Here is a 268,167-nt window from a genome sequence, read left to right as displayed (position 1 = left end):
CCAACTATTTTAAGGTATGCTGCTAAAAGGGTAGCTCTGCTTGTTTTACTGACTCTTCGTGTGTGCTTGTGTGTCTCACCTCTGACTGTCATATCTCTGAAAAACAAATAATTCCTCGTATTGTAACAGCCGTACCAGCTACGCTACCACAAGACGTTCTTGTCAGTGCTTGGTCAGACTGGATTCGACATCCTCTCTGAAAGCCAGTTCATGCCTTCTTTTTTGGTGGAGGACTCAAACAGGTTTGCTTTGAAGATACCAAAGATAAGGAAGGGTTAGACATTTTTCTCAGGGCAGTTCAGCTGCAGGTGAAGAGCGTTACAGCACATGGGACATCTAGTTAGAGCTAATGCCAGGCAACAGCTCATCCAGCAATTAAAATATCCGTTACTGCTCACTCTCTGTGTGTGACAAAACACTTTCCATGGGCCCAGGTGAGACTGAAAGGTACCACATCTGTCTGCACATGCCTGCAGGTATAGGGATGACCATGACACATCCGCTCATAGCCTTTTAATGGATTTCCAAACTTCGGCGAGGACAGTGATTTCTACACTGCACAGTAGTGCAAAACCTACACTATTTATTGCTTGTGGCAATAAACAGAGTATTTCCGACTGTACTCTGATTCACAGATTCCAGTTCAAATAGCAGGTAAATGTTGCCACGTATGTCCTAAGGTGCACTTTCCTTTCTCAGTGTGCAGCAGCCATTCAGATGACAGTGGCAATTCAGAAAAGTCTCTTCTTGACCCCCAAATGCTGGATCTATCGCAAGCTGAGTTGGGATGAAAGCATCCTTGAAAATTTATCATCATTCGTAGGGATTGTTGCCATCAGGGGTTCAGGTCATCTAAAATTAAACATTAGAACTAATTGATCTAATGGCAGTCTAAGCCATTTTTGACATCAGAATAATTTTTCTCCCTCTGGAAGTCCCAATTGTTCAGCTGACAAAGTGTTTTAAGGCATTGTGAGATCCTTACATAGGAAGGAAAGAGTGACCCAGCCATAATTCGCTGGAGCACCCTCCAGTCTATGGGTTAAAATGAAAGAGCAGACACAACACTGTAGCACCAAGCAGAGATTTCCTGTTCCTCTGCCAACCCATGGCAGGGTTTCTGACCAAAAGAAAAGAATTTAATGAGTCCATAGCAAAGCAAATTAAGCTAAATGCAGCATGATTAGACTGTGAACACTAATCTCTAAAGGCAACCGTATTTGATTAAGGAAGGCATCCTCCAAAACTGATCTTAAAATTGCAATAAGAAATGTCTGGCTATGAACACTGAGTGTTGGGGGGCTTGGGTTTTTTTTTTGGGGGTGTGTCTCCCAGTTTGTAACGCTTCCTTCTAAATATGGCTTATTGTGGTGTCAATTGTGCAATACCTACTGTACAGTTTATCACTACTGCCAAGTACTGACTTTACTGCAGCAAGAAACTGCATGTTCAAAGTTTGGTGACTGCGTTTCATTCAGGAGATTACGAAAAACCTTTTTTTTTTGTTCCACCCTAATTGGGAAACTACAAAAAACACAAGTGAGAAAGTGTGTTACTCAGGAATGAAATGTTTCTAAATATCAGTAAACTAATTGGAGAAGTAGAGTACTTCTTACTTCTGTAAAAAGAAGAGTTAAAAAGCCTCTATTTCAACTCTGAATTTTTGTTTAAGCTTTCTAACACAGAACGTTTCCTAGTACAGTCTGCAATTAAGTCAGTCATCTTAACACTGTTTGATTTTTTCCCAGTTGAAGTTGAAGCTTGGAGAGTGAACATTTCTAAGAGTGGGCTATGAAGTATGTCATTTCTTATGTAGAAGTTCTCAGTATACTTCATCTGCTCCAGAGAGGTTTTGTGGGGAGCGGATCTGGGACCCCATTTCTTGGGAAGAGGAGATAAAATGGATGGGGCAGCTAATGAGGAGGGCAGGGGAAGGAAAGAGAGAGCCCAGCAAAATCCTTGCAGATCTTCGGTCTCCCAGGACCACCCTGTCTTCTGTCCCATCCACTCTCCTGGGAGCTGGCTGGGGCCAGCGTAGCATCAGGGCAGAAAAAACATCCCTTTGTCAGCACAGCTGAGAGCATCAGAGCTGGCTCTGTCTATAGGTTTAAATGCCAATAAATACCAACAAAACTCCCCATATTGCAAACACTCAGCTTTGTCTCAGAATATATTTACAGGTATTTTGCTACTGGTATCAGTGCAGAATAATTAAACTAACTCCTGTCACTTGGGATGCACATAGAGATCCTGTGGCTTGGATAGAATGCCTTTTACCACCAAAACTGGCTTCGTTCAAGATCAGTCTCCACCAAGACCAAAAGAGTGTAATGTAAGAGAATGAAATTCCTTTCAAAGATCAAATCCAGACACATAACTTCATGAAAGGCATCACAGACTTTTACAGAAGAATTTGCCCAGAATTTTTTTATGGGTGGGGGAAAAATCTTGTCTCTTTTCCTCACGTGGTTGTGAAAACACCTCACAACATTGAATACAGAAGTTTAATGGAATAGCTCAAGTTATTGATAATCTGCATTATAAAGATTATAATTTGAATTATTAAGAAATGGTAGCAGCTGACATGATTTTACCCATCCTCTTGTCCTCTCACATTTTCTCACCTGTGCTGTTTTCTCTCTGATGCTTCCATGCAGGCTGACTGCAACCTCTGCCTCCATGACTTCCCTCCCTCCCCACCATCTCCTCCCAGACTGTACGTCTTGCCTTCCTACTTGGTGGTTTGACCATCCTACTCCTCTCAACAGCCTCGTCTTCTATCTACACGCTTTCAGATTCAGGCTTTCATTTAAACCCTTCATATCTCAGCCCTTCTCATTCTTGTCTCCATCTCAGCACTTTGCCTCTGCCTTGCCGTGACTCCAGCAGTGCCAGCCCAGGTCACGCTAATATTTGCTTTTCTACAAGTAACCTCATCTGTTCTTCCATGCTGCCCTCACACCAAATAAAATTCCCAAGATAAAAGAAGCAGGTAAGGCCACCACTGCTTTTTCCTCATTAAGACAGAGGTCTGTTGTGACAGTTGTGAGAGATTCCTAGTTTTGGGATGCAGATGACAAGCCAGGAGGGGTGTCCTCACCTGGCACTGGCAGAAGCTATGCAGCCTGTCTGGCTGCACTGCAGCTTGCTGTCCTCTTTTTGCCCTTTGCAATAACTGTCCTCCACCTCTAAGTCCCGGCTTTCCACCACTACGCACCCTGTTACGCCTGTGGGAGGCGGGTACAAAGCAGCCTGTGGATTTTGAGGTTTGCATTCGCTCTGCGCAGGAGCCCATGGCCATGGAGGGGCAGCCACAGCAGCTCCACGGGCTGTCCCCTCCGCCCAGGGGCTCTGCTCCCCAACAAGCCCCAGTGCCGGGATGTCACAGCATTGCCTGGCTTTGATAGCAGTGGCTCGATTTTATCTTTGATGGAAACCCTTTACTCCGGGGAGTGGGCATGCTTGGTACACCCTGTGCTCCTGCTGCGTTTGGCCAGGAAATACTCCTTGGGGCCTCCTGGAGCCAGAGAGGTCCATTGGGATGCTGTAGTTCAGGGGTGTCTGCACAACGCACCTTGGCTGCATGTTGACATGCCCTTGGATAACCCTTGCTGCACCTCCAACCAAACCCACAGCTTGCAGGGTGCTGCAACAAGCTCCTGCTCCTCCTCTTCCCCCTTGATTTCATTAAAGCTCTGTAGGGAAGAGAGCTCTGCACTTTCACATAGCCACGGGCAGCACCTCCTCCAGCACAGAAATAATAATAGCAATGTCGTTTCTGTTATTATGTTGAGCTCTCTCACACATACAAAGTGGTTTTCCAGTCCTCATAATAAAATGAGGACCTGAAAATGCTAGGGTAAAACCCTCTGAATGTGGTATGGCTCTTCTCTCTTAATTTCTCAGCTCAGAAGAGTGGGTAGTTTGCACAGGGGATCTCGGAGACAACTTCTTCCGTGTGGATGGTTGAGAACTCACAGGTGAAAACGTGGCGCTCTCTTCATAGCAAACATACATTTCTCTAGCTCAAAACCAGAAGCTGTTGCTGGTGAAATCAGGAGCTGGGTAAAATCACAAGGCTATGTGGTCACATTCAACCCTGGCTAGGACACACACCGCGTGCTGGTCTGGTATTTACTCTGAAGTCGCTTCTCTTGGAAGGGAAGTGAAACAGGCAAAGTGCAGCAGAAGCAGTTCAGCAGGAAATTATCACTATGTACTGAAGCAAGCTCTGAGAGCAGAACAAAAAATCAAGCCAAGTAGAATTCAGCTATTTATTAATCCTTGTAGAGAAGGAAAAGAAAACAAAAGAAGTTGCCTAAATTCACAAATTCTGTTTCTCAGCGTACAGAAGCAGCAAGGTCTGCGAGGCCGCCAGGACAACATCAGATATCACCGCAGCACATGCAGACACTTGCGTGCTTGGCTGGGTGCGATCTTGCATAGAGGTCAGGGGAACAGCTAGGAAGGTTTGTGCCTGTGGGAGGGAGGGGGTGTTCACACACATCCCATAATAGTCATGGGTGGTTAGCAGAAAAAAAAAATATACTCAAATGACTCAGTGACTCGAAAATAATGGTGAAAGCTGAACCCCCTCCGCTCTCCAATGACAGAAGTACTCCAGCAGGACATGGGACACAGGCTGTGTGACTGTAACACAGAAAAAGGAACCCATCATACAGGAAGGTCACCCAGATAGCTGAGATCTCTGTCCCACATAAGCCTCATGTTAATAAACAGTGATAGGTTTTTTTGACCTAAATAGTTGGGTAAAATTAAAAGGCTTTTTTTTTTAATTAGCAATTTGCAAGAAAACCAGGAACATTTATCGCAATTCAGACTGCTTGCAAAAATATTTAAGTGCATGATTTCTTGGACACAGGAAAAATCAAATAATCATGAAATAGTTTATGTGCAGCAACAGATGACTCTAAACCAGAAGGCCCCTCTGTGGGCTTTTGGTAGGACTGTCCACGCACTGCTGTACGCTTCCAGCTTCTTCTCTGTTCTGTGCATTAGCTCGCAGCTTCTGACCCCTCAGTTGTCTCCAGTCTACCCACCCACCCAGAAGTGGTGTTCTTGACCTACTAACCTTAAAAGGACGTATGCACAAAGATGAATTTCAGCAGGAAATCATGGTTATCTTTGCACTTGCCTTGGCTTTCAGCAAAGCTCTGTGTCTATACTCAAATTTCGAAACTGTTCTTGTTTCTTGTTCTGGTACAGGAGCTTGAAAGCCTCTAGCAACTACCTTCAATAATGGGTGGCAGATGTCACAAACCAAGTTCCATGAGATCTAACTCATTTTCTAAGTAATTCCTTAAAATACTCCCATGGGGCCACGATATGGTAAAAAGAAAAGTAAGATTGGGCCCTTGACCACATTTGATCAAACACGACTCATGTTTCCTCACCCCAGGCTTAAGGAACTACTGCCTGCCCCCACTGGTGAGGAAATCCCAAACTCCCAGGCTGGGCAAGCACCAGCATCTGGCTGTGTGTCTCTCACCCTCGAAAGAGGACACAGAAATCAATAATTGTTGATGCAAAAGGAAAAAACTACTAGGAGAGTAAAGACAACTGCATCCTGGGCTGCATCAAAAGAAGCGTGGCCAGTAGGTCAAGGGAGGTGACTGTGCCCCTCTACTCCGCTCTGGTGAGACCCCACCTGGAGTATTGCATCCAGCTCTGGAGCCCCCAACATAAGAAGGACATGGATCTGTCGGAGCAAATCCAGAGAAGGGCCACAAAGATGATCAGAGGGCTGGAGCACCTCTCCTGTGAAGACAGGCTGAGAGAGTTGGGGTTGTTCAGCCTGGAGAAGAGAAGGCTCCAGGGAGACCTTATGGCAGCCTTCTGGTACATAGAGGGGACCTACAGGAAAGGTGGGGAGGGACTCTTTATCAGGGAGTGTAGTGATAGGACAAGGCATAACAGTATAAAACTCAAAGAGGGGGGATTTAGTTAGATATTAGGAAGAAATTCATTGAGGGTGGTGAGGCACTGGAACAGGCTGCCCAGGGAAGTTGTGGATGCCCCATCCCTGGAAGTGTTCAAGGCCAGGCTGGATGGGGCTTTGAGCAACCTGGTCTAGTGGGAGGTGTCCCTGCTCATGGCAGGGAGGTTGAAGTAGATGATCTTTAAAGTCCCTTCCAACTCTAACCATGCTATGATTCTATGAGAGCCAAGCATCAGCAATGGGAATGGAAGGAGTAATTAAACATTACAAAATATCCACACACCTTGCTGGTAAATAGGGGCAGAAAGCTATGTAACAGGGAAATTTTTCAGCTCATGATATTTTCTCTGTTCTCTTTTTCTTTTTTTAAAAAAAAGCCAAGAACCACAAAAGGAATACAGGTGATACTGAAGAGCAGATTGCACTGCAAGGCAGTATGAGAGTTGGATTTGCACAGAATATGTGTGCAGTTTCAGATCAGGTATAGGAAAGTTAAAAACACTCTGCCTGCCTGTCAAACCAGCTTGAAACATAGAGAGAGTGACCAGCTCTGGCAGGAATAATCTAAGGTGTACTCAAGTCCAGTTTTGATCATTTCTATTATAATTATTTTGCAACTGAGCATGTGAGACAATGCTGGTGACAATGATATAACAGCAGCACAGTGTTTCTTGCTCCAATGTTTGAAGAGGACCCCTACCCTTGCCAGCACCTGGAGATTCATGGCAGCATGATGAACAGTGCAACACAGATTTGTGATTTTGTACAAAAAGCATATTTATCACTTCAGTTCACTTACCTGTAGTGCCCTGCAGTTAGCTAATGATAAACATCTGTATGTTTCTAGTTTTTCCTCTTTTTCAGTATTTCACAGCATCTTTTCAGCCTAATCTGATGGTCCAACCAAGATAATTCTAAAGAGGAATTAAATCCTCCCTAGCTGAAAATTTATTAAAATGTATGGTATAAAAGTGAAATTCACCCAGCCTATGTGAAAACTGCAGACTGTATGTACATGAATAAAAGACGTGGTGACCATTTGAGGATAGGTCTCTACGAAAGCTAAAGCTTTAAGCAGGAGAGTGAAAAAGAAGGAAGTAAGGAACACTTAGTGCAAATGGATGGTGAAAATGTGTCCTGCCCAGCTGAGAATCTTAGAATCATAGAATCTTCATGGTTGGAAAGGACCTTTGAGATCATCAAGTCCAACCATACACACACAAAAAAACCCCCTACAATCTCTGTCACTAGAGCATGCCCTGAAGTGCCAAATCTAGATGTTTCTTAAATACCTCTAGGGATGGTGACTCAACCACCTCCCTGGGCAGGCTGTTCCTGTGGTGGCAGGAAGCAGACATGGAGAAGATGATGAAGCCAAGGGCTTTTCATTCAACCTATAAGTTCAAAGATAAACCGGTACTAACTCATCTGGTTGTTTACTAGATTAGCATTTCTCTTTGTCAATTAAATTAACCAGAAAGAAACCTAGATCGGAAGTAATTGCTTCAGCTTAATTATTGCAGAGCTATTACTAAGCAATCAATAGTTGAACATTCCTCCACCTAGGAATCAAATACAAATTCAAAACTAGCTTTTATTATCTTGCAATATGCAGTTTTCCAGATCCCCTCCCACCTCTGCTGAGAAGTACGAGTTGCCACAGACCTGATGACTTACACTGCCTGGAAGCCAGCTGGGACTTACCTTCAGCGCTGTGCAATGGACTCTACCATCCTTGCCAGACCACTCCTACAAAAGCAGAGAGTTTATATGAATTTTATAGGCCTTAATTGCTTTTTTTTTAAAAAAAACTATTAGCTTAGTAATTAGTGGTTTGTTAATAATAACCTTGACAAAGCCAAAATATCTACTGGCATTAAAGCCAGAATTGTTTTAAGCAAGAGAGACAGAGAGGAACGCAGTGCACTGAGTGAGAAACGTCTCCCCTCTAGCCAGTGCTGAGACAGCTGTGCTGTTAGCAGCACTTTCTACTGCCATGGCCAAAGTGCTTTTGGGGCTTTGTTTTGCATTTCTCCTGAGTAGTACCCTAATTTCTTCTAATTCTTTTTTCTTCTACTTCCATAGTCTTTACTACAGTTCACTTTCTTTTTTTCTTTTTCCCAGACATACCCATTTATCACAGTTTATCTCAAAATTCACCAGCTTAACTTGCAGGTAGCGAAAATCATAGACCCTACCCAGTGAGATGAGTGACAGGCAATGTGCAGGAGCAACTGGAGAAAACTAGAACTAGGCTTTGAGCACCTGTGGAAAGATTGCAGGCAGACACCATGCAAAAACCTATGGGGCTCTGAGAAGTACCTGTTCCCTCCCATCTGCTACCACTCCTTTAGTACAAGCTGAAGTTGAGCCGACAGAGAAAATCCTGTAAGGACTCCCAAATGTAGTTCAGGACAAATCATCTAACTCAGCAGAAATAGCCCCCGAGCTACTGGCCGCTGGGGCAGCGGGGAAGGCATTGCCTAATTATCTAGGAGCAGCCACCACCTGGGAACAAACCTGATCACGCACATGATCTGTTGCAGTGGCACCAGCTTCATGCCACTGCATTTCTGTTCACACCTTCATCAAACAAAGTTTCACCAGTTGAAATACTTCTCCCCTTTAAAAATTAGGATCTTTATTTAAAATAAAATGATATTTTCATTAAAGTGTGCTCTTGTTCTTAGTTTTCTTGTGGAAGATAGAAAGAATGGCTTTACAAAAAGCTAAATCTCCGAGATATGTCGTCTTCATTCATTCTTCTCTAACATAAACCTCTTTCCATTGAAGCAGGTAAGAAAACAGTAGTTGTATGATGCATTGTTGGGTTGAATTCTCTAACTACTGCAATCCATGCTCGAGTTTCAGGCTTATACATTACAGACATGACTAAAAGCACCACTTTGAATGAGAAGCCTGTCATGGGCAGGTAGTATCATAGTACAAGTAAAGTGTGGTAATACTTTGAAGAAAATCATTAATGGTTTTAAACCGAAATAGTTTTAAAATGTAACAGTTTTAAACTGAAAGAGGGGAGATTTAGATTAGGTATTAGGAAGAAATTCTTTACTCTGAGGACGGTGAGGCACTGGAACAGGTTGCCCAGGGAAGCTGTGGATGCCTCATTCCTGGAGGTGTTCAAGGCCAAATTGGATGGGGCTTTGAGCAATCTGGTCTAGTGGGAGGTGTCCCTGCCCATGTCAGGTTGGAAATACATGATCTTTGAGGTCCCTTCCAACTCTAACCATTCTATGATTCTATGATCAAAAATTCCTGAAAATTTTACATGTCACGAGAAGTTTGCACGCCTAGCAATGAGCTCTGCTTGCGGACGTAAGGATGCTTTTTTTTCTAGCTGATAGTTGCTGCCCCACAAACATCTCACTATTTGAAAATCAAGAATGGAGTCCTTTTCGGCTCATGTTATCACAGAGTCATGGTGCTGGAAGAGACTTTGCGAGGTCATCCAGTGCATCCCCCTGCCTAAAGGGATGATCGGTTATTCCCACGCTGTTTCTGACAGATATTTATCCATTAATCATCACTGTTAATAATGATCCTGGGCACTATGTTGTGCACAAGGTGCTTGTACTGGGGGCTGTACAGGTGAATGCAATTAGGATATATTAAGCTCCTGCTGATGTACAGTATTGTAGGAAAGGGATCCAACTCCCTGTTCTTTACCTGTGTTGGCTTAGAGGAACACAGAAATCCAAAGGAAAGGGGAAGGAAATAACCACTTAAGCTAGCAAAGAGCCAGGATTCCGAATACAAAGGTACTTTTTGTTTGGTTTTTTTTTTTCTAATTAGGATCATACTTTGTAATAGTGATCATGGGAGCAATGCATGACACTTCCTAGCAGAAATCACTCAAATTCCTGCAAGAATTTTTGCAGTATGCAGCACTTTCAAGCATAATGGGCTTAAGTCCACAAATTTACTGCTTGTAAACTATCAAGACTATAGTGGAGAGATTCAGAATCCCAGAAAGAAAATTCATTTTCTGTCATTTCAGCTTCTGTTTCTGTGGCACCGTGTGTGTGTGATGGATCCAAGCAGAAGGCTTTGCTGTGCCCATTGATGCAAGGTAGGAGCCAAACCAAGAGGTGTCCACCATTTTGAATAGTTCCAGGAGCTGACCATGCAGGAGAATAAGTCGCAAATACATATGCTAGATGGGATGTCAAGTGGTTGAAGAAATGTTCTTTGCAGAGGCAGACGGCCTAGAGAGGGAAGAGAGGAAAGGAAGGAAGGTGAAGTGGGTTATTCAGCTGCTTCTGACATTTTGGATAAGAAAAATATTTTCTTCACACCAAGTCAGCAAAAGCATTTCCTGACGTCTTGATCTCTTCGCTGCTTCCCCCTGCCCCCCCCGCCCCAGCAAAAGCAGCTTTCTAAAAGGCATTGAAAAATGTGGGTGCTGGTCAAGGGAATGTATTTAACTGTCTTGTCTCCAGGCTTCACGCTGACTCTGTTGCCAGAGCACCCAGGCACTTTCCATCAGGGATGCTCCTGTGCTGAGGGTGAGCTGCACTGAAAGCACCATTGCGCAGAGCAGTCAGAGTGTGCAGGGGCCGAAGCAGCATGGATTGAAACCAAACCCTCAGACAGCTTTCCATCAAGTATTCCCATCTGCAAGGTGCTGTCCCGTTTCCCTCCTCTCCTCCAGGCGAGTCTGTAGCCGGGTACAGCTCGGGGCTGTGCTCTCACCACTGCTCAGCTGCTGTTAACCCACTGGGTTTTAAACTCATTAGCGCTGCATCAAACAGCAGCAAAAATATTTCTCTGAGTAAATCAAGCAGCAAAGGGGACCCAGGGCAGGATTTGCCTCTGCTGCTTCTGAAACCTAAGAGGTAAAAGGGGGACTTCACTCTGCATAGAAAATCTTACCCAGGTAGAGCTGATTTTGCTTTTATGAGACTAGCTGTTAATCATTTAAAATCTTTCCTACTTATGCCCTTCATTTTGTTTTCAGTGAGAACAGGTGAAGTTTTGCAGTGCAGTTGCCTAAACTGCAAAAATCTGTTTGCATGATTTGTAGAACTCTGGGAAAACAAGCTTTAGAAAAAACCGTAAATATTTTTAATTAATGTAAACTACTCCACTCCCTGGTAAGGTTCAGGCCTACATTTCACCCTTGCTTGCGAAGCTTCACCCTGAAGCGATCGATGAGAACAGCGTGGGGAGGGGAAAGAGCAGTGGGTGCCCAGGGAGGGGACAACAGCAGGGCAGGAGCTCTGCTGGCAGAGGAAAGGGACACAGGGTGGCTTTGTGGAGGGGTGGCTGCTGCATGGCCACCCTGTGCCCTCCTCCTCACTGTGCTGTTTGGAAATGGCTAGTGTCGGTGTGAAACACAGGCTGCACCTTTCCAAACCTGTGGTGAACCCGAGACAGCAGTAATTCTCGTCCGGATTGCTAAGTGGTGACCATCCTCTTTACCTCCCCCACACAGTGATTTATGCAATTATGTCCTATTAGGACACTCCAAACAGACAAATTATTACGAGCACACGCAGTGCCCTGGATGACCTGAGTGAAATCATCACAGCAGACTTGTGGTTTCTTTTTCAGAGGTGTAGAGTCCTTCCAAGATGGAGACAGCAAATGGCAGCTGCAGTAGTTTTTACCCTGCCGTTGAAGTACAGTATTGTTAATGCGTGTCTTGCCAGACAAACTTTACCAGGCTGATTCTGAACTTGAAGTGAACCTGGGCCAACTGCACCTTCGTACTTCGTGTTATAAACAACTGCAAGGCAGGGGCACGCCATGACCTGGTGTTTCAGGGAGATGGCCATCAATGAAAAAATCTAACGAAGAAAACAGCTTCCACCAAATCTCTCCATTATGTGCTAATTCTTTTTTATGTTCTCAAACTAGTTTTTTTTCCTTCTTCTTCTTCCCCGCCCGCCCCCCCCCCCCCCCCCCCCCCCCCATTGCTAATGAGCACTTGAGAATTTGATTTAGCTCCTTGGAATGACTGCCACTTACTGCTAGAATGTTAATCTGTCTAAACCCATTCAGCTCCTCTTACTTGGAAGTCAATCACCTGAAGCCTGCATTTCAAAGAGATGCTGGCTAAGGCAGCCACAACAGCAGAGATGTTTTGGGACAACTCCCACACTTGGGAGTAATCTCGGGAAACTCAGAGCTACTAGACTGCAAACAGATTTGTGTTGATTCCCCGAGATAAACAGAACTGGAGTCACCTCTGAGAAGAGACCAAGAGTGCAAATGTGGGGGAGACAGGAGGCTGCTGAGCTGCAAACACAAGGCTGCAGGTCACACAAGGGATGCTGCACTGGCATCTTCCATCAGCTCCTCCAGGGGACAATCTTTAGTTAATGGTGAAAATAGACCCAGAGAGGACGTAGGCAAACAAGCACACACGGGAGATATGCCAGGACACAGCCGGAGCTAAAGCTTTAAAGTACCAGAGGAGGAGTCTGGCTTTCCAGAAGTAATTAGAGAGCTGATTTATTTTGTCTTGTACTGGCCATTTTTTTAACCCCTGTTTGGAGGGGGAGAAAATGCATAAAATCCCATACTAAATATAGGAGACATGGGTGTCACCTGAGGATGGTGGTGTACAGGAACTGTGTATCTATGAATCGTCCCACCGTGCTCTTCTGGAAATGTCTCTGTTTTAGCATCCTTAGCATGCTCAGAAACCCCCGGCTCTCAGATCGTGCTGCCCAGTCAGACGAGTGTGAGAGCTGGGATCACTGAGCCCTGCCTGCGAGCAGAGGGGACTACAAAGTTCCGAACTACCAGAATTGCTCCTGGGTATTGCTCTGCCTTTGTAGTTCTAAAACAGGAGAACATAGAAAATTAAAAGTAAAAAACACCATTATTATTATTGATTTATAAGCAAAATGGAAGATTATGTCCATAAGGCTTAGAAGTAGCACCGATGCCGAGACCTCATGTTAGAATTTCTTAAGAAGGAACTTGAAAAAGAAACATGAGAAACATTAAAGAGTATGATCAAAAGTATATTTTAGCTGTAGCATATAAGCCTGGAGTATGCAGGCACTGTAATAACCTAGTACCTAAGTTCTGAAGTAAGCTTTCTTAAAATTGCTTATTAGTTAGTAAAAGTGATCCAAAGGATTAAATGCAGCAATAACAACATGGTTTCAAATTCTACTGTAAACGATTTTTGTTGTTCACTCTGAAAGAGCTACATTTGTGAACGTACTTCTAATTTTCCATCAACTTCAAGAGGAAAAACTGGGAGAAGAGCAATATTTTTCCCCTCTGAAAATCTCAGAAAAAAGTGACAGATTCAAACCTCTGTAGTTACCAACAGCAGACCCATTGCCAAGTTCCTTGGCGGAAGGTCTGGTAGCACTGGCAGTGTGCTACGCCTAAAACCATGGGTGAAAAGCATCCAAAAAATGGCCATTTTTTTCTCTCTGACTGCCAGGATTATTCCAAGAACAAGATGTTTCGAGGAATGAACTTTTGCTGGAAAACAGAAAGTGCACAAAGTTCGGCCAGGATGCTGAGCTAATGTGGACGGCTGGCTTTGTTTTGTGAAGCCAGAAAAATCTGCCCCTGGTAATTTTCTGACCATACAGCAAAGAAAGCGGTTTTCATGTGTGAAGAAATGAATGCCTTCTCCATATATTTACATTAATGCTTGGTGAAGGGACAGAGATTGTAGGTACCTGTATAAACGTACAACCTTTCTAAACTTCTGCCAACTGGAGAAGCCATTTTTTAAATGAATATGTCCCCAGCTTATCTTCAGCCCACAGGTTTTAAGCTTTTTTTTTAAAGTTGTAACAATTTCTGTTTGATTTTAATTATTTGAGGTCTAAAGCAAAGCTGTTTTTTGACACAGGAGAGTATTCAGAGCTTTTGGCAGTGATGGGAAGATGGTAAAGCAAAGCTTTTTAATGTCTGGATGAAATACCCACACCTGCCAAAAGATTCCTTTGGGAGGTGGAGAGTGGTGGAGGAAGAGCAATCTTCAGGCTGGTCTCCGTCTGTCATTGCGTCTGAGTGACAGATGAGCACCTTGCACCAGTGAACCGATGCCTGCGTGATGGCCACCTCCCATCCCTCTGCACGGGGACAGCCACCTGAGGCTCTAAGCGTAGAGGGGATGCAGGTCTCCCTGGCTGCTGCTAGTGCGGCCCTGCCATCACAGGTGGATTAAAAGACCTTTTATATTTGGATTACCCAAAACACGGCCATCCTACAGCCTGCTTCAGCCAAGCCATTTGCTTTCAGGAGAAAATGAGGCCCATGTACCTACATTTTGTATACAAATGCTTGGAACAAAGATTGGCTTTGAGGGAAAGCACACTGGTGAAAAGCATGGGGAGTATGATTAGATATTTTGAATCATACCTGCATTGCTTTGATTTGCTTTTTTTCAGATTCTCAGAATTTTCTGATGCTTCTACTTTATCTGTTAAATAAGCACAGGCACAGATGGTGCTTAAACCTCTTGCCAGCTTAGCTATGTTGAAAGAAGTGCAAAATTAATGATTTAGCCTGTGCAAGAAAAAGCCAGTGGCTTGGCAATTAGACCATCAATTAGACCACCAATTAGACCACCACCAATTCTTTGCTCTCTGTTAGACCATATACTCTCAATAGACTATTTTCCTTAGGTACTACTGTTACAAACTATGCTGGTAAAGAAATGCTACAAACTACCTCGGTAAGAGGCTCTGCCACTCAACAAATGACTCCTTGCTAATGAAAGCAAGGAGCTGTTTAAACTGTCACTCTGCAAGGATATTTGAGGTACCTAATTTTTAAGATCTTAAAAAGTATGTCAGCCACAGGCTTGACCTTTCAATATTTTGCACAGTCCCATTCCCTGAAAAGTAGAGGTTTGTTGTTAAAGATGGTTGTCAATGACTGGGGTTAAGCTGTAAGCTGATCTGGAATTTTTTTAATAAAGTGCCTATTACTTGCAGAAAACTGCTGAGTAAAGCCGTTCATTTATATAATACCACCCTATATTTAAAAACATCATAATAATGTGGAGTTAGGCATACATTTAACTGTGAGGTCTCGCAAAAGACATGCGCCAGTCAAACTCCAGTGTACAGCAGTGGTACAAGTTATAGTCCATTTGTATGCGTGGTTGTTAGAACTGAAACCCCAGTGCAGTCAAACATGACTGCCTGCAATTTGAAGGTATATTCTACAGCCCCAAGTAGTTTCAGATGTCCTGAAGAACAAGATCCAGCAGTACTATCTGAGGTTAAGAGTCTCAAAGGCTTTGTACTGGGAAATTGTCTTCCTGGGTTTCAGCTGACTGAAAACATCCAGATACAAACTCCTTCCAGCTGAACTTGACGTCTCCAGCACAAACTCGTCAGCTGGACTGGCTGTATTCTGCTTATACAAACCTCATGTCTGAAAGCTGACATCACTTGTGTTACCTAAAGAGAAAGGCATTCTGGAAAAAAAACCTGCTGCTATGATTTTCTTCCATGTGTTCCAGCCTGGATTTTTTAAACCACAGGCCAAATCTCAGCCATTATCACTGTCAGGAAAACCCAGAAAACCACTGCCTATGTGAAAATTCCTATGTTCTTTCCCACACTGCTCACCAAACAGTCACTAACAGACAGAAATCACACTTGTATAGGGATGTAAAACTTCTGACAGACAGAACTATTGAGTGTCAAAAAAGCAATATAAACAGAAACTGGTAAAATCAAGAGAAAGGGAAAAACATGGCTGTAGGAGGAAAATAAAAGCCTGGGAATACTCTTAGCCTATATGCCCCCTTGCTGGTGGCATACAAAGTGAGGTCTGGACTCGAATCTAACCTGGTGAAGGAGGAACAGCAGGCACAGCCCAGCCATTTTCTTCCCTCTCCATTGGAGCAAGCAGAGCTCCCACCCCTCCGGCCTGATGAGACACTTGAGACTTTTTACCACACCCTGGTCTCCTGCCACCCCCGGGAGCCCAGCACCTTATCTCAGGGCAGGTCAGACCTCTTGGGTCACAGCCGAGCTCCCAAGTTCTCCAAGTAACCATTGGGTGCACTCAGGACACCTCACCCTCAGGAAAACTCACCCTATCTGTTCCTGGCTTTAATGAAACCTTCAATCCATTCGCAGAAAGGGAAAGGCCTTTAAAAAAAAAAAAGAGAGAGAGAAAAATTAAACTTCGGAAGAAAAATAACTGATTCCAGAGGACAACAAATAAAGAAAAAATAAATGGAAAGGGTGCAAAAGTTACAAGCTTGAAAATGGATCTGAAGAGGACTGGAGGGAGATATCAAGCAGAGCATCCCTGATAGCATCCGCCACCCTTTGAAGCTGTCCAGAGAGACAGTAAACACCACCTAGGAGTGCTCTGCACTGGGATGTGGGAGGACAAGGTGTGGACACAGGCCCACAGCCACCAAGGTGACCCACACAGCTCCCTCTTCCTGGTGGCATGTGTGACCAGCCTGGCCAGGGCCAGGAGGAGGCTGATGAGGAGCTCCTGTGATGTTACTGCTGCCAGATTCTGGCTCCCTCGATCCCTTACACCAGGATGTGGAAGCTTTTTTGTTATTAAGGGCCTAAATACCCCTTCAAACCCTTTGGCAGGCCACACAGCAGCCCTTCTGCTCTGGTGTTATCCCAGGTGCACCCCTGAACGCCCGTGGTGTCACCCCCTGAACTCTGTGGTGTGGCTGTATGAAAAGGTAGGACAGGCCTCCTATTTTCCTCCTCTGAGTTGGAAAAAGCTGTCTGGGAAGAACTGGAAGAGGCAGATACAAAGTTAAAAGCCCTCTTTTCCTACTCCCTTCCCCATCTGATTCTGAGAGTGAATATCAGCATTGTTTTATTACCTTGATGGCAATGCAGAGCCGCTCAGAAGCAGCAGCTGCCTTTGAATATGAACTCTTCAGCAGACTATGAACTCTGACAATGTAATGCTGACGACAGAGAACACCCTTTGAATTTAAACCCTTTGTATTTAACAGAAAACTGTTAAAAACCCCTATTTGCATGGCTATTTAAGGCAAGCCTATTAAGTTGGACTTCATAGTGCTGTGCAAAAACAATATAACTCACAGACCTCAGGTTACAGGGAAATAACCTTGTCTTCCTCATAATGAGTCATATCATATAATAGTGATATAACTCATTTGGGTGACACGGCAATGAAACCGAGAGTGCTGCGCTCCTGTGCCATTGCAGGTGTTGTGCTGTATATGCAAATTGTGCTTACAGGGTTCGGCTTTTCTGCAAGACTCCTGTGGTTAGTTACTGCTGGTAAATGCTAGTCCCTGGGACCGAGCAAGGGTGGAACAGACGGAACTGCAAGCACTCGAGCCTTTGTGCCTTCCCTGAACACCTCAGGAACAGCACAGGATGCACTGAGCCTCAAGTTCCAATTACCAAGGATTGCTATCAACTAGGACTAGATCTCAGAAAAAAAAGCTTAGTATTTCCTCTACAAAAGGCTTTAAATTCATTACTTTTTGCTTTTTCTGCAAGCACTCTGTATACCCTGCTACATACATTCAGTAAAATCAGCTAGCCATTCACATAAAATACATGAACAACAGAATTCAGAAATATGGCTCTCATGAAAGGATTTAGACAAACCAAACGTGAACAAAAGCTCAGTAAGACCCTCTTTGGCCTGATAGCTCTCTTCATAGATAGACAGGGTTTTGTTTAGGTTCTTGGCATTTTGCAAGGGAATAAAAGGGATCTAATATATAGGAAATCTAGAAGATGGAGTTCTATTTCTTTTTTTAAAAACATTGTTTAAAGCATTCCAAAGCATTGACTGGGTATAGATCACCTCACCCACATCAAAGAATGGAAACACAACTATGCAAAAAAATCCTTCCACTGTAGCAAAACATTACTTTCCAGTGTTGCAAACACATCATTGTACTAAACAATAGTGTCAAATTCACCAGCTAGAGCAAGCATTTGTAAAGTATTTGGGGAAACTTCAGTGAAAGGAAAACATAAGGTGTACAAGACCTAGGGCACCTCTCTTAAATTACTTCTGAGGGCTGTAAAAAATTACACTCTCAAAGCTTCTTTTTTGGCCTTTTTTTTTTTTATTTTGAAGCTGGGGTTTTGCAGAGTGTATCTACTCTCCTCAGAACCCCCAGCTGGCTTTAAGCTAATGATGTGCTTATTTTTGGTGAACAATAGGGGAAACTTCTAACCAGCAGCATTACTTGGCTCCTTTTCTTTTGTGCTGGTTGTTGAAAGATAGATTGTGAATGTGGACAAGTGAGCTATTCAAAGTCAGCTCCAGTACAGATTCCACAGATCCACCAGAGTAGCAAAGGCCTTATAACAAATCCTGCAATATCCTATACGAAAGTTGAGAAGGTAAATAAAGGTGGTGTTGTAGTCTAATGGAAAAAAATCACGTGCTGAGTCTATCAATGTCAGGTGAAACAAGTCCAGAAATTCTGCGCCTTTCCTCCACAAATACAGTGAAATAGGTAAACCATAAAGTGGAAGGTTTTGGAAGTCTTGACTGGCAGAAAAACACGTTGGTAACCCAAAAAATGGCATATGCTGCAGTGTGAGGGTCTCACACACAGTTCTTCGGGAACTTTGTCATCTGCTCAGAATAGGATGCTTTTCTTGGAAATTGTTGTTTTGGTTCCAGCTTGGGCAGCAGCTGTCAGTCAGCTTTGGCAGTTCAGCCACTGCGACCTACCAGAGGAGATGTCCGGACAGAGGAGGGGACACCCTCCAGGATAGAAACCGAGTGCTGGGGGAGCCTCCACAGTAACCCAGAACTTCAGCATTGCCCCTGTTGTATATTATAGCCCATTGTTGTACATTACAGCCCATTGCAAAGGCCGTATGGATTCTCCTGCTAAACCACATCTTGCATGTGAGACCAGTTTTAGAAAACAGTGTGTAAGCATATCAAATATAGGCAAACATAGAGAGGTGAGAGTCCTTCCCTGCCTCAAGGTATCGCTCCTAGTCACACACAGTCAGTGGGAGCTTTGCTAAATAAGTGCCTCCACAGATCGTCCAGCGAGTCAGGTAAGCTACCGTTTCTCATTTTTTCATCTACATGCTGGCATAATAATAGATTAATTAGTAGTGTAACAGTCTTCCCTTGCTTAAGGGGCTGTTATGTGATCCAACATGGCAAAATTCTGTCATATTATAATGCTGACTGAATATTCCTGAATTTTGACTTAAAGTGGCTTAATTATTTTCAAGAACTGGCCAGATTTTGATGAGCTATAAAGTAACAAGCACTTAAGCATTTCTGAGTGTTATGTGAAAGACTTGTTTGGGGCTTCAAATTTGCATCATTGTGTTCCTGAGGTGGTGTAAAGCAATCAGAAAATCCTCTGGAAGAGGCAGCCAAATATTCATGCACAAGGAATTAATATAAAGTTATTTGGGACCCCAATAACTGGAAGAAATGTCCTATGAGGAGTGGCTAAGAACTTTGGGTTTGTCTACTTTGGAGAAAAGGAGGCTGAGGGGCAACCTCATTGCTCTCTACAGCTTCCTGAGGAGGTGAAGCGCTGAGCTCTTCTCCCTGGTATCCAGTGATAGGACACATGGCAACGGTTCAAAGCTGCGCCAGTGGGGGTTTAGACTGGACATTAGGAAACATTTCTTTACCGAGAGGGGCATCAAACACTGGAACAGGTTTCCTAGAAAGGTGGTCAACACCACAAGCCTGTCAATATTTAAGAGGCATTTGGACAATGCCCTTAATAACATGCTTTAACTTGGTTAGTCGTGAATTGGTCAGGCAGTTGGACTACATGATCATCGTAGGTCCCTTCCAACTGAAATATTCTTTTCCATTCCATTCCATTCCATTCTATTCACAGCTATGGGTGAACACAGGAATACAGTTTAGTTTTCTAATATTCCACTGCATGCATAGGAGCAGGCAGATATATTTATTAACTAATTGGGATGTTCCTGGGTCTACTTTAGTGATAGTTTCAAATTCACCATGCATTGAGGCAGAAAAAGGTCACAAGGCACAACTTTCATTTATGTCATGGAATAAAGGTCTGGAGAACAGAACAGCAAGTTCTAGATTGCCTGAACATTACAAGCAGTGAAGAGCTTGAGCCCTTCATTGAAGCTGGCCCAAGGAAGCACAAACATTACGTCTTCTACTAGCAAAGCCTCTGCTGGCCTATGCGACTTTCAGCTCTGAAACTGCTGAGCTTGCTGCTTCTGACACCTTGATTGTGTATGGCCCCAATAGGGGGCATAGAGGGTATATACCTGCTCAGACAGTTCTGGAGGAGATAAATATGGATCAGTCTTTCTTTTCCTTTTTTTTTTTTTTTTGCAAACCTTTCCCCCTGAGTGGCTCTGGACACTGTCAATGGTTTCCTGAACCCTCTGCTCTTCAGCAGACGGGTGTTATAGCTGGTTTACAGTTTTGCAACTTCTAAGTAATTTCTAGCTGCCTCCCCTTGAACTGGAAAGGAATATATTAGGAAGGTGTGCTGCCTCTGCCTCTGAGGAATTTGGGAGAGGATTTGCACCTATGGATACCTCCACCTATAATGCCACCATCATTGGGGACCTTCAAAGTTATAAGCCCAAACTACTACAGCGATGCCAATGGGACCATCTGTATACTGGTATATTTTTGCCATGACACGCACAGAGGGAAATATATGTTTTACTCATTGACCCAGCACAGTGGGTCTGACTACCAGTGGCTGCTTTGTAAAACACCTCTGAACCCTGCCTTTTCTGCCACATCCAGGTTGCGCTCTCCTATATTAAAAGCCATCACAAAGAAGTCTCCAAAGCAGCGGCGTCCAATGTTGTGCCTCTTACACAACCTAGATGGTTTGAATATGAAAAGTGAGGAGCTGCTGGCACACTGCCTTACTATCAGAGGAGAAAGGGGACCTACAGGATTTTCTGAAGGGCAGCGAGTTGCGTGGCAACACACAGCACATGTTATCTGTAAACAAAAGCAATTAGTAGCAGGGGCAGGCACCAGGCTCTGTGGCATGGGGATAAAAATGGAGAACAGGGACAACAGCAGGAAGCCAGAACACTCTGTGCAGCACAACAGGCGGGAAAGAAACTAACATATATCAAGTACCTCTATGGATTTGCTTTGTGAGAATGTGAAACAAAGGGAAATGCTTTGATACTCAGCTTTCTGGATCACTAAAAGCATCCTGGGAGTCATTGTAATTGTTATCCCCAAGTTTCACCTGAACAATTAATGCTCTGCCTTCTCTTCATGATAGAAAGGAGTGGTTTGCTAGTTTTGTGGCAAAAAAAATGAGGAGGCATGTCAATACAAATGATGCACAAAAAGAGCAGCTGAAAGTTCAGTAGAGATTATTGTTGATAGGTGCATTTTAAGGTTTGACTTAATAACAAGCGGCACCTTGATGACTTCTACTAAACTAGCAAAGTCTTAACCCTCATGAGTGTGTGCATGTGTGCATGCACGTGTGTCTGTCATGATTTAAGGAATGCATAATCAATTTTAATCGTTTTGAAGGACGTGACTATACTTTTGACAAAGCCAGCATTGTACTGCTCATGGTGTCAGAGCAAAAGCGAAAGGTTATGAGGCCATATCAGGAAACTACCTTTCTTGGTTAGCTACTTGGGTACCCATCCAAACACAATTAAAATAAAAAAATGACACGCTAGCAGGGAAGCAGGGATTTCAATTGTGGTTGTTACTTTGAAAACATTAATGCCTGACTTGGCTTAAGAAGTCTGAAGAATAATAACTTTGCTCTTAAGAAAAACTTGAAAAATGAGGTCCAGATTGGTTATGGTTCACCCAGGGGTATTACTACAAATAAAAATAACCCCAAGCCCAAATACGTTATTAATTACCTATCAGGGAGCTAAAAGGCACATAGTAAATGAAGATAATGAAAAACTATAGTAAATACACAGCAGTGATCTATCATTTTCAAGGGGAAAAAAAGGATTAGGGAATCTCTATCATTGAGTAGACCTTTGTATAGAGATACTCCATTGAACGTACTAATCTTTCTTACTCTAGAAGAACAAGACTCCACTCCTGATGGAGATACCCATTCACTATAAAAATCTATGTCAAACGGAATACTTTTGCTATTCTTTCGCTCAGTATTAAAACCAAGCAGTTCTGGTTAGATCTACCCAGTTTGTTACAAGTTTGGGGAACATAACAACAGACATACATATGAGGCAACATTTATTCAGAAATTAGAGTGCTAGTTCTCCCTCTCCAACTCTAGCACAAAAAGATACAGGAATTATTTCCTCAATGTTATTCATCAACTATGATAATTTAAAATGTTAGTGCATGAACATATATTTTATTACCTTTAATTTGTGAAATTGAGCTAGAATCAAGCCAAACTCAGAGTTTATCTGACATATGATGATACATTACTTATTTTTTAAAATCAAACACTATATTATACTTATTTATATCTACTTATATTTTTATTAGCTGTGAAAAAAATATTTTCTGTTTACATCCATATCTGTTTTTATATAATTAGAACATCAGTGATGAAAATATTTGTCCAAGCCATAGACATATGTAGAGAGCAAATTTGGGATCCTTATTCTTGATTAGAATCCAATAAATAGTTATGTTACAGAGATGGACAATTACTGATTGCAGACCTTTCAAATCTACATATATTAAAGCTAAATCCATGGAGCAGGATCACTGCTCTTAACAGATGCTAAAGCATGGTCTGTAATGTTTTAAGTGGAAGCCTGGAGCTAAACTCAAATGAAGACACAACTTATCCCACCTTTCAGGCTAGAGATAAGGTGATAGTTGAAAAAATACAAGTGATGAAAGGGGAAGGAAAATCACTTCCTTTGTAGTTGGAACAGGGTGGCAGATAAGTTTTGTTTCAGGAGAGAGTAAACAAAGGAAGGGTTCACAGAAAAATCAGTGTGAGGAAGATAATGGTGCACATTCATCCCCGGGTCTCAACTGGACTTTGAAGTAGGACTGAGTCCCTGCATCTCCTGATGGCACATTAGCTCAGGTGGAGAACCTGGAAAAAGTCAAGCTGCCCTGACTTTCAGAAAGTGCAGATACAAGGGGATCTTCAGAAGCAGTGCAACTCCTTCCCAATCGTATCAAATGTAGATTCACATTTTCTTTCCTCATATTTCCAAATGCCTGCATTTCAATGCCCAGCTTGTGTGTGTGTATGCAGTTATCAGGGTGCAACTCTACCAGATTTATGCCTCAAGCTCCACCTTTCTGTTTCCAGCCTGAGATTCTTTCTTGAAGGTTATCAGAAAAGTTATGAAAAAAAGATGCCAAAACCACTGGATCTTCAGTTTCCTACTTAAATGCAAATATCCACAATAATTTACATTCATCAGGATCTTGGGCAGGCAGACGTGGGGGAGTTCCTAGATACCCCCAGCAAGGCGTATGTACAGCCACAGTCTCCTTACATCATCTCCTCATAGAAAAGCGTGGTGATCCTGCCTGGTGAGGCAGAGGTAGAGACAGCCCAGCCTCCTATTTTCTTCCTTTTCAGTTCAAGACTTGCACAGCTCCATAGGCACTGCTCCCAGCCTGGCTCCTCTGTGGTTATCCCACTGTGTGACTGTGTCCCATTTCCACCTGATCAAGTAGCTCTAAAGAAATAAACATGTTCACAGTGACACATGCTAGAAGTTCACCCTTTTGATTAAAGGAAGGAGAGGATCTGACATTATCACCTAGTCTGGCACGGAAAGCTTCCAGAATAAGCTCTGTCTTGGCCTCACCCATTCTTTGAAAAGGAGATTTCTCTGTCCCAATCTAAATGAAACAATTCCTGACTGTAACAACTCAGTGTGTGGCAAGACCTACATAAACTTATCCCAGGTGAAGTGGTTGCTAATGCATCCTTTGACCATGTGATGAAGTAGGCAGATAAGAAGACAACCTTCATTTCACTAAAGTTCTGTTACTTTTTTGTCTGATTCACGAGCATATCAAGCTGATGTTACTGGTAGGCAGAAGTGCAGAAGGGGAGTACGGCTGGAATTTAATATATTCTGCAAATTGTCACATTGACTCTCATGACCATGGCCGTGGCACTTTGAGCAAATCACCTGAAAAAGCCTATTTAAGAGGCAGCACTAGCTGTGAAATTCTGGATCCATATCTAAACCCAAACTTCGCTGAAGTATAGATTTGGGTATTTTCTACTGGCCTGGGGGCTGCTTCTGCCCTAGAGTTTAGATGCACACCTAATGAAGGAGGTATAACAGCCTATCCCAGAATGGGAAACTCCACTAGAGCTGCACATCGCATGTTTATAAAAGGCAATAAGGCAAAAAGCACAGTATAAGTATCCAGTTATTGGGGTCCCAAATAACTTTATATAAATTCCTCATGCATGAATGTCAAATGCTTTTAGGATCTGGCCAGTTTTTTTCTGTTTATTACGGTGCCCAGCTTCGTGAATGAAAGATAATATGTCTTGGTCTAACAAATGCCTAATGAGAGGGGAAAAAAGATCACTGTGACACTGCACGGTTTGAGGAAGAGCCATGAGGACCAAAGATAATGACCAAACCGTCCAGCAAAACCTAACCAGAGGGAAGTTATTGGATAAACCTGATAAGAATAAGGCCCACATCCTACAGAGAGCTTTGCACTTGCTTAACTTAGAGCATGTAAGTTGTCTATTTGCTGTTCCCTGGGTCTACTTGCATTCCTACCACCCCAAGAGTACAAAAGTGTTTGTGGGCACAGAGATAGGAATGAAATGAATCCCCTACCCCCACCCCGAGAACTTGTCACAGGATCTGATCCTGACAGAGTACTATGGTAAGATAAATGAACAGTAAGAAACAAACTGCCCTGAAAAAGAGCAAGGATATAGACCAAGATATGACAGTAGGATGAATGCCTTTTAGTAATGAAATGGATCAATATACAGGTAAGATAAGGGAAAAATTATATGCTGAATAGATGTATAAACTTCTTTTATCCATAGTTAAATATCTATTATCATGCACAGCTGATAAGTTTAGGCTTCCATTTGCATTTCCTTTGCTTATGTCGCACTATTGTTTTTTTAAAAATACTGCACTAAATAATAAAAAGCTAAACAAACCTATACCTTCCCTTTCAACTATATTCATGTCTCTTCTACCTGGATTGCACAGCTGTCATGTACTCAGTTGCTAATGACTGACAGCCAAAACTCAGAAAATTTAGTATTTGTGAGTACCCAACATCAGGGCCTGGAAAACGCTGTCTAATTACGTGATGGACCTTCTACTCCTCTGCAAAACTGGGAATAAATCCGTAGATAGTCATGATTATCTCATAAATGTCTTATATTTGACCTGTTGTATAGTAGACAAAGGGGAACTTGCCTTACTAGTGATAACAGGTATTTTTCTTCAGGATTAAATTTGAGAGAAATTGGCTGCATTGTTCCTACAACTCCCCTTGCTGGACGAGCGGTAGAGATGCAGGGGAAAAAAGGTAGGAGAGAGTAGCTCCTTGCTCTCTGTGCTGTAAGCAATTGCCAAGACCACTCATTTTCCCGAGCTGAATGAAACCTTTCATCATGTAATAAAGGGAAATGTCTGAAAATATCTGCAGCCATAACGCAGAACTAAAATAGTGTGATTATATGCCACCAGTCCTTATGGAAGAAAAAACGTTGCCTTCTGGCTTGCATGCTTGTTAAACACTCTGAGATGATCCTATAGGGAGAAAAAAAAACCCAAATGCACTGATAATTACAGTGATATACACATTAGTCAGTGCCAGCCCAGCACTCAGATGACCGTTGAAAAAAACAACTCAAAAATCAGCATCCATATTACAGCTATTGACCTCCCAGTAATGTTACCATGATCAGTGGGACCCCAAATGTTGACCCTTTTACCCAGTCAGCTCTTTGAATCTAGTTAAATTTCAGTTCATGACCCTCATCAAGGAAGAAACAATGTCTGAGAATTTTGCCTCTCAATTAGTATTGTGATTTCTGCTCTATTTCAGAAACAGCAGACCCGTGAGCTTTTTTTTTTTTAAAAAACATTTAAAGTGTTCTTTATGGAAGGGTGATGAAAAGTGCTGAGCTGCCAGTCCTGAAGACTGGCATGTACTATTTACCCAGAGGATAAAAGCCTCCAAACCCGAGCCTTAGCTTTGCTATACTACTTTAAAAAACCCTCAGCAAATTAGTTTTTCCTTTGGAAAATTGCATATAAAGCTACTGATGCAGGAATTCCAAACCACTGCTGTTAGTTCAGGTCTCCCTCTATCTTGGTATGTTTTCCCAAGGTGTTCAAATACGTAGAGACCCTCTGCACACCTGCTAGTTTGAAGTCCTCACATAAGCACTCTTTCTGTGATAAAGCTCACAACGCTTTCTTTTCCAGTGTGGTCAGGCTAGAGAACGTTATCTTCTTTACCAGGATGCTGCTGGCGCATGATGAGTTTCTCTGCAGTCAGTGGTATCTTTTGGCCTATATTTGCTTTTTTCTTCATAGGTTTACAAAATCTAATTTAAAAATCTAATTAAAATGGCTTCCCTGCTGCTGTAAAGCTGGGCATATTCATCCCACTAGAGGCACATAAGAAAGGCTATATAATGCTAACCATAGTATTTTTCTACTGTTATTGTTGCACTTATTACCTACTCAGTAATTTAATGTTTAGATATATTTCTGAGATCTAAATAGAAAATGCATCTGTAAAACTGTGCATTTTCTAAATTTAATGTTAAAATGTTTCATACCCAGCAAGTTGAGGAATAACTTAAATGAAATGATGAGTCTCTTATTCTAGTTTAAATAAGACCAAGGTCTATGTGTACTTTTGTTAAAAGCCCCCAGTGAAAGACATGGTAGAAATCAGACACAAAATATTCACAGAAAAAAATACCAGAGATTCACAATGCTACGTCTCCCAGCTGTGTTACCCACTCTGGATGTGTGGCCCTCTCAGTTCCGCTGATGGAAGAGAATATGTGGACATTTTCTATGGTCCATGGAAAACCCTGCAGCTTAGCTTGAACGGCATTGCACAACAGCAAAACTTACACCATCAGACTTTGCACTGATGTAGCTGAGGAGCGTTCGTGTGTGCCATTCCAACAGTGATATCGGGCAGAGAGGCGATAACAAATCCCAGGGGGAGAGGTGTGGTAAGAAGGCATTAACTCTAAGTCATTTGTTAAATGAATGTACGTCTAAGCCTAGCTTTACTTTTGTGATGGACATGTGACGTGTCTCTACCAAATGTTGTGTATAGGACAGTGAGATAAATGGAGAAGCAAAGGCAAGAAGAATGATGTTGTAGTCCACTTCCCATTTGTCCTGGGTACTAGTAAAGAAATACTGAACTTTGCCCAAAAGTGAGCCAGCAACATTTAGAGCTAACGAGGCGGATGGGTGAGGATGTCTCTCATGCAATGATGTGTCCTCAGCCTATCTTAGTGTCATACTTCCAATCTACATGTCATGTACATTGAAACACCATTATATGGTCACACACGGGCTCACGTACAATGCACGCAGTGGTCCCAGTGCCTTTGTGCCCCATCTTTCGTTGTTCACCAGTCATCCTTAGAGGGCCAGAGTAAGGCAAAAACCCCACAGCAACACCGCGGGGAGACTGGAAATGCCCGTTACCTTGCCCACACTGGGGCTGGTTTGGAAATGAAGAAGGAACGGCTGTCCCAGCACCAGCCCAGGCCTCTTGCTATGGCAGAGCCTCCCAGACCGATGTGCTGGGACTTGGCCGGGAGGTGGCAATGCAGAACTGGAGACCAGGGTCTCTGGCCCATGCACGCTCCTGAGGACAGGACAGAGCTTTCCTATGGATGACAGCTCTCAGTCTGCATCCAAGCTGATTACAGCTCCTGCATGACCAAGTGTATGTAGAGTGATTTATTCTTTGCATTTTGTGATGCATGATGCTATACATGACAACGGGTTTTTTTCCAGCTTCACAACAGTCTTATTGACCCAATTAACACTGAGTACTTAGTTACCCTGCAGACTCAATACCTGAGAAGTTTCCTGAACCAGTTAAAGATACTGTTCCATTTGATTAGAGGTGATACTTTTTCACAGCCACTGAAGTGATAGCAATGGATCAGAAATCCAGCAGGAAAAAAAGCAGATTGGCATGTGGGGCTCGGAGAGGCTCTGATTAAATTTAGTTAGGAGATAAGCTTAATGATTTTTATCATATTTAAACTTTATGTTCCAAACATGAAAAAGTTGGATCTGCAGTTTTAAGTGTGGGGCTGAATCCAAACAATAACACCAAGAATCACAACTCAGTTGCAGATGAAGTTTGAGCTCTGGACTTCGCAAGTTGGCCTGAGCTCCACTTTAACCACATGCTGTGTCTCCAGTCACAGTTTCTTAACAGTGAGCGAGATTTTACCAAAGTGCGTGCTTTTCTATTCTTAGAGATCAGAGCTGTCATTCATTCCTTTGATCCAAGACTTTCAAAGAGATGGGGAAATTTTCTTATTTGACTCCAGGGCTTGGATTCCAACAGGGAGCGATATAAAGACAGAACAAGGAGAATTTGGATATGTAGCATTAATGCAATCAGATAACTGAGCTGTCTGATCAAACATTGCCAAATTGACCATGTCGTCTATTGAATTTGTATACATCTTTTGTGTAGTAAATTTAATGTAATGTTGCAGAATTTCACTGTAATGTTTAATAAAAAAAATAATTTTTATTCTGGCAAAATTCTGTTTGGGAATATTGTTTTTCCTATGGAATTTCTTTTTATGCTAAAAAATAGCAGGCAGAATATTTCTGTTTACAAATGCTTCAATTCAGGTATCAGGATGTAAGTGTGACCCGAGTTCTGGAAAGGTAAGCTTAAAGAGTCTGAACGCTGCCAGAAAATACTAGAAACAGGAAATTCAGCACCAGAATCAGATCAGGTTTTAACTACTGTAACGATTCTCTTGGTTGTAGTGAAATTATAACACAACTCACTACTAGAAATCTTTTGGATCAGAAAAGTAGCCCCTTACCCCACAGCTGTCTTTTCCACGCATCCTGGGAACTTTCACATCATGGGGGGTTTATTGCCAAGCAGAAGCAGCCAAGTATCAGAGCTGAAATCTGTAAAAGAAATACGAGATTTTTGCTGTAAATTCTGAATGTGTTGTTGGACTTCATGCTGTGAACTTGAAAGACAAACTTGAGAGACTAAACTTCTCAAGAGTAACCTGATGCCTGTTTGGGTTCATCATTGGAATATCACTGAAATTAACTTCATTATAATTATTTCTTGTTTCCACTGGTATACCTCAAGTCGCTAATTAAGTGGCATGGAACTGCTGGGTGAACATCTTCAGGCAAAAGTAAAATATTTATCATTTGTTCTAGCAACCTTTAGTAGTTTTCCTGTCAGTCACCTGAATGAGTAAATTAAGAAAGGATGCAATTCCACGTAACGAGGGCATGTTTAATTCAAACCTTTAGTTCATACAGTTTTAACTTAAGATGGGTGAGCTAACGTAGTATTTTGCTTGTCCAGGGCTTGCTATGATCAGTAATAAACTGCCGACACCAAGGGGAGTTGATCTGAATGAACAAGACAGATACTTAATAAATTAGAAAAGAAAGATTAAATAATTGAGGACTCTTTCTGTAACTTAAATATAAATCTATTTGAGATCTTGGTTCCAAAAAAGGTATTTAGACTTTCAGCCCTTTATTTTCCTGTCATTGATACTTCTACAGATTAAAGGGAATTCAGAGGCACAAATGAAACTGCTGTCAGGAAGAACAAAACCTCCAAATTAACAATAAATACATTGATATCAAACAATCAGTGTTTCATTCATCTGTTTAATAAGATGAAAATTCAGGGCCCTGCAGTCCTTCTGTTATGATTAATACTATCACTAAAGGCTTTAACAACTGAAAGACTAGAGCAGTAACAAACTTTTCTGTCATTTTATGACTTAATGTTACGATATCCTTTGCTGGCAGAATAGAATGAATGATTCACAAAGAATTTATTAAGTGTAAAGCTTTGGAAAAAGAAGATGGAGGATAAATGTGAAAATATTCTCAGTCTTTTATTTTCTCATTCTTTTCTTAGTACTTTCCTGTTAGTTTCCTTGTGGTATTTTAAATAAAAATGGTTTTTCTCCTATGAAAAGCATCACATCTAATCCCAACAGTCTCTCTGGGAACCCATAATGTTTGAAACTGATTACTAAATTGTGAAATACTAATGTACACAGTGTTCTTTGGCTTGAACCAGATTGGCATACAGATGCAGAATCAGTGAAATTTTAAATGGAAGCCTGATGGCTGTTTTGATTTAAGACAGATAAGCACACTGCTATTTCTGTTCAGGAAAGTTTTGCTCAATATGATCACAATAGAGCGCAATGGGATTCAACAGCCCTAGCTATTAATGTTAATGAATTTAACCACTCAGAAAATGCAACCTTATCACCAGCATCCACTGAGTAATGCAAAAAAGCAAATAAACCATGAAGTCAAGTGCAAGATATACTCAAGCCAGTCCTCAATAAGAACAGTAAGAACTGCGTAAATGTTTTTATGCTGAAACCACAGGGAAGAAAATTGTCTTCTTCACCCTGTGTTGGCCATCCCAATATTGAATTGATGCCTGAGGCCTGCATGGAAAGAACCAAAACCTATCAGCAGCTTGTAAAACTAGTTTTTTTGAGGTTGTAGCTTGTATGTCTCTGTCTACTTTGACAGTATCATTGCTTACATGAGGCACATGCACTGTTCCTCACCTATGAGGCTATTATTAGATGCATGAAATCAGTTGCAAGGCTGTGTTTTTCTAAAGCCAACTCCATTTTATACAGTACTTAAACACTGCAGGGTAGAGGCTAGGGAAGTGCCAGACTTTGTATCAGGTCACTGCTGTTCTTCACTCCCTGAAGGAAACCAGGGGTATATAGAGAGGAAAGGTAGGCACTGTGAGTACAGGCTCCAAGCCTCATCAGTACCTGTCCTATTACACAACAAAAAGCCAAGTTTGAAAGTCACTGGAGTATGCAGGTTACCTGTTTTACAGACAATAGGTCTAAAAAAAGCCACTAATCTGAGATGTGTCACAAGACACCCAGGGCCATATTCTTCTAATTTCAGGTTTTGTCCCAAGCAACGTTTAACTCCAGCAAAAGACCAGAGTACGAACTGCGATCCAAAACCACTATGCCTCCTCTTTATCCTCCTAGCTTTGATGAATACTCTTATGTTGCCTCTGCTTGTTGAGCGAACCAAATTCTTTTAATCTCTGGTTGGGAGAACTGTTTCATTTCTGTTTGTTCAAGAATATGAAAATGCAACTGTGACTTGTCAGGACAAAGAATGTGCCTTTTCATTATCTCTGATTGCTAGGTATTGCTGAGAATGCAATGGTCATACTAAAAAACTTGTCAGTTCATGTTATTACCAGACTATTTTGTTATTATTGCTGGAAAATTGCGACAAAGTGCTCAGAACGGAAAATGGACAATTTCATGCAGGGGCACTTATCATGTGAGCTGCAAATGTTAAAAAATGATAAATAGGAGCACAATGTCTTTCTTATTCCTATGACTGCATAATAGATCAAGCAACCACATCCCCAGCCAACAATTTGATGATGCATATGCATTGCCACAATAGCTGCATTGAAATTCTATTGCTTAAGAAACACTTTTCACAAATTTGTTTCATGTAAAATATATTTGAGAGGGAACTGATTGATCTTGTGAATAGGGCTGAGTTAAGTTAATTTTGAGACTTAAAATGCCTGGTGGCATTCCAAGGAGAGTTAGACTCATGGCTTTCTCTGCAATATTCTTATCTGCAGAGTAATGCCAGAGATTTCTGAAACAAGACTCAGCTTCATCAGCAGAGAAAAATATGTACAGGCACCGTGATGAATGCTCTTAATCAGAAAGATGTCCTGTAACAAACAGGTGTATCTTAAATTGCAAAGTCAGCGTGTTGACATTCAATTGAGACTTAGCTCTTAGATGAATAATTTCCAGTAGGCAAAGAAAGCAGGAAAATCATGACGAAGATGCTCTTTTTCTGCCTTGCTTTATAGTTAATAGCCTGATCCTGTAAAATCTACTGGATTGTAATAGGATTTCTTAGAGTACGTGCCTCAGTTGTTGAGGGTTTGAGCCCTGGAAGTAGGAATTTCCATCTTTTTAAGCTTTACAGTTTTTTTTATAACTCTGCCTAACACATATTACAAACTTTTGAGACATGGGAAAATAGCCTTGGCTGAAAATTATGCTGTTAGATGATAGTGAGTCACAGAGAAGACTACTGGAATGCACAGCTTGTCTGCTAAATCACCCCAACAACAGGCGTGGGTACCCGGTATAAGCAGGCAGAGCTGTAAGAGCGGTTCGATCTGGCTGACAGGTCCCCTTAGTTTTCTAAGCCAGGGGCTGGAGCTTCAGTTGAAGATGGAAGGAATCTGAAAACTGGAATTCCCCTCCAGAAAAAAGGAGGAAAATCTAACCAAGCTCAGGAGATTCTTGGGCATATCATTGTGCTAACAATAAAACTAAACACGGTAAAGTGGGTGCGTGTGGACATTAGCAACATGTGTGTTCGCTTGGTTTAGACACACAGATATCTTAATGTCTCATTTAGAGCTTACCTTGGCCTTGACATGTGACTCTCATAGAAGAGGCAAGATCAGAAGAGAGACAGGACAGCAGTGAATTTGGATTTAAGGTAGAACTAGCATGCACAGATTTGTGGTCTCTGTAACTGACACTTTGTGTTACACTCTGTAACTGACACTTTGCCAGCATAATAAGAGAGAGATCAGCAACAGAGTGGAAAGCCAGAGTGGGGAAGGCCACATGCATGACCCCACACCACCAGTCCTCCCATGCAACTGGAAGATTACAATTTCCTTGCGAATGGAACAAAAATTATTGGAAACAATTGGCATAATGAACTAAGGATCTCAAAGCTGACACCACTGGTGGATATTACCTGGGCAGAAGCATGGGGCAACAAAGCCTGATCCTGTATCACTGAACTCAGCAGGAGTGTTTAAGTTTAGTTCAGTGGATGCAGGTGGCGACAGGGAAGGCTGCTGGGGCCCCAGGAGCCGAAATCTGTCCTGATGTCTAGCATTACCTGTGCAGGGCTGCTGGAGAAGAACAGAGGGTCTCACTTCTTCACATCTGCTCAAGTTGTCCTAGACATTCAGACTGTCTCTGAACCTAAGTTACAGGAGAAAGGAGGAAAACAGACAAAGTGTTGTGCACCACTTTAGACACGTTCCACAAAAAATGTACTAACAAGGCAGGTTATAATTTTATTTGCAACTGTAGAGACACCAACAAATCTTTTCAGCTTCAGTTCATTATGCATTTATAGCTTCAGGGCTTTCCATTCTGTATAGATGTGCTTACCTTTGTACAAGATGAAAATTAAATGAGTTATGTCACTAAAACCTGAACATGTTGTCCCTGACAGGTGAAAGAATGTTCTCTCTTGTACCTCGCCAAACCGCACGACTACTGCTTTTTGGTGTCAAATTATCTGACTATGCTTTACTTCATGTACTGTATCTCCTTTATCTTCCTGGCAGGCATCTTTGCAATTTTATTAGTGTACACATAAATCCACATTGTCTTGCACAAATGGTTTCTATGGAATGTATGCAGTACTTTTGTTTTTCTTGATAAACTATAAACATTGGCAACTGAGGTGACTTATATGTTAAATCCTTACATTTGAGCTGTAATTATATTAAACAAGGAAATACTTGTACTGGTAATTGTTCTCCCGTTCTTAACTTCAGGAATAATATTATAAATGTATCTACATTTATTTTAACATCTGAAAGATTTTTTTGTATGGATATGTCAAACTTTAGATTTGCTAAACAATATTATTTTGATAATTGTCCATTTATGCCAACAGGAATTTCTGCCTGTGTTGGAAATGTCTGTGAAAAGCATTTGTGAATAGAAAATCACTGTTGAATCCTAACGTTAGCAGCAATGATTACTATATTAGCTAAAGGTCATAACCATCAGAAAAAAGGAACTCAGCTTTGCATTTTTTCTGGTAAGTAAACAACAGAAATGCATTTACAGAACCTATAAACCAATGAAACTGAAGCGGAATGTATTATTAATCCCCTGACTGCTGTGTCTTAATCATACTATTTGAAAAGAAAGATAAGGTAACGAGTGCCAAAAGATGTTAATTACTGCTGCAGTGATGGCCATTTCATCTTGCTTCTGTGTGACTGGAAGGTCCACTATTCTTCTTTGCTCCTTCTTCTCTGATAGTCTCTGGCTGGAAACTTTGGCTCTGTTTCCTGTGTTTCTTACTCCTTTTGTCCCTAAAGAAGCTCACTGTCCTCCAGACCTTTTCCAAGCCTCTACCCATCTTATTAACAGCTGTTGTTCTGGTGTCTGATGTCCAGTTTTATTCCTCAGACCTCACAGGCAGCTTTCCCTTGTCCTCCACACTTCAAATTGATAAAATAATGTTTTATTTATCCTACTGTTTTCTACCAAGCCAATTCCTGTTAGTTGTTCTCTGCTGTTTTGAGTTACAGTCATGGTCCTCCAACCTGTAAAATAAATGGTCAGAAGAGTGAACAGGGAAAAATTATAACATTCCAGATCAAACCAAACTTGTTTTTTTCCTTTATTATAAAGCATAATCCAAGATTTCTTGACATTGTTGTTAACAGAAAATTAAATAAAAGCACAGTTGTTGACTAAAGAACATACCTGGGTAACCTTTCCAGTGAACAGGTGATCATTCTGAATCTATTAGTAATTTTTTGGACTTATTTGGCCATTACATTTTAAAATAAAAAAAAAAATCCAAAAAAACTGAATGTCAAAAATTGTTTTTGAATGAACCCCTTACATTTTTGGCTGCATTTGCAAGTAGACTAGAAAAGCAAAGGAAGCTCTGTTTTATCACCTTTATTTCCTCAGTGCTACACTCTAAGCTTACAGTAGAATCCAGGAAGCGTTTTGTGTATGGTTAAATGGTATTTAAGGTTGAAGTTGTTATACTGTGTTCAGATTAACTTCTAATGAAAGACTCTCTGCTCTATTAACTTAAATCTTCCACTTCTGAGGTAGGAGAGCTGACCCTAACCAACAAAGATTTCAGAAATTTATGGTAAGTGTAACACTTCAACAAAAAGGAATGGTATAAAAGAAAAAAAAAGAATTCAAGGTAAGATCTCATATGTCTTTCACCACTATAGCTCCCTAAAGGCTTTAAATTTAAGACACATTACTTGTTAAATGGTTTGAAAAGAAAAAAAAAAGACATATTTGTGTCAAACAAAATATTACAGTGACTCTCAGTTTTGAACCATCAAATTTCTGAAAATTTCTGCAACACAAATTATTTTCGGTTTGACTTAAAACACGGTTACTTACAGAGTGCTTAAAGGAGAGAAAATAAGTCTTTGTTCTGTTACCAACTCCTAGTTGCTATATAATAGATCTGTTTACACATTAATTTTGTAACTTGTGTTGGGTCAAATAAAAATGGCATCTTTCCTCATATATTTAATCTATTATGTCTGAAAGAGCTATCAAAACAGAGCAACACAGAAGGGTTAGGTTCCATAGCCACCAAGAACAACATGATGCTAAATACAGACATGCCCGTTCCACACGGCATCCTGGTAAATAATATTAACTTCTTATTTACTTTAAGTAAGTTATTTACTGATCTTTCATTATGAAGAACTAGTAAGCCCAAGTTCCTGCGGATGAAATGAGTAATGAAAACTTCTACAGGATGAAAGACCTGGATGAACTGAAACTCATATGAACTGATCAACCAGGTTTTGATATACCTTGTCAGTACTGGCCTCGTCATTTGAAAAATCAAATATTTGGTGTTTCTTGACTTTTTGAGAAATTCAGCATTTCAGAAATCAGCACTGACAATATCAGCAGGTAAGATTTTTGTGGGCATGACCAGTTTGGCAGATTTTGGTTTTGGTTATTGGCATAATTTATTATACTTGGATTGTAATTGCAAAATTAGAAGGATAAGAAAGAATGTCCTTGCATGCAAGAATAACTGGTGAAAAGACAGGAAGGGAAGATGTGAAGGGAAGTCATCAGTAGAGTTCTGTAGTAATTCTTACTGGGATTTTTTTTGTCCAGCAACAACCTGGAAAGGGAGGGGAGCAATGAGATGTGATAGTTTGCCGATATATGAAAGTATTCAGAGTAGTGAGGATGAGGGAAGGTGTTAGAAATGAGGTCAGAAAGACCGAATCAGTGGTCAATAAAATGATGGAGAAAAATCAGATAAACAACATACAGAGGAAAAAAAAGACTCCTGGCGTCAAATACAGGCAGGTGAACTCCAAGCTGGAAGTTGCCACCATAGACGGTTCCATAAAAGCACCAACTCAATGCACTGTACCATCTTTGAGCCACCAAATTCAGGTTTTACCACATCCAGTCCTTGAGTAGTACTACATATAGTTTAAACCAACAGCTTACATACAAAAGCCTAATGGCTTCCTAATACTCATCTTGAATGAAACAAGTTCATATAACAAATTTGACATGATTTAGCCTAACAAACACACTCAAGTATTATAGCTTGTGCAGGAAGGAAATGAGATTTAACCTTTTATTCTCATTCTTAATGTTCTGCTCTAACTCTGTCAGCAGTTCATTCATGCACCAATTAGGGGGCTGAGCCTGCAAACTGGTGAGCCACTTTAGCTCCCACCGAGTTAACCTTAATGAGATTACTCTGCTTCCAGGACATGCTAAGCTCCATGAAGAACGGGCTCAGAAGAAAACAGAATAATATTTCCTTTTTTTTCCCTCTCCATGAATCAGTTGAAAATATCCAGGCTAAAGAGTCTAACTTAAGATATGAAGGAGTTTTAAAGGGGATTTCAGTGAGGGGACAGTAGCTAATAATGTCACAGACAAAAAGGAGATGAGATGGTCATGCTAATATATATTTTTTTCTTTCAAAAGACAAATGGTTGCAGGTACTGAAAATTCTTAGCAGAACTCTTAGCAAAATAAACAGTTTCTACATTAGCAAATGAATGAAATGAAGTAAACTTTCCAGGGTTTGTTTCATTTTGCGGCTCTGATAACTTTTTTCTCAACAATTCATGAGAAATACTTTTATTAATGAGTATGAATTAATCCAATGGACAAAATGATTGAAAAATTAACAGGAAAACAACGCCCTCAGTTACACATGCAGCAACTACTTGCCAGATAACATAGACTCACACTTCCCCAAATAACGGCAGAATCTGACCTTGGTCTCGGTGTCCCTACAGTTCAGAATATCCTAAGACAGTCATAGTGGATGAGCTCCACTAAATTAACACACCAACCAATCAGTCACCTACTGCACGCACCTCTACTGTTATATAGTGCTGTAACTTCCAGTCGGGTCTTTTAAAAAGAAGTGCCATATCTACTTGGAGAAAATGAAATAAACAGCACAAAAAATTCCTTTCCATCTATACTGCAGCTAGTATAGTGCCCTATTGATCCACACAACCTATTAATCATGTATTCCTCCTCTTCATCAGGAAGGATTCAAGATTTGTTTGAACTACTATATGCAGAGTTTACCCAGCCTACTTGGCTTGCTTTGTAATTAATTGCTGCTGTCGCAATTGCAGCAGCATTGCCAGAGCACGTAGCAGATCCGGACCAGAAAGGTGTCTTTGTCCTATCAGCAAACTAAGGATTGTTTTTAACTCTCCAAATTTTCTAGTCCTGATGCACGCCGATTGCATAGAGTCACAGGTTGGTTGCACAGAGTTGCAGATTGGTTTGATTAGATATCTGATAATATTGATACCAGAAAGGGATCTGGCTAACATCCAAGTTTCGTCAGGGATAACAAGCGCTGGCTTGTGTGCTTCAATGGAGCTTTTTCCCAAAAAACTCTGGGACCTCGCAATTTGTAAAAACGCGGATGTGCTCAGATTTGTACTGAGACTTACTAAATGTACAGCCAGCCTAGACCAAAGCCCTGGTTACTTTGTTTTTCTGCAGTCCTGCTGCAGAGTTGAGTCTGAACTTCTAACTTCCTCAAGTAAGAGCACTTGTACCTGTGGCAGACACTTGTGCGAGGTGCCAGGCAGGACTGCAGGGGAGAAATGACACACCAAAGCTCATCACAGATCTTAACTGAATCATGTTTTTTTTTTACCATTTTCCCTTATTAAGGAGAATTTAAAGATTGCCCATAACTGCACTGATGTAACAGGAACTAAGTTTAGGGAGAAAAAGCTAGATTTCTGACAAGGTTATGGCTGTTTTATTGGTTGATGATCAGAGAAATTTCAAGATTTATTTTTTTTTTAATAAAAATTCTGGAAACAATTTAAAAGCCTGATGCAATTATGTGTTTCAAGACTCTGAATAAAAGCTGAGGTGGAAGCAGCTAAAACATTATGAGAGCATCATGTACAGTAATACTGTCCAGCTAATTTCAACTGCAAATGAACACCCGGCACCTTATCTGGGGCGATTCTTGTATTTTTGGGATTTCCAGTCCTATAACTGGTGGTGTTTTGATGCAGTCTGAGACATGAGTGTAGCTAAGACCTGTTTTTTAAAGTCATCATGGAGTTTACACAAATTAATGCTGCTTGGGGAATTAAAAAAGTTTTCTTTAAAAACAAAACAAAGCTAGAGCAGGAACGTGCAAACACTTTTGCTCCCCAGAGGCAGGGATTTGTGTCCAGTCAGGGCAACCCTGGGGAAACACATCTCTCACACACACCTGCCGTTGCCAGGGTGGATCTTGGCGTTTTGTTGTGGCTTGTTCGTTACTCATGCAGCTCTTGGAGAACCCCGGGAGGGCTGCCGATGGATCCGAGACCTCCCAGCCCCTGCCCGCCGGGACCAACGGCCAGCGGCGCCTCACAGCCCGTCACAGGGCCTCGCCCTCCCGCCCGCCGCGGCCCGAACCAACCGCCCACGGCCCGCAGGGGGGGCTGCAGGCGGGAGGCGCGGGCAGGCGGGGGAGCGGGGGGGCCGGACGCCCCCGCCGGAGGTCAGAGGGTGGCGGCGTCCCTTTCCGAACCCAACGGTCCCCTCCGCGGCGCGGCCCGGCAGGTGGCCTGTGGGCGAGGAGCCGTAGTTGTCTGGGGCCGCGGCCCGGTAGATAGCCGCTCGCTGGCGGGTAAGGGCTAGCGGGGCGGGCGGTGGTGGGGGTCCCGCTCCCCTGCCCGGCACGGGTAACTCCAGCCGCGGCAGCGGGGTTGTAGCGGCCGGGCTGCCCCGGGAGAGCCCCTCAGGGCCGGCGGGAGAAGCGAGCGGGAGAAACCCTGTGAGGAAAGAAAGGCCCCTCGGGTTACCGCTGAGGGGAAGGGGGTTAGAAGTCGCCCCGTCCCTGCCTGTGTGGATTCGGGGGGGGTTGGTTGTTTTTTAAGGTCCAGCAGCCCAGTGTTTCAGGAAACCCTTTGCAAGTTTATACAAAGAAGTATTTTTTTTATGTATGACTGTACTGTGGAACCATAGAATCGTCTAGGTTGGAAGGGACTTTTGAGATCATCGAGTCCAACCATCAACCTAACACTAACAAAGCCACCACTAGACCATGTCCCTCAGCACCACGTCTGCACGTCTTTTAAATACTTCTGGAGATGGTGATTCCACCACTTCCCTGGGCAGCCTGTTCCAATGTGTGATAACCCTTATGGTGTAGAAATTTTTCCCAATATCCAGTCTTAACCTCCCCTGGCTCAACTTGAGGCCATTTCCTCTTGTCCTATCGCCTGTTACTTGGGAGAAGAGACCGACCCCCACCTGGCTACACCCTTCTTTCAGGTAGTTGTAGAGAGCGATAAGGTCTCCCCTCAGCCTCCTTTTGAGTTAACGTTGACTGTTTCTTGTAAATAAAGCGGAGCTGGGGAATGATCTCATGGCTGACTTTTCCCAGCTTTCACTAATCTTCCCTCCAGACTAGTCAGCTGAAGTTGTGGACAGTAGAAGCTTTGCGATCCATTGAAGCTCTGTATCAGACAGCTGCAGTTGATGTTAGAAAGCAGATGTACATGTACACCTATAAAATTAGTAAGACAAACGCTACAGTATATGGCTGTCAAGGTTTCCTGTTGGTGTATGAGGAACCATGTCCCTGCTTACAGAGCCACTTGTCACAAATTCCTGTTAATGTGAATTAGTACTGGGTGGCCAGGCTGCCTGCCCTACTTGATACAAGACAAATGCTGTGGGGTTGTTTATTGTTTATCTCTTTTCCTGAACTGTATAATGGTAGAGGCTACTGAAAAAGGTGATAGCTGAAGATATAGGAAAGATACATGTATTGGTATATAAACAGAGGAATCAGTGACTTTGATGGGTGTGTGTGTGTGAAAATCAAACTTTACTATGCTGTGTAGTGAATAAATGTCATAATTCTATTCACCTGAGTTCATTAAGTCAAAGGTGGAGCCATCCTTCAAGTTGAGTGTTTATGATACACTGGTTAACTTCCATTTTAAATGAAATTACATATAAACTGGAAACATGTATTTGCTATTCATATTGATCTATATTGTGTGCCACAAATACTCTGTCTAGTGCTGTTAGTTCATAATGGCGAAACTGTATGGTCTATGGACAGCTTCACTTGAAACTGAGAATATTCAAATAAATGAATCCAATTTTTCTTCAGTTCCATTGGCAAACATACTGGCTAAAAAGGTAGTGTACCTCTGGTATTGGGAAGCAATGATTAAAACTGTCTTACAGATTTAAACCTGCTGGTCTCAAGACAGTTCTGTTTGATTGTCATCCTGTGAGGGTACCTGACAGATACCTCATGTATTACTCTTTCCCAAATGGCTTTGGGAGTGAGAAGAAGGTAACCTCAAACATTTAGTTCAAGAGCTTTCTCAGAGCATGAGCATAAACTCTTTCTTCTCTCTCACCCATGTTCTCTTTGGGTGCTCCTCCTGTGGCTTTCTTGTGGGCTTAGTCTTACAAGTGTTGAATGCTTCAAATACAGAGCCTGACAGCAGCAGAGAGCTCTGCTTGGTCTTTGGAAAAAAGACAGGGAAAAACATTGTTCCTCCACTGTGGGTGCCTCCAGACCTCTTACCTTGCACTGCCTGGCTGTCAGGCAGTATAATTCCGTTCAGTTCCCCAGCCTCCTCTCTAGTTTCCACTCTACTATTTGAAATGTGCAATCTTATTATTTTTATTGCTGCTGTTTGTATTTGAATGACAGCAACTTGTGTTAGAGGAGTCTGTTTGCTTCTGTAATACAGATGTTTTTAGAAGAGAGATTTTTACATCCCTTTGCACCCTCTTTCCCTTGTAATGCTGCTGGTATTGCTTGTTGAACTGTTGTGCTAACAGTGAGTTGTCCTGATCCTTCTCACCAGTACAGTGGATTACGATGTGTTTGCAGAAGTGTGGAGATACTTTCTCGCCTATTTTCTGTGCTTTCACAACCAGTGTTGTCCTGAGATAGATGCTTGCTGTTTACAACACAAACTCAAGGTGTCGTGGAGAACAGCTGTCTGCTAGCTGTCTATTAAATTTTAGTCACAGGTGTCTTTACCTTCTTCTGCATACTCTGTTACTACTCTTAACTTGTAAATCTGGTCAAGCTTAAGTGTGAAAGTATATTGGCAAGAACTTGGAAGCTTAATTGCAACAGGAAGTTTCTGCTTTGCAGGTGGGGCAGTTGTACCTCTAGTCAGTCAGATCACTGACAGTATCTATCTGTTTTTAATGTAGAATCAGTGTACTAAGACTGTATGGAGAGATGCTGGATTTGGGTCTGGATCAGATTTGTTTAGCATTTGTAGGACTCAAGAATATTATAAACTATGTTGTTTCATAGAATCATAGGGTTGGAAGGGACCTCTGGAGATCATCTAGTCCAACCCCCCTGCCAGAGCAGGGTCACCCAGAGCAGGTTGCACAGGAACGCGTCCAGGCAGGTTTTGAATGTCTCCAGAGAAGGAGACTCCACCACCTCTCTGGGCAGCCTGTGACAGGGCTCTGCCACCCTCAAAGTAAAGAAGTTCCTCCTCATGTTTAGGTGGAACTTCCTATGCTCAAGTTTGTGCCCATTACCTCTTGTCCTGTTGCTGGGCACCACTGAAAAGAGCCTGGCCCCATCCTCCTGACACCCACTCTTTAAGTATTGACAAGGGTTGATAAGATCCCCCCTCAGCTCTCTTTTTTCCAGACTGAAGAGACCCAATTCCCTCAGCCTTTCTTCATAAGAGAGGTGTTCCAGTCCCCTAATCATCTTGATAGCTCTCTGCTGCACCCTCTCGAGCAGCTCCCTGTCCTTGAACTGGGGAGCCCAGAACTGGACACAGTACTCCAGGTGCGGCCTCACCAAGGCAGAGTAGAGGGGGAGGATGACCTCCCTCGACCTGCTGGCCACACTCTTCTTGATGCACCCCAGGATGCCATTGGCCTTTTTGGCCACGAGGGCACATTGCTGGCTCATGGTCATCCTGTTGTCCACCAGGACTCCCAGGTCTCTTTCAGCTGAGCTGCTCTCCAGCAGGTCAGCCCCCAACCTGTACTGGTGCATGGGGTTATTCCTCCCCAGGTGCAGCACCCTACACTTGCCCTTGTTGAATTTCATAAGGTTCCTCTTTGCCCAACTCTCCAGCCTGTCCAGGTCTCTCTGTATGGCGGCACAGCCTTCCAGTGTGTCAGCCCCCCCCCCCCCCCCAGCTTTGTGTTTGTTTATTATTTTTTTCTTCTATCCTCACATTCTTTCATCTCTCTTCAGCCCTAACACAACAAATTAATGTTTCATTTGAAGATTTTGTTAAATATGCAATGAAAGAAAATCTTTCTCAACTTTGAAGGCCATTCCCTCTTTTAGGAGAATCTTGGCCTTCTTGGGAGCTTGAGGGTTTTTTTCCCCTCAGCTGCGTAATCTGCTTGATATTCAGCTCATTTCTTCCATAGACAAAGGCAGAATGTTTTCTCCCTTCTCTAGTTCTTCCCAGCTGAGCTTCGTATTAATCAAGCTTGGTGTTCTCTGCTTGGCAGAGAGTTCAGTAATCCAAGCTATGATTTACAGTGTTGCAGCCGTGCAGTGTGTCTGCACAGGGCAGAGCGCTGTCATCTCATCTTTATTAAATGACATTTGTCTTTGTGGAAAGTGTATTCATCAATTCGTCTCAACAGCAGGGTGTCTTGCGGGTCAGCAAAAAACGGCTTTGGCAAAGAAGTCACAAACAGTAATCGGGAACCCTACAAGACTTGAAAGTTGTGACACCACAGGCATTCATTCACTTGCTACACGTTCTGAAAAAGAATATTTTGTGTTCAGCTGGAAAAGGAGTTTGAGTTCTAGGTTCCTCTGAGATGCCGTCCTTGTTTCTGTGAAGTCATACACATGTCTTCTGGTCAAATTAGTGTAAGACATCCTGAAGCATTTATGATTTTTTCCTTTCTAAGCACAAGTGTTTCGGTTTGGTTTAGGTAATCTGGTGCTTTATTCTAGTGAAGAATAGTGCTTTCTTTGATAGCACTGCTTGTTCTGTTTCAATATGGCTTCATAAAATAAATTTTCATTTGCTCCAGGGATCCATCAGTGCTGTATCTAACACTAGGAATGTTGGTGCTTGACTCCCACCAGAAGAAGTCTGAGGCCCAGGACCTCTGTAAAGAGACAGTAAAAATTGCTTCTACAGCATTAGCAGTGCTCAGCTTTGGGGAGAAAATCCTGGGAAAGGAGAATGAGATGTGGCCGCCTCCAGATGAGCTGCCAGAATTCAGGAAGCAACGCTGGTCGATTGTCTGGAGCAGACACTGACTTGGTGCCAGTCTTGGAGAGGCGAGGAATGGGCTGAGTGTGACCCACGTTGGGGTTGGAGTTTGAACAGGGCAGTGCTGGCCCAGCATGGGGCATTTTGTGGCTGCCTGCTGGAGAAGTAACAGCTTGTGTTCCTCCTTTTCCCTCCAGCCCTGTGTGCTGCCATCCTCCTTCGCCATTGTGTTTTGTGTGATGGGGACAGGAAAGCAGAGAGGAAAAAGGATGCTGAGCGAGTGCGTCTGATCTGGGGAGAAGAGGTATATAATTTATCCTGAGGAATGTGGGGGAGCGCAGGGAAAGAGAATGGTTGTACTGAACTAAATTATGTAGCAAAAGAGAAGATGCCTTCTGTTTGGTCAGAGTATCACCTTTTTTTTTTTTTGATTATTAGACTGCCAAAAAGAACAAATTCTGCTATTCTCTACTGTTAATCCAAAAATATCGAGAACTATTTGTCAGCACCAGATCCATCCCTGTCTTTCTGCAGTACAATTGCTAAATTCCTCATGGTTCTCTTGTATTATTCTTCCCCAAACAGGAAAATTAGTTTGCAGTTGTTTTTTTTTTTTTAAATTCTTTCTTCTGTGATTAAATTTGTCTTTGCTTCGATAGCCCTCTTCTGAACGTTTAACCTGACTTCTAAGCCTCCAAGCATTGTCATAAATGCATGTTACAGCAACCAGAGCAAGTAGGGTAAATCAAAGCACAGTGCGTATATTTTAGGTGGAACTTAAGCAAATGTTTTTGGATTGAACTAACACTGGGGCTTTGTATTTTTTTTTTCTTGAAGCCCTATTCCATCTCTGAGGAAGGTAATTTTTATTTAGGGAGAAAATTATTCAGGGAGCTGGCGGGAGACCTCACCAAGCCTCTCTCCATCATTTATCAACAATCTTAGTCAACAGGGGAGGTACCAGATGACTGGAGGGTGGCTAATGTGATGCCCATCTACAAGAAGGGTCGGAAGGAGGATCTGGGAAACTACAGGCCTGTCAGCCTGACCTCGGTACCAGGACAGATCATGGAGAGGATCATCTTGAATGAGCTCTCACGGCAAGTGCAGGGCAGCCAAGGGATCAGGGCTAGCCAGCATGGGTTTAGGAAGGGGAGGTCCTGCTTAACCAACCTGATCTCTTTCTGTGACCATGTGACCCGCCTTCTGGATGCGGGGAAGGCTGTGGACGTTGTCTATCTGGACTTTGGTGAGGCCTTTGACACTGTCCCCCACAGCATTCTCCTGGAGAAGCTGGCGAATCATGGCATAGACAAGTGTACTCTTCGCTGGGTTAAAAACTGGCTGGATGGCCGTGCCCAGAGAGTTGTGATTAATGGGGTGAAATCCTCTTGGCGGCAGGTCACCAGTGGTGTCCCTCAGGGCTCAGTTTTGGGGCCAGTTTTGTTTGATATCTTTATCAATGATCTGGATGAGGGGATTGAGTGCACCCTCGGTAAGTTTGCAGATGACACCAGACTAGGTGGGAGTGTTGATCTGCTTGAGGGTAGGAAGGCTCTACAGAGGGACCTGGACAGGCTGGATCGATGGGCCAAGGCCAACTGTATGAGGTTTAATAAGGCCAAGTGCCGGGTCCTGCATTTTGGTCACAACAACCCCAAGCAACGCTGCAGGCTTGGGGAAGAGTGGCTGGAGAGCTGCCTGGCAGAAAAGGACCTGGGGATGCTGGTGGACGGCCAGCTTAACATGAGCCAGCAGTGTGCCCAGGTGGCCAAGAAGGCCAACAGCATCCTGGCTTGCATCAGGAATAGCGTGGCCAGCAGGAGTAGGGAAGTGATCGTGCCTCTGTACTCGGCACTGGTGAGGCCTCACCTCGAGTGCTGTGTTCAGTTCTGGGCCCCTCTGTACAAGAGGGACATTGAAGTGCTGGAGCGTGTCCAGAGGAGAGCTACCAGGCTGGTGAGGGGTCTGGAGACCAGGTCATATGAGGAGAGGCTGAGGGAGCTGGGCATGTTTAGTTTGGAGAAGAGGAGGCTGAGGGGAGACCTCATTGCCCTCTACAGCTACCTGAAAGGAGGTTGTAGAGAGGTGGGTGTTGGCCTCTTCTCCCAGGTGAATAATGACAGGACCAGAGGAAATGGTCTGAAGCTGCGGCAGGGGAGGTTTAGATTAGATATTAGGAAGAATTACTTTACTGAAAGAGTGGTCAGGCACTGGAACAGCCTGCCCAGGGAGGTGGTTGAGTCACCATCCCTAGAGGCGTTTAAGAAATGTCTAGATGTGGCACTTCAGGGCATGCTCTAGTGACAGAGATTGTAGGTTGTTTGGTTGGACTTGATGATCTCAAGGGTCCTTTCCAACCATGAAGATTCTATGATTCTATTTGATTGTTAATGTAAGACATGTAGAAAATTTAAGAAATGCACATGGGCTTATGGAGAGTTGGATAATGTCATCAAAGACTGTCAGAATGGATTTCCTGCTTTTAAAATTGTGGTGTTCAGGTAATACCTTAAATACGTTAACACTTAGTTGATCTTTATTATCCATTTTTAGGAACAGATATGCAGTATAGTTGACAAGCATGTGGAATTCACTGCAACTCTTTTCAAGATGGTTCTTTGGAAGAGACAATGTCTGCTTTGAAATTTCTGTAGTGTCTTTTTATTAAAGGAGAATTCCTAGTAAGAGATACAATTCTGTCTGCAATAATAATGCTTCTTACTAGACACAGAGAATCAAATCTCTGCATATAGCCTGCTTTGGATCATTTATTGTAAAGCAGTGGCCTCTTTTAAACAAGTGACCAGTCTTTGTATCTGCATTATTGAAAATAGATAAGGTAAGAAAACTATTAAAAATACTTCTCTACTATATGTAAGATGATAGGCGTGTAGAAGTATCGATGGTATAAGTATATATGTATTTGCAGGACTAGAGATTAAAAAAGAAAATAAATTCTATTGAAAACCTGAAAATGAAGGGAAAAGTATATTCTAGCGAAAGAAAAAGTCATAATTCAATACAAACTTTGTTTTTTGCAGAGGCAGCAGGAGTGTGACTTGCACTTACACAATCGGCAACTGGAAAAATGCTAGGTTCTAAAAGTAACTTGGTGTCTTTACATGAGGATGTTACAAATGATACTTCAGACTTGAGTGAAAAGAAAATTTCAGATGAAAAAGGATCTGTTGAGAAAAGAACAATGACTCTGATTGAGAAGAATGGCTATCATGACTCCGTATACATAAACGCAGCTAAGATTTTTCAAGGCATTCATACTAAAAAGCATAAGGATAGAATACTGGTGCGGTATGGGGATGACTCAGTATCTCCCATGCTGACTTTTAAAGCTGAGTATTTCCAGCGTGTATCTTACGAACTGGCGTTCAATGCTCTAAAATGTAAGTACAAAACTTTTCCAAGAATTGCCAACAGAAATGATGCAGCAGAGAAAATATGGAAAACCAAAATGTTTAGTTTCTGCCTGACAGCAGAGATCTGGGGAATTTTTTGTTAAACCACAGGTTACTACTAGACTACTTGTATTCCTCAAATATTTAAATATATCTAAGTGTTAGCATTTTGTGAAATCAAACATTTAAACTCTATACTTTTTCATGTAAAGGAATTATGCTTGTTTGGAGTTGCTAGTGTTTGTGATTGAATTTGCCCTAAATTTTCATGATGTTTAAACTTTCAGCTTTTTCTTTGGTGGTTTATAAGTTTTGGTTTTTTTACTTCCGTAGATTTCATAATGCAACTTGTCGATATTTTCTTTTTTTGCAGATCAAGATCTTCTTGAAGAAATATTGTTAGATAGTTGTGTTTACCCGTGCCACTCAATAGTAAGTGAGGACTTTTGTGAGGAAATAAATTCTGTATTTTCTGAGTTGATGTAATTAGAATCTTTTCTGAGGATTCAAAGAAAGAAGGTAGGAGAGTGAACTGCTTACTGCAGTGTAATACTGGATGTTATGTTGTCCATGAGCCTTTCCATGTCCATGTGCTTTTCGTCCCAGCTGTGTCCCTGTGTGAGTGGGGAAAAAAGTCATGTTCCATGTTCCCTTCTCGTCCCTGGGAGTTGTAAAGCGTGGAGTGAACCCCATCAGACAAAAGAATGCATTGAACCCGTGTTTCATTTCCTGGGCAAACTGTATTGTGTACAAATATTGTACTGTACTGGCAAAAATTGGTCCAGCTTACTCTCTCAACATGCTTTCCTGCTTTGCCGTGAAAAGAAAATCTAGAGCTGGCAGAGTAGTCTGCTGTTCTTTCCAGTTTAGTCTTTCATGCCTTTGAAAATTACAAAATGAATTTGAGCTAATGTTATTTGTGGAGATTGATGTGAGCAGGCAAATGATCTAACAGATTTGATTTTTGGCTTGTTTTCGTAAGGAAGTAAGACTTATGTGCTGTCTTTTTGTGTTTGGTGGTATTTCCCCAATAATTTGAGTTTTCTAGCTAATTTCAGTCATATTTCTGAGAAAGGTAAGAATTTTCGAAGGCATAAGAACTGTAGGAATTTCATGAAAAGAGGTAGACAGAAGTAACCAAAGTGCTGTTAATTACTGTCCCTAAGAAGGAGATGGTCCATCTTTTAAAACATTTAGACACGGGAAGAAGATTTTACATATGTCTTAACTGCAGAATGGTTATTATAACTGAGCTTATCAGTTGTTATATACCGAAGAATCCCACAGGAGACAAATTGGTAGACAAGAAGTTTTTGTTAGCTTAGCTATTCAAGGAACTACTTTATGAGGAGAAAATAATTTCAAAGTTTAAATTCTGATAACATTAAAAGTTGTTAAGATACAGTATGTTATCTGTGTGTCTGGAGAATGTTTTAAATTTTGATAAGCTAAAGAACTTTTAGGTTGTGTATCTGAGTTTTTAAAAAACTCCTCAGTGTTTTACTAACTCTGTGAGGAATTACTTTAATATTCTTACAAATCAGCATTTCAGTCATTTTAATGCCTCTTAATGGGAGACTGCTGTTTTTGCAGAATTAAGGCATGCTTTGTGTCACTTTGTCTATCCAGTTGCTTTTGTGTTGCAGCCAGATGAATTAACCAGCTTGCTTGTTGTGATGCTTTATGACCTACAAGAGCGAAAGTTTCAAGCACGAGAGATTTTTGATGAAGAGGAACCTGTAGCAGAAGTTCGGAAAATAGAGCATTATTTATACAGGTACACATGCTGAGAACTTTTTGTTGATATATATTAGCAAAAATACAGATTTGTATAACCGGTGCCTTTTTTTTTTATAATTGTCAACATTACAGATGTCTTTTCACCTTCAAATTTTGTGGGCTTTGTTTTTATTTTTAATGAGAACCTAGTTTGAAGGGAAACTTTCATATTCCTATAGTTAAAAATACAGATAACAAACCGTCTTTATATTGTGGATCGTTTTGCTAGAAAAAGGTGTCTTCTTTTGGACTTATTGAAGCTTTTTCCGTACAATTTTACAAAAGAAATGAAATACTCAGTAAACATTCATAAATATGAGTGTAACAGAGTCAAGAGGTCATGGAATGGAATAATATCAAGTTAATTATCAATACTACGATTATGGAACTTCGTTAAACATTATTTTAAATAATGAGAAGAAAAAAAGAGGATATGTAAAATAATAATTTTACATATTATTCAAGTATTTATTTAGTCAGTCTGTTGATGAACTCAGCAGGCATTTGTTGGACGAAATTGTGTTGCTGCTGGATTTAGAATAACCCAAAAAGTTAATGAATATCATAAGTGCAAGGTATTCCTGGAGGGCAGTAAGTAATATACCTTGACACCTGAAGTAGCTCACCAGCAACTTTTACTTGCTTTGAAGTATCACGTATCAAGATTATGCATAAAGCTTGTGGGACGAAAAGACTGGGAATATTTCCTCTGAGATCTTCAGGTAATAAGAATAAAACTGACTCCTGGTTGCCATCATGCTTGTGTTGTTTCTGTACACGTTTAGAGGTCAGCTTTCATCAAACGCTCATTCTGCACATATATGTATTTATATCTTCAAACACACAAAAACCCCTGATGATTGTATTCTGCAAGTCACAGCTGCAAAACATACTTGCTTCTTTTTTAGCTGTCTGAGAAAATTGATGTATTTGAGAGTCATCCGTCATAATTCCAGTCCCATGTGCATTTAAATGAAACAGTCTTAACTTTGTACTACTACCTTGCATCTGCTGTTTTCTGGGGTAGAAAATGTCCTGTAACTGTGTATTTTCTGTAGCAGCTTGCAAAATCAGGCCTCACTTTTGGTTTTGGTCTCTGAGCAAGAGTGTGTTGTAATATAAATGTTTATTGCAATAGTCCTATGCAGTATTTCTAAAACTTACTGAACTTGTGACTATGTTTTTGTAGTTTTCGGACCAAGTTGGCAGCTGCGCTAGCAAGATGTCGCATCAAACACGATGCTCTTTCAATTGAATGCTTTCTACCAGAAACCATACGGAAGCAGGCACAAAGGGCTTCTGCCTTACCTTTATGTGTTTGGATAAACACATTTAAAATCAGGTAAGGTCTTTAAAGTATCATCTAATATTGACGGTTTTACCTATGATGTAGTTTACTACACACTTGTTTTAGAGTTTCCAGGTGGTATTATTACCAGTAATTTAAGTTTCTTATAGTAAATTCTGCTTATCCAGTGACATGCGTTATGTTTGTTTGTAGTTTTTATATATCGCAGTGATGCTATTCATAAACTGTAAAAAAGTTGTGAAACAGTTTTTCTTCCTCTTCTCTTGCTTTTGTGGGTCTTTCACCAAATAAATGAGGAAATAAAGTTAGAAGAAACTATATGAGTAAAATTGTGACGAAAAATAAGAGATTATCCTGTTACCTCTTTTGTTACACAGGTAATCCATTCTGTTATGTTTTCAAGAATTTTGTTTTCATATTCTTGTTTTGGATCAGTGTTCTGTGCTTAGTTTATAGGCCCTTCAAGATATCCTCTGGTTGTGATTTTGCAACCCTTAAATAAGACTGAACTAAAAGCCGCAGTATTACATTTAATGTACCACATAAGCTTATGGCACTGTCTGCAACTGTATTTCAAGACACAAGTCTTCATGTATATACCTTTAAATCTTTATGACATTTGAATTGCAAGCCTCAGCATTTATGCTTTCATTACATTTACACAAGGATTATTTCAGTTATCAGACATAAATTAATTGGTGAGCTGGGGTAGATTGGAAGCAATTGAAAGAACTAACCTATTTCAGCAGTAAATTTGCTACGGTGTCTCCTGAGCACATGGACATTTATGTTTTGATGCTTTGAATCATCCTCTGGAGATGCATGCCTCTTTCTTAATTTATTTTATCAGACTTATTAACTTAATTGTTTCAAACCAGAACTTATATGCCTAAAATAGAGTGAATTCCCCTCCTGTCTTTGGCAGTATTGCATTTTATATACAACTACGTATACACACACTAATAAAATAGAAGGCAAAAATCCATATAATCAATGTGGACTATATTGCTTAAGTAACTGTTGTATAGTTAATGGTCGGAATTATATTTTAACAGCCTTCAAGATGTTTTTGGAGATTTGAAGAAGAAGGGATTCACAAGAGTTGAATCTGTGTCAGACTTAGACTGTTATACATACTGTATGGACCAACATTGCAACGATGTCTTGGTTTTTCCTTCCTCTCTTAAAGAAGAACTGCTTAATTTAGATCTTTTTGCAGATTGCAAACTCTTACTGCAGGTGAGTGATGTCACCCTTGAGTAATACTGAAATATTCAGCAAACTGAAATAACGCTTTGCACTAGAATGAGGTCAATGTATTGTGTGACTGTCCTATTAAATCAGTCAGGCAGCAACATACACTCAAAAGGTTTTGGATGTTTTTAATAATCAGGTTAGAAACTCATTCACTTAATAAATTTACCTTGCAAATGTTAATGCTTATAGTTGGTATCTATAATTAAATTAGTAAAATGTATTAAATTTAATCTTAAAACTGTTGGAATAAACATCAAAAGTGGTCAAAGAGGCAGTCTGAAGACCTGAGGAAAGCTTCCATGTAACTCTACATGCATTACCCCCAGTTAGTAGATAATGGTATGCTGATATTATAACATCTCTTCCTCCTCAGCTGCATATTTGTGATGGAATGATGGCGCTTCTTTGTATTTTGCGCAGTGTGGTTCCTAAATCTCCATAAACCCCACTGTTTTTTTCCTGACTTGGCATCATTAGCCTCTCCAGGCAAGGTTGGTCGGAGGTTCCTGTTGTAGGGCGGTGGTTTGGAGCCACCCTGCAACAACACACAACCACAAATTACCTAAAGTGCCTGATGGTTCTTGAGCGCTTAGCATAAACATTTCAAAGGGCATTTTCACTTGATGCGTAGCATTTTCTGGCAATTTTAGCCTGAAAATTTATTACCCAACTTACAAAGTAAATCTGAATATCTCATTTCAATGTGTATATTTTGAATGGAAGACTTACAGAAAAGAAGCATAGATGACAACCCCATAGGTCACCAGAACAAATTCTGAGTATTACTGTTTAAGCATATTCAAAGTCAGGAAATGGAACCGTCAAAAACTCTGTCTCTGTGTGGTGGGGTAGGGTGGTACTTGAATGGCATAACTAGATAACGTGGACATTAATGTGAACTTCAGGGTTTAGCTTTCTTTTTTTTTTCCTTAACACCAGTATTTGACAGATTTGGTGCAAGGCTTGGTACCCATGGTCCACATCTTCACTCTTTGCCTCTTTGAGTAATTTGATGGAGATAATGTTTGATATGTATCTGTCTCTCTCTTCAGCATCTGTAGTGTGAGATTACTTACTCTTGTAAATGCGCTTTCTGTATTCAGATCTGCCTCAGTGTTCAAATTTCAGCAAAATCTTAGTTTTTGATCTGTAAGGGCTTAATTTCTCCTATAATTATCAAGAGCTGTGTGAATAGTTCTGCGTTTCTCTCTCGAGCTGAGGATGAATTTTGCATATTGTGGCCTATATTTGTCTTTTCTGGAATTGGCAGTCATTAAGAGTTCCTCCTTATGGGGATGATAGGCGCTTAACATTTCTTTTCACCTATAGATATTATGCTTTCGTATGCATTAGTCAGAATTAAATTATTTAAATTTAGTGAGTTTAACTTAATAAGATGCTTGGTTTTGTACTTTATTTAATTCTGTATTAGCAGCTATCCATGATTTGTTTTTCTCCTCCCCTCTTTATAGTTTGTTGTGGAAACAATGAAATCCTTTCCTAGTTTGGAAAGGAAAATTGGCACTCACAGAAACAAAACTAGTTGGTCAGATTTAATTTTGTGTCATTATTTTCTAGGATAAGTCTCGCAGCCTCGCTGTACACTCTGCGCAGGCACTGTTGAATACGGACGATGACATTATAGTGGCTCACGTAGGTTCCCATCTGACCATTGCCCATATGTCAGCGCTGACAATTCACAGCACATCCAGAATTTTTGTTTGTGGTGTAAAATCTTCAGCAAAAGCAGCTGAACTGAGGAACTTGTTCAGTCCCATGGGATGTGAAAGTAGGTGTTAAAACAGTTGGTATGCATGAAGTATTGTAATGTAGATGTTTGTGATATCTACAAATATGACATACTTCTGTCGGGATTCAGAGATCTCTTGTTTGAGGATTTGGGGAGGGCAGTAACAACTTATTTTTTCGACAGGGTAAACTGACAGCTCCTCAGCTATAATCACGTTAATGAAAGGTTGCAGACTAACCGTCAGATATGCAGGCTCCTGAAGTGTCAGTGAAGTTTTCCATATAAGTAGTAACTGTACAGTGGTTGGTGTAGCTGGGAATTTTTGGGTCCATTTACTTGGTGTCCTGGCTGTTGCTTTCAGTCTGATTTTCACCTGTTTAATCAAATTGAGTGTTAATCAAAACCACATGCACTTATCTGGTTTACCTGGAGGACACAATCAGAACAGAATACAAGAGGACTTTGGAATCCCGTTAGCAGACTTTTCCGTGGAATGAAAGTCTAGTTCTTCAGTCCCTTTGAAATCAGTGGGACGTACTTTTGGAGTATCTAGCTTTATGGAAGTCTGTGTAACACTGCAGTCTTGTGAGTTTTTCCCTTTTTTTCAGATATTCAGTTGTTACATGAAGACTTCACTGAGATTGAACCAACAGACTCGAGACTTCAAAATGCGAAAGTTGTTTTGCTGCTACCACGATGCTCTGGGATGGGTGTTGGCAATCCAATAGACTTTATTGTAAATGAACACGGAGGTAACGTTTGACACAATAGCTACCTTATACTTTCTGCTAGAAATAGTATTCAAGTCTTGTGGTCTGGACTTCATAGCTGCTTCCGTAAATCATATAATTTTATAAAATACTCTTCCTTTTACATTTTTAACTACTATAAAACATATATATTAAATAACTTGCATAATTCTGTATGTGTAATGTATATGCAGGCTACTATGGAAATATAAAAGAAGAAATAAATTACACACATGATTTTTCCACAAAAAGCGAGCAAGAACGTATTTAGCCTAAAACAAAATCTTTCTAGGTGGCACTGAAGGATTAAGAGTATTTCGTAAAGGCAATTTCAAGTTGATAGTATGAAGTTTGAGGGTTATTCTGGGGAGCAGAGCATGTATAGTTTTTCTTTTAAAGTAAAAAGAGTATAGGTAGAACACTTATTTCAAGATACCAATGAGTATATATAATTTTCCCTTGTTACATTCCTTTATTATATAGTGTATAAGTACACTGTACAATTTTCATTAAATAGAAACAAGTAAGAGACAGTAGTAAAGTAAAGGTAAAGAAGGAAAGAACCATTGAGGCATTCCTTGGTATTCTAATTCATAAAACCTACCTTCCCACTGCTCCAGGAATAAACAGGTCTGTTATCAAAGCGTTTTCTACAAACAGAGGAATTTTAAGACACTAATACAAGTTGCATTAATAAATTTACAACTCTTTGCATTTAGATGCAGGATTGCTAAGAGACCTTTTCCAAGGATCTGTATCTGAGGATAAACTCAATACTCTTGCTGAGCGGCAGCTTAATGAGTTGATGCACGCAATGAAATGTAAGTGTGCGAGCTCTTGGATTTCTGGGAACATCTTGTGCTGTCAAGTCCACTGTACTGCCACCGGTTTTCATATAGTTAAAAATACACTGGTTGCTCTATTAGTTATCCGTAAGTGTGTAACCAAACCCCCTAAATAATGATCTCCTCAAGTTTAAAGGTATATTTGTGTCCTAGTATTCACCATCCATTAATACAATAATCTTCAGCGTTGTGTAGAGAACTGGCTTAGTCACACTCTGCCTTGGAAAAGTAAATGTAGCCTGACACCACTGTCATGCTGCCACTTTCTTCCCCCCTCCTTTGGCAGCTGTGTGAAAGGACTGGATACAGCCCTGAATTTCTGCTGAAATCGGCAAATATTTGAAAAGGTTTTCATTATTAAAAAACAGTAGAGATGGAATGCTAATGTGTGCAGGAGGATATATTTTATTGGTAAAAACGACGTCCAAGCATAATTCTTATGCTGGTTTCAGTCCTTATTAAACCTCTGCGTGTATGAAGAATTTGAACAGTAGAAAATTTTTTTTTCTTTGTTTTGTAGTTACCAAAGTACAAGCTATTGTTTACTGCACTTGTTCGGTGTACCCAGAAGAAAACGAACTAGTAGTGAAAAAAGCACTGGAATCTGGAGTGGAAGGAAACAAACTGCAACCATATAGGTATGGAATAAGTAGTTTTGTCTATGGAAAAATTAAGTATAACTTTAAATTGTAGCATAATTCTTATCCTAGGCTGATCTGTGTCTTGCATTAGATGTTTAACATTGAAAATAGTTTTTTGCCTCCTCTCATTCCATTCCTTTTGACGTTAGGAGAGTACTAAGTAGCATCCTCTTGACTCTTTCATCTAATATTTTTGTTCCCATCTGAAATTGAGATGGGAGGAAAGCATCACTGGTTGGAAATAACATTGTGGTGAGCTTCTGATAGAGCTATTGCTCTCATCCCATTGGTATTCAGAGAACGAAGCTAGTTTAGGATAAAAAGGAGACTAGAACTTGCTAGCATCCCCTCAGCTTCTCACCTGGAACAACCAGTTTCAAAGGAAAAAGAAACCAAGTCTTAAAATAATACAGAAGAATAAGAACCTCTGCTGTAGGGTTGCTCGTCCCTGTATTCAGAAGAATGACTTTTGGGGGGGGACAGGTTACAGTAAGAGAACATCCTGTGCAATCATGACAAATACAAATATGTATGAAAAAATTACGTGTGTTGTACAATTTATATGTAGTTCAAACCTGTCAGCTGTCACCCCCGTCAGCTGGAACAATTGTTAAAAGACTGATGGGTACTTTTCTGGATTTTCCTTTCAGTCATAGCAGACAAATGCAAACAGTTGGCACTTGCTTGCACAGAGATATAATAGTTGATTACAGGATGCAGGTTAAAAGAGTTTATGTTGCCAAAAGCACAGGAGAATGATACTGTATTTTTAAATTTTTATATTATCTTAGATTATGTTAATAACTTGGCCAGCGTGGGGAAAGGTACTGTGGCTCAAGATATCATAGAATCACAGAATAGTTTGGGTTGGAAGGGACCTTTAAAGGTCATCTCGTCCAACCTCCCCTGCGACGAGCAGGGACATCTTCAACTAGATCAGGTGGCTCAGAGCCCCGTCCAACCTGACCTTGAATGTTTCCAGGGATGGGGCATCTACCACCTCTCTGGGCAGCCTGGGCCGGTGTTCCACCACCTTCATTGTAATTCAGTGTGGTTAAATTTTGCGTGATTAAAATGGTGTTAACTGGGGCCGTTCCAAAGAATTTTAAAAATAGGTATCATCTTATGCACAATGTTAAGATACAGTACAACAAAATGCATCTTCTTGCAAATCACCAATAGAAAAGAGCAGCCTGCTTGAATTTTTATGCTAAATGGGATGAAATCAAGGTATGTCATGCCGACGATGCTCTGCTAGTCCAAAAGCATTTATGGACTCTTGTTGTAAACTGTGTTTTCCTTTGGGTTTTAAATTTGTGAAGTCTGCCTGCCTTGACCTCTATGCGGCTGTTACTCTATGGGGAGAACTAGGGGGACCTTGGAACATAATGGTCTCTGAATTATTTAAATGTGAATAGTACATACATTCATGATACATATAACAGAATTTGTGTTAAAAAAAATTCTGAGATTTTTTTTTTTTCTGGAGCTTTAATTTTTTCAGGAAAAAATCCCCCCTTGTCTAAAACACCTCCCCTCCCCCTGAAGCCAAAACAAAATCTGTTGTGTTTTGCAGAAACATGAGTCTTGTCGTACCACCAAATTATACTTTTACTTTCAAATACAAGGCAATCTCCGATGGTAAGAAAGGGACAAAAAAATTACATTAGGATTTTTGCAGGCCTGAGCAAATTTGTGACTGAAGACTGATTGAACTTCGTAACTGACAATTCCGGAATCGGTTTCTCCTTCACTGTCACACGCGTATCTTGGATGTTTTCATGCATAGTTCTTGCTACGATAAAGCTGCTGGAAACCAGCATAAACAGAGCAGTAATAGAACACCATAAATAAAATATATAGTGCGATTATGGTTGTCTTAAGATGAAAGCTCAAGCCATTTAAGATGCACGTACAACTTACACAGTTTGCGGTACGCTTTCCTTAGAATGAATTAGGTAACTTACTTGACTAAAAGGATGCAGGATAGAAAGAAAAAACGTGTTGCAGAATTACTAGCCCCTGTGTTCACAGTAGTGGTTTTGAGAGGCAAGTTATACTAATAAAACATCCTGTGTGATCATCACATCTACTTAATATTAATTTCCTTTTCCAAGAAAATACGGGGCTTTCAGGAAACTCTTATGCCAGTTGTGTTCATGTGTGTTTTATCTTTTGGGATTACTCTGCACTGCTGGAGTGTTGCCTGACAAAATAAGGCCATACTGGAGTTTGGCGGCATAGAGCTGCTCTTAGGACTGTGACATCGTAAAGGTGATTTCAAACATGTACCCACTGTCTAAGCTGAGTTTACCTTGAGGATGCGACAGACAGTTTATAGCAAAGGCTTTACCTTACGTGAGGGTACACATGGCAAATGGGTGGGTATAGATGAGAATCTAAACCATTCATGTGTGATAGGCCCTTTGGCCTATGAAATTTGAGTTAATTTCTGCATCAATTTTGAGGGTCAGACCATCTGTTAAAGAGATTCCTGGTAACAGTAATCTGTATACATCAGTCAAGATAAAGATTGTCTTTTTTTTTGCATTGAATGACCTGATCTAAAAGCAAAAATCTCCTATGTCATAGGACATAGTGTTTTATTTACTAATGCAAGGAGGATGTGGGCCTTGTAGTCTGTTTTACCAAGTTTCAGGGGACATAACAAAAAAAATCCAGAGAGGGACATACAAAAAAAAATCCAGATTACAGTGAAAACTTGGGAACAAACAGTTTTGCGGACTTCCCATTAGAAATGGGAAAGCCAGCCAAACCAGGATATTGCTTACAAATATTGAATGTATTTCTCTGTAACCATCTCGGAGCAAAGCTGTGTTTCAAGAGGATCAGCGGAGCACTGAGGAGGGGCTGTATCTTACAGTCCGCAGCAAGGTGAAGAGGAGGGGGTAAAAGATGCTTAAGGACATTCTGATAGTATTTTTCTGTACTGAAACAGCTTGGCAGGAATTTAGCAACTTTATGAGCCAAGTCCTTGAGGCCTGATAACAACAGGTAGGGATTACTGGAATACAGGGAGAACGTGAGAAAAGGCTGGTTCTTCCTTCCTTCCTTCCTTCCTGATGCATTGCAGAACTGTAAATTTGAAAAACAGCATTCAATTATTACAAATAGGCAAATTTTTCTAACCTAAGATTTTTAGCTTAGATTGATATATTATTTATTATGAGCATATCGTTAATAACTCAAAGTCAGCACTTCTACAATTTCTGTGTACTGCTCAGTGTTTTCAGAGCATTCCCCAACTTCATGGACAACTTGATAATCCAGGAATAACAGACCTGCAAAAGAACATAGTTAATTAGGTTCCCACATATTTATTATCTGGTGGCTAATTATTGGAAAAAATGGAAAAACCAGAATAAATTCTAAAAAGCTGAATTCTCATGTCTTCTTGAATTGCAGTTTTTTAAAATTAAGATAAGCCTCTATAAGACTATCATTAAAAGACATAATTTGGAAGTTACTGTTAATATATCCTTGTTTATTTCCTTTTATATTCTTAAAATGTTATTCTTCTGGTCATTTGTTTATTTTTTACAGGCTTATTCCTCCTGTTTTTTCTACTTGCAAGAATTCAGAGCCTTCCACTGAAACCTTTTTCAAAATGGAGCCATCAGAAATTTCCAGTGGCTGTTTTCTAGCTATTCTAGCAAGAAAGGTAAGCTAAGAAAACGACCATTTAAAAACATTTCACAGAAAAAGAGTATCGCCATTTTTCCACAAAGGAATATATGAAATTAAAGATTTAAAAAAAAATAAAAATCCTGGCTGTTCTTTAGTTGTCTTAAGAACAAAGGAGAGGTGAGCAATCGAAATGTGCCACCTCCAGAGTTTTATGCGGAGTGCAGGCTTCCGACATGTGCCTTTTCTTCTGGAGCTGGTTGTGATCAGAGCGGTTTCTTGATCCGCGCCGGTGCTAGGAACGTCTAGGGGAAACATATTGTGGCCGTCACACCTCGGAGTGAAGTACGCAGCTTGATTAGACTCCTGATAAGTAGTGTTCAGTCGCGTTAGTTGTTAATGTCTGTATGTGTCACCAGGATTTGCCAGTATCCAAGCAGACAGTGTCACCTGGAGGGATTAAAACCTCATTATAATTTGACTAAAATAGGTATGAATATGTTTCCTTCCAAAACTAAGGCATATGCAAATCTGGCTTGAAAGGCAGGGGGCTTTTGCTGAGTAAACGGGAAAGTCTTGGCATGATTCCTGAGGAAAGGCCTTAAAGGGCTAGTTTGCATCTCTGAGCATCAACATTTTCCTGGGGCGCCTGAGAAAAGTAGGGCTTTTTTCACAAGAGGAAAGGGGGGAGCTAATTAGAATTTCATTGGAAATTAAAGATAGGAGTTTTGATTATTTGTACCACTTTCTGTCATACTGCAATTACAGCGCTTGAAAGAAGCTTATGTCATGGGGAGAATTAGAAGAGGAAGATTTTATTAGAGAATCACACACGAAACGCCTTTCAAGTTACCTATTATTGACTTCTTCTCAATGTAGAATATTTTTTAGCCTGGCTGCCTGAGCTAGTAAGTTTTAGTTATATCTGCCATATTCTCTCCCTCCACAGAAACACTTTTGTTTTGAATAATTTTTGAGTCAAATTCTAACACACAGAAACAATTGCTCCTCATGGCATCAAAGGCCATTTTTTAGGTGGCTCTGGAAAGAAGCATTTTCTGTGAGGCATAAAATGTGTACTGTGAAGCATATTTTCAACTGAAATTTCTGGTTTTCAGGTACCTACCCCTCTTCTTGGCTAGTTGTAAATAGTTTCTTCCCCATTGCTTCTCTTTACATCTTTGGATACTGACGTGGTTCCCAGGCAGTCTAGTTTGAGAGTTCTTTGTTTGTGTATCATGAAAAAGGATTTTCATTATCATGAAAAATATTCCTGTTTAATGTTGTTGATAATATTTCAGTATTTTAGTAATTGTTTCTGATACACACACACCCGGGTGCTATTACAGATGAGTTAGAGCGCGCGTCAGCGTGGGAGCTGTGTACTACTGTAGAGGGCAAAGTCAAAGCAAATGCTCAGCTACCATTTGTCACAGCACTCACGTTCTTAATGTCTTGAAGAAATAGTTTGGTGAGCATTTATCACGTGTGACTTAAGTCTTTCGGCTAGATTCTGCCATAGATTTCTCATGGATTAAATTCTGAGGAATTTTGGGATTACAGTATGGAATTTGCAGCTCTGTGTTGTGGCTTAGATTTATTGTTTTTTCCTTGGAAATTTTCAGAAAGATTCTTCTGAAAATGTGTCTGTTAAAGACATTTTGGCTCGTGCTGCATCAAAAGGACTACTAGAAGGCCTTCTTGCAGAAAAATCAAAGGAAGAGGAGAAAAAGCAACCGAAAGTAACACAACGCAGAAATAACGTTACTGCTGGTGGTATGAAGCTGAAGATTGCAGAGTTCCTTCACCGTCAAACTGTATCTAATACTAAGGCTGAAGTTTCCCTGCCTAAAGCAGTCAGTGACATACAACAAAAGAACGTCAACCTAACAAGCAGCTACCCTCAGCTGAAGAAACCCCTCAACCCCGTCTCAGACACAGCTTTGCCTAGAGCGCGGAAGCAAACATCTCCCGTGGCACCTACGGGCAAGGCCTGTCAGAGACAGACACTGGCTAGAAAGGCACACGCAGAACGGAAGAGGCTTGTGTTGAAGACCGTGGAGATTGTTTTGCCTCCAGTGATGACGCCATATGTAAGTCGGCAAGAAAACAAACCCAGGACATCAACTCATCCCTGCTTTCATGGCTGGACTGGAGCAAAGGGTGGTCGGGTACCTCCGCCGCCTTCGGGTGGGAGGGTACTTCCACCACCTCTGGCCAGAGCGGTCAAGCCAACGGTGCTCAGCCGGCCTCGACCATGGCTGTAAGACTCTTCAGACTTCGTCCCTACCTTTACAGAAAGGGTAAAGATTCCTGTATATATTAATACGCTTAGATTACAGTATATCTGTATGCAGGATAATCTTGCTGTGCAAAATCGATATATTTTGGGATATTTGCACAGAAATACCCATGTTAGCAGTTTTAAACTGGTAACTACACTTAAAGGGAATGCAGCACAGTGGCATAAGGCTGACAGACCATTAGGGGGTGAGATCAAAAAAACTACAGCTTCTTGCTGTGCACTTTCAAGTGACAAGTTAAAGTATACAGTTGTTTTTTTTCCCCTTGTGACCTGCATAGATGTGTAGGAATACTCAATTTCAATTTGATGGGGCTATTTCTCTTTACAAGTGCTAGATACCATTTCTGTAAGTTACTATTTAGACTGTGACACGTGGAAAGTAAGTCCCGCACAGAAAGCCAGTTAGCTCACCTTTATTTCTAAAAGTAGATGTGCACTTTTGTACAGACAGCTGGCTGAGGATGTGAAAGCCCTGGCACAGGCTTTCTGGTACTTGCTCCTTTGGTTTCTACTCAGGTGTGCTTCAAAATAGTAACAATGAAAAACTATATTCTCATGCTAAAAATACTGAATTGTCAACATAATGGTCATATCAGCCCACGTCACGGGTCACGACTGCTTTGCACCAACTTGCTTAACACAAGCAGTCTTAGTTGAAAAGAGCTGCGACTGGCAAAGTAAGTAAGTTATTTTTATAAATGGTATTGCTAGTCAGCCGGATAGTGACTGAACACAGAGTAGTCTGTCAAAATAGCTGTAGACTTCTAACCTCCTCTCTTTTGCTAGCAAATATAAAATAAAATAATCGTTTAAATATCTACAGTTGTGTTGTAATCTGAGCAGAGGATAAAAGGGACACATAGTGATACTTTTAACAAGAACCTGATTTAGTGTTAAATATGGACAGTATAAAGAAGGAAAGTGGCAAACAATGATGGAATGACTGTAAGAGGAACCCGAAGAGCTGTATTTATTTAGGTTTTACTGTTGCAGAAGTGAAACAAAGGCAGCATAGCAATACAGAACGGCAAACGCAGCCGTGGCCCAGAAGAGAAGTTTTCCTCTAGGCAATCATTTAAGATATTTGGCAAGAGCATTGCCAGTAGTGTCAACAATATGGTATGGAATCTTAACCTACTTGAGACTGGATGTAGACCCATCCGGAGAAAACATTTTAACATCTCTTTTTCTCCTCACCCACCCCAGTCAATGCAGCTGGCTCAGCGCTTCCTTTAGAAGAAGGGATGCGAGTGATGCTACACCAGCAGCGCAGACAGCTGGCTCTTGTTCATCAGACAAATGTTGCTGCTTCACTGAATTACTGAAAATTTCTTCTGGCGTTTCACTCTGAGCCAGCTGCCCTGTTCAAAGGCATCGCTCACCTGCTGTACGTCCCTGCGAGTAACCCCTCCTCCTTTCCTGTTCAGTAACAGGATGAACTCCCTCCACTCTTGTTTCTGAAACCAACTCGTAGGGATAAATCTAGACCTACGTCTAGACCTATGCATGCAATGTATAGAACTGAAAAAAAAATAAAAATCCCCATTTTTATTTCAAAACCATCTTGGAGGAGGAGATATTCTACATGTTAGATGAAAGGAATGGGCAGTAAGGAGATCTGTGGTTTTTTCAATATGATTGCTAAGTGCTTAAAATAGAGATTCTGCAGTTAGAGAACTAAACTATTTTTTAAATCAAAATCTGTATCATTCATTTATTAAATGTAATTAAAAATACTTCTAAATGAACATACATGTGTCTTATGTTAGAAGTTCTGCACTACTTAACGTAATACGCACCGTCATGTCCCACAGTTGGCCTGGTCTTGCTTTCAGGAGTCGTACAGAGGCTACACCAGTCCGAATCTCCCTGTCTTGCCAAGAACAGCGACGAGCTGGTTGTGAAGAAGTTGGTTGTGCAGGTCAGCAGAACAACACCTGGTGGCAACGCCGGGGGCTGACTGCAGACGGTTTGTAGGTAGAAGCCTGTGCGCTCAGTTCAATGGCTGAGTCAGCTCAATGACTTTTTACAGTACACCTGTATCTTATGTAAGTAATTTGCTGTACTCCAGCGAGGTACTTGTAATTTTCAACTCAAACCCGCTGATGCAGCTTTACAGATGAGTCCATTGTACTGCTGTTGCCTCTCAACAACCCGTCTGTTTTTCCCTCCCCTCCACCACAATTTGGAACAAAAGAAATAATCTCCCACTTTCATGGACTTCATGGACCAGTAACAGTTGAGACAGTCATTTTATGCAGCTAAATTTATTCTCAGAACAGATTACATTTAAATGTGGAGAAGTGGTCAACAGCAGGGAAAGGTTGTCCTTTTCGGGGTCAGTCAGGTGCTTGCTGTGAGACCGAGCTCTGCTAATAACCGGTGGGTGTTTCCTTCTTCCTGCTCTTAAATCAAACCTGCTTTTGCTGACTGCACAGCCCAAGTTTTAGCAATGTATTAATTAACCTGCCCGAGAAAGGAGTAATGGGGTTAATGGTAATGCTGTAAAGGCTGAGCCCATATTAGCTGTTGAAATAAGAAAGTTCTCTTTTCCGTGGGTGATTTACTAACAATTTCAGATCCCCAGTTAAATGATCTATGAAACGTTTGCTAAAATTAAAAGAAAAGGGATGTAGAACTCTCGATGACCCAGAAGTGGGGTAAGCCATGAGATGCTCCGCAGCTTTTCTTCCTCTGTCAGGAAAGGGCAGGTGACGGCAGTAGGCAGAGGTGACTACGAGCTCCTTTTGCTGCGAATGGATTCCCTGCCCTTCCACGCAGTTTTTGTGACTCCTGTTTAAGCGCCCTGCAGGTGGCCCCACCAGCCTTGTGTCTCCCCCACCCCGCTGCTCCCCTCCAGCTGGAACAGCTTAAATAAAACCTACAGCCAGCACTGCAGATTGCGAAAGAAAGGCTTTTTTTTTATCTGTTAGTTGCTGACCGTGAATATAAGTCTCCTTGCTTCCGCAAGGGAGCGTACTAATGACATGACTGACATTGTGATACTTGCCTCTAACTTACTACTCACATTGAAAAAAAAATTAAGAAATTAGCTTTGCTTTACATGGTTTTCCTACAGACGTCAATAAAAATGTGACTACAAATAATTACAAAGCCCGCCTTTTTTGAGGCAACCTATAGTGTACAGAGTGGAGAATGTTACAAGAGCACGTCCAGTAAAGACAATACATCAACATAATAATGCAGGATATTTCAGTAAAAATAGAATAAATAAAATAAAAATATTTTAAGCTGTATTTAACAGGTTAATTTAAAATATGGCATCAGACATACAAGGCATAGTGAACATGGCTGCCTGCCTACAGAATCACTAGGTATTATAAAAAAATGCATAGATAACTGAAGGGTCGCGATAACATCAACTAAAACAGCGGCAGTTGCTCCAACACACACACGTACCCCATACATACTTTTTTGGCCATGGGGAAAAAAAGTGTCTTAATATATTGTTTAACAAAAGATAACTGGCTTTGCAATATTAGGCTCTGATTCCGCAAACACCTGGGTGTATTTTTAATCTTTTGGAGAAGAAGGAGCTCTACTGAAGCAAAAAGGCCACATATAGCCAAGACCATTAAGCGCACCACTTAAATATTTGCAAAAGTCAACAGCATTTTTGTTAACAGACACCAAACTCTAAAAACATATATTGGGAAGTGACCTACGGCTTTGCAAACACCTTTCTGTCTTCTCCTCAGCCCGTCCTGCAATTGCACGCCCTTTGCTAGTGAAAGGTCACTAGATGTTCACAGCCTTGACACCACCCATGTAGGAGAACCTGCACGTTGCTGTTTGCCAAGCGCTGGCTTAGTTTTAAAGGCTCCGGATCTCTCCTGGGGAGAATGAGCACCGCGCAGATGCAACTACAAAATTTAATTCTACTGTTTAGAATTCACTGTCGTTGAACAGCTGCAAAGCCCAAATCCTGGCGCTTCCAGCTGGAACTTTTAAAATGACTCTGTCAAAAGTATTTTCTGTAATTTAAAACAAAATAAAGTTTGACTCGCTAGCATGATGATGGATAAGGAAGCTTTTCTCTCTCAACCTCACGATTCTACCAAAAGCCACCCATTTTGACAGCAGCCATGGCAGGAAGTGAGTTTTCCTGCTGCTCCCAGCAGAGGTCGCAGGGATCAATGCTGAACTAGCCAAGCACCTATGCACGCTGCCGTCTCCACGCCCCGAGATCTGGCCCCGTGGGCGGTTCAAACCATTGGTAGTGCCAGAAGGAGCGGGTTTGTTGGCATCCCCACGCCTGCCCGCTCTCCTGCCTACCTGCCATGAGCAGCTTCTCCTCCAGCTGGCCAAAGGAGGTGGTGCACAGCAGATGAGCAGGTGGTGAGCCTTGGGAGGGGAAACCATTGCTTCAGTGCAGAATCACGGTCAGAGAGAGACGCGAGATCGGTGGAGGATCCACTCTTCAGAGGGTATTCTCCAGAGCTAAATTTAATGACAACAGTTGCATAGCTAGCACTCAGCTGACACCTGCTCATACAGCAGGCCGAGTTTAGTGTAATGATTTCTCTGCATTTTTCAATGCAGAAATTTCTGGAATCCTCATTCTTTTCCCCTTGTGTTCCTAACTTGCTTTGCCCAGGTGCTGCTGTTAATTCCTTTAAACAAGGAAATAAAAAGATAATAGTTTGTTTGTAACAGTCTCTCACACAGTAAAATAAAAGAGGTCTTGTAATAACAACCTTGACGATGTTCTTTTAAAATTACAGTTATGACCAGATCTGCAGTCTTGGGGGACAGTTCAGAATTCGGAACACATCTATAAATGGAGGCAAAACATTTTTAACACTAGTTAAAAATATCTTTACTGTTCCATTTCCAAGATGCGTACCAATCTGCAGGTCTAGACAGAAGACGTCAGAGGCAGAGACTGAAGACGGGTAACTGCGTTTGAACGTGAGCCTGAGGTACAATTTTAAGGGGCAGCACCGGGCTGGCTTTGTCAGGGGCTGCGGGAAGTGGTGTGGGGATCAGAGCAATTGGATGACGCCTTTGGAGCAAAAGCACTAAAACTGGGTTGTACCACCTGAAGCACTATCCCGGGAGAAAACAGCCCTCTTATTTTGTCACAAGAGCATTAAAAGTAATGAAATTTCAGGGAATTTTGTAAATAACGAGGAACATGATGGTTCTTTCTGTGGCATGTTAAGTATTCAGCAACAAACTCTGAGGGGAAGGGGGAACGGTGCAAGCAGACGCTAAATCGAACATTTCGTCAAACACTCGTATGGATCGGGTATGGAACAGTTTAGTCTCAGTAAAAGTTTTAAGATAGTAAAATTACTGACTAGTTCCTTCTTGCTCCTGATTGGTATGAGCCCTGCGTGAAACAAATGGTATTTTTGATGAACTAATGACAGATTTAGGAGAATAAATTTAACAGCCAACAGGTGCGCTTGTAGACGTAAAGCTGAAAAGCTTCAGTGGATCACCCTGCAACTCAATCGCTGAAAACACCTCTGAGATTTTTCAGCGTTGGTTTCATATTAAACACGATTCTTCTCTAAGACCATAATGTATAACCAGGAGACGAAATGATGACACCATGATTCAAAAGCATGTCAGGGAGACGTCAAAGTGGTTGCTAGACCAATGCTGACGAACAATTTAAAACTAACAGGTGTAGTTCTGTAAAAAATAAAACTTGGTATTTAATCTACAGTAATTCGATGGTAGCTAATACTCGGTACCTACACTCCAGTGTTGAAAACAGAGCCAAGTGCTGTAGGATTTAAGATTGGTTTGTGACAAATCCAGCTCAAGACGGTGAAACTATCAACTCAGGCATCATTCACTCCAAGGACTTTAGCACGAGTTCACTGGGAGGGATGTGGCCATATTCTTTTTTTGTGTGTGTGTGTTTGTGAGTTTAGGCAATGTTCATGTATTTACAAACAAACAGACCTTCCATTGCTCATGATGTAACTCACTGACAGCAAAAAAAATTATTCATGCTTCTTTTCATATCACACGATGGTGGCAAGAACGAGAGAACATGCTTGTCTAACATTGTTTCGATAAGGGTAAATTCTCTGAAGACCAAGCATCAGCAATTTGAAATGGAAGGCCAGACATCGTCAGTTCATTTTCCTTAGTGTAGCTACTGTTATCTTCAGTTAAACGTCAGGAGAATCTTCCCTCTTACGCAGCTATGGCATCTCGGTGACCGGGCGTTTCTGTTTCAAAGTGTCAATGAGGGACAAGACTCCTCTTTTTACGTTGGTCGTAACTCTTCTGGTCACCGAGTCTGCAGGAGGTGGGGGCGGTCGGACTTTCTGGGAAGGAGGTCTGGCCACTAAGCACTTCTGATACCGCAACTGCAACAAAGCAAAACCAGTCTGCAGTCCTTACTGTATCCAATGCTTTCACGGAGCATTTAAATACGCTCTTAATACTTTCTCATGAAATACAGTCAAAATTCCATTTTGGCCGTGACAAACAGCCCAGCTGAAGTTAATGGGACACTGGTCTGTCAATTTGTGGGCAGAAACTGTTCATTAGCACTAAATTACATACTGAATCATATGAACAGCCCTTTGAAAACTAAAAAAATAAGTTTTCTGGGTTCAGCTGTTCTTGAACAAGGGTTATTTTCGCTACATTGTCACTGGTTTGGATAACACAACTCCCAGCAAAATGTTTTTCCAGCGTTAGGTAACTTGTGTAGCAAAAGAAAAGATTTCTGACTTAAAACAGATGTTGCAGAGGTTAGGAGGGGACATGATTAAAGGGGCCTTGTTCACTAAATTGACATTTCAAACTTAAAAACTTTGTGTTTTAATTAATCCAATATATCAGAATCCCAATTCCTAGTTTTGTCTGCTTTTTCTTTTTCTGTATTGAAATTAATGTAATTGCAAATTTGGAAAGAGGATTATTTATGGAGGCAGTGAAAAATCTAAGTGCTATTAGGTGCCTTTGAAGAAGGTCACTTACCATACAAGCAGCCTGAACAGCTTCTGACACGTTGCCTGCATTTGGTTCGCACCAGAAAACGTGGCACTCAAAATGTTGGTTTCCTGTGTCCATAATGAAGGCGAACGTGTGAACGTCCTTGCCTACTCCCATGAAGGACAGGAACCGCACACGACACTCCACCATGATTTCCTCTTCATTCTGGTTACGAATCAAAGGATTGATCATTACTATTGGATATTCTGTGGAACTTCCAAGTTTAAGTTGATTAAACGGGGAGAGACTGATGCAGTATCGTGGAATTCCTTGGTATCTATCGGCACGTAGCCAGGGTGCTCGGGCCGGGGCCGGATGTCCCCTGCTTGGCTGCCAGCAGAAGACCAAGGCTTTGAGCGTCAGCAGTGGGCACAGTGAGCATTTCAAGCACTGCTTGTTTTGTGAAGAAATATATGGCTATTAGGACTCCAAAGGATACTGCCCTGGCACAGAGGTGTTGGTTTAAGACCTCATCAACAGATGTTCTTTCAAAGTTTCATCGTATTAATCTCTACAGAAAATGCTCTACAAAAGGAGAGCGATGTGAAACACAGAGTTTAATATTACTCTTCGCTTCCATGCCAAGAATCAAGTAAGTACAGTTTAGAATTTAGGATTGCTACTTAAGGCTTAGCCTATGATGTTTCAGGCTCAAAATTCCTAGAAAGTATAACACTGAACTTGTTATAATTATCCAGTGAATACTTATAGTAATTTATATTTTTGAGAACATGCTTGGAATGGTAAATAAAGCTGAAGCTGATACGAGCAGTAAGAGCCTCTGCAGATTCACAGCCCTGGAAAGAAATAAAATGGAAGATAAGCAAATGAATTCTAGTACAAATGAACTCTTTCTACTAGTGTTTATGTGTTCCTGGTTTTCAACACTCGCATTAGGTTAGGCGTGTTCTAAATGAGACAGTCTGCCTTACTCGTTCATTGATGACTGTGACAGTAGCATCAGCAACATTCATGGTAACTGGCATCCAGTCTTCTTTGCTCGAGGAAGCCATCAGACTTTCAATGGCACTATTCAGAGTATCCATTCCTAAAATAGAAGAAAATGTGATAATGAAAAATAAATATATAGGTAAAACAAGAACAAAATATTTATTTTCACATAGCAGTATGGAAAACAGATTGTTTTGGACTCCTTATTAAAATGAATTTGATGATGGAAGGAAGGGTTGTGAAGCTGGTTTTCTTCAACTGCAGAAACAAAACAGGTGCCTCTGGCTCAAAACAAACAGGATTGCGTCTTGTTTAGCTGCTGCACCATTTCAATTCTCTAGGGCCCTTCTCATTAGCAGCAGGGTTCATATTCAGAGAAAACAGTAGAAAAAACCCTCTGCCTTCTTGGCAGCTCCCGAAATACCCTGGTTGCAAAACACATGTTCAAATGAGGCCCTGAATACTAGATGTCTTCATGTCTCACCCTTCGAAAAACATGCATTTACACTTGGCGAGCAGCGTCCTGCCCTTGGAGTTTATGCAGGGTACTTTGGAAGTCACTTGAGAATAAGTGTTACATACCCACAGGTTTAGCTACAGGTAACATGCCCAGGTACTGGACGTGGAACTTCTGCACCAGTTCTGTCTTTGGTGTTGGGAAATCTACTGCATGGGAACAAAAATCCATTTCTGTTTATCAGCATTCACAGCAGGGAAAACCACTTTTATTTCATCAATAACATAAAACAGTTTACCCAGTAATTGTACTCTGAAGGTATTGTATTGATTAAAACAATTTTTCACTCCCTTTGACAAGAAAAATGCTCAATAACTTCTAAAGGAATCAGGAATAACTTTGCATCACCTAATTCTTGATCGAAGCTAAGAATAAGGTCATGTTATATTGCTGTCATATTCAAAACCAGAAAATATAGATGAATGCGTCTCTGAGACATACAGATCTAAATTTCACTGTATAGCTATGTAAAATCTGGGGTCTGTTTTTAATACCATCCTGGTTAATATGCTAAACACGGTCTACAAGTAATCAATACTACTGTCTGAGCAGACAATTACACAAGTTGATGTACGGATTAGGAGTAAGATATTCAGTATAAAGTAGTGGATCTAGAAGCGTGTAATTTCTCATAAAGCTAACACAGAGTGTGTTTGTTCTCCTGGAATGCTTTCAAAATAGCAGCTCTCAAGCTATGACTAATAAAGACAGGCAAGGGCAACTTTCTTTTACCATGCAGTTGAGTGTGCAAAAGACCCTTAAGTTGGATGACAATCCACTTGCACATCTTGCCTTGGAAGTTGCTAAAATTGCTGCTGAAACCTAGGAGTCGTCCTCCTACAACTCCCCTGAATCCAAGGGATTAACTGGAGTATATTCTGTTTTTAAGGAAGATTTGGCCAGTTTGTGCAGTCTCAAGTCATGAGGTGTTCTGATGCGAACAAGGCAATCCGTGCAAGCAGCCACAAATAAGTAAGACTGCGTCTGCAAAATCGCTATTTCAAAATAAAAGAGGAAACGCACAAGTTGACGTAACTGAGCAACTGTCAACACAACCAATAAAAATGGTAATGGTGATGTAATAGAGTCACATACAGAAATTAAAAGACAGGATTACACTCCTGACCTCTCCACCCAACATGCTCCATTTTTGGTCAAAAGCAGCATCAGAAACCAAACAAATCTAAAATAGGACCATGCCAAGGATACTCTCTGTAACACACAGTACCTTGCAGAGGAACATCAAGGGTGACATTTGTCCTGTCTTGCAATGAGCTGCAAGCCATAGCTTTAGCATTCTTCCGTTCGGCCATAATCTGAAGAAGACAGTGATAATACAACCTTTTTTAAAAAAAATAATATTGTACAGTAGCAACTACATGTAAAAATTTACTCCTATTACAAGCCCAATTTCTGAAATCTGAAATACGTCAGAAACTACATGACTAAACAGGTTATTCTATTTAAATAACAACTTTAATTTTCCTCCAGTTTATTCACCATACCTTAACTACATGAAGAACTGAAGTGGTATCCAAGCCAAGATAAAAGATAGATGGAGGAGGAAAAAAAAACTTCTAGACATTTTTATCAACAGCAAAATTGCAGTGAGGAGTAATATAGCAAGAAATATAAATATTTAACACACAGAGAAGAGTGTTCATTATTCATGTTCCTCTCTGATCTATCTTCTGCTGTGTGTAATTTTTTCCTCCATTTTTATGTTTCTTCTTGAATTAAAAATCCCATGCAAAATACAACCTGTTCTTCCCCCAAAATGTATAATACTAGCAAAAGAGGGGGAAAAAAACCCTCAAAATATATGATTGAGAAGGGATCCAGGGAAACAGCGGTTTTCCAAAGCTCACGTATGAAGCGTTGCTATCTGCTTCTTTACACTATGACTGTTAATTGTAATTAGGCTACAAAGATAACTGGTGTCCCAACAGATGACACTTCATCCGAAGATGCTTCTAGCAAATTCCTTTTTCTCTCTCTCTCTTTTTTTTTTTTTTTTTTTTTTTTTTGCAGGGACACGTGATAATTTTCCCTCCTGCAGATGAAAAATGATACACGCTAGCTTAGGAAGAAGCCCCGACTCAGCAAAGAGGTCCAGTGTGTCAGCACATGCCAAGTGCTTCCCTGAATCAGAATTACATCTATTGCTTAATTACGAAGGAACAAGCTCTACTTAACAACACTATCCTATTTTATTGTATTACTATTAGCTAACGTTTTAAATGCTTCGTTGCTCTCTTATCTAAAATTGATGTCACAGTTACATGCGTGACAGCTCTACTGCCTTTCTGGTACCCCTGTGTATAGCTCCTGTAGCATCTACTTGATGCTGACCCTACCGGACAACAGCAGCTGTAGTAGGGCCTGTGTACCGTACTTTTCCCTGCGGGACTTGCTGGAAACCTCTGTGAGAACTGAGAGTTGGAGGAGAAAGCCGAGGGACATGCCAAGTCCAGGCTTCTCCAGCCAGCCACTGCTGCAGTCCCCGGTGTCAAACCACCAAGCACAGCCTGCAGCTCCCTGGCCAACCTTGAGCAGCTCCCTGCGCCCTGCCACCTGCATTTCCTCAGGTGCCCAAGCCCAGACAGACCTGCCAGGCTTTGCACAGTTGCTGAGGGACCTTCTGCCTCTGCCTTGGGCAAAACTCTGCTGCCCAGAAGGTTAGAGAAATACACGCTGTGTAAATGCTCACACCGTCTGTGTGAAACATCACAAGTTCAGTAGACACATCTGCAGTGTTGCAAAAATGAAAAATATTTAGACTATATGACTGGCTACAGAGGAGAATGTGACACCACTGATTCCATTCACTAACATGAAATGTAAAAAGCTAAAGAGAGGGATACAGTAAATCAGCAGAATTTTAAAACCTGAAGGTTTCCTAACTAGCTTTTCTAGAAGAGCTGTGACTCACGAGGAGGGACAAGTCACACAGGGATAACTGATAAGATTATTCATCCCCACGGTCCACTTTTCCTATGGTGCAAACTGACATGTTTTAAGGAAAACCAGAATGAGCAGCATAATATTTTTAAAAAGGGGGATGCAGCCTCAGATCCACCATAGCTCAATAAAAGAAGAAAAATGAGTTTCAAGTAGATTGGTTTAACCGCCTCTCTACAAAGTGCTTCAATCAGATTTGCCGACTGCAAAGGATGTGCTGCCTTGCTACTGCTGGATGAAAGGACCAGACAGAGGATATTCGTGAACTGATCAGGCAAGAAGACCAAAATTAATGACCAGGGAACGGTGTCAAATCTGTAACATAAAATGACTGAAAGGAAGAGTCCTCTCGGTATTACAGACAAAGCAGGAACTAAGATCCTTTAGTACTTGTAACTAAAGTAGCTTAAATCCCCTCTTCTCCCTGATTTTATTTTAAGTGGGCAGTAACATTAGCAACTGTTTCCCTGCAGGATAATACCACTGAATAATACCATTCAAACAAGGTCTGATTTATTTACAGAGTTCAACATCACCATCTATTATTAATTGAAGCTGTGTGTTCTTTTCCCATTTTGAACCCACAGCTTCTTTGTTATTCAAGAAAACCTCAGTCTCTATACACGCTTCTCAAATCAGAGGCACTCACCATCCTCCTCAGATCTACATGCTCACCCTCCCGTTACTCCCATCCATTCCCATCCTTTCCTGTACAAATTCTCTACCCTGTTTCTCGTTGCCAGTGATATAAACTAACGCTGCACACAATTGCTGATAGCATGTACTAGGCTCAGGGGCCTCTAAACAGACGAACCCAGCTGACTTTAGATCCACCTACCTTTGAGCAGATTTCGTGTAAACTTGTGGCGATGGCTTTTGCGGGTGTGTCACATCGAAACACATGACATTTCAGAATTCTTGTATCTTTGTCTCTTGCCACATAAGCAAAGTCTCTGCGTAAACAAAATGAATCGACAAGTTGCAAACAAGCAAAACAAATTAAGGCATTAGAATCAGTAGTATCTCCAAAACAGCAAGTCCTACTTCAATTTAACAGGTTGTTAATTCTCAGCTGTCAAAGAATGAAACACATGCCTTAGACAAAGCAGATCTACAAATGTAATAAACTGCATCCCAATGAAACACGTACCTAAAGTTTGGTGCTCAATCTATATAATTAAAGAGCTCACTAGTTTCCTAACCCTGGCAACTTACTGAACTTACAGCCCATATCTCCAATTGCAATGGTAGATACATGGGAAAATTTACTCAACTATTTTACTGAAGATGAAGTGTGGTCAGAATTATAGATTACGACAGAAAACATATGCAGCTCTTAAATCCTAAAAAATCCGAGAAACAGCATACAAGATTCTAGTCAGAGAAAAATCGCATTTCAAAGGACTGCATGAAGTGTTTAAAATATGCAGATAGTAATTAGAGATCTGCTTGCATAAGGGAGATGTGAACCTGCTGAGCTTTGCTCACACTAATTGGCCTAAATTTCTGACCTTATTTTTTCAAAAGTTAAATAAAGCTGCCCTACAAAAGAGATTTTTGCACCATACTGACTAGTCACCACGACGTAGTATAGCTTTTTAGCATGGGTGATGGAAATGCCAGGATTACGTTTTTTTGTTCTCAGGCTGTTTAAGATCTGGAGCTCTTCTGAAAAAGTCTAAGTGGGCGCATGGTGTAAAGAAAGCATCAGAGTTTGGACACATCCCAATTTTCTGGATACCAAGTTATGGACTGCCCCTGCTCCAAGACGCCATCACCATGGTCCCATAGAGCTAATTCGCCTTCGTGATCCTCTTGGACAAAGACATCCATTAACCCGTCCACAGGTGGGGACCTGGAGCTGGTTCTGCAGCAGGGAGGGCGTGTTAAGGATGGCAGCCAGGCAAAGCCAGGCTTCTTCCCGACTCAGTTATCTTCTTGCTGTACCAGACTGCACTCCTCGCTCTTGCACTTCTGCCTTTCCAAGCAACCACAGCCCAGTCCTACTTTGCAACCCTCCTGCTATCTCCAGATTTCTTTGGGACTTTGTGTCCCCAGCAGAGCTACACTCAGTGGCTTACTAGAACGAGACCAAACAAGGGAAGCTGGAGCTCCCAACAGCCTCTTGTGCCTGAAGTCACTTTTCAGTGCCTTCTCTCTTTACCTATAACCAATTACGAGCAAGATCCCAGCTGATGAAGAGATAGGAGGGATATTCCAGGTGGACAAAACCCCATATTGTCCCTCCCCTCTTAAACCACAGGTTTTATACACATGAACACTTCAGTTTATATTCCAAGCAGAGTTTAATGTAGCATGGATTGCCAATTTCTTCATTCATTGTAGATGCCCAGTGAACTGAAGAATTTTGTACTGAAGTTATCCAGGGAGAGCCGGCAACTGTGGCAGATGGATAGTTGGATTTCCAGCTCTGTATGAGATATGAAGGTTGTCCTGCAGTTAAGTAACTTATCTATATTTAATTTGGCAGCATTAGGAACTACTGTAGAGAGTCTGGTGGAGGGCTACAAAGATGATCACGGGAATGGAGCACCTCTCTGATGAGGAAAGGCCGAGACCTGGGTCTGTTTAGCCTGGAGAAGACTGAGAGGGGACCTCATCAATGCTTATAAGTATCTAAAGGGTGGGTGCCAAGAGGATGGGGCCAGACTTTTTTCAGTGGTGCCCGGTGACAGGACAAGGGGTAATGGGCACAAGCTGGAACACAGGAAATTCCATCTCAACATGAGGAAAGACTTCTTTACTTTGAGGGTGGCAGAGCACTGGAACAGGCTGCCCAGAGAGGTGGTGGAGTCTCCTTCTCTGGAGATATTCAAAACCCACCTGGATGCGTTTCTGTCCAACCTGCTCTAGGTGATCTTGCTTTGGCAGGGAGGGTTGGACTAGATGATCTCCAGAGGTCCCTTCCAACCCCTACCATTCTGTGATTTTGTCATGAATGAGCCCTCGCAACGAAAGGGGCAGTTGCTCACAGTCTGGGATGCTCAGTGACAGGCACAGGCTGCTCCTCCGTTTAACTGCTTTGCAACCTAAAGCCTGAGGAATAATACTTAAACAAAACCCCAAACCAAACTACTGGGAGCTGACATTTAGAAACAATTGCACATAACAGAACCATGCAGAAACACAGGGAAGCTGGAGGGATATCTCCATTTCACTGCATCCCAACATGTGATGGCATGCAATAGGGCACAGCTGAGACAGGAGGCAGCGGGGCAGCACATGGAGCATGTTGCCACCTCAACCTCTCCTGCACGAGGAATGCAGCCCATGGGCTGCATCGGCTGTCACCCTGCCAGCATGTGCGACACCCTGGGGAGGGACAGTGTGTCACCCAATTGCTCGTGACCTGCAGGAAAAAATCACAAAGCAATAATCCAGGAAGGCGCTGGCTATTACGGAAGATGCCCTGAGGCTTCCTAGCTCCAGCCTGACGCCCAAGCACCTCGGCCACAATCTGCAAGAGTCTTTTGGCACGTTGATCACTTTTGCTGCACCGCAAGTTCACGGAGGTGCCAAGTTCCAGCCAAAATCTTGGTCCTGGAAAAAAGCCGATACTTTTTGGCTCATCTGTGTATGTGTCAAGCCTTGCTTTTGAAGGGTTTTCTCCTGCCTTAACATTTCAAAAGCAAATTGAAGACCCCTAGCCAGACTGTAGTAGTAAGTCTAAGAGAAGGGGATATGGCTCAGCTATGGCCTATGAAAAATTAGCAGCTATGGGGAAAAATGAAACCAAGCACCACGTAAAAAACCTTAAGAGATTTTTGTCTTTTGAAGTAAGCTTTCAACATTACTGATGCTCCTGAATGATCTGCAGAGCAGGCAGTTGGAAATGCTCAGGCGCACAAAAGTCCCACATACAATAAATACCCTGAAGCTCTGAAGAGACCTTGCCTGGTTCAAGAGCTGTAAACGAGGAATTTCCAGACATTCTAAGTATTTGGGATTTTTATTTTCTATGTTTGTCTTTAGCTGCCATCTTTTAAATGCCTTAACTTTCAGAATTCACATTTTTGAGTCCAAATACCTTCCCTTACAAATATCTTAACTGCAATACGAAAACGTTGTTCAGTCAACAGACACAGATTTCCTACCATTTCCCCCCTTTTACATGCAAGAAAAACTTGCTGGTAGTGACCATCACTGCAGGGTTGCAAAGCTGCATGAACAAGCAGATTGCTGCGCACACCTCACTATTGGATCAAGGTCTATTCTTTTGGCGTGCAGACATAACAGCTGAAACATGTGTCTGCATTAACGTAAAATAACATTGAAAGGCATCTATGTGATTGGCCATTACATGGCTATTTATTACCATTGACAAGCATTTACTTCAAATCAATATTACTCCTTTGAGGACTGGAAAACATTCCTTTACAAGATGATCCTGGGAGGAGCATCCTGTGTTGTTTTGCCAAATCGCCTGCACTGCGCAGAAGCCTGTTTGAATAAACAGAAATCCGCACAGCCCCAGCAGCACTTCCATACCAGAATTTCTAATTATAAGACCACCACCTTCAAAGAGTTGCACACAGAAGATAACCTGCCCCTTCTGTTAGCCATACAGCTATCTGTTAGAACCATCTTTTATTGTTAATAAAAACTAACATGGGACAAGGCCACCAAAGCAAGTCATCGGGACTTGGAGGACACAACACATTGACAGCAAAACCCATTTGCAGCAGCCCAGGAAATTGTGGTCCAACCTTTGATCAGTAGCTCTGGCAATGCCCTGGCACACCACAACTGCCCCAACAGAACTACTGTGCTTTGCTGTAGAAGACCATGCCAGGCAGGACACCTCCACTGCCCTGCCAAGTCCCTGATGCATGGACAACCCCTGAGGCCACATTAAATCTCACCCTGCAGAGAGTTAATCTGAGACCAAAGCTCAACTGCAAGGATTTCCAGTCTTAAGGGAACCTGTAAGATAATACTAAATGCACTTAGTCAGCACGTTATCTCCCAGTGGAGGCAGGACTCAAAGGACTGCAGAGATAAAAATGAGTCAAACAATTAAAACTGTGTTAAACTAAAGACTGAATTCTACCAGGATCAAAGATTTTGGTCATAAAAGAATACAAGTCATAATTATGCCTCATAGGTGGGAAACACCTTAGATGAGAGCATTTTCAACAGCATTTTAAAGGCAGAGAGGTGGACTGGGGGCAGCCTGCTGAGTCTCATTTCTCTCACAAGCATGAATTTACTTTTCTGATCAAAGACGACCAATGTGGAGGGCAGCGCTGACATTTAATGAGTTCATGAGTTTTTTTGGTAAGAACGCTTCTCTGTTCCTGGGAGGCTAATGACAGCCAAATGAACGAGCCACCACGCAGAGCCTGGCTCAGTAACTTCCGTGACTGTTAAGACCTGTGGTGAGGGCAGGGAGGAGTCTGGTGAGTATTATGGATGTGGTATCTGTAGTGGGATGCTCCAGGTGACAAGGGGCTTACCTGACACTTTAGTCCTGCCACAGAAGTGCCTGCAACCCTGTTGTCCCTGCAAGAGGAGGGTAACAACAGCCCTGATGACACAGACCTGCTCTGCACTTGCCAAAGGGCAGATGCTACCCACAAAGACGTTAGTTTTAGTCAAAATGCAACGTGTTGATTTTCTGACGGAGCTGGTAATGACCCTATGTATAGGCCACCTAACGCTCTCCTCCACGAACTGCTGCAGGACTTTTTTTTTTTTCCTAATGGTTTGGGTTGGAAGGAACCTCTAAAGATCCAGCCTCCCTGCAATAAGCAGGCAGATCTTCAACTAGATCAGGTTGCTCAAAGCCCCACCCAACCTGATCTTGAATGTTTCCAGGTATGGGTCATCTACAACCTCTCTGGGCAACCTGTGCCAGTGTATAACCATCCTCATCATAAAAAATTTCTTCCTTCTATTTAGTCGAAATCTACCCTCTTTTAGTTTAAAACCATTACCCCTTGTCCTATTGCAACAGGCCCTGCTAAGAAATCTGTCCCCATCTTTCCTGTAGGCCCCTTTAGATACTGAAAGGCCACAATAAGGTCTCCCTGAAGCCTTCTCTTCTCCAGGCTGAACAACCCCAACTCTCTCAGCCTGTCCTCAGAGGAGAGATGCTCCAGCCCTCTGACCATTTTTGTGGCCTGGTCCAACAGGTCCATGTCTTTTCTGTGCTGAGGGCTCCAGAGCTGGACACAGGACTCCAGGTGGGGTCTCACTAGAGCAGAGCAGAGGGGCAGAATCCCCTCCCTTGCCCTGCTGACCACGCTGCTTTTGATGCAGCCCAGGATGCGGCTGGCTTTCTGGGCTGCAAGCGCACATTGCCTGCTCATGTCCAGTACCCCAAGGTCCTTCTTGGCAGGGCTGCTCTCAATCCCTTCATACCCCAACCTGTATTGATACCAGGGGTTCTTCTTGAAGAAATGTTGACACCTCTACTGTTTGCAGCAAGTCTCCAGCGTGTGGCCTGGAAGGACCCCAAGGCTGGGAGAAACATCTCATCTTTGTCCTGTGAAATTCCACTTGAAGAAGTGCCAAAAAGCCACTTCCCACCCGCAGGGGTGTTGGTGGGTGCCAGCAAAGCGCTGCTGGTGGCACCTGGCCTGCTCCTCAGCTCAGCAAGCCCTGCCTCAGTACTGCAGTGGTGCACGTAATGCTTCCATTGAGCCTCTCCAGCACTTGGTCCTGCAGCTTCTGTAAATATTTCTGCTTGCAAGGCATGCATCCATAAGCAAGGCAGTGTAGCACAACCACAGGAGAAAATGAAACAGCAGCCAGTACATCAGTTTCAGCTACTGAGAGACAATAAAACCCTCCTGATGGTGTTTCAGGCTTGCACACCAGTGTTTCCCTTTAAGTACCTGAACAGCTTGAACAAAGTAAATCGGCTAATTACATGCACGGATCGTGAATATGCATAAATCTTTAGATGATCAGGGCCCGTCTCTGTAAATCTGCTGAGACTGAGGAGGAAATCCGAGTTCTTCAAAACCTGTGGTACTGCATCACGCATAACCCTGCCAGCACCATCTGTTTTCAAATCATCAATCAAAATTAGCACATGAACCTTCCTTCTCCCTTCTGACAGTGCACAAACAATACTACTGATTTCATTAATTCATGAAGTCACCTAGATGCCCATGAGCTCGCACAACCAGTCCTACACAGCAGGCCAGTAGCCGGGACCTGGAGATGGTGGTCCAGGCTGGTGGCAGTCAGCTCCTCCAAGGCCAGCGGGAACCTTGCAGCCTTGCTTTGGGCATTTGTTGGGAAAACCGAACTCTGTGCTTCCTCTTGGAGAAGAAAGGTATGGCTTTGGGGATTCCTGAGTATCTGCTCCCTGCAGCATCAATAACAAAGTAAAATGTGGGAAAAGCTTTGTGTTACCCAACACAGGAGAGAAGGCAACAGCTGCTTGTTTGACCAAAGCCTTGAATACCAAGTAAGCCAGAAGACTGCTCTCTGATTCATCTTTCACTTTGGATCCCTTCTGGGTCACTTCATCTGAAAGCCTTCATTCGACTGCAGCTCACTTGAAGCTGATTAACATTTAAGTGAGATTTATGTGCAACAGGCCCCGTTTGATAATGAAGAAGTGCCGAGTAACGTGTTTACAATAGAAATTTATGGAAAAAGGCAGATGTCTCCTCTTACCATTCCCCTGTCTTTACACCTTGCTGGGAAAACAAGGGGAAAAAGAAAGTCAAAAGCCTTTACAAAACCCATGGCTGGATACAGAGGTAGCACAAGATTAACAGATTGCATCCCATTCAGCTGGGGTTGTCTGTCTCAATATGGTACGTGCGCACATGGAATCTGTGGGATTTGAACCACAGCTCCTGGTAAAAGTCCCTTCCATGTCAGTCCCCCTGCAGTCAGCCGGGAGAGCAGCAAGGTGTTTAGTGGGAGAATGGTGTATTTCACTGCAGAAAAAAAGCTGTATATTCTCAAAACTCTACAACACAAGCACACTACTTCTGTTCATTCAGGATTACAGAGAAGGGGTACTGCATAGTAGGTAATTTTTTTTTTAAATCATTTGTGCAGGTACTACATGATCCACTAGTACCTTTCCAGTTATAGGAACTGTATATAAATCAGTACTCTGGGAAAAAGCCAGAAAAGCAGAAAAATAGGTAAGAAAATTATTTTGCTGCACAAGTGGGTAAAACTGGTTCTGTTCAACAGTTATAGATTCAGTAGAAATTTCTTTATTTTGAAAGAGTACCAGAATAGAGACATTTTAAAATGCAATTTAGAGAATTGCAAAGACAATATAAGGTGCTAAGTAGAAAGGAATTTCATTTTTATTTGCTCTTTTACCCTCTTTAATTGGCAAATGTCTACAGTAATTGACTAAACCTTAGATAGCCATACCTATTTAACACCTGGCTAAGCATCACTTAGCTGTTCAACCTTGGATGAATATAATCACATTAAATGCAATTTATGCTAATACTGTCCTGTTTGAGCAGCAGTCATAGCCATTTGCCACTATTAGGCTAAAGTCCTCGGAGACATCCCAATTAAGTACAGCCTGAAAGAGCAGCACATCCTCCATTACCTTCTCACTATAAACTTATTTCTTCAAAGGAGTGTAGAACTGCATTAACCCTTTGCTTTTTTTTTTTTTTTGTTAAAAAAGCCCAACAACCTAGCCTTGAAGTCTGAAGTAAAATTTTTTACTCTTATGAATCAAAATTAGATTGCCGCTATTTGAAACAACTATATTAAAATGATACACATGCGGGAAAATGTAAATTGCTTTCCAGATTTATGTACTACAAATTGTAACAAGAATCCTTGAACCAGAAAATGATATCCTCCGGGCTTGGCTTAAAATTGATTGAAATTCATCCAGAATAGCCTACAGAAGATGACTCTTGATTCCTACGCACTGGTGTGACCGTACAGAGTCCTGCGAATGCGGGGTCACAGAGCACATGCTGCCGGGCCGCAGGGAAACCATCTCCTGGGTCTGTAACCTTCAGGCTCCTCTTTGCTCTCCGCTGAGCAGCGAGTTGTGACAGCAGGAAGAGAAAAGGGGAGAGCCGCCACCACTACGGCAGGGGGGGGTGTCAGAAGGCACCTGGTAGGAGGCTGCCATTCTCTGGTGAGACATGAACATCCATGGGAGCAGAGCGAAGGAGCGGAGAAGGAGGAAAGCAAGGCAAGTGAGAGTGAACTCATGAGAAGAAAAGCGGATAAAATAATACCAACAGGACCATGCTCTGATGGGGTCTCTCCACGACATGCCAATATTCTAGTATCACAAACGGCAAGAGAAGATGAGGTGCAAGAAATCCTGCAGTAATACGTATGACAGAAATTACAGACCTTCTGGATTAACACTTTAAATCCTTTACTGAGACTGCTCTTTTACATAGGAGGAAGGGAAATGATTTATAGCTGAAATGAAGTCTGGGACTCTGTTCAGTTCACTTGCCTTTTTATTAGGATCACGTCAAGGAGTTTGCGAAGTTAGGGAGAAAAACCTGAAGGTAAGAAACCAGAACTAGTCGAAACAAATACCATTCACACACGCTGCAAAATCTGTTTGTAGAAGGTTTACTGGGGACTTTTCAACTTCCATTTCACCTACCAGATATCAGACAGGCACTGAATGAAACCACTGCTTCCCTTCCACACTCTCCAAAGGAAACCCACAGCCCCTTCTCCAGGTGACTACACCAACCACTTTGGAATCAAATCCTGCAGGAGGAGGAAGAAAAGTAACTACTCCCATGTGTCTTCTCCTTTCCATTTTCCACAAATAGTCATGGTGTGTGTACTCCTCTCTCTCCTTAGTGATATAGTTGGAAGAGATGTCAGCGAGCAGAAGCTTCCCTATGTTTCAGACAGTTGCTGGCAATCCTAAAAACATAGAAAAGCCTTGCAATTTTTCTTCGCTCCACCCCACAGAGCTCCTGCACCTCTCTGGCTGCTCCCCAGCTACAACACAGAATGGCAGACTTGCCCACCGGCTACATTATCCTGGTCATTAATTTTTAACCCAAGTAGTTAAGATGCCCTCTCAAGTGGAGTCTTGTGGGAGACTTTTCTTATTTCGGTTCTCACACAACTTAAAAACGGGTTTTCCTTGCAGCAAAACACCCGTTCTGCATTTATGAAATTCTCCTCAAATGGTCTGGCATTGACACAGCCAGCGCAGCTTGTTTTTCTAATTCATGCATAAAGTTTGTAGGGCAAATTATCCCCTGCTGAAAGGCTGTTTGCTTCATTCCTTGATAACGTCACTTGCTAACTCTCAAGGAGGAGCTATGGCTACTTTGTGCAATACTCAGAGGCTTTAATCTGGCAGCCCTGCAACACACACAGCCTGCCAGTTTTTTCTTTGATGTCTTATCATTGCCACAGTTCCGCGTGTTTCCAAAATTTGCTAAAACCCTCACACAGCTGATACTTCCGATACCCAGCTCAGCCCTTCCGAGCACAGCGCTTCCAAGCCTAAAAGCATTTGCACGACTTTCACTCCAATTTCCTTGCCGTGGCCTGATCCTCACGAAGCGGTGGAAGCCGTTCACCCAGACGTGCTTCCCACCATCTCCTCTTGCAGGGGAGAGGACAGAACTCCCGTCAGCATTGCCACCACTGCCTCTGAGATGTTATAAATCGTTTCCCTTTCTACTACCAAGGGCCTATATTCCAACCTAGCAAAGGGCCACAGATGTACACAGACGGAGTCACGTCAAAGCGTGACTCAGTATCTAAACTCTCCAGATCCATAAGCTGAGTCAACACAGTGATAACAGCACAGACTGTACAGCTGAGATTTACATTCCATGCTGGTCTTCCTTCCCAACCTCACCGCATGATAAGGGTGGAGTACTACTGTCAGGGCAAGGAGGACAGTCTATCATAAATGCTGTGGTCACCACTAAGACTGCCCTGGAGACTCTGCGCTCTTGCAGCACCGGCAGCAGGAGGGGGCCCAGATAACAGTATGCCACATCCAGCTGGTGCTTGGGGATCAGATGGGGCTTCCTGCGGCTCACCAAATGCTAGGCAGACATGGCAAGTTGAGAGGTCAAGCAGCAGCTTAGACCTCAGCTTGTTTTATAAATGGACTTAAAGGAAGACAGAATTTCCAGGACAGATCCCAGGAAAACCACAGAACACTGACTTTATTGCCACAAATTTTTCATGGTGGATTCCCCCCCCCCCCCCGCCCCTTAATTGCTTCACAACATTTATGAAATGTGCCCAGGCAGGGGGGGCTGCCCTCCCGTAGTAGTTTTCAAGGAGAAGGCACACAAATGAGGTAGGTTGTCAAGGCCATTGTAATTGCTGCTTGTCCTTTGTAGCATCGCAAAGTAGTGGTTTAACTCTTTAGGATGGCCAGTCTAGCATTTTTGATGAATGCTGAATTTCCTTTAAGTGAGTGAATGTATCATTATGCCTGTGAACCTCTGAACAGCCTCTTTGCAGCAGATCCTCCACAATTTAATTTTGACAAATGAGTATTTAGATTTTTTGATAATGCTTCTATCTTCCAGGTCTAATTGGAAGACGTGGGCCTTTGTTTATAAGGAATATTTAAAGATTTAATAAAGAAATACATCAAGTTGAGATGCTCAAAGCACTACTACAGATTTAACTGAAGACGACAGCAGATGACAGTAGAACAGTTCGTCTCTCTAGTGTGATTTGTTTTATAAGCACTGCTTACTAGTTCTCCTTTGTTCTTTATTATTCAGACAGAGAACACAGCAATCGTGCACAGACACTACCCGCAGATCTGCCTGCAGCACACTTTTGCCAGTGTTAGTCTGGGAGGATCATCGCTTCCCACATGCATGAAATCTACATTAGATTGCAAAGCCATAATCAAGAAAGTTCAAACATTTCCCTAGGCCAACGCCGCCTAAAGAATTGATTAAAAACCAGTCAAGCCTGGAAACCGTTCTATTATATTCCACAAAGCAAACGCGAGGAACGGTCCTGCATCTCCAAACCGCATTCCTTCCACCCAGTCCCAGTATCAAGTCCTTGCAATTTAGAAGAGCAAACAAACCCCAAATCTCAATGGAGGGATGCAATTCTATCAGTAAGAGCCTCTGGAGTGGCTGCAGCCCTTGTGCTGCAAAGCACCTGACTACAATGCCTTACTGTCTGCGCTCCCATGAAACGGGAAGCATTGTAGAGAATCCCAAACGATGCCTTTGTACGCTGAAACAAATCAAACATACTGGGGACAACTTTTCTTCGAACTTGAAAGAGAAGCGACAAACCCAGCTGGATCCGAAACAAATGCCAAAAATAGGAAATAAGCATTGTTTCCAATTCTTGCTAAACTTAGCTCTTAAATTCCCTGCTCTATGCATCATGGTATTTTTTTTTATTTTTTTTAAATAAAAGATGGGATTTTAATACCACTTTCCTGCATTTTAAATTACAGAGAACAACGACGTCTAAATTTTAAACCCAAAACACCAGAAGCAAATATCAAATCCCTGCATAGCATGATTTTAAACTGTTCTCGCACTTGAGGGGTTTAGGACCTGGAAAAAAACAAAACCCAACAGGCAATATCAACTTACAATACTGTTAATAGCAAGGTGAAAAGGTGACCGAGGTACACGAATTCACTCGCTGACGTTTAGTTTCTGTTCACTGATACAAGCAAACTGATACAAGCATTATTTGGTGCATGCTGGAAGGATAAACACAGAGAATAATGGAAAAACGAAAATCATTTACCTCTCTCTGAATCCAGGGAAGCATGAAGAAACAGAAAGAGCAAGTTAGAAAGCACTCGCGCAGACAGAGCTCCAGCATACGATGAGACAGGGTAGCCGAAAAAAGTGCTGTACATATAACATTTGATGTTTGTTTGTAGCGCAGCGTTATCTCAGCGTACTGCCACTATTTCCTTTTGACACTTATTTTGGCTGAATCCTGTTGCTCTGAAGTTTGTATTTTTGGAAACATGCGATGAAGCCAACAGGCATCAGCTGAATTTAGAGAGGCAGCACAGACATATCAACACTGGGAGGTAATCAACCTTAAAATACCACACACAAGTCCGGGAAGTAGTATGCAGAAAGCATAAATAGACATACAAAGTGCACGAACCTTCCTTTGTTCAGAATAACGGTATTTAAAGCAGACAGTGGCAAACAAGAATAATTCCTCAGGCTGTGAAAACTTTACATTGTTTAAACTGAAAGAGCAGAAAGAGCGTCGTGAGGGGTTTTTTTTAATGCCTCTTCCAAAAGCTCACGCCCCAAGGTCACTTGGGCTCCTCTGACAGTTGTGCCCTGAAGAAGTAACGACCTCACGCGAGCTGAAGCCAGGACGTATAAAATCACTACACGCCTTCGTCTCTGAAGCACTTCAGCAACCACTAAACTCTTGGTACCAACACCTCTTTCCCAAAGGCGAAGGTGGTCAAGTAGAGGCACAAGCTGGGCTGTCTGAGGGCTGCCCTTCTCCCCCTTCCCGCAGAGCTGGCCCAGTTCCCTCCCTGAGCCCCGGGGAGGGCTCGCTGCAGGCCCCCAGCACCCACTGCAGCTGCCTGCTTGCTAGGACACCACTTTATGTGTCTCTACAGGGATAATTACCATTCTCCAGAAAAGAGCTGCTTAGTCCTGCTCTCCCGCCCCTGCCTCCTGCGTGCATGTCACAACTCCCCTCTTTGGAGAAGGGCTCATCTCCAGGGAGCATCCGAGCAAGGTTCATGCCCTGTGCACAAAAATGTGCGACCCTACATCGTCCGAGTTTGTAATTTGCTCTGAGAAAATAGTAATGGAGTGGAAAAATTATCCCATCTCAAGCAATAAGGGCAGGATTAAAGACAGAGCTTTAGCAAGCTTGCAGGGATTGATCTGTTGCTTAGAAATCATAGAATCATTCAGGTTGGAAAAGACCCTTGGGAACATCAAGTCCAGCCACCAACCCCACTCTACAAAGTTCTCCCCTACACCATATCCCCCAACACCACAGCTAAACGACTCAAACACATTCAGGGATGGTGACTCCACCACCTCCCTGGGCTGCCTATTCCAGTGTCTGACCACTCTTTCTGTGAACAACTTCTGGGATAAACACAGGCTTTCTAAGCCAGGTTTTCACTAAATGTGCACATGGTTAGCTAATGGATCTGTCCAACACAGGAGTGTAAGTCACGTAGGGATGCATATGTACATAGCTAGAGGTTTCATTTCTTTCTTATGTCAAGATGAAACTTGTACCTGGTATAACTTGTACCCATTGCCCCTTGTAATCTCCACGTGGCTCCTTGTGAAGAACAAGCATTCACCAGAACGACCTCTCCAGGGACATTGGTATAGTCCCCATCATAGGAGGTTTTCAAGATGTGACTGGACAGGGGGATAGACAATCTCATCTAGGCTCCCCTTCCCGTGAAAGGCTAGATCAGATGGTCTTCCGATATTCCTTCCAACCTGGGCTATTATATGATTCTATGAAAGCAGCAAAGTTGGAAAGAAGATCCACATTCACAAATGTAATAGACGTTCCCAGAAATTTTACAATGGAAGTGTGAGACTTCGCCTCATCATAAAGAAGAAACATGGGGCTTTGCTCCACTTGATTCCATGTAGTGAACTGTGAGTTTCCCCTTTCAATATCCAGTGGTGACCCGTGTTGATCTCTCCAAACAAAACCCCTCTCATTCCCTTGGTTCAGCTACATGGGCTTTCTACCAAGCTTTGCAGGATCAGGAAGGACTTCACCATGGCTATTGCTAACATTGTTTAAATTAAGTGGTTAAAATTCAACCTCGGTATTGCAAATATTGTAAGTTCTTCAAGCTAAACAGCCCTTGATACCATACTTCAGCGCCAACTTGAAAACCGGAATTGAAAAAGTAGTATCACTTTCACTTTCCCATAAAATACAGTCAATGTTTCTAAGTAGTATGAGAAGGAAAATATATATAATTTCAGTGCATTAATCACTGGCTTTATATGAAGTGGACAGAGATTATCTCTCAGAAAAAGCTTTACATTGGAAAAATCTTCCAGCAATTTAGATACAACGTACTAAGGAGGGGGGAAAAAAAAAAAAAGGAAAAGAAATGTCTTGGATCTAGCAGTATTTGAACACAGTACAATTAGAGGCAAGACATGACCTGCTGGTGCAAACTCTTAAAGGGAGATCTGTTAATTCCCGTATTGTTATGCAAGATATAATTGTACAGAACAATCAGCATTGCAGCTGCCGGCACAGACAAAATAAAAAGCACTGGAGGAAATTCAGGAAGGTGAGACAAAACTGAAGCAGTTGGGCTGCTGGACTTCCCCGGGCAGCGAGGAACGAGCTGGGCTCAGGCTGAGGGACTCCCGCACCACGGCATGCATGTGGATCAAGGCGGGCTGTATCCTGCTTCTAACGAGTTAATTACAGCTTTCTAATTAACCCAGTATCTCCTCATAGGGTGTCTTGCAATTTATGAATTAATTTCACACAAAAGACTATTTGCCTGTATTCCCTTCACATTCTGGTAGCTCAAACATGGTCAAATGATTTACCTTCAAACTTAAAATGAATAAGTAAGTGTATTAATCACCCCAAGGCTAAAAAACAGTTATGTCAGTTCAAATGGCAGATTTTGTTGATGGCTCTAAGTGCCAGAAATGCTGCAAGAGCAGCTGTGTGAGAGCTTCGGTATGGTGCTCTACATATCCTTTTTCCAAGCTGACTGAACTAAAAGGGGTCAAGCCAGAGCCTGCCAATAACGTGGGAAGACGATACCTAGAAACTGTGTCAGGGCTGCTACGCAGGATTTCGGATTCATTTCTGAGGGGAAAAGGCCAAGACCTCCGAGGAAAACAGCCCGCGACCTTCCAGCCTGCAGAGGCATGAAAAAGAAGCCCCACCTCCAAAGCCAGCCCCGATGGGACGCTGCCTCCCCGGGGAGGGGATGATAGTCTTCTCCTCCCCACCACTTCTGCCAGGCCCATTTACTCCAGACTGTTTTCCAACTAGTGCCTTTGAAGGCAGGGCATTACGGTATTGCAGGGTGCCTGCCTCCCTGATCACCCCCTTTCCTCCCCACTCCTCTCACAGAGGGTCGTACCCAGCCCAGGGACACAGCAGAGGCAAGATAGTTGTGGAGAACGGTATTATTGATGGGACACCATCCTGGGGGAGAGATCTGTGACTGTGCTTGAGTAGAAGACAATTTCGCCTTCCAGCCCTGGGTTCTGCAGATCAGTGTCTGATGCAAGTTGCACCCTGGAGGCTGATCGTTGATATACACCCCACAAGCTGGAGGACAATGGAGGTTTCACTGGGAGGTGAATACATTGACGAGCAAAACCTTTGTACCCCTCAAAACACACTCCATTTGGCACTTGTGAGGCCATATCTGGGCTTCTGCATCTAGGTTTGGGCACACCAATACACAGGAGGGACTGACAAACTGGCATGAGTCCAGCTGAGGGCCACCAGAGCTGCAAGAACCACACTTGTTTAGCTTGGAGGCGGGCTTGTTTAGCTTGGAGACAAGGTGGGCTTATTTAGCCTGGGGATGAGGTAATGGGGCAAGGATCTAATTAGTGTCTCCCACTCATTCATGGGAAGGTTTAAAAACAATAGAACAAACCCAAGTTTCTTTGCCAAGAGAGCGGGTAAGCCCAGAGAGATACCCTGAGAGGCCGCACAATCTCTGTTCTTGGAGGTTTTTAAAAATAATAATCCTGAACTCTGCCTGGCTTTGGGCAGGAGGCTCGTCTAGGTGACCTGCTGCGGTCCTTTCCAGGGTAACTTTTTCCCTGTGACTCTGTAACAGAAACCCCTCAACCCCCAGGACAGAGACATGCCGTGCAGATGGACATGGTGATGCTGTGCTTACACAGACGACCAGTCTATGGGCCCATCTCAGTGGTGGGCAGAGGAAGGCTGGCAGGGGTGAAATGACATGCCCGAGAGCCCCAGCGGCTCAGGTCCCCACGCACCCATCCATCCCTGTGATGGGGACAGACATCCTGGACTCCAAATACTCCACGATTGCTACTGTTGTGTCTTCAACAAGGGCCGTGGTAAGACTACAATGTGACGGAGAGCAAACCACACCAACAAACCCAACAGGTTTTGTTCTTGTAGGCATCTCCAATAAGGTATTTAAGGATGAAGATGATGCCCCCACGTTCGGCTAATGTTTTAGTGGAGCACCACACTGCACGTGAGCCTGAGAAAAGTGTTAGGAATATACTCCCCTGTACCTGGCAGAGTTAATTTAAGTCTACAGCCCAACCATTTCTGTGACTGATGCATTCAGTGAACAGGGTGAAGAGGTTAACACTTCACACACCTTCATTCCTGGAGCTTCCCCCGGAGTCTGGCTGACTGCAACTTCCCCAGTTGTCTTTTTTGAGCAGATCAGAAAAAATACGGCTGCCATGTGTCACCTACACCCTGAGTGAGTACAGAGGTTGCCCTCCAACCTCTGCAGTCCTTACGCGTTTTCATGTGGGACTACACCCAGCAGCAGCAGCAGCCCTGACCATCTTTCTTCCTAAGAGATAATGACCAGCTGACTTGTCTTTGCTGTCAATTAGTGTAGAGTTTTAGTGGAGTAAAACACATTTTACTTAATTAAAAATAATGATGCATGGCACGAGCCTTTTGTCTGTATTTGCAGTTTTAAGTACTTGCCCAGGCATATCCTCTGAGGCACGGAAGAGGCCCTACTCTGGTTTTCTAATTTGTAATTACAAAGTCTAGTAGCACTTAATGCAGCAAACTGTTTATGTAAAATGTATTTACACCTCAACTACATAACATGCACAAATAAAGTAAACAACCTTCATTTCTGTGCATTTGGAAGTTTGTCTGTTGCTTAAAGAATGATTATGTCTTTCACTTGTGTATGCCATTAGAGAAATATAGTTACTTTCACTGAAAGGAAAATAGCTGTGGTTTAAAATTTTTCTATGAGTTTCGTAGCTTTTTAACCCCCCCCGCCTTTTTTTTTTTTTTTTACATAGTTCTTAAACCTTTTGTCTTCCAAGTATCAAACTATTCCAGCAGACTGGCCTTGAGTTTCTGGGACGCTGCCATCCCCAGGATGGAGACTGAGTAGAAGTACAACTAACGCTTTCTGCAGAAATCCCCTGTTCATGGTGGGCCAGATTGTGCCATCAATTTTTAAGCAATTCTCCACTGGTAGCAAAGTAGATTTCTGCTTAAAAATTGATGGCTTGATCTAGCCTCCTGTTGCTGATCATATATTATGAAGACTACTATAACCTAGTCAGATTCTATTTTTAAAACAAAAAGAAAATATGAGGGAGCCTGACACATTGTATGGATCTAGATTTTGTAAAGACTAAATTGGGCTCTTCAGACCAGAGGGTCTGAATCAGTAAGTCCCACTGGTAGTCTGGGTGCTAGACATCACATCGATATCTGACAGGCAAGCTGGTTCCTTGTTATTCCTCAAGTCCTCTCCATAAATAAGCAACCTCAGGTCACTCTACCATTTCTTCAGGGTTTTCCTCATCTCCATGCACTAAATGACCGTGACTGAAGATGCGAGATGAAAGAGTGGGTGCAGTTACAGCTCCCTGAAGCACATGGTCACCCCAGGCACCTCCTCTCCTGATGTGAGCCGGGGCATCTCTCATAACCCACTGCAGACCATTTCCCTCTCCTTAGAAAATGTTATGTTCGGCTTGTTAGGGAAAACAAACACATTTCTGGATGCATGAAAAGAACTTCGAACAGCAGGCCACTTTTTCCCCAAATCACTAGACCACCATTTTAGATGGATCAGTTGGATACAAGATTTTTCTGTTTTAACTTTTTTAAGAATTACTAAATTCAGCCATAAAGATATTTCCAATTTAGAAACGTCTTAAAACGTATAGAGAAGGCTTTAATGTCACATCAAAATATAACGACAACAACAACAAAAGGATATCGTTTTCTTTAGCAGATACCAAACCAAATTCAGGGACACACCAGTTATTTTCTAATAAGAGGAAATGAAATTTACCACTTCTGACTGACTTGATGGTCCCTGTTTTAGAATTCTTAGATTTCAAGTTTTGACCTGGATTAACTTTACCCAGACAATAAGGTCATCTCAGACGATCACAAACTACAATGAAGCAAAAAGTCTGCATTCTAACACAAATTAAAACTATACAGAGCATTCGAATCAATACTAGCACTCTAATATCAATTAGATCAGAACTTTTTCCCCAGTAACAAGAGTTTTACTTCATGTCACAAAAGACAGGGAACTCCAACAGGATACCCAACAGACTGCAATACAAGAAACACCATGGCCCATCAATATATGCCTTAATTATCTAAAATACTAATTCACACAGTTTGATCCTCATCTGTATTCCAACTGATCAGTGTTCAAAATATCTACGTAGATTGGATTAGTTTATTTATAGACATCCACTGCTGTAGAAGGGAAAACTAACCTGTACTTTTTTTAAAAAAAATAAAAATTCTAACTGGTATTACATAATAAAACCCCACTGTCTTTCTCTCTTTTAACTCCTTATGAAAATAAGTAAGTCAATTTTTACTGAGAAATGCTCCAGGGCTAAATAATATCCTTTTTCTCTCTCACAAGTTGTTATAGTTACATTAACTGCAAGGCAACAGCTACAAAAGCATAATTAAAGCCATAGTTTTAGGAGATGAAACACTTCATATATTTCCCTGATAGAGATCAAGACTCAGCAATGTTTGCTATCTTTTAAAAAGGCAAAAATTACTGCACAGAACAGGGAGAGCAATGAGGTTCCACAACATGCAACCAACCTAATTTAAGAGAGAAGCTGCTGAGTTTAAAGAAAAAGATAAAGCTCGTCTCTCTTCCCTCCTCTCTGCACCCAGCGTAATGAGGATTCAAAGCTATATATCAATTAACAAATCAATGAAATTTCTCCTGCTGCAAATTCTTTATGAATACAGATAGGATTACGCACGCACAGAGATCTCAAGGCAATATATTACATTTAAATCATGAAGTTTCCTCTTCTGTCAAAAGAGCCATTAACCATTTCAACTAAATCTATTTTTACATGCATGTATCCCCTCCAGTGTAATACTTCTACCTTTAAATGTGTTTACTTCTTTTGGAGCTCTACGAAGATTTCAAATTGCATAATCTCCATTGTCAATTATGGGCTGAAAGAAGAACTGGCTAGGTTGAAGTTAGCTGGGCATTACACATAAATAATTATACAGGTGCTGTATGTTTGGGGGGAAACACAGGGAAGTTTTTCCTCTTCAGTAAAAGAGGTTTCTGCTGTTCTTAACTACAACAGCTTTTTATCCATTAACACAGCATTACCAGTAAAAGCAAATTATGATCGTCCTCTACAGAATCAGGCTGGTGAATAGGCAGCCAGTAACTGCAGCCAGTTTAGGAACATGTAATTCTGAGCTGAACACAGACCCCCCAAACCCATTAATCATCAGGACCCATTAGTTAGCTTACTGCTCAAATGAGCAACATCTGAAGGGATAAAGGAGAGGGAGAACAGCATCAAATACTCACCGCCCAGCAGACAGTCCAGCATTTCTGCTACAGTGCTCTCCTGAAGGTTGTTAAGTGTCAGCTCTTGGAGAAAAGAAATCTGACTTGCCTTTGTCACACTAGGAGCTGTAATTTGCCTTGCAGGCATCCACACAGAAGCTTTAGACTAATGGACCATAGCTTTGAAAATACAACTCGAGACAAAGGCTACTCCTAACATGAGACTGCTGTCTGCAGGGGGGCTGAGGTTTTTTTCTTGTCACTTTTGAAGTTTCCTACCTTTTTGTTGCAGCAAACAGGAATTTAATGCCAAGCACGTCATACACAAACACCCAACTCAACGCTCCGCCTGGTCCCCGTCTCCGTTAGCGTGTATCTAGGCACCAGAGGATGCAAAGTGCACTTGCTGCAGCCATGTAACTTGTACTTCAATGACGGGGGCCGAATACCCCCGAGAACAGCAGCTCATTCATTTTGCATCGAGTTGAAGCACATCATGTCAGCTTCCCACTCTCCTCACGGACTGTGCACGCTTGTGTTTGCCGGCTCCAGCTGTGAGACAGTGGGTGCTGCTCCCTGGAAGGCACTGCTCCATCAGGGGTGGGTCTCCTCCTCCCTTCCCATCGCTTTTCCCATTTACCTGCTCCCCCAGCTCTGACCCGCAGAAGAGGAGGCCCCTCTCCTCCCCCTTTAAACAAATCTTCACCACCACGCATTGTGTTTCTAGCCCGTAAACTTCCAGGATTAATCTGCTGTGACAGAAGCAATCTTTTGGGGAAAGCTGAAGCATGTGGGGAGTGTTTCCCCTCCCAATTTTCCAAAACCAGTGCAAAGCTTTCACAGCCTGACTCCGAACAGAATGCAACAGAGAACAAAAGTCTCTTTAAAAGGCAGCAAAGATTTACGGCCAAATCCAAAAATTCAGACAGAAGTACAACTGCATTTACTTCAATGAAATTACACCTGCTTATGCCAGAAGTGAGATTTATCCTTGAGCTGTAAAAACAAACACACCAAATAATCTGATTTTCCAGAACTGACACACGCAATAACAGTAAATCGAATTTAGAGGTGTTGCTTCCTCTAAAGGTGACAGTGAAAACAACGTTCCTGGAGCTCCAGTTTTTATTCGGCAAAACTCCCCATCAAATGTGCTCAACCAGCAATAAAGAGACGTTTCCCCAGGGACCACACTCAAAACGTGGTGGGGCTTAAACCCCATCCTGGGGCGTTTGGCATTCACAGCTACCCGTGGCATGGCACATCGCTCCTCCTGGATGCAGGGGAGGACTGGGAGGAGGCAAACACCGACCGAGGAATAACCGCAATGGGGCGAGGACATGGGCCACCACCCTGCATGTCACTTTTCTCCATCCCAGGGACTCGCTCCTTCAAACGAGCTGGCAGAGCTGCTCGTGGGATCACACCCTGCCCTCCTCAAGGAAAACCAGCCAACATGGCAAGCGCCCATCACCCAGCCTCTTTAAACCAGCTGAGCTCAATCAGAGTGAAAGCAGGGCAGAGAACATGACCACGGTTATTGTCCACCAGCAGACCTGAGAGGATGAAAAGCAGCTAAGGACAGTTTTCTGTCAGTCACTTCTTCCAGCCGCACAGACGCGTTGGGAGCAGGATGTTTGTTCACAGCCTAAATATACCCTGCGAGTCTAGTGAGGTTCCTTCCTTCCTTCCCTCCTGCCTATCGCAAACAAGGTTTGGCAGGACCAGTTATGCTCAAGAGACAACCTGTGCCATCCCGAAAGCTTTCCGCTGATTTCCACGGGAGTAACAGGTTGGAATTTAATAAACAAATCTGTTGATGCTGCCTAAGAAGAAATAGATCCAACAACTCCTTTCTTGGATGTTCTGGATGCCCAACGCTAAGAAGAATTCCAGGCCAGATAATAATTTTTGCACTGAAGCAAACAAATAAATTCTTGGAAGTCTTGACACAAGTGTGGAACTCACTTGTGGGTGAGTTCACAAGTGGGAACTCACTTGTCCATTTTTGTGGACAAGTGAAACGGCGCCTGAAACCGGTTAAATGGTGTAAGATATACATGTGCTACATTTTTAATCCAAGTTCCCATACGCATTCGACATAATTTGTTTAAACTTGCAAATGAAGACAGAATTAATTTGATAACTATGACAACTGCCCTCTCCATTGCCATTCTCCTTTTTCACTCTCGGCAAGTAGCATACAACAGGATATGGTAGTTTTCCAGCTGGCCAAACGACAGCACTCGTGAGAACAATGTCAGACTCCGACTTAAAAGGCTTCTAAGGAGAGAAGCCAAACTTTGCCATTTTAATATGCTGGAACAGTTTGTGGGAGAGAACCACTCTTCCCTGAACCTCTTTTCAGTACAAGAAAAGAGATTCAGCAGAACCTGGGAAACCCATAGAAATAAGTAGAATTAAAACTACATCCCAGTCTTCGAGTTTTTAGCTGGCTATCTAGTAAATGAACTGGGACTGAATTCTAATCCTGTGTTGGTTTTGATATTTTGGTAAGTGATACATATAATACTTACATATAATACTTTCAGTAACAACATGGCTAGATACAAACATGCTGGCTCTGGTGTTGAGAAATAACTTGCCCTGGTATCAGCATTTCAGTTTTCTTTTCCCTTGCCCCACGCTCTCTGCTCCGAGTTTACCGCTTCTAGTTGGGCTTGGCCAGCAGGTAGTTTCTGAAAATGAAAAAACAATTTGGGCCCAATGCCCTCCTGTTTGTGCACGTGCAACTTGCTTAATAACTACAGCTGTGCCTCTCGTGTTTGTTGTTCTGGCAAAACTTAGCTTTAGCAACCCCAATACCATAAAAAAAAGATGAGGTGACTAACTTTAAACATTAATTTATAATTTTATATATAGGCTGTGGGAGGTGGTGGTGTCCGACTTCCGATTGCTTAGCACTTACTTTGCCAATAGATGTATTCTGAAAATGAAAGGCGAAAACAATATAAAAGTCTTCTTTCACGAGCTGGGTTTTAAAGAATTATCATCAGTAATGCAAGTTTTGAGACAAGTCATGGAAGTTGCAGCACTTGGCATCAGCTGCCGAGTTTGGCTGACGGTCCCTCCCCAGCAACAACTGCTACCATAAACCATGGGAAAAAAATTCCAGCGCAAACACTGCACTGAGTCCCATTTCCCGCTGCCAGCCAGCGCTCTGAGCTTCAGCCAAATCACTCGGCAGGAGGGATCGTTTTACTGCACTTTACCTACAGGCTGCAAAAGAAATGAGCTTGCAGCAGGTAATGGGTCAAATTCACACCGACAAAAACACGACAAGCAGTCAGCCCTGTCTGGCTGCAGTGAAAACCGCCCAGGAGAGCTCTCAGCTGATGAAGATCCAACAAATTCAACTCCTGCACTGCCAAAAATGCTGAATTCAAGGCATCGGCAGTGTTTTGGGGCACGCCTGGTATATAAATATAACATGTGTTGTTCGGCCTCTCCCAGCTATCATGTGCTGCCCTCTCACGGGACCCCAGCTGGGTTCCTTCCCCCAAGCTGCTGTGCTCCTCGCTGGAGATAAGGTTCAGCCAAGCTCATAGTCAGGGAGTGGATATTTAGCACCATAAAGAATCTGGGCTGATCTCCATGCACTTGGTAATGCACAATGATCTCCATTGCACTTGGCAATGACGATGCGCCCAACTCTCTGGTTAAACTGCCAGTGAACAGCAGGGCATCCAAGTGAAAGAAATTAGCTTACACTCTAGACACAGAGGTGGGACCACAGTATCCCCAAATTGATCAAATACTCCTATTGCACGGCCAGAAGCTATTTACCTTAGAGCAAGATACAGAGTAACCCATCACACGCAGCCCTGGTAATACCAGCAGAGCCGCGGCTGAACTAAAGAAACAAAACCACGATCAGCGGCTCAGATCTTCCTACCCACCCTGTGCACGTGCAGGGACTGGATCCAAGGGTTTCCCATGCAGAAAATTTTGAGCAAAAAAGGAAAATGAGTTTATGAGTAAGGCACCAGGATTCAGGTTGCAGTTTTATTTCAGTTTGAACATAAGGAAAGTGATACTATAGTGACAAATTCATGGTGTGAGGCCAAGGGTGTAATTTTTGAAGGTGGGGAGGTAGTTCGCCCTAGCAGCTGCACTCACTCCGCTGGCTCACGCCTGTAGACCAGTAGACTTGTCCTACACTTGAGATAAAAGCAGAAGCAGGTTTATATCCCAGCTCCCGCACCATTCAAAGCTCCACTTCTGCCCTACAGGAAGAGGAGCAAATGTTTCCAAACTTGATGTGCCTTTTGCTATTCTGAGGCACCCATCCTATCTCGAAGCAAAACATTTTGATGTTTTTAAGAGAAAAAAATTCGTCCTTTTTTTTAAAAACTCAGAGCACGACAATAATTTTGTTTAATCTTTAACAACCTAAAAGCTTAAAACCTCCCACCCCATTGTTGTGATCATCTGCTTTTGTCACAAATTATTGAGCAGTGTGCAATCTTGTAATTTATCTGAAATTTCCTATTATTTTCACAAAGAGGGGGGAGAAGGGGAGGGGCAAGTGAGGAAACACTTTGTAACGTTTAAATCCTGGATTCAGGCAGGGATATGACTATCTCCATAACACAGCACAAACCAAGTTTCCAACATCCATGGATGGATGAGGAAAGTTTGAAATATTACCTTGAATCCAAAAGGCTCAAAAGTGACAGACTGAATACCATTTCTGAATGCCTGGGTTGGCAATCTCCCAGAAGGGCTTTGTTTGTGTTTTACACTAAGGCCCTTGAAGCCACATATGTACTTCATAAATGAATAGAGGGCACGAGCAATTGCTCAGTTTGCTTTGTCTAATTCATCTCATTATGTTCCTGACGGTAGCTGAGCAAAAGCAGAGCTGAAAAGCAATTTTCTTAATAAAATACACTCGTGTGTGTGTGTGTACCCTGCAAAGATTAAAAACAAACAAACAAAACCCCCCACTTCCTTAGTGCATCAGTTTTCTTGTGGGTTTGGCTACTTTTTATCTTAAATGTATATGTACATTGTTGGGGATATACATGTAAAGTTTCTTTAGATTCTTTAAACACCCCCAAAAGGCACAGAGAGATAATAAAGTTCTTAATGAATGAAGAAAGACTGAAGATAGCTACAAAGCAAAAGCAATTCAATAAATCCCTTAGCAAAGTGAACTAGACCTGCTGTCAGCTTGCCAAAAGAAGGACCTTAACGACTATGAGATTGTGTCTGCAATCACAGAGCACAGGCCATGAGGACCCAGGTGAACCTTTCCAGTCTGAGCTACTGAAAAATTGTTCTGTAAGTAATCTACAGCTCCTCTTTCTGTGTCTTCATGGCAAACTCAGCATCATCCCAAGCACTGCCACATGTCAGGTACCCCAGGGCACAGCCAAGCTCACTTTCACAGGTGCTTTTCTGAAAAAGAAAAATTAATTTACTTCATCGTTGTTAAACATAAGATCAGCAGGATACCAGGTCAAATACTGAAGCCAGCCACCTTGCCTGCCCCTGCAGACCTCAAACCCTTCCACACTGTTCTAAAATTCATAGCAGGCTCCTTACTTTTCCACCTGCTATTTCGTTCTCTACGAGAACCACCCTAACCCTGCTAAGAACACTTAAACCATCCTGCCACTCCCAGAAGTATTACACTGATTTTGCCAAGCAGTATCCAGGTTTTCCAGGTCCGCATCTCTAAGTTCATGGACTAACCCAACATGAAGTTAATAAAAAAATTCCCAGCAATTATAAGGGGAATTTGGTCAGGCTCAGGGTGCACAAAAGCGTACGTCCAGCCAGCTTTGAAAGTAATCAAGGTGGGGAGAGGGGAACTTCAAGCAGTAAAATATTTAAATTCTAGAGAAAATTAAGTTCTATGTTTAATGCATCGTTCAAATTATAAATTGAAATTATTTTTATGGCATTAAGATGAACAGCATTTTTGTGAAGGAGACCATCACCAGAAGAGATATAATGCACATGGATTTTTCAATGTCATTAAACACAAATTTCTTCTCACAAAAATAAAGATGTTTCTAAATACAAAAACAACCCACTAAAAAAACCTTAAATGTTTAAGACACTTGAATTATCTGTTGAAAAAAATATATCTTTTAGTTTGCTCAAATTAGTGTTCAAGTTTCTGCTAATCAATCTGCACGTATCAAAGAGACTTTAGTAGGCAATCTACCTCCACTGCCCGAAGGCAAATTGTGCTGAATCCCACTGACAAACAAAGGCCCTTTTCCCTGGCGGAGCCAATGTTAGGAATCAAGCCAAAATACCATCCTCAGAATTAAAAGCCTGAAGTGAAAATGCTTTCTAAATACATGTAATGGATAAGACAGTATATGCTACGATTTACATAAAGATGTATCACACATCAATATTTGAATTGCAATCAGCTAGTAGGAAACATGGGGAAGCATCCCAAGGCAGATACCATTTCAATTATTTAAATGTGGCAAGTTCATAGCAAGAGCATCCTCTTATATTTTAGAGGCACATTCCAAATTATTATTTGTGACTGTGACTTAGAGAGACACACATGACTGTGACAAAACTGGCACCTTATTTTACTATAGCACATAGCAAATTCCAGAAGACCACCTTCAGTGGTCTACAAATACACAGGCATGTCAAAAGTTCCCTTGATATCAGGAGTATAACACTGATGCAAACATGAGAAGTATGTTTTATGTAGGTGGATATAAATATTTACACAGTAAAGGCACATATAGAAACATCCTACCTCTCTAACCCACTGGTACAGTATGGGCATAAACTGGACAGGAAGAAGAACTAGAGACGGGTCATTTTCTGGGTGCACTTTTGCTTTTTGACTTGCTATATTAGAAAGTTGTGAATGCCCCACGTTTCATTAAATAGCATAACACGGAGATAATTGAATGAAACCCCTTCCCCTGTACGGTAAGTTTTCTCCTCTGGATTACTTTTTCAGAAATTATTTGCCTGGTACAGTAACAATTTTTAGGAAATCAAATTTTCGCCTACGACAGAAAACACTAAGTATAGTAAATACATGTCTTGCAAAAGACCTTTTCAAGTAAGCCACCAAACCAGAGAAAATCTGTTACTCCTCATACAAACATACTATAATCAAAGTAACAAAGAGCTGTACTAAACATCTCAGCCAGCATGGCACTTCTAAGTATTCTTAGCACAATTTTTTTCTTAAAACGCTGCTCTTCTCTTCAGTGGTCTATGCTCTCTGTGGCTTTTCTCCTCAGAAGGTTTTTCATATGCTCACCTTATTAGTAACGGAACAGCTTCAATATATATATTAGACTGGCAAAGGGAAATCGCTAGCAGACTAGTTTGGTTTTCTCTCACCTGCTACAGAGACCTTAGACTAGACAAGGTCTTGAGATGAGAACAAAAGAATATAGTAAAGTTTCTTTTGTTTTTGTTTTTTTTAAGAAAAGCGTTACTGATTTGGTATTATTTGACAGCCTTCATAAGGCAGTCAAAGTCTAATTCTCTTGTGAAAACTTATTCCATTGGTGGCTCCCACTATGCACAGTCCCTGCTGTTGACGTATCATCCGAGAGATGTGTAACTAAGAGTCTAACCTCAGTGCTGCCGAAGATGAAGGGGGTTAAACACAGGTGCCTTCAATTATCTCTGACTGGTTTGGGAAAGAGGATGCTATTTTTTGTTAGCATAGCCTTGTGTATCACCCAAGTGCAAGACCAGAAGAAGTAAATAAGGTAAGTTTAAACCGCCTTTGACTGTCACTTAAGGCCAAAGTTTCTAACTGGGTGTTGAAAACAAGGCGGGCTGCGGAGAGGCTGGGAGCGGGATATTTTCTGTTCACAGCTACGGAGCTGGAGAGCAGCTGCCTTCTGCATCACTGGCTTGGCACAGAGTTAAAGAAGAGTTAAATGCAGGAATTCAGCCTGGATGTGGCATCTGCTTGATTAACATACAGTGAAAAGAATAACAGAAGAAAGCATGGGATTTCCACCCCAAACTGGCAGTTGGTAGCTCTCCTGAGCTGCAGACACTTTCAGAGGTGGCTCAGGCTATTCTCGAGGGACCTGTGTGACAGCCACTGAAGTTCTCCGATTACCCCAGTTGGATCCTAAAGCATTTGAGTTTAATAGCTGGAATCATAGGAATGTGTGGAGATTTTCTAGCACAAATCTGTAGAAAGACTTTAAGCCAGGGACTCAGTCAACATGCCATCTTTTTTATTAACTGAGACAACCAGAATACATCGCAGTGGTTATTTGTAGTCCAGGCTTAGACATATCATTTGTCTTAACTGAAAGCTTTACAGCTGAGCAATTGCAACTACTATTTAAAAAGCCTGCCTCCCAAAAGAAACACCAGATACAAATCCAAAATTATATGCAATATTTTCCATTGTTTCCTGAAAACCAATAGTAAAGACATTCTACAATAAAATACTTTAAACAGGGTTCTGTTTAAGGTGACTAAGCATTCATTGCCACGCTCAAGCCGCTAGCAGAGCAAGTCACACATTTCAAATGGTTGTCTGGTTGTTTTTCCAAGTAAGAAGGGAAGCCTCCTGACATTTTCCCCACTTCTTTACAAGCAACTGCCACAGCACTACCCTGAGCTCTCCTTCAGGGGCTTCTCTGTTCCTGTCCCCCTCTCCCAGAGAAATCCTTACAGTTCTTCTGTGTTTGTCCCAATTCCCTTACTCCGTGAGACTCCTCCACGCTTGTGCTAATCCTACTGCTACTGTGCTTCTCTGCTGCTGTTTCTGCATTATTATAAGCTTTTCAAAGGTTACCAAATATCTATAGCTCCATGGCCAAGATTCTCCCTAGGCATACCCTTTTTTCTCAGCTGCTCTTAAAGGGCGAATCCACTGCTTGTAAGCACCTGAGCTGCTCACAAGCCTGATCTGTAAAAATCGAAAAATCCCTCACTGTCACATGTAACCATTTTTCATCTCATTAGTGGCATTAGGCAGAAAGGACTGAGGGATGTTGCCCTAACACAGCTGAAGCCACTATTGATACAAAACCATACATTGGTGCAAATCTCTGCGTGCTTATTTCAAGTTAATATTTCAGTGCCTTCAGTCTACCGTGTCTTTCATGTTAAATCCCAAAACTAGAGTAAACCAGTTTCATTAATCAAAGTAAGAATGCACGCACACAGCTTTTTGCACCCATTTAACTACATTTGTTTGAAAACACATTAATTCTGTAAGCTTGGCTGGATTTCCCCTTTCACAGCTGTATTGTTTCATTATCCCCTCCTAGAACATGCTGCACTTGCAAACAATAACGTCAGGCCTTATGGATATAAATGGGAAGTTTTATATAAATAATCACCTAAACTGTGTCTTAGTGAGCAGGTAAAATGCTATCAAAACACACAGAAAAGGATATTCAGGTGCAGTTGGTTTAGAGAAAAGGAGAAAGGAAAAGATTACTCTAAAATAACTGCTAGGAATATGGGTGAGAAAAGCCAGTAAAATCCTTTTCCTCCAGTGTAATCCCTCACCTATGCCCTATTTACATGATTCCTAACAATATGTTTTGTCCTTATTCCAAGGTTACGGTGAGGGGAACAGGCGATATTGATTAATGGTGTCTCAGAGTTTGAAGAGTTCAGCTGGAATTATGCGTTCTTTGAAGGGTGTTATCTTTTCAGAAGAGCAGGTGCAAAACCCATCTCAGTTTTAATTTATTTTATTTTCTGCTTTTCTTGACCACATCTCTTTAGTGCAGAAGAGAAAGTTTATTATTCATTATCTCATACAGCTTGATAAGCTTCTCTCACGAAATTGGAGAAAGACTCCCTCTCAGAGCAGAGTCAATCATCACCTCAAATGGAAGGCAAACCCAGAGGACCGTAAGCACCCCCCGGAACGATGCAGGTATAAGCTAAGTGTAGCTTATAGCATCACCGAAGCCTGATGTTGTACTGCTTGTATGCAAAATACTTTAGAATTATAGAATCATTTTGGTTGGAAAAGATCTTTAAGATCACCGAGTCCAACCATCAACCTAACACTGACAAAACCACCACTAAACCATGTCCCTCAGCACCACGTCTACCCATCTTTTAAATACCTCCAGGGATGGCGATTCCACCAGCCTGTTCCAATGCTTAATAACCCTTTCAGTGAAGAAATTTTTCCTAATATCCAATCTAAACCTCCTCTGGTGCAACTTGAGGCCATTTCCTCTTGTCGTATCGCCTGTTACTTGGGAGAAGAGACCAACCCCCACCTGGCTACACCCTCCTTTCAGGGAGCTGTAGAGAGCGATAAGGTCTCCCCTCAGCCTCCTTTTCTCCAGGCTGAACACCCACAGCTCCCTCAGCTGCTCCTCATAAGGCTTGTGCTCCAGACCCCTCACCAGCTTCGTTGCCCTTCTCTGGACACGCTCCAGCATGCTCTGAAAGGGGGAATGAGAAATTACAGATACAACACTAAACTTGTATTTATTGTCTTTAATTCTCTTAGCTTTTAATTCTCTGATTAAAGCCAGGTAACCCTCCTAAAATCTCATGTCCATATGATAGATGTGCACTGGAGCTCAAGGCAGGTAATATCTGCATATACACAGTTTTTAGCTAGGAAATACGAATCATAACCCCATGAGACAGGCACTCAACCTGCAGCACAACTTCCACATTCCCCACTCACCCTTTTTTCTGCCCTCTAACAAACCAGTTCTCGCTCAGACATGTCCCTACCCCTCTTAGCTTGACACTAAAAAGAAACCATTTAACCTGCTGTAGCATTGTTGCTCAAGTGAAAACTTCCAATTCTGGATGTCTAGAGAAAGGTCCCTAAGTCTCTATTTAGACATTGGATTTTTGAAGACAGTGAATATACGGAGATCCTACTGAAGTCAGCAGACAGCGCAGGTGTTAAACACCTCTAAAACCAGGCCATTTTTATTTAGCTGTCCAAACAGCAAGACAGGATACTATTTTTAATTCCTGATATTTTGAGGAATCTAAGTCATCACTTTTACACCACTTTTTCCTCATTTTCCACAGATTTGTCCCGTTTTCTCACCCGCATCATCCCAATAGTTTTCTCAGCTCTTGCCCTAACAACTCTTGAGATAACGGAGCTCAGGTCATTTCTGTTTTGTTGTTAGGACTTTCTTCTCTTCCAGCATTACAGGATTACATCCATCTCACCTAGGGTGTCTACCCATTTATCTGTTTGCCCTCCCTTTTTGAGGCAGCTTGATCCTCATCTTTGGCGTGTGCATCATCCTACTCTCTTCAGCCCAGTTGTTCTTTCCGCCTTTCTCCCCCTTTTGATTCTCAGCCTCATTTTATTCCCTGATATCCAGGCAGCAGAAAACCAGGAGTGGTTCAAAGAACCAGGGCAACGGACATCCACACGGATGAAGAGATCCCCACCACCATCACCTGCCAAAACGGGCATTATTAGGGCAGAGGAGGGAGCGCAGTGCTTCCACCCTGTCTAGTCAGAGACAGGAAAACTGTGGAATTGGAGAATCTGCCTCTCCGCCACCGAAGAAGCAAGAGCAATCCCACTCCCCCCTCAGCCCGCCAGGGAAATGCACAATAGAGAGAGAAACAAAACCGGGCTATGTGATGACAAAGCTAGTGGATGAACAAAGCAACATACCACGTGTTTTGTCCAACATGCCAGGTGCCCACACCATCCAGCCACCAGGTCCATATTCAGATGCACCAAAGCTGTGTCCTGAACCCACCCTCAACTCTCCTGGCCAGCGTGACAGAAGGAACCATGATCTTTCAGGCAATAAAGGTCCCACAGAGGTTTTAAAAGCAGAGGCGCACTTTGGGTTGGTGGAAGAGCAATGAAGATAAAGGAGGATTCAGGGAAATGTGCTAACAGAAACTCTTCTACAAAATTGATGGGCCATTACCTTTTCTCTCGTCCTTGTTAGGGAGCTGCTCAGGAAGCAAAGGCCACGCACCAGCAGCTGAGAAGGGGAGACAAAACCCAGCCTGAGGAATGATTAACGTCCTGCAGCTCACAAGTGAAAAGAACAACTCTTCTATAGCTTCACTACACTAATATTTTCCAACATGTTTTTAAAGCCCAGAAAAACCCCCACATGTCATGGGTGGCTTGTTAAGAAGCAAACACAGCACTGGCAATTATTCACTGATACACTGTCTTTGTTGCCGGCTGGGGCTGAACCACGACATACACCTGTGATACCACAAATCCTCCAGGTGCCAATGACCTTACTGATCTTGAAATCAAACTATTTAAGCAAGGGCGAGGACTTTTCTTATTTACAAATAATATAAATGAATCGTCATGGCTCTGTTTTCAGCACAGCAGGAGAGGAAGACTGTACAGAGCACAGTGGCTTTTACTTCTAAAAATCACACGATACCACCTAAGAAACCCAAGTCTGCCGAAAGGACGGACAGATACAGTATGTTTATTTTCCTTTAATGCCCATATATACATACCAAACATCGGAGTTCAGAGTCTACGCATATACATACACACACATACATGCATAACTACCCATTTGTGGGAACCTGCTTTTGTTCATGATTTTACAAAGGTGTTTCAGCCTTTCTTAAGGTCAAACATATTTTGCTGGCTGATTAATCGAAAACAAGGGATGCCACCTTTCAAAACAGCAAATCGCCACACAGTCTAAGTCAACAAAAGGATGAAGCCTTTGCTTATCACAGAACTGTTAAAAAAAAGGAACTCTAGAGGTCAGGATAATAGTGTAACGTGTGGAGAGAGTGACTGCAGCTTCCCTGAAGATGTTTCTGCCTGAGGTGAGTTAGCAGACACATCCTCAGATTAAACTTTCATCAGCAGATCTCTGTATTTCATCAATCTTTCATCACGGCATAGCTTAGAAAATCATCTGGTCAGGTGTTACTAGAAAACCTCTTCATCTTCCAAAGCAAAATCTACCCAAATAAATTACTACAAGCAAAAGAGAGTTAAAAAGGAGGGCCTGCAGATCGTTATGGGGTTCAAATAGCTCAAAATAGAATGAAAATATAAATTTCTACAATATTTTAAAATTGAAACACTGCCTTTCACAAGAAACACAATATATTTTATTATAGGGTCCTGGACCAGAAAATGTAGCTTATAAACAAAATTCACGTCAAGTAACTTCTGGAAGGGCTTCATCCCAGAAACTGGGATTTCATCAACTTCCTGGACAATTAATCCACCAAAAGCAGCAATGCAATCCCCTCACGTTTCTCTGATGATGGCAAAGTCATATCAGGGAGAGTTGCTTTTGCAGTCAGTGAATGGCTCTGGTGTTTCTCACCTCAGGACCAGTACTATTACCAGGATGAGCCCAAGGACTGCGTGCTAACGTGTGCGTGAAGACAGATGCACTGCAATTTCCACCTCAACAATATGGTTTTCTCAGCATGGGTTCTCCTGTCACCACATGCTTTTTTCTGGTGTGGTAGTGTTTCTTCAGTAAAAGCTACATCATTTATGCTACCCTTCAAAGCGTGTTTCCTGTAGTGAACCTCTCTATGCCCAAAACACACTGTACATCTGACTATTCGGTCATGAGTTTCTTCTTTCTGTTTGTCTTTGGGATCTTCTGCTATTTAACATCACATGCAGTCTGAATTTACTTACAAACAATGGCTACACTGCTTTCCTTACAATCTTATTTTTTTAAATGGGTCAATAAAATTAAATTTCAGAAAGAGTGGGCTCCAGTCCTGAAAGTCATACTGGACACAAAATTTCTGCAGAAGCATATATTAAAATTCTTATGAAGGGCTAAAAATAAGAAAGCTCTGAAATCAAACCTCTTATGATGAAAAAAACCAGATTCCAATAAAAGTGGCTAAGAACATTGCTGTGCCAGCAAATGAAATATTGAGGCTGGTTTTGATTGCGTGTTTATATATTAAACCTTCAATAAACTATTTCTTGCTGTTATTTACAGCAACCAACCAAGAAAAGTCATGTTCTCTAGAAACAGGAAATGTTCATTTGCAACGCAGATAGGCCAACTCCCACTTCTGACAGTAGGAACATGAGAAAACATTAGCTGCTTTACTCTGCCATGTTCTCTGTATTGTCAATGTCACAAACTAAATCTCATTTCAGGAAAACAGCAGAGGAAGCTTCTACCTTTTATGACCAAGAGAGAGAACACTGGATTTATTTGGTTGGGTTTTTATTGCTTTTGTTTGTTTATTTGTTTTCAACTTGGATGTGTACTTCTCCCACATATTCCATAACTTTTTTTTTTTCCCCCTTAACAGAAACATGAATTTCTGCGGAAGTCTCAACAAAACTGTAATTCATCTTCAGTCCCCAGATATGGCTCAAAAAATGGCTGGAGTGGGATCAGAGATGGTATTTCCTGTGCCTTTTATGTAGCTTTTAGTAAATGTGGGATACCACAGCAGACCCGTAGGTCAGAGCAGACACAATGACCTGCGCACACACAACCTTTTACACCAACTCTTGTCCTACTGATGGGGCTTATATTCATCTAGGAGAGTTTGCTATTGTCTCCCACCCTCAAATACATTTCACCAAAAGCTCGCAACATTCTCGGTGCCACGTGATTGCAAAAGGCACACTTCTCTTAAATGTCCCTTTTCAACTTCAATGTTTCTATGACCATTTCTGTCTTTAGGAGAAGCACGTAGCCAGCCTGGAGAAATGTGACTCGTGATTTTATAAACAACATAATGGAATGATTTTATTTTCCAAAGAAATTTAAATATTTGAAAGAACTACTGTAAATGCTTCAGAAAACCTAACAAAAAGCAAAGCTGGCTTCCTTTAGTTTGTAAAGCTGCATCACATTGAGGTGCCCCTTAAGATGCTCTATTTATTTCCTGACCAAAAGGAGCTACTACAAAACCTGACTTTAAGCGAAATGTCCAATGCACTCATTTTCTAAGGCAAACAAAGCACTGTAATGGTTTATTCATAAGAAGTTAAAACCTTTTTACTTCCCACCATTTCAAACTGGATTTGCCCCTTTTAGATGTCAAAAATCTGCATCAATAGAAGTGAAAAACGGTAAAAAAACCAACCCCAACCATCAGTCATTTATAGAAGTAAAAAATTTAGAAAGATGGAATTGGGTCACAGAAACACTTATCTCAGAATCACAGAATAGTTTGGGTTGGAAGGGACCTTTAAAGGCCATCCAGTCCAACCCCCCTGCCATGAGCAGGGACATCTTCAACTAGATCAGGTTGCTCAGAGCCCCATCCAACCTGACCCTGAGTGTTTCTGGGGATGGTGCATCTACCACCTCTCTGGGCAACCTGGGCCAGTGTTTCACCATCCTTATTGTAAAAAATTTCTTCCTTCTGTCTAGTCTAAATCTTCCCTCTTTCAGTTTAAAGCCATTATCCCTTGTCCTATCACAACAGGCCCTGATAAAAGGTTTGTCCCCATCTCTCCTGTAGGACCCCTTTAGGTATTGAAAGGCCACAATAAGGTCTCGCCATTCCTTTTGGAAATTTAGCCAGAGACAATCAGAAACTTTGGGAGGGATTAAAAAAGTTTCAGAAAATCTTTTCCTGGGAAAGATTTTTTCAGGTCCAAAATGACATTTCCCATCAAAAGCCAAAAAACCCAAACAACCGTACTATTGCAAATATCTCAATAATCAAACATGGACACAAAAAGCAGCAGCTCATTAACATTATTCAATCCATACTACCCATGTGTGAAGATGGGTACTGTCCGAAGATCCTGGAATTTCTCAGTGTGAATGGCGATGTTTTTGATACATCAAAATGCTCAATGGCACAGGGAGACAGCTCGTGGTCCTGCTCTAAGTTACCTTCACAACCCTGTTCCCACAGCAATGATACATGACAAAGAAAGATGCTACCAAAAGAAGACCAGTCAGGAATGAAGGAAAGACTGGCTCCAGGGCAGGAAGGCCTTTAGCATGCACTCACGGTTGCTCCCTATGGCAAGGAAGGACTTCAGCTCACAAGAGTCAGGTTTCAAGGACAAACCTCAGTTTTCTGCAAAACACTTAGGAATTTTCTTGCATCAAGATCCTTAAGTAGTTGTACTGGCTTAAAACCATTACTCTTCCCTCAATCCAACTTTTTTCTCCATCAAATCAAGTATATCAAGAAAGTGTACATACGTGCATACAGTAAGCATTAAGCAGCGCACTTAACTTGAACCATCAGGAAGACATGCTTTCACATAGCCAGGAGAAACAGGACACATTTGAAAATACAGTTTTACATTAAAAAGTATTATATATAATCTGAAGCAAAATAATGTTGCGTGTGCAGTTTTATGCACCTGGCTGAATTCACCTGAAAGGTTTGCTCAATACAGGTTTAGCAAAACAGCATATAAGTGATAAACTACGACAAGCAGAGATTTTAAAAAGTAACACCAGCAAGAAAAAGAAGAATCTATCCATCCTCTCATAGCCCCTGGGACACAATTACTCAATCAAATAAATAGCTTGATACCAAACTTGCTCCAGGCATACGTGTACTCTGTATCAGCAGACAGAAATAGCACCAAGTCAAGAGGGATAAGGAGAGCGAAGACTCACCGGCCGTTGTCACGCCCCACGCCCCAGACTCGGATGCTCACAATGGGTTGCGAATGGAGAACTGTGCGGTCCATGGGGTCAATCAGGTTCAGCATGTCATTTTCCAGTATAAGGTACATGTCTTTGCCCTGCAACTCCAGACAAAATACAGTTACACAGTACATCTCCCTCTCAAACTGCCTGCGATCAAGGTGTTATCCCTGTGCTGTTCAGACTTGCATCCTCTTAATTTACTCAAAGTTTCAGTTTGTTCCAAGAACAATTGAAAACAAGTTCATTTACTTCTGGTGTGAAAAAGATCTAAGACAGTATAAGATAGTATCTTACTACTACTACATTTTTAAATGATCCCAATCACAAAAAGCTTTGATGTCTTTTAAATGCAACTGTTTGACTCATTCAACCCCAAGCTACTGAGTTATTCAACAAATGTGTTTATCCTTTCTCAAGTAAATCCTTCCAAACATAATAGAAGTCAAGAACTGTCTTAATAGTAAAGGCTCACATCAAAACCTGTACTCTTAAGGAAGAGTTTCTTCCTTCAAACAACATGCTTTGTTTCCATAAACTTTAACCAGAGGGTCATGGGAACAGACAGCAATTTGTAAGCGTCAAAGGATTTACAGGATTCTCTGAAGATTAATTAAAGGGGAAAACCTAGCATTAAGACATGAACGTGAATTCTGCCAGTGACTGCAGAATCCTGGAGCCAGGATTTCTCCCTAATTCTTCTGGCATGTAAGAACAAGGAGAATGCTTTTTTTCCCCTTAGAAGAAAGAAATTTAGAGGCAATTTTCCTTTTGATGCTAATTCTCAAATGCTAATCTTCCTCCTATGGTTAGCATTTGCAAAAGGTCTGCTGCCTCTTCTGTCAGTTACCAGCTCTCTTCTCAGAGGCTGTACACCTACCCTGCAGACCGTGGGATCCCATGGAAATGGTCATGGACCTATTGCCAAGAGGTAAGACAAGCTCCTGCTGATAATAATAATAAGAAGGTGGAAGCTAAAAGCTAAATATAGAGTAATTTGTTTCCTCTCTATTGTGCCAGAATCTATAAATGAACAGAAAGAATGGAAAGGGGCTGACTTCCTACTGACACATGTTTCAAAAATGACCTTTTTCTTCACCTCAGTGTCACAGAAACCCTCTTCCCGCTTGGTTACAGTGGCTCAGATCTTAATGATGTTAATTTTGTGTCTAGGACATACACTCCTGTCACCCTGGGAGGGCCTACTTTCAGGGTTTCCAGGCTAGGCAGCATGGGGCAGGTGGTCCTGACCACCTCTCTCCCCCCTGCCAAATCTCCTAACAGGGACTCAAAGGGGAGCTGTGACCCAGAGCTGGAACCAAGAGGGGTGTGGGAGAGGAAGGGGACACAGGCTAGTGTATGCGATGCCAACACAGGAACATTTTTGCCCGATGAAAAAAGTACAGCTGCAGCGGAGACGCAATGCTGGAGATACACAGGCTGCTCCTTGAGAAGCAGAAACAGATGTAGCTGCCATCACCATGCGTGTCAATGGGGTGCATCAGCAGCATTGCACTGCTTGTGGCACGCACGAAAAGAAACATGGGAAACAAAACACAGAAGCCAGGATGGCACGAGGCAGACCAGGACGATGAAGGAAATCAAACAGAAAAGAGTCATTGCAAAGAAAAAGGGTGAGAAATTTGCTTGGAGGTCAGAAGCAGTAAACAGATTGTGTGAAGAACATTACCAAGTGTCACAAAGACTGCTTTTTGGACCCATTTTCTACTTACATATTTATTCCAGAAGAAAATTATTACACGAAGGTAAAATCTGTTCATCATGCAAAACAGACTGGGATTAGGGTAATAAAACTGAATCCAAATTAGCTGGAAAAGATTGGAGAATGGGCAGATAAGCAACGTAAGTCACAGGAAATTATCCTTGCAATGCTCAAGGGATAGCATGGCTGCAGCCAGAAGCAATATATTTTGCTAAGCTTTGTTGCCTTATTATACAAAAGCTGTTTTAGAGATGAAAACACCTCATAGGGCAAGAAGAAATGATTTGGACAGACTGGGAGCTTGAAGATAGACCTCACTATCTCTGCTGAAGAGTGGCAGAGACCTGATGGTCCAAGATGAAGGTGGCTCTCGCTGGAAGAGCCATGCAGGGAAAGTGAATAAAGGAAAGGAGGGCGCAGTCCCAGCAGTGTTATATACTCAGGGAAGTGTTACATACTGTGGTATATAGGTCAATGGCAACAACCTGTCTTTCTCATGTAAGTGATTTTGTAACGTACAGGAATATAATGCACGGCAAAGTAGCAACACAAACAGATGAGTCGTATTTTTCTTCCTAGATTTTATAGAGCCATGTAAGTTAGAAACTTACAGGGAATTTCTTTCGGGGAGGAGCGGAGGGCATGAAATCCCACATTAAAGCCAGTGACAAAGCTTCTGCAGGGTCAGGATTTTACCCAGAGTGTGTGGGGTTTTTGTGTTTTGTTTTATTAAATCATGAAAACTTGGGGCCGGTCCTACTCCCAATTTCACTTTCATTACATTCTAGCTAAAATAAATCTTTAGGCTATCTTAAAACCTCTATCTGCAGTCATCAGTTCTAGCTTCATAACAGATTTCTGCCGTATGTGCTCCATCTGATATGTCAGTGAATAGCACACTTTTTTCAGATTCCTCTCTAAAACATGCCTCTTGCAATCACTCTCGAAGCATCACGTTGCCAGCAGAAAAATGTGGTTATAATGATTTCTTTTAAAATCAAGAAGACAATTTACTTCAGGGGCCACCTATTCAAGTACAGTGTCTCTCTTGTTTTGTCAGGCTGATTTTTTTAATATTTTTTTATGAATAGCACTCTTAATTAAAACTTCCTTTCAAGAGGACCAAAACTTTTCACCAGTTTGGCTTGAAAACCTGCACGGTTTTCCAACACAGAACAATGGGACTGGCAGAGAGAAATATGGAAAAATGTGAACGTTAACTCTTAAACTAAAATAAAGCATATGATTTCAGAGTAAAGGATATATTTCAAGTTGATCAAAATTCTGTCACCTGAAAAACGCATGGGATTACACACACGTAAAGAGAGTGGGTTTTCCCCTCCCAGGGTCATCAGTAAGTCCAAAGCCCATGACTGACAGATCTCTAATTGCTTGTCTAGCCATATTAACTAAATAAAACTGTTCCCAGAAATAAGGAAAAGGGAAACTAAGGTTATCTTGTTCATTTATATGTACAGCATATATTTCTTACATAAAAAACCCCTTATGAAATTACTTTAAAACATCACTTTCATTTTTAGACAGGCACTTTTCCCCAGCTGCTCCTCTGAAGTGTGTCTGCATTGTTGTGGTCACAGCCGGGACACTGAACACAAGCCTTAGACTGTAACAATAACTTGGGAGACTGAAGGATATTTTTCCTAAAATTTTTACTGAAACAGACAAGTCTTTCTTTTAATTCCTCTTTGGTTTGGCAAAGCTGATCACACAAATACCAGCAAAGGTAACAACATTCACTCTTACGTCAGTTTTGCATCCAGATCTTGGGTAGTAAATCCACATTAGTGTAACCCTCCTCAAAACAGGTCAGGAGACAGATAGAAGATTTGGCTGAAGTTTAAGTTGCTCCATGATCAATCAAATAATGAAGATGTTTTCCTACAGGTTTGTCTCCTACGTCCTCTGTACATCCCACAGCTATAACCCCACAGCTATAACTCCTTTCTTCTTGTTTCACTTACTGATCCCTCCACACCACCTACTTCATCTGTCCCCAGCTCACCTCTGTCCACACCACGTTTCCCCCTTCACGCTTCTCCCTGCACTCCCCCAGCGGTATCCTGTTTTGCTGCCAATTTAGAGAGAAGCACAGAGCTCGCACGGTTCAGCTGATGAAGGTGTACTGACCCACCACCAAACCAAGACAGCGGACAGCTCAGCTCTCTGTTTTTCCCCTCAGTGTGTGGAAATTTGACATCCTTCAATATTGGATGACACTGGTGAACAGATTCAAGTTACTGGACAGGAACCAACAGACAGACTGATGACATAAAATAAATTTCCTTCTGAAACACTGATAAAATAATCATCTTAAAATAAGCCATCTGTCCATCAGTCTCAATCCTCTCAAACATTTTAAAAGCACAGGTCACAGCAGTCCAGGTTTCCTTGAAACCCTTTCGTCACTGGGAAACGTGTGAAAATGCTGTTCCAAAGCACCACTCTCAAACCTCTGGGTCAGGAGAAAGACTTCCAATGACTGTAACAGTTTATCCCAACGCTATTGCACAGGTGTGTACTAGTATGGATGCAAATGGCAAAGATAATGTCTTTGTGGCACCGGCTATCCTGAAAAGTTTGGAACGCTTCCCGTCAACACTTTCCTTAACCCTTTTATATTTTCTAGCAGTGCCAGCTGGGATAGGGAAGTCCCAAATACACAGCATGGACCTATTTGCCTACAGAGTTGTTCTTTCAAGATGTTTTATGACATGAGAGGGATGTTCCATGGGGAGGAGAAGTTCACTCCATTCTTACCTCTCCCCAAATGCCGACAGTATCTCTGATGTCGTTTTTACAGTAAGAGAGTTGTCTGATGCAATTGTTCACAGCAACACTACTTTTTCCAGGAGCAAGATCTTCTTCTGCCATTTCTACCCAGCCCAGAGATCGCACAGCAAAGCACTAAAAAGAAAACAGAAAATATCTGAACATGTATCAGAGCACACAACACACTGCTGTATCCAGCTATGGAAATCTTGTCATGCAACACCAAATAGTCAGTTAAAGATCCCTGACTAGGAGGAGAACAAAATCAAGGCCTTGTAGATGATCTTATGCTCAAAGATAGATAAATTAAAATATAATTTGAGAATGGCAAAGTGAAAACATTCAAAGGAACAAGGAAGAATACATGACTTGCCAGGGAAGGTAGCTGTGGAGGCAAGAAATTCTTTACAGTAAAATACTTTTGTTAGTATAAAGGAGGAAACAAGGCAGCAGTAAATAGTAGGACACACAACCACAGAGACATAAAGGAAAAAGCACAAATATGGATACAGTAGAACTGAAATTTTAGCTAGTATCTAGAGCTCTAATTGAAGAGAAAGAAAATACAATTGGATTACATCTATGTCTATTGTGAGATTCACACTAACTTAGTATATCTCACTTCCTGGCTTTTAACCAGAAAATTAAATTTTTTTGTGGATTACAGCAATCATTTCTACAGAAAGTTTAACTGAGGTAGCAAACAATAACAAATGCAAAGCACTAATAAAAAGATAAGCTATCATAAGAGGAAAGCAGGCTTTTTTCTAGAAGAAATTAAAAATGACCTTTAAAATAAAACAATCTTATTATACATTTTTTTAGCAGAAGGATGTTTAGCCAACCAGAGCACTCAGTTGGCAGAACAAGCCAAGACGACATTACTTTCCACATATGGTGCTTTTTGCAAACAAAACAAAATGGAAGAAATTGAGTGACATCACCTCTACCCTACATTTACCAGGGTAGAGAATAAAAAAGTTTAATTCTGAAAAAAACCCACATTCCTAGAAGCGTTCAAGGCCAGGCTGGATGGGGCTTTGAGCAACCTGGTCTAGTGGGAGGTGTCCCTGCCCACGGCAGGGGGGTTGGAACTAGATGGTCTTCAAGGTCCCTTCCAACCCAAACCATTCTATGATTCAATGATTTGCTCTTAGGCTTTACGGTGGGTGAAATACAGACCTCACACTAAGTCAATGGGAGTCTTTCTATGAGACCAGGATTTCCTCCAGAGAACACTATGGGTATCTCACATTCTTAAATTGCAATGCACTGCCAGAGAAGGATGCACAACAGACTTACTGGTGTGGCTCCTTGATAGACACACCATACACTTATGATGGTCCCTAAAGGTTCAGCAATAACAGTTCCTGAATGACCCCATACCAAATTCCTGCTCTCTTCTAAGTATTTAACATAGCAACAGACACCACCACTGAACAATGCCAAATCAAATGCCGTCCCATCTCTGAGCTTGGTTTCCTTGCAACTTTTTGCTTAAGTCAGTGATCAGACAGTGCACCAGCTCTAACATCCAAGTCTTACACCCAAATCCTCTTGCTAGCCACGATGCCTCCTAGAGAGGTGCAGGACTAGGCAGGCACAAGTTCCAAAAGTAGAAGTGAGAAAATTTACAATTAATAACTGAACATCTGCCACTGTATAGCACTGCTTGCACCCCAAGCTTCCCCTTGCCAAGATGGATCAAGCGTTGACGTCAATTAGTGCTCAGTCCTTGGTACCCTGCTTGCTTCAGTGTTACTCATGCATTTCTTCTGAAATGTTATGCTGTCCTGAAATGCTGTGTTGTTCTGGTGAACTGATGTGCAATTGTCTCCATCATTCCAGTTCCCTGTTAGGTAGTCAGTGCAATTCTGACCTTGCAAAGGCCAACACTGATTGGCCAGCGCTGCCGCCTTGTGCCACAGAGCTTTCTTTGCTGTCAGCAGCATCCCGTGGCTCTCAGGAAGGCAGGCAAGGATCGTGGGAGCTGCTCGAAGGAAGCAGGCACCAGTGACCGCTGGGAACCCTGCTGACTCCAATGGGACCCTGCCCAGATGGGTACACAGCCCAGGAGCAGCAACAGCAAGCAGGTCCACCCTGGAGTTACCAATTAATCCCTCTTCTTGAGATACAGTAAATAAATAATCTTCAGAGTTTAAAAGCAGACACTGAATATTCATTTGCCGCCTTCTAAAAACGGCTGTGAAGTCAGTGAGTAGATCAAGCTCATGCACCACCACTGGTGTGCCATTTGGGAACCACCGTCCTCCAAAAAAGACCCCAAAACACCAAGGTATTTTAAATATGTATAATATGTCAACTTTGGCAAACTAAAGGAGGAATAAAATTCACCAGTGGGTAAAAAGATTAATGAGTTTCTCCTTCCTTCCCTTTAAAACCTCTCTCCTCCTTCAGCCTTCTTTCAGCTTGCACAACAGACTCATCCAGCCTCCTTCGCCAAGCAGAGAACCCAGCTAAAGAGTCTGCCTCTTGTTCCTCTGGTACGTAACGAGTCACTAATGACACATCTCATCTAAGGCATCAGACAGCAAATACACTCTGCAAATTGTGCAGAACCCTTCAGCGAGTGTGGGTAAAAAATTAAAGCCTCTCAAGCCTCCAGATTTTTTTGTGGAAGCGTTATTAAATTTTTTTTTTTTTTTTTTTGCTTTGCAAGCAAGGAAACCAATATGCAAATTCTTCTGCACTGCTGCTTCCTGACCCAGCTCTGCTGGAAACCCACAAAAGCACTGACTTTCAAGATTTTAAAGGAAGATGAAGGAGAAGGTGAAAGAGGAAACAAAGGAGGGGTCACCACTCAGGAGTGTGCTTCACTTCAGGGCTACACGAGATACTAAAATATCCATTTTTTAGCAATTATTAAGGTCATCTAATCTCAAGATTGTAAAATTGGTTTTGGCACATCAGATGCTCATGAATCTTGCTGAAAGTGCTGCGATGCCCATTGGGGTATTAAATATTTATCTTTGCCAGCTTTTAAAATACAGATTTTTTACTGTGCCAGAAGAAAGGATGTTTTTACAAGTACTTCAATATTAAATTGAATAACAGAATACTAGCAGAGAGAAACATTTTCTAAATCATCTTAAGAGAGGTGAAGAACTAAATATATACAACAAGCACATCGTTTCCTCATTACTCTGCATATCTCAACCACACCTGCAATTTGTTAGCTGCTTTCCGAACACAAAGATAAATGCAGTCCTTGCACTGAACAGAGTATATCTTAAGAAGGCAACAAACTGGTGAAAGACAATCAGTTCTAGCTGGCAGCAGGTGAATCTCTTATTAGTAAAGATGGTGAACTGTTTTGTTATTTTTTTTTGCTGGCCATTTTTAGTCTATGTTTAAAATTCTCCAGTGGAGGCATCCATTGTATTTCTTTCCCTTCCCAGTCCGCTGTCCTGACAGAAGGGCGAGTTGAAAGGGACACTCTTGTCCATCCCGTGTATTTCCCTCCATGGACGGGCTTGGCTTCCTTCCCTGCTTTCTTCCCCTCTCAGTGCTTCCAAGCCAGGTAGACGTGAGAAACCCCGTTGAGTTCTAGCACCTGGCAAGTTTTTGTGTGTGTTTTACAAGAACCCTTACCATAACCCACATAAAATGCTTCACAACAGCTTCATCAAAACAAACTGATTTCCCAAAGACTCACTGCAAACAAAAAACCTCTCAATAAACCCCAGAAAGACTCAACACCCCACTCACGAGGCAACGCATATACCTGAGCATACACATACAAGAAACATTCTTTTGCTCAAAACACACATAAAGGCCAAAAACCTTCTACTTCTTGGTTAACTGAATATAGGTGCTGGCATGCCTCGGAAGTGACGGCAGACATGATGGCAGACTTTCATGCAGATATCAGCACGAGAAAATTTGAAGATTCAGAGTAACATTTGATACATACTCCGGTTCATTCATCATCAGAGTAACAGGAGTATACTGTTGGTGGGTTCCCCCCCCTTAATTATTTGACTCAGAGGTTCTTTTTAAAACAAAAGAGCACAAAACCCAGCAGAAACAAACCACCTAGTGTCTTTAATCAGGTATGACCTAATTCTTAAACCTGGGCTAGCTGAATTAGCCATGACAGCAGAATTCCTTAGTCCTCTAGCACACTGATACAGCATCATGGTTCCCCGGCTCCCACCCACGACACTTACGAAGAGACAAAGCGCTCTCTTTGACCTGAAAGAACTGTGCTAACGCACCCTCTTTTCTCCTGGAACTAACATCTAGAGTCAAAACAAGCCAAGCTGAAAACCAGAGTGCGGCTCTCCCTGACTAAGAGTCTATGAGCTCAGTAAAACAGACATTCCTGGTAATGCCAGTTGGTTAAGTACCTCTACTCGAGGCTCATCATTATTGGCCCATCATAATTTCAAAGTAATCCAGATGCTAACTTTTGGCTTACAGTAGTCTACCTCATTTTTTTTCTCCACTAGAGAATAAACAAATAACCCTTGTATCATGTTATACATTATTAGTACTATCTTACAAAAGAAAATCTTACGGTTTTCTGTCCTGGTTAGGCCTTCTGCTTTATCTTAAAATCAAAACTCTAAATGGATGATTTAAAAAATCTTATCTGAAGAAAGATATGTGAAACACAATTTTCCTATCTGCTTGTTCCCAGCTGGCAAAGAAAAACAGGTTTGAAGAAAAACAAAGGAAGTTGATAAATACAGCAACATAAAAGATATTTAGGAATTGTATGCTGCATTTGGATCACTGTTGTTTGGGATTGGGAAGATCAAAGATACTACCACAAACACTGGGTGTCTGAGAGAAGTGAATGAAAAAATGTTTTTTAAACCATGGTATGTCAATAATCTTGTATTTTCATCTCCACTGGAGACTTCACATTTCCTGCAAGGCTACACAGGACAACGTGCAAAGAAACTACACAGGGTAAAAAAGGCCCCCTTATCACACACTGCCCCATGAAAAGGCAGGTGAACAGAAATGAAAACACAGCTACCAGTGCTCAGTTTTGCAGTTCTGGGGAACATATGTTTGCATGTCTGCAAATCCAATTAATATTTCAAGGTTAATGATCTGTAGCCAAAGAACCAAACTCATAAATGCTGTAATCCAAACTCTGTAAAAAGCTGTAAACCTCCCCGCACAGTGCAGTTCTGATCTAAAACATCGCCTAAAGCCAGAGAGCTTTAAGTTTGAAGGAATGAATGAACTGTAGATCACACTTCTGCTCTTTGGCATCACTAAACCTTCATCACAGGGTAGGGTTCTGCTCTGCAGCAGCTTTTTCAAGAGGAACTCCGGAAGGAGCTTTGACAGGAACACAGAACCGTGACAAATCTCTGCACATAAGCAAATGCCACACTCTAGCTGTTGCCTCATGTAGTACTAAGCATGTACCTTTAAAAAATATATAAATAAAATACTCAGGAAAACCAAAGCAAATACAACCCCCTACTAGACAGAGGACAAGAGATCAATTACACAACTGATGGCAGAGTGGTATTGGAAAGTGGGATGGATCATAAGAGCATGGGTAGAAAAGATCCCATTACAGGGAGAAAACGGATTAGCACATCAGTTTGAACAACAAACTAATGTACATTACAAAACCACAGACTAATCGTTTTTCAGATCACGCAGCTGTTGGTAGCCACCATGAACATCTACATTAGGGTATGTTTGCCTTGATGATTTAAATCTGTGCTACTAATTTCTTCTCTACTTCTGAGCCTACAGGACTTGGTTTTGAGCAGTTTCCCTTTGCTTCCCTTTATGTTTTTCCTTTTTAAAGGTTGTATCTGTCTGCAGACATACATAAATCATTACAGTATTTAATAAGGTCTTTTATCACAGGCCACTGAGCAGGCTTGTGTCTGAGACACAGCATGTAGGTCACAGAATTAACTGTTTCTTATGCAGCCAACACAATCTTGGAAATCCCCCTTACATTTTCTTTCACGGTTTTAAAATAAAACAAACTATCATATTATTTTATGCTTTGGAAGACCAAGTACCATAAAATATAGCCACTCTTTTCTGAGAAAGAAGTATGTTCCAGTATATATACCTGCTATACATCAAGCAAGAAAGCTTGCATTGGTTCCAGATGAAAATACGGGAGATGATCAAAGCTAAACTGAGTAACAAAAGAATAAAGAGATTTTATGCAATTAATGAACAAGCACACACTTTCATTTAATTGACATGAATAGACTGTGATGTATCCATTTTCTCAGAGAAATACTGACAGTTGTCACAAAAAAATCCTTAATTACAAAAATTCAAAATGCAGAATCAAAAAAGGACTAATCAGATTTTTCAACATTTCCAGCTTTCTGTTGCCGTTTGTGTTGTATTATTTGAATTGCTGAAAATGTGCATGCAATACAAAAATAAGCACACAGATATTCAGGTCACAACGGAATTCAGAAATCCACTAATGATCACTATTTCAAGTAGATGATTATAACCTAAACGTCTGTGGAATAAAATACGAGGGCTTTACAAATACTGGAAAATAACCTTTATAACAAATTACTCATCTAGAGCAGGTCAATATTGAACTTTCTGCTCTTACAGTCCCTCGCTCATTCTCCAAGACACTACAGTCTCATTTTTTCCAGACTCGCAGACTCCAATGCATTGGATGACAAAAGTCCCTCTCTTGTTTTGAGTTTAATACGTCTGTCTCGGTGGTTCCTGCTGGCTCACAGCCAGAGGTCAAATCTGCTTTATCAAGGCAAGAAAATGTTGCAGGTCCATTGTGCTAGTTCAAGATTTTTTTAATCCAAAGTTCTTATTCATCACTGTATTTCTGAATCAAGTAAAAAAAAAAACAAACTAGTCAGCTGAGCAAAAAATTGACTGGACGCAATTGTTCTCCACTAATACCCTTCTGCTATATGTATTGCTAAAGAAAAAAATAAAATCACCTTATTCTTTTCTCCAGTCTTCTCAGTAAAGAACAGGCTTTGATTTTAGATGCTTTGCAGATACCTTGACTTCACATCCTAAAGGGATTGGTTTATGGACTTTGCTTTCAGCTATTTAGGGTGTTTTGGGTTTAACACAGTGAAATAAAAAACATGCTTCCTCATTGAAGAAAGGGCAGTCATATTTTTCACCAGAAACTAATAAAGGCTAATTGTTCCAATGATGCTCAAATTAGGGTCTCTCTGTTAGGGTAACTCAAGCAGGTTTCAATTATGCTGCAAGACACAAAAAAACCCCCAACACACACACACATACGCTTTGTCAGTAAAGACAAGCCCTGCAGGAGCTTACAGGGCATGAAAGAATGTGTGCATTTATTTCTTAAAAACTAATGCTCTGCCATTGTTATCTTTAACCTTAAATGTTGTATTTTTCTGATGAGGGCTCTTCTGCAGGCTGACAGATGTAAATGGCTCCAATGCAGCCAGCAGCACTTTATTTAGTACTGTGGTGCATCATTTCAAACATAATATGCATGACATACAACTTCAAAAAAAAAAAAAAAAAAAAGGCCTTTAGGTGAACTCTCGACCTTACTGAATCAATGCAGGAAAACCTTCTGTCTTCACTAGAGTCAGGATTTCAGGTCTCCTTAGAAGTAACATTGTTAAGAGGAATTTTTTTTCCGAAGAAATTGTTTACAACAGGATCCAAAGCCAATGAAGTGAAATCACTTTTGATCGATTCTCATCCTTTAAAGAAGACTCAAATGAACATGAATCCCGAGTCCAGAAATCTTGAGCCCTGGTGGGACTCCCATGTTTGAGGACCCACTTACTGTCACGCTGCCTTCCTGCAGTACTGCAGAGCGATCGTCTTCAAGCATATGGAATAATGCGTACCCGTGTAGGAGGAACACGACATTATGATGTACTGCATATCTCATGTTTTTAAAACTCTGAAGAGGTAAATGCTACCTCCCAGTTCCTTTTCTCTTTGATGAAATGCAGGAAATTTTGCCAAGCAAGACCTCTCTTCCTCTAAAGTGGAATTTAGAGCTAGAACTCATACCAAAATAAATATACATGCTGGCTAGAGCTATCTAAATATTGCTCTGTCATTCAACACAATGTTCCATTTTAATTGATTTTTTTTAAAAAATAACTTTCTCAAAAAATGTACCTTTCAGCAGGTCTACAATGGAGAAATAATCCATCAAGGTTGTACCACATTGTTTTCAAACTGTGTATATATTATATATAATATAACATACATAAAATATACATTATACATATATACACCCACATAAGTAAGCACTCTGAGCTTTTTTTCATTAAAAATACATCTGTGCAACAGAACGGTAAACTTTGTGACATTGCAGACTAGAACTAGCCATCTGAAACTGGCAAGCTAATGTAAATAATTGAAGAGAAATACAAAAAATATCATGTGAGCAGATTATTTTGTAGCAGCTAGGAGATGACCAGAGATTCAAGAGGCAGTTCACAATCACGAGCCTGCTCTACAGTTGGAGTGGACAGGGGCTATATGTTGTTTTAAAGGTGAAATGGTTGGTCTCCAGTGGGGAGTATGAAGGCCTGTAGGCTGTGATTCCCTTTGCAGTGTATTAGCAAAGATGCCGGTGAGCTGATGGGGAGGTCTGCCAGCAACATCAGCAGAGGCTGAGCTAAACTGGGAGCTGCCTGTGCACGAAATCCACTGGTCTGCAGAACTGCAACAGGAGCTTTTTGCCTATGGGACATGGGTGTGATGCAGACTGCTTCTTCCCCTGGTTTCTGTCCACTCCTGAGAGCTCCTTCATCAGTCATACACAAAGTACCGCTGGCCCACAAAGTTTACTGGGCTGCACCACAGAGCAGTGAATCAACTGTGATTAAAACCACTTAAACAGAAGAAACATTAAAATATTAGGTTGTGCAGATTCTTCCAAAAGAATGTCTCTAAGAGCAGCAACTAGGTTTCTTTTGAGTTCTGCACAGCAGCCAGGTTTGTTAAGGGGTTTATACAGCGAGATGCTGTATACATACCCCAGCCAAGAAAAACTGTACTGTGCATCTCCATGAGAAACGGTACTGAAGGCAACACAGGCACTTTCACCTGCTGAAGCAACAGAAAACCCTTCTTAAACATCCACCACTGGAAGAAACAGCATCACGACAGCTGTCAGTACTGGAACTTCACAGGACAAGAAGATATTTTGGTCTGATTTGAAACAAAAGTGTTCTTCTATTTTATCTTCTCTTTTCCCAATCCTGCAGAAATCCGGCAGTCCAATGCAAATCTTTTGTACAGTATATCTTAAGAAATAAAATACTGATAATGCCCCCAAATTCAAGACATAATTATTGCATTACAAACCTGGAAATTAATGGTAAATTTTAAAGCAGCTTCCATTCTCTTTCACGTGAGGAATGGCTTTGTGGTGTATTTTTCTAAGGAAAGCTACAATCTCCCTCTACATCTCTCCTGCTGTTCAGTCACCCTGATCCTGCACAGAAGGTTCACATCTAATTAGATCCCAGAGATACGTGGTATTTCTAAGAGTGAAAGACATGTAACGTTTCAGAGGACCTAATTATAAATCTTGAAGGGCTCAAGAAATTAAACTACATTATCCCTATAACAATTAAACATATGTTAATTCTATATACTGTTAGAAAAATTGCTTAGATTTGGGAAAAATACTAGGCCTTCCTCTGCCCTGGACTAATCTTCATATTTGACTAAACAAGACTCCATTTAGGGACAAGGCAGAAGCAAATATCCTCTAGATGGAAGTCTGTGTTATGACGTACTTCACATCATGACATTATCAACTATAACATCGCCTAATGATACAACAGATGTCAACAGCAGTAAGTATCAATCAAAGAGAGAGAATGAATAAGCCAACACACTCTCCAAAAGTTCTAATGTACAAAATCAAAAACATAAAAAAAAAAAAAAAGCTGTTGAGGAGATGTGTTTCAGTGCTTTAGTCTGCTATTTCTAAAACTGCTGTCAAAGCAGAATGTTTTCGAGCACCTGCATCATTCACCTGCAGCATCTCCTTAATGCTGCTAATGGCAGACAGCCAGATTCAGAACCAACCAACCAGCGCAGAAACTGCTGTCCCCCGTATCACTCACCACTGCTACCCAGAAGCTGCAAGGATGGAAAGACGGTTAAACATTTGCTATTCTATAGTTATTGTCAAGAGTTTTCTACTGGCAGTAGCTTAGTGTTAAAAGAACTACATACATACTGTTTAGGCTAATCCCCAAAATACAGAATTATGCTGTTCACAAGAAACTTTCAGATACAGCAAGAAGATTCTTTGAAAAAAATGAAACAAAACAACTCCCCCGCCTTGATGAAGGTGCTATGCAAATTGTTGAGATGAAAACTGAAACTTTTCTTCTGCTCACTCTTACAACACTCGTGGTAATTATGGCTTAAGTTGTAACTAAAATGATTACCTGCAGGAGTTGAAAAAGTAAATGAAATTATGTGTCAAGAACTTTCCAATAGAGAATAAGGACATTTTCAAGCTACCCTACAAGACACTAGAAAAACTCCACCCAGAGAAAAAAAATCTGATTGCCCATATTTAAAAATTAAAGACAGGAAACATGGAGTTGCTACAACAGTCAGGGAAACAGACTCATAAGAAGATGGCAACACTCCTAGCCTCATTATGAATAATTAAAAGCACTTGGCTTGTTTACTGTAACAAAACTAAGCTGAAGAAGAGACATAATTGCCTGCTATAAATGCACTAGAAGGTGGCTAAATAGAATAAGATAAAAAATGGCCTCAAAAAGTTTAGGTTAAAAAGGTTTTGACCATCAAAGGAAGGTAATGCTTGACTCAGTTTGTCAGTAAGACTAGTCAAGGCAAAAAAAAACCCAAACCAACCCAAAAACATTGAAGAAGAAACTTGAAATTAATACATTGGATTATATATTGTGGTTCCCTATAAGGGTAAAGTAATGGGTTGAAGATTTCTTCTAGTCCTCTACTCTAGAACAGGTCCCATTTTGCAGGGAATGAAAACCAAGGATTGTTTTTGAAAGAACCAAATTCCTACTCCAAAAACAAGCAGAAGTATCATTTTGGAAGAAAAACTGTTGAAGATGCCCCATTTTTCTTTTAGATTTAATCTTTTTTTTTGTAAGGAGATTTAAGATGGAATAAACTCCTCAGATTTAATTAATTGAATTGAATCCATTAATTGAAATGAATTGAACTGAGGCTGTTTGTTTCATGTGCTCATGAGAAGATTATATGCTGCACGAAGTGGACTGTGAAACTGCTGGAAAATGTTGAATATTCCCTATTTGGACCAATAATTTTAGAAGCTACTCTGACTGTGAGAGAGACTTCAGCATGAAAAGATTTTCTTGGAATTACTAGACATGGCAAAAACTCCCCTCTGGTTAAATCTTCACTTGCATCAGAAATCAGACTCATCTCTATCACCAAGGAGACACACTGGTTATTTACCAACGGTCCTGTCTCTAGCCAGGATATTCACTTCTGGAGAAGACCAGAAACAAGCAAACGTAGGATGTCTCCAAAACACACATACCTGCCTTCATAGCAAGAAAAGCAGCAGCAAGATGGATAATAAGTCTTTGGGGGGCAGCCAGTATTTTGTAAAATTATTTTGATAGTGCTATTTACAGGCCATTTTCATGAGAGCCAGAAGTGGACTGACAAATCAGCTTGTCAGAAACATCCCTCACATCACTCCAAAAAGCCCAACTGGTTAATCCCTAACGCCCAGGTAATCCAAAGGAATTCATCACCAACTCATTTCCCGTGTTTCCAACTGTGTTTTCGTTCACATACGGTTAAATAATTAAATTTAAATACCTGGTATCAGCAGCTCCTACCTCTACCCCTCTTGGAAAGAGTCTCCTCCTCTTCCTCTCTTTTGAGATCTTGAGCACTTAACTTGCTTCTAAAGTATAAAACAACTGCCTAGTACTTCTGCAGGTATAGAGTTTTCCCATTCTTAGACACCAATATATAGCCGAAACTACTCTATAAAATGGCAAGGCTGGAAAGTGAAACTCTGCTGAACAGGCTAATGTGGTCAGGAAATTTGAAAATCCATGCTTAACACAGAAAGACTAAATTAAGCCTTATCAGAAAACCACATTTAAAAGGGGAGAATAAAGGCAAGCCCAAACATCAGGCCAAACAGGCCAATTCTGAAAAGATTTTGGAAAAATTGGGTCACATAAGCTTTCTATTTTTCATCCCATTCCTAGGGACAGAGACGGGTTTCTCAGGAGGTTCAGTTTCTATGCATGACAGCAAGGAAAAAATTTAGCATCTTTCTATACTTTTAGACATGGCCTTCGTATTTTACAACAATGTGAAAAGATGAACTTACAGTCCAGGATTGATAAAAGCATCTTTTTACCTCCCTTGAAACTCAATTAGGAAGGCGCAGGTTGCTCTATAAATTAACCAGGAAGGTTATGATCTGTCTCCTGGGAAATACCAATTCAAAACTCATTTCCACCTGTGCATGTTTCACATGCAGAATTAGGATCCTTGTCAAGTGCAATGAGCCATCTATTCAAGAAATTCCTACCAAAATAAATCACAGAAATCAAGAAGCTGGATGTAATCATGCTCCCCTTTCTCCCCCTTCCTCTTATCTTTTATGGCCTCGTGCAGACAACCTGTACCAAGATGCCAAGGATATGAAGCTCTGAACTGCATCTTAAGCACATGATGTATAGAGAAAAATTTGTTTTTCACTGACAATTCTGAATGCTTAACTGTGTTGCTGCATAAATCTCTTTTCTTACAAGAATTAAATTAATTATATGATACACTTTTCCCAAAACTGACATTTTTGCGGTACTACAATCTTTGCAGAAGTTGACAGACTCTGGGGGAAGACAACTACTTCAGCTTTCCACAAGGTGGCATGGTTCCCTTTGCTGAAAGATGGCATTACTCGGTGCCATTGAGGAAATTTAATTTTTTAATTTAATTTTTTTCAAATGTACTGGCCGCTGTCATGAATAGGTTTAAATAGGTTTCAGATCTCTAAAATATCTCTATCAAGGTCCATTTTAACAAATTTTTCCAACAGAGAGTTTAATGAGTTAAAAAAGCTTCCTTCTATTACACTGAAATGAAGAAAAAGTATCTGTTCTTGCTGCCACACAAAAGCAAGCTTCAATCAAATATAGTTAAGGTACGTCATGTGGCAGAGGAGAGCCTAAGGGGCTAAAAAAAAATAATCTAATTTTTCAAGTCTCAGGTGGTCAGTTTCAAATGCTATCAAACTTACTTCAGTCTCGCAATATTTTGGGTAAAATGGGCTAGCAAGGAATACACCTCCCACACCCCCTTCCCATCCACATGAGAATTGAAGATCCCAAACCATTTTCCACGGGTGAAGATTTTCCCTGCTGTTTCCGGACCGCTTTCCACCCCTGCGAGGTAGGGTCATGCAGCAGCTGCTTGTGCGGTCCTCGGGCAGAGGCAGATGCGCTGAGCAGCTCTGCCCACAGCCTCTCCTGCTGCAGAGCACCATCAGCGCTGCTCAGCTTCACCCGCAGGACCACCGTCCTTCACCACCGCAGTCACCCACAGTCACTACAAAAGCCCCATCAGGCAGTGACAGACAGCAGGTAAGGTGCTTTCACTCAACTGATTTAAATAAACAAAACCCAAACATGTATAGTTTCTCCTCTATTTCTTATTTTGCTCCTCTCAGTCACTTCTGTGAATGTTTCCGCGCTCGGTTTTGATTACCTGTTTAAGCATCATCAGCATGGTTTTGTCTAAACAGGAGAAATAAAACCAGCTGTGATAGACAAAAGAGGACAGGCTTTTGGCATTGACCCATTTCCCTGATGCTGGATGGGTATCATTTCCATAAATTTTGAAGTTTAAACAGCAAGCCAGAGAGGGAAGGGAGATGATGACACACGAGTTACTCATCCACACAAATACTGACATGATTCTCCGTGCAGGAAGGGCTCCCAATTCTACCCAGTGCAGGGCACCTGGGAAAGTCAGACATAACAAAATACTGCCTCCCTATAATGCTTTCCACACCGTAAGGCTTATCTTGAAAGGAACAGCTTTCTGGTTCAGAGGACTGGTACCTAATGCTCATCACTCTTCCAACTCCATTTAGTGTGCTCGGTATTTAGTGCCTGTCATTGTAACAAGTGCAGCTGAAACCCTTGCTTTTTAACTGCCAGCCTGCCAAGCAAAACACATTTATTCACATCTGATTTAAATATCACAAGCCAAATAATCAAGATGACAAAGAAGTTTAAGTACCCTGATCAGTATGTTTTCTCTCCTAAAATATATCATTAATGCTATTATAATTATTAACTCTGTTACCTACTGTCTTCCTGCATGTAAGTAGCTTCTGATCCTGTCAGTCACTGCAGGTGTACGGCACAGCCAAAACACTTATGTAAATTACTTGGATTTCCAATTACAGAGATTCACACACATCCTTAAAAATGGATGCAAGCACAAGGCAAAACCATCAGCAAGACAATCTGGAGATATATATATACAAGCATTCCAAACCTTCTGCTGCTTCTTTCTCCTCAAAAACCTTAGATTACAACAGTAAAGGCTCTGATTTAATTACGGTGCTTGTTCACATAATGGTCTCATTTTGCTCTATAAATTTTATCCTCAAACTAGGTTGCATTCTCTGTTCTAAAATACAAAGTTCCTTGTTCTAAAAAGTAACTTCCTTGTTACTAGCTGCAAGGTTCAAGCAACCACATAAACAAGGAAAAAAGGAACAAACTTGAGAATAAAGAGCAAATTCTGCCACCAAATGCCCCAGGAAGCTATCCAGCCATGACAAACAACAGAACCCTCTCTCACTCAGGACAGAAAACCCATTTAGTTGTGCAAGGGGTCAGCTGCTACAGTTGGACAGTAGAATCTTGAGATGTAACATTCAATTCCTTGGCTTATGTGATTTCAAAATAAGTCACACTTTCCTGAACAAATTGAATGAAGCCTTAAATCTACAAATTCCTTTGATGGAATTAGTCTTGCATGGTCAATCTACATTGTGCCAAAAGGAGGCGTACAGTTAATTTCAAAGCCTAGGAGGCACTCTGCACCTTGCAAGTTATGTTTACAATTGCAAATTTTTAATTGTTATCCCATTGTGGATCTTCTTACAGACCTTGGCTTCTGGATCACTGTTGATGCTACAAGAATCATCATCATCAGATTGCTGACCATTTCTGTTACAGAAAAAAAAAAAAGAGACAAAAATCAATCTTAAAATCACATAAAAATTACTACACAGTCCAAAAGGGAGATGGTCATTCCACAGAGACTTCTGAAGTCATTGTACCTGAGCTTCAAAGAGGCATAGCGTAACGTTGCTCCTTCAAACTCTTTCAGACTTGGGTCTGGGTTCACAGTGGCTGCATGCAGATCCTAGAGATAAAGGCAGCGCTATTAATATGGCATTAATTGCTATGAATATAGTATTAAGTACACCACCGTGTTATTTCTTATTTCAAAGGGAAATTAAATCCTCCCTGCAAAGAAGCGATAGTATTTCTGGCTGAAGTTGAGAAGAGGCATGCATATATTCTCAAGCTGCATTTCATTCAGTGCAGGCATCTCATTCGTTACGTCATGGCAGTTGTCCTGCTAGTTTAGACTGAATCCATTCCAAGTGGAAAGATCAGAAAAGGCAGCATGTTTGTGAGCTAGACATCCCTAAGCAGTACCCCCGTTCACTTTGGCCTAGGTTATGAATGACATTCATGGAAAAATAAAAAGGGAAAAAAACCAGCCACTGCCATGCAAAAAACAAGGGTAATAGTATTAAAGGTTCTAAAATCTGACAATATACTTGCCTTCCAAATGTCACTATTAATCTTTCCCCCATTCAGTACAGCAAAATCACTCCATGGCTGTTTCTAGACACATAATTATTCACACAGGAAGAAGCACATTGATAAAAAAAAAAAAAAAAGAAAAAGAAAAAAAACACAAGACACTGTTGTTAGCATTGATATTTACAGGATGGGTTAGGGAACAGATCACCTCAAACTTCAACTAATTACTCCACTATACCATGGCATTTGGAGGAAAGGGGAGAGTAGACATGCCTCTAACAGTTACTTACCAAAACAAATGATTGAAACAAGGATAGTTAATATAAATTAGGAACAGACAATGAAATTACTCTTTAACTATGATCTTAAAAGCAAGCAAAATGAATCTGAATATGAATGTTGGCCACAGCTGCTACAGCCTTTGATAAACAGCAATTAAGTGGAAACATTAGGATTGGCATTTGGTTGGCATTTCTGTTGAAAGACCCTAACACTACGGGAGCTAGAAATACTAAACCACAGTGATATATACAAGGATAAGATACATACAAGGTAAAAATTAAATATTTCTAGAGAGAAAGCACAAGAAAAGGACAGTGAAGGGAAGGAGTACGGAGTGCAGAGAGATTTCTTGCTGAAAAGTAGTTTTGTAAAGTCTAGCAGTTTTTTAAAAAACAGAACAAAACCAAGAAAACCACCAAACAAAACACCCACCCTCTCATATTCCATTCTCAAAATTTTCAGATGCGTTCACTGCTACAATCAAACAAGGAGCAGTGCATTTAGCGCTACAGCAACCTGAGGTTCACCCTCCTCTGTAAAGGCTGGGAGGAGCAGCTGGTGTTGGAGATGCCCCTCTACTCTTCCCCACAAGGACAGGAAGCCCACAGGCCAGGTGGGACAGCAGACTTGGTTGCTGAGAGACCCAGAGCCACGTCTTTGTAGCTTTACCAAATCATGTGTTCCTGTAATTAGTGTCCCCTTTTAAGATGAACTCTGCCAGGTTGTCCAGCTCAGCACCGAGATGAAGTGGTACCTATTAATATGGCCCAATACATGAATTTGCAGGGTGGACCTCTCACTTCAGAAGTGTTCTCAGTATATCCCCACTGGAGGAGTTATTTGTGAGAAACAACTTCCAGCAATAACTCTTCCCTAACATGCCTTTGAATTAATTTTAAACTGAAAGAGGGGAGATTTAGATTCGGTATCAGGAAGAAATTCTTTACTGTGAGGTTGGTGAGGCACTGGAACAGGTTGCCCAGGGAGGCTGTGGATGCCCCATCCCTGGAAGTGTTCAAGGCCAGGCTGGATGGGGCTTTGAGCAGCCTGGTCTAGTGGGAGGTGTCCCTGCCCAGGGCAGGGGGTTGGAACTAGGTGAGATCTTTAAGGTCCCTTCCAACCCGAACCATTCTATGACTCTAATTGAGTTGTTAGCTTTTCCTACTAAGCTCCTTCTCTTTAATCATTAGCTGCTAGTGGTTATGTTACCTACAGAAGAACATCTAGAGGTGATCCAGGCCTGGGATGAGTCAGGCTATAAGAAGACACAACTACCACCACCAGATTCTGCCATGACCTCAAAGAAGCTCTTATTGAAAATTAAACCCTACAGCTTTTTCTCTGCACAGGAAATAGGAAAGAGGCAGCAAAATCCCTAGAATTTGGAACGGAATGTTGCAAAAGACGAGGATTCACAAAGGAAGTCATTTGGCAACACACAGGAGAAAAAAAATCTATCTAAAACTAAGCCAAATTTAACCAGCTGTGCAAAACCAAAATACATTGTCATGCTTTTGAGGGGGAGGAAGGGAAGGAATGTTAGGTTATTAATATTTAGCATTTATTAGCTTTTTATTTTTTTAGATCTGCAGGATTTTTGCACAATGCTTAACTCATAATTGCTTCGGACTGAAATTTACTGATTATCTTGTGAAAGAAAAATTGCCTTGCAGCCTGCGCAAAAGTAAAACATTTTCGCATTTTTTTCCTTTTTAAAACCCTTTTGCCATTTGTATGCATTATGGCATCATTCCTCCCTATCTGTTGTTTTTTTTTGCTGATTCTCTGTTCAACAATAGTAAGTAACTGCTTTTCTTTATGCTAAATATCCAGAGCAAGCTACAACATAAAAATGGCTGACTTGATCTGTTCTTTGTTGACTGCCCTCAGCTGTGAGCCACATTCTATCAAGTGAAGCAAAGCTTCTGTGTATCACATCGTTTAAGAGACAGGGACACAAAATAATTTAAAAAAGAAAAAAAGAAGGAAACAAGACAAAGGGTAAAAAGGCATTACCCTGGGGGGGGGAAAGATGTTTCTAAATGCTTATTTGACAAACTCAAAAGCTGTAAGAGCCCAAATAAATTCATCTCAAGACTAGCACACAATGCTTCACAGACAAACGTGATAAAGATAAAAGTATTTTTTATGGACTCACAGAAGCCTATTGGGACAGATATGAATTGCTACCCATGCCAGTCTTCAGTCCCAGATTATATTCTTTCATCTGCCTAAAACCTATATATCCCCCAAGCTTTTCAGAAGCAAGCAATACAAATTCCAGCACATGGGAATGAGCTAAACCAGCCCTCCCAAACCAGATTATCTGGGAGCACAGGCTTCTGAAGAGCACCGAGGGAACCAGCAGTACGCAGCTCACACATGGTCCAATGTGGAGCTGGAAGCTCGCCACCACAACTGCTGCTGCCAACGGTAGTGCCGGGATAAAGGCATTTGGGAGCCCTTATTCTAGATCGAATTCCACATCTTTTGTGAAGTGATTGACCGTATCACAGACATCCAGGTTAATCCTTCATGGGAAGAGGGAGGGGGAGCACCTGGAGTAGGCTGCAGGGCAGTGAACAGGGACAGAACCCAGTACCACCTGCAAGTGACCTGGAGATGATTAGGTGCTGGCAAGTATTGATTGCAGAAAGATAAAAAACCAAAGATTCACAATAGCTGACACTTAAATCTAGATTACAAATTATTTCATTATCTACCCCTATCTCTTAACCCCACACCATGGCTTATTTCCCTCTTACTGCCCTGGCACAGGGTTCTGCTCAGAACCAGCTGAATCCCAAAGGATTCTTTCTCCAGTTCCGTCTTAATAAAGCTCCACCTCTGTCGTTTCAAGAAATGCAAGGCTTTTCTTAACAGTTCTCATTATAACTCCAGCTATGCCCCTTCTTTGTAGCAGTTTCAGAATCTGTCAGTGTACAAAGTCCTGAGCCCAGTTCAGACTCTTGTTTTGAACTCCATTACTGTAAGTCTGCTGATATCGTATTGCAATACTATCTTAATAACCACTGAGTCAAAAAATCAGTGTTGTTTAAATAATGGTATGTAAGATGCTTATCAATGAATACAGATACCTTCAGAGACAAATGCCTTCATTTATACCTACAGTTAAAATAACCATATAATATCATACTAATAGAAATTTTGGAAACTCGCTTATTTCTGTATCATCTTTTATACTACAGTATATGGTCTTGATGCTGCGAAAGAACTGTATGTGTATAAATCTTTGCTGGATCAAATTCCTTGCTGAATTAGAACTGCCATATCAAAACCTAGATGAGCCTACTATGTACTCACGTACATGGCATTTTAGAACGACTCCTCAAATGTCTTATTTAATGCATCTGCACTGTATTAAAATCTGTGTTGTTATAATTCATACATTTCATATTCTACATGATGATGCTAAGAATTAATGATCATTCTTTGTAACTGCAAACTATTCTTCATTTAAAGCAAACAAAATTGTGAAAAGTTAAAAGGTACATCTGCCACATCACCAGCAGGTCTGAGATTTTCATTGTAAAGGCATTTTAAACAAAGGTAGAAAAATACTTGAAATGAATATACGCATATTCTCTTTGCAATTTACCAACCATACTGACTTCTGAGTTTTTGTGAAAGGTATCTATAAGTTACTAATTAAAGTCTTGTTCTCCATGTTTTAGAGCAAGAAAAATACTCTAATGGTGAAGTTGTATCACTCACACGTACATTATAGGAATTTACACTGGAAGCAAGTGCAGCACTTTACTTTCTGCATTTCTGGATTATTTTTTTATGATAACAATTGCTGTTCTTTCTCCATGAACCCTCTCAGAAAGAACTGCCAGTGTGCTTGGTGCACAGTACATTCCAGCGGAGCTTGACTGATGCAAACCGTAATTGAAATGTTGTGATCAAGTTTGCAAACCTTACGAGCAGCATTTATGAACATGTAGGAGCAATCTTTCTAAAACAATTAATAAGAGTGTGCATGTTTAAGCCTACACAGGATAAAAGTTTCAGGGTCAAGACAGTAATACATCCTCAAATGTCCTTAACTCCTCTTAACTTTCATTTAAGTTGATTTGGTGCATATATCAACAAAAATCAAGAACAGAAAAAATGTCGTATCTAAATACATTTAAAAAAAACCCAAAAAACCTAAAAACCTAAGGATTGCCTGATCCAAAACTCAAAGCTAGTACAAGGACTCTCCTTGATTTCATAAAACTGTGGACCTTCTTCTGAAAAGTTAGTGTGAAAAAGAATTCATTTCAAAAGAATTTGATTCTATATTAGTATTTCATTCTGTAGAAGTCCTCCTAGCATACCAAAACAAAGTGATTGCATTTTTTGAAGCATACTCTTCTTTCTGATAATTTATTTTATTTTTCTACTTATATGACATCAGTCGCCTCCCTGGATTTGTATCCCATATTGCTCTTTCAGCGCATGTGGAAGTGTGCATTTCTTTCTGTTTCTAATTAAAGATTGACTGCAACATAGTGATCCACTTGTGCAGGTATTTTGTACTGGCAGGATGTTAAAAGACTTACACTTGAAAATACTTGATGTTTATTCACTAGAAACTACCCTGTAAAAGAACTAGTGTCCCAAATGAAGACTCATATGTCTTTGTGTGATAATCGTACCGAGTGAACCCAAAAGAAAGAAGATGCAAACAAAGAGTCCGACCAAAAGACTGCTATAATGTGCAAAAATATTATGTATCCTGTATCCATACAATGCAGCAACGCTTCACCACATGCTACAGAACCACAGTAGTTTCATATTTATCAGGCACTGGCTGTCTAACTCATCTGAGACATGTCCGATTTCATCCTACGAATCCAAAGCTTAGGATGTTTCACGAGGCACAACCATTAGAAAATGCACATAGAAAATAGATACTTACGACATATTATCAACAAATAGCTACACTTTAGAACATTGTCAGACCCCATATTCTAAAGCTCAGTTTAGATAATGGTTAAACCTGCAAGTTCAAAAAGTTATTTCAATTTTTTTTTACACTATGCAGCCCACAAGACACAGTATGTTACCTCAGTTTCTGGAGTAGGAGATGGAGTAATGGAACCAAGTGATCCTTTTCGTGAACCCTGGAGATCTGTTGGGATGGACTCGGGACGTTGCCATTGAGTTGTTCCTGTTGGTATGTGCCAGTAGTAGATCCCAGCAATGTCATTGATTTTTTTCCAGCCAGGTGGTAAGTCTGGGTCTGTCTGAAATGAATGATCACTCCATATATCTGCTGGGAACAGAAAAAAAAAGAAAAAGAAAATGAATCAATGTTCCTACGACACAAACAGTTCTTCCACGGGTTTGCCCTGATGCGAGTGATGCACAGCTGGTTCTGCTATTGTACAGTTCCTGTGTAAATGAACACCAGAAAAACATACTGAATTATTAAAGCTCAAAGTAAGGTGACAAAGCGTGGTTTGACTTGGCCTATATAGAACAAAAACAAACTACTTACTAAAGAGCTGTTCTAATATGGCAGCTATCTAATACCATCAGATAAACTATCTCTTCTAATAAGGTTTAGCTTCTAGTCTATTAAATCACAGCATACAAAGAAATACTTGGAGTTGTGGTGTACTCTATCCTCTTCATCACAGCACCTTCCCTTCTCAGTGCATGATTTCTGCAAATCAAAGTCAGCTTATCAAAACAGCCCCGCTCCCAACCAAACAACCCACATCGGGTTTACTTACAACATCTAACAGACTACTTGTTTAAAATTATGAGAATAAAAGAACTGAGCGATGATTTTACACACACCCTGACTGCCACAAACGTACTGTTTTCAATAGGTTTTATAATGGGGTAGGGAAAAAAAATCAAAAACTCATCCACAGTGCACAGAGATGAAATACTGGCTCTACCAACGAACCTACTAATTTAAGAATGCGCCAGCAGTTATGTATTGTAACTACAGACTAGGTGCATATAGGAGATGCCTGAGGCAGTGAGAAAAAACCCCAAGAATAAAGGAAGCACCATAGCAATGAGCTGTGGATCATCTAGTCTGGCAACTTCTTTCCAACCTTCAAAGACAGTTCTCAAAACACCTTCAGTGGATGACAGATGAACAACCTGTTGTTACATCGCTCTTCTTAACCTCTATTTTGAATTAAAAGTTTCTTGTTAGTCTATACTCAAGCCTCTTACTAGGTGTTTTATCACAGTTGCTTATTTCCGAATCTCTCTCATTTCTGCTACTCACATTTATACACATACACACACACGAGTGTCATGACAACTTGAAGTAACTCTTACACTCCATGGCACAAACCAGCCTGTTTCTTCCCCAGAGCCACTTAGAGTTCTTAAATTACTGATTTACCACTTGAGGACTAATCTGAGCACATTCCGCAGAAGTAAAACCAGACAACATCGTTACACTTAAATTCAATAAAGAGCCTCACCCACGGCTCAATATCTGAAATCAGCAACATTCATATAATCAGTTTCAGAAACTCACAAGTATGAAAACACCCACCTCTAAAAGTCCCCCTAAACGTAGCCTCCACTGCATTCAAGTGTACGTAGTTCCTGACTCCAAAGCCTTACATGTTTTAAAGCCCATTTGTCTTCAGCCCTGCCCATTTTTATTCTCCAACTGAACAACTCAGCTGCACTCCTCTCAACCATATAAAGGAAAATAAAAGCAAAACACTTCCAATAATTTGACCGCATCATGCAGAAAGTGAGGTTTAGATCAAATATCTAAGCAGCACACCGAAGTACACGTGCCAACATCTGCAAGTCCAGATACACATGGGTAAGTCTAAATAACTGGTTCATAAAACTCCAAAATATCACAATAATGTCAGCATTCATAAAACTTACATATTGTGCCTTTCAAATCATGCTGGAATAGGAAAATAATAAGATTTTACTATGCAGAGAGGCAAAGCTTCAGATCAGATCAGGTTCATACAGCGTACAGAACTAAACAACCACATTTCCACATTGCCAGGACATGAAATGTTATTCTGTTATTCTCTTCATTTCTGTCCTTGCTACACATACATATGCATATGTACACATGATTTAAATACACAGTTAGCAGAATGTTAGGCTATGGCTACATTAAATTACTCCTTTCAAACGAATCAACCAAATACGCAGAGGAACAAGAGATGCAGAGGAACCAACACACTTTTTTTTATTGTTGTAATGACACGTAGTACCAAAAAGAGATAAACAGAAACGACTTCGAAGTAAAAGCAGACAAAACTCACAGCAGAAAGAAAATTGTTAACCCAGAGACTTAGCAACATTCCTGCAACGTTTAGTTAGAATAGAAGAAATTATCTTGTATGTGAATGAAAACTTGGAAGGAAATCACGTAAAACAGCTGGGAGAACTGTGGGATAAGAAAATGTCACCTATCTGAGTAACGTTAATTTACTTTGAAAATGTATCACTAACTTATTAGCAAAACCAAATACACCAAAATACGTTTGCATATGCTCAGAGATACAACAGGAATTATAAATTTCAGAATTTTTTTTCAATTAATACAGCTCAGGACTTTCAAAGAATTGCATTTTCCACTCAGAACGACTATGATTTGTCTGTTCATGAGATGCACGTTGCTGGTGCCCGGGTACTCCTTGCACAGAGGTACCGACCTCGGACCATCTGATAAGGATGGCTGAAGAGGACCGCGTCAGATCTCACGTGTTCTTACCGAAACACCATTCCTCGTGTTAGCCATGCAAATCTACTCGGAAAAAAATGAAACACGTGTATCCCCCCAGCCTATTTGCAAACACACCTCAGGATCGGACAGACTGGCAGGCGTAACCTTCTCACAAGCTGTGATTTCCTACTGGCGTGAATTGGAAAACCTCCCTAATTCGCTGGCTGTTCTAACAGATGAAAGCACCTGGCATGCAAGTCAAAGGTAATGAACCATCGCTAGAGATAACTGCACAAGAAAGACAAATAAAGTAAGAGTCAGCATACAAAATCTGACAGGACAGATGAATGCACTTGCAGGGTGAGAGACTACTGCAGGACATCGATATCTTTTCTTTATTTGAATGTGGAATTACAGGTAGTAATTTTCCTCTGAATTTGAAAGACCCCATTCCATGGCACAACATTGAGTCAAAGCATCTAATTTTTGTTTCATGGGCCAGTGTAAGAATGGTCCCTTATCAGGCCAGTGTTTGGTGCCCAGAACAAAATGAAGGCACCGTGCTGATAGATACATCCTGTTGCACTCAGGCCTTTTCAATTCCAATCTTCTTGTAGACGGAAAAGTGACAGCCACAAGACAGGGGAGAAAAGCAGCAGGTATCTGTACGTCAACGCAATTCTGTTGACGTGGCATCAAACAACTTGCATGAAATATTTTGGAAATAGGAGGAAACAGAACTGACCACATCGGACTTCTTCATCTGAAACTGAGAACCTCTGCAAGGTTTTAGAGATAAAAACTTTACAGACAAGTGGTTCCTTCTAGTCTGTGGATGACTAAGTCCTTAGATGATTTATGGTGACCAGGAACTTTTCTCCGATTCCCTCCCAGTCATCCACAGGAAGCGAAGTTCTACCTGGCATCTCTTGGCCTTTTCTGTGCTCTTCTTTACTGGTTTGTTGATGAAAGGTCAATGAACCAGGACTGCGTGGTTGCTCACAGAACTTCTGAGTTTGAAAGTATTGCTCTGATAATATGGAAAGCATGGCTTACTACAGAAATTTACAGTATGATTCACAAAAATAACGTATTCTTTTGTATTGGGGTTGGTTTACTTACCATGTGTATTACAGTAAACCATGATCTCCTGAGAGGCTATACTGTAAGACGTTTCTTACATAAAATGCATAAAGCAACAGGAATAAGAAAAACAATACTGAACTAGAATAAAAGAGCCACTGTAGCTAAACTGCACGAGAAAGCAGACACTGTGTTTCTGTAAGAAACCTGGATTCATATTATCTATATAACTTATCTTTCTACAGCAAGAAAGAGTCAACCTCTTATTAGTGGAAAGGCTATTTTAGGATGTAACCAATTCAAAACTCTGCACAGGAACAAGGTATATCTTTACCCAGGCATCACGCAGATTCACACAGAACTGCAGACCTTTGAAAGCCATCTCTTTTTCTGGAGAACGACCTTACTGCACAGGGTGGCTCCACTGCCTACATACACTCTAGAGATGCAGTCCAAAGTCAGCCTTCATCACAGGAGATTGGGCAGCCAGCTTGCAGCTTTCTAACATGGGGTGCATAAGCTATCACTAGCGAGGCAGGCCGGCTCTCATCCCAGATCTGCCCACACTGGCATGGACATATCGGCGAGTCCTCATGGGCAAGCTTCTACCTGGAAATCTGCCTAAGACAAGTGTGAGCTGCCACCACCCCACTTCTGAAACGCAGAGCTGCCAGCTTAAAGGTCGACATAGTTAGAAGTTCACAGCTGGTCTTCTGCAGACAGTCACATGAAAGGAGAGGTCGCAGAGAGAGGACTGATATTTTCCAGTTGGAGTTTTGTCTTGCCAAAGACAGATGATTAAAGCCTTGCCCATACAGGGAAGATCCCCAAACTGACTATTCGTAGGGATGTTACTATGGAAGAAGCATGGGCTAATTCTGGCAAAAAACCATAAGAGTGAGAGAGACATGGTAGAGGATTTTTAGGACTAAAATGGAAGATTCCATAAAAACATGAAAGGTGTGATTTAAGACAAGAAGCTAACTTCATCTAAGGAAAACCAAAAAACACAGAATGGACTTCACTGGGCTTTCCTGCCTCCACCACCTTCCTGCAGCAGGACCTGACAAGTCCCTGAGGAAACCAGATCTTTCCCTTCTACCTAAAGCTTGCTTGGAGTTGGCACCATAGTCCCATTTATGGGGTCCAACATGACAAGGAACGGGGCTGCTCCCCAAAAACCTTTGGTACTGGTCTTTGCAGAGCTCAGAGTTGAGCTTGCTGCGTCCCACCACGCAGTCTCCATCTCTTCAGGGACTCAGCAACACAGCAATGATAGGAATGTTTTTAAAAGAATGGGAAAATGATGAAAAAGATGAAATAATCAGAAGTGAGAGGCCGAGGGGAGGGCAGCGCCTGCAATGCCTTACCATTCCCTTTTAAAACCAAAGAGAGAATTTATGTTAGTCATTTCTCTTTAAAAGTTAAAATAAAGAGAAAGAATTAACTCACAAAAGCCAGTGAGTCTTAGGAAAGTACCAAAGAAATGTTTAATTTGTTTTTAAAAGGAATAAATATAGTTGTCTTGATTTTTAATAAATGTACAAAGGAATAAAACAGTCTGAAGAGACTCCCACTTGCTGAAATTGTCTGGTCAAGCTTCACTCAGAAATAAATGCCTGTGTCTGAATTTTTGTCTGAATGGCTGAAACACGAAGCCTGTATTAGAAAAAAAAATGAATAAAGCCTTCATCCTGGTATCACTATAACTGAGGAGAGCAGTTAAAACCCCAAAAATAAAGGAAAAATGAAGTCTGCTACACAAAATGAAACTATTAATTCACTCTTTTGAAACAACTAGCAACAGAGATGTACCTCCACAAAGACCATAAACACAGCCGTATTTAACTGGTAATTCTGGCTAGGAGAGCTTTGTGAACTCATTTTGTATTCTAAAGAAGACAGGATAAAGTCCATATGATGTAATATATTGCTATTTGTAACTGCCTTCTCCAAATGTCAGCCTCTGCCAATTACCTGATACAGAGCAGCGATAAATGCCACGCTGTAACTATAGTTCAGATACTAAGTTTGGCACAGTAATTAGAAATTTTAGTAATTCGTTTTTAATTTCAAGTTAAAATTATTTAGCTATCTGAGGCTGATCTACGAAAACAGTGTTACGATACTGAAAAGAGATGATAATAAACAATATAAATAATTCGCTGAAGAGCACATGTAATTGGTGACCAAGCTCATTGGCAAAATTGGTATTTTTACCACTTATTTTATTGCTCTTTCAGGGGAAAGGATAGCAATCAAATTGCTGCCATTATGAATCACTCTTTAGCCCTTGTTCAATTAAATAGAAATTAAAAGTACAGCATTCAGCAGGATCTGTCAAAGCAGACAAACTTGTGCAGTAAAACGGAGACTGTTTATTTTTCCAGCATTTTGCAATGCCACAAAGTGTTCCCTCGTAACAGGCATCCTGCATAAGGCAAGGCCGTATCGGTGGCATCACAACAGATGCAAATGGTAGGCCCTGCATCTAAATGCAGTGCAGCTTTCCAGCTGCTGTTCCCGACTATGTTGGCCCCATTCTGTGCTGATGTAATTTGTGGATATTTCGTAACTAGAGAGACTAAATGCCATGAAGCTGCAGCAGCTTTTATCTAGTTCAGGGTTCCTTCTGCAGGCACAGCTATAAATCCCTTTCACTGAAGACCAAAGGTAGTCATTTTGAAATAAATACAGCTGGAAAGAGAATGGCAGGGACTTCGGAGGCACATTCTGGAAGAGCGGGAATGCAAAGGTATGGCACAATATACTTCATTTTAACAACAAGTTGTGTTAAAGTTTTAGTTTGTGTTTGTGTTTAAAGTTTTAGACAATAATTACTCTTTTTTTTTTTTTGAAAGAACTACACTGAAGTAAAATATTCAATCAGGGAATGGAATGGAAGAATATTGGCAAGACGCATAATTTCCTATAGACCAAATTTTGTTACGTTGAAACCCGGTTTCTCCACCATCTTTAGCAAAGTCTGTATTTTTCCGCATAAAACAAACCAAATACTCCACTCACCATTGTCACAAGTTGGTTTATCACCAGTCTAGTACTAAAATCTAGCTGTATGACATTGTGCTTGTGCTAAATGAAATAAATCAGGATCTTTTCTTGATAATGACTAGAAATACGCCATATCATTTCAACAACAAATCTCAGTGCTCCTGTCTGGAAGGAAGACAATCTATCTCCTTCCTTTTCTGTAGGTAAGGTAGTGGAAGACACCTAGCATATTTACATGTTACTTAGGACCAGAAGAAAAAGATCACCTTATGCCATATAAAGAAAAGCTAGATACCTCAGGAACAGAAGCCTCAAGGAAAAATGCACCAGCAAGGGAACTATTGGGAACATAAAACAGAATTTAAAATAGACTGTAATAAACAAACTTTCTGCCTTCCTTTAGACAAACTAAACAAAAACGGATAAAAGCAGCAACTAGGTGTTATCTCCACTTCAAAGGGAACTTGGTGGTGACGATAAGCAAGGTGCTGGGGATGGAGCTTAAACTGTACGTGCCTCCCTGCTTAACTCCTTGCGCATGAGGGAACTAAAGACTCAAACCTAGTTCACTAAACACTAAGCAGACCTACTTCCTGAACAAAATACTCTTAAGCAAGGCAACAGGTCTAATGCAATAAATTTTGTATTGAACTGGAAGATTTACTTGGGGGAGGGGGGGAGGGGAGAAAGAGAAAAAAAAATATTCTGTATTTTGGATGCACAGCTCTTCTTTAGGTAAAAACAAATCCCACCAAGCAGCATAGCTGGGGCATCAAATTATGGCCAAGAAGAGTACTCTTGAATAGGAGGAACTGCAGGTTAGGAAATAAATACTCTAAAGATGAGGTAACTCACTTTTTTGTACTCCTAGCTTAGTTATCCCAATTCTTAGAACTGTTTTCTAACAGTTTTTCTCCTGCAAAGATCCTCTATCCAGAAGAAAAGGGGTACATCCAAACACAGGATTTGATCTAGACTTTGATTATCTACTACCATTTCAAAAGTATATTTCCACAGTGAAAAATTAACTGAAAATGAGTGTTCAGTGTCCCAGCTGGAAGCATGATGGTCCAAAACAGAGACACATTCAGAGTTTTCCAAATCTAGAAAATCTGGCCTATAATAAATCTGTAAATCTACTTGTCAGTCTCTGGCTCTCCCATTGCTCACATTCCAGCAGTGGCACAATGTAAATGAATGATTTCAAACTGCAAAGCGCCTTGTTTGTAAATAAGGGATCTGCAAAGTTTTCTATGCCAAAAATTGCCAAGAATGGGATGACGACAGGATCCAACACCACCTTGTCCTAGTGTTCAGGCAGCAATGGGAAGCCACTTGCTTCAAACCTGATGGCTTTCTTCATTGCCCACAATGGCCTGTGTGCATTACAGATGCCATCCTTCTGGGCACACAAGGGGAAGCACAAGAAAGGAGGTGGGAAGAGAGGAGGATAAAAAGCTTTTATTTAAAATGAAAGGGATGAGGGAGAATGTTTTCTTCCTCTTCTGAACTTTCAAAATCTTGAGATAAAAATGTCTTCTTTCTGCGTCTAAATAAAAGCAAAACGAAAGGATAAGAAAGCCACAGAAACTTAAGTCTTCTTGAGAAGACGCCAATAACTTCAGCAGATCCAGGATTTGATCCTACAGGGAGCATGCTCCTCCCCCACCCCATATGCACACAGACATTGGAAGGGAGGCAAAGACCTGTCGTATTAATAGTGAAGGCAAACAAAATTAAAGGAACACTCTCCATTAAACAGCACAATAGAAGGAACACAGGCCCTGAATGTTTTTATCCTATTTATTCCTGTAGTGAGCTCAACGTGCAAGTTTAAGTTGCTCTGGTTTAACAAAAAAAGACCCCAAAGACAGATGTTTTCCTCACTTTGCACACACTACAGCATAATCAACAGTAACACCTACTCTCATAATTCACAACAATGGTGGTCAGCAGGTAGTCTCGCCTAAGCATCACTGCAAGAAGCATGAATGCTATCTCAGAAACAAATGCAGCAAAAATGCAAGCCACTAGGACAAGTAATTATAAATCAGACAAGCCTGTCTAATTTGGGGAACATTACTCAACGAGGAGTGATAAACAGCCAGAAGCTGGTCATTTGGCATCATCTTTTCTCACAGCATGCAACTGGTTGTCATGACAACCCTGTCGTCCTCCTTGCCGAATCGCTGAACCAGCCACATGCACTTGGGGAGCGGAAAATTCTCAAACAGGTTCCTGGAAAAAATGCTGAAATGGGAGATTTACAGGCACACATACAACCATACAAACCAATCACAATCTGTGCCAAAAATAAATGGCTGTTTTGATCGACTGTAACATAAACCATAATCAGAAAAGACGAACTTCTTAAAAATCCTAAGGAAGCTTGGGATGAATCACCTGTGCTATTTTTTTCATGTGATGCGATCTTCACCCTGCTGTATAAATCATGAGTTACTACAGGCATACAAGGTGTTCAAGCAGAGATGACTAATCTTAAGGAAGAGAGAGGAAAGCAGATTTGTCAACATTCAGGAAAAAAACCACACTACTAAACCTACTTGTTTTCAAGTCCTGGCTTCTTCTCCCTTTCAACCACCAAACCCCAAGCTGTTGACATAAGGACCAAAACACTAGCACAATAGCCAAAAAAAACCCAAAGGCAAGTGACTTCAGAAGAATTGTGGATGACAGCCCTGGACGAGTAATTAGGATGGCACTACCCATCCTGCTTAAGTGGGAGAATTTCGGGGCTCTGAGAGGTGTTTGCTCAGGGCCAGCACGGCCTGAGGTCCAGAGCTGAAGCTGTGAGACAGCTTCAATTTACAACAGTTGATACTAATAGTAGCAGCAGTGGGGAAAAGTACCATAGGAGATCATGAGTAAAGATCCATATGTTCTTTCCTTGAAAATGGGCCAAAAATAGCCTATTCACCAACCAAAAACATCCAGCCATGAAAGTCTGACAAGAGAAGGAAGGAAGACTTGGAGCTGACCTGAACTGTTGCCTCAAGGGGGCTGTTGTGGCAGAAGCTGTGGACCAGGAAAAAGCCAGGTACTGGGAAGATCCGTCCCACCTGGAGGAGGGTCGCTGCTAGGCCAGGTGGAGCAGTAGTGGCAAGATGAAATGACAGAGATAGAGGAAGGACAACCTCAGCTAAAGCAAAGGCTAATGAAACGCTACCTGAAAGTACTGTAGTGGAGGCACATCCTACAGCTCTTGCACAAACTTTACTGTGTGACGAGATCCCCATCTCTTGATTAAGGGATTGATGAACATTAGAAGGGTTGGACAATTAAGAAGCTCTACTGGATCTTGTTGGGATGAGGTTAAATTTTCTTCACAGCAGCCTGTAAGGTGCTGTGTTTTACATTTGTGACCAAAACAATTGTTGGACCAAAACTATTGCTGAGCAGTTCTTGCATAGGGCCAAGACCTTCTCTGTTTCTCACTCTGCCCCCAGCCAGAGATTGGCTGGGCATCAGTCTGCTGGTGGGAGGTCGTCAGTGATTGTGTTTGCATCACTTGTTTTTTATTATCTTTTTTTTTTTCAGTTATTAAGGTGTCTTCATCTTGACTAATGAATTTTTCTCACTTTTGCCCTTCCAATTCTCTTCCCCATCCCACTGGTGGGGGGAGTGAGCCACCACAGAGGCATTCAAAGCATGCAGACCAAGCCCAGGATCCAGGGAGAAGCAGGCAGGTACCCTCCAGGGTGGAACAAAACGGAGTCCTAAAGCAAGCGAGAGCAGCCCTGTTCACCAACTTTGTGCTTAAATGAGATAATCTCAAATACAAAACGCACCATTACCTCAGAAGATTTCTACTAACTAATTTCCACAGAAGTCAGAATAATTTGCTACTGTTCTAGCAAGTGAGTTATTCCTCCTTATAAATAACACTTTGTATATGACCCTTATTAGTGGGTTTCTTGCTTATCTGAAACGCTAGTTCTCTATTCTTTCCACTAGATGGCGGAAGCTTTTACTTAAAAATAATAGTAGTCCAACATACAGCAGAGTGTACCTCTAACTTGGTCTAAATCCACTGTGAGCACGCATTGTGGGATTGCACCCCAAGGGACCTCCTCACCACAGAGGACTTTAAGGAACAAATAATTCATCCAGAGCAGGATCTTCCTCTTCATTAAAAAAATCACTAAAATAGGTCTTGTGAGTTAGCTTTCAGAGCTAAAACAGTCCAGCAGCAATCTGCATCTGCTTTTCTGGTATTTTGTTTGGCATAGTATTTCTTTTTCCCCTGCCTTTCCCCACAGAGAGCAGGACTGTAGCATATGATCTTTTGTTTTGGGTTCATACCGCATTTAACTATTTTGCAGTGTATTAGAAGGGAGGGTTTGCCTGGTCTAAAGAAGAAAAATTAAAAGGACATCTCAGCCAAGGGGCCGCTGGACTCCCACAGCAAAGTCCGCACATGCATTGTTGCACAGCACTCTCAGCAAAAGCAGTTTGTACATGTGGAGTCCAGCCTTCCTTACCCCCACAAAATCTATGTGTCTCAGCAACAGCAGCCAACCATTTGACAGAAAAACAGGGAAAACCACTTTGGTGGCAGCTCTGAATTTATGTATTTCTCTACTAGAATAAAGAGCCTTGATCCTCCTGTCTCCTCAATGCAAATCGATATGTTAGTGTCAAACCATCCACAGGAGAGACAGTTAACCATTTCATTTTGGGCAATGAACAAATATAATCTGGAATAAATCACACAAAACAGAAAGACTCAGTCTATAAATACTGACACAAAAAGCAGTTAAACACAGATGTCCTTCTTAGTTCAAGACGCAAGGTGCCTGCAGAGAGGGAGGAGACACTGCACCAACGTACGCCACACAGCAGTATGGTCACCTCAACAGCCTCAGCTCTCCACACAGAAACCGCTGCGCTATAGTGCTTTATTTCCAAGTAAAACTCCATTTTACAAGCATCAGACATTACACCGTTCGGTATCTCCTGACCTGTAACTCTCCACTTTCCTGGGACTGTCTGTAGACACAAGTGAGTCCCATCTCCCTTAGACCTTCTGCCAGGAGCTGGTGTGACTTAACTTGACACGCGCCAGAAGACACAGATGGGCAGATCTTATTGCCTTACTTAGCTACGATACACTTGCTGTCAAGTCCTAGAGCTGAAGAGCAGCAACAGGCTTGGACTCCACACCTTCTATCAGATTTGTTTCTACTGAAGAATAGGAAGAGCCTCAATAGTTTAAATTTGGCAACATTAGTGAAGGTACCTTTAATCTGAACGACAGAATTAGTAAACTAGAGCATGGACAAAGGACTCTGACTAGCAGGCACTATTTTCTTCTCCCTTTAGATTAGGAACTGCAGAAAAAAGAAATTTGCATTAAAAGTCAGGGAAGGTACTAGGCAAAGGATAATTTTCTTCATCTAAAATATGAAATCTAGTGACTTCAGGAGAGAACACGGTAGAGAAAGGAGGCACTGTACTTCTCTGGAGAACATAATGCATAAATATATTGCCATAGTCTGAAATTTTATAGAGATACCCGTTAGTGGGTTTTGTGCATATAATTGGCTAATTAAAAGCCAGTAAAGTTGGCCAGTGGCACAGACATGCAATTCAAATCGTGGCTTGACTAAAGCTGCTTTTCTTTGACAGTTTCATTTACAGCACTCTCCAAATGCATTAGAAAAACTCTTGTCTGAATTTAATGGTTCAATGAAAACAAGCATAAAATAGAATTACAATGGAGTTACTCTCTGAAATTAAATGTTGTGCTGCAAGAAAAAGCAAAACCTGCAAGAACAGCCATTTTCCATCTCAGATGCAAGCAACGTGCATCCCTTAGTCCATGTGGGAACACGGATCAACACACGGCGTGGCAAATGCTCTAAGACGCCATGAAAATGATGACAACGACTTCTTCACACCAACCTTGTGAGGCAGGAGAGTGCAAGCCTGTTTTAAACAAAGCCAGGCAGAGGTAGGAGGAGAGGTCTGAAATGCATTAAATAATAAGTTACCCGGACTCTGCGTACTCCCTGGGATCTGTGCAGGCTCCCTGCACCCAAACACCAACCACAAGACCAAGGTGCACAGACAGAGACCAGCCACGGTCCTCCGGTGTGTCCAAGTGACAGAGTGCTCTTCCATCCCACACAAAGGGCTGCTCTTCCTGATGTGTCAAAAAAAGTAATTCCTACCCCATCCTACCCAATTTAGACAGGTTAGTACTATCAGTAAAAGCCAGAATGTTACTTTTAATGATCTAACGGATTAGTTTCACGGAATCACGGAATTTTTCAGAGTTGGAAGGGACCTCTAGAGATCATCTAGTCCAAATCCCCCTGCCAGAGCAGGATTGCCTAGAGCACAGTACTCAGGGCTGCATCCAGGTGGGTCTTGAAAGTCTCCAGAGAAGGGGACCCCACAACCTCCCTGGGCAGCCTGTTCCAGTGCTCTGTCACCCTCACCGTAAAGAAGTTTTTTTCTCATATTTGATCAGAACTTCCTACATTCCAGCTTGTGCCCGCTACCCCTCGTCCTGTTACTGGGAACCATTGAAAAGAGCCTGGCTCCTTCCTCCTTAAACCCACCCTTTATATACTTGTAAATGTTAATAAGGTCTCCCCTCAGCCTTCTCTTCTCCAGACTAAAGAGTCCCAGTTGCCTCTTTAAAGCTGTAGTCAAACGTGCATTAGAGAACAAACTGAAGGCTCCTTTTTTCCCCAACACGGAGGCCAAAGACCTAACGTTCCCCCACCTCCAAATTCATTTCACGTTGCTACAGTACTGAAGGAATGGGAGAAGAAGTTATTATGGCGAAAATCCTCTCTTCTACCATTAGAGGTGCATAAGCATGAAATATTGCAGACGCGTAAGAAGCAACACATTGTCCCTGAGGGCCTACAGTTTGCCTGCAATGAAAGACATTAAAGGGAGAAGCTCGGGCACATCAGGCAGCTAAAGGCTGTGTTGAGGTGCTGTGACATGTGAACTCAGCTCCACTTCCCAGCCTTCGAGCTTTGGGACTCTTTTTTTTTTTTAATAAAAAAAAAAAAGAAAACTTTAACCTTTTCAAAAGCAATCTTGCTTTAGTTGAACTAAGTCTTCTCCTGCACAATGCATACGGCCATATATATGAAACGCAACATATAGCATCTACACTGGGAAGGCTTTATGAAGAGGGGCTTCTGATGGCAGATGCTCAGGGGAGCTGGTTGTATTTCACCCCCCATGGCAGCGGGAAGCCTGCTGAGAGAGCACACTGGGCTCTCGTAGCCCAGAAGTTTATTTAAGTATTTCACATCACTACATAGGTATAAATTTTCTATTAAATCTTTATTCATACTGTTCAGGTATCTTCTGCTATTGAGCAAACTCAGAGATGTTAATCGTCTTTGAAAGCACCCATCTAGCACTAGAGACATCATTATTTTCATTCTCGCATCTAATTCATGACTTTCCAGCACTTCAATTTTGTATTTATTTTTCAGAGATGGATTTATACATATAACAACCTAGATTCAAAAATCTATGTTTAAGGAGATAGAAATGCTATCTCTGACATAACAACTAACAAGAATTAGAAGAAAATTCAGAAAAATAACCACATCACTGATCATCCTGGTAAGTTTAACTTAGCAAACAGCAACCAGAAACAAACCTAACACACAACTACTGGAGTCCTATGCCAGACAAGCATTTGAGAGAGAAAAAAGGAGGGATTAATTTTACAATTCATCACCTTTGATTCAAAGTATATTACCAAAATAGCTACTTGCTTTGAAAACTTGAGAACAACCTCTCCTTAAAGCTGCATATGCCCAGAATATAACAACTTCAAAAGTTTCCTTTACTACGAAACCAGAGCTAGAGTCTCCCTCAAAACAACCACATGCTTGCTAAGAATGTAAACATGCCAAAGCACAATAAAAAAAAAATACATAAAAGATCTCCAGTATATGATGGACCACAAGCCATCAAGTTCTATTAGCACTATGGAACAGACACAGCTGATTGTCATCACAAGCTGTACCAAACAGCAAAACAAGAGATGCACAAGCAACAGCATGGTCTTTCCCCCAGCTGAAAACAGTATCTAATCTTTGGTGAAAACCTTACAATTTGTGGGCATGCCAAAGGGCTGCAGATAGTCTTGGGAAGCAGGAAAATCACAGTTACATAAGACAACAAGATTTTCCTTTCTGGATTTACATTTACCTTCGTTGCTGTGCAAAAACAAAAGGTTGCAAATAGGTCCTACAGGATTAGGACACACGTAGGTTCAAGAGCTGGATTTCTAATGCACAGCTTTCACTTTTCAGTTTCTTGATCACACAGATGTCCACATCCTGGGTTTTACTAATTTCTTAAGAGTTCCTTTACTGTTACTTTTCTGTTCTGCTCATAAAATAAAATGCTCATTTACAATGGCAGGCAATTCCTCTGGAAGGATCAAGGTCACTGAATTATTTGAAAATAGCAGTGGGTATTCACTGGCAGTTGAAAAAGTTGTATGTCAGGAACTAACACCAAGACAGAAATCCCTTTGCCTACAGTTTTAATGTAGAGTTGAACTATCACAGGACTAGTGCATGCACTTCCACATGCCCGATTATAAAATGTCGTAGCAGAACTAGAAAAGACATGAAGACAGATAAAACAGCTTCTGCAGGCAGAGACGTTGAATGCTGTAGGACTCTCGAGCTTGGAAAAGGAATAACAGGGAAGAGGGAAGGATGTCACAGAAATCTGTAAAATCATGAATGGTGGGAAGGCGGCAAGGATGGAAAGGAAATGATCATTCACTGTTATTTACTGGTTCCTGTAACAGAAAAGCCATGGGCACCTAATGAAATTATTGGAGAGCAATTTTATAACAAAGGGAAGTACTTCTTCATACAACACGTAATTAAATTATGGAGCTCATGGTCACAGGATGTTATGGATGCCAGAAATACAAATGAGACCAAAAATGATTAAATAAATTCATGTTAGTAAAGTCTATCAAGAGCAATTAAAGAAGATAACATGAATGACATACCAAGTCTGAAAGCCCTAAAACCACCAACAGCTGAAAGCGAAAAAGATATAATAGAGGGAGGACCACTTTATGCTAGCGCTGGTTTTTGGTTTCATTGCTCCTCTAAGTTTCTGCTACTGACTGCAGTCAGAGGCGACCCATAAAGAATTATGTGAGCTTAAGGTCTGCTGGATACAGCCATTCTTATAAGCTCATGTACTATCTGGTGATGTACGAAGTGGAACTGTAACATCTGTAACTCTTGTAAAAGCGAGCTCTAGCTTCCAGTCAGTATATTAGTTTGCAATGGAAATACTGGAATTAACAACATTATTGAAAGACCTTGATAAAAGCAACGACAGCAATTATATTGGGTGTGATTAAAAAGTTGTATTTGATATAAGAACCCTTAAATCGATATATCCAAGCTTCCTTTAAGGGAGATATTTATATTCCCAGAAGGAAAATCCACAATAAATCTATTCTCAAAAGTACAAAGGTACAGAGTTTCCTACTCTGAGATACACAATAACCTCATACGACAACAGCAATGCAGGAGTTATGGGGCTGAATGTCACTATCCTTACACATTTGTCACCTCCAATTTTATGTTAACATGCATCTAAAAGGAAGATATCACTACTTTTATACTAAATTGTACGGAGCCATCTAAGAGATAAAAATTTCTTTAGAGGCAAGTAATTTATCAGGCTTAAATATCTTTACGAATAAGGAAAGGGGAACATATTCAAACTACCATGAAGAGCAGTAACTAAAAGCATGTCTCATCTAGTGATTACTGCAGAACCCACTGCTCTTGGGAGGTAATTAACACCACTTAAACTACAGGCTTTTACATATGACAATTATCACAGTTCAAAAAAGCTCTTATGTCAGTAAATGTTTACAGTCTTGCTTCCCTTATATTATTTGCATTCCAGAAAAAAATCAGAAATAGATAGAAGAGATTACAGCAACATACTGGATGTGAGATGCTAGTTAGAAATTCACTGTTTCTGCACTGATAACAAATTCTCAGTGAATCCTGCTACCTTCTGAAAGCAGAATTAGCCCAGATAAAAGACTGTGGCCAGCACAACATAAAATCCTGACGTAGCATCTGTAAAGTGATAAACCAAAAGAAAAATAGCTAAGTCAAAATAACCTGATCTGGTGGCCTTTACACTGACTCTTTTGCAGGAGAAAACAAAGAGAGCTTTCTCTTTATTCTAATAAATAGAATAAACCTTACCCATCAGCAAGTCATAAAATAACAAAGCACATCCCACCAAAAGACCTTTAGGGTATTACCAAATAAGGTAGTAGATTTGTTCAGCATTGCAGAATTCAACCTGCAAGGCTCATTCCTTTCAAAAAGTTTACTTTTAAAACACTAGAGAAATGGAATACTGCTCTTGTGAACTTACACTGGTTTTCAGCATTTTTTACAGAAATTTTTACAATTTTGTATTGTGTCTTGTGATATCTAGTACTTTTAAAATCCCCAACTCCTGAAATCATAAGAAAATTGCAGCTTGTCCATTAAAAACAAACAAAAAACCCAACAAAAAACCCTCTCTCTGCAACCCGCAGAATCTCCCATGTTTCCCCCTCCAAAAAAAGCCGAAAATAAAATTAGAATGAAAGCTTAACCCTAAAAGATAAACAATGACTAATATCGATTCTTGTTTTTGAAGACACATTCTTTTTAGACTCCCGTTCGGAGACAAGGTGTATTTGTTTCAAGAAAAATTTATAACTTTGTTTTCATTTAGTTTTTAATTGGCTTCTTGGTGTAAATTGAAGCATTTATTCTTGCTCATCAGTACTATAGCCTTTACAGTTGCATGTTATCTATAAGCATTCTTGTGTAATTAAAAAGAGGATGTAAAATAAACGTGTTAATATTAAAAGAGCAAGATCGGAAAACTCACTCCCCTCCCTTCTGAAGAGCCTTTCTGATTCCAGTGCTCAGTGTATCCATTTGCCCTGTCTGCAAAAGGGGTGGTTTAGCAGAGGAAAATAAGAGAGATGTACCGTGCAAATGCTAAATATGTTCCCTCACCTACACTAAAGCTTCTGTTGTATAGCTGAATACATAAAAAGAAAGGTTAAAAAAATACAACCAGTAATTCCTATTACTAGAGTATTTCAAGTCTGGTCTGCAGGGAGCGCAACTTTCAAATCAGTAGATGTTGTCTTTTTTTTTTTTTTAAATACCATCAAATAGTTATTACACTGATGTTAGCAAAATTTAGAAGCAGTGAACCTGAAACATTGGTCAAACACATAGACAGCATCTCTACCTGCTCCTGTCAGAGAGACAATCCACCCCTCTGCATCATTCCTAGAAAACCACAACTCAGTTCCTGAGTCGCAGCTCAATTGATTTTATGTTGGGACAGCTGAAGCTTGTCCCACATTAACAGCAGTCTCTCTCAAGTTAGAGACACCTGACCACCCAAAAAAGGCAGGTTTCCTCTGGGAAGTGTTAAGCACTATGGACCATGCACCACTCTCTTCTGGACCAGCTTCTTGAAACTAAAAACAAAGTGGATGTGGACAGAAGCCACTTGGAGGAACAGAGAATGGGGTGATTTCCATGTCACCGTACTCCCAGAGCAGCTTATTTTAAGAAACTGCGTTTTCCCTGTGAAGTAACTGTAGGATTAGATAACCTTAGGAAAGGGGAGCTTCCCATAAAGAAGTACAATTGCTGTATTTGAAGTACAGGAATCTGGAGTACAGTTATGAAAGTGACAATTCAACTATGACATGAAATCAAGAGAAATATAGAAAAATTATATTCTGTTAATGAGCACACATTCATTTTGATGGTTGTATAAGGGCCTTATTTCCTATACGTATCCTGAATGCGCATAGGCAATATAATTTTACAAAGCCCAACACACACATTTTAGTAAAAAAAAATCAGTCCTGTAAGAAAAAGTCAAATAAGCTTCTATGCTACACCAGTGGAAGCTCAGCCCTGTAATGTCTATTTTTCTGATGTCTTCTTTCTACTTTTCAGATCTCTTTGTTAAAAAAAGTGTTGGTTATGTTTCAGAACAATTAACCATGGGAAATTAACGTAGTCAGCAGACTACAAACTTCCTGAGTCGATCTGCTGACAGGCTCCAGTGGCAAAAAAGGGAGACTCATTATTCTGGTTTAGTTAAGCACAAAAGAAAATATGGTAATTTGAGTTTAACATGAAATGTTATCTTGAAAGCCTGCTACAGAGTGTGACAAATGATGTTGGATTGCCTACAAAAGCAAAAAAAAAATTATTGAAACAAATTTCAAATAATTTTACAAAAGCCAAACCAGATCCACTATTTTGTATTACTAGTTTTTGTAAGGAGCAAATACAGTTAATGCTATTTCATTACAAATCTGCAAATGAAGACAAAAAGTTATGTAAAGGTTTTGCATGAACCAGGTTTCCAACAAAAGATCATTTTTCTGACCTGGCCAAATTGATTGATTTAAGGCTGGCCAAAGGAACAAAAAAAAAAAAGTCCAAGATATTAGACAATATTCTTTGATAGATCCTAAGCAAATACTGGCTATAAACCACCTCACATCTCTAACCCCCAAAAGGTCACTCACTATCTCAAATGTTGCTTTACCTTGAACTTTAGGGAATGACATGGGGTACTGCTCTTATATTATTGAGACAGACTTTTTTTCTTCCCTTTGACTGCAAGGAAAATAAAGCAATCCCAGGGGAGGGGATTTGTGACGTCTGAAGGAAAAACTAGAAGTCCAGTTCACAATGTATTTTAAACCTATGTAAAAACCTTTGAGCTTTATGGATCACAAGTCTAAAACATCACTTGTCAATTCACTACGGAAGAGATGAGCATTCAGACAGATACCTCTACAGTATTAACTGCACACCATGCACTCTGCAACTTAAGCTGATCTTCCACTGAGCAGAATTTTTCTTAACAGATAAAATAATTGCATTAAATATCCAGAGCTCTGACATTGTCAGCCAGAGCTACAAAAAAGTAAAACAGAAAAAAAAGTGTTACTTACAGTTACTAGATGCTCCTGTATAGTTCAACATGTACCGATCTGCTACTAGCATCCTTTAAGTTTGCTATATACATGTCCCAACAGCTTCATATTCTCCTTCTGTGTAGCATCTCCAACTCATATATGGGAAAATACACTGCTGTGTTTAAACAGACACTTACTTAATTAATCTAATGAGGAATGGTGTTTTGGGTGGGAGAAGAGAAAAGCCACCCCTTTTCAAGAGGAAACACCACATGTTGACCATATAAATGACTGCATTTTCTAATAAGCCAGGAAAAAATGAGAGGGATGGCTATACAGGAATTACAGCAGCGTGTGCATACAGTGCGTTCTCTACTGAATTGATTCCAGCTTGCAAGACATTGATGTATTTTCTGACTGACTCTGCTCAGGAGACAAGCTTTTGAAACAGTACTTTCAGCCCACAAGCCTTTAGATATCAATCACATCAAGATTTAATCAGTTCAACTTTGGACCAGAACAGCCCCTCGCCCTGCAAATCAACCCCTGGAAATATATTTATGTTGGTTTTTTCTCCTTAGCTGCCTGTATAAACACGAAAAGAAAAGGCTTAGAAAAATGTATGGCAAAGATCCATTCTTTGAAGACAAGATTCTTCTTACGGCTGCTAACCTCTAACTCCCCGAAGGTGCATTGCAGCAATGGTAGAAATTGATTTAGTGAAAGGCTTCTATTAGTGAGAGCGCTGTTCTCATCCCAAAGTCCCTCCCCTTGCTATAATCAATAATTTAAGCAAAGCCAAGAATCATGTCAGCCAAAATGACCAGGGTAACTGACTGTCTCTTTCTTGCAGAGCAGAAATAAAATTAAATTAAGGTCTGAATGGGTATGTATTCTAATTTAAAAATTAATTTGGCCAATCTGAGTTGTGCATTTTGGCTTTCATTTTGAGAAGGGAAGGAGGGAAAGGCTCCTTTGTTTCTTAATGAAAACTTCCCAGGTTCAGGCAAGAGCCAAAAATCCACTTCTAAAAAGTAAAAGAAGCCATAACCTTAGATTTAGAGCATTTTATCAGTTATGCACAAACAAGAAACGCACTCTACAGAGTTACAACTCTTGAGTATTACCACGGTGGTACTATACCTATCTCTCAGCACACTGCAACTATCACTTTGAGTTAATAACTGAAGAAGTGTTTCACATTTAAATTTAGCCCCGCAGAATGTCAACTGAAAAGCAATTAAAAACAAAATAATAGGAAAAATTAGTTTAGTTAATGTTAAATTATGCTACTGTTTAGGAAAAAAATAGTTTCATTAAGAAACGGCTTCATGAATAGTTCTGAGACTGGCTATTTCAAGGCTTTCGCTTGAAAATCATATTAGGTAATAAATTAGTCCACTGTATCAAATGATGTACGTATAAAATGATAAACATAAACAGCGGTTAAAAGCAGTTCCTGTAACATAACACCATATAAAAATGGATTAAAATGTCCCAGACACACTATAAGCAGGGAGGAAAAAAAATATAAGCTTCAGATTTGGGGCTGTCCTCTCCCTCTCCCCCTGAGGATTTCTCATCACTGAAGTATCATGGATAAATCTACCGTACAAACCAAAGGACACGCACTGCTAGGCTTTGGAAATCCGCATCTCAGACACTACAGGAAACCCACTTAATGTCATTATCTTGAGCTCTGTGACATCCTGATATTGGACATTTACGACCTAATGCTGACTACCCAGGGGCTCCATACCTCTCCAAATGAAGCAACTGAGCCTTAATGGCAAATATATATGCTTCCATGGGATTGCTTAAAAAAGGCTCCATGTCCCTTAAGGCAGGGACCATACATCCAACTCCCAAGCAAGGACTGAGTTCAGAGCAAGGTCTCTGCAGCATGCCAAGGCCCATCACGCAAGACCTGTCCTGGCCCACGGAGATCCTCCGTGCTGCCCTGAATTTGCCCACCTTCTCTTGATGCATCAGCAACGAACCCAAGGCTGCCTGCAGCACCATCTAGTCCGTGTCTCGGTGGTACATGCTATAGGTGGCTGTGTGTTTAATACCACAGTTGTGACTCAAGGGACCCACAACCCCACTCCAGCCAATCCCATGTCATTAATTAAAGCTGAACTGAATTTCAATCAGCTAAAGCTGGCCTGTGAGAGAGTTAAGCGCGTGATAAACCAGTGCACTGAGACACCAGGGTCTAAAGGAGCCACTAACCTGGGGATATTAAAAGAAATACCTACAGGTGCAAATATACCAGGGCGGGAACTTGAGGGGAATTTAGGTCTGTCCCCCTCACTGCACAGACATCTCCTTCCACCAAGGCCTGAATTCGCTCCTGAGCAAGGATTTGATTTTCTCTTAGTAGTACTTCAGGATTAAATAACTTTCACCTAGAGCTTCCTTGGTTTTGCCTGCTGTAAGTTTTCAGAACTTCTGTGAAATAACATCCCAGCCTCAAACTCCCCACAGCAGGGGAGTTTCTCGCTTCTGCTGTTTTACTCCCACTCTTAGTCCGTCCTGATTATTGTTGCTGTCTTTGTGCTGGTCCTGCTTGCCTAACCTACTCATTACGAACGCCCCTACTTGCTTCCAGCTTTTGCTTATTCCACCTTCCCCCCAGTTTGTGCCAAGTTCTCATTTATCCCCACAGTTGCAGTTACTCTCTTTCTGCTTCCCCCTCCAGTAGGTCCCTCCTCTCAACAATCCTCCAGGTTACACTCCCATCTTCCAACCCTTCCCTAACTTCCTCCCCACTCCACAACTTTTGTTCCTCCATCAAGCTTTCTCCTCTGCTGAGAGCAGAGGTGAGACAAGTTCACCACTGGTACTGGGGCCTGTCGCTGGTATCACTGCAGATGCTCAGAGAAACAACAGCAGCAGCTCAGGCTTGGGGCTTCCACTCTGCAGGGGATTTAGCTGCAAAGAGGCAGGAATGACTTGTAGGCAGGAAACTCCTCAAATTATACCAGCCATCCCCAGCATTGTACACCTAGGCGAATCACTGCTATACCAGCAACTGTGCAATCCTCCAAAAGCTCAGAGGCCACTGTATAGACTAGAAACTCAGTCTGGTGATCAGCAATAACATTCCTCTACCACACCTCCCCTGCAGCTGAGATACAGGAGCACAGAAGGTGACAAACAAGCAGGCTGCAAAGAGCTCCGGAGCACACAGAACCCACCTAACTGAATATACTCCTGTTCTCAGCTTGCCTTAATGAACAGGGGCTGCAGGTTAAGAGTCCACCCAAAGGTAACACTGGTTTTTCCTTCTCTTCCCCAGAGATTTCTATACCCATTTCAAAGCATCAATCAGGTGGATTGGAGTTTGGCCTGAGTTCTATGCAGCATTCAGAAGTGCTGAGGCAGAGGTTTACTGGATTGATTTTGGTTGTAATTTGTTATTACTCACACAGTTTTATGAACTGGGATCTTTTTTTTTTTAAAGAAGTTTTAAAGGCAGTTAGTCTGATATCAGTTGATGGTGGCTTTTCTTCTGTGCAACTTCTTGCCTTACCATCCCTCTGGAAGAGCTATCAGGATCCTGACTTTTCCCCATTACCTTCTCTGGTTTCTCTTCCCTTCCTTTTTGCTTGGTCCCGCATCTGACTGGACCTGAGCTCTTTCCATGGTCTCAGGAGAGACCTGTGAATACACACTATCCCAGGCACAGAAGAGCTTTTTCAGCAAGATGCATTCAACCTCAAAGAGGACATGCAGGATCCAGAACTACATCTGTCCACCCCTGAAACAACAGAAGCTTGAAAAGATTCCAAAAATAGTTTGTCAAGTAAAGTACCAGACATGATTAAGCAGTTCACCACTTCTGAAATTTGGAGTTTTCCGTACAGATGCTTACAAGTCTTCCATTCTGCTACAACACACAACGAACCCTGTATAAAAAGCACATCCTAATATCTCTTAAGATATCTCTACACATTAATGTAAACTGCACTACAGAGTTAGGGGAAACTTGTGGTGCTCTGAAGATCTTGTGAACTACTCTATAGCTTCCACCCAGGTGGTAGTATGACACTGGCATTCAGTTTTCACTGTTGTCTTGCCACAACCTCTATTCCCTGATGTCGCCTTTCACTTTCCCTCTCCAGTACTCCACATTTTCCAGCAGGTCCCATCAAGTGACCAGGAGTTCAGCTGGAATAATGTCAAAATTAATGAAGCCATATCAGTTAGGACAGGGACAGTTTGACACTATTTTAGCCAAAGCACTGGTCAAGGCACAGCAATGCTTTGGTAGTCAGAGCACAGCCACTTGAAGGCAACTGTCTTTGAACTCAATCTCCCCCAGCTCTGGAACACCCAGGGAGAGATGTCACGCTGGGAAAGAGCTATGTTCGGAAAGAATATGACAAACCATCCTAGACCCTTTAGGCACAATATAGCAGAGATTTACCAAGGAGTGATTTTTAAAGCAAAGCCAGACCCAGAAAAGGAACAGATTTTGTTTCTGCACTGCAGGGTAGATGTTGCAGGCTCTATCCAGCTGGTTAATTGATTTGTGAGAGTTACTTGATGTGTGTCCCACTTGGCCTGCGGCTGCTCCTCTACAATGCACGTCCTAGTTCTTGCCTCCTCTCTGCCGCCTGTCTTGGACACTACCAGGCACCTCAAGGGACACCAGGCAGGCAGTTGAATCAAGCCCTCCCTAGGGAGGAAAACGAATGGCTCTGACGAAATAAAGAATAGTTCTTTATCTTTTTGGTAAACAGTAAGTATGAAACTGCAACTGTGACCACACAACATGTCCTGGAAAGCCTGTTCCATAGTCCCAAATTCCGGTAATTACAAACAGATATTGGGAGAAGACGCTAATCACTATTGTATAAAACATCTATGCTCCCCTTCCTGAATTTAAGCACGTTAATTCACTTTTGTGTACCTATTTTTACTAACTATCCCAATTCAAAAGGGTGCAGATCACCTCTCTTTACCATGGAAGTTTTGGGTTTCAAGTCAGAGCACTATTCAAGCACTCAGGATATGGATTTAGGTAGTTCCACTGAGAACTACAGAGTAAAACTGATCTGACTGCCCAAACACAGCAATCAGCCTCCCTGTGCAACTGATAGCAGCAGCGTGTACTCAAGAGAGTGGTATTTCAAGTTCAATTTACTATCAATTTCAATTTATTTTATGGCCTTCTACCAGCAGACCCTGAATGCTGATCATTACTTTGAACACTGTGTAACTGTGCGGTCTTCTAGGTTTTATTTCTTTTAAACTGTCTTACTTTTTCTTACTTAAAATCCTCTTACAGGGGTAGCTAAAAGGAAGATAAACATGGAGTTAGTTACTCCACATACAGAGCGTTACCTATACAAACACTGGGGATACACACCAACAGTCACCTTTCCTATTTCCTAAGCAGTCAGTAAATGGTCAAGTCTGAGACCATAAAACATGCACTGTTCTTGATACATGGTTATCAGTAAACATGCAGGATTAAAAAAAGCAGCTCAATATTAAAAGTTGCAGACCTTTAGGATACATAGCAGGTGTGAACTAGAGCCTCTTATTCCCCAAAACCTAAGAATTGGATGTTCACCTAGAACTCTACAATTGTACAGATGATGATATATTCTTTCTCTAGTATTACAGGACTTGTGTTTATCTGCAGTGTAATTGAAAGTATTTCAACTACCATAAATCTTTTTGCACACACAGAACACAGAAAACATGTTCTGCGGTAAATAACGTACTTCTTGTCTGTATCAGATAGGTACTGCAAAGGAAAAATGGTGCTTTTAAGAGGACATCCATTTTAATTTTGTCAAAGATGCTGGTTACAATCAGAGGCAGAACTGACCATTGGTATAAGTCTGACTAGTTCATGATTTGCTGTAATTTTTATTGTATTAGAGGGCTATTCTACCCAGACATACTATTATTTCAGAATACCTGGCTCTATTTACGAGAGTGACTCTCCGGATCCTCAGGGCCAGTCTCATCGTTGTCATTTCTGCACTGGGTTGAACTCGTTTATTCGTAACCAGCTATTAAACTGCCCTCCCGGATTTGCTCAGAGACCAGCAGCAGACAGGCATTTGGTATATGACAGTCGCATAAAGTGCCAGCACTCCCTGAAAAAGAGGGCACTTGTACTTTTGATACCCCTGTAAATGACATTTTCAACCAGGGAGAAACAAAGCGTTGTGCAAGCCAAAGGCTGCGGAGAGCCGGAGGAGGCTGCTGCCCCTGCGGAGCCTCCCACAGCTCTGAAGGGAGCAAGGAGGGCAACAGTCCCACAGCAAGAAAACCTGCAGCTCTAGCACCAAGTGCCCCACATCTCAGAGACCTTCCTAATTATGGGGCAGTTCCCTGCTCTGGAAAGAGGGGGTTTTGTTCACATTAAGATAAAACAAGAAGCAAAAGCAAATTCCAGTATTTTTCTTGGTTTTGAGGCACATGAAATTCCCTTTCTTTTTTTTTTTTCCTAGAGAATTCTCATTCCTAGTTCTTTAGAGATTATCACATAGAGAGCTGCGCTTTACTAAGGGGGGATAACTTTCCACTGAAACTGTTTTTCAGATAAGAAGTTTAAGAAATATGCCTGCCTTCTACAGATGTTCTGGTGAGCTTCCTAAAAAAAAAAAAAAACAAAAAACAAAAAACAAACCACAAAACAAAAAAAACCCACCACCCTCATCCTCCACGAGGTTTGGGCTCTGGGGCATACGCTTGACTCCTGCTGTTTGCACCACAGATTCATAAAATGTAGGTGAAACTGGTGAATACATAGAGACAGGGAGAAAGAACAGGTAGATGGTGTAATAACAAAAGAGGTGTTTCCTTTCAAAATTAGACTGAGGAAATTTTCTGGAGAGAAGAGGTGGAAGCATTCCCCATGATTTAAAACCAGTTCTGGGCCACTTGCAGTGTTAAAGACATCTGGAGCTGGTGTTTGGTTACCCAAACAGCAGCAGATTCAGCTGGATGGGTACAGTAGGTGCCGGAGGAGATGTGGTGCCTGAGGCCAACGGAGACAATCTTGCTTGTCTGGGGAGGACCGCCTGTAGCGCTGGGTGTGAATCGGCTCCAGTGGCAAGCCCCTGCCTGCCTCTAGGAACGGCTGCCTGAAACCCATTAGATTAGGGCTTGACACATGCGTCTCGATGACACCCTACTGCTTTGCTGTCTACAAGTCTTTTCTGCTTCTTAAGTCACCCCAGACACTTTATTTTTTGAAGCACTGAATCTCAGAAAGTTAGTTAGAAAGCTAAAAGTGCTCATAAAAGTCTCCGAAAGTTGAAGTCAATGTAGTCCTTTGTCAAGAAGCGGATACAGATAATTTCTCTGGAGGAGAAAGAAGAGTTTTCTCAAAACACAATTCTTATACTGTACTGTGTTTGTTGTGTTAGGTTCCTCCATTATTAATGGACTCTATTCTATTTGTTTAGCAACATTACTGATCAGCAACATTAACATTTGTTTAATAACCAGCCAGTTGTTTTGCATCTTTAAATTGCGTTGTCTTATTTTTGCCTCCTCGTTCAGAGAGAAGGTCAAGCCTCTTGAAAACACCTTTTCATGAGACCACAAGTAAAAGTATCCTGCCCTAAGGAGAGTTCAGGAGGATTTTGTCTAAACAATGATGCACCCTCAGTGCAAACAATTAACAGTGGATTTTTCAGGGCCTTTGAATTACATACCTCCAAAACAAAACACATGAAAACAAAACAAAGAAACCCCACAAAACAACATTCGGTTTTCCAGGATTTGAATAATGAATTGTGTCAACAGAGGGAAGAGGAAGACAAAAAAAAAAGAGAAGCCCTGAAAGAAGTGTATTGTTATTTTTAACCTCGTACTCCTGTGTATACTAAAGTGCTAAATATAATCTCTGTATGGAACCTTAATAATTCTCCAGGTATCTGCTGGGATTACACTCTTTAATGGACTAAGCGTTCTCAAAACTGATAGGGTTTTTTTCCTCTCACAGGAGTCGAATGACTAAAACTGTCTACTTTTGCAGATTTTTCTCCCAGATGCCTTTCTCCCTTTGATCCCTAACATTTATTACTGGAGCATAAACACCAGGGTTGGAGAGCACTGAGTCGCGAAGACCCCACGCGATGCTCTCCTCCCACCCAGATGCAGTGGCAGTGAGGAGCCCTGGCCGTGCCCAACACCTCAGACCTCCAAGATGGCCACCAGCAGGGCTCACTGCACAACTCTGCAGTCAGGAGGGCTCACCTTCACCTATGCTGGCACACAGGGACAACAAGGAATGAAAGATTATGCTAAAAAGACCGGAAAGATCTACTGCAGGGAAAAGCACCACACGCCTCCAGAGCAGACAGCCTGAGCAGGTTGGGGCAACACCACCACTGAAGGGATGCTTAAAACCAGGTCAGACAATCGCAAGTGAGCCGAGATACCACCAATCCTCACTTTCTGAAGTTTCTTCTTCTTGCCTGCTCCTAAACGTGGGCTCTCACATCTACTTTGTGGCCTCAGAGGGTCTAGATAACGGCCCCCTGGGAATCTCTCAGACTTTCAGTCAACCACCACTGACAAAAATGCATCGGATGTGTATTCTGCTTGAGGGAAACTACTTCTCTGTCCCCAGCATGGCAGAAGGGTGCAAGGGGTTTCGGGAAGCAGCAAGTGGTACTTGATTTCCTTCAGTGCTTCCAATTCCACCCACTGCTGTACCACCCAAGTTATTTGGCAAGTGAGGTAACTTAAGGAACTCTTGGAGGAGATGGAAAATGCACAGGATTACAATGCAAAACATTGAACTGTTCTTGACCCTGCCTCAAAAAAGAAAGTTCAGTTCATTTACTCAACTTCTATTTCACCTCCTATTTTATTACCCTTCAGACATCCTTGGAGATACATGAACTTTCCCAGGGATGGCACATTACTCAAATCTAAAAGGCCGGAGCTCCTGAGAACAACTAGAAAATCTTCCCCCAGCTGAGTAAGTCTGGAGATATTTGCACCAGTTGTGATTTCTGCTTTTTCTACACCAGCTGCATTGCTTTTTGCACGCCCCTTCTCAGCCTCCCAGAAGGAGCTGCAGGGAAGCCTTAGAAACTGGCCCGTTTTATCATGTTCAAAAGCTGTCCTGGCATCCATGGCAACTCAACATTTTATTTCTTAGCTCTCTTCTGCATCAATTGACAGTCCATTTTGGAAAGAAACTGGAAGCGCTTAATGAAACAATTTTATCAAACTGGAAGTAAATTCAAGATAGCAAATAATCCCAAGAGATGGACGTCTGTAAGTTGCAAGCTACAACAGTTGAATGTTTTTAGAGTCTATGAATACTTATATATACAGGCATCTTAAAACCAGTGATCCAATCCCCTATGACAGGTCCTATGTCCTACTTGGTGCTCTGACAGTGACCACGGAGATGAGAAAGAAACACCTCTACTACTTTGATCCTGAAAGGCAGTGTTGAGGTTTTCTAGGGCTTTCTGTTTATTTTTACTCTTTTCTTAGAGAGACTGAACTCAGATATCTGGACATCCACTTTTCTATAACTGTCTGTTTTTAATACACTGGTTGCTAGTATGGTGAAGGTAGCAGAGATTTTTTTTAAGTCCTTTATTCTCTTTAGAAGAGTGGTGAGCTCAGAGGGCTTTATTAATTGATATTTTTTAATTTTTTTTTTTAAATGGGGAAACTCCCCATACTCAGCAGAGGAAACTTTCCCTTTATTTCCATAGTGCAAACAAACAACAGCTCAGCTACCACTTGGTTACTTAAATAAGCAAGCTTGCCAACGCCTCAAAAGAGCTCAGAAAATCCCCCTTCCCGAGTGCTAAAAGAACTCATATGCCATACAGTGGCAATACACGTGTAGGAAGAAAATTTTAAACATATTATTTAAAAAGAAACAAAACTTATGCTAGCTCTTAGCATCTTAGGCCACCCTTATTTAATTATACTATTTGGAATTACTCTAATTTAGTTTTCAGTGAATATAAATTTTCTATCCCAGTTTCTCATATCTAAATATCTTCTATTGATAGTTTCTCCAGAAAATGTTATGAGTGATGTCACACACATCATATCAAGTATCCCGAGAAATAATATTAACTCAAACCTCAATTTTAGTAAACTGAAAACTTTTTCATTTTGCATGTGAAGAGGTGAATTCACAAAAATTTCCTCTCTTAACAGCCAAGGTTTGTTACATATCAAAAAGAAGATCAGAATATCCATTATACATCACGCGGGTATTTCTGGTTGTGATTTTTAAAAATCCTATACGTTAAAATAAAAACCACCATTGTCATAATCATGCGTGACTGACATGTAATGCAGCTGTGGATTTGGATCATGCTGGCCTCCAAACAGTATATAGTCTTTGTGAAGTAATAAAGAAATCACTTAAAATACAAATAATATGACAAACTTCTTTAGCCCCATGTCACTCTGAAGAATCGGATTGCCTCCCCTCATTTTGATGAAGCTGCACCTTTATATATTGACTTGTAAAAAAAAAAAAGCAACAAAGTCCATTAACTAGAGTAAATGAGATCTCTAGAGTTTTAAAATAATACAGATGTGTTGTAAATCACAACAGAGCCAGTGCAGAAGTCATCATTACTGTTCAAATAATTAATGAGCCCAGGCTTCCAAAATATGAAATGCCATGGTTTCAGCTTCTGAATTACTGTATGAAACTGCCATGCAGAGAAAACAAAACACAGAAATTAAATTACCCAAGGTTTGGGAGGACTTTTTTTAAAATAAAAGAATACCATCAAATGACTGGGAGCGGAGGGGGGACACTCACAAAGATTTCAATTAGAAAAGTAAAAATCTCTGCTGAACCTGAAAACCATCGCTCAGAAAAGTTTGTTGTGCGCAGGCACCTATCAGTAGTTCAGCAACTCCAGACAACCTCACGCTCACTTCTCACAACATGGACCCATTGATTAGAGAAAAACAATTATTTATAAGCTAGCGAAAGGTGCAGTTAGCATATTTTTAGGACCTTGCCTATAGCATTCACTGGTGCCTTTCCTAAAGCAGCAGCAAAGTGACTAGAACCGAGCGGGAGGCTGCCAAGCATTCCCAAGCAGATAAGGAGCTCCGTGCAAGCCCAGCGCTTGTGTTTTGATGCAATCCACTTCCCCACTGAAAGCACCACTAAATCATCTCTCTCCTTCCAGCCACCAGCTGAGAAGGGTTAAGCAACACATTTCTAAACGAGTGGCCACAAGCAGCCTTTACTTGCATACCTGTTTCGTCAGGCGAGCTCGGCGAGGCGCTGTCCTGGGACAACGTAGTCCAGCTGGAGTCCTCATCGCTTGGGGCCAGGTTTTGAATTCTGTGGAGGGCGCAATCTGTTTTGGCCCCAGTTTTTGGGTGGTCTTTCTTAGTCTCAGGGCTTGACGACACCGTGGCAACTTGGCCATCCTCTGGGCTCGACATCTTGTTTTGTTTCCGGGGCAGGACTTCGCCATTGACAATAACGGTAGAAGCCTGGCTGTTGCTTTGTGCAGATTTATCTTCCATTGCAACAAAACTCTGCTCTAGCTCTCTAGCAGATGTCTCTAGATCCGCATAGTAATTCAGGAAGCTCTTGGTCCTCCTTGGCTGCGAAGGTAATATTTCAGAGCCAGAGGAATCCTGTGGGATCGGCTCTTTGCCTTCAAACTTCTCAGAAGTTACGTTTACGCCCGCAGTGGTACTGAGGTTTTTGTTGGGATCCTGCTGTCCCTGTTCGGCGGCTTTCCTGAGCTGGTTTTCTCCATTCTTCACCAGCTTTATATTGGCAGAGCTGTTCCCCAGAAGGGGCTGTGCCGCAGGGTCGGAAAGACCCATGGCTGTCTGAATGTTAGTCAGCGCGTATTTTTTCCTGCATTTCGGAGGAGTGCTGTTCTTGGTCTCTGTGTGCCTAATTTCCGCATTCAGAAGTTCGTTATGAGAGGAGCGCAGGTTAAGGGTGTTCGGTGGGGTGGCGGGGTTGTTGCGGTTCACAACATCTGTCGTGCTGCTGCTTGCCATAAACACTGCCAATGCGTCCACGCCGGAATCGACTAGAAAAGCAAAAGAAACAGTCGTGAAACACATTCACTATACACACTATTCTGCTAGGGCTTCTGGTCAAGGGATGCGGCACTTTACATAATTGTTTTACAGCATGAAAATTACCACAACCTAAGTGGGCAAGAGAACAGACAAAAGCTTAGCTTATTAAATAAGGAAAAACAGAGGCAGAAAAAAAACACAGAGAGATTATCAGGACCGCAAAGCTGAGAAAAAGCAGAAAGCTTGACCCTGTACAAGGCAGTTTCAGGGCAGTTTTTTCATGTCTGGTTCTGTAGCAGACAGGCTTGGGGACAGAAGTGGTGCCTTTTGCAAATGCGTGGGAGTCCAGAAGTCATCCTTACCATCGTTTCATTTTAGCATTCCACCTCTACCTCCAACAAGGAGGGGAAGATCTCCTCAAGTGCTCATCACTAGGAGGCAGAAAATCTGAGAAATTTCTAAACAGACCGCAGGCAGATGCTGCTCCTTTTTCATCTAGGGTAGAACTCAAGCACTGTTCATTTTAAGCCTGACCAGCCAGTCAGCTGTTGCCTCTTCACACCTGCATTTTCTCTGCTCTTTGTCTGTCTTTCTCTCCCCTCCCATTTCTTTGGTTTTGTTTATTTTCTGCCCCCCTTTTTTTTGTAGGGGGAAGTAGAGGCTCAGAACATAGGGAATACAAGAAGTAGATTGCTTTGCAATAGTGGATTTGAATGGGGGGGGGGGGGTTGGTGTGGGGGGAAATTGCTTGACAAAATATCCTGCTCTAATTCGATCAACTTTTAAAAAGGGGCTGCTCCATACACAAAGATGGCTCACTATTCCTACAGCTCAGAGTTCAAACTTAAGGATAAAACATACATTCTAGGGCACAGTACACAAATTCCACCGTTAAATAAAACCATCCTTTTGTAGACATCCTTGTAGACATGTTTCTGGTTTTTGTTAGCCAGGGCTGCAGCTCACGTTTGAAAAAAATATTAAGTTTGTTGAGGGAACAGATTTTTAGACTATGAAAAATTATCAAAAATATATTTATTCAAAACTATAATTTATTCCTGTACTATTTATGGCTCCCACTAATCTGCACAAATACTTCATGAACACCTCAATTTACATACTGTAGTAGTCACTGTTGTTTGACACCTGGCAACCGAATTAGAGGCCAATTAATAAATCATTCCCATGTGCCACAGCATGAAACACCCTTTCTGTTGTTCCTAATTCTCCAATATCACTGACTGCTTATATTGTACATAAAAATGTGTCTGGGGCTTATCCAGGAATGAAAAGCTATAATTTCAGCTAGCCGATGACAGATCATTCCAGATGAGTTGCGCTGCATCCTTGTATATTTGATATATGATAGAAATGGCTGCTGTACAGATTTACAAGAGATTAAATATATGGGTTTTAAAAGAACATATACATAAACACAAAGTGAAAAGGAGCACTTCACAACCTTCCCTCCTCTGATGTGCTGTCAAAGCCGCACACTTCCAACCATCCCTCCAGTTCATTTAAAAGCAAGCAGAGCAAGTGTACTCTTTGTTCCCTGAATCACCCACCTAGAACAACTTCTAGAACTTGTTCAAATAAGAATTTAAACTAAGTTTTACAAATTTTCATGTCTGCCATTTCCTCAAGCACCACTCAGTCTAGACCAACTGCAAATTCTTCAGAAGATCACTCCACGCACACTGTGCAAAAGCCATCAGCTTAGGTAACAGTTAACAAACATTCTACAGAGAATTTCAGCTTTAGCCACAAAAGACTTCTAAAACACAACCATCACATAATTTAAAGGAACTTCGTAAATGTACTTCCCATATAAATACATCAATGAATGTTGCTTTCTGCACCTTACCTAAAACCAATCAAGTCTAAGGCAAGCAAGGTCACATCTGATCCTATGTAATGTTACCAAAGTACACACTTTAATCTAAAAACATGAAATGGCTTGTGTTTATGGACTGGCTGACTTGTATTTTTTCTGAATCAGTTAAAAGTCTGACAATCCGGAAGTCACATAAGAAATAAATTAATAGAGCAGGATAATTTTGACCCACTGCCTGACCTATAGATCTTATGGAATTGTACAGTCATCTACGGATTTCACTAGATTATATTTTATTTTATGCTTCAATAGATTAAAACAAGCATTTTTTCTCATCAATAAATACAACTCCCATAATCTGGAACAAGACTGAAATTTATTCTTGTTCTGTGCTACAAATGAGTTGCTTCGTGCAACGTTTACTGCTATTTTTACCACTGAACAAATTTCTTAAAAAATAATCTTCCTAGATAGAACTCAAGTATCTGCCTGCCAGATTATCTTTAGCCAGTCTCCTGCCGTTAGCGTTTCGCTTATCAAAAATACTGTAAGAATAAGCACAAAGAAACAGTTATTATGTTTTACTACTATGCTTGATAAAGGTCCCTGTTGCCTAGACCACGCTTTTGCCAAGGAGGGTTGGACCCGATGATCCTTCAGGTCCCTTCCAACCTGGTATTCTGTGATCCTATGAACAAGGATACACTGCTTAATGACTGAGCCAAAGCCTCCAAAAGTCTTTGCAACCCAAACAGCGTTTGTAAGTTGGGTGCTAAGTGGGGTTGGTATATGATCACAAGCAGAAAAATGTCAAAATGAACCTTGCACTAGACACCGCCTCCCCTCCTGAACCCCTTTTTCAAATGATCCATTGATCAAATTGTCACAATCAAATGATCAATGAACATGCAAGCAGTACAAGGAGGTGCACGCAGAGCGGAGCAGGCTCTCCTCTCAAAGACAGGCACCTGCTCGCTGGCCATCACCCTGCAATCCCCAGCCAGGCTCCAGGATACGCACAGCCGGCACCCCTTCGCTCTCGGAAACAGATAAAAAGGTGGGAAAAACGGAAGCAACAAAAAAGGCGAAAAGAGAGTAAGAAATTCAGATGGGAAAGGAAAGGTCTTGCATCTCAAGGGCAGAAGTTGCTACCAAATCAGGACTAACTAAAGTCCTAGAAAACATCTGAATGCAAGGAAATGCTTAAATGCACTGAAGAAACCCTAGCTTGCACAGCAGAACAGCACAAGCAAGAAGAGCAATAGCCCGTCCGTCCTCCTTTATACAGGACATGGTGATTCTCGAGACACCTCACTTTTCCCAGAGGAAGCACATCCCAACTTTGTAATTAAAAACGTAAAGGAAATACAGCTTCTTCCCATGCCTGTAATTTCAAGACCGAAATTCCAAGTGCCAACTTCCCATAGGTTTTATTTTGTCTCTCCTACCAACCCTGACCCCCTGTCCCCAGGGGTGCCCAACCCAGGCTGGTGCTGTGCCCCTCTCACCAGCTAACCAAGACCCTGTGCCAGGGGTCCTGCACTCAGGGACCCTGCCACAGGCAGTCCCTGTCCCCCCTGCTCGGGCAGCTCCTCGCGCTGCCTGGCCACAGGCAAGGACAATGCTACTGGCACGAGGCACCCTTTTTTTCAACTCCTCTGCCTTCTGCTGAAAAGCAAACACAAATGGACAAACAGACCAGGAATCACTGGGTTGATACATGTATTTCAGCTAAAGTAGGTGAACAGTGGTAAGTTCTAAGTGAGTAAAAAATAGAGTACTATAAAAAAAAATAAAATTGGACTCTGGTGAAAAACTAAAAATAACCAGGACATTACTGAGAATAATTACGATATTATTAAATTGTGCTTAAAGACAGCACTTAGGTAGTTAGCAAAGCCATCAGCAATTCATTAATGATTTTAGCTTGCTTTTTAAAACAAAACACAGTCTCAACTGCATACTTTCTAATGTTTAGAAACATACCTACAGATACAGATTAATACACTTTCACTACTATAATGTGTTTAACACAAAGTAGTCTCAATTTTCTAAGCATCATAATAATACAAATAACACTATTACTTGAATGGCTTTTATTGACGTTTTTCAATCTTATCATAAGCCTTACAGAGACGGAAGAAGGAGAGAGAAAATGCCATTGCAAACAGAAAATAGTGTGTGACCGATTTGCCTTTACCTCTAACAAGACTTTTTTGCATTGTATTCTCTATAGGAACAGGTTTTAAAAAGCAGAATCAAGAGTTTATTCCAAAAGGCACCGTTAAAAAGAAATGAAAGTGCTTGCTCTTTTTCATGTATAAGTGTAAAATGAAAGCGAAATATGGGCCTGAGAGGTAATAGAAGGAAAAGAAGAGGAAAGTTTCACATATTTGCATAGCAGAATCTTTTAAAGGGCATCTGACCTGGAAGTACTTCTGACATGGCTCACGGGGCGTCAGCAATGCATCAGGAAATAGATTATAATTTGAAATCTGAAAAGAGGGATCATTTAAGAATTAAAACCAAAGAAAAACACAAAATAAAAATACCACATTTCAGAAGCTCCTGAAAGACGTTACGCATTCTAAACAAACCCTGGAATGTAACTAACAGTGAGGATCTTTTGAGCTTTCAATCATATTTGACAGTCATTAAAGTACGGGAGAGGCTAGCCTACAGCAATGAGAACAAGTAATTAAGAACAACTATGACATTTTTCTTAATGTATGCTTTATGAGGACCTCAAGTTCAACAATATTCTCCAGTTTTAATTGACATACTTTAGCAAAAACTTCATGACATTAGAAAATCTGGGGGATTCCCCCAATTACCCAAATACAGCTTACTTGGGAAGCTACAGCAGCGTTGGTAAAAACAAGCACAGCAGCAAGGCATGTTCACATGAAAATTTGCAGAATGAGATCCAGCATATAAAACTAAGAAGCACAGTCTGCAGGGCTGATCCCACAGGAAGGAAACATAAAAATCAAGCTAGACAGCAAGCTCCTGTATGGGACCCTTTCCTGGCCATCTTCTCTTAAATAAACCGTTTTGCCTTAAAGTCTCTGGTTTAGATATGAATGACACATACACCGGGAGCCAAGGTATTTCTATGCACTTACAACTGTTCTGCTGTTGTGTCTAGGAAACACAGGAAAGAAATAATACAGACCTTTTCATAAAGCAGATTTCCTTTCTGCAAGGATATCTGTTGAATACAAAATGTTTAATGACAAACTCACGCCATGGGGCTACAGCCTCAGGTCCTGTACACTTTGGCTCTAGTTAAAGCCTAAGCAGCTCGAGAGAACAGCTCCGTTATACAATGATTGCAACTCAACACTAACTCCCCTCGCTTCAAAGGGTGCATTCCAATGTTAAAACATTAATTCTTAATTAAGTATCCTAACACAGTTTTCTCACATCTGCATTCATTCTTCAACTAGGACCAGATAAATGGTAACAGTTAAACAGATGCCAGCCAAAAGCATCCTAATGAAGTCTAGATTTACATTAATGTCGTTGAAATCAGAATTGAGACTAGAAGCTTTCTTAGTGTCAAGTGTCATTGTGTTCCTTCTTGCCTACGTATCTACACAAATTCCAAGTGATGTTAAACACTTCCATAAGGGAAAAGGAAGGAAAACACTTGAATGAAGTGCTGTGGCAGACCAGAGCAACTGATGATGTTCCTACAGCCAGTGGTTTTCTTCTCGCTGCTCCGTCCAGCAATGACATCTCTGCTGCACTGAGCCTGGAAGCTGGAGAAAGAAAGCTCAGCAAAAGCCAGGAAAGCAAATCCCAGGGGTGGGCAGAGCAAATCTGGGGAACGCAAGAGCAGGAAAGGAGCAGGGCTGCAAGCAGCTTGCGCATGTGCTCTCAAACCTATCTGCAGACCCCTCCACACAAACCTCAGAGCTGCTGAGGATAGGAAGGAGCTCTTGAGATCATCTAGTCCAACGCCCCTGCCCAAGCAGGGAATCACTGCTGCCCTCTCCACTCCACCTTGACTCTGTCCTCACACCAGAACAAAATCACTGCTTCGACCTGCTTGCTAAATGCAGCTTCTCCCATTTCCAGCTTTTTCTGCTTCACCTAGTCTTACTAAAATCACCACCTGGTAACCAGCTTTCTGCTCCGGCTCCTCCTTCCCCTAGAGGCACCCTGCCAGCTCCTGTTGCCACAATAATTACATTTTTCCTTTTACAGCTAATCATGCTGCCAACCGACTGCAACAGCCTAGCAGCAGTGCTGTCTCTGTTCTAGTGATGCTCTTATTACTGGAAATCCATAATGCTGATCGGTCTTTAAATAACATTATTAAGGAAAAAAAAACACTTCAGATCTTGCAATGAGTTCTGGCACTCAAGTGGAGTATGCCTTCCCATTTGCCATTTTTTCCCCTCCTCCTTCCTACACAGCCAGTCAAATTCTTCATCCATCAAAAATTCGGAGACAAGATGCCTCTCAGAATCAGATTCTAACAGCTACAAAGGAAAAACAATAAAAATAAAAATGAAAAAAGAAACAGGCTAAATCCATTCCTCCTTTACTTATAATTTTATTAAGATAGATACATCTAAATAATCAGTGTGTATTTGACTGAGTGAAACTATGTTGCAGAAACCCTGGGTCACCTTAGAGCCTACTAGAGCATTCTTAAATCGAGTGATCACTTGGAGAAATAAAGAGGAATTCTTTCATTTACATAAGGCATAACAATGACATGCAATCACGACTAATCCTGCATTTAGTAAGGGGAAAAACAAGATGGCATACTAAGTCTTTTCCAAATTCAATTTTCCACCTTTAGTTAGATTTTTCCCCCCTGTACAGAATGGAACAGTCTGTCAGGCAAAAACAGTCTTGTCACGGCAAGAAGATGGAGTGTGTTTTATCTATCGGCTACTTGCAAGCACAGATAATGAGACCTTCTGTCATCAGATCTATACATTCACAGCGATATTTGCCAAGTAAAGCTCAGTCATTTTTTTTAATCCTGTTGTGTAAATTGAATTACTGAGCTTTAAATGTTGGGGTTGTTTTTTTAAAAAATCTAAGTGTAAATTACTCAGTCTCTAAAACAAAGATCATACTTCAGACTTATTTGTTAATTAAAAACAACTCAACTTTAAATGCATGTGTTAATATAGGGCACAAGCATAAACTTAATTCTAACACAGAGACACTGACTCAGAAACTGTAACTTAAATTTCTGCAACTGAAATGACCAATAAAGCAAGAAGGACTTGGTCTTCCATATCTTGCAACTTGAAGCTCAAGTGCCATTCAAAAATAACTCTTACCAAGTCTGAAGGTAAACAATGTGTAATCAAACCTGATAAGAATTACCAAAACCAAAGCATGATGCCATATGACAAAGGGATCTAGGACAAGCTGTATCAGGGGAAAAAAAGGCCACCCAAATGCTTTGTAGGACACGCAACCTATATGCTACGTATAGGCATACCCATATGAAAGAAATCAATGGCCACGGATTTGGCACATAAAATGACTTGAGTGATTCAGACTGAGTTCAAACCAGGGATTTTTCAGCCCCACATAAATTTAACTTAGACCATCCAACAGCTCCTAAATCAGGAAGCAGAACCATTCAAAAGATGATCAATTCCTGAATAGGGTTAAACAAACCCGCAGGGTCCAGCACCAGCTTTCCAGCTGTTCGTGATGGCACGAGCCCAACACCAAGCTCTTTGATCAGGGGACACAGGCAGCAGAAGAGGAAAGAGATTAAATGCAGGTCACAGCATTATTAAGAGGAGGAGCAAAAATGTTAACTGAGCCTGTCAAATGCAATGGATGAGTTAAGTTCCAGCACCGCATCTGTGCTGGACAGGAAAAAAAAAATAAAAATTAAAGAGATAATTATCATTAACCACCTCCCACACATCTTGTCTGTGGCCCTGATATTTGCAACTTGCAAACACTCGACTGCTCCTGCAAAGCCTAGAAACAACACTGCATACTCCCGGGCACCACCCGCTTCTCCAAGAACAACTGACTGCATGCACAGGAATGCAGACATTTCAGCTTCTGTTTTTAAACTAATATATTTTAACAATTAAACTTCTGTTTGTTTGGCATCATGATTTCACCTGCTACAACTTCATTTGCCCTCTGAATTACAGATAATAAATTTATGGCTCGTTACACATTACGCTCTTATCAAGGTTATCCAGAAATGTTTTTACCCTCAAATTACCCGGACATGTAGCAACAGTGTTGAGCCACCTATTATCACTGCCCCATAGCTGAGATCTTAAAATGCATTTAAAAGAGCATAATACACCAAAATTATCATCTTCTTACTATATGATCGTACTTAGTGTCAAATTGGGCTCTAGAGATGAAAAGCTGATTATTAAATAAATGGGAAAAATCTTTCAGTAAACTCTCTGCAACTCTATATGAAAAGAAATAAAGAATAAAAATACATGTATATCAAAATTCTCAATACAATTAAAACATCCAATTTCATTAATTCAGAAGTCTTTGCAAATAATTTGAAATTGCTAACAGTTAAGTTGAGATCTGTGAGCAGAAATAAAAAAGTCCAAGTCTTAGTCCCAGAACAGAGCATTAGATTAATTGCCAGGTTTTGCAAAATGCAACTATCGGGGCCCTCAAGGAAGAGGAAATTAAGATTCTGCACTTTGACAAGATTGTTTCTGCCCCACATACATTAAAAATATTCTGTATCTCACCTAGGTAAGGTTATTGTATGTGCACTTTTAACTACATTTGCTAAAACTGTCTTGAAGTTGGACTCTCATGTCCTACCCACATATCCCTTGCTCCCAGTAACGGAACAGGATGTATTTCAGAGAACAGGATGCATCAAACCAGAAAAGATCTCCACACTTCCAGTCGGTTTTTCCATTAAAAGCTGAACTGAAATAAGGCTCAATACACAAAAGAGCTACATCTCAGCATGGCTGAAAGTTGCCTGCCAAGCTCTGTATTTTCTTCAAACAAACTTTAATGGGAAAAATCAGAAATACTTCAAAACACACAGTTTATAAACCAAGTGTTGCAGTACTGCTTAAGCTGACAGAATGCCGAGAGATGACTAAAATGGCCATGCCCTGCAGTAACTCTCTCGATGTAATTATGGTACCATAACACAGGAATAACTTCAATCTTTGCCTGCTGTAGCAAGTAGAGATCCTCGAGAATGCTGTTGTACTACGCTGAGAAACTTCTACCCGTAGTGCTCATATATAAAACAAAACCACATGCTCATAAATCAAAATCAAAGTATCGTATTTGCTTTATGGTCCCCATAAACTAAACAGATCAATCCATAATAAAGTGGAAGGAGAACATAACAAAAAAGCAACTGCACTTACTGGCATTTATGTTACACTGAAGTGCGGCTGAGAGTGGGCTCAGTTTCAACAAGCAGCAAACTTGGCTGTAGATGACATTGAACAAGTGGAAAAGAACAAGCTAGTAGTATTACTGGCCTGAATTTCAACAAGGAGTCTTCAGTTGTTGACATGCTAGCCAACATCCTCTACTCCTTTTTCTTATCTACAAGCTCATAGATCTTCACAAGGCACTTTAACACCAAAGGAACTAGGTTTCCTTTCAAAGGGCACAAACTTAACGCAAATCCAGTACCATGGCAGTTCTCCATGAACATCCACAACCTCAAGCTCAGTCACCAGGAAACCCTCAGCTTCAGAGCACTCTTCCTTTGGTTTCACCATGAAGAAGAAATGGACCTGTCAGGGTTCTGTGATAGGGGTACTCTTTAACTATGCTAATAAAACCAGACATGACAGTGTATATTCAGAGCAATACACGGTTCTTAAAGGAAGCTTTTTATCTGCAGGCTCCAAATCATCTCCTATCTGTGGAAACCGGCATGAGTTTTGGGGCTTCACCAGGATCACCCAAGAGGCCTTGATGAAGTTGCTGTGCAAGTCTCCACACAACTTCCTAGGAAAGGTAGAAAACTAAACAAGAGAGGCTTTAACAGGGAGAGTAATGTATGTGTCATTGGGTGCTTTTACAATTCTCACTCCACAAATCATCTGTATTCCCACCTTTTCCTCAGCTAAGCAATGATTACGTGGAGTTTTTAAGCAACTTTACGTGAAACTGTCCTCCCTAAGCACAACCTGAGCAGCGCTAAAGCTTGAGCCTCGTTTACACTAAGACATCTTTCTCTGGAAAGAAAAGGTCAGGAGATACCAGGCAGGATTTTGCGGATACAGAATTTTACTGGGACACTTCTACCAAGAGTTCCACAGTGGATACACTCCTCCTTGGGGTCAGTGTGCCTCTTTGGGTGAGTTTTTTGTTACTCTGGAAGCGGCTCCAAGCCAAGCCCACAGAACCACTCCACGGTATGCTTTCACAACAACTCATCTTGGGCTAATGATAGCAATGGAATTACTGGCACTGGCTGCAAGACCGGAAATTTGGGGTTTTTTTCAGGGGTTTGTTATTTATAATATCACCATTCCCACATTTGTTTTTGCAATGAAGCTAAGACTTTCCAGCAGTCTTACTAAGCAACAACCCCCTTGCAAGACCAGCAGCAGGGGACTGCCCCAATGCAAAGAAGGTTGCAGCTGGGCACTCCTGGAGAAGCTGGAGAGAGACAGGCAGAGCAGGAATTCGAGTGTTCCTGCAAGGAAATCAAACCCCAAGTTCATAACATCAACCCTATTCTCTCTGCCCTCAAGTATATTGAATAATTTATCAGAGCAGCTCTAGCATGGGAAATGATCAGGAATAACCAAGACCCAAACCTCTCCCCTCCACAGTCCAGGGGAGTGCCTTCCCGCGAGGGATATTTCCTCTCGTCCTTATCCTTGATTTATGAATGTTTCATCAAAACGGTATTTCCGCAAAAAGGTTTGCTTGGGGAAAAAAGAAAAAAAAAAAAAATCGCCCTCCATCAGACATTTCTGAAATAAAACTCCAGTCAGCTCTAATAATTATATTGGCAGAATTATATCAATAAAGCATTCCATATGGACCATATCTGAGTTGTTTTTAAATAAGAGAGGCCTAATAGTGCAAAAAAACCCAGAAGTCCACCTCTGCCTCTCACAAATCAAGAGGATGACTTAAGGGTGGGAGACGTGGTCCTGTCTTCCATGGGCAACGAGGGCTGGTCATGGAGCTCCAGGCGCCAGTGGGTCTCTTCCTCCCAGTGAATGGTGACGTGCCACCACAGGACTGCACCTCCGCCCCGGCACACTCCAAAGGTCAACGAGCGACGAAAACTACCACCCACTAATTCCTACATTTCCTCACTTCTGATGCCCTCTGAAAAAAGAGTGCACTTTTTTCTATTAGTTTGTTGTTTTTTTTTTTTTAAAAAAAGCACTCTCACAAAACTGCATTTTTTTATTATTATTGTTTAAACTCTTCCTGAGAATTTCATGCCAGCAGAATGCCACTGGAACCAATTCCATTTTCTCCAAAACACTTTGCTCAGATTTCAGTATTATGCAAAACACTGCAACTAACTAAAATAAAGGTGGTATTATGCAGGGATGGGATATGCATGGACACCCATTAAAAAGTTTTTTTCCCCAACATACAAAAGCCTTTTACTCTGTGCCCAGAACAAAAATTATTTTAGTGTGAAAGAAAATTTGAGGCTACATAAACAACACAAACAATATCGTGTTTTCAGGATAGCTGCTGCAGCTAATGGAGAAAATTGGGATTTATGAGCAAATATTAGAAAAATATAAACAAAGCTCAGGGGAAATTCAGGAAAGAAGTCTGTTTACAAAAACTTGCTTCTCAGTAGCTGGAGACTGCACGTCCTTAGTCCTTATTTTTCACAAGAAAAGCACAGAAAAGAAAAAATAAAACCCAACGAAACAGCACACAAGGGAGTGTTAAGTCAGGACAAGCAGTGCTAGACTGAGACAGGGATACACCCAAGACTGCTTTGGTTATTGTCAGCAATCAAGGGAGATCATTGCTCTTTAATTACACTTTTTAAAAGTCTAAACTAGCATGAACCTGTAAATTCACAGCTTTCAATTTTACATTTTAAACATCTTGCTGTTTCTTGTATCTTCAGCGCCTGTATTTCAAATAGATTTCCTAGCACTGGGCTTCAAACAGGCTGCTTTCTATTTAAACTGTTATGTGTTTCCTTGAATATAAAACATTTTCCTATTCTCCTAAGACCGCACCCTACTATATTCATTAAATTTATTCAATCATTCAACAAAACACTCAATGTCATAAACGGATCAAATACTATCTCACCACCAAAGAAGCAATACAACTGCCATACTCCACACAGACCTAATTCTTCCCTTCGTAAACTTCATTTAGGTATATACGTATGTTCAGACAGAAGATAAAAAGCCAGGGACTGAGGCTTAACGCTGCACCAAGTCCTTAATGGTACAACATTAAGGTTGCAACCACTGTGAATGTGAAATACAATAGCTGAGAAATTACTCATTATTTATGCAAAGAAAACAAAAGCAAAATGATGTATTTCACCAGGACTTTCTATGAGATCTAATCTGCTATCAGAGATCGCATTATGATCCGCATTTCCCAAAGACTGGGCAATTTCAATGCCACTATTGTTGAATGCCCAACGCACTTATTATGTTAGGCACCGGGAAGTTGCACAAATCATGCAGTAACAAAACCAAAAAATAAAGCAAGTTTCCTGGCTTAGAAACCCTGACAGGTTAAAGAAAGAGAAAACTTGGCTTAACAACAGCATATAGCAGTCTTGAAGTAGATATTTTGATATCTCTGTCCTTAGAGGGAGCTCTGGCGCCAAGTGATTCTGACGCAAGTTTTGGCCCTGGCAGATGATGGGAATTTCAGCGCTTCCCCAAGTCAACAATTCCACTTCTTCACTGTCTGTCTGCAACAGTGACGACAGGAACAGACAGACAACAGGAAAACATCCTAGGCTCTTCTGGTAAGAATTTAATGCCCATTACTTTCTCTCTCTAAGTAGAAACAGAAAAAGCTTGACTACCTCTACACTAGACCACTTTAAAGCTCTGAGCTTTAAGCCTAGGCGTGAGCTTTGGATATCATGCCCTGCAGTGCATCAAGAGGACACGTTTGAAGGCTAATGTCTAGATTTAATGTCAAGTGATTCAAATTCAAGCAGATCAGTCCAATTCTGTACTCCAGCACTTGACCACCAGACACCTGTCAAAACTGTAACAACCGTTTATTTCCTCCATTCTAGTATAGACAATATCCCTGACATTAATACCCAAGACAAACTCTTTGGAAAAGTAGTAACTAAATTGGCTATAATGCATTGTTTTAACACACATCTTCATGACACCTATAACTAGTCCGCAGCAGAGAGTAAACATGCTTTACTACTTCCTAGGATTTAGCCTTGGGGCTAAGGAAAACCCCACAAAGTTCTAAATACAGGACCTCACCATGCAGTTCCTCATATCTGATGGCAAAGCCACCCTAGGAAGTTCCTGTCCTGCCAAAGCTGTACGTTCTTCACTGCAGTTTACTACTTCCATCAGCCAACACAAGTATGTGTGGAGCTGCATGCCTGAAGTGATGGAGGCTCTCGAAGAAGTCTTTAAAGGAACAGAAAGACTAGTACAGAAGTGAGAGCTTCTTAAGCTAGCTTTGATGCCAAGAAAAGCCACATGGGACCATGTTCTTCTGCTACAGCAGAAAGAAGAGCGAATATAAAAGTTAACCTATCAAGGCTTCACCTCAGCAGCCTGAGGGATCAACAGAAAGGGGAGCAGGATCAGCAACAGCCTTCTGGAGTCCAGGTGCGACCCCCCCAGCTCTCCAGGGAAGGTCACATCAGCTCTGCACTGTGGGACCACTGCGGCGCAGTGGCTGCCATCTGCACCAGCATGGGAGGCATCTGCTTACTCAATGGAAGGTGCAGGTCATAAATTTTGGGAGTTGCCTTTGCACTTTTAGGGAAGACAACCTTCAGTAAGAGATAATGTAATGTAATCCAGTAGGATACAATTCAGAGGAAAAAACGATGTGAATAATATTGAACTCAAGCATATAAATAATCTGAACTGGAGCTGTTCGTTGCAGTTGTGAGTAATTAAAGCTATAGTGTACAGTGACATTTTGGGATAACCTCAAATAGTTTGCTAATTTGAAGGTATCTGGTACTAAAAACATGGGATGGGCGTGAAGAGGAATAGCAACTAAACTTTTGAACCCTATAATAAATGAAGTTGGAGACCTTGAACACAAAACACAGCACACTGCAGTAGACTTGGTCAAGTCACACCACAAGCTGCTTTTTAGAGTTCTAGAAAACACCTTTACGGTTTAAACATAAATCAATATACTTACCATTTGGGTACACACACAGGAGAGCTGGCATCGATTAGAATATATCATCATGCTTTATAAATACTATTTCAAAATTTATAAACTTAGCAGCCTTCAAAAGTAATAAAGCGACAAATAAATTAGACCAATTGCGTACATACATGAGCTGCTTGGCCGATAGTGAGCCCCCGGGTACCGCCTGCCCATAGTGCCAGTCAGCACATTACCGCACGCTGTCAGCTGCTTTCAAAGTACGGATCGAAATGCTTAACTGAGGGAAAAGAAAAAAAAAAAAGCGAAGATTTAGTACAACAGCTGTATCTTTTTCATTAAAATGCTAATGACCCCTACAAATTTCAGGATAACTACAACTATAAATTATTCATAGTCATGTTGTCAGAGGAGATGAACTGTTGTGCTATACGTGCAAGCACAAATTTATTATTAGTGGTTGGCCTCCATTAATAAGCTCACATAAATTTTAAGGCATAAAGAAGTCTCAGGTCATACAGTAGCTTCTTTTGGCCCATGATACAGACAGAACAACAAACACTGAAGAAAGAGTTTGCTTTTGGCTTTAAAATACAGTTAGCCAGCAGGTGAGATTTAATAACATTGTCATCTTACATTTTGTGAAGCAATCATTAAGCAACAAGTTTATGAACAGTTTGCTGTAGAAGCTAAACTTATCCGTGCTACAGAACATTGATCATTTTGAATCTGTCCCTAAAAACCAAAGTGTCTTTACAGGAATGCAGGCTATTTACTATACTAGTATATCAGTTTTCTTGAAGTATCAAAAACTCAAGCAAACAAGAGAAGCATGGCCCACCTTACAGTCAGTCTGGAGTAACAAATCACAAATCCAAAATCTTAACTGAAATGCTACTGAATCTGTCGGATAACTAGCATAAAATCTTTTATTCTAAAAACAAGTGCCATCGTTTCTTTCTTTGGCATAAGATTTTGTACTAAAATACAGCTTTCAGCTGATTTTCAGCTTTATCTTTTTTATCTTTATCTTGTCCCAGATGTCTTCCAATACACACTGCATGTCAACCATGCAATTTATAAAGATACATTTCCTTTTATTTCATTCTCTCCCTTGCTGGAAGGGACAAAAAAGCAACAAATCCTGAGGAGTGTTTTTCCTAATTCATTAAGGATTTTTATTGTCTCAGCTACAAGCAAAAGCTTGTTCCATCCAGGAAACAGAGAGAAATATCAAGACATTGATGAAATAGCACTGCACCAAAACTGGGAGATTTCCACAAATCTTCAGATAAGTCAGTTCTCTGATTGAGTAGAACATCAGCTTACTCCTGAATTAGATAAGTCTTTTATATATATCGGCATCCATGCAATTCTCTGGTGAGCTGGTTTGTGAGCCAACACAGATGAAAACTCAAAACTCCACATAAAGATTATTTTCAGCTGGATAAGGCTCCTGAGCCGTCTCACGGTGATTGCACTAGTATTGGCAGCTAGTGAGGGCAAGTGGAAAGAACAGGACCATGGCAGCCTGTGCTTAAAATGACTTAAAATGCAATCACATAACATTGCTACAGCCTCTGTTGGTTACTTCTGAAATACGGACGCCTACATGGCTGCATATCTGACAGTGCAAAAAACAGGTAAAGATCTCCATTATTTCCCAAATCAGTGCTGACAAAGCGTGTCCTGTTCAACTCTCCTCAATGGAGAAAGTTCAGTGAATCAATGAGACGGCATTCTCTTGCCACAAAAAGGAAAATTCTGGCTGTTAAGATGAAAAACAAGTAGTAAGCAGTAAAATTAACATTCAATCAAAACCCCTGTATTTCTTTTACAAAGCAATATGGGACGACAACTTGCTATGGGCCAAACAGACCTTAACAAAATTACTAAGAGGAAACAAAAATTTTAACCAGATGACAGTATTTACAATTCTTTTCCATAGCTTGTGAAAGAATTTGATCAGTATCTATGGAGCAGCAAGATTATTCATTTTTCATAAATGCATTCTTGTCTTTCTAGAAGGTGTACACTTTTCTAAAGCAATAACACTCACTAAATTATATCAAATGTTTACACTTGAGACAGACTATTCCGTCCCTACCTAGCAGCACAGCATTGGAGGGAGACTTTGCGCCGTACCATAATAAAAAAACCTAACAGATACAAATTTAAAATTCCAAACCCCACAGTTGTGTTCTCAAACAGTTGAATTAAACTACAGTACAATTTTCCTAAAGAAGCCTGCCCATTGTGGGAATAAACCACTATTAGGAGAGGCCAGATGGGGACTCAAAGGTATGACCATTTTACATATCACATTTTGAAACCCCAGAAATCTCAGTGTAAAAGACAACATAAAGATATATTCTCATTATAGTAAAAGTTTCATCAGTTACTGTGTAAAATGGCAACTGCAAAGATTTACAACCTGCATTAAAGCCAACTATCAAAAGTCAATTTAGAAGCAAGTGAAGTTAAAGTGCCCGGCAAAACAACAGTGATACTGGATTGTACGCAGCAGCAGGGACATACCCAGATCAAGACAAATGAGGATGCTGCTTAGGTTTTTTTTTTTTTCAAGAACCATTTTTGAATTGTGACCAGAATAGCCAAAGCAACTTGCCTCTTAAACACATTCACTCACCCTGGTGAATCTCAGAGAGACTCTCGAGCTTCAGCAAGCTCAGGGAACACCCACGGAAATGTAAGTGACATTGTTGGTATCTAAATGCCATTGCTAAAGCATCTGAAATTAGCGCTTATTTTCCATATACACCCATGAGAATAGTAAACAAGGCAGAAGGAGGTCTCAAATATTCCTTTCAAAAGGCCCAAGTATAATGTATGTACAGGTTTGGGTTTTCATTTGTTTTTAGATGTACAGAACTTAGATGTCCACAACCGCACATAAATCTGAATTAAACCTGAATGTACCTAATGTGTCAGATCAGGTCTTTTAGTATTAGTTTTTAACCTTCTCAACTCACATTTATTTTGTAACAAATGTGGTTTGTAAGAGCTTTCTGGGTTTTTTGATTATTATTCTACTGCAAAATGGCTTTAAAATGTTTTATAGTGATTTTTACATCTTTATAGTTAAATTAAAAGCTATATATACACAAACAAACATGTAGCCTTATGGTTTCTCTTCAATAAATGTTTTGATTTGGCTCTGCCTGAAGATTTATTTTTTTGTCTTTTCTTGCTGACCTTCCCTATTTGTTTCAGGTGGCCGGTCCCATGCTGCAAGCAATTACAGGCAACCATGGAAAGAAAACCTGAGCACTGTCACTGCATACCTGCCCCCCAGGGGAGCACTGGAAAGCACGATCCACTTCACCTCATGCCAAGTCCTTTCTAGGAGCTATAGTGTCAGAGCTAGCAGCTACTCATCATCACACATAATGAGGGCATAAATCATCTTGCAGAGAGGCCTGCCTTGACTTTCAGCTGAGGCTGTCATCTTCCTAAGCCATTTTCTTTACAGAGCTTCTTTTGTTGGGGCTCTTCTACATTTCTTCGTTTTTATAACTGCTACATAAGAGTTTCATTTTACTTGGATTAATGTTCTGACACTATTGAAAAAAAACCTAAATTCTGGTGCTTTTTTCTTTTTTTTTTTTTTTTTTTTTTTTTAAATGAGAGCGTCAAACCAAAAGTCCATACGGCATACACATAGGATCATATTTGCTTGAACTAATTCCATTATCTTTTGTATGAGGATGAACAACTCATAGTCCAGCCTCCGTACTTTTAATCAACATTAAACCTTTTTTGGGTTTCACCCAAATTTATTTGTTCACGCATGCTGCTGCTTATGAGGGCATTAAATGGCCATCTGACTCCTTGACCTCCCTTGGTTCTCTACAAGCAACTTTTTGCTATAAATACGTCTGTGTTCAAATATAGTTATAAATACATTCATGCTGGCTGCTATAACCTCATACAATAAGATTGCCAGCAGACCTATGCTCACATGCCCAAGAAAAAGGATACGAAAAAGAGAGATGACTGCAAACTATCTACAGAAGTCATTCAAGTGTGACTGACTACGTCATTCATCGCTTGCACGGAACAGCTACACATAGCGGGGAAAGAAAAAAGCTTATTGCATTTGGTTTCTCAAGGGACACCTACTCAAGAAATTACATTCCAGGACTCTATGGGTGAAATTCTGACAAACAACACAATCCCACCTTTAAAGTCTTGCTTTGAATACCAGGAAATAGCCCTGCTGGGGAATGGGTAAGAGGAATGCCTTGCATTGTTTTAAAAACACACAGGAGCCACAGGACCTACACAATATAGGCCCACTATAGCAAAGGGTTCAGGCACTGAAAGCAGCTGATTTAAAAAAAGAACTCAAAAAAAAATAATCAGGCTATAAAGCTAGTAGATGGCTCATTTTGAGATAAGAACGTATATTTGTATATACACATAAATTTTGTATATGTATGTACTTATTTGCATATACAATGCAAATATGCTTCCCCTAGTCAACAGCTTCTCCCTTTGCCTGCATTCAGAGCAGCCACTCAGAGCATCACCTGGAGGACAACACTAGGGAAACACAATTTAAACAAGCAAGCACAGTGCACAGCCAAGCCATTAGGAAATTGTGCCGCCGATTTCTGGAGGCACGTACAAAGACAGCACATTCATTTTCTGTGCTGGGAACAGCTATCAGATGCAGATCTGCCAGACCAAACTGCCCACTTCCTACATTACTGGAGAAAGCATAATGCTGTCTACTAGCCAAATACCTTCTATCACTGCGAGTGTGACCTTTTTTGAGGTCATTAATGATTCATAACCATTATTCTTTATCTAATAACTACCACCTTTTTTTAAAAAGGGTATTGCCATTTCAGGGATTTGTTTGTTTGGGTTTTTTTGTTTTGTTTTTAAAGTCTTCTGTTACCCAAGAGACCTATCTGCCTTTCCAGCTTTGTCTGGGAGCGCTCACATCCGGAGGTTACGCTCTCCCACCACCTGCCTTTGCCGAGAGGCAGGAAGCCGCCCTGCTTACCGAAGGACTCGCTCCGCGTCATCCCCCTTCGCTGGCACAGGATAAAAGCCTTCCAGGAGCCGGAAAGACAACCATAACGCCATGGGCAAGGGGATGTCCTGCCTGCGCTCCAGCCCTGACGCACTTGCCATGAGTTTACCACGCTTGAACCTGTCTGGGATGCAGCGTGAACCAGATACCAGACATACTCACAGACCTGGAAAGTTCTGTCCTGCCCAAAAAACCTGGCGATTCCAACGTTTCTCCTTTTAACAAATTCACACTACTCAAATTCTGGTTTCTTGTGATCATTCTCGATTGCAATTCTCTGTCCTGTATACTTTTCGCTTGCCTTTGTGCTTCTAACTTCCCCTCTAGCAAGTTGCTAGTTGGATGCTTTTCCTCTTATCCATTTTTGAGAATCCCTTCATCATGGCTTTTCTTATTCTTGGTCGTCTTTTCCAGGTACTGTTTTGCCTGCCCGTTTAGTTGAGGTTCCCATACGCTATGTGGGGATGGATGGTACAATTTCCCACTCTATTCTGGGGGATATCATCAGTGTTAGTCACTTGGACAAAATTCCTATGATGTCCCTAATTCATGTTTTGTCATAGAGGCCCTAACTCATCAAAACCGTGTTTTTCTCAAATTTAGCGTTTCAGTACTTCTGCACCCAGATCGCATAGAGCAAGCTGAATTCAAATCACTCATGGGCCCCTACCACTAATCCCCTGCACAGATGATATATACTTTCTCAGTAAAACACACCTGCTTTTTTCATGTATTTATTCTATATTAAGTTATCTTAATGCAGATTTTATTCAACCAAACAGTAAAAGAAAGCATTAGGACATTTTATGTGCCATTATACAGTCCATATATATATTAACACAAAGAAAAACACTGTCTATAATATTGACATTTGTTTATAAATCAAGATAGCTTCACTCACTTCAGGGCAGCTAGCTGAACTGATATCAGCTAACAATCTCAATTTTACTTTTGTGGGGGATTTGTTAAGTTAGAAGTAAAGTTGCACATAAAAAAAAAAAAAAAAAAAAAAGAAAAAGAAGAAAAAGTTCAAGTTTAAGGCTGAAAAGACCATTGCGGCCATGCTTTGAGCCTCTGGGGCTGCAGCGAGGCCGGGCTGCGTGCCAGAAGGAAGCCTGGCAAGCCACAGAGCTGGGCTGGAGCGTAAAGGCATTGCACGATCAAAGCAATCATTGCCAGGTAATGCGGATCTTCCCATAAAGCCTAAAACAAGAGGGCAATATTTAGGGTGGCAGTGATGCATACTGAATTTTGTTTACAGCGAGACCAGTGAAAAGCATTTTTCAAAGCTGACTGTCAGGTAACAGCAGTAATTCGGAATGAGAAGGTGCTTATTTCTTCCAAAGTTAGAGATGCCCCTGTGCTTTTGTCTTCTGTGGAAAGCTTTTCAAGCACAGCTAGGTTTTCTGTTACAGCATTTTTGTCACTACCCTCCACTTTTCCCCGCCTGGTATCTTGTAGGAATGAACACAACGTTGCTGCTGTCCTTCCAAGAATGGATGCAAAGCTTTGACGCTGAGACAAAACAGAAACCAAAACTCCAGAAAAATGTCATAATTTCTATGTTTGCCAGCTCTCAATTAACCAACAGGATGAGCTACAGCTTTCTGTCTCCAAACTGGTGTATCTGCTAAACCAAAAACATTCATCAACTGTTCAGACAGAAAAACAAAAACAAAACCACCACCACCTTCATCTTGCTGGTATCCTCCGTTAAACACTGAAATGAAATAAAGAGAATGGCCTAATTTAATTACTTAAGACAAAAATTCCCAGTTTACCCATCTTGCCCATTTGCATCTAAGTGATCTAATCTGCAGTGCCTGTGTTTTACCCTTCCACAGGAGCAGGGAGCACAGCAGAACCCACCTACTGCCAGAAGAACAGGATTTCAAGCCAAGGCTGGTTCTAACTCCCACGGTTACTAGAAAGCCCTCGAAAGACAAGCTGAGCATAAAATAAAGCTGAGCTCAGCTGGTTTTCAGGGTGTGTGGACAGAAGAAGAGAACTGTAAAGCAATACCAAAAAAACTGCATTGACATTTCTTTAAACAGTTCCTTCTAGAACAGTTGTTCCACCACCAGCAGATACCTTCTGTGACTTTCCTTATCACTGTCCCAAGCAGCCTCCACTCTTTCTATCTTGAAAGCAAAATACCACAACAAAATCACAACAATTCTGGTTGTGTCTTATTAGTCATTCCTCCTGTCATCAGGATTTCCTATTTTTATTTAGCTCAAGAGCATTATATCCCCAGTCTGCAATGCAACAGTCACAGCATTTGCTGTTGCTGCTTCTCAGGGACTTGGTGGTAGCAAATGCAGTAACAGACGTAGCGCGGGTTGTGTTTTGAAAATTCAAGGTAGAGATTCTTCTAAAAAATTTACCCTATCATTTACAGATATATAAATGTATATAAATATCTACTTATTATATAAGTAGATATATTATATATATGTTTTTTATATAAATATATAAAGCTTTATATATATTTGTGTGTGTGCGCGTGCGTAACTGTTTCCCAGCCATTGGACAACCAGCTAAAATACACTTTACAATTCACAGTAAAAGAACAACACTGAAGCAAACTGTTACTTTAACAAAATGTTATTGTACCTGTGGCAATGGAAGGCTGTAAGACACTAACACAGGCTTCCTCCGTGCTTGATTTTGATCTCAGACGCAGCACACAAACTTCAGCAGCCCAGACAAGCCCAAGCACCCTCAAGTATTTTTCAGAGACTGTAAAACCAGGAAGGCTTGTAGAACGGACAATTATCAAAGCTACTGTACAGGAGCTTTGATGCACTGAGGGAAGCACAAAATGTTTACCTCAGAGGAGTTAACAAGAGGGAACACAAAGAAAGGTCCAAAATAAATGGTTCAGTGGAAGCAAACTTGGAAATTTTCCTTTTGACAGAGTAAGAGGAGAAAGAAAATACAAATTAACCAAATGAGTGGAAAATATTGGATGATAACAGAAAACTGCAATTAATGTTATCATTAATGATCTTGTCACAAAAAGTCTTAGCAAAATCTTCTGGCGACACATAATTTGGACGCTCTGCTGCAAGGAGAAAGATGGAATCACCAAAAGGAAAACTGGATGTAGAGAAGGAACATAATAGAAATGTAATGAAGTGAAGTAACGCAGAGCACAAGGTCATTCATTCAGGGAATCGCTAAGAAATTCTGCTGTCAGCATCAGGCCATGATGCAAATGTTCGGAAGCGATGGGAGAAAGAGACCAAGCTACACCAGCAGGGCACTGACCTGCTCTGAGCTTCCAGGAAAGGCAAAAACCTTCCAGGGAAGGCAAACACGTTCTCTGGTTACAGCCTTTCCTGCTGAGAGAGTGCTGGGAAAACACTGACACCATCGTGCGAGGTAATGCCCAGACCTCATCTGAAACAGCCGGGTAGCATCTGGTCCTTCACACACCAGGGATTAATGGAAAACGCAGGAAATTGGAAGATAATCAAGGTACCAGATTTTTCTCTTGTACGAGGATATTATGGGTTTGGCTTACAGGAAGACGAAAGCTGACAGAAGCAACAAAAAGTTTAAAGTGTAATGTTGGCACAAGAAACCAGTGCGTGTAAAGCAGTCATTGCTAAATTTAGGCTGGAAATTAGAACATACCTAATATCAGAGAAAGGTGTCCAAGAACAGCCTTCCAAAGGGATATAAAATCATCTTAAAATTTAGGAATTGTGCAATATGATGGGGGTAAGCATCTGAATGGGAGATAGTTTCCTCTGATGTGATTTAGTTCTTTTTAATTTAAAAAAAGAGCATTGACAATTTTTTTTGTGGAATTCACTGAGAGGTTAACAAGAATCTAAACAATGACCTCTAGACAAAAATCCAGCAGGTTTATGAAACAGCATCGTTAGTGAATAACAGGAACATCCAGAGTACAAAGGTTTTCTAAAAATAAACAAAACAAAAACGACTAAAAAAAACCCCACCTAAGATTTGAGGTATCAAGTTTCAAAGGATAAGATGTCTTTCATATAATAAGATTTGGAAGAAACTTTGTGAACAGATTTTTCACTCTGCCTCCTGCACAATTTCTTGGCCTTCTTAACTTCTCTGAAGCAGTCGAAACCAGGAATGACGGAAAGCAGATGAATTATTTCTGAGGCATGATTCAGGATTTTAAATTTCTGCGACTTTTTTTTTTTTTCCCTTAAAAAGCCCCTTTTTCTAGGTGCAGTTACCAAGCACATGTCTGAGCATCTCAATTTGCCGTAAACTGGACAACAGCTACAGCTCTAGCAACACAAGCAACATTTCTTTTGCTGCTGAACTGAAAGAAGGACTAGAGTCTTGTATTTAGGAAGCAAGCAACTAATCTACATTTTTAACACAAAAACAATTCAGACCTCTGTGTTTTTTTCATTTTGTTTTTTAACCCACAGGGACAATGAAGGAAAAATAAATTGAAAGTCATCAGGAACTCCTATGGACAACAATGCTGTAGTATCCAAATAGAGTACACAAAATAAAGCTCTCCATTGTTTCCAGTTTTGGCAGGTTTTATGGCAGAGCCATAAGATACAGAGAACTCTCGTACAACACCTCTATCAATTAAACTGTTGTTCATCAGCCATACAAAAAACCCCTCAGCATTTTAGTAATTAAAGAAGCATCGGAAAGAGTAATTTCTGCAGCATCATAGGAAAAGAAAATAAAATAGTACTTTAAGATCAGTTAAGGAAATAAGGAAATAAAAAGCCAGGGTTTTTTTAGTATCTTTTTAGAAGGAAGCTACACAAACTACCTCTATAGCTCTATAACAAAACCTCATGATTAATGTATCGGTGTCGTAGTGAAATACTTCTGAAAAAGATAATGAAGTAGTAATTACACTGAAAATTATATTTCAGTTTCTGCCAAAGTACTTGTTTAGCCTTGCCTTCCCTCAAAAATAATGGCTACAAGAGACAGCCAAATCATAAAATGTGAGGTTTATAGTTTTATTTAACCAAAAGAGTATTTGAAACCCGTGTCTAGCATACTGAGATAAAACTTTGGTGAGCCTTTTTGGATGTCGAACGGACATCCTATGGACGTGATCCACCCTGCATCTGGATCCAGTTTTATACTAGTGTCAGTCACCAAAACCACTTGCATAAACAACAGAAGAGTAGTTATGAGACTGGCTCTCGTTGGGCCTCTTTGATTCTTTCCTCAAAGCTAACGATGACATACATTTCAAATAATATAAGCATATCCCTGGGTACCTCCTTCCCTCTCCATTCACAATCCATCTTGCATTGACAACTGCTGCAATACAGCGTAAATTGTTCCTAAGCTGACATGTCACGTGCCATGTTTTTCTGCAACAACGCGGTGGAAAGGATTCTCAGCATCCAAAAGGAAAAAAATATTAACTGCATCACAAGTCAAGATATGGTTCATTATCTGCAGTTATCACGTGAGAGTTCCACCTTTCCTGATGGAAGAACTTATTCTTAGGAAAAAACAATTTTTAAAATAATTAACATCTGTCAGAAAAATTGGAGTAGAGTTTCATGTGGCTGATGCTTCCCAATCCTAACTGAACGATGCATAATCACGTTAAATATTGCAATACTCCACTAAAAAAGCAATTTTATTTAACATTTTCTAAAATACTGCTAATTTCTACCTCATGGTATCATTTTCCACTGTTTGACAAATAAGATGAGTCTGGGGACAATAAACTACCAGCTCAACACAACCAACCAGCTGAGATTCAATTATTTCTTTTCAGGTCTCTCCTCCCCACAACACCCTCCCCCCAAGGCAAGAGCTGTGTCCTTGGTTTTGTAAGGACAATTGCTATCAATATAGCAAGAAATTTATTTCTTTTTGAAAGTATGATATACTAAGGTAGTAAAAAAGGCTGAACCATGTCCTACACTACCCAGTACTACATCTTCTGCTGCTGTTACCCGTGGCAAAAGGTGATGATGAACGATGACAACACTGGGAGCAGAAGCACCAGCTATTCCATTCACCTGCTGCAATTTGCGAAGTTCCCCCAGGGTTTCCTTCACAGCCTATTACTATTATTAACCAAATCAGGCACCAGAGAATTAGCCTGATTTTGTGAATAACATCTTCCACAAACAAGCAGCTATTCTCTCCAGTCCTATATGATGATAACATAGCAGGAACTTTCTGATAGCCTCTGCTGAGATCCTGCAGCACACTACTGGGGAGCTACCATGGAGGTACTGCAACCACGTTTGCCAAGCAACAAATAATATAGATAATCTCATATGATTTCAGCACCAAAACAGGCTGAATTGAGGTCAATTAGAATGGGATCCATTAAACTAATCTCCTACAGGCTCCCTACAAAATATCATAGAATATTGTCTTTTGGACAACACTTGGACCTGAAGTTCAGGTTCAACCAACTTTGTTGTTTTGTAGTCAACAGTTTTAAATGACTCTTAATAAGGAGATGTTTAACTAAGGAGGGGTCACCAATACAAGTATATCCTGAGGTGGGAGCAACCACGGATTTTCTATTAGTCTATGAAACAAATTGTTGATTCTGAATCAACCCCTAACAGAGGCACACACACTACAGAAGTTACTGTCTCAACAGAAATACTGGAAGAGCTGTGGAAACTGAACTCTCTTGCTATTAGCAGCAGAGATCCCACTGGGGCATGGAGGAAGATACTGATGTGGCTTGAAGGACAACCTGAGCTATTGCTGTGTCCACATGGAGTTTGTTCTTGGCATGGACTTCCACCTTTAAAATGTATTCTGTAGACATGTTAAACATATAAGCGTTATCCAGTGAAGTCCAGAAAAGAGTTAGTACCTGTGGTCTCAGAGACAATGTGCTGAGCACCAGCCCCACTGTAAGCATGACACCTATGCCTTTTCTGCAAGGCTTGCCTAAAAGGCTCTGAAAAGCAGTGACAGCTGCTCAGATAGTTGAACCCACACCAACTCCATTACCTTCAAAACCCACAGTTATCACAAAATGAGTAACCTTTCCTTTTAATTTGAAATGCTAGGATCTGACAAGCTGTATCCTCCCTGAGCAGCTAGGGTGAGGAGTTTCAATTGCCCCAAACAATGACTACAGCACTGCTTCCCTCAGCTTGCCATACAAGCAGTCTGCCATGAGAAGCACACAATGCCGATCAAAGATTAGCAGGGGTGGTCTCACAAAGCTGCCTGTGAGACACGTAGCTAAGGCCAGGCCAATGGCTGCACCATGCCCTGGCAGAGTGCTTCCTGACCATAAAAAGAGAGGCCAGCCAAGTGTCACGCAGCAAGCAATTCCCCTAAAGATGCTCTGATGGGTAGCCCTGTGGGGAACTGGACATGGCTGCAAAGAGGAGCAAGATGAGTTAAGGTGACTAGTCCTATTAAGGTGAATGTCCTCAACCCAATAGCTTCTTCCCCAGGGAAAAGACTGGGAACTTATTAAGGGAAATTATGAAACTCTCTTACTGATACACACAATTACTAAGGACCGCAAGAGGACTTATAGGCTCTTCCCATGAAAGGGAGAGGACCAAGAGGGAAGAAAAAAAGAAAGAAGAAGAGAGACATAAGAGTAACCTAGTATGAGATACAAATCAATAATTTGCATGGCAACCCTATGTTTTAGAAGAATACTGCTCCGTTTCCATGTAAGAATCGAGGCTCTGTCAAGTAGGTATAGAGACTACAGTAAAAAAAACAACTTGGAAATAAAAGTTGCATTATTAGCCTGGCCTCCTGTGTATTACAGGCCACTAAGGCTGCTTGATTAACATACACAAAAAGCATGAAGGCCAAGAGTAACCCTGAACCCTTACATGGGCCCCTCAGAGCCATCAAACTGCGCTGGCTAAAACATTTGTGTCTCATGCAGCTGCGTACCAACATGAGATTAGCCCTGGCTGCAGTCCCCTCATTCACTCTGTGCAAAGACTGTTTTAATATGAAATACCTTGTCTCACAGGAGCATAGCTTTATCTAAGGGCAAAAAAAAGAAAACCCAAACCCATGAAATCTCAGAAATTCACCAGGATGAGAAGTCAAGTAAATAAGATATTCTTTGGGAAAAGTAAAACGCGGCATGAAAAATCATTTTCTAAATCCATGTCTCAGCCAGGTGCTAGTATTGAGCTCCTCTCTACATTTTAACTAACCAGCTAAAGAGGAAGGTTAGAGGATAAGAGTTTGTGGCTGTGCACCCCACAAGTAAAGCAAGAACTTGAGAGGCATGCATAAGATTTGCTCAGTGGCTACAAGGCTGGCGTACATCTGACAGCTCTGCCACCTCACCTCCAGCAGTTCGGACTGTATAAAATAACACCCTTGTAAGGATCACATCAGAAATAGCTCAGAGAAAAAGCTCAGAGGAGTGCAGCTGCATTTCAGAAAGGTGAAACAGCAATCCTGATGGAAAAAGCTTCCTCCCTCCGGCAGCAAAAGGTGGAGTTTCTCCCTGGTGCTCTGCCAGTACAAACCTACAGATGTGCGTAGCCCAAGTCTTCCAGCTAACAGCACTTTCTTTGTGGGCAGACAATGCCAGACCTCTCACATATCTTATTTCTGAAGATGAAAAGCCCCGTGGCTTGCCAGGTACTGGGAAGTATGTCCTCAGCTTGTCAGGTCGCATGAGAAGGAATGGAAAGCCAGAGCGCCAGAGGCTGCTGGAGAACATGCCACCAGATAAGCCCTCTACATAAATGGCCTCAGCTGGTGACACGAAGCATCTGCTACCGTGGGTCTCCATCCCACGCCTAGACCCACACAAAATCATTTGAACACATCGCAGGAGACTGCACTTCTGCTGCACAGTACCTTGAAGTCCAAAACAAGTTTCTGCATTAACAGATGGTATTACTGACATCGCAGAGGAACAGCAGTACTATGAAACACCTCTGTTGTGTACAGCCTCTTCTCACATGAGGTGGCAGAGCAAGTTGTAGCATTCTGTTGCACAAATACAGCTAATCTGCAAGGATGGGTAAACCAAGAACTGCTCTTGCTGGAGTACTAGAAGAGCTGGAGCATCTTTGCTAACAAACATCATGATAAACAACATAAATGTTGCCTACAAATACAGGTACCTCTGGTCTCTGTGCTGGGAGAAATGTGATACTTCAGTGTTTGAGACATGGGACAAGAAAAGTGCAGGAAGAGGCGCCCGCCCCAGAGGATGCCCAGGCACGGAGCAGGTTACTTACTCTCCCCAGCGCGTTGGTGGCAAGTCCGTACCAGAGCACCAGCACCCCCTCAGGTCACTGCAGAAATTGGGAAAGCTGCAAAACAAAAACAAGTCACATATTAAGAGTTTTTCTTTATGAAGAGTCAAGGAGGGATTAATTGAAACTACTGAGCTCACAAAGGTGCAGGTTACCAGAAGAAACACACAGGGCCACGCTCTGCAGCAGTGGGTTCCAGCAAGACAGCGGGAGCCTGGGAATCAGACAAGCAGTGCAAATGACTGAGTAACCCAAACAGCCACTTTCAGCTTAAATCCTTAAAAAACATCTGCATTCACAACAATGCATTCGCAGAAGTAGAAGCGGAACAGAGGATCTACATATTACAGTGCAGGGATCTTCCCAAAGTGGGGAGATGTCGCAAGCTGCTGTCAGACCATGACAGCTTGGGCACGTCAGAGACAGGCTGCAAAGCTCTCTTGCTGCACTGCATTATAGACCTGCAGATTTCCCCATGCACAATGAATATCACAAAGAAAGTGAATTCAGATGATTTCTCAAGTCTGAAAGAAGCAGCAAAAAGTCACCACTAAACAGCACATTCCTAACATAATTTAGAAAAAGTAAAAAAGCAGCACCTTTTCAATTACGCTCGTGTTCGGAAGACATGAAGTATATAATTTATTTTTGCAAAGTCTTCATACTGTATCACAGTCAGTCCCCAGCCATTCTGCCCCCGGTAAATGATTGCATTAATGCCATGGATTTTAGTACCGAAAAAATATATTGGGATTGTTGCCATATAATGACAAAAGCGAGGTTATCTCCCCATCAGAAGATAGTCGGTGGCAGCAGATCTGTCAGTCAAACAGTGTTCTAGGATTCGAGGTATTATTCAACTTTGTATTTGTTCTCCCATCTGGAGAAACTAAATATGCAAGACCGAAGATACAAATCTCATTTGCTGTAGAGCTTAAAATTTTTTTTTTTTCTTGTTAAAGCAAAACCAAGGCTAAATCAAGCCAACTTATATTCCATTTTAAAGAGAGATTTATTTTTTCCTGCCCTCGGTCTAACAAAAATCCAAGAACTATAAATCCTAGAAAGTACTGAGACAGAAAAGATCATTTAAGAGAGAGAAAAATGTTCTCATTAAAAATCGTTATTTGTCATTTGGAAACTTGAAAAGGGACCTTTTTAAAAACCAGATGAAAAATAATTTCAAGATCTAGAGCTTTTTTTAAGAAATCAAGAAAATACACTAATTTTTATTTTTATAATGAAATTGCACTTCTAAAACACTCTTCAAGGTTGCGGGAAGAAAACAGAAAAATGCTCATTTAACCAATATTCTAACCCAATTTAGCAGGCACATTTGCGGACTTTTGTATCAGATGATAAGATTTCAGTATTCAAGAGAACCAGTAAAGCCAAGAAACTAGTGATTTTCTTCTCTTTGAAATTCACAGGTTTTATATAAACTTTCTGGGGTAAGTGTTGAGACCCCAACCTTCTCAGCAGACTGAGCATACATGCTAGCTTTTTTCCGAATTATTTTAAGGGGTTTCTTCCTGAGATAAACAAACAGATGCATCCATCTGAGCTGGCATGGGCATTTTTATAATTAACCCTCTTCATCCTATATATGAAACCTAATTTGCTCTAGGCCAAACCTAGTCTAACTGCAACACCAACAGTGGTTAATTCAATAAAAAATAGGCAACAGCTCAAAAAGCATTTTATGTCTGGAGCAAGACAATTTTTCAATCTGAACTAAGACAGGGTCAGCTGCCGGTTCAGAGATCAGAGGAAAGCCTGAAATACAAAACACAGCTCCTGAAGGCAGGAATGACCAAGCCCTCCAAGAAAACAGCGGATAGGAAATTGCAAAACAAAGTTTCAACACGAGACATCTGACCTCGGATCAAAAGGGATATTAACACTGATGACAAATTCCTGAAACCGTGCTACCGCACACCCAACATTTTATATTTCCCAGTTGAGAATCTCTCCCCCACCCTGACCGTCCTTCCCTTTTTTCCCCGTGTCCTGCTGAACATGTCCACCTCTCCACCCACATTTTAACCATGTTGCCTGCTTTGAAAATTGGCAGACTTGAAAACAACAACTCGGAGATGAAGAGAGGCATTTTATTATTTTTTCCTGTTTATAAATCTTAATATTTCAAAAGAAAAGCTCAGCCAGCCAACAGTGCAGCAAGTTCAGTCTCCCAGACCTATCCAAGCCATAATAACTCATTTAGGAATTTATTAAAAACAGTAAATTGGAAGGCAGATAGCATGCAGGCACTGATACCCTTCTTAGAAAATGAATTACAAATGTTTAACGCCCACAGATGACAAAGTAGGAACATACTGTTACAGTTAATGAAATAAACAACTGGCCGGTTAAGGTAATAGTAGGTGCAAATTTAAGAAATTAAATAGTCCCTATTTTCTTCTTTTACAGAGATGTGGCAACAGCTACATATACGTAAACGGGATTAGATATTCCTGGATACTTGGATTTCCCTGGGACACGGATCTGCAATCCAGTTCTCAGCTACCCTCAGAAACGAGGGATGTCACAGGTGACAGCATGATCTTGGGCACATCACAGAATTTCAGTTCGAAATAATAAAACCGAATAGAAGACACCAGCCAGCAAAGAAGAAATCTGAGAGTTATCACTCCTGTTGAGATGCTAGACCAAAACTTATTCAAAAGAGAGGGACATCTACCTGACAGAGACTCCCCATGGATTTGTAACGTCTAAACTCAGACCAAAGCTACTCCCTTGAGGTTTAACAGGAATTTACTGAGCTAGGAATCACTGCAGATTTCTTCCTCGTGCTCCACTGCAGACTGCGCTTGTGCCCGGTGGCTTCCTGCCAAGAGCTAAGAAGGTCAGCAGGTTTGATTGCTCCCCTTTCCAACCCTCTTACTTTTAGTAGGGAACTTTAAAGTTTAGCTTAAGTATACAGGAGGCAGATTTTCAATTGCCAAACTTAAACTGGTGCCATTCAGTACCAAAACAGGTTTTATACTTCAGTAACTCTCTTTCCTTGAAGCACGTTATACAAATGGTGTGTTTCTCAGCAATGGAATTGCATTTTTGTTGTCACCTTTAACTTAGAAAACAAAACAAAAAAAAATACTGCACCAGTGAGGCTCTCAGATGCTTCTGTTGACTTAAACTAAGCTACTCTGATTTAAAACCACTTAATCTAAAAACTGACACCGAAAAATAAAAAGATTCACCAACTCTTCTCCCTTCCCCACCAGCCAGCCACTTCTTGGGCCCCAGAAGAGAGCAGCCAGCCTGGGCTTGGGGGTGGCACGTCTCTTCATGGCGAGCAACAGACAGTCTTCCACTTCTTCACCTTCAAAGCTTGTTTTGTAGGAAAGTATACCCAACTAATATACCCAGGAATATAAATTTTAAGGATTACATCGCTCTGGAGCACTCCTCCTGTATTCTTTGTAGTAATGGCTATATATTGCTAACGGCCTGCAAACCTGCCTGTGTTGGGCAGGGTCCAAGGGCACAAAATCAGTAACATGCCAACTGGCAGGGATCCAGACGCTCTGGGAAAAATAACTATAGATTTCCGAAGTTTTAGAACGGAAGCACAGTTAGGAACTTATGCATGAGGCTGAGGATATTACGTATGTACAAGTGAATTGATATCAGTACGAAACTGGTGGCAGTTTTCATACAGCAGTTTTCTCTTGGCACACACAGGTGCGGGCATGCTGCCATTTACGTATTCAGACTGGGGACTCTGCCTTAAACACGAATCACAGGATCCCACCTACCCCTCCATTGAAATTTCCACCTCTTCCTCCAATTTAAAAATAGAAGAAAGTAGTCGTCCAACTTAACATCAATAATTAATAAGTACAGCATGGTCATCTATTTTAGGGACGATGTTTTCTCTTTCCTTCTGGAAAGCACGTTACCAGTTTCTAACTGCAGTCCATCAGTGTCTCCCAGTGAGCCTCGTGCAATGGCTCTGAGAACCCAGGCTGCTGGGGTTGGTTTCTGAAAGGAGGAGGAGAGAAGGAAGAGCTGAGTTTTGCTCTGACATTTCTAGAGGCCTTACTTTGGAAATAATTTAAAAGAAAAAAAGAAAACCCCAAACAACAAATGATGATTTTCTTAAAAAACAAAGAAAAAAGAAACCTGCGAAGTGGATTAACGAGTTGCACTTCACATTGACAGATGTGGAGAACTCTCATAACATAGCGACAGGTAAAAGACTCATTAAAGGTGGGGTGGGGGAGAAGGATGCTGTCACCGCCTCAAGAATCCCCTGATATTTTTAGCATCTACCTTTCTTTGTCTGCACCTTACCTTCTTTGACAGCAGTTTTCGCCAAATCCATAGAAGGAAGCATCTTACACATTAATTCACTTTTACTGCCCTGGAGGGCCAAAAGGAAAATAGCATCACTTAGATGGTATTTTACCTTTCCAAATTTTTGAAGGACAATTTTTTTTGAAGGTCAAGAAGAAGCATTTCATTCACAATTAGTGGCTAAAACACTGAAATGCACATGACGCTTTTATTTATGAACTTTGAGAAGTCCAACAAAACCAAAGAGATCTGGTTATCCATGATTTCCAGGAGGGGTCCCACTCTTCCCCTTCCAGGTTAAAAAGCATATTTTGGACACCTTCCTGGAAGGGGCAGAAGATGGGTCAGGTTCTCCTAAGCCAAAAAGGAATGTGGGCATGGGTCTTCTGCCTCCCCATGACCTGCGCTGACCATGAGGTCACTACAGAAGAGACTGTGTGGAGGGAAAGTCTTGGTATTTTTTTTGTTCCCTTCTTTTTATTGATTCTTTTTATTAAAAATGTCTAAAGTGGATATTGGAAGGTGGGTTTTGTTTTTTCTTTTAAAGTTTTGCACAGAAGAGGGCAGGGGTGAGGAGGGAGGAATGCAGGGAAGGATGAAAATGAAGAGCTAAGAAACTTGCCTTTCACGCCACTTTGGACTAAATCTGTATTTTCATTTTAACTAATCCTTCCCACCATCACCCCCAGATTATTTATACGGACCTCCACGTTGCCAGTGAGTGCTCCCAAACACCAAGACATTACTTTAGTCCTCTGGATGCACGACTTACTGCTTTTCTCAACTCTTCCTGCTGACTGAGCTGTGCTGCAGAGACACCAAAGCAGAAGGCAGCAAAGCACTGAGTCGACACTGGAGCAGAATTCATCTTCAGCCTCAGGGAGGCTGACATCTCCCACTACACTGTGCTGGCTCCAGCTCACCTGGTCCTGTCAGATTGCGCACCCCAAAAAAACATGCTTTGATTCGTGTTCTGCTTCTATAGTTACCCATAAATCATAATATCCTACTAGTAAAAACTTCTGTGGAAGTACCCTACCCTTATAGCCTGAAGAAGCGAGTATTCCCACTGGTAATTCAGCTTCCCAAGGCTGAACCAGCCAGCCAGGGCAAGGAGCTGCTGCAGAAAGACAGATGCTGTTCTGGTGCTAGGTCTCAGCATATGTACATCCGATGTGCAAAAGCCAAAGGAAGAGAGAACAGAAACATCCTGAACACAGCTCCCACACTCTGGGGCAGGTGGTTTACAGCACGCTAACCATTCCCCCAGCTGCACAACTAAGCCTTGTGTCCTCCCTTTCCGTCCCCAAGCCCACCCCCTCTCTCCAGCTTTCAGCATCACTGTCATCCTGAACACTGCTGAACTCACAGCAACAACCAGGCAAGCAGCTGCTATTACAAAACTGTCTGAGCAAACATCTGGGCTGAGACTGACAGATTCTGGGTTATTATGCCAAAAGCACAGCACGATCCACAGAGGGGCAAATATCACCCAGCAGCAACTCTTCCAGCACAGTTCGAGTACCACTGCAGCACGTTTTCCCCCCAGCGGATGGCAACCAAGCCATATTTTCTGTTTGCTCATCCCTCCTGACCCCAGCTTTAGAGCTCACAAAAGCCCAACACGTGATTTGCTGTTAGCACTTCAGCAGCAAAACAAGCATGCTCTGAAAACGCTCAAGGAGTTAAGTTAAAAAGAATTTTTAAAAGAGTGGAAAGAAAAAAACTTGAATAAATATTTGAAAACAAAGCAGCCTGGAGTTTGTCTCAAAAAAATTAAATCTTATTCTTAGCACACTGGGATGCAACTTAGCTAGCTGAACAATTTTCCAAATACATGTTAAGAATAAAACTTACTTTCACACAGGCATCAAATTTTAAGGAAGGAATTGAAAGCCTGGGAATTCATGCTGATACATGTCACAGAGACCGAGCATGAGGGTTAGAAGCAACTAAAGATGCTCATCCACAAGCTGTCTGAGAGAAAAGTATCTCCAAATGATTTGACTTCTTAGCAGACATACCATACTTGAGACCAGGTTTTATCTGTCACTTAGAGAAAGACCTGTGGGTGATGAGTATTCAGGTCACACACACCTTTTCTGCAGCAACCCACAGCACTACTATTCATGTGATAAACACCCACGGCACAGCAGAAGCCAGTGGCAATGAATAATGCAGGAGATCCAGTCACTCTACCACATACCATACCCATGGGATATGGAGGCAGCATTTTAGCTTAAGTCATCCTTCCCCCTCCAGGGCGCAAGTATGCTCTTCGCTTATTTTCTCTCCGCCTCCTGTTCTGCACATACATTAACAGGTCAAACCCAGAAAAATGTGATGAGTCGCTGCAGAAGAAATACGGACACAAACAGAAACACAATACACCCTCTCACAAGGTGATGTTAAAATATTACATCATCTGCTCAACTCAAGAGCTCCACAAACCAGAGACACAGTTTTCCCAACAAGGTAGTCCTTTGTTCATGTTTCCCAAGAGATGTACTTTCCCAACATTAAGACAATAATTTCACAAAGCATTAGCTACACCAGGATAAATTAAAATGGTGCCACACTCAGCCTTAGCTTGTAACCCTGCCTGAATGAAGGCAGGTTATTAAAAGTGCACTGCAAAATTGAAGTGAAATCTGAATTTGCAAGTCAGCTCATTTTTAAAAAGGCATTATTACTTGTCCTTTAAGTAAACACTCTCCCAGTAACAGGCTTCAGTTATTCATTCCTATTCCGTGTACTATTATCAAGGTATAATTCTCCCCAACTTCTCCTGATGTCCTCCAGTACTTTCCCGCTTATGCTGCACACAATGGGGTGCTCTAACTTAGAGCATCCTTGATACCCACTGTGCTGGGGCAAGGCACAGAGCTTACGGCACCATGAGACAAGGCACCCGGCGATGCCAGCTTGGCTTCTCTGACACTCTCTGCCTTTCAGCATCCTGCTTAGCCAACCACCCTGCCAGCACTGCTGGCCTTCACGCAGCTTCAGCATTAGCCTGGGCATCCACTCACACAGCAGATTTATTATGCCATTAGAAGGGTGTCTTTGTCTCCCATCTGCATTGCTTCACGCTATTTCTTTTACATTATTTTCATATATACAAGAAAATCTATATAGGAAAATTTGTCCAGCAGGAGACCAAACTGCATTTCACTAAAGCTCAGGCAGAATCTCAGACTGCATGCTTAAAATGAGTGCACGAAAAAAAAAAGGCAGAATAAAAGGCTCAAGTCTCTCTCCAGTTTTAGTCATAATCAATTTTAGTGATGCTGTTACAAGTCCTCATAATTTTGGCTTCAAAGGCAGCTAACAGACAATGAAGAACCTTTAACTTAGGTAACATTTATTAACAGAAATCATACTGATTCTGCACACCAGGACAACCTACTCAAAACTTTTTCCACAATAGCTGCTTAGCTGCAAAAAGGGATCATCTCCTCGACCTTAAAAGCCCCTGTCATTCCGATGGGAGGTGGGGGGGGGCAGGGGGAGGTAGGAAAGTGGAGAATAAAGTTAAAAAAAATATCACAGCACATTTTTTTCCCCACACTAGAAGATCTTATGCAAGCCTATGAACGGGAACCACTGTTAGAAGTAACTGCCAGACCTGTCCCACCTCTGTCACCTCAAATATAACAACTGTTGGGGTTTTGGGTGGTTTTTTGTTTCGTTGGGGGTTTTTTGGGGGTTGTTTTTGGTTTTTTTTTTTTTTTGTTTTGTTTTTTTTAAACAGGGTCAGCAAGTACTTGGAATATTTCTTGCTCAGAATAGCTGGTGGTTAATAGAAAGAAATCCTTATTTAGCTTATTCCTTTATTAATCATCTTTGCTGGCTAGCTGACTCACCATCTAGGGCTGATCTCCTAAGGAACTAAAGTGGATAAAAATACAGCAGCTATAGTCTCACAATTCTCACCAAAAGAAAGATATTTAGATCAATATATTTTTTTACTTAAGATTGCAATTCCAGAATTTTCTCAATTCCCTACGTTTGATAGGGAGATCTATTAACAGTGCAATAACCTGATGAAAAGAATGATATTAGTTTTCTGATCATCTTCAAAAAACAAGCGTACATCCTCCTATTGTGTCATAAAAATCTGCTATCAGGCTAAAATCTCTTACCTAATCCATGTACTTTTCTTATTTGGGGTGGGGTGAGTGGGCGTTGGTGTTTGGGGGTTTTTTAAACCAATTTGAGGACACTGGTAGAAGAGATCCTAATGATGATTAACTATTCTAGCAACAACAGGAAAAAAAATACGCTTTCCACAGAAGAGAAATTAGAAAGATAAAAGATACAAAATCATCAGCTATAGAAAGGTCACGAGAACCACTACCTAAAGAGCAAACTCCAAGGATGGCTGTCAGATGACAAGAAATTTGGTACCATACACCAGAGATGTTACTCCCGTATCATACGTTTGCTTCCTGCCTTGGACCAATGACTTTCCCATTGTTATTGATATAACATCTGACTTAAGGCAAAGATATAGTCAACACTGTTCTAAAGTCATATAAAGCTTTCCTTAACCATAATATAGGCTTCAAAACTTTATTCCCCTAAGTTTAACCATATTCTATCCTGCAACACACAAGCATATTCCTGTGCAACCTGCTCTAGGTGACCCTGCTCTGGCAGGGGGGTTGGACTAGATGACCTCCAGAGGTCCCTTCCGACCCCTACCATTCTGTGATTCTGTGAACCATCCCTGCCAGTAAGAAACTGAGGGGCATCACACATAACCACAGCGAGAGGGATTTAATCTCTCAACGCTGGTGCTCACAAACTGAATGTAACATAGAATAACACTCTTTTTCTCTCTTTTTTTTTTTTTCCCCAAATAAGAGATTGCCCTGGATACGCACTGCAGTGCTTTGTCCTAGCGCCCCCGAATTCTCAGCACGCCCACTCTTGCCATACCAAGAATGCCAGCTATGTTTAGCATTTTGGTTGGAGGTACTACAGGAATCTAAGGTCAGCAAGTAGCCACAGGCGGTCAAATTAACTCAAAACAGTTAAGTTAATCAATACAGGAAAAAAAAAAAAGGAACCTCCTCACTAGAGACAGAGGGACTTGATAGTTTCTTAAATGAATACTGATAATGACTAGAAGCACGAGAGCAAAGCTGGCTTGGACAGGAAAGTTCTGGAGCTATCTGCGTATTGATCCTCTCCGGCTAAACTGGAACAAAAGATGCAAAGTACTATGAAATTAAAAATTAAAAATTAAAAAGAAGGTGCTCTACAACAAGAAGCAAAGCATGTAATAGACAGAACAAACTGAGCTGAAATACTAATGGAGAGATCTTGAGGAAGCCTCCAGTAAGTCAATGAGAACTTAGCCACTTGTGCTGGTTTTGGCTGGGACAGAGTTAATTTCCTTCACAGTAGCTAGTATGCTCTGCATTTTGGATTTGTGCTGGAAACAGTGTTGATAATACAGGGATAGTTTAGTTACTGATGAGCAGTGCTTACACAGAGTCAAGGCCTTTTCTGCTCCTCACACCACCTCACCAGCCAGCAGGCTAGGGGTTCACAAGACCTTAGGAGAGGACAGCTGACCTCAACTGACCCAAGGGCTATTCCATACCATGTGCTGTCATGCTCACCATATAAAGCTGGGAGAAGAAGGAAGGGGGGACATTCAGAGTTACAGTATTTTGTCTCCCTAAGTAACCACCGTGCGTGATGGAGCCTTGCTGTCCTGGAGATGGCTGAACACCTGCCTGCCCATGGGAAGCAGTGAATGAGTTTCTTGTTTTGCTCTGCTTGCGTGCACAGCTTTTGCTTTACCGGTTAAACTGTCTTTATCTCAACCCACCAGTTTTAGCACTTTTACTCTTCTGATTCTCTCCCCCATTCCACCAAGGTCTGTGTCACAACTGAAAAGTAAAATTCAAAGCTCTTTCGGAGTTTACAAGTATATTTGCTCACACATGCCACCTTCAGGAGCTCTCAGAACCCGTTAGAGTACAAGTGCAGAGTTTTAGCTCTAGAAACAAACTCACCAACCAGTCACACCAAGGTTGAACACAGACGGCTAGAGTGGCACCACCTGAAAGTCAAAACATTAAAACTCTCTACCAGACCCTTCAAAGCCAAAATGGTGCCAGAATTTTCTAGAAAGCGCTATGAGAAGTAAGCGCCTACAACCTCAACTGAAGGCCACAGAAGCCAAAAGGAAGAATTCCCATTGTTTCTAGTTTACCCACCTAGGAAGCTGGCTGTGCTCAGAGCTACTGAGAGAGAATCAGTGTCTCCCAGACTTCCTGTTAGAGATATAAGTGTGTGTGTATATGCGTATACACATGTATATAAGTATGCATGTGGATGGACACAAGCACACATTTTAGATGCCTGCAAGGCCAGCCAACTCAGAGTCTTCATTTAAAAGCAACTTATGCCCACAGTCAAAAGCAACAGTGAAATTTAGTATTGCCACTAAGTACAGTATAAACTCAAGTTATGCATAAACAAGAGCTGGAACTGTCTTTAACTTCATGCAGGCAGAACTTAAATGGAATACAGAGTCCTGGGCTCAGGTTAAACTCTGAGTATGAACAGGCAGTGCTCACCTCAGCTTAAGGAATCATTTCATGTGCATTCAGCTGCAGAAAGTACAAGTCAAAGCTGCTGTTCCACAGCCAGCAGAGTGAAATGCCTCACGTAACAGTACAGTTTTACATCAGCAGTGATTTAAGCCAACTGTCCCTTTCAGCCACAATTGGCCTTTAGACTGGCTCAGCCCCCTCATCACAGTGACACTGTCACAAGGGTGCATCTTCTTTGACGCGTTAGTTTTCATCTGGGTCCTCAAATCGAACAGCCTGGACAGGGGGGCAACAAGAGTGCCAGGGAGGAGTAAAAGGCGTGTTGTAATAGCTTGAAGAAGATGGACAAACACCCTTTAATAGCTGTTGTCAGCAACAGCTCTTAAAACGTTAATTTTGTAGCAGTCCAAAGTGATGTGAAACTGTGCCCATAACCTTTCACCACACCTTTAAACTTCATTGAAAGATATCACATCTGGCACATGCGACAGGCCAGGAGCACTGCCAGCACTAATGACTCAGATGACAACCGTAACCTCACCGGTGTGCTCGACGCTTATCCTGCCCACTCTGTGTTTTCAGTGTTGTTTAAAAATAGGGGCGGGGGGGGGGGAAGTAGTGTCATTGGGGTCACATCTGAAGCTTACAGAAATCCACACATGGGTTCATAAAAATTTCATATGGGAGCCTGATCTAATTTCAGCTCAGACAAACAGGTCCTCCCCCTTCTCTGAAGTCCAGAGGGAAGATGCAGAAGCTGACACAGGGACAGCCCTGCTCTCTCCTTGCCACCAGGAAAAGCAAGGGAAGGGTGACCTCAACATCAGCCAAGCAAAAGCCCCGCCAAAATAATCTAGAAGTATCTGGTGTATGCTGCCCACAGTAAAAAGTATTTTTAAAAGGATGCTTTTTGTAAAAAACCATCAGCCAGCCTGGGCAATACCCAGAAGCCCTGGGAGCTTCAGCAGATGCAGGAGCGCAACAAGCAGCAACAGGGATTCACTTAGAGAAGTATCACCAGAGTCCCCTAAACACTGGATACCTGGTCAGAGGAATATTTACCTGACAGAGAGATGCCAGTGCTCCTGCAAGTCAAACAGTTCATGCAACAGTCACAACAGTATTAGAGAAAAAGTAAAGATAAAGCTTGAGAAAGCACCAACACTATAGTTCAAAGGCAGCTGGAGTTTAGAAAATATAATAGAAACCTGGGAAGCGTTCTGCATCCCTTCCTAAGGGAGACAGGCAACGCCACAGGCAAAGGTACTTTCAATCACAGTAATTTAAGCATGGTCTTAAATCAATGGAGAATGCTACGGTGTAAGTGAGGGCAGAACCTTGTTTCATAGCAGTAATTAGCAGACAAAACCTGTTCCCAGTGACATCAGTGGGGCTGGGATTCTGCACCCTGTTTCCATAATTAACACTTTTTCAATTACATATACATTTGGACAGCTCTCTAGCTAATATTTACAGAAATCAATGCATTAAATAAATAATTTTAAACCACCACACATCTTCCAACATGCCAAGACACATGTGTGTTTAAAAAACTGATTTGAGAGGACACCTCAAAATTCTCAGTTCATTCGTGCCAGCCATCACCTGGTGTCCTCCTGGGGTATTTACTACTGATCATCTTTCCAATTAATCCTGATTCTGTCTGTACTTCTAACAAGCACCTTCTGAACTCCTCTAAAGATAATATACTAAAAGAAATCAAAAATCAAATCTATTTCTAGTTACCAAAAAAAAAAATAAAATCCATAATTAGTGTTTAAACCGTAACACAGAGGATTATTAAAAAAAAAAGTCACTGCCATTCAGCAAGTATTCCTAGGAGACAAGCTTTACTCCTCACTTTTTTGCAAAATCACCATATCAAACCAGTGGAAAATACGTAATACTTTTAAAAGCTCACCATACTCAATGAACTACTACTCTAGAAGATAAAGTCCCAATTAGATATACTTGTATACAAAATGTACACTGCAGAGGGCATTGACTAGCATTGGACCACTAGATTATGCACTACATCCTTCTGAGTTGGTCGTTGTTCAGGCACGTGAAGGTTTATGTTTAAATTTAACGCTATCTCAACGTGGCTGGAAGAGTCAGCAAAACCAGAGCTTTCAAACCTAAGGGCACAGGATAGTTAAGTTACAGCATGAGCAAGTTATTTGACTACAGCACTGCATTAGCTGAGGAGAGGGTAGTGCACCTCACACCTAAAATTGGACACAGCAGCCTGAAGATGCACTTCCAGAGGGCTGACAGACCAAGAAGCAGCAGCAGCTTCTGGTCCCACTTCCATATAAGAAATTGGCCATAAGGAAAAGGAGAACAGTTAAAAACCCTACAAGCAGTTGCTGCCTTTTCACAAGGCTTTCAAAATCCTACGAAGCTCCCCCCCGCAAAAAAAAAAAAAAATGTAACCAGGCTAATTCCATGAATCCTGACCATCAGGAAAGGAAGTGACTGTGCTTTGTGTAAGTCCTGCATAGATTTCTATTATAATAGCTTAAGCAAAACAGATCCCAAGAGGAGAGGGAATAAACGTTACACAAGTCATCTGGCATGTCCACCCATCTCAGGTGTGACGGACACCAACCCTCCCAGAGCAGGGACAGCCTTTCCTTGCCAGGGTCATGTCCTCTTCCCTCTTGGGAAAGAACACTTTTAAATAATTTCAGTTCTGCCATGTGGGTTCTGATGGTTTAATTGTAATTGCTTATGCTTCTCAAAAAAAAAAAAAGGGGAGGGGGCTGTCAGGTAAAAGAATGACTCCAAACCATCTCTTCACTTCAGTAATTTTGGGACAGAACAATGCTGACATTAAAACAGACAAAAATGCTTCTGAAGGGATACCTTTTAAAGGTGCAACATTCCTCTTTTTCTTCAAATTAGCCTGGTTTTCCCAAAGCTGTGTGACAAAAGCCCCTTAGGCCCAGGTGCCCTAGGCCTCCCAGCGCCATGTTTGCCTTCTCCTGCCCTTCCCCAACTCCAGCCCCTCTCAACAAGTTACAAACCAAACTGCATTTATACTGACAACAGTATAACCAACTACTTCAAAACTTCGTTCTTTGGGAGTTTAACCTACACATCACACTGAAACAGAGGGCATCTGCCTGTAAATACACACCACGGCCGTCTATCTTCCAAACATACGCTGTGTTTTCTCACCAGCCAGGAGGAAAGGTTTCGTCTTAAATAGCGACTAAAAATTCTGTTGTCTACAATTTATCATTAAAAAAGCACAACTTCAAAATTAACATCAATTTTCTGATGCACAAGACAGGATGGTATAATTTAACCCAACTTAGACAAAGCCTGTCTTCTGATGAAGATCCAAGGCACCATCAAAGTTTAAAACACTATATTGCCTTCGCGTATTTACAACAAATGCAATTCCTTTAAAACTAACTGTGAAAACACTTTTCTTCTAATTTGTCTATTACACAAGCAAAGCCTTTTCTAAGGTTTACCAAATAAAATAAAAAATAGAAACTATTTTACTGCAGACCCTCCCTGTGACACAGAATTTAGCTTATTCACCTGTATAGAGGTACAATAGGGCCCTGTTCAGAGTAAAGGTGGCAGTCAAGCGTTACGCAAAAAGAAAAAAAGCAATCGTGATTACTGAAGGTAATAAAAAAATAGAAGAAGAGATTATAGTCCAAAAAAAAAGACACACAGATACTATAGAGTTTTTATGTGATAGTGTTAAAAGATCAGGTTCTTCTTTTGCACTTAAAACTTGTTTCTCAAGCCTCCATCTCTTCAGCGATGCAGTTTAGCAAGGATAATGTTTCCTTTATTTGCAGAGTAAGAGAGCACACCTGGAATGCCACTAAACCTCAGACTTCCTCAGGCTGAATCACCATCTCAAGTACAATAAAAGTTAAATATCTGCAGCCATGCAGCTGTGTGAGGTGCACTCCTGTTAGTTATCTACAACTTACCTAGTATTTACAGGCATCTGTAATTTTTTTGAATGTGTAAGTTGAACGAGTGTCAGTCATGAGATTTCTTTAAATACTAAGCTAATGGAAAATCATAGGTGAGCCTAAACAAAGAGTAACAGCTCAGAGAATGAAGACCAAGGATTTAATTTTACTATTAACAGTGAAAAGGGCCTTGAACAAATCTCTTAAGTTCACTGTAGGATGGTTTGCAAGCCTACTAAAAAACCACAGCCATCGCAAGTAGCACCTGTGGCTTCAGGTGCGTTAAAACATCCTGGAAGAGATAACCCATAACAGCCTTTACAAGTGTATTAATAACTCGTTTTGACACTGCTTAGAGACTCTCTATTTAGGTACATCCTATGCACAAAACACAGAGTCAGAGGAGTTCTCCTCTCCACAATTTCCAAACCAGAGAACCACAGCAAGGTACAAGAAAGTGATAAAGCAGTAAATGAGACATGATAAGAGCCGTACAAAACCAACATCATCTATTACTCACAAATAAGAATATCCCAACAGTCAGAAGAGACTCAGAGTAACCATTCTAACACCAAAGCCCCTGCAAGATAAGGCGGATCTTCAGGAATTCAGCCAAACACAAGGCAGGCAAGATGAGCGAAGAGCCTACTGTCACCTACTGCTGTAATGCAGCTTGCTGCCCAGAATCACCTATCTTCTGATATTCTTACCTCCTAATTTCCAGGACAGGAGAGGCTTGCTGAAAGTTTGCAAAACACCTCCAGAGCCTCTGACCAGAGACAATATGCAAGTACACGTTATTACCAGTAAACCTAAGCTATGCTGTTATTTGGTGCTCTTACAGTTTCCTTCATTTCAGATAAAGGTAAGGCACTTTATAAACACACACACCAAAAAAATTAAGGCAGCTATATAAAGATTGTTTGTTTTAAGTGATAAATGAAGCAGCAATTTATGCTAGCTAATTAAAGACAGATCTACTGTATCAGTTTAATATTCTGAAGGATATTAATAAACAGGTAATAAATAACCACATTTAAGTGAGGCACAAAGTTAAAGTTACGATTAATCTTAACTCATAGAAAACCCAAGAGTCTGTAAGTGGTCCCGAGCCAATAACATTTCTTCTAAAGCAACTCATTTAGATGCTCTGTTTGGTGGAATGCAGCTGTGAACAACAATAAACCCAAGACTGAACAACTTACAAGCTACAGGATAATGTATATATCCGAGCCCATGATTGGTGCGTGCAAAGAGCTATTGCTTTCCTAACAGAGCTGGTCTTTCGAGTAACTCAACTTCTTGCTCGAGTAAAGTAAACTTCTTGCTTTAGATCAAGAAATCGTAAAAACAGCTCAAGACCAATCAATTGTTAAGGTGTCATGAATCACAGTTTTCCCTTAGCAATTGCAGGAGATAATGCTCAGTGTCTTACAGGATATAACCAGATGCTTACGGGACAACATCTACGACAACTAAATAAGATTATCAAAATGCATCCGCTTACACAGGCTTTTCCAAAGCATCTAACACTGATGCAAAGTTCCATGAAAGGATAAACCTTTCCCGGTGAAAGGGAGCGCCCTGAGCTCATGCACATCTTCGCTCTCCCTAGCGATGCTGCCGCTGCAGCACACCCAGCTGTGAGTACCGGCTGTCAGAATGGCTGTCAAATGCAATGACTGATTTAAGACTGATAACAGCTGCAGCAGCTTTCCACAGCACAAAAGCTTTATACTACTGATGCTTAGTGAGAGAAGTATTAGAAACATTTATTCTCAAAGTCCGTTCACATTTTGCAGCACTTTCTTTTCTGACAGACTACTGCAGTATAGTATGTATCAGATGTCTGCAAAATGCAAGGCCAAAGCTTGGGTCAAAGCCCCTTAAGCTGGCAGTGGCACAGAACTGCTGCAATTTAAAATGAACAAGGAAATTGCACCATGTAATGAAGATGATAATTAGCGTATTTACTTTGTCAGAGAAAGACAAACAAGGGGAGTAAAAAAGGCTCAGTAACCACTCTGCTGCTGGAGGAGAGGCCAGGTTCTGTACAGGCAAGAGGCAATTTCTCACAGTACTATTTTGCAGGAGCATGCGACAGAGGTCAGCCTCCTCCTCATCACACCTGGAAGGAAAAAATCAAGAGACGAATACATCTGGCAATTCACACCTGCAACAGGGGCATAAAACAAGCAACAGGATTACCAGCCAATTGACAACACAATTTGGAAACAGCAGCAACAGTGATATATGGCAAGATACTGAGGATTCGAGTAGAAAGCTTTATTTTTGCCTACTGTAAAGAGCTGAATGGAGGTGAATACCCACTGCATTTCAATGTCTGTGTTCAATTTGGGTAGTTCCAGTTTTCAAGAGCCCTGACAGATTATCTCTCCCCTATTCTAAGAAACTTGTGATATTTTTGGAAAAAATAAACCAAATGCACACAAAATCTGACACCCATGTGGCCAGTGAAATGACAGAACCATGCAACAGTTTTGCTTCTTTGCAACAAGTCCTCCTCCCCTTTCACACGGAGTGTTTTACTTGGATTTCCAGAATGTTTCTGTTCAGTGGGGTTCCCACTTACCTGGTGGGCTCAGCATGCCCTGAGCCACGCTTCACTCCCCCCCCCCCCAAGTCCTTCTGTGCCCATTCCGGCACCCATTTAATTGGGCAGGGAGCCCATGCAGGGAATTAACCCAGCAAGAGACAGAGGGGACAGAGGGAGTAGGATGAACCCAGGAGTGTATTTAACACCTAGTGATGGATGTAAAAAAAGCCCCAGAGCTGGCTGAAACAAGGGTGCAGGGCCACGACACACAATGTGTGAAAAAAAGGAATAAGGATAGCCCCTTTGAGCAGTAACTCACTGGCTTAGCTGTAATATTAGTTTTCATTCTACCCAAAGCCATTTAGCTAAAAGGATGCTCTTCATTCTGTTAAAACTCCTCTCCCAGAAAACCTCCTGTACCCATATGCACTCATCCTCTCTCCATTTCAATGATAACTGAAGCAATTCAGTTGAAACCCTTACTTCTGCAGGGCTCAAAACCAAATGGCTAACACACCCACATGCAGTTCTTAAAACCACAGGGCTGCAAAGTTCGGTGATTTCAGTTGACACTCCAAATTATGATCATTAAAAATATAAGCAAAACCAGAAAAAAGCAGTATTGTTTCTCTGAAAGTGGCAAAACTCCACCTCTCCATTCATCACCATGCTAAAGCATTTTCTCTGTACCTGGACATGACGCATAAGTTTTGCGGGTAGATCTTGCATTGAAATCCCTGCTCCCTTTGAAGTCAGAAGCTAGGGACTTCTAAAATATCCACCTTTATTTTCTAACCTTTTTTTTAGCAATTCTGTGCTGCTTTGTGAATCTCAGTCCTTTGAACACAGAACACGGAAGAGCCCTTGACCTAAGAAACATTTGATTTTTGGTAACTCTAGAAGAAACTGAAAGAGAAATAGGTTTATTAAATAATTAAATGATACATTTCTTTATTGTGAGGACAGAAAGAAAAAGAGCCAACAGCCACAAACAATCAAACACCATGTGTAAACTGTAAGTCAAAAAAAAAAATACTACTGGTTTGCAGATGAAATTGTTTCAAATGCAATTAAGTGTATTTCAGGCTCTATTTATATTAGTGCACTAGCATATAACTGCTTGGCAGTGGTGCATCTCAACTCAACTTTTCTCTATCATCTTACACCTCAGTGAGAACTGCCTTCAATTTTAATGATGTAGTGGAGGAGAAGAAATGCAACACCATATTAGCATAGATCTAAAGAGAGAATTGCTTAGCTAAAATTCCGCCATTGCTATTTTTGCAAGCATCTAAAAACACAGCCAATAGTCAACTGATATAATAGTTGCTAGATTTGCTGAGTAGGTATTTTAGAAAGCAGGACACAGGAAAAGACAGAGCAAAATTGCAGATCCGTTTAAAAAAAACACTTTGAGTTCAGCTCAGTTTCTTATCACAGAAGTCTGGTAAAATTGCTACTGAAACAACTGTTTCTCTTTCGGCAGGACATCAAGAAAACAGACTGGAAATATTATCAAATACCTGTTAAATAATAAATATGTCCCCCAGATCCTTTTGACCTCAAGAAGAAATGGTCTCAGCCATGGTAAATGATGCCTGTATTAGTCCTCCTCACTTTCAGAGGTACATTCAGGCACCAATCCTCCATGGAAAGGGATCTGGTTTCCCTATGGAGGCACCCTGAGCTAGGCACGTTGGTCAGACCAGACCAGAGGGAGGTGAAGGTGAACCTCCATGGTCATTCCTGCAGCACGCACAGTGCGGAGCCAGAGGACAGCAACAGACTAGCACCAATCCCATCAAACAGTGACACAGTTACTGAGAAAGAAGAGTGCATCTCCCAGTACTGTCCTCACGCAACATTAAAAAGGTGCCTGCATTTTCTGGACAAAGACAGCACAACTGGCAACATCTACAAAAGCCTCAGCTCTCCACAGATAAGAAGTGGCAACCACCTCACCCAGTCAGAGCTGCTGGGGCAAGATGAGAAGCTGGAGCAGCAAGAAGGAAAAAAAAACAAAACAAAACCCCAAAACCATACACAAAAGAGTTCATGAAAGTGGCATTACTCTTCCCAGCCAGAGCTGCTGCCTAGTTTTCTCCAAACCTGCACCAGCTATTGGAATGCCAATGCCCACAGAAGTCCTGCACAGAATTATCCAGTCCAACACCTGAATGTGATGTAAACATGGGAATTGTATTTGGTTTAATTAGAGATAACTGATAGAGCTAACTGAGAAGATTCCAAAAGCACAGCATCTGAGGAGCATAGCTACATTGCTTCGAGAGCTGTTGGGAAGCCTTACCAGCTCAGATTTGCCCATAAAAATCCCAAGTTTACCCATCTGTCACGTGGTGCAAAAGCTTTTTCGTTTCCCTCAGCTGTGTGCCAGTTAAGGGCACAGCTCAGTGACCTGGCTCTGGAAATCTGTAAATTTCCATTTTGCTTTTTACATTCAGTTTTTCATTATCAGGAGAAAAAAAAAAAAAATCCTCTACTTCGTAAAAATGCAAAACATTTTTATTCCTGTTACCAAGCCAAAAACAACACCATATGGAAATGCATTTAAAATTCTTACATACTAAGCTTTTTTTAAGCAAGGAGGTTACTACTACCAGCCAGCCAGGCCTAGGAAAAAAAAATAACTAAAAAATTCAATGGAATATGAAAGTGATTTACATTATATGAGATGACTGGAAACAGATGAAAACTGATGAAACCACAGCGACTGTTTAAAAAAAAAAAAAGCCTTAATATTGACTTTCAAAACAATGAAAAGTGGCAAAAATCCCACCAGGTCCCACCAGATAAGACATGCATAACGTGTTCCTAAAGGCAGAGGGGAAAACCTGAAACATTTTCACTCTGCAACAACTCTCATCCCCTAAAAGAGTCTTAGGGCACAAACCAAACTGCCTTAAGTCCAACCACGCCACTTGCAGATGCCAAAGCCACCCAAAAATCCAACTCACCTCCATTTCCCCTTCAGGAGCTATGCAATGAGTTGGGGAGGGTCTCAGCAGTCCCCAGAAGGGCACAACATTTCCAGACAAGACACCTTGTAGCTTCCTGAGCTTCTAGCTGCAGCTTTAAGCTGACTGCTCTGCATGTCAGTGGGTCGCATTTCCTGCTGGAATTACAGTTTGGTAGGTGACTCATAATCCATAAAAAAATTGAGTATTTTGCAGCTCTTAAAAAAGAGTCCAAATCAGCTTTTTCTGGTCTCATTTACCACAGCCCATTACAACAACAAACTAATGTTAAAAATCAGTAACGGGAAAGTTCTGAGAATACTTTACAAATAGTATAAATACAGCACTTTTATTCAGACTATGTGCAGCAGCCCTTAACTGATCAGTTACTACAGAATCTGAACAATGGCATGTCTTTTTAAGAAAGTGAGAGCTGTGAAAGTTAAGCGCTATATTTACGCTATTTGCAGAGCATTCTTTATTTAGATTTCTATGGTAACCGGTAAGTAAAAGGACCACAGTTCATATTTTGAATGTTTTTATTCCCCATGGTCCGAGACTGCAGGATCGCTACAACGCTTTTTTAAGTAGGAAGAAACGATAAGTAAGCACACTGCTGACTTAAATAATCTTTACTGATGAACTTGAGATGGAGTTCTTCTCCAACACCACCACCAGACATCCTTTTAAGTTACCCCATTCAACATGACGTAGTAACAGAACCAGAGACAGGTATGCCTTACACACCAGGCAAAACTTGTCAAAAATGCATTTCTGCTGTTTTGCCACCTTACCTGTCTGTCAAAAAAAACAGCTTGCACAGAGAAAACAGGCACAACTTTCTTCTCCCTCTGACCTTTAAGGAATCAGGGACTGGATACGTTGCGGGAATCGCTACCTGCTGCAGGAGTACAGTACTGTTACCACAGGAGGTAGCGCTGTTCATTATTAAACCCCACCAATTAATTTGGAAAAAAAAAAACCAAAACAAAACAAAAAGCCATCAGACAGTGTATAGAGTCACCCTACACCTCCAGAACAGCCTAGAGCTGGGCTGGTCCCACCACAACTTCTGCTTGCTGTAAACACTACAGGGCCAGCGTGAGCCATGCCAGCTCCCCCCATCCACGCTGCCTGTTTACGAGTTTCCCATCAAGTCCTCCTACATATGTGCCTCTGGACTAATTTGGGATAATAAACATCAGGGAGGACAACATAATTGCTCTGTTTTGCAAATAATCAGAGCTCACAGAAAGGGAGAACTGCAAAACAGAACAAAAAAAAAACCCTACCTCTCTCACAACGTACCAAATACGTCTATTTTAACATCAGAAATGCATGTAATCTCACTTTCCTCCTTTTGCTAGTCAGTCTTTGTGAAGAGGACACCAAGCAGAGACATCAGTTAGTCTTTAGCCCCAAATATCCAAGACTAATTTCCCAAGCTCTCAGAGAAATTAATCCACAGCCAACGACAACTGATTTCTACAGAACACTCCTCTCACCTTCGGCTTCTCTCTCAGCATTTCAGCTGCCCGAGGTGGTACCACACATCTGCCCTCCAGGACATCGGGAGCAAGTCTCCAGCAAGCCCTTTCCAGCAGCCCAGTTTTCCCCAGTGCATTGAGTTAAGCTTCTGGGAATCGTGATTCCTCCTTAGCTAAAGACTATTTTTATCAAAGGAGAGAGGAAATCCTCCCCCTGTCTGTTGTGACTTTTATCATACATCCACAATTCCCAAGTGAAACTGCACAACACTATTGAGAACTACTGCATTCCAGCAAGCCTACTGGGGGTTTAGTAGCGAGGCAGCCCAGAAATACCTAGAGGAAAGCAAATGCTGAATGCAGCACAGCAAAAGCCATGTTCCCCTTCCTGTTGCCCAGATGCAGCAGAAGACAGACAAGGCAATCACGCTGTGCCTACCTAGAGCCACAGCCGAGGACTGCTCAGTCTCCAAAGTCATCTTTTGCTGAACCTATTTACCATGAGACCCAAGGCTCCTACCACAACAGCCTGATGAGCACAGGGTAAGCCTGGATTCAGCAACGCTTGTGATGGGGCTGTGGTGGTGCAGCCTCCCTTCCCCCTTTAGGCCACTCAGTACTTGGCATGGTTTCCTCCCTACCTGGGCCACATAATAACACAACGGACCAGAACATTACATGGTGGTCCAACATGAAAGAAAAGGTAGAGAGTAAGGGGTTCCCACAGTGTTCTGGTCCCTTAATGTGCCTGGCTCCCATGACTCCTACTGTTTGAAAATAATAACTATAATTGATCACTGACAATATATGGATCATGGCCAAAGAGGGGGGGGATACCAGGACCCCAAGATCTAGCAAGTTCTAGGCTGGCATAACTGGTGGAAAGTACCAGAATATCCCATTACCTGAGCTGGGCCAGGGTGGAAAAGTACCTGATGAAAGTCAGTTATCTCAGATCCTATAAGCAGTGATTCTAGCAAGACCCTTTGAGCTCTTCTGGAGGGACACCGCTCAAGCTGACACCTCGAGGATTAGAAGCCCAGGGTGTGTCAACCCCTCTCAAGTCTCAATTACTGCCCGTTGAGGAATACTGACACATTGTGAGTATTTACTCAAAAAATTGGGAAAAGGGAAATTTTTAACTATAGGCTAGCCTCTCTTTCATCTACATCTACACCTACATGTTTCTGACATATATAGTAACTTTTACAGACGTGGATGTTCTTCCATTCGTCCATGCACATGTAGGAGTCAAAAGGGGTACCCGTTGGCTCATTAAGAGTCACCCGTTACTAAGGGATTTTTGATTCCAGCAATTAAAAACCCGCGTGTATATGTGCTTACATGTATTAATTTGAGATCTGTGCTTTTGGTCATATGTGTATGTATTGATTTGGGATACCTTATAGTTAGATAGTGTGAATCTTGTAATCTTCGAATCTGTAATTAAGTCGCTGTTCAATTATTTTGTTAAATCACGTAGCAAATCTTTAAATCAATTAATGATTAAATGCTGCTAAAATTCAACCTCTTGATCTACCTCAAATCATTAATAAATTTTGAATCGCTGCTAAATCACAACCATGTCAAATTATTTCCATCTGCAACAGGGACAAACAGGACTTTGTCGGCAGCCCCACAGCACAGGACAGCCATGCCCACCGCTGCCCAGAGACCGCAGGGAAGATGGTGGAGGCATTCCACCTTCAGCTACCCAAAATATCCTTGAGCACTGTGAGCCAGGAGCTCCTCACGGCGAGGGTGATTCACAGAGCCAAGTAAAACAGCAGGGAAACACTAGGGAAGGTGTATTTTACTACTAGGGCCCTGTGAATGGGCACCATTTTGCCCGGTTCCTCCAGGGGCTCGTGAGCACCAGCCACCTGCTTCTTCCCACCAACTCCCCCCCCTCAAACCGCCAGCGCCTCAGCACAGACAAAGCCATCCTGTTTTAATGCACCACTTTATGGCAAGAGCATGAATTGGCAACACTAGGCAACAGTCCAAAAAAAAAATTCAAAAAAAAATAAGGAAACATAAGTTCTGTGGAACAGAAAGCACTTGCAAAGCACCGAGTTTCAGCAGGATGTGGAAGCACAGTGAATGAGCACTCAGTTTCACTAAAATACTTACTTCAGACTAGCAAAGCATAACATTACAGTGTGTATTAAGTTTGAAAAATAAGAGCTTGTTAGACACAGCGAAACTGAGTACATTTTCTACCTGTTGCTGACATTCCTCTCTTGATGTCATAAATCCAATTAATTTCAACATCACAAAAGCAAAATGGAGTACTTCATCTTCCTCCCTGCCAATCTAACCAAGTAAACTAGTTTAAAGAGGGAGAAATCACAAATGCCCAAGGTGAGACACATGCCAGCCAGAGGCATGCTCCTTGCAAATCAAACTGCAGCACGTTCGTCTCAGCGCCTCCAAAATAAACTTCCTAGAATATTCTTCACACCAAGTCTTTGCTTAGACATTTCTTAGCATAAGGCTAGCTGAAATAACTACACTATCATCTTGCACACAGCAAAGCTCTCAAATATTCCCTTCCTCTGCCCTTGGACATGTTAAGTCACATCTGAAAGAACCACAACAACCCACTATAGTTTAGGTGCTAACCCTTCACTGCATTCGCTCTAGAGAAGTTACTCTGAGGCATCCCCCTGCACTCAAACTACTTCTCTGCTCAGTTATGCTAGCTTAAAAACGCATCTCCCATGCACTCACCGTGCGGCATGCTGACTAAGGTTTCAAAGCAATAGCAAACTTCAGTCCACAAGCACTTTTATGTATGCTTAGACAAACATCTGTAGGGAGGAAGGCTAACTCCTTTTTGCACTTACTGAGTGATTCCCAGCCTGCCTCACTGACCTTGGCTACAGCATCCTCAAGAAACGTGCCACGATAGGAACATCTGTTCACCCCGTACTTGTTGACTGGACCCAGACTGTCCCTGCTGGAGCTCGGAAAAGGCAGGAGCAGCAGGGAGATGAAGAACTGAAAGAGGCATTAAGAAACTTCAAAAAAGAAAGAGATATACCCAAATGCTTAACCGTATTTTGATCCAAAACACAGAAGCCAGCAGCCATCTCACAGTGAAGAAAGCAGATCCTTCTAGACAGCTGATCTATCCGTCCTACTTCAGCAACAACAGTCCCAAGGACAACAACCAAGAGAAGTAGTTTGGAGAGCTACTACACAGTGGGACATAAGGCCACACTAGTGCCTCACACCTTTGGTTTTTTGTTATAAACACCAAGGCTCTGTTTTGTGAAAGCCCAGACCAACATCCATCACAAGAATGACAGGAATCCTCTAGAGCATTAGCACCCTTCCCATTAACAGATAAGGCAACCCAAAATAGCACACTGGTCAGCTATGCTATGCTGTCTGTGCAGGTCCAAGAAAGTTAACGCTGTTTTGCTCCAACCAAGTAGAACAGCCCTAACCCAGCAGTAGATGGTCACTGGGTCTCCGAGAACCACAGCAGCATAAAAGTCACCATCAGTGATGACAACAGCCAGGACAGGATCTCCCTGCTTTCAGCCCTTGCTCCAGTCTTCATGAAAACAGTTTCCAAACCACAAATCTATGATACTTCCTTTCCACATACTACAGCACAGAAACAGAGTTCTCCATAAGACGAAGCACTGCATGTGCATAACAGAAGAACTGTCATCCTAGCCACCTTCAGAAGTTCTTACATGTTGGTAGGTAGCCCTGTAATCCATGGGTGCTCTGCTACTGAAAGAAACACAGCCAGCTGCAGAGCAAACTGCTCAGAAAACAAGGGAACAAGGAGGCAGGATTCTGGATGGCTTTTGCTCTAAACGCTTCTAAAAGGACTAAGCCCTTTAAAACAACTCACTTCATTTTCTTCCATTTGCAGCATATTTTAGCTAAGCTTTTCTATTTGTTTTGATTGAGCTGATGTTCCTGCTGTTCACCCAAGTAACCCAACAACTTGAGACCTGAACTGCTCAGTACTCCTTCTAACATGGAGTTAACATGTCACTGATCGAACATGGAGTTAACAAGTCGCTGATAATCAGTTGCTTAGAGTGCACAGCACCAAAGCATGTTCCAATGTCTCCACACCACAGATGTGGAATGTACAGTTCCAATGGCTCCACACCACAGAAGGCTCCAAAAGTCCCCAGAAAAATACCTCTACCTTCCAGGTACAATGAAAGAAGAGCACATGTGCACACAGTTCATCTGACCCTGCTAAGAAATGACAGGGTTCTCTAAGTGGAAAAAAAGTAAAGCCAGATTTAGTTAACCATAGAAAACTCAGGCTAGGAGTGGGAAAAAAAAAACACCCAAAAACACCCAAACACCCTAAAAAACCCAAACCAATCAAACAAAAAAGCCGAAAACAAAACCCAAAATCCCACATGAACACAGCTATTCACCATCAGAATGTTTTACTACACTGTTCTCTGCTAAACGTTTGCATTTTGAGGTTGTACATAACCATCCACAAAGTCTCCTGGTGAAACTGGAACAAAACGCCAGCAATGGTCCTTCTGTGCTTAGACTAGCTTTAAAAATCAAACAAAACCAATCCGTTGTAGGCAGCAAGAAGGCAATACAATTATATATTAGCATTAAATACCTCAAACTGTAGAAAAATCTAAATGTATCTTTAAAGTATTACTATTCCTTTCAGCACCTGTGCAGCACCGTAGCTAGAGAGAAATATCCATCCATTGCTAGGGAAGGGCCAGTTGGGAAATGCAGCAACAAGCCTAAGATCAGCGGCTTGGTCTGATGTTCTGCAGGGAAGCAAACTGAGCTGAGGAGAAGACGCTCAGCAGCACCCCACAAGCTACACAGCTGAGGTGCCCAAGGCACCTCTTCAAGTCACAAGGGGGAAAAGGGAGCCCTGCTTGCTTCGCAGCACCAACCTGAACAGCGAGGCACTATTTTCTATTATTAGCTAAGAGATGGCTTTTAGAAAGCGAAGAGTCTGACAGCTAATCAAGGGAATTCACCCCAGGGAACTGAATGCTTATGTTCTCCAGAAGTCATGAAACACATCCAGTTGCTTCTAATATAAAAGTCCAATTATGCAGCAATCCGTACTGCTAACACTGCAGTCTAATGCCTGAAGCTTGCCTACAAAGGCATCACCGCCAAAACCACCAGCTGGCTTAAGCTGTTGTTCAACAGCAGCATAAGAGCATATTGTAGTCATATTTTTCTTTATATTAAAAACTACAGAGCATAGAAATATGTCTAATACACACTTTGAAAAGGTAGTCGGGTACTTTCTTCTAGACACAGCTTTCAAACAACAGATCATTGACAAAAGAGACAACCTAGGAATACCACAGGGGTGTGTTCTCCAAGTATTTTGTTCATAGGGTTACCACAAGAATTGCAAGAGACCTCCAAAAAAAACCCCTACTTGGATCTAGCCAGAAACGCATACCACACAAGCACAGTCCTTCCATTAACAAAGCAGCCTTTGGGGTGGTTTTGTTTATGCACTGATTAGGCTGTTAAAAGCATTCAAAGGTACCCCACCTACAAGCAAGCACATTCCTCAGGGTGTGCAAAAACAAAAAAGTCCTCTTTTTTCACTGAAGATCTCTAAAACTGTAACAGAGAACAGATTGTTTCCTAACATCTTTCATACAAGCCTGTTTGTGTTTCTGCAATTCAAACACACGTTTCACAGTATTTAACTTCCTCCTCATCTTAATCCCTTAAATTTGATGAATGTATCAGCACTGTTTTCCCCACAGAAACCCAAAGCCAATTTATAACACAGTAAGACTTAAAGACCTTCAGTTATAGTGCTGTAAAATAACATTATAGTAAAGTCTAAGTGTTGCTGTTTACTTATATCATAACTTTATTCACATTACAAAGTAAAGATGCAAAGGACAGAATGCCTGGACACGTAACTATTGTCACAAGTGATAAATGGGAGGTTTTTAACCTATAGAGCCATTTTTTTTAAATATAGTCTTGCAAATGTAAAAACAAGTAATACAAGTCACAGCGAGTAAGGTACAGGAGCACATTAGAAACATCAGCAATGCTGATTCTAAAACACAGAGATCCATCCCTGAGATGGCACCAGCCCCGAACTGCCAAGGCTGCACGTTGCTGCCCAAGCTCAACCACGTTGCTGCTGGCCCTGAGCTAGATCGCACGAGACAAGCTCAGACATCCTCTGCAGCCACAGCACGTCGATGTGCAGTGTGGATAATCCTCCCGCGATAACCAAGTGCAGGGGGACTATTCAAGACAAAAAGAATTCCAACAACGCTTGACTGAACAAGACAGAGCAGTCAAGGAGCATGTGCAATCCTGACCTGAAATGTCCTGCCTGGGTAGGTATCGGGTACCACATAAGCAAAAGAAAGCTGCAAATTCCTCATTCTTATTTCAGTATACGAGCTTTATGAAACAAAACATACTCTTTAGCAAGGTAAAGGTTGTGAAGCCATACAAGCAGCATCACCTGCCCAGCACCATTGGAAACTCCATGTTAGAGCCTGACTCCACTGAGGTCAGCTGGAATTGAGCAGAGCAGAGACAGGGTTTCTCCGGCTTAGGTGCCCTAATATAGTTCTCTGTTTACTACATTACACTGCTCTTCAATTCTTCTAAACGATACTTGCCAGAGCACTAACTTTAAAAGAAAAAAAAAAAAAAAAAAAAAAGAGAGAGAGAGAGAGAGAGAAGAACTGTGTTCTGAAACCCTGATCTCAGGAGAAGATACTGGACCAGATTCAGATGAGGCTTATGCAGATGCAGGACAAGAGTAACTGTTCTTGCTTCCAATAGGGCGAAATTCCAAATGCTGTTTGGAAGTGTTATACAACTCTAATAATCTCACTCAGGGGGTTACGGCTATACTGCCTCATATCCAGACTGAAAAAAAAAAAAAAAAAAAAAAGAGACAGGAAAACCATTTACTTGCTTTATTGCATTTGTATCTTGCCATAAACACCACTGTCTAAAGTCAGCTTGCTTCCAAGTTTTAAACTTCACAGATAGAACCTACTTGAGAAATTATACTCATTTCAATATCCAATACTAATGACCACTTTATTTTTTTTTTAACCCTTTCCTTTTTCCTTCACTGCTGTAAAAACTTGAGTTTAATTTCTTCCTGCCCATGCTTTTGCTTCATGTTGGCTACAATTTTGCAGAAACTTACCCTACCATAGGATTGTAGCCTTGGGTTTGGGGAGACTCTAGAAGTTGAGCTGCTTCTTTTCAAGAGTACAGTGCAGGCTGGACTTCAGACTTGAAAACTCAGACCAAAGATACTGCAGAGCAAGGGTTTGCTTGCAGGACTCCACTTTCTCCTCATTTAGCATATACAACACAAAATTGAAGTGATCCTTTTTTTCCGGACACCTTCATCTTCACTACAACCCAACACTAAATGCCAAACGTGATGTAGCAATTTTTTGAAGCACACTATAAAGGAAAGAAATAACTATATTGTCCTAAATGAACACCACTTGGGCATCTCTGCACCTAGGACATATGGGGAGGATCACAAATATAATCCAGAATGAATTCAATGCAACACATCAAGTTTTCAATGCTTCTAAAGTAATTGAAATTTCTTGGCGGGGGGGGGGGGGGGGGGGGGCGGGGGGGGGATGCTGCAGAGGGGAGAGAATAAAGAAGACTACTTAAATTAGGAAGAAAGCAGCTACAATCTTGGACAAGAAAAATAATGGGTACCATCAGCACACTATATACAGAAAACAATTAAGAGCTGGAAAATATCTGACCCACATGTATAGAATTATTGACTAACGCTCAATCACCATTTGATCTCAGCGGCTGGGCTTGCATTGGGAACAGCAAGGCAGCATTCGCACACTGCTTGATAAATTTCCCCAAAGTAACATACACGCTGTTATCTGCTCTAATCTTCCAGTTGTTCCTCAAGGTAAGCAATTTTTACAGAGAATTTGTCTTTATCCATCTGCTTGTTTTTTGTTATAAACTCATTTTCCCCCCACTCTCTCTGTATGTATGTGCTGGCGAGACCTTATTGCTCTCTACAACTACCTGAAAGGAGGTTGTAGAGAGGTGGGGGTCGGTCTCTTCTCACAAGTAACAGGCAATAGGACAAGAGGAAACAGCCTCAAGTTGTGCCAGGGGAGGTTTGCATTAGATATTAGGAAAAATTTTTTACATTGAAAGTGTTACCAAGCATTGGAACAGGCTGCTCAGGGAAGTGTTGGAGTCGCCATCCCTGGAGGTATTTAAAAGACAGGTAGACACAGTGCTTAGAGACATGGTTTAGGGATGGTTTCTGTCAGTGTTAGGATGATGATTGGACTTGGTGATCTGCAAGGTCCCTTCCAACCTAGACAATGCTATGATTCTATGAGATCTCAATACGTGGAAATATACACAGGCATAGAGAACCTTTTATATAAAAACAATGTCAGAAACCTGAAGCTCTGACCATTGTCATTTGACTACAAAGTGATCATGATGAATTTTTAAAATTTTATTTATTTATTACTCTTACAGTGCTTCCTTGCTTTCACATTCTGGCTAAAATCAGAAGTGGAAATGACAGAAGAAAGGGTGTTTTTTTTACCACCATTAATTTTAAGCCAGAACAGAAGCAGGAAGTACTGGAAGTTTCACAGGAAAGCTGGTCAGTTTAGTTTTATTGCCGGAAGCTACCCCAACATTTCTTTTAACATTTGAATACAGAACTGATATGAATCTCTAGAAGTTAAGGTTCATGTGGAGCAAAGCCAGAGCAACACGTGAATGGGTGCTGTTATCAAACTGAACTTTAACTGTCATTACACAAAGTTCACCACACGTATGTATTCTGTTGTGATGTTTTATTTAACAAAACAATAAAGCCTCGGTTCCTTAGGATAGGGACTACACATTTTGAGCTAAAAGAGCCACCACAGGTCATTACAAATTAATACAGAACTATCACCTCAGTGCTCATGAAAAGTTTGACTACTACTACACAGAAATCCTTGAAGGATGAAAGGAAATGGAGTTCTCATGTCTGAGTCATTAGAGTTGGTGTGTTTCTTGGCATAAAGCTAAATAAGGAGGGGAAAGAAACAAGAAAGGCTGGAAGATGAGGCTGGAACACATCCAAGTTTTTAATGCTTCTAAAGCAATTGACATTTACTGGCCAAAGAAGAAAACACTTCATATTATTTCAGCCAAAACAATTTTTTCTTTCCCCTAATTCTCAAATAGCTGTAGTTACTAAGGCAAGGCTCTGCCTCATTCACCTGAACTACCCTTCATTCTTTGAACTAGCTCATCAATGTGGATGTATTCTACAACATGAATTCAATGCAAAAAAGAACCCATGCTGGACCGCTCTGTGAAAGCCACCAGTAACTGCCACGCAAGCCCAAACTTCTCATCACAGCGCAAAGGAACCCCGGCCAACCATGACACGCACACAAGCGTCTGAGACAGGAGTTTGACATTCAGTAGTTCCTGAAGTTCAGAAGTTCCTGAAGTGCTCTGCATTGCCTACCCAACCCAGAAGGGGGGAAACAAGGACCGCCAGGCAGCACGGGCTTGCCAAGATAAGCAGGCGATGGGATGCACACATACCAAACCCTCATTAGGAGGCCAACAGCAAAGGTGAGCATAAGGGCTCAACATGCACAACAGCAAAGGTGAGCAAGCAGGCTGCCTCCCACGTCCTTGTGTTTTAACGTATTTCATAGTCCAACAAACTGAAAGGCAAGCTGCAGCAGGAGATGAAAGCAGATGACAGTTTCTGACGTAAAGCAGTATCTGACTGGACTGTGAGGAGTTTGCAGGGAGAACTAAGTGACCCGGATGGACAACGAATATAACAACAATAGAATTCAGTACTAACAAATGCACACTGAATGCAAACTTTTCAAGGATTTTTAACTAAACCATTAATTAATGGCTCTAGAAAGGGACTTACAACAGCTCAGCAAAAGTCTGCTCAACAAACAACTGTGGTTTAAAAAAAATAATAAAAAAAATTACAGAACCACAAATTCCATAGCCTTGCATGAACAGAATTGAGATGATGAATAATGTTAGTCTAAATAAACATCTTCTGGAAGACAATAGTGCAGACTCCTCTAGAATAACATGCTGTGCTAGTCACCCCAAAATGTGCTGCTAGACCAGCCAGGGCTGCCTCTTTCAGAAAGAGGTAACATGTCTGCCTCCGGGAATGGAAAAACCCTTAAAACAGATTGTCTTTCTGCACAATCCCAACCTGCTGAAATACACCCAAGTACAATAAGACAGAAAATTATTTGGAAAAGGAAGTTGGTCTGTTCTGTCTGCATATACAAGACTCTGTTTGCGTGTGTGTGCATAAATACAAACTAAAATTAATTCCTGCAGGAAGTCACGTAAGTCAGGTATGGCATGTTTTATGTGAGGACCACGAGCAGGCACAGTTGTTCCATTTACGCAAGGTTCATTACTAAGATTCATTTATCAACAACCTTGAAGGTGTAAGTCTACCTCTAGCTATTGCAGACCATGATAAAACAACAGTGGGAGAGATTACCCCATAAAAAACAGAGATGCTCCTACTTTTTCCTCTGGAAACATACAGCATTGACACCTTGTAGATGAGACCTTGGAAAGAGAAGGACACAGGATCTGATCCACCCTGACAATCCCCACAGCATGCAGCACGCCATCTATCTGGCACAGATGAAGCTCACTCTACATTGGGTCTGGCTCCAGTAGCAGGCAAAAGGATCCCTGCAGAGAAGCAGCAGTGCCTGCTGAAGACGGACCAGGCTTTAAACTGGAAGAAGGTGGATTTATATTGGATGTAAGGATGAAATTTTTTCTGATGAGGGTGGTGAGACACTGGAACAGGTTTCCCAGAGAAGTTGTGGATGCTCCATCATTGGAAGTGTTCAAGGTCTGCTTGGATGGAGCTTTGAGCAACCTGATCGAGTGAAAGATGTCCCTGCCAGATGTCCCCCCTGGCAGGGGGTTTGTTGGACTAGATGATCTTTAAAGGTCCCTTCCAACCATCCTATAGTTCCATGATTCTGCTTGCCCTATAATTTCATCTCTGCCTTTCCTGGCTATCAGCCACACAAAGCCAGCTGAGTTGGGAAAACAAGGAAGCACCAACCCCATAGTGCCAAGAGGCAAAAAGATGCAAGATACAGAAAGACAACCATACAGGCAACCATAAGGCCCCGCACACGGGAGCCTCTGATCCTCGCGCAAGCAGCAATGACAGCCCTGCATGAGTAGTACGCAAGAGCCACTCAGAGAAAGGCTTAACTTTTGCAGAGATGGCTACTGCTCAGGGAGAGAAGTTGCCACTGAATGCTCTCTGATCTCAGACTCACCTCTTACATAGCTGTAGAATATTGACTTTGATGACACTTTGGTGCATTTTCCATCCGGAGATTTGACAAACCTTTTTGGAGCCATCTACCCCAGCCACAGAGCTCTCCTCCTCCTCTCATCGCTCCACGCAGAAATAGATAGAACAGGACTCTCTACATAAATTGCGCAAAGTTTAAATTGTTTCAGAAACTGCATACTCAGCATCTGGGAACGTACACATTCCTTAACGATTTTCTCCGTACTGTGTATGCTGCTAAAGACTTTTCAACCCCTTCACCTCGGAAAGCATATATTTAGTCATGTGTGGGCAAAGATCTATTTTCTCAGAGAGCTAATGTCCTAGCTTGAAGCTCAGGTAAATCAATAGCCCTTAGATTAAAGCATCTTGCTGCCCTCAAGACAAGTTCAGAAGAATTTCTTTCCAACTGAAGAAAAATAAGTTTTATGCCTTTTTCTGCCATTTTGTAAGCCAGGCAAACGTGACTAATTTCTTTGTGTTCAGAGTTAATTAAGTGGTTTTTGGAGATCATCAAGATTTGTCACGTCACCTGCCTTTCTATGCTAGGAGAGTAACCGGTATTGGTGTCCACGTCCTTGCTTTACCAGGATGTTAGCTCCTCCAGTGGGTAACCCCTTCCAGCTCATCCAAACCCTGTCTTCTTCACAGGGTCTCCTTTTAAAAGCCCCTTCTGCCCAAGACACAGGCCCAGGAAAAGTAGCCCAATCCTAGTATGCATGGGCCCATTCACTTTCTCTCCCTACTGAAGGCCCTGTCATCATCTCTACCCCAATGGAAGATGAGGACCAGGTTCTCTCGCTCTCCTGATATCATTATCATTGAAATTAAGTCCTTAAATGTGATGAAAGCCACCCCATACTTGGGAAAAAGCTCAATGGTTACCTTCCAATTATCCACTAAACTGTGTTCAGATAATCCCCAGTGAGGGATGGAATAACAATAATTACAATAACTTATCAATAATTATTTCAGTAAAGGTACTACAGGAGTGCCATGCCAATGACAGAGCTGCATACAGATGTAAAATACTTATGGCAATGTGGCCTATAATTTCCTTCCTTCTTTCCTACCTGTTCCCACAGAACAATGGATTACCAATGTTTAATAAGTCTCCCTAGATGGAAAATATGACTGTCCTCAATGAAGGAGATGCAACTGAAAGTCCTCCACTGTCTCCCCTAGAAACTTGTCAATTCCAGTTGCAGAAAGGACATTTCGGTCCTTGCTGCTCCCTTCTACCTTCACCTCTATGCTGTATATAAATTTTACTCTCTAGCAGACCACCTCACTTCAGTGAACAGCTTGCAGAAAAACATGGCTTGTCCAGATCTAAGAGTTTCACAGGTATATCAAAAGTCACCACTTAAGACTTACAAAGATAAGAGCAACATAAAGACTTGAGGGGAGCAGTGAATGTGTAAAGAGACCAGTTCCCCAACAACAGCAATCTGTACTCCAACATACAATGGAGTTGCTCATCACATAAGCCTAAGATTAGTGGTCTCTTGATGAAAACAGTAACCTTTCAATTCAATTTCAATTCTTCCAGAACAGCCAAAGGCCTGTCTATATTTTCAGGATGTCATTCAGATGTCTATGTACTTTTACACAGCCTGAAACAGAGAACAAGCACTTGCAAGGAAAGGACAGAAAAGCACAATGTACAGACTGAGCAAAAAACCTATACTTCAGCTGTAATGAAAGGATGTTCCTGCAAGAAGCAGGGTGATGTGAAACCGAGCAGCACACCAAGTCGAAAACAAGTACCCAACTTCTGTGGCAAATTGTACATCACTTTATTCAACATTTCACTGTGGACAGCATCCTAGAAGGAAGGGGTGTGTGGGGGAGGAAAAATGGGAGGGAAAAGCACCGAAAATGAGAACATTTGGACTTGCCTGAAATTCCACTCACTGCAAGGACCCAAGATGCCCACAGGCCAAATGCACTCCATGGAGGTGTCTGGTTAATCCTTTCCAGAAACAGCATGGAAGTTTGCTCTCTCCATTACAACGGGGTGAAAGCTCCCTTAACACAGCAACACTGCAGCAGCGGTGCTTGCACTGAAAGTGGAGGGAACTGGGACCACTTGCCTCCTTGCATGAAGATGCTGAGAGCCCAACCTCTCAGAGGAAAGCCCCAGACATGAAGCAGCTGCCTTCTGCAGATGCTAGGAGCCAATGCTCCCCTTCAGACATGAGCTATGTTGTGCACATAGGGCTCCACGAGAGAAGGTTAATAGGCAGGGATTGCATTAGGTGTTAGTATACAAACGTATACTAACCCAGTAAGTCAAAACCAGATGATTTTTCCCAACTGTGCCTTCCAGCACTTTTTGCTCAATGAAAAGAAAACTAAAATCTAGAGGAGTTGTTGCATTTATTAACCTCTGCAGACTCACAGCAATCATAATTGGGCAGCCTAACTGCTTAGAAGATTATTCCATTGATTCGATTGCACCGCAATACAAATAAAGATATCGGTATAAAGTGGGCTGCAAAGTACTAAAAATTAAGACCTAATTAAGTTATACATTTATGCATCATTGCCCTCACTATTAGAGTTAGGAAAATGGAAGGCAACATGCTATTATACATCATGTGCTATTATTCACATAAGTGCCTAAATTACAGTTTGGGAGATACTAGTTATGGGCTTATTAAAAAGCCATTTAATTCATCATATAATACACAGACTTCTTTCGAGATTGAAATAGGAAACATGAAAGCATCATCTGAATAGTAAGTTTCAATCAAAAAATTATTTCTGCTGCCATAACAACAGTTTTTTCCCTCCAGATTTTGGTTTCCCCTCTCACGCTGAGCCACAGCAGGGGTTGGAGAAGAGTTTCTGAAGTCTGATTCATGCAGATCATGTTTACCTTATTTTTTTTTTAAAAAAAAAAAAGGCATGCTGACTACAAACTGCGAGAAGAGTTTACAACTCCTCAGAAAGTGTATAAAATTGCTGATATAAACCAAATAAGAACAAAGTTAAAGGACCTGAATAAATCAGGTTTAGCCTGAATGTTTAGACCAGAAGGTCTTGGAGGGGTGAAGGGGAGGTAAACATCCACATTGGGTAGAGCAGTGCTACAAGACTGGTTATTTTTGAAGCAGGGGACATCCTCAGATATGCAAAAAATGGTTAGACATGGGGATATAACCAGCTTAGCCTTTGCAGCAGATGCAATGGAAACCTTGGCCCAGCTTGTGCAGACGAAGATGTAGCTGTCAATCATATGGCCCTTAATGAAGCCCTGCTGATCTTTCACACCCAGCTATCGCCTTTTTGTTTCTCTTCCTTATCCTTTTCACCTTGTGCCTAATTGATTACAAGCTTGGCTGGCACTGGAATTTGTTCAGCTTCACAGCACGCCGGCTAGGAGGGGAGTCCTGAGGAGGGTCTCCGGCAGTGACAGCAGCTGTGCTGAATGATGGGTCCCTAGCTGGGGCAGCAGCACCCCACCAGCCCCATCTCCGTCAGCAGAGTGTGCCCGGGGACCCGTGCCAGAGCCCCAAGGGCACCCCAGGGCAGCTGACCTCTGGCCCTACACAATCAGCCGCTTTTCAATAAAACTCTTCCCATCCTGTGAACCTAAATTTGGGGCTTTATCAGCTTAGCTTTTCAGAAGCCGTTTAACGTCAAAAAAAGCTTTCTAACCACTCCCTACTTTCTCCCTCAAAGGATTTCACAGAGCATCAGGGAGACAGAAGAAAACTTCCTCTCAGAATTTAAAGTATTTTTAAATATAAATATATATTCAAAACAGGATAAAATATTTAAAAGAATTCCTAAACTGCGGTTTGTTTCATGTGGAGGAATTTATGTGTCTTTATCATAGAAACCACAGCTGTGAAGTTAAAATGGTGTCTGATATTCCATTTTTCATCTCATCATTATTCCTTCAACAGTAATTCAGATTAACCACAGTGTATCTTTTATCTTAACAGTTGATAAGAACTTCTGAAGTACTAATTTATACAACTTCTACTTGAGTTAAGAAGGCTATTACCATCTTCACGTCAGAGACAGATAAACTGCAGCTGCCCCAACACTGCATGATACTGAAGTCACATAAGCGACATCTTTCCCAAATTGCTCTTTTAACCATTAAAGGTGTGTCCTCAGTTAGAAACCACCAAGCAGAACGGAGTTCTCCTCCACAACCAGCTTTAACAACCAAGGATGCCACACACAGCTTTTGTAATGTAAGAGATAGCACCAAGTGACAGCGTGACTGGCTCCAGCAAGATGCACATTATCCTTCATTTGAATTCTCCACATAGTCTTACTGCTTGCTCTCGGTGACGTGGGCCTCCAGATCTTGAAAAAGAGCAGAAATCTAAAACTACATACTGCATTTAGCCTGAATGGGGTCTTTCAAGGTTCCCAAGTCAGACTGCCTTTGGATTCTATGACCAGCTCTTGGAAGAGCTAACAGCAGCACTGTTCTTGTATCCTTGCAGATGGGATGGTCATACCTACAGCTAATCCCCAAACCATCACTGTATAATCTCCCCAAGCTTCTCTGCATTACATCTTCATCAGAGGAATTTAAAAAGAAAAGAGCCTGGAAAGAAATGGAACAGGAAAAAAAAAGCTAAAAATTCCTTTCCATTTTTTTTTCCTTTTGTTTTGACCTGTCTTACTGGAAGTTAATTTAAAACTAAGACTGCAATTTTCAAGGTAAAAAAAAACCACAGGATAAACAAAAAGAACTTCTACATGAAGGAAGAGAAAGAAGTTGGAACAAAATATTTCAATATTAATGCTTTTAAAGAACTGAACAGGAAATTCACAAAAAGCAATCCTTAGCCACAAACATTTGGTGGTTTTCATTTAAATGTGCTGCTATATCACAACTTTGACCAAACTTCTAACCGCGCATATTTCAGGGCATCAGGTAAGTTTAGAAAAGAAGCTTCTTTTTACTCAAGAACACCCAGAAACTTACATTTTCAAGAAAGTCTCCTCATTTCAACTGAGAGAGCCCCCACGCAGCACCAGGGAACACTTCTCCAGCACAGCGCAGCCCCTCGTGTTGATAACAAGCTGGTGGGCTTTCTCCTTCTCACTGGCCAAAGCAATCCCTGCTGGGAAAACAGGATGATGAAACACACAAGTAACTTCAAGCAGGGTCCAGATAGCTACTTTCTATGCAACTCTTTCTGGTTTTCACCCCACGGTAAGGCAGCTAAAGGCACTCTAGGAAAACAAAACATCCCAGCAACAGGGAGTCAGGAGCCCAACGCAACTGGATACGTTTGGAAATCCTGCCAGGAGCATAATGCCTGTTGTAAAACATGGCTACCCTGACAAGGAAAAGCAGAAGTGTTCCTGAACACGTGTTATTCAGAGACTGTGTCAGCTTAGGCTGCCAGGATGCTGATTCTTGTTTTTATAAGTTTTTAAACAATCTGTTGGCTAGTCTTTCAAGGAGAAACAGCCTGGCACTGACTCGAGGTCATTTATGAAGTCTTTTCTTGTCTTAACCACTTATAATAAAAGAAGAGCTGAGCTGCAAGCAAACAAACAACCAGACAGACGAATTTCCCTCATGCCAATTCCTGGATGTCACACGATCCCTACAGATGTATCTGCCATGTAGTTGTCATCTACATGACCAAACGCTAGCTTGCAGCTGGCACTCAGAACACGAGTGCTAACAACCGAGGTGGAGAAATCTCCCCAGGGACTATGAAAATTGATGACTTAGGGACACCTACATCTCAAATCTATGATTCAGTAAGAAGAGACAGATGCGTATCTATTTCACTGTCAACAGCACAACATTACTCAAGCCACCACCCTTCACTTTTTCCCCCAAAAATCCATTAGCACAGTTACCAAATATTTAATATATGCAGGAATCCTTACATAAACTAGACATTAGAGCACATCTTAAAATTCCCCAGCACTGCCAATGCAGACAGATCCTTTCGTGATGAAGCTCAATGGAACTGAAGGCAGGCACCTTCATGGCACAAATCCTCAACACCCATACTCCCTTGTTCTGACATCTTGCAACACAGTTGCCTTAGCAACACAAATCATCTTATTGGTCATTAAATACTATTTTTTCATACAATTTTAAAACTGTTCCACAGTAAAGTGTTTTTCTAAATATGTTTCCCCCAAACAATGGCAAAAACACTACTTAAGTTCGGCAGTTTGATATGACCAGAAGGTTTAAAAAGAAAAGGAAGATAATTTAGCAGCAACCTTGAATTACTTGTTTTGAAAAAAAAAAAAAAACCAAAAAAAAAAAACAGAACTCATCAGCCACTTTGAGTTTTCCCATCCATTTGAATTTAGAGGAAACAGTTGTACAGCAGGAAAGGTTTTATTAATCTTTCTCTATATTTCTGGTCACCCGGGGACACGAGCAATGCTACTACAGGTTACCCATGGGGGAGGGAGGTGTTCTGTCCTGACTGCAGTTAAAAGGTATGCCTGTACAGAAAAACCTCAAATAACGCTGCAAGTTTACATTTTCCTTGGCAGGCAGCAACACACAAAAAGGGAGATGGAGGAGAGATGTTTATGGCCCAACCCGCCAAGGCAGACTGAAACGGGGCCAAACGGCACCATGTGCTTACGCCTCCTCTGCTCTGTGCCGCAGCTTCCCTGCCTCTACCCCTCTTTAATCATGTACAAAACCCACTCGCAATCTTCCACTGCTGTGCTCCTGCCTTCAACACAAAGCCATGCATTTTCCAAACACTGCTCTGTATCAAACTCCTTGCAGTCAGTAAGTGATTGCTAAACACTTCTGAGTCCAAACACAGCTACTCTCCTCCACAATATACTGCAGTCTGTTTGGGGAAGAAAAAAAAATAGCAAAGTCAACAAATCTTTAGCTTTGGGTAGGTTTGCTTCATGTTTCGCAGTTTCTTTTTATTTATATATATATATACATACACACACACACAAAGATGCACTACTTGTCAAGAGCAAATGTTTTCAACTAAAGAATATCTTGACCTCAATATTTCACCAGTCTAATTTAGCCTCCAGTTTCGTCTCCTCAGACAAGTAGTTTCTCTTGGTTTTTGGATATATATCAATTTTAAAGAAGTACCATCTGAACCATTAGGACTAAAAGCGTACATCTGAAAAACAATATCCTGAAACTACAAGGGTCACACCGTCTGCCAGGAAAGAGCATCAGAAACGCGCTCCAACTTGGTTGGTCCTTAGCCTAAAGCCAGACCAGTTCAGGGCCAGATACTTCAGGCAAAAGCAAAGCTGTCTCTTGAGGATGCGAATGACCCAATGTCAAAACATTGTAGTATTTGGGGAGGGAGAAGGCATAAAAAGTGACATGCCTTTTAAACATGATTCAGGCCTCACTTATATCAGAGGGAAGTACCCCAGCTCATTTATCTCATTAATATCAGCAGGCCAAAATCAAAGTTCTGCAGGCATTAAAGTACTGCTTAAAATAAAAAAGCAAAGCTGAAGAGTCAGACATTGCTAAGCGAAAGGAACAAAATACTTTCCTGGCAGGTAAAAATGTTTTCCCAGAACATCAAAATCCCTGTCACAACTTAACAGTAGCATCCCAAGCCATTCAGATCCAAAGGTCTTTGAGGATCTTGGAAACAACATCTTTTATGGAATTAAGCATGCACAATGCCATATTTAAGTCCTAACCACAAGCGATCCAAAGTTAGCACTCCTCGTCAGAGTCAGTCCTATCTTACTCACCCCGATTCCAACAGGTTACTTAGAAGTAGCATACCATCATTAACAAGGGGGGCAAACGCCTTCCTTTAGAGAAGAAGAGCTTCTTTCCTACACTGCTCTTTGAGGCTAACCCAGAACAGAGCTTACCGCCTGAATAAAAGGTTCACCAATGACTCTATATATAAAATCTGAAATTGCTGCCATGAAGATTTTCAATGCAGTAGTGTATTTAGGGAGGCCATCCCTCATCCCTGCTCTAATATCCTCCCTGTCTACCCTACAGAGCTGCCTTCATTTGCTATGCAGGTCTGCAAGGAATGAGAACAGACACTGCTTGGATCATCGCTCCCTGTCTTTATGGGATGGAGATGGAATAGGCATCTCCTAACTTACTGACCACAAATTTGTGAAGGCTGGTAAGCAGGAAACTCCGAACACTGCACCTAGGACTGCTCACCCTTCCCCAGCACTACATTCAAAGATACAATCACTTACCCACAGTAGGGCTACACTAACTTTTTAAAAAAAATCAGGGAGGGGAGACAGTGTTTGGTTTTTTTTATTAAGGAAGACAACTACAAAACACAAACTAAGGCCCAAACCTGGGGGGGCTTCAGGTTACACGCAACTTGACTACGAACGAAATCCAGATAACGATAGCATTTAATTAATAGAAATATATTATGCAACTTTCTGTATTTAACATACTGTTATTATAATTATGTATGCAGTAAAATCCTTGCCAAAGGCTTTGCAGCAGGCAGAGAAAAAAAAAAAAATATCAAAACTCTGACGATGCTTTTTGAATCCACCTCCTGGTAAGATCCAAGAAACCAAATAAGAAGCTGCACCCGCAGCCTGGGAAGCTGCACAGCCACGAGTGGTCCAAATCACCGGAACTACAGAGCACTTTTCCCCTTTCCCAGGCTGAGTAAGCCAGTCCAGTCATCCTTAGTGCCATTTCCAAAGACAATTAGCAAAGTCTTGTTTCAATTAGCTTTCCCAGAGCCATGAGCACATAGAAAAGTACTGTACAACTTCAGAAAGAAAAAGTGTGATAAAAAAAGGCAAACTGAGGTGGAGATGAAAAGGAAGCTGGGAAAGACCAGAGAAAATGAGAGACAAGAAATCCCAGAGCATCTCCCCGCAAAATGCTGGGTACTACTTGGAGCAAAGCCAACGCACGTGTTCAGAATGAGGAGCCTTCTTATACCAAGCTGGGTTTAAAATTATCTTTCTCACTTTTCATTATCAAAATGATTCACTTGTTCATAGACAAGACTTCTACCATACACTGCATAATGGCTTGCTATATCTACACGTATACAACATCTCATTAACACCAGCAACGTTACCAGGTCCTTTGCACATTCCTAACTTCTGGTTGTCAAAGGTGGTGTGGCAATATCCCACCACCAGCCTTCCCCAGCCTCGGGGTCTCCTTTGCTCTTCTGTTATTTCCCCTTTAGCCAGACCTTTAACTGCTTTGTAACTCTAGTGACCTGCTCCTCCAGTTTAGTTTCTCACTTCATGCCACAATAAGTGTTTTATTAAAGACCAAATAAAATCAATATATTTATCCTAACTCACATTTTAAGATGGAAAAAAAAAAAAAAAAAGGTCATTTACTCTGTCAAAGTCTACGTACAGATAAACTTATGCTGTATTTGGTCCCATTTTCCATTCATGGTTTTAATTACTCGTTCCTTTTAGTATTTTTTTTTTTAAAAAACTTTACATATCAAAAGACTGACTGTTTCTTCTGTAAATACACAAGACTGTGCTTCAAATGCACCAGGGCTGTTACAGCTTAGGAAAATAAATAGCTTTTGCACATGTTCATATTCTAATAGAACCAAACCCAAGAAATATGCAAAGAATGAAAACACAGTACTTCAGTGCTCAGGGTAGAAGTTTAAAATCTGTTCTAACAACAACAACAAAAAAAAAAAAACAAAAACCAACCACTCAAAACCCCATAAAGTTCTCTTTCACTACAAACAGGGCTCATATGTATGTGGAAAATAAATAATATGTTTAGTCACCCAAGAAAGTAAAAGCTTTTTCTACAGCTTCTGGTTCACTTGCTCCAAGAAGTAACAGTCTGCTGAGAAACAGAAATTCAGAGTTTGTGTTTTCCCCCAATAGGAAAAACAACCCCAAGAAAACCCACATTTTCCTTAACAAAACATACTCATTAATTTCTCTTCTTTATCCAGTACCTAATCCAGAGCAATGGCATTTCTATCCCTGCAACCAACACCGGCACCCACCAACGCTGGGAATTAGCCAAGTGACTAATTGCAGGGAAGCGTGATTGTGTCACAAGCCTTGGGAGAAGGTGTTAAGCCGCTCCGTGCCGGGGAAGGGACACGTGAGACCTTCCAGCTCACGTTAGCGGCACGCAGGGCTCTTCCTCAGCAACCCCACACAGCTGTCCCGAATCACACAAGCATACGTTTGTACAAAGGGGCCACCAACATGAAATTAAGCCACCAAATTCAAGATATCTGAGAGCATGAGAATGAATTCAGCAGGGTAAAGCTCTACTGGTTACATATTCCAAGTTTATTTGGAGCAGCAACTAATGCTCTGTATGCTGAAGACTTCTGCATACATGCCAGTCTTAATAGCAGTCACTCAAGAAGTGACAGAAAAAATCCCAAGTATTATTCTCACTACAGCCGCTGGGATGCCCAGGGAGCATGTTACATCCCTTTCATACCACTCAGAAGTGCGGCACACGTGTAATTAAAGCACCAGAGCTCCTTAATAACAACACTATTATGATCCCAAATCTGGTGACTGGCCACAGCCTGACAAAACAAAAGAACAATTAGTGATTTACACAAAACCGAGATGCAGGCTAAAAGTGAGATTTGTTTTCTCTAGAGAAAAGGACAGAAAAACGTAAGTGATAACAATTACAGTGAATATTCAGGCAAACAGATCCCTTCTGATAAAAGCAACCTGGAAGAATCTGGTATACCATCATCACTCCTAGCTCCTATTTTTACCCTACAAAAAAAAAGAAATTGACCAGTGGCTTTTGTATCGCCAAGGGCCCTACTCAGAAAATGAAAATTGTAATTATTCCTCATTAAAAAAAAAAAAAAAAAAACAAACAACAACAAAAAAAACCCCCAAAACCCCACACACTCTTGTTTTTACTTTAGGGACGGATCAACAACTAGAAACAGGCTGTTTCTCACCTTTCTTTTAAAGGTATTTTGGGATGACAATCCTTTTGATTCAGGAGGGGCACCAGACACCCATGGAAGCAAACAAGGTACACACTCCCATGCCCCAAAGGTTGGGCATCCCAGATGAAACACACCTAGTGCAAGTTTCACTGAAATACCTTTTTCTGCTCTCGTGATGGGAGCCAGCGGTCAATCATCATCTCACAGGAGTAAAATCCAAAATGTGCCGCTTGCCTGAAAAGTGGCAACAACAGGCCTCCCTGGCAACACTTATCACCACTAACGTGCAACTTGCATCCAAAGTTTTCAGTTCAAAAAAATTAATACAGTTAAAGAAATTCACATCTCACAATCAGTATTTTGGGGGGATATTGCCTGTCCTTTGTGCCTCTCATGCAACATCTCCTCAGGCATAAAGCCAGCCTTGTTGTCACCCGAGAGAGGACACCTCCTCACCAGAGGACCGTACGACTTCATCTGTGAGGCCGGGGAGAGCATCTAACATCACATGCCAGCTACCTCATTATAGCATGAGGCACCTTAAGAGACAAGGGAGCCGAGGACATCAGGTAGACATCTGGGCAGCTCTGACCTCGGCTAGCCCACTCCTAAGCCTATTTCTGCACTTCTCCATTCTGCAAGTTGCTTGGTGCCCATAAGCTTTTATTATTGTAGGTCACACCCCTGAGCAACCTAACTGTGATCATTACAATACACCGTGGAAGTCCTGAAGGTTTCTTCAGGGACAGCTTGAGGACAGTGTAAACCCCATCACAGCAGCAGGACCCAAATACAGCATCTGCTTACACAATTTCATTTAAGATGCAGGACAAAAAAGTCAAGACAATTCTTGTTGATCTCCTTTCTCTCCTACACTGGCCTGTGACTCATTTCTGAAGACAAAACTTACTGTTTCTAGTACACATGAAATGTTTATGCTTGCCTGACTTGATGTGGAAAGGACAGCATAAAAAGCTTAACTGGGCCAGGGGAGCAATTATCAAAAGTTAGATTAACATGAAGAAATCCATGTGACAACAGGAAAACCAGTAGATCTAAAAATTCCTGTTGGCATGCCACTTCTTAACTTTGGATTTAAAGCATTAATTAAAAGCTGCCAACCCCATGCTAACGTTGTAAATACTTTGCTCTCTATCTTTTAAGAAAAAGGTTGTTTTAAACACAGAAATTTTTATACCATGAAACAGCAACGAGCATACGAAGGAGGTCAGCATGTAAGAGCCTCCTAAGAGCGCTCTTGTTCAGAAGCAAAAAGCAAGTTTCTGACCTCTGTTCTTACAATGAGCTGCCTTTTCTGCAATGACAGTTCAATTTCTGAAGCCATCTCTGGTGCCTCTTAAGAGAGCAGCTCTAGAGTTAGACTTTCCAATAGAGTGGCCTTTTGTTTTTTTAAATACCTGTTCCCCATCAGAGGGGATCAAACCCACACTGTTATTTCACTACAGTGCTTTTCCTCTTGTCACTCTTCAGTGGCCACTTAGTAAAACCAATCTGCTCCAGCTGCATTACTCTCACCTTGGAAAAGGGAGAGGTTCTCCATGACTGAAGTTACTTTAAAGGAACCGTTTTGCTTTAGGTTTAAGCATTTTATTAAGCTTAAGATATGTGGTGCTTTTTAGTTATGGCTAACAACTATGAAAACATCCATTTCGAAAGCACTAATAATTTTAGTACCATTTTCCATTTGATGTCCAGATACTTTCTACCTCTGATTATACCAGCCTCAAGAAGAGCCAAGCGTTCATACGTGCACTGCTCTGCTTGGAAGAAAAGGTTCTTTCACCCACAGCTTTTGAGAGAGGCAGCAAAACATCCATGAGCCTGCCACATCCAACTAACAACCCTTTGGAAAACGCTATTTTTTAATCGTCCATTTTTACCAACAAGCCATGGCCATTTGACAAGCTTCGCATGGGGTCTCTCAAGGCCTTTTAAAATTTCCTGTTGCACTGTGAAAGCATTTGAGTTGCTTCTGAGCTAGAAATAATAAGAGCTACAGACATTACTACATTAGGAATGGCCAGGAAAATACAAAGGAACACAGGCTGTGTGTGAAATTCCTAGACCTAGGCTTCAGTTTCTGTGAAACAAAACATGTTTATTCTCAACTTGAGGTATTTTCAGATTCTTTCAGGACAAACCCAGGCCTGTCCTTAAAACAGACAAGGGGAGTAAAAAAAGAAACCTAGAAAACATTTTTAAGTGCGTTTATATTGTGCTTGGTACAGAGTATGCCTCCCCACTGCTCCACAGAGGAGTTTTATTTCAAGGTTAGTGCCTAATTCCATCAAAGTGATTTAGGCTTATTTTACTGCTGCATTTTGCAGCCCAATTCATCATCTAACTCCCCTGTGTAATTAAAATTCTTCTTCATCTATTTATGTGCTGGCTCCTGCCTCCACCTGAGCCCTCTGGCAAGTGCTTTTCCCGAGCCAGCCTTTAGAAGCATCAGTATCTTCATTTTGCAATCACAGGGTACGTGCGTCACTCTCCTTAGAGCATCTCCTCCATCAGTTTTGAGAATCTACACAAATTCGGCTAAATCCTCTACCATGATGGATCTAGAATTTACACACCTCCTTTTAGCTCACCTTCTGCCAACAGGCTTCATACCCTGCCGTATCAGCACACTGCTTTTACCCACACCAAAAACATTTTCTTGCAATCTCAGTTCAAAGAGCAACCTCAAAACGAGGAAAAGCCCGGTTCCCAACTTGATCGCTGGCTGCTTGAGGAAGTTCTCAAGCATTCACATTCAGCAGCAGGGAAAACTCAGCACATGCTAATAACTATGTGCCAATCAAGAATGCCTTACCACAGCCCTGTGCTGCAGGTACCAAGGGAACATAGCGGGCCAGCATCCACCCCTTCAGTTCAAGAAAACTAATGATACCAGTACGAACATCAGCATCCCATAAATCTTCCATCCCTGTACAGCAGCAAAAGCCATACAGGCAGCAGGAGCTAAAGCTCAACACTAGCTAGGTTTGAAGTTGGATCAGTCATTCGCTGTCTCCTAAATCAGCTCCACACCATCCACTCCTGGTTTTACCACCAGCGTGTTGTGTGGGTTAGCAGTCTTATTTTAAACCTTGGCACATGCGTTACTTAAATAATCCACAGATTTAAAACATCCTCAGGACTTACAGAGATGAACCTTAACAGCTTTCTGGGAGTAACAGGATTTATCGGGCCAAAAATTAAGGGGCTACAAACTCAAACTTCTGATTTATAGCAGAAGTTCTTATTTCTTAATTTAAGTCCTAGTGCAAGCTGGAATACTGTCAACGAGATAGAGTGTTATTTTTTCCAGCTCTATATTTACACTTCAAGGATTATGCAGAAGCACAGAGCAGAAGCAGAGAAGCAGGCCAAATGCCTCAACATAAACCTTTTGGGGAAGGTTCAGAGAAGTTTGGGTTATCTGTCTTCAAATGGGTTTTCAAAGTGGTATAGATCTAGACATCCAGGAGAACTCAAGGAAGAAGGATCCAAGCTTTAAATTCAGGAAAATAATCATTTTACCTTGCACACGCACAAAAACTCAGAACAGCATTGCCAGGAAGGCAAACTTCTCTTCTGCCGTGGAAGGAGGCGCAGCCAAAGAATTTCAGCCTCACCCATGTAAAATTAGCTATTTATTTTGCATAAAAAAACCAACTTTTTGCACCCAGCTAGTGCTCCTACCTGCTCGTTTAGCAGCAGCAGAAGACTCAAAGGCTGTGCTGCAGGATGGCAAACGGCCAGCTGCCAACTCCTGTGTCTCTTCAGAGACCGGGATGGTAGGTCTGCTCATTAAAGTCTACAGGTTACCACAAGGCAAGGACAAAAGCAGCTCTCGGCTGTCACGACTCTGTGGCTCCCAGTGTCAGCAGAGCCACTGCTACGAGGGAAATGCCTTCATACAATTCTTACCAGCAAGGTCTGTTGTAAATTTAGGGATGCACCTCGCCATGTCCTGCCTGTCAACCATTCCCATCACTGCAACATGTGCACACATGTCAGAAAGGAGAGAGAAGAAAGAGGATCACCTCCTGACTTGCTGGCTTGGGAAAGCACCGAGGGAACCCCCTTTTTCTGCCCAAAAATGAATAAGTAAAACCACATCACACCATTACATCTATTGCTATACACTAGCTGGCCAAAACCAGAACGTGGAGACTGTATTTCAGAACCAGCATGTGGTAGTGCTGGCTGATTTTTAGCCCAAAACAGGACAGGAAACAACTGAAACATGACTCCTGCCTGAGGTACGAAGCTTTAACAATGCTCTGAGGGTCCCACCACTCCAGGACATCCTTGGCATCAAGCCTCACTGACATCCCTGGGAGCCTCCTACTCATCCCTCTTGATCCCCCTTCCCTGGGAATACCTGAATTTTCTGTGGTCTTCCATTAGAGTTACACTTTGGGGCAAGGACATCGCAATATCAATATGCGGTTAGGCTGCAAAGACACATTTCCCAGGGACCATTTATGCAGTTTCCCTAACAAACAGCACCATCTTTATCACATTAGGACATATCTATATTGATTTTCAAAAAAGACTTACTGGTCCCTAAACGCCCATATGCCTCTACCAGAGAGCTTCATCTATTTTGGCATATATAGGACCATTATGTTTACTCAAGTTTAAATCCATACTTGCATCACAGCAATACATACAGGCTATTTTACTGAAAAAGTTTAGAGATGCCAAGAATTGGCAAAAAACACAGCTAGATGGATGCTGATGTAACGGCATGCAAAGATTATAAAAATAAGGTTAAAAAACATTTATATAGTCAAGCGTGGCTTGCTAACAGCTCTTGCATGTGCTTAAATAACAACACATGTTTAAAGGCAACATTGCTTTGTCACCAAGTTATTTCAATATCCTTGAGTAGTCATCTTAGCAGCCTACAAACTTACCTAACGATAAGTCCGATCTCAAACATTTCTGACAAGCAAACATCAAATAATTAAAAGCTTCTCTTTTCAAACACATAGGTATTGTCAAACATTTTTCCTATATCTGAAAAATTTTTAAGCTAACAAACGTCAAACTCCTCAAAAGTCTCATTTGCCTGAATACATACAGCTTTTTATATACAGATGTTCGTTAAACCATTCTCTTTACTGATAGTTCTCATGTTGTTTCACTGTTTTCCTGAAGTGTGGTGGAAAAAAACAAGAGGGAAGAAGGGAAAAAAAAAAAAAAAAAAAAAAGGCCAAGCAGGCTCCCACAGGACTCTAAAAATATAAGTTACTTCCCAAGCAAGCAATTCTATCTTTCAGAGTCAATTGAAATTATCTTTATAACCTTTCCCTTTCTCTTTACCCATCACTATATCTTCCATTTCTGTCATATTTTTAAGCTGAGTTTTACATCTATACTCTTGGGAAAAAATAGTATCAGAGTAAAACTTAATTCCTTAAAGAGTGAAGATTATTTTTAACATTTCAATTTCTTCTAAAAATCTCACATCATAACAAGAATTTAACAGTAAGTAATGGATAATACAATGCCATTTTGTTAGCCTGGATTAACAGAAAAGCTGGGTGCAGTAATGGCATTTTACACAAGCACACACCCACCGCACAGTGCTATCTTGTGAAATTATATATCGAGACAGGGTTTTAATTTGTCAACATTTACAATAGGCTTCAAAGCCTGTGCGAGAGCAGTACAGCTTCACAACCTGCATCCTCCATGCCTGGGGCAAACCCTCCTCTCCTGGACACCAGCACTTTCCTTCAGCAGCAAGGTTGAAGAAACATGGGACCGTTACGGGACGTAAACACCAGCATACGCAGGTCCCTGCGGTATAGCAGAGGAGAGGGCAGAGCTGCAGCAAGAAGAGGAAGGAGATGAAGGCAGGACGAGGGCCAGTACCATGGTACGGTCCCTCTGCTAGCACTGGATCTCCTTTTCCAAGCCACATCAGCTCCACACCACCCCTCTGCCTCCCTGGAGATCAGGTACCCACTTCATCACTGCAGCGCTGGACTCCCTCTATCCCAGCAGCAGGGCTTCTCCCTAGATATTTTAAGGCATTAAAACTGACCTCAGACTCTCCTGGTATGGCAACATAGACTTCATTTGTTGCCTATTCCCTACATTTTCCCGTGTCAGAGGAAAACAGCTTTATATACCCAGGAAAAATGGCCATTTAACCTTTCAAGAGGGAAGAAAAAACAGCAAGAAACTTTTGCATAAATTACTTTCATTCCTATGAAATACTTTACATCATTCTATTAAAGGGAGTTACCAAAATTTAACTCTGTCGTAATACTTCTACCCTTGTGCCTCTTTCTGCTGACCAGCATCACCACAGGGATGCAGACAGCATGCATCCAGCGCCAGCCATTTCACTGGCAAACAGAAGCTTCCCATGACACTGCTGGCGTGCCGCTCCCCTGCTCCCCAAAGAGCACCGTTTTACACTCAGATGGGTACCAGGGAAACGATCACATGGAGATCCAACCTCTCCTGCTCACACACAAGGCACGCAGGATGCTAATGAGACGTGGTCGTCACGCAGCGCTGGAGGCTTCCTTAATACCCTGTGTATCAAACACCCAGGTTTCCTACTGTATTTACTTCCAGATGAAACTTTCCATAAGTTCATAGATTGTACCCTATATGTGTATATATATCTTCAACTCACTTAACCTAATTAAACTATCTTTCCATTATGCTGCATTTAAGTCCCAATTTAATCCGGCAAGCGCTGAATTCTCCATGCGAGAGCAACCCTCCTCCTTATTTCTCTTCCTTCCAGCTCCCTTTCGTCTTTCATGCTGGTTCCCTGCACAGCTTCCTCTACAGCTACAGAACTCAATACTTTGCTAAGAAACATCCTTTCCTAGCAATAATCCTCTTTGCAAATAGAATTAACAAGGCAAATGCAAACATGAGAGCAATGAATTAGTTGTCATATTTACCCAAACTACTGCTTCCAGTTCCTTATAATGAAATTCTATATTAAATACATAGGATGGCTTAATGTCAAGCTCCTCATTCGCTGAACTAGGCAGCTGGCCAGTAACACCCTGCAGCATCTCCCTCCAACCCATCTGAGAAATTATACTTACGAGGTTTCCAATAAAGGCTTAACTAATTTGTGCCAATATTAGTCACACCAAATTACTCTCATTTAATAACTGTTTGGAGGGCTTTCTACCCCAAGAACGCTGCAAAGGAATGACATGTTTCTACAACAGACAACAACAAAACATGTAAAGTTTACGGCAGTTTCTTCTGTTCAAACAAGTTAATTCACAAAGGTAGGGAACATTTAGTGCCTGCCAGCTTCCTTCCCTTTGGAATCTATCCTTTATACACAATAATTATACCAGGAAACTTCCCTCCATAACCAGCTAATAGACATAAGAAAAAAAATCATTTGTGACTAACAGAGTCCTGCACGAAACACATTTCAGCACTGATACCAAACCCAAGGGGGCACATATTCTACACTTGAAATCTGCAGAAGTAGTTTAGAAACGCCTTTGAAAATTAAACTACACTTGCACTAAAGGCAAAAAAAAAAAAAACAAAAACAAAACCCAAACCAAACCCACCAACCTTCAACAAAAGAACTAAACACACTACAAAACTGCTTAAAAGCATATCACAGCAAAGCATGTCTACTGCTTCCAGGAGGGCTTTCCCAAGGGCAGGCAGAGCTGATGCTTGCCTGATGGGATATATTACCTGGGGTGCAATATAATCTGGCAAGGAAGACAAAGGAAAGAGAGAAAGATTTCTTTTAGATTTCTACATAAAAAAAGGACAGCCAAACAGTAAGAACTAGACGACTAAATCAGTGGGTTACAACTCTATTTTGGCATGGCTACAGGAGGACACCACTGACATTTTAGCAGAGGATTTTAAATTGTGAAGTCCAAAAGATTAAACTGTCAAATGTAAGTCTGGCAGGAGTTTACTTTACAGTACTTTACAGCAGCAGCACTATTCAAAACAAACCAGAATTACAGACACTGGCTATCTTATATCGAGATCAGAAGCAAAAATGTATGTATTTTATTTCGTAGCAAACCTTACTCTGTCACATATTATTACTGTTAATGCACTACTACTCGTTTGTAGTTTACATTCACAAATATCCTAGAGTAACCTGCATCTGACTTAACTCCTCTGAGATCAGTGTTGAGTATCAAATGCAGCGCAGACTACTGATAAAGGCAGAAATCTGCATCTAGTTAATCATCCTAATTGTTATGCAGACCACTTTAGAAGGCACTAATCAGTGTTATACACAGATGTAAAGTGTGTTCAGCAGTAAAAAAATCACCATCTAAATGCTTACCCAAACAAATTTCACGTTTTCAGGGGAGACCAAAGCTCAGCACATTTTAGTTAAAAAAAGAAAATGGAATTTGATGGTAGGAGAATGATGGTAATAGCAGAACTTAAAGATTCACCTTAGATCTTAGCTAAATCCAGTTTGATCTTTTAAAGCATAGGAATACCACCACACAAGGTCTACTCATCATCCTGCAGGTGACGGATGCCAAGTGCCTGCTGTCTTTGTCAGGGCAGGCTCCTACGCTCACTTCCAGTGACCTCGCTGCGGGGTCTGCCCTTGTCCCTTTGGTGACAGGCTTACACAACCATGATCCCTCTGAGGAGGCACAGCTAAACCAGCATCCATTAGCAATCCCAGGGCACCCTCCGCAATGCTTCCGTCAAATTCTTCTGCCAGAGCTCTGCAACCTCCCGCCTGAAACATCCTCTGTGGAAGGTGAATGGAAAGTAGCAAAGGAGACAACAATCTCAGTAGGGATCCAGGGAAGTACAAAGCTGCAAAGCCAACACCTCTACCAGGCTAATAATTAACTCAACTGATGCTAATGATAAAAGGAGAGAAGTTGATCACCTGGATAAATAGTCTGCTGGAGAAGAGTCAGTACGGTTTGTATGGAGAGAAACCCTGCCTAACAAACCTTTCTGAGTTCTTCAAAGGTGCCAAACATGGACAACACACACCCATTCCTTCTGACCTGTCTGAATTTCCAAAAGGACTTCAACCAAGTCCCTTACCAAAAACTAAGGGCTTTCATAAGGAAACTAGGCAGACAGAGGTAAGAAGAAAGGTCCTACGTGGAGAGATAGCTGGTTGAAAAATAGAAACAGGCTAAGGAGAAGAGTAAACAGTTTCTTCTTGGAGCGAACAGAAGTCACCAATGAAGTTCACCAGAGACCCATGCTCAGACTTTGTCCATTTGACACATTCATGTGAGGCAAGGAAAGGTGAATAAACAGCAAGTTGAAGTTTGCTGACAATAAAAAAAAAAAAAAATGGATTGTGGTAGCAAGGCCAGGATGCGAGGAATTCCAGACCATCCAGGGAGACTGAATCAATAACATTGCAGAGGAAAGTTAATGCAAATAAAGACAAAAAATGTACGACAATGCACATGGGAAAGACACAACCATGGCTATACGTAACTGAAGGATTCCAAACTGGCCATACCCCTGAGCAACATCTTGACACTACGACTTCACAGATTCATGAAATTAACTCACTAGCAGTCCAAAATGCAAATGAAACATCGTAAATCATTAGGAAAGAAAACAAAACATGGTTATGCCATTGTATAGCCCCAAAGCTTCCCTACATGTTGAAAACTGTACACAGCCCGGATCCTCTCATCCTAAAAGGGCATGTAGAACCAGGAGACTCCTGGAAAGGGATGCTGGCGGTCAGGAATGGTTTCCATACAAAGAATATCTGAATAGACAACTCTCCAGGCAGGTCAAAAGCCAACTTAATGAGGAAGACAGAGGCTTACAAAATCATGAGTGGCACAACACAGGATCAGTAACCATCTCTGTCCAACAGGAGCTAACAGCCGCCAAATGAAGGAAGCCAGCTGAGAACGAGCAGGAGGAGGGAATTCTTACACAGCCAGCAGCAGACCCAGAGACAAGCAGCAATCCTGGCCAAAGGCCATGGAGGCTGCAATGAAGTCCCAGAGGGCTGCAGACAGACCAGACAAGCATTTGGAATGAAAAAACACCAAATGTTTTGAAACAGTGAAAGGTTGCACCCAGCTCTGGCAACCCCAAGCTGAGAACAGGATCTAGAGATGCTCAGAGAACACCAGAGAGCACCAATAGAGGAGCTTTTGAATAAGGTCATCCTGTTCATATTTTTCCTTGTGCATCTGTTTACAAGGAGAGAAAAAAAAAAAAGAAAAAAAAAAGGAAAGGTTGCAGAAGACAACAGATCAAAAAGGGAGCAGACTGAAGGTGAAGGGTTAAAAAAAACTAGAAAAATAAAGCAGGACAGCACACAGAGCATCCCAACAACACCCTCCACTCTTTAAAGCCCTGGGGCAGCAGCAATTAGTCCTCTGCCCAGACCCATGATGAGACAAGGAAAGACAGACAGGCACAGAGGTGCTGGGATCCTGCCCATCAAGTCTGGAGTCCATCAGCCCACGGAGCTGAGGCCAGCTCAGACAGCGGCAGGAGGAAGCTGGCAAGAGGATCTTTCATAAGGTTGCAGATAGGAAAGCTACAAATCAAAAAACCACCCATAAGCTCGGTAAGAGGCTTTGGAGGAGCCAGAAGAGGAACTGCAGCCTCATGCATCAGATGTACATGTCTCAAGGTCTCCTTTTCCCTGCAAAAGGGATGTGAGTCACAGAGTCAACGAACCACATCATAAATGCAGCCGTTTTCACCTCTCCTCAATTCATTTTCTCACATTTGATTTCAGTGGGCAATAGACTAAGTCAGCCTGCAAGAGTTCCTCACCCCTCTTAATGGGAAGAGACCACTTTCTGCCTCAGGGCAAGGAAACTACACAGAAACACTGAGAGGCATCTTAGAGGTGCTGCTTGGAGGTGAAACCAGCCACCACGTGGCTTGCTCAAGCAAGCTGTGTAGTATACTGGGCTAGAGAGATGAACCCTTGGTTTGGCCCATCACTGCTGCTCTTTTATTTCTATTCTTACTACATTTCCTAGAAACGGTCAGGTACTGCTGACAATCATAGGACCCATTATGTAGCATCTACAGCTGGCTGTATTCTGTGTTTTTAGATAGATAGATATCAATATTTTTAGAACCGACTACCGACTTCTGTACCAGTTCAACTACTGCAACCACCACATTGGGTAACTCCCAGCTGTTCTGCATAACAGCCAATGAGATAAACCCCATGTACAACCAGCTCAACTAGACTTTTTTTCAAATTTGCTTTAAAATTAATCTATTCCAGTCCTCCAGTGACAGTGTAGTTTGGAGCACTGCTCTCAGTTCACACTCTGGGTCTGCTGTACAGTCCCCCCAAAAACCACCTTTTTTGAGAAGATTTATGAACTACTTCAATAGAAAAAAAAAAAAGAAAGAAAGAAAGAAAAAGGTGTTCTGCAGTTCATTTTTTAACCTGAAGGATAACCTCAAACAGCTCACACACACATACATTATAGTCTCCTTTTGCACAGTTTTGACTTCAAGAAAAAGGAATTTCCACACGATTAGATGCAGCTGTAAGCCAACACTTACTATTTTGGAAGGGAAAAAAACTAACTTGCAAAACATTTCAGAAAGTGGCACTTTCTGGCACTAAGCACATCACAGCCCTTTCTAAGTAGCAATACAAGTTGTACAGCAAGCACTCGGTTTTTATGCCAGTTTTGAATGTCAGATTTTAAAAATACGAAACATTAGCGCAGAAAATCTATATTCTGTTAACTCAGATGTACGGAAAAGCTTTTCCTGAGTCACCAAGCCTCATCTCCTACTGCCACAGCCGAGCACGTGATATAAACTTCCCCAGTATATCCTGAAGATCCAGTTAGGGGGCTTGCTCCCACTTCCCCCATTTTAAGTTTGTTCGAGAACCTCACTCCATTTAGGGAAGAAACTGTCTAAATTCCAGCTTAAGTTTATTTGTGCCAGTTTATATCTGTCTGTTCTCATGCCAACATTGTTCTTTAGGTTAAATAGCTCCTCTCCTCTTCTAGTGTTTATATCCCTGCTGTACATGCAGACGGCAATCGTATCCCCTCTCAGGCCTTATTTGCTACACTAAACAAGCCAGGATTTCCTCATCTCCTCCAGAAAACTGGCATTTCTGTTCCCCAGCCCCTCTTTGCACCTGTCTGACCCATGTCTGGCACTCCCCAGGAGCTCGCACCCATCCCACCACCCTTCCTGCCCATGTCCTGGCCTAACACGCTCCACCATCACCTTTACTTTCTCCATGGCAGCAGGACAGCAGCAGCCCGGTGGGAAACAAGCTAACGCACCCAGCACATCTCCTGCTCTGCTGTTCCCAGCAGCAGAGCTCCTCACTCACAGCAGCGAACAAAGGCAAGACCTCATCTTCTACTAGCAAGGGGTGTACATATGGTATAGTTTGTTTTCAGCACGGATGATTTGTTCAAGTGTGACCACACGTCCCGTAGATCTGTCATCTGGCAGATGACAGAGATGCAATCAGTTGATTATCTACCAACTATCAGGATTCATTTTATTTTTTCACAGCCTCTGCTAAAAAAATCCATGCAGTAGGCAATCTCAAGTACTCCCTTTCCTTCCTAACTAGCTCCCCAAGTCACCCCTCTCTTTAGCTCAAACCCTGCAGCAGCCCTCTCTACATTCCTCAGGAGTTTCCTAAGGAAGCCACCATCCCTTCTTACCGAGGGCACAGCAGAGTCCACCCAAAGCCCCACCAAAAATGACCATTTTTGTCACTGTTCACGACTCAGCTGCAGAACTGAAAAACAAAAGAAATGATCCATGTTTCCATGCCACACATCCCCTCTCCTAGAAAATTATTCCCACGCTGTTGTGATCTACTGCTTAGATGCCTCCTTCACCGGGAAGGGCACATTCACTTGTGCTGCTTCATAGCCAAGAATCTTCCTCCCTGTTACAACCAAGTAATATATTCTTCGTAATACATGATAAAACTATTCTTCCAGCCAACGAGTCCTCTCCAAATCTCAGTTTCCCATAAGTTGCCAAAAACCCCAAAAATACAAGCCAAAAAGTATTCGATCAAACACTCATCGCTGTAAAGGAAGAACAAAAATACCCACACTCAGCATGGCTGTTCCAGGCAAGGAAGTTAATCAGCCAAGATTTTGTCCCAAGGTCACCGTAAGAGGATGTCTCTCCCTTTAAGTGCCAGGACATCTGCACGCTTATTTTAACCAAATGCAATTATGCAGGCAGAAAATAGTTTTAAACACAAGACAGACAACTCACTCAAGCTTTCAGAGCGTACCAGAGCCTGAGATGGCAGGATGAGGAGGTGTCAGACCTAGAACGAGCTGGAGGAACATGCCAGAGGACACGGCGAGCCTGCAGCAGCTCAGCAGCAACTCGCACCTCGGCTTCTGGGGCGATACGGCAGATCTTCGGCGAAGCACGGAACCTTGCTGCAGATCCTGCTGTCCTGCACAACTTACTGCAGATCCTGTTACCCTGCGCAGCTACCAACAGCATCCACAATGCACAAAGCCTACCAGTCCATCACCACTGCAGGCTTTGGGGCTGTTTTTCCTTGGGTTTAGTCATTTTGCGTTGAAAGTACAGAACTGCACTTAACCTCTCTAGCAAGTAAGAGCCCACCCAATAATTATAAAACGCTGCAAACAAGCAGGCAAAGCAATGAAGTATGAATACAAACAATTGCACTTTCCACCTTATCTGTCCCAATTCATTCTCTCTCGAGCCACAACCAGAAGCGGCTCCATTGTCACCATGGGACCCAAGTGATTTCCCCTAGAAACTTCATATGGGATTAAATGGGGTTTTGTTCCCAGCACTGTATTTTTGCACACTCCCATCTGCAACCCCCAAGTACGATTTAATCACAGCGCTGAACTCGCACAGCCCCCTCTAATACCCACCAAAGAAAAATAACAATAATAAAAAAGGTACTTCTACAGACACTTTTGCCGATTTTCATGCTTTTTTACCTCATACACCGCCCGCCCCCATCCCCAGCAGACCCAACCCGGCCGCCGTTCTCCCCCGCGGGGTGGAAGCCCCCGCCGGCTCCCGCCAGCTCCCCTCAGCGGCGGCGGCACCTCTGTGAGCCGGGGGGAAGAAGGCGGCGGCGACGGGGATGCGTCTCAGCCGCCCCCGGGCAAGGGCGGCGGGACGCCCCGCCGGCAGCGGGCGGGCCGACACGGCGGGCGGCCGCGCACCAGGAGCCCCGCCGCCGCCGCGGGGCAGGCTGCGCTGCCTTGCCCGCCCGCCCGCCCTTCCCTCCCTCTCTCCCGGCCGCGGAGCGCACCTGCCCGCCTCACCGCTCAGCCGCCCGCCCCGGAGGCGCCGGTAGCCCGCTGCGGGATGCGGCCAGCCTTCCGGAAACGCTTCCCAGCCCGCTGCGCTTTACCCAGGAAACGATTCCGACCGCCGCCGCCGGCCGCCGCCGCCGCCCCTCCTCTCCCTCCGCCCCGGCCGCCGCCCAGCGCCGCGGCCCGCAGGGGGCCGGGCGAGGCGAGCGGGGCGGGGGGGGCTGGGCGCGGCGGCGCCATATTATGTGCCCGCCGGCCGGCCGGGGCGTGAGGCGCGGCCCGCTACCTCCGCTGCCGCCCCTGATCCACCCCCGGGACGCCGCCGGTGCCCCCCTCACGGACGGGCTTTTAGTCAGGGGCTCCAGGGTGGCTTCCAGAGCAGATGGTCTTCCATTGCAGGGGGTTTTCTGCCAGGGGGCAGGTGTACAGAATTGTGCAGGTTGGAAGGGACCTTTCAGGTCGTCGAGTCCAACCATCAGCCTGACACTGACAAAAACCATCATTAAACCATGTCACAAAGCGCTAAGTCTGCCTGTCTTTTAAATACCTCCAGGGATGGTGACTCAACCACTTCCATGGGCAGCCTGGTCCAATGCTTAATAACCCTTTCAGTGAAGAAATTTTTCCTAACATCCAATCTAAACCTCCCCTGGTGCAACTTGAGGCCATTTCCTCTTGTCCCATCACCTGTTACTTGGGAGAAGAGACCGACCCTCACCCGGCTACACCGTCCTTTCAGGGAGCTGTAGAGAGCGAGAAGGTCTCCCCTCAGCCTCCTTTTCTCCAGGCTGAACACCCCCAGCTCCCTCAGCCGCTCCTCATAAGACTTGTGCTCCAGACCCCTCACCAGCTTCGTTGCCCTTCTCTGGACACGCTCCAGCACCTCAATGTCTTTTTTGTGGTGAGGGGCCCAAAACTGGACACAGTACTCGCGGTGGGGCCTCACCAGTGCTGAGTACAGGGGGACGATCGCTTCCCTAGTCCTACTCACCACACTATTAATGAAAAATCATTTTTTCTCCTTGAGGAGGGGAAAACAAGAGTCAGGCTCGTGTTGGCCAATGTAATAATACCCTGATCAAGGTGAGGCAGTAGCAGTTATACTCCTGAAATGCTACCTGCTGTATCCCAGCAATAAGGAGATCCAAGGAGCATGTTTGGAAGCCCACCTAGAAGGATGGGTGGTTTTTCACACTGGATATGGACTCCAGTAGCAACACAGAGCCACCCACATGGCTGATGAACATCAGCGAACCCTTCTAGTCACGGACTACTGGGGGGTGCTTGGCTCCAGCATAGTGCTCCAGACAGTGGTGTTCTGGTGGGTCTCCAAAGTTACGTGCCCACCATGGACAGAAGGAAACAGGGTGTTCTCAAGTGCAGAAAACAACCAAGTGAAGGGACCAATCTTGGAAACCTCACACTTGCAGTAGCACAGAGTAAGGCCAAGAGTGAATCCTTAGGCACATCTTGAGATGAATGAGTGGAGAATCACAGTAACATCCTGGACAGCAGCGAGGTTTCAAAGAATGCATTCATGGGAAGATAATTCTGTTTAAAGCCTTCCAAGTATGTGGGATTTTCTCTGTTTCTTACACACCTCTCATTCCTGCACCTCCTAATAATCTTAGGAAGTCCCTGGAATAGCAGATGCAAAACAATCAGCAGTAAAATACAGTGTTGTATTCAGTGACCATGGACATACAAGAAGGTCAAAGAAGACTATTACAATAATGAAATGGCCAGTCTCATTTTCTCTTAAATGAAAACACATTTAGCAGTCCTACTGAAGTGCCCAAGTCTACTTTAAAATTTGTCACGTCATTTATAATGGCAAATCTGTTTATCTGGAAGGGATGATTTTTCCTATGCATTCCAGAATCTTATTCGGTAATTTGTTCCTTGGCTTTACACCTATGGTCCTGATAACAGCAGAACAATCATGAACTTAGCACAATTCAAGGGATCATTACGATGAACAGGAATACAGCATCTTTAATTAGAAATATTTCTGGTTTTAGAAGATCATATTGACATCCACCAGCCTAAAGAACAGGAAAACATTTGCAATTATAAGCACTACAGTGATGAACAAGAAGAAGGAACAATTAGGCAAAGATGTAATAATTCAAAGCAAAGCACCTGGAAATTATACTTTAATACTTAATAGCTTACTCGTAAATGTGTTGTTTTTGTTTGTAGTGGTACCAACATTTTTTCCATTTGTCTTAAAATTGAACATGATTTAATCTTCTAATTTGTGTAAAAAGAGCAGTGCTTTTATAAGGTAAAACTTAAATTTTACTTGATATTTTTAGATCCAGAACGATGCTGAAGTTCAAAAAAAAGCTCCCAAATAGTTCTAATGATCTGTAATAGAAATGTGTCATCATGATCAGTTCTGGAAGGACCCAGGACCTCCTGAGACATCCAAAGGTGATTCATCAAATTCCAGCATTTGCAAATCAGGGTGCTTCCCTCTCCAGCAAAGCACATCATGCAGCAGGAGGGAAAGCTTTTACGCTTTGAGGGCATACTGGAGCAGAACTCTCCCTGGAATTTGCACTTTATCTATTGGAGAGATGCAAGACAACTATCAGGTTACCCAAGATTATAAGTGAATAGCCTATTAATATATCTCCCTGACAGAAACGGCCAAGCAAGATGATCATAAATTTATGTTCCTTTGATGAGAAGTGTAAAAGCATTGCATTGTGGTTTTCGCTATGTGGTTAAAATTATGATTAACATTTAGTTGCATAGTCTATATAATGCACTTTGGATTGCAGTGTAGTAAGCGGAGTCATAAAAATGAAGTGTTGGGAAAACGAAATAAGGAATTTCATATACATCCTAAATGGACAGACGCTCAATACACTCAGACTTCTCAGAAACGTTTGCAGGTGGATGTACTGCTTGCATAGGCTCAACCAGTCTCATCAAATATAGATCTCTTGGTTTAGACTGATCTGATGTGTTAACTTTCCAAGTACAATGAAATAGTTCCTATGGTTGTGGCCTTCAGGAATTGATACAGAGCACTTACTGCCTCTATAGCTAAGACACAAACATCTCATGAAACAGCGTTTATAAACGTAACAGGAACAAAAAAAAAAAAAAAAAGGAGGCCTTTCTATATTATCAGCTCATACCAAAATCATTTCATCATCATCTTGCTGTTTCTATGTTTGAACTATGACTGCAAATTTATTTTGGTCAAAGTCCACCCGACTTTGCCCATTGGCAAGTAACACTCTGTACCCGACCTTCCTCGGTATGGCACGGGTCTGCAGACCCCGTTCGGGGGCTGACTGTGCCCCCGAATGCTCTCTCAGAAGTTCATAGTTTCTTTCATATACCAGCTTTTTACTTAAGGGTGAGTCCACGTAAGCGGATAGTTAAAGTACACAATGATCCCATCTCTTGAGAAACAGTTTCTTGCTGCAGAGGAAAGTAGGAAAGAGGTGACTATGAAATAAGCAAGGATACCATCTAGTGGTGCAACTGTACTCGCATATTTCAGAGGAACCTACACCATCAAATAACCTTTTGCTGAATATATTGATTTTAAACCCGAGTTTAAGATAGAAAATTAATTAGGAAAATTCAGTTATAGCAGAAGGGTAATTTTCTTTGGAACTGTTTCTCTGACATAGTCACAGAACTCACTGTGACATTAAGTCTCTATCTTAAAATAATACACCAAATATTTTCTAGAAAGAATGAAAACCACCATGCACTTCACACACACAGCTGGGAGATTTAAGAATTAAATTTGCAGCATACAATTTTTCATTACAAGTTTGAATATACTCTTGCTTACGTAGAGAACACTCTTCAGTCCCCGGACACCTTGCTTCCCAGGTCATGTATTGCTCTTGTTGAGTTCCTGTCTCATTAGTGCTCCCTGGGCAAGCATATAGATTATTTCTGCCATGGAAGAACTTCCCTGTGTTATTTACAGAGAAGCAAAGACCACAAGACGCCAGAGTCTCAGATAAGATTACTCCAGTAGTTCAATCAAGCCAGGAACTAAATCAAAGCCTCCTGTGATACTCATGGAGCCCCCTCCTGTCCGCTGCATTAGCTTCCTCGGGCATGTTACCATGGCATTAATGAAGGCTGTGTGGGAACAAGCGCAATCTGAAGCAATTTACAGGCCAGCAGTTTGCTGATTTCTTGACATAACAAGCAAGGCAGAGTGATAATTTTGAAGTTTCTTTCTAGCCCTTCAGGAATGCAAAGCCTTGCATCCAGGAATGGTTGTCAAGTAAGTTATAAATGATCTCTTAGACATCTGACTAGATGTAATTCTCTGATCTCTCCTTTCCCTGCCTGTTATACAGTGGTATATGGAGGTTTTCTGAGGGTGGGATGAAGAAAAAGTGGCCTGGCCTGGCCCCTAGTCATATAAACTCCCTGGTTACATGATGCACTTACCCAGCCCACCCACTCATCCAAACACCAGCAGCTCCATTTTTTTTATCATTACAGGCAAGTTCTGGGGGAGGCAAGCAGCGTGACTGTGTTAGCTTGCAAACAATCACAATATTTGAAATAGGAGAACATACCAAGTGTCCACTGCAAAAAACCAATCCATTTTGGAGTTCATTCTAGCTGGAGGGGCCAAGGCGAGGGAAAGCTGCTCTTTGTAAGAAAAATTTGCTATTAATGCAGAGTTTCTAAATCCTACAGCCACTGCTTAGGCACTCTGCTAGAAGGCAAATAGGTGCGTTCAGAGCTGACTTTTCAGCAAACTCCATTTACTGTTTTATGTGGCTCTGACAGACAAAAATACTCAAAAGTTGCCACCAAGCAAGGCTTGTAATAAAAAATAAAGATAAGAGCTCACACTTGCAAAGCTAAGGTGTAGCTAGATTTTCTTGCCTTGGGTGCTTAAAATGGGAAGTACAACCCTGCTTTCTGATGGCTACTGAAAGATATGATCGCCAATATTTCTCTACATCTGAGAAATAGGAATGTGGAACAGAGATTTTGGAATGCCGCTTGCCTTTGAGGCTACAATTTTTCCATATTTTGAGAAGGCAGTTGTTCAAACAGCACAAAACAAAGCACAGCTTAGAATTTTAGGCCAACGCCTCTCCACTGCCGACAGTTGCTGTGTTTCAGCCCTGGTCCTCTCACAGCTTTGGGCTTTCCGTGGAAGTGCTGTGCTGCCAGTTCTGGTTCCCACCAGGCAGCTGAGGATGGTGCAGCAGCACAGCTCCTGGTGAGGCCATCAGGAAACACACGTCTCGGGCCAGAATGGCTAAGCCACTCATGTTATACATGCATATATACACATTCACGTCCACACACATTAATAAAGAGGTGTAGAAAGCTAAGATAAAGTTGGAAATGCTAGGTTTACTAAAAACAGAAGGCCAGTGCTTTGTCTCTGAAACAAGAGAGACAAAAGTCCTGTATCTAATGTCCAGCTAGAAAAGCCCACGCTGCAAATGCACTCAATGGGAATTTTGCCCTACGTGTTTAAACGTACACTGGAAAGAGCAGCATGTTTTGTGCTTATATTTGCAGCTGCAGAATGTGATACAGTCCCATTGTTTTTCGGATCCATAGTGTAGTTCCCCTCGCCATCTAAATATTTCTCTCCACCGAGTCAGGGATTTGTTTCAGCGTGCACATGCATAAGTTGAACACCTCCACTACAACAGTAATGCTCAAGGGCCAAACGATGGTGTTCTTCGTACCCACATATGCTTTGGATAAACACTTCAAAACAGTTCTTGTTAAACCGATCTTCAGAAAAACAGTCTCTCCATCAGTGACAAATACTGCGTAAATTTTCTCTGAAGGTGGGGGGTTGAAAATACTCTCCTTGAATAGCGAGGAAAAAATCGTGGAGCAGAGAGGGAGAAAAGCACCCCTTTCTCCCCGCTGCTGGTGTTCTGAGACTAGCCTCTAAAGACGCACAGGAGGCACTATAGAATTAGGCTGTGAGAGCGGGCTGGGGTGAAGGCAAGCCTGGAAGGGGTGATGTTTCCCAACAGGCCTTGTTTCACTGTGGTTTTAATGTTATTTGCTTGCAGTTGAGCCAAGGCTAATAACCTTCCACTGGCAGCGACATCCACAGCAGTGTCAGAGCAGTTGAGCCCCTGCTCTGCTGTTTCCCCCAGCTAAAAGCAGTGCGTACGACACAACTGCTTTGCATTAGCCATACGCTGGGTGGTCACCACATGTAAAATGCCTTGTGACAGAATTAAAATTTAGCTGAGGGTTTTATGTTCTGCCAGATGTACTTCTGGAAAGTGGTTATTAATGTGGGGTTAAGTCTCTCATCTTTACACATTTTCAAATCAAAGCCTTGTCTTGTAAGTACAAGTGAATAGCTACTGTTAATTTGTAATTAACATAGGAATTGGTACAGGCAAGACTTTGGAGGTCTCAACAGCTAAAAGGCACAAACTGAATTCCACTAGCACATCTAAAGGATCCATTTAATGTTTCTATGTGCTGTTACAGAGTAGAGAAGCAAGAGCAGCTCAGATCTGTGAGGCTTTCTATCTACCATGGTCACACTGAGAAAGTGACAGAGCTGTGCTGCTCTGAGTCACTTCTGAGTCACCAGCTTGCCAAAGCTCCACACCAAACACCTCCTATGAAAGCTTTATTCAACTAGGTACAAAATGGGGTGCTCTGCTATTGTGGCTAGGAACTCTAAGATATGCCATAGACTTAGGTGTGATGAAGAGGAGGTAGTTTGGGACTGGCTCAGATGCAGAAAATGTCTTTCCCATGCAGTCCCGCACAGACAGCCCACTTCAGGACAGGACTAGATAAGCAGGCAGGTCTCAGGGCAATCCAAGGCTCTTGGCTTCACTCACTGGACTGGCAGCAGCTCTGTGCCAACGTTGCTCCCCAGGTGAAAAGTAGCTCTAACAGAAGAACCATCCTTGAACTTCTCACAGACTGTCAGTGGCTGAGGCTTTACTTCAGGACTCTTCTCTAATTAAAACCCAAATCCCCACACTTCTCAAGAGTGTGCACATGTAGGTGACGAAGTAAATCCTTTAACACAAGTTGGTGTAAATATTGTGGTACGCATGTCCCTGTTGATGTATAGAAGTTCATGGTAGCTTGTACTACCTAAGACATTTTTGTTATGGAACTAAGAGTTTTCAGAGAACATGCTGAGCTGAGCACATCTTATTTCAGAATTTATAGAGGTGGGGGTGAATATGTGTATAAAAATCAGATGGAAAGATTTCACCGAAGACTACGCATAAGATACAGCAAGAGTACAGGACCACATCAGATGTATGGAACAAAGCAAACATCTTCCAGGATTCTGTGACTGAGGTAACTAAACCACCTTTTTTTTTTTTATGATGGGGCTTTGTTGTTCACTGATTTCAAGTGTCAACTACTTTAAATTATGCTAAAGGTCATCATTTGCATGAAAAAGACATAATGAAGGAACGCCTTTTACATCTGGGTTAATCCCCATCACTAGCCATTCCCCTCTTCCCTCTCCCCAAAAGATATACTGACCTCCAGAATGTAGTATAAGATGGTTTGTGCTGATGAACTGGAGGAGTGACAACGTTTCACGATAAAGCCCCTTCACAAGGGAGTCCTTGTCTACAGGTGCCTCTGTTGTCAAGCAAGCAGGAAGAGTTCCTCTTTTTTTTGCAACAGACACAAAAGCTCTTGCTGTTCCCTTCTGGTAGAGCCCTACTTCTCACTTCTTCATCCAACAGCAAGCAAGCCAATTTCTTCATTTGCTCCTCACATTCCCCAGAGAAACACCAAAGCCACGCTAGCATGTAAAGAAACCACAAGTGACAACAGACTTGGTCCAGAAGTTAGTTCCCTCATCAGCAGGTCCCTAAAGCATATATTCTGTCCTTTCCCTGAAAAGGTTTCATTCTTGAGGATGGAGACCACTGGTGTAAAGAGGTATTGGGGAGGTAGCCCATGCCTTTCCCTCAGCGCCCCATACACCTGAGCAAGTGCATTTCTACCACCTTAAAAGTACTAGTGAGCACTGTCTTGATATCCTTTCAACTGACTGACAACATCCTTAGCTCTTTTCTTTTTCCCCCTACTCTCCTCTGGCTTAAGAGTGGATAGTGCTCAGGAGATTATTAGAAGGAAGGAAGGAAGGAAGGAAGGGAGGGAGGGAGGGAGGGAGGGAGGAAGGAAGGAAGGAAGGAAGGAAGGAAGGAAGGAAGGAAGGAAGGAAGGAAGGAAGGAAGGAAGGAAGGAAGGAAGGAAGGAAGGAAGGAAGGAAGGAGGGAGGGAAGGAGGGAAGGAAGGAAGGAGGGATTGTTCTCCTCTACTAGACCGGACTAGACAGATGGATTGTTCCTGTCTATAGAGGAAAAAGGATGGCTTACTAACATCACCAAAGAAAGCACTTGGGGGAAAGGAGACACATGCCAGTAGCCCAGTTGCCAATATAGTCTTCCTCATCCATGAAGCAAGCCTTGCAAGCTTTCATATCAAGTAAAAGCAGATAGTATATCATTTCAATGGAAACTAAGACACCCTTGTCAACAATGATGTCCCTCCTGCCTTTCTTTGTGGAAAGAGAAAGGAGTCACTCTCTGTTTGTCCTATTTCTACCATGAAACAACGCATACAATTGCTGTGCCTCTGACAGACTCCATCACCATATGGCAGACACGATTTTGCAGAGGAACAAGGTGAAGCAACTCGAGCATCCTGCCAGACAGATCTGAATTCAAGAAAACCATGGTCACACTCTTCAGACCTGAGACTCTCAAGGCAGGCCTTCAAAGACACATTTTAGCACTTTAACACTTCCACCTACAGACTTCCAGAAGAGCCGTTGCATTCTGTAGAGCTGTTTTTTTACATGCTGGAGGACTTGGCTGTAATTCAGAGCCATTATAGAGTCATTACCAGCAGTCAATATACACAAAGGCAGTCCTTGGCAGAGCAGTCCCTCTCGTCAGCCTGACCCTTTTATCTTCATAGCTTCAGCTCCAGCTGAGCTTCATCACAGGTCAGACCCAGAGTTCACATCCTTCCGCACGCATCCACCTCAGCGGTCCTTAGTCATTACATCTCCTAGCCAAAACATCCACTCCTTGTGGAGAAGGGGATAGGAGAACATAACGTTTCCAACTTCTACATTAAGTAAGGAAAGATTTGTGGGGTTTCCCCCATTCCCAACTCAGCTCTGAGCTGCTTTGACTTTAACTTCCCAGTCTTACTCCTGCTTGACGTTGGAGACATTTTTGCCCAGACTTCCTGGCCTGTGGACCTGGAGAGCAGCTGCCAACAGCAAGGTGGTGAGCAGTAACTGGACTTGCATTGCCCCACAGCGCTGGGCTGCAATCACCGAGACTCCTCACAGAAGTATTTAAATTAACCTGGCTGCAATTCAGAAACAAACACACGCCTCTCCTCCCGCTCAAAGCTTTCATGGACCCAGGCCCTCTATAAAAGCAGCCATTTGTGTTTGCCCTCTTGATTCCACTGATCTTTTAATTAAAGGCTGGGGTGCTCACACTCAGGAATTACTGCTGTGCTCCAGAGAATTTACCAGAAGAGAAGGGGGATGTTACTGCCTTACACAGATCCCTGACATCCGCTGTCCCTGCAGTGGCCTCAGGTATGTTTTTCATGTTTTATGTTTGGTACCTTGTGACAGAGTGTACTGGTTCTGGCTGGGATGGAGTTAATTTTCTCCACAGCAGCTGGCATGGGGCTGTGTTTTGGATCTGTGACCAAAACAGTGCTGATAACACCCCGATGTTTAGCTGTTGCTGAGCAGTGCTTGCACAGCATGGAGGCCTTCTCTGTTTCTCACGCTGTCCCCACAGCCAGTAGGCTGAGAGGGGGCACAAGAAGTTGGGAGGGACACTGCCAGGACAGCTGCCCCCAAGTGACCACAGGGATATCCCAGACCATATGGCATCGTTCTCAGCAATAAAAGCTGGGGGAGGAATTTTCCAGGGGGCCGCAGCTTGGGGACTGGCTGGTGGTGAATGATTGCTTTTTGCATTATTTTTTTTTTCCCTGCTTTGCTTATTAAACTGTCTTTATCTCAACCCACAGGTTTTCTCACTCTTGCCCTTCCGATTCTCTCCCCCATCCTGCTGGGGAGGAGTGAACAAGCAGCTGTGTGGAGCTTAGCGGCCCACGTTGGTTAACCCACATATAAGACTTTCTCCAGCATCTAATCTGGGAGAAAGGCTTTCTTCAGATAATGCCAGTTTTTCATTTTGGAAAAGCTATATACATTTGGTGGTATAGCTGGATAGCACTGATAGTGGTATAGCAGTGATACAATACATATAGCAGTGAATACAATATGTATAGATCTCCAATTGGTGGAACCTATATGCAAATGCAGTAAGGGCAATTCCCTTACATCTGTCCTTTATGATGATGCATACATAGATGAGCAGATAAATTAACATGGAAACTGTTAGTGGTGGAAAATAAGGACAGTGTTTTATTAGCGTTCCAGTTATCAACTGCACAGTAGTTGCCAAATGCTAGGAAACTGCCTTGCTTCATAGTCACATATCTACCAGGCTTTTATTTCATGCAGAAATGAAGTCTGTCCTTGCTATATGCCATAATGCATACTCCATCATACATTATCATAACATTAATTACGGTGAACTGCAAGGTAAAAATACATATCCTTCTCTCATCACCAGGTAGTTAAGGTTGGATTAATCCATCAGAAAGCCAGTGTCACCACTGTAGACCTCTACACCTGAACTAGGTCCCATAGGCTCCCTTTATAGATGAGGGAGAGAAGCTGGTGTTTCTAGAGCACAGTTTGTTTCAGCCCAAAGCCAACATCTCAGTTTTATCCATTTACTCATGCTCTCAAATTTCTTCTTCTCGATGCCGATTATGAAGGCATCCTAAATGTCCCTGTAACAGATAGATGGCTACCACCTTAATTACTCTATGACTTACACAATCATAGAATCATGGAATGGTTAGAGTTGGAAAGGACCTTAAAGGTCATCTAGTTCCAACCCCCCCTGCCACGGGCAGGGACACCTTCCACTAGACCAGGTTACTCAATGCCCTATCCAACCTGGCCTTGAACACTTTGAACACTTATGTCAGAACTGGCCTTAGGCAAAAGTAGTCCCAGCAACTCTTCAAGGATGCTGCATTTCCGTTTAAGTCAACCTCTCTCAAGCACACTACTATGGTATAACTGAGCTGTCGTGACTGCCCTCAGGCAGGATTTACCCCCAAGCCCGCAGATGTACTTACAGTAAGTGATCACACTAATCTCACATACCTTCAACTCACTGTAGGGTAAGTGCAAACGGGCAGTAATCGGGAGAACGGTGACATGCAGTAATGGCTTCCTGTGCCTCCAGCGCCCGCACCACCATGTACCTGCATCCCGCTGCCCGGGGCACCACCAGCCAGCTGTAGACACTGGTGGTTTGTTTGGGAGGTAGGAAGTAGGGAATGGGTTCGGGGTCCTTTTTCTGTGAAGTGAGTCATATTACAAGAAACTTAAGGAAGGCGCAGATCTGAGGTGTTTGCTAGGCATGTGCAGATAGTGCAGCTGAAGATGGGGACTTGGACTGCCTTGGGGCTTAGATTTTGGCAGAAGAATAGGAAAATTATTTTCTAAAGAATAGTTTACAACCTCAGCTTCCATTTCAGGAGCTCTGCATTGTATAAGGCCAGCTTTGTCTCCTACACCTACCCTGCTTGTCATAGCTACCTTTGTTAGATCTTCTGAACTCAGAAACAGCCCTTAATTGTAGGTCTAGTTCTTCCTTACGCTAACCTCCAACTGAAACATGGAAAGAAAATAAGTATTACCACTGAGTTCTACACTTAAGAGAAAGAAATCTGCCAAAAGGTTATATACATAGCAAAGATTTTTCTGTACGTCTTCCTAGATTAGATATCTGAGCAAAAGCTTTACTCACAGACAGCATTGAACACCACAAGTACTATTACACTTGGACAATGCAGAAAGTTCCCAAGTATTTCCAGGTGCTTTTTCAGGTGAGATGATTTTATTGCAGTAATGGGAACGTATTGGGTTAAATGTGCTAGGTACATCTACCTGCACTGAAGAAAGATGATCCAGAGACTTCCTCTTTGCAAGGAGATAGATGGGGACTGGATATGACATAGCACTCACTTTTTACGTGACTTTCCAGAGGCAGGCATCTTTGTGCAACTGTAGCAGGTTTTTAGCAGTTTTGTCTTGTTATACTTATTTAAAAATAATGTATCGATAGATGTGGCAGGTTCTCCCTTAGAAATGATCACTGCAGTTATGGTCCCTGTGTGCTGCTCATGGCACACAGGGACTGAAACAACGCTTGCACAGCCATTTGCAGTCTCTCCTGACAGCCCAGACGCAGGAGCCATCCCAGGGCTGACTGTGACCCAGGGATCTGTGCACTGCCACTGCTGTGAGGCAGGCTGAAGTTACAACCACCATTCGTCACCGAGCAATTCAGAAACAGGACTTTCCTTGCCATTTTTAGCCCTCTCTTTTGTAGGCTGCAAGATGTGTGCTTTGCCATCCTCTCAGAGGAGCTGCCTGCAGTCTCCCTTACCTATGTATCAGGGACCATTAGCATCACACTCATTCATTCAAGTTGCTTTGCTATACTTGCATCTTACAGTGAATGAACAGGTGATGACAAAAGCAAAGACAGTCAAAGATACTATATATAGATTAAATATTTTGGGCCATTTTTAATTTTATTATAGGTATCAATGACTTTTCAGCTGAAATGTATGGGGAAAAAATAGAAATAAATGATACTGTGATTTACTGTGAACTTTCCTCCCCCAAAGTCTTTGGTTTTGAACAGTGTGTACTGCCCTTCCCCCAGGATCACGGGATCCTTCATGTTGGAAGGGCTCTCAGGATGTCTCTAGACCAACCTCCTGCTCAAAGCACGATGAGCTGCAAGATCAGCCCAGGTTGCTCAAGGCTTTATCCTGTCTGGAAACATCCCGGCTTTGCATATAAAATCCAAACCCATCCTTGCTATCCTGTCTTTTCTTCACTAAGTCTTGTTGCAGGTAGAACCAATGTAACACCGTATTCTTGAAACTTTTATGGCCATATTTCAAAGATTAAACTGTAAGCTTTTTTCCCTAGGCGTTCATTGTAAACTGAATAAGGTTGATAAATAGATCTCAATTAAAAACTTGTGCAGCCACCTGCTGTGAATGATTCCCCACTAACTTACAGTGCAGTAGATCTAAAGTTGATTTAAATGTGCTTGAAATTAGGCATGTGCTTAGAAATTTTGCCACCCTGGGATACAAATAATTCTGAAACGGGGTGGAAAACCAAAGGAAGAAAGTCTTCAAACAGACTGCAGATGTTCAGCTGGCTGTTTTGGTCAGTATTTGCATTGTTTGAAAGATAACTGTGGAACATCTCTCGGTTATCCCCAAGGCTCCCATCTGGCTGTTTACCAGTGAAATCTGAAAGGCTCCGCGTGATTTCTAGTATGTCAAGTAGGTTGGTTTTGTTTCCGTGCGCAGAGATGTTCTTGTCCAAAGGCGCTGCGTGGAGAAACTGTCAGGTCATGAATAAGAGATAAAAAGCCCATTATTTTATAACCAACTTCATTGGGCTGGTTCAGGAACTGCTTCCAACCGCAGAGATGCCATCAGCGGGCAGGTGACTTGCATGATGGCTTTATAATCATACTGAAATTTAAAAAATAAGTACCTAATGCTTATGTTGACTACCACAACTGCCCTGTACCCCAATGCAGTACACACACAGCTGGGTGCTCAGGGAGCGTTCAGGCGCATAAACGCAGACTCACGCTGCCGGGACAAAGCAGAGCTGTGGGGCTGGGATGACGGTGGCGGTGGGGACACGTGTCGCCCCCGGTGTCGCCTGGCCCGGTGGGGGGCGAGGGGCGCTGACCTCGGCCCCACCGCTTCTAGCACTTTCTCCACACCGACGGAGGTGTGGTGCTGAGCCGGGGTCCAGCCTTCCCGCCGAGGAAGCGGGACTCGGGGGGTCGG

At 41.7% G+C, this 268,167-nt stretch overlaps 2 protein-coding genes across 27 annotated transcripts; one reads left to right on the top strand and one right to left on the bottom strand.

The window, feature by feature from the left end:
• Positions 1 to 46,883: 46,883 nt before the first annotated feature.
• On the top strand, positions 46,884 to 61,813 carry NSUN7 (NOP2/Sun RNA methyltransferase family member 7). Its single transcript, XM_054203036.1, has 11 exons — positions 46,884 to 47,082; positions 47,468 to 47,526; positions 48,741 to 48,871; positions 50,063 to 50,215; positions 51,238 to 51,421; positions 53,018 to 53,228; positions 53,798 to 53,941; positions 54,658 to 54,759; positions 55,304 to 55,421; positions 58,989 to 59,106; positions 60,695 to 61,813. Exons 1-11 carry the CDS (start codon positions 46,884 to 46,886, stop codon positions 61,334 to 61,336), a joined length of 2,061 nt encoding a protein of 686 aa, XP_054059011.1. The 3' UTR covers positions 61,337 to 61,813.
• APBB2 (amyloid beta precursor protein binding family B member 2) lies at positions 61,776 to 254,303 on the bottom strand. 26 transcript variants are annotated; one of them, XM_054202436.1, is made up of 18 exons: positions 254,166 to 254,267; positions 233,938 to 234,076; positions 195,722 to 195,796; positions 181,627 to 181,736; positions 171,571 to 171,639; positions 166,515 to 167,315; positions 135,547 to 135,755; positions 130,208 to 130,270; positions 129,694 to 129,779; positions 129,520 to 129,580; positions 114,360 to 114,506; positions 109,829 to 109,962; positions 73,629 to 73,743; positions 71,058 to 71,145; positions 69,895 to 69,978; positions 69,294 to 69,409; positions 68,347 to 68,526; positions 61,776 to 67,727 (listed from the first exon to the last, which is right to left on the bottom strand). In XM_054202436.1, the coding sequence occupies exons 5-18, from the start codon at positions 171,587 to 171,589 to the stop codon at positions 67,560 to 67,562; spliced, it is 2,271 nt and encodes a 756-aa protein (XP_054058411.1). In that variant the 5' UTR covers positions 171,590 to 171,639; positions 181,627 to 181,736; positions 195,722 to 195,796; positions 233,938 to 234,076; positions 254,166 to 254,267; the 3' UTR covers positions 61,776 to 67,559. The 26 variants fall into 26 exon arrangements, with proteins under 26 accessions (XP_054058411.1, XP_054058416.1, XP_054058417.1 ...); XM_054202441.1 differs by having other exon boundaries at positions 109,829 to 109,956; positions 254,166 to 254,260; XM_054202442.1 differs by having other exon boundaries at positions 109,829 to 109,956; positions 135,547 to 135,752; positions 254,166 to 254,259.
• Between the last annotated feature and the right edge of the window lie 13,864 nt (positions 254,304 to 268,167).

This window comes from Rissa tridactyla, chromosome 5, assembly GCF_028500815.1.
Source record: "Rissa tridactyla isolate bRisTri1 chromosome 5, bRisTri1.patW.cur.20221130, whole genome shotgun sequence".
Lineage (NCBI taxonomy): Eukaryota > Metazoa > Chordata > Aves > Charadriiformes > Laridae > Rissa > Rissa tridactyla.
Note: the sequence above shows the minus strand (reverse complement) of the source record. Positions and strands in the feature narration are given on the sequence as shown.

What these genes read in the sequence shown, in the direction of transcription:
- NSUN7 (XM_054203036.1), top strand. Translation starts at nt 46,884, where the DNA reads ATGACTCTGATTGAGAAGAATGGCTATCATGACTCCGTATACATAAAC. An exon ending in ATAAACACATTTAAAATCAG is followed by an intron (nt 50,216 to 51,237) that starts GTAAGGTCTTTA and finishes ATATTTTAACAG; the next exon opens with CCTTCAAGATGTTTTTGGAG. An exon ending in TAGCTATTCTAGCAAGAAAG is followed by an intron (nt 59,107 to 60,694) that starts GTAAGCTAAGAA and finishes GGAAATTTTCAG; the next exon opens with AAAGATTCTTCTGAAAATGT.
- APBB2 (XM_054202423.1), bottom strand. Translation starts at nt 181,672, where the DNA reads ATGGGCAGGCGGTACCCGGGGGCTCACTATCGGCCAAGCAGCTCAT. An exon ending in TTAATAGTGACATTTGGAAG is followed by an intron (nt 129,780 to 130,207) that starts GCAAGTATATTG and finishes CTTTATCTCTAG; the next exon opens with GATCTGCATGCAGCCACTGT. An exon ending in CTGTCGGCATTTGGGGAGAG is followed by an intron (nt 109,963 to 114,359) that starts GTAAGAATGGAG and finishes TTTTGTCTGGAG; the next exon opens with TTGCAGGGCAAAGACATGTA.